At 39.8% G+C, this 255,380-nt stretch overlaps 1 protein-coding gene across 1 annotated transcript; it reads right to left on the bottom strand.

The window, feature by feature from the left end:
• Window positions 1-13,198: 13,198 nt before the first annotated feature.
• Window positions 13,199-156,738, bottom strand: LOC134212115 (insulin gene enhancer protein isl-1). Its single transcript, XM_062689665.1, has 8 exons — window positions 155,413-156,738; window positions 38,103-38,292; window positions 37,900-38,030; window positions 37,611-37,826; window positions 28,489-28,609; window positions 15,493-15,655; window positions 15,193-15,405; window positions 13,199-14,198 (listed from the first exon to the last, which is right to left on the bottom strand). Exons 1-8 carry the CDS (start codon window positions 155,570-155,572, stop codon window positions 14,028-14,030), a joined length of 1,365 nt encoding a protein of 454 aa, XP_062545649.1. The 5' UTR covers window positions 155,573-156,738; the 3' UTR covers window positions 13,199-14,027.
• Window positions 156,739-255,380: the final 98,642 nt, after the last annotated feature.

Here is a 255,380-nt window from a genome sequence, read left to right as displayed (position 1 = left end):
TTTTGTTAAAATGAACTAAATAAAATTCTTGAGAAATGCCCCTCTGGGAAGTACCAGAGTGGGATTTCTTTTTCATCTTAATTACTTGGACTGGTGAAAATCCAAGTAATTGAGAAATTTCAATTTTAAACTCATCCAGTGATTTGTCATCAATGGGGAGACCTTTCAAGACGACTTTGAACAATCGCTCAGTTTTGTCGTCGTATGTGAAGAATTTATGGCGCTTCTCAGTTAAATACTGAAGAAGACGTTTGCGATCGTCAAAGGATCCCGGCAAAACGCGGCAGTCACCCTTCCTAGCAATCTGAAATGAAACCTTGATCCCCTGAAGGTTACTCAAAATCTCATTCCGGAAGCCAGAAAACTCGGCAACAGATACCACAATTGGCGGAATCCTTTGCTTTTTCGCATGAATCGAATCACTTGGGCTAGAGGTATATTCGATTTGCTCAATTTCATCATTAATCAAATCGAACTGATTGCTCAGTTCGATTGGAGAAGAATTATTTCCGATATTAGAGTTAGAAGGAATATCTGAATTCTCCAGCTTCCTTCTATTTTTTCCGCGCTTTGGCAGGACGGTCTTGAAACCTTGTTTCTTTGAAGGAAGTGGAGAATTCAGAGACTCTCCCTTCCTCTTGTTTTTATTAATGCTCATTGCTGAGCGTGGAGCAGGTATCTGGCACCCCCAATCCTACCCACTACGTTTGACAATAGCCAACATCTTTGAGTTTCCCATTGTTCTATTGAAATTGGGTTTCCCACTGACAATTCTATTTTGTAAACAAACCACTATTCCGAAGTGATTTTTTCCAAATAGACGTAATTATTTTTCATCATTTTTCAAGAAATTGTGCGAAAGTATGAATGCGAGGTGTATTTCAACAAGAATATTGATGTCTTTAATAAGTTTTCATATTTCAATCGGCACTAAGCGCTCTACTTCGCCAAAATATCATGATATTTAAAATATATTTTTAATGGCAGGTTTCAACGATTATGATTACGCCTTCGTATTAAATTAATCGATGATTTTGATGCTGGCATCAGAAACATGGCCGCTTCGCAGACCCCTGGCGTGGAGACGTGACCTTCTAAGAGGTTTTTTCCCAGAACGGTGTCCCTACAGAATTACCACCGCTTGTCGGAATTTTACTTCCGCAAACGGGTCCAACGTAAAACGAAGGCACGGGTCCTTGCAAAGATCGTAACGGGATCAGTGGGTACAAATAGCGCTAAGAAGCAGCGTTGAAATTAAAATAGCTTCGGGTAGTATTAAAAACTTCCTTCCGCAAAGAACCGCACAGCACGAAAGCACGATGCGGTCTGAATGAAGACTCTTAGGCAAGATCCATAAAGTACGTCACGCAAAAATTGGCGATTTTCGACCCCCCCTCCCCCCTTCGTCACACTTTTTGTATTAAAACTCCAAAATTTTTGTATGAGTCGTCACGCTGCTCGGAACCCCCCCTCCCCCCTAAGAGCGTGACGTACTTTGTGGATGGCCCCTTATTGTCTCTATCATTTTGTCTAAGTTATTATTCCGCGCTCCTCACCCAAACAAATTCTTTCCTTAGTGTCCTATACATATGCGCCAATGCATCATCACATCATCAATGACGATCGCGGCTATGTACCGCTATATCGTACACTGTCCAATATGTGAGCACGTTTGAACATGTCAATCCACCGCGCTCCAGTTAAGTAAATCTGACTAAGCTGTTTTCGACGGTTTCGCCAAACCGTGATAAGGGTATGCGATATTTCACATAACTTTTAAATTGATGAAAAGTAAATTAACCCAACAATTCCTACATGCAACATTTTTAATTTATGTTGATTGCTTAAATTACTTTGCGTTGAGTAATTGAATATATTCGGCCTTGTTTTTACAATATCTCACTGCCATCAGTATTCAAAATTGTTTTAGGAAGGTGTCGGCACATAAGGCTGTGCAGCAGAACCAAACTACGTGATCGATGTCATCATAATCGGCTCCGCACCTACATAAGTTGCTATCGACAAGGTTTATTCTGTACAGATGTGCGTTTAGTGAATAGTGATTGGACATAAGTCTCGACATCGTGCGAATGAAGCCTCGACTTAAGTCCTCACCTCTGAACCACGCTCGCCCAGAAACTTTAGGAACTATAGAAAATAGCCACCGTCCAAGTTTGTTGTGTGTCCAATTCCTTTGCCAACTCTGAAGAGTACTCTGACGGACTAATGGGAAAAACTCGTTGTTCGAGAGTTGTCTATTATAAACCTCACCTTCCTGTGCGCCCACCTTTGCTAGCGAGTCCGCCTTCTCATTGCCGTAGATTGCGCAGTGAGATGAGACCCAAACAAAGGTAATCTTGAATGATCTTTCGACCAAAACACACATCTGCTCTCTTATGTTTGTAAGAAAGTAAGATGCGTGCTTAACAGGTTTCATCGACCAGAGTGCCTCGATAGAACTAAGACTATCCGAGAAGATGAAATAATGGTCTACGGGCTGATTGGAAATTATCCCCAAAGCGAAGTCAATTGCTGTCAGCTCAGCAACATAAACCGAACACGGTTCCTGAAGTTTTCGGAAAGTGGCTGAAGTCACATTGAAAACACCGAAGCCAGTGGATCCGTTAATGCGAGAACCATCAGTGAAGTATCTGTTGTTGCAATTGACATGTTCATATTTTTCGGAAAAAGTGAGGGAATGGATATTTTTCGAAGATGATCTGGTATTCCTTGAATGGCATGTTTCATGGACAGATCGTATTCAATGGAGGAACTGTCGTTGGTGAAGTGAACTCGAGATGGATTATAACACGGAAGACAAAGATCTGTTGATATGTAGTTGAGATAAACTCTAAGGAATCTTGAACGACAAATCAGTTCAAGCATTATTTCGAAGTTATGTAGGACAAGTGTGTTACTTGTTCCACATTTGATGAGTATTCTTAGTGAGAGCTCCCAGTAACGGTGCTTTAAAGGAGTTACTCCAGCAAGCACCTCCAGGCTCATGTTATGCGTTGAATGCATACAGCCAAGGGCAATACGTAAACAACGATATTGAATTCGTTCAGGTGGCAATCAGCTGCTGAGAGGAAGCAGAAAGAGCCATACTCTAAAACAGAGAAAATAGTCGTTCTATAGAGTTTGATGAGGTCTTCCGGGTGAGCACCCCACCATGTTCCGGAGATAGAATGTAGAAAATTGATCCTTTTCCGGCATTTTTCTATCAAATACTCAAAATGGAGTTTCCAGGTACATACATTTAGAATCAAACACGACCCCAGGGTATTTATTTATGTCCAAGAATACTGAAGCCAATTGCTCCGTGTGCGCAAAGGCCAGCTGAAGCAACGAAAGAAAGAAGAAAGAAAGAAAGCAACGACAATCGTTTGTTCCTTTCCCTTTTCTAAATCCAAACTGAGTATTTGAAAGCAATGCATTTTCTTCGACCCAATGATCGACTCTTGAAAGGATCATTTTCTCCAATAATTTTCTCATGCATGATAGCATGGCAATCGGTCGGTATGAATTGTGATTAGACGCTGGTTTCCCAGGCTTTTGAATAGCTATTACTTTGACCTGTCGCCATTCAGGTGGCACAATGTTGTACTCCATGAAACAGTTGTACAGGTAAAGTAATCGTCTTTTTGTGATATCTGGGAGGTTTTTAAGAAGATTGAATTTGATGTTATCGCATCCCAGAGCAGAGTTATTCGATGAAAGAAGAGACATAGAAAGTTCCAGCATTGTGAATGGTCCACCCAAAGAACCGGAATCTGTGACTGATTCTCGAAATAGCGGTTCTGCTGGTACGGAATCTGGGCAGACCTTTTTTGTGAAGTTGAATATCCATCGATTTGAGTATTCTTCACTCTCGTTGGTGGAAATGCGGTTCCGCATGTTGCGGGCCGTTTTCCAAAGTGTTGTCATTGAGGTTTCTCGTGATAGTCCCTCAACAAAACGTCGCCAGTAGCTACGTTTTTTTGCCTTGAGAAGATTTTTGAGTTTTCTTTCGAGCCTCAAATACTCTTCAAAAAGCTCGGACCTTCCGTGTTTACGGAAGGCCTTGAAGGCATCAGCTTTCTCAGAATACAACTTAGTCAGCGCTATTTGTATCAACTGATCCCGTTACGATCTTTGCTTGGACCCGTGCTTTCGTTTTACGTTGGACCCGTTTGCGGAAGAAAAATTCCTACAAGCGGTGGTAATCCTGCAGGGACACCGTTCTGAATAAAAAAACCTCTAAGGTCACGTCTCCACGCTCAGCAGTGAGCATTAATAAAAACAAGAGGAAGGGTGAGTCTCTGAATTCTCCACTTCCTTCTAAAAAACAAGGTTTCAAGACCGTCCTGCCAAAGCGCGGAAAAAGTAGAAGGAAGCTGAAGACTTCAGATATTCCTTTTATTTCTAACATTGGAAATCATTCTTCTCCTGAGCAATCAGTTCGATTTTTTTAAATTTATTACCAGATTAAGGCCGGAGTGGCCTGTGCAATACATAAAAGTGTTCTCCATTCAGTTCCACCTGATCGATCCACCTTGCCCGCTGCGCACCTCGCCTTCTTGTTCCCGTCGGATCGTTGTCGAGAACCATTTTCACCGGATTACTGTCCGACATTCTGGCTACGTGCCCGGCCCACCGCAGTCTTCCGATTTTCGCGGTGTGAATGATGGATGGTTTTCCCAACAGCTGATGCAACTCGTTGTTCATTCGCCTCCTCCACGTACCGTCCGCCATCTGCACCCCACCATAGAAGGTATGCAGCACTTTCCTTTCGAAAACTCCCAGTGCGCGTTGGTCCTCCACGAGCATCGTCCAGGTTTCGTGTCCGTAGAGAACTACCGGTCTAATAAGCGTTTTGAAGATAGTCAGTTTGGTACGGCGGCAAACTCTATTCGATCGGAGCGTTTTGCGGAATCCAAAGTATCGTTATCAGCGGTCACCAGTGAGCCCAAGTACACGAATTCGTCAACCACCTCGATTTCGTCACCACCGATAGAAACTCGTGGTGGGTGGCTTACATTGACCTCTCTTGAGCCTCTTCCTATCATGTACTTCGTCGACGTGTATGACTAGTCCAATTCGCTTTTCAGTCTGATGTAGGCTTCCTCCATCCTCTCAAAGTTACGTACCATGATATCAATGTCGTCGGCGAAACCAAATAACTGGACGGACTTCGTGAAAATCGTACCACTCGTGACAATCCCTGCCCTTCGTATTACTCCCTCCAAAGCGATGTTGAATAGCAGACACGAAAGACCATCACCTTACCGTAACCCTCTGCGCGTTTCGAAGGAACTCGAGAATGCCCATGAAATTCGAACTACGCACATCACCTGATCCATCGTCGCCTTAATCAACCGTATCAGTTTATCCGGGAATCCGTGTTCGTGCATTGGCTGCCATAGCTGGTCCTGATCGATTGTATCATATGCGGCTTTGAAGTCGATAAATAGATGATGTGTGGGCAGGTTGTATTCGCGGCATTTCTGCAACACCTGACGTACGGCGAACACTTGGTCTGTGGTAGAGCGTTCGCCCATAAATCCCGCCTGTTACTGCCTCACGAACTCTCTTGCAATTGGTGTTAGTCGGCGGCATAAAATTTGGGAGAGTACCTTGTAGGCGGCGTTCAGCAATGTGATTGCGCGGTAGTTGTTACAATCCAGCTTATCGCCCTTTTTGTAGACAGGACACACTACACCTTCCATTCACTCCTGCGGCAGAACCTCATCCTCCCAAACCTTGGTAATCACCCAGTGCAGCGCTCTAGCCAGTGCCTAACCACCGTGTTTAAACAGCTCTCCTGGTAGTTGGTCAACTCCAGGGGCTTTGTTGTTTTTAGCCGGCCGATCTCCTCCTGGATTTCCTGGAGATTCGTAACCGGAAGTCGCATGTCCTGCGCGCGTGCTCCTAGGTTCATTACCATACCGCCACCGTTATCTGTCATATCGCCATTCAGGTGCTCTAAGTAGTGCTGCCGCCACCTTTGGCTCACCTCACGCTCGTTTGTAAGAAGGTTCCCGTTTATGTCCTTAAACATATCGGGCTGTGGCACGTGGCCCTTACGTGAACGGGTCAACTTCTCATAGAACTTTCGTGCGTTATTAGTGCTATACAGTTCCTCCGTCTCTTCAATGTCTCGATCTTCCTGCTGGCGCTTTTCCTCCGAAAAATCGAGTTTTGTCTGTTCCGCGCCCGTTTGTATCGTGCCTCTTTCGCCCTCACCCAGACAACCAGAATGCATGCATAATAGAATTGTTTTTCTGTTATGCGATGCCTATGCGCACAAATTTCATCGCTTACCAGTCGCGAAAACACTTTTAACGTACAAAAGTGGAGGCGATATAAGTGTATTTCTTATCCGACGTTGCACGGAAGTGTATGCGAGGTGCACGATTTTTATGCGAGTTTGTTCGTTATGCATTGCGATGTAGTTTGTGATAACAAACTCTGTTTGACAGATAATCCGATTTCATGTGAGTTTGATTGCAGGAATATGCGATGTCAACAAATGAAGCTGGAATAAACTCGTAAAATAGCCTACTGTGCGGGAAAATTTATAAAAAAACTGATGAGCTTTGCACAACAATGCGAATCTGATGAAACTTGGATCGGTAAACGATTTTGATCGTGCATTCTTATGCGATGTGTGGTTGTCTGGGCATGCGGTGTTGCAGCAATCTTGCCCATGCTGTATTCTTCTCCTCAACTAACTGCTCACATTCGCCGTCATACCAGTCGTTTCTCTGATCCGGAGCCACCGTGCCTAGTTCCAATGGCGGATCGAATATCTCTGCGCCTAGCTGCTCTTCCGTTGGGAGTGCCACTTCCAGCTGCTGCACGTAGTCTTGGGCTAGTCTACCGTCTTGTAGCCGCCCAATGTTTAGCCGCGGCGGACGACTCCGATGCGTGTTGTACACCATCGAGAGTTTTGAGCGCAGACATACTGCAACGAGATAGTGGTCGGCTTCAATATTCGCTCTGCGGTAAGTGCGTACGTTCGTGATGTCGGAGAAGAATTTACCGTCGATTAGAACGTGGTCGATTTGGTTTTCCGTTACTTGATTAGGTGATTTCCATGGTGCTTCGGACTACCATTACGCGGGAGGCTGCAAAGTTTATGCGTCGTTTGCCGTTTTCGTTCGATACGGTATGCAGACTATCCGGTCCGATGACCGGTCTATACATTTCCTCCCTTCCTACCTGAGCGTTCATGTCACCGATGACGATTTTTACGTCCCGCAGTGGGCATCCATATAGTTTATCCTGTCGCAACCTGCGAAGCCTAGCGACTTGCAGTGCCATGTTCCAAGCTTTCAATCGTGATCCATTATTCGTCGCCTAGGTCGTTGCGAATTGTATCGAGTCGTAATATATTATATACTAGCGAAAGAAACCCAGCTTTGCCCGGGCGTTGAAAATGTCACAATGAACTGTTTGCAGCACCGCACTCTAGATCAATTTCCGTGAGTTTGTTTTGTTTTCCTCAACAGCTGACCCAAAATAGTATTCTAATGATTTTTTACATTGCCCCGTTATATTCACCAACTTTTTGTATATACAAACCTTGCGGTTCCCAAAACGAATCGATTAGGGAAAAAATCTAGCAAATCGGTCAACCCGTTCGCGAGTTAAATCGTCAGGAAGGAAATCTCAACTCATTTTTATTATATAGATTATATATTATAATATATTATCTTCTATGTCGTTCGTAATGGTTGTTTTAAAAGGCGGCTTATTGGGCCTGCGCACACCTCCTGTCTCGTCGGAGGGCCGTCGTGTCAGGACTGTTCGGCGTCCCACCTAACACCAGGACTTGGGCTTGTGTGCTTTGAGCGGCACACGGTCGCTTTGGCGGAGCCTACTTGCGGATACATGCAGCTTTTTATAGAGGTTTAACAGGGCTCCTCCACATGGCCTGGGAAGGGGTCGTCAAGCCCTTGGACATAGTCCCTAAGATTTGGAGTTGTCAAATGAAGCAAAACGGACCTAGAAGACCTTGAAAGAAAGTTGAGGAAAGCGTTTCGAGAAGCAGGCATGCGCCATCCCCAATCAGCGCTAGAGAGATTCACCCTTCTATGAGAAGAAGAAGGGGCTGGAGTACATCCAGGCACTGTTTATCGAACAGTACACGGAGTATATCGAGCAGTTTGTTGTGCTGATAGAGGATACAGTGCTCTGCATCTTGCACAGGAGAATTACAGCATCCACTGCAACTTACAGACTGTGGAGGAGAAGATTGCAGCATGGAAAGCTGTAGAAGTGTACGGTGCCCACCCTCATCAACTTGAACAACAGCAAATTGATAAAGTCAGTTGTGATAGATAGAGAATGCGGTTCAATTTCGTTTCCCTGTTTCTGCTCCCCGGCCGAGCTGGGTTGAGATCGCCGGGTTTGTGCGGCAATTAGATGTGGATGTATCGTCTATGGAAACTGTTTACAAAACAGCAATGGACAGATCACTGTTTGTTAAATTTGTTTCACTGGATGCAATGCAGGATGCATTGAAGAAAAATGTGGTACCAAGAAAGTTTCAATATTCTAGTGGAAAGACAGAAAGACAGTAAATATGATGGTTGCAGGCAGTAATGTCCACTACATCCATGTATTTGACTTACCACCTGAATTACCGGATAGTGAGTTATTGTCGCGTCTGGTGGAATACGGAAAAGCAGAGCGCGTGATCCAGGAAAGATTTCCGCCCAACTTAGGATTGGATCATATGTTTACTGATGTGCGAGGGGTATATCTGGATGTTCAGAAGGAAGTTCCACCGTCGCTTGAAGTACTAAATTGGACCGGCAGAATATTTTACCAAGAGCTTCGAAATAAATGCTTCGTGTGTCGAGAGGAAGGCCATCGGAAGGACTTGTGCCCACAATGGAAGAATAGGAGTCGGGACAACCAGGATCATGGCAAGCAAGTAGGGAAAAGCAGAGATGTACAAAACCGAACATACTCAGGAGTGGTGATCGGATTTGAACGGACAGCACCGGAGCAATCGTCAGTAGAAATAATGGAAAATGAGGTAATCGAGGAGGATGCAGTTGAGTTAGACACTGGATCGACGGCAACAAAACAAGCGGAAACTGTGTCCATCCCGGATTCTATGATCGAACGCGAGAAGATGGCGGAAACAATGAGTTTCAAAAATAAAACTGATCGGATCTGGTTTGTGAAGAAAGGAGTAATGGGCTACACAGACTGTGTAAGCGCATTGAGGAAGGAGGAGGAGAAAAAACAATCACGATTGGCGAATCAGCGACTAGATTTAACTATGGCAGGTTCCATAGACCGGTCGCCACCGAAGAAAACCTCTCGCAGGAATGCTTCTCACAGCACATCAGAATCAACTTCAGATTAAAATTGAATTGTTTATGAGCTTTTGGCTCCGTAGAGTTTTATTGTAAACATCTGAGCCTGTAAAATAAACGAAATGAGTAAAAAAAAAATTGATAAAGCCGCATCGAACATGTGGCTGATCCGAGGTGAACTCTCGCCGGTAATCGAAGCAGACATGATAGCCATTCAGGAGAGAGTAATGCCTACAAGAAATTGCAGGCGGTATGTTTGGCACCAAAATGTTGATGACATCTGTCGGATGTGTCAACAACCACCCGAAACCATAGATCATGTTATGGCAGGCTGCCCAGTACTCACAAATGCAGCCTACACCGAACGACACAATGGTGTTGCAAAGATTGTGCATCAACAGCTGGCGTTACAATGTGGTATTTTGGAGCAGTTTGTATCAAATTACCGGTACCGTCCAGACCCTGTTCTTGAAAACGATCGTTACAAGCTGTATTGGGATCGTATACCATATTGACGGATCTATTTATTCACCACACGCGCCCAGATAAAATGGCTTACGACAAAGTTCGGAAGAAAGTGGTCAGCACCGACATCGCCGTTCCACTAAACCGTAACCTGGAGGAAACTCATGGCCGAAAAATCGCCAAGTATCACCCGTTGGCCGTTAAGTTTATGGGGATTCATAGAGGTGCCGAAGATTGTCCCTGTAGTTATATCAACCACTGGAATTGTACCTACGAAACTTTTGGAAAGCCTAAGAATGCTGAGCATGGAAAAGGAGTTGCCAGCTATCCAGAAGTCGGTAAATCTCAGCACGTGTCCCATTGTCTGGAACTTCCTGGGTCAAGATGATGTACATCCAGGTACATCCAGGTATATCCAATCCAGGTATAAATGTGAAAAAAACATACGTCCATTTGATCAGGTTTGAACTACATTTCAATAGTTTCCATATAATTTGGAAGCAACTGCTGCAAGCTCGCAGCGCTTGTATCCAGTTGATAAGGGCATATTGTCCTGTATCCACTGGGGCGTTTTGACAGTTGAAATATATTTTCGAAAAACGTTATTTGGTAGGATTTGATTTGTTTCTTATTTTTGGGATTTTTTCCGCATGTTAGTAAAAAGAAGCGAAAAATATGGTGCCGTATTTCTTTGTTTCTTGATGAGATGACTGTATGTTTAGTGAGATGGAAAACGGAGCAGTTCCCCTAATTTTCTTAGTAAGCCTGGAAAGATATTTTTGCTTGTGAATCTCAAAGAAGAAAATGGCAGAAACGTTTCGCTCGCCTTTAAGACATCAGGTAATAAAAAGGATTAACTAATTTGGTCGCGATTTATTCAGTGAAAAAGAAATTGAGCCAGTTGTGGTGTGGAATATACGAAGCGTAGCGAATACGCGCAGCAGCTGGAAGTGGCACTCCCAACGGAAGAGCAGCTAGGCGCAGCGTCTCTTGAAGATGGCTGGAGAGATATTCGATCCTCCATTGGTAGCACCGCTGCAATTGGCACGACATAAACTCGATTTTCCGGAGGAAAAAGCGCCAGCAGGAAGATCAAGACCGTGAAGAGACGGAGCAACTGTACCGCGCTAATAACACACGAAAGTTCTATGAGAAGATAAACCATTCACGTAAAGGCCACGTGCCACAGCCTGATATGTGTAAGGACATAATCGGGAACCTTCTTACGAATGAGCGTGAGGTGATCCAAAGGTGGCGGCAGCACTACGAAGAACACCTGAATGGCGATGTGGCAGACGAAGATGGCGGTATGGTGATGGGCCTGGGAGAACGTGCGCAGGACATAATTTTACCGGCTCCGGATCTCCAGGAAATCCAGGAGGAGATTGGCAGACTGAAGAACAACAAAGCCCCTGGAGTTGACCAACTACCAGGAGAGCTATTTGAACACGGTGGTGAGGCATTGGCTAGTGCGCTGCACCGGGGCATTACCAAGATTTGGGAGTAGGAAGTTTTGCCGCAGGCGTGGATGGAAGGTGTCGTGTGTTCTATCTACAAAAAGGGTGATAAGCTGGATTGTAGCAACTACCGCACAATCACATTGCTGAACGCCGCCTACAAGGTACTCTCCCAAATTTTATGCCGTCGACTAGCACCAATTGTAAGGGAGTTCGTGGGGCAGTACCAGGCGGGTTTTATGGGCGAACGCTCCACCACGGACCAGGTGTTCGCCATTCGCCAAGTACTGCAGAAATGCCGCGAATACAACGTGCCCACACATCATCTATTCATCGACTTCAAAGCCGCATATGATACAATTGATCGGGACCAGCTATGGCAGTTAATGCACGAACACGGATTTCCAGATAAACTTACATGGTTGATCAAAGCGACGATGGATCGGGTGATGTGCGTAGTTCGAGTTTCAGGGGCATTCTCGAGTCCCTTCGAAACGCTCAGAGGGCTACGGCAAGGTGATGGTCTTTCGTGTCTGCTATTCAACATCGCTTTGGAAGGGGTAATACGAAGAGCAGGGATTAACACGAGTGGTAGAATTTTCAATAAGTCCGTCTTTTGGCTTCGTCGACGACATAGATATTATGGCATGGTAACTTTGAGAATATTGAGGAAGCCTGCATCAGACTGAAGAGGGAAGCCTAGCGGATCGGACTAGTCATCAACACATCGAAGACGAAGTACATGATAGGAAGAGGTTCAAGGGAAGACAATGTGAGCCACCCACCGCGAGTTTGTTGGTCACGAAATCGAGGTGGTAGAAGCATTTGTGTACTTAGGCTCACTGGTGACTGCAGAAAATGATACCAGCAGAGAAATTCGGAGACGCATAGTGGCTGGAAATCGTACGTACTTTGGACTTCGCAAGACGCTCCGATCGAATAAAGTTCGCAGCCGTACCAAACTGACAATCTACAAAACGCTCATTAGACCGGTAGTCCTCTACGGACACGAGACCTGGACGATGCTCGTGGAGGACCAACGAAAGGAAAGTGATGTCTACCATCTATCGTGGGGTGCAGATGGCGGACGGTACGTGGAGGAGGCGAATGAACCACACGTTGCATGATCTGCTGGGAGAACCATCGATCGTTTACACTGCGAAAATCGGACGACTGCGGTCCGGGCACGTAGCTAGAATGTCGGACAGTAACGCCGTTAAAATGGTTCTCGACAACGATCCGATGGGCACAAGAAGGCGAGGTGCGCAGTGGGCAAGGTGGATCGATCAGGTGGAAGATGACTTGCGGACCCTCCGTAGACTGCGTGGTTGGCGACTTGTAGCCATGGACCGAGCCAAATGGAGAATACTCTTATATACCGCACAGGCCACTTCGGCCTTAGTCTGAATAAATAAAAATAAATATACGAAGCGTATTCCATGCCAGCGTTCCAAGCTTTGGAGATTCTAATACCGTTTGCTTCTGCTTACTTATGCGAGCGTGGATTTTCAACACATCTTCAGATGAAGACCAAAGCAAGAATCAGATTGAACATTGATTACAATTTGAGATTGGGGCTTTATCAGACATGCAAATTTGTATGCCGAAGCTGGTACCATAAATGCAGGTACAACTATCACACTGAATGAATCACTGCTGAAGAATGGCATAATAGAATGATAAAAGATATTGAAATAAAGTGACTAGAAAATATAGGTTTGTTCTTGCTTTCAGCATGACTAGGGGGCCGTGGGCCACTTGGTTAATCATAGAAGGGGTCGCGATCTCGAAAAGGTTGGGAACCACTGTTCTAGAGGTACTCTGGACCCATGAGTGCGAGAGAGTGAGATTAATGCCAAGCTGCTGGCGGCGATGTGTGATAGACCATCTGGTGCTTTTGTTTCTTTAAAAAGGATTTGTATAAACTCTATTCAAATTTCTTTCATCAAGAAAAACTACGCATTTGTATGATTAAAATTGATGGGTTTTAATCGGTCTAATTATTTTTTCCATACAGTCAATATGTTTTTTATTATACACATTTTGCTTCAATTGCATTGCATACTTCGTCAAGGGGATGAACTGTTCATTGATTAAATCTCAAAAGTGATTCATTACTATAATACAATTAATTTCCCTACATCTCCTTATAGCGAATTTTCTCGTAAAACTTAGTTATGTTTGATTCTTTATTATACTCTACTGTCATTTGCCACTTTCTATCTTATGGATGCTGGCATAGCTTGATGGTATGATAAATAAAAAAGCATTTTTTACACGAGATTTAAATTGATTTACAAATAAAATCTTAACACTTTAGGAGACCATTGTAACTTTGAATTTGATTATGCTAACCTTCAGTGAGAAGAAAATGCCCAACTGATATTTCAGTGATTCTATTTCGATTTCTATGTTTCTGGTATAGTACAATATTTACAAGGAAAACAAAAATTCGCCTTTGTACAATTTGCGACGAATTAGATACGAACCAACAATTAATAAAATAAAAGTACGATTGGCTAGATTTCTGAGGCTATCAACCATAGTTTCAATCTCTGTGTGGGGTTTGTTGAAATAAATTAAATTAATATCTTTGCGTGCACGGCGAACGTGATATACCTATAGATCTTTTTTTCGAAACTGAACTATTGTCGCGTATTTAAAATGGATCACTTCCGTAGGAACCAACGAGCAACTATAATTGAAACATGGCAGTTAACAAAAAGTTTTACTTCAGAACGGCTGAGGAAAGTTCGGAGCGGAAAGAAACCTATCACTGTTCGTAGTAAGCCTACGGGCTGCCTTGCATGCTGTCGTCACTCTCCAGATATGTCACATACGAATCGGTACTGTCCGGGTGATGGTGACCACTCATGTCCATGTGGGAGGGAATCGGTGGGCCCTGACCCTGGGGTGGCATCTGTTGCATACCTCCGCCACCACCGACATCATAGCCGTGCATCTGAAAAAAATGTGTTGGATAAATAAAGGATTTAAATTTGAAGAATGCTTTGGAAATTCTACAAAATTGTGGAACAGCTCCAATAGTTATGGTTAGATAGCATTTAAGTAACGAAAAATTACTTTAATCAGCGTGGTATTTATTGAGCAAAGCTTTAATCGGGTCTAGTCTAGAGAAGTGCACCGATCTGAAAATTGTCGGCAATGGCATTTGTCGTTATTTTGTGTGGCGGCGAACTTTCACGGTAAAATATTTTGGCAAACTTTGTTATGGAAAAACGTACTGAGATAAAAATTCAAGCAATAAAATGCGGTGACTGTCGCATTATGAACCGATTCCCCCTAACTGCAGATAAATATCATCTCGACAATTGCCGAGAGCGAAAGGAATGCGTCCGCTTTAAATATTTTACGGATTAATATGGCTGCGGTTGTCGTTTCCTCCCGAGTATCCTTCTCCGGCGGTAGCCACACCAAAAACGACAAAAAGTATACGGAATTTCGCAAATTCTGTCTTCCTTTCTTCTGCTGACTGGATAGAATGGCTCGATACTGATACGAATGCAGAGCATGGACGGTTGTTGGCTCTTGGCGACCATATTTTCCCCCATTCATTCTCGCATCCGAACGGGACAGCCAATGAGATTGAATCGACGCTGCTGGGCGCAGGTGAGTTCCACCAAGTCAGAAGGAGACAGATCCACCGTCGTTATATTTCTGTATTATTTATGTCGCTTTATTACTGAATTTAGTGTGTTGGAGTTTGCCGCATGACTTGCCCCCCTCTACGCGATTCTAAGCCCTCATGAAAATAATCCCAAAAGAAATGAAGTCGACGGCGGCGCGGCAGCATGTGCTGAATTGTTAACGAATTTGGTCTCGCTGCGGTTGAATGGAGACGAATAAATTTGCACACTTTATGCACGTTTCCATTTTGGGCAGTTCTTCCGAAGTTGTAGAATCTGAAGATATTCTTTTGCAGTTTATGTACGTACCTGATTGACTAGATGCTGAAACGCGGGTGTGTGAGTGTTGATTGCTCCGTTGCTATCGAGGTCCGAGTGCAGCGCAAAGTCCGACAGGGCCTTCCACGGGGGTTGGTAGGCCGTCACTTCCAGACCGTGCATGTTCAGCGGAGAATCATGCCGTACCGGGGAGCTGGCAACCATTGGGATTCCCTGCATGCCATAACCGAGTTTACGACCTTCCTGTGTGGGATGGTAATGGGATTTCGATTAGTCGAGTTGACAATTTGTCACCGGCATCGCATTTAGGAGGCTGTTGTAGTCCATTACCTTCTCCTGTTGCATCTGCAGCTTCATCTGGATGGTTTTCTTCTTGTCCTTACACCGTTTGTTCTGGAACCAAACCCGGATGACCCGCGGCGAGAGGCCGGTCATCTCCACCAGCTGTTCCTTCATGAGCGCATCCGGTCGGGGATTGGCATTGTAGCAGGTTCTGGAAGAAATACACAAACGAAGACGTAACGCCAGTTAGCACCAGTTGATTCAATTATCGGTGTGCTAAAACTTCCCGATATGGCGAATCGCCGCCGTGAGTAATTTGAATAATTATAATTAGTCGCGCAAGCAGAGTCGTGTGCGCGCAGCCTCTCAGCGGTCGCCGCGTTGCACAGTGGTCGATGGGTAATCAAAAGGGTCATTTATCGACCTCTATTACTTTATTTTGTACTTATTCGGTACTTATTTCCAAAGAATTCAATGCCTTGCTGGATAAGAAATGTTCTCTATATTTTGGAGAAATCCGATAAGAGATCTAATGTTAAACTATCGAAAAATATGAAGACGGCTGGGCGGAAGTAAACCTCTGCCGTATTGAGCATGAATCCAAATTTCGTTTCGAACGCCCGTCACTGTGATCGTCGTTGTGCGCAACCTCTTGACTCTTGACTATGTTTGCGCACCTCTGACTCTAACTGCCGCGGGCTTGATGTCAAAGGGCTTGCTGTTCAATAGATGAATAAATTGTACATATTTATTCATCATTTGTAGAAAATAATTCCACAGAAGTAACGGAGGGCAATGTTACGATAGCTGGGTGTATTACAGTAGCAATTTTCCTAAGCATTACGGAGACCGGAGACAAAGTCAACAGTCAATGCACTTTAATGGCGGCAATATCGAGTTGGTCGTCACGGCTGGGTGACATCCAGTGACCGCTTCTAATATTGCACAGTGGCAAATGTAGACAAAGTGTTGACTAATGGTACTTATAGAAAGTTGTTGTATCCATATTAATTTTCATAATTGTGATTTTTCGCGGTTTCAATGGGTACAAGCGCCAGACAGCAATTTGTACGCAATCATGCAAGTTGCATCGCAACTTATGATCAAAACAGCAAATGCAAAGTTGGTTCACCGTCAATCAAGCGACAACGAAGGTATGGTAGTCGGAGCACACGCTGATATAGGGTCAGCTTGGGGAGTGCGCAGCTCTACGTCAATGCAGAGACTGGTACGAAGCGATAATGGTATCGGCAAACACGGTCATGGATGGAGGAATTGTTTGACCAAATGGATACAATTGTGTTTGTCCTCTTCATTGATGGAAGAAGTAGTTTTACCTCGAAATGCTATTGCATTAAACCGACGGTTTTACAATGGAAATTAACGCATAGCAGAATAAGGGAACAGATAGGGGAACTCATCTCATCGCAAAATAAAGAAATACTGCACCAATCTAGTCGCATTCTTTGGTCATTTTCAAGATAGTCTGATCCATGTCGATTTCTAATCAGTCTAATCACTGGCGGCGCCAGAGTTCTGGTATTGATATTGGTCGAAAATTAGTTTAGGAGAAATGCTTCCAAAATTTCATTAGGAATTTTTTTGAAATTTCTTTAGGAAGCTTTTCGGAAATTGATTTAGAAATTTCTTCGGAATATGTTTTAGGAAATCCTTCAGAAGTTAACTCTAGGTATAAATTAGAAAATTACGCCAGGAATTCATTTTGACATTTGTCCAGGGATTCTTTCAGAAAATTCTCTGGAAAGGCGTTTGTAAATTCCTCCGTAAATTCCTTAGAAACTTCCTCCAAAAATCATGCGAAAATCATTTTTCTACGGATTTTTTCCGAAATTCCTGCAGGAATTATTTCAGAAATTTTGTTGAAAGATTTTTTCCAAAAAATTATTAAAGAATGAAATAGGAAACACTAAAAGAACTTTCCGAAGAGTTTCTAAAGGTATTTTTAAAGAAATTTTCAAATCAAAGGTCTCAAGGAATATCTAATTAAATATCCGGAGGAATGTCTGAAGACATTCCTAAAAAAATCGAAAGAATTCCTAAATAAAGTCTTGAAGAAATTCTGATGGAATTCCAGAAATTTCTTCTTATAGGGATCACCTAAGGAAGAATTGGAAGAACGTCTTTAGGAAATTTCTGAAATAACTGCTGAAGCGAAGGAGTTTCTAAAGCATTTTTTCAAAATTACGAAGGAATTCACCTATAGGAATTTATGGAGATTGGCCGGATACAATTTCCGTAGGTATTTCCGAAGAATTTTCCGTAGGTGCTCCGACAAAATTTCCAAAGAAATTCTTTAAAAAAATCGTTAAGAAAATATCGAAGGAATCACTTGAGGAGTTTCCGAAGGAATTTTCGAAGAAATCACGGAAGAAATCTCCAAAGAATTTCTAAGAATTCTAAGAATTCAAAAAATTCAAATTACTTTGGAAACTCCTTCAGAAGTTGGTTCGATAATTCCTGAAAGGAATTCCTGTGGAATTACGAGAGCCGAGAGAATGAATTCCTGAAGAAAATTCCGGAGGATTTTGTAAAAGATTCCATAGACAAATTTTGGAAGAAATGTTCAAATGAATTCCTAAAATAGTTTCTGAAGGTTTTTTTTTCTGGATTTATTTGTAGGATTTTAGAAGAAATTCTTTGTGGAATTTGGCAATGATCCACTGGAGGAATTTCCGAAGGATTACTTAAGGCAGGAAGTTAAAACTAAGGCAGTCTTGGAGCGCGCAGCTTAATACACTGCCAAATACGTATTGAAGAGTAATAGCGACACAAGAAGAAAATCGCGTATCTTTTAGAATGGTTTTGAGGCCACCGGGAAGTAAATTCAGGAGTTGGCAATAGTTAACTTCCCTGGACATAAAGTATCATTTTGTTAGCCTCATGAAGTGCTTTTGTGTTAAATGAACACTAAGGTGTGAGGCGGCAATGTAATGCCAACGAAGAAGAAGACAAAATGAGATTGATAGAAAAACACTTTTGACTAAATACCTGTTGCAAAGAATGTGCAAATAAACAATTATTTCGATGAAAATCTTAAAGTCCATGTTTGAGGACAAAAAAAATCCAACATCTAGTAATTTCCGAAAGAATTCTAAAGCAATCATTGTAAAAACGATGATACTTCTTCAAGTGGCCTTGATTCGTTGTAATCGGCTTGGGAACAAAGTATGATGATGTGCATTTTTTCCTTTATTTCGAAGCACCAGAAAAAATCTTTGAAATAGACGAGCTAGGTGCAGGAGGTCGTAGGTTTAATTCCAAGCTCGTCGCTCTTCTACTTTGTATTTCTACCTTAGTTCTTGCTGTATTTCACGTTCTACCAAAAACGATTCCTATTGTTATAACCTCCCACACAATCCCAAAACTTCCCGTGGCACCCCGACTAGAAGAGCATAACTAAAACTTAACACAATTTCAACATATTGTGATCTTTATAACTTACTTTGATACAATTTTGTTCTTAGTAGCCATTATCTTTCAAATGTTGTAACAGGATTTTAACATAATAAGATTTAAAAAATGCTTAATACCGAATTGCCCAACAGTAGGCAATTAAAATAGATGTAGCAAAGTCTCCTGCCATAGATATCATAAACGCCGATATATTTTGAAAAAGTCTTATTTGTAATGTTCTTAGTTTCATGTTCTTGAAAAATATTCTTGTTCAGAAAAAAACTAATATTTCTGAATGTTGATCACAATCTGGAGACCTATCACGACCTGTAACTGCACAGTAAACAATATATTTTGTATCTGATTCTGTTATAAATTTCTAACAAAATATGTTATTTTTATGATAAAATTGTAACAAAATTTGATAGTTTTTTGTTTCGAGTAGTGTAATTTTTGATAGAAATTTAGATATTTTAACAACATCCTGCACCATATTTCTAACAAATTTTGTTATAAAAATTGTGTATAACATAATAACATATGATGATATAATTTTGATATGACCTTCTAGTCGGGACCCTTGAGAGGTCGGAGAGCTCTCTGCATCTTTCTTAAGTAGGTGTCCAACTAAACATCCTTCCCCTTCCTCAGCATTCGCAAGGACGTGGCCAGGACAGATCTCGACTATTGGAGAGTGCATTGCTTCCATCTATATGGTTCTAAGCATTGAAATAGAAGCGAATTTCATCTAAACTTTCAGAGAAAATATCAAGGGGGTACATCAAGCAATGCCGAGGTCCTAAGGGGATCTTCTCAACAAAACGGTTGAGAACCGCTGATCTAAGAGAGTGGTTAATTCCAAATCAATATCTATATCAACGGGTGAAAGTGAGGCTACTCTCATACAATAGTCTTGGCTTGTAACACCTTCGAATTTGTGCGAAATGCTCAATGCTAATGATAATGCTAACCAGAAAAAATCTTTGAAGAATCTATTTCACTAGATCTAGACCAATCAAACTATCTTTGAGTTGTGATCTCGATATTCTTTTAAGGTCACTCCTCACGGAATCCAAGATTCAAAGTGCTCGCGTTTTCGGGGGCACACCACTCGATACGGAGGCGGCGCACAACTGTCATTTTTGTTGATTTAGCTTTGCTGCGTCGCAGCATGCGTGAAAAAATGAAAATGACAGTTGTGCGTTGTTTCCGTATCGAGTGGTGTGCCCCCGAAAACGCGAGCACTTTGAAACTTGGATTCCGTGAGGAGTGACCTTAAATTGAATATATATGATTCTCCACCATGCTCTGATTAAATCTTTTAAGGACGAACTTGTCAACGAATGTCAAAAAAAAGTAACGAAAAACTGTCATCTTTTTATTCCCCACTTGCTGTGACACAGCAAAGCTAACATAAACAGATGTCAGCTATCCGTTGCTTCTTTGTTGAGATTGGTGCCTCTGAAAATGCGAGGTGAAAATTATTTGGATCCTGGACGGTTGCACCTTAACTTGTAATGCATTATGATACATCCTACGCAGAACAGTCACGCGATCATCGAATACTTTGGTCTTGCTTTGTGCAAGTGAATTAACTAAGCATTGTGTATTTTTTTTTCTCGACGCGGGACTTGTAAAGTAAATAATTAGAACTTGTTGGATAATTATTGAGTCGTTTAACATTTAGTCCCGTGGCGCTCACGGAGATGCGGAGGTTTCCTTAGCTTCTTGTAGCAGTGGGTGTCAAACACTCTTTTCTCTCCTAATCCTGTATTGACTGTGACGACGTGGCCGGCATCGTTATTGATCTTGAGTTATTGAAACTCCAAAACATGTACAGTAAGAATGGTTTTCTAATCCCAAGAAATCTATTGAATTGGTTAGCTGTGCATATTTGTTGTTTGTCTGCCAGTCACAGCTAGCAACTACGAAGTGCACAATCAATCAAGCCAAGCTACGCTAAGCTACTTAATATTTACGATGCTCCAGAATATTCTTGAGTTCAAATCCTTGGAAGCTTATAAACTCGAAAATCGTCTGAGGCATCGTGACCAGGGTTTTTCGTGGTAGGTTTTCCAAAATTTTCCCGGATAAATTAAAAAGTGCTTTTTAAGGTTTTGAGCACTTTAGTACATAATATGTAGAACATGTATTTCATTTGAGCTAAGAGACGCTGCAAATGACTTTAAGTTCTAACTGCTGTTTTGTCCAAAAGCTTTTGAGGTATTGATTGCACTCTAGAACCTACACTCCCGGCCAAAAGTTTGGGTTCACCCTCGAAAAAAAATATGCAAAACATTTTGACCGTATTTTCGCCGTCTTACATCCGATTTCGGGTATTGTCAGCTCGATATAAAGAATCTGAGTAGATCTTGCATCGATGGTATTTCCAACTAACAATTTTTATTTTTTATGTGCTAAAGTATTACATTAAGATTCACATTTTTCTTATATTTATGTTGTAAAAATATGTGGATTTTTCTCAAAATTTACGACTAGAAATCCTGCTAGAACACTACACACTGTCGTTAAGTTCAGACCTTGCTATTCTAAACAATCAACAAAAGGAAATCTAATGCGCCAACCCTTTGTCATGAGTTGGGGAGGAGGCTTCCGAGCCTCTTGCAAGGAGGCTTCCGAGCCTCTTGAAAGGAGGCTTCCGAGCCTCTTGAAAGGAGGCTTCCGAGCCTCTTGAAAGGAGGCTTCCGAGCCTCTTGAAAGGAGGCTTCCGAGCCTCTTGAAAGGAGGCTTTCGAGCCTCTTGAAAGGAGGCTTCCGTGCCTCACTTAAAACGAGGATTCTGGGCCTCTTGAAAAAAGACTTCCGGGCTTCTGAAAGGAGGCTTCCAGGCCACTTGAAGAAGGCTTCCGAACCTCTTGGAGGGAGGGTCCCAAGCCTCTTGAAGAAAGCCTTCCGAGCATCTTGAAACTTGAAAGAAGGCTTCTTTCGAGCCTCTTGAAAGGAGGCTTCCAAGCTTCTTAATAGGAGGCTTCCAGGCCTCTTTAAAGGAAGCGTCCGGGCCCCTTAATACGAGGCTTCCGGGCATCTTGAATTGAAGCTTTCGGGCCTCTTGAAAGAAGGCTTCCGGGTCTATTGAAAGGAGGTTTCCGGGCCTCTTGAAAGAAGGCTTCCGGGTCTATCGAAAGGAGGTTTCCGGGCCTCTTGAAAGGAGGCTTCCTGGCCTCTTGAAATGAGGCTTCTGGGCCTCTTGGAAGGAGGCTTCTGGGCCTCTTGAAAGTAGGTTTTCGGGCATCTTGAAAGGAGGCTTCCTGGCCTCTTGAAAGGATGCTTCTGGATCTCTTGGAAGGAGGCTTCTGGGCCTCTTGAAAGGAGGTTTCCGGCCCTCTTGAAAGGAGGCTTCCTGGCCTCTTGAAAGGAGGCTTCCTGGCCTCTTAAAAGGAGGCTTCCTGGCCTCTTTAAAGGAGGCCTCCTGACCTCTTGAAAGGAGGCTCTTAGAAGTAGGCTCACGAGCCCCTAAAGGGAGCCTTCCGAGCCTTTTGAAAGGAACCTTCTGAGCCTATTGAAACAAGGCCACTCCAAACGAGGCTTCTAGACCTCTTGAAAGGAGTCGTCCAAGTCTCTTGAAAGGCGACCTTAGAGCAGCTTGGAAGAACGCTTCCGAGAAGCGTAGAAAGATGCTTCTAATCCTCATGCAACGAAAAAATCGAACTTTTCGAAAAAAAGCCTTCATGGCTCTCAAACGAAGGCTTCCGAACCTTTAAATTCTAGATTTCAGTTAAGAAGCATTCTCTTAACATATTCTTCAACATTTTGTTGTTATGGTTGTTGGTTGTGGAGGTCAGGATTCAGTTGGCTTTGATTTACTGATCGCTATGCATATCATGTACAAGACAAAGTTTTGATTTAAAAAATAAACAATTATCAAAACATTATTCATATTGGAATTGTACTAAGTCCGCCATTACGCGTTTTTGTCCGAGTACCCCCAGGGGTACATGTACCCCAGGTTGAGAACCGCTGCATTACACTATTTTTTGAAAAATCTTCGACACTTCAAACCGTCCTTAGGTTCAGATCTTGATATTCTAAATATTCCACAGAAAGAAGTGTAATGTCTTCATCATTCTTATGAGTTGAAGTAGCTCCGAGGGACATTATTACTCCATTATAGACACAGCACATTATTCCCAGAACATCTATGAGTTCAAGTATAGATTGAAGTATAGCAGCACTGGGAAAAGGGTGGCATGTATGTAATAGATAAGCGATGTCCCATTGAGCTATTCCGTTTCAAAAGTATGGCCCGTAGAACGCTTTGTTGACAAAACAAGCTTTTAATACTAGAACTGAGATTGGAATACCGTTGATGCTTTGGGAATACTGTGATATAATGATATGGAATTACTATTATCATCTTCCAAACTTAGACGTACATGCTCATGATATAGTTAGGAGCGAAAATACAGATTTGATAGTTCCATTAGGATACGGCAGACTTGAGGATTTTGTTTTTAGAAGTGGATTCGCAAGCGTGCGGAGGGCATTTTTGGTGACGATATAAATCTTACGACCTTCCTTCTGTTAAGCTTCCGTATGAAGGGGAAGGAAAGAGTATCAGTATGTAATCTGATATTTTCTTCACTGGAAAGGGGAAGGTGGTTTGATTTGCTTATATAACATCGCGTGCGAAACGGGTTTCTGTTAACGAGTACTGGCTCTAAGTTTCTAATACATGTGTGATGGTTTCACTCGGTTCGATGAACGTTCATTTTGGAATTATTTCCGATTCAATCGGCGCAGAGCATGAGTGGCCCTCATTCATTTTCTCTGCTGATAGCAGGTGTGGCTGCAATCGCTCTGAGTGAATCCTGCCTATGAATAAACATACTTATACGCGCGTGTGTATGGTAATTACTGTTCGAGTGAATCGTATGATGATTGAATCAGAAGGGAAAATCGGCAGTTCATTCTCGTTTCTAGATTCGATCCAGCGTGCAGTCTTGGGGTGAGCGATTGGATCATGTTATGAAAATGTGAGTCGACGCTCACTAACGTTATTCGGCAAAGGAAAAGGGGTAAACACAGTAAGAATGTTGCTTCAATCTGCTTGGAAGTATACGTTGCTTGAATTGGACGCGAAATAAGAAGATGCATGAAAGTAGGGACGTGTAATGGATGCTTATTTGGCATTCATTTGTCTTTACATTAATCAAATCAAAGCATAAGCGTATGTGCTAAGCACAGTTTGAACTTATCGCCTCGCTATTTTGGGGATTAAAATTTCGGTTTTCAGTTGTTTGATGTAACTGTAAATGCATAAACTTGGAAGCAAGCACGCGGCGTGATACTTTTCAAAATCGTATGTTTTTCATCGCATATAGAATATTGAATATTTATTGAAAGTTTTTTAAATTGGTTACTTCCGTATCACTTCTATGTCAAGAAACAAGTTGCGTATTAGTGAATTCTCTATGATAAATCGGCGGACCACCACTAAACCGAATCGTGCTTGTGAAGCATCGTGTAAAGCAAGAATTCAAATCATGTTATATATAAGAGAGTGCGCATCATGTACCAAATGATACTTTACAATACAATATTTAAGAATGTATAATATATATGACAATTTTGAATAAAAATATGTACCATATAGAGAGTTCTGTGCCTCTCATTGATGCGCAAAATGTGTCAGTTAGTTTTTATTGTAATCAAAAGTGATCAAACAAGTATATTTTCTATGCATGGTTATACGAATTTGATTCGTTAACTCATTAGGGTTGTCAAAACCAATATTTCATTAAATGCATCGAGCTATTGAAAACTCTCTATATATAAAAATGAGTTTCCATTTCCTTTGAGGCAATATAACTCACGAACGGATGGACCGATTTTCAAGATTTCCTCACTGATTTATTCGTCTTGGGATCAGTTGTGTTTATTTATACAAAGTGTTAGTAAGTTTCAAGGGGAAAGCTGCAGAATTATGCAAATACAATATTGGGACGAGTTTTGAGGAAAACCAATACATTCGCGCAAAAAATGATCTAGTGTGCGGCGTCACAATCAATCAACGCAGGGTACGTTCTGCTAGTAGTAATATAAAAATAAATTCTCATAGATATCGGCAACAGTTATTTCTACGCATGCCAAATAGTTGGATAATATATTAAAACAATTTGTTTCAAACTTTGAACTCACGTATAGAACTGCAATTCAATGAAGAAATGAAAAGGCGAATGTATTACGCAATTATGAATATATATAAAGTTAAAGTAAAATAAAGCTCATTGAAGTCAATCTGCCATTAAAAATATGATCAACATTCCCCTATTTAGCTATTTAACCCCTATTTAACTTTTTGTTATTAGAAACTTGTTCAAAATACGCCGGTTGGTTAAAATAATCTACCACATTTGTAGGTTTGTATGTATATTGATTGAAGGAAAAAAAATCTTTTTCTATATATAAAAATGAGTTTGCATTTCCCTTGAGGCAATATAACTCACGAACGGTTGGATTGATTTTCAAGATTTTCTCACTGATCGAATCGTTTCGGAATCAGCTGTGTTTGTACATGCTAAGAGTTGATCAATTTAACGCGTAATGTTGGAAAATTGTCAAAATGAGACGGTTTTATGAGTTCTGAAGAAAGCCATCAAGCTCAAACTGAAATCGATTATAACCCGTAAGTCCTGGTGGCTGCAAAAATCAAAGAACTTTTTCTATATATTTTTTTTGTTTGAGCTCTTTCAATATTTTTTTAAATTGTTTGAAATTATTCGATTTTGTCAACACATTTGATATGTTCACGTTTATATAAACTGTTTTTGCATTGTCATGGAGCTCCACTATGGTCCAATGCACCGAGTTCATCATTGACGTTTGAGACGGGCGCTGTTTACTAAGAATGAATACTTTTCATTCATCGAGTTCATGCAAGTGTTCATTTTTAGTAAACAGCGCCCGTCTCAAACGTCATTGTGTTCATTCGGTGCATTGGACCATCCACTCATTAATTCCCCCTAACACACGCGACGCGACTGTCACTGTCACCGTGAATCTATCGCTGGCTCGCTGCATCTACTGTCGGGTCGAGCATGTTTGTGGGAACCTTAACACGTTTTTACGAGGCTTTGATTTAGGTGGTAACTATCAACTGACTTTAGTATATAAGCAAACGAAACGTTACCAATATCTGTATAATATAATCCAAGTGATGCTCTATGATGTTTAGAACTACTAATCCATAACTGGATTTGCCCCTAAAGTACATGCAGCTCCACGTAGGTACTGCAAACGATTGGACGCGTCTAATATTTTGCTTTCAATATATCCGATTTATATGGGGATATAACAAGTCTGATTGCAATCAAATGAGTGAAATAGGACTCACTCACTGAAAATTATCGAGCAGCGATTGAACTTGGTCAAATTTCTGGGCTGCTTCGATCAGCAGAGAGTGAATCGAGAGCGGGCTGAATCCGCTATCAACCGAGTATAGACTAACGCAAAATGAACTCCCCCAAGAAATTATGACGTTTGAGCGGGTCGCATAATGAACGCAAAATGAACTTTTGTTCGAGAAGACGACCCGCTCAAATGTCAAAATCCGTCGGGTGAGTGAATTCGATGAACCCCTGCATAAGTCTATAGAAAGAAATAAACATGTTTGAAATCGAGTCTGCTCTAATTCATCAAAATGAGAGCGCGTGTGTTGATTCGCATACGACAGTAGAAGACGAGTGTGTGTCAAGTGGTGAGAGAATAAAAGCTTTTTGCCGATTCTCTCGGGAATCGACCATCACTGCATGTGACATCAGCATCTAGTTGAATTGGATTTTCATTGTGCAGTTGAACAGTACATCATGCGCGTGAAAAATTTGCGCACGCACCTCAACAACCCATAACTTTTGAGAATATGTTAGTAATCCACTTTTAGGCCAATAACCCCAAAAAAGACTATAAAATGCGGCTGATCGAAAGATACACAAAATACAACATGTTGCATTGAACTCTCCCGTCATTTTTTTTATTGGCTAGTAACACTAAGGTCAATATCTAATTTAGGACTGATATTTATTTGCGTAATTTTGGGCCAATATTAAGCTTACTAATTTATTGATTTTTTTTGTTTTTGATATCTGAAAAACTTTAAAGCTTAAAACATATGGGTTCTTAAGGAATGTTGACTTAATTAATTAAAAAACGACCCAGAGAATAAATTTTGACGAGACAGGTTAAACGTATTTTGTTGGTTAGGGTATTGTACAAAATCTTATTAGAGTATTCAAGGAAAAAGTCCAAGTATTTGTATGAATTGGCGTATTAAAGTAAAATAGTTATGTAAATAGTTTGAATAAGTAAACCAAATTTACATTTCGATTACATTTCGATCCCTGAAAATTTCATGAAGGTTGAGGGACATTGAAAGTCCATACTTTATGCGCCTAAAAATTGGAAACATAAAATAAAAGTGCTGTAGTGAGAGCCAGGCTGAAGAATAATTGATCTTAAAAGGGCCCAAAATCAACATTGCTGTCAATAGTTGTATGAAATCCTAAAAAGTTAACTGATAGATTGATTACGAAATCTCGATAGTCAGTTGAGATACAACTGAGTTATTAGCTCACATTTTCTGACCGTTTTTCATGACGGATTCTTATACGAAATTTTGGAATGACCGCTCTATCTTACGTCCTACGTCAAAACTGGAATAAACATTATTTGCGCTCATGTATGGAGCAAATCTATATTCCGTGGCAAATTGACTCATAATTTGTTTTTTACAGATTCGTCTAGCATTTCGGCTTTATTACAGCGATGATAAAAAGTTTGGTGCATCTATACTCATTGTGAATTAAAAAAAAACATTCAATTAAATTGATTGAGGTTTCAGATAGAAAAAAAGATTGTATATTGAAACGAAAATTGCTTTTTCATTTGACAAATAGATTCTACGCTGACTCGTAATAATATGGGGAATATACAACTTTTTAGAGGTAAATTTATGACATTCAAACAACTGACTGAAATTTGTAGCCATCTTTTTGAGTTGAATCTTTTGAGTTCAATCTTCACCTTCATTGAATTCCTATCGAATTTTCCAAATCAACTGCGCAAGAATGCGAGCCGAGGTTGACGGTACTGCGGCAGCTCACACCACTATTGGACGGAGCCGCTCAATTCTTCGATACAGAAGCGATAGAGAAGTGTGATTCTTATCACCCGAGATGAAAGTGGAAACCGCTCCTGTCCGGTTGGGCTGGACATGCGAACGCACGTGCTTTCCCGTGATAGATATCTGCGCACATAAACGGTCGGTCGGTCGGCGTGCCATCGCTCTAATGTTCTTCTTACTAAAAGGTCGATTTGTTCGAACCCGGCTGTTCTCGCGGTGACTTTGACGGGCGGTGTGTGTGTTTTTTTCTTTCTGCCATACCATTTCAAACGGGGAGTTTGTCCGGAGATTGAGATTAAAGCCAGGACAAAAAGGTGTGATCAGCACGTTCGTCTCTTTATATGGATGGACGACGACGACGACGGCACGGAACGTTTAGCTGCTGTGTCGGTGGTGAGCGTAATAAAATTTTATGGCCATCCTTCTACTCGAATCGGCAACGAAGAATCCCCCGGAGTCGGGGGAGGTGGACTTCGTTGCGGTTATACGTACCTTAAGGTGTGTAGCTGTTTCTCGTTGAGCACCGTTCGCACCCGGGTCGGTTTGCCGTCGGACGGTCCGGAGGGTCCTTTGCCGCGCATACTTTTGTGGGATCCCGATTCGCTGCCAGAATCTGAAACGGTCGAAGCGGTAAGTTAGATTGGGCGGATCTAGTCAGAGGGACGGCATTAGTAATCAAGAAAGACTTTGCCGGTTCATTTCATAATTGCTATACGCTTCGATTGGATTGAAACATCACGAACTCCGAAAGCAATTTTGTTTTGAGCCTTAATGTCTCAGACGTGTGACGATAATTGCGACTAGATTTGGTCCAACATATGGTCGTTTTGAATTCAGAAAGGTTTCTAAACTTCGAAGTTGCCGTGGCGTTCCATACCCAAAATTCAATCGTCATCATTGGCCAAAAGGCTAACATTTCCCTATCGGCAGTGCAACGAGAGGTTTCATCTTGCCATCGCGTGATTAAGTATAATCGCTTCTTCTCTGCTCACATACCTTGTATTCAACTAGACTACAGAAGTACTTGTACCGGTTGCCAGTGGACATGTAGCCCCTCGTACTCTATCACAGTATTGCATGGGGAGATGCTCACATCGTACGTAGGTCTATCCATCTCCGACCGAACCGGGTATAATTACCATAATACATATTCCATACCGGTCGCGGCGGCCGAACTTACTCAGATCCACCGCTCCCAATTACTCTTCCTTTAGGGGGAGTCCCGCTTGTTCTGTTCTTTGATGTACTGGGCAGTGGCATCGTCAGAATATACTGACAAGGGGGCTACCTACTAGGCATTATATTACAAGTATTATATTGGTACTCCATAAGTTCGTGACATTCGCGTAAATTTTAAATTTATATTCGAACTGGCTCTAATTGTACTTACAGTAAAAAACAGAGGGATTCTAATTGTATGGGAAGAATGTAACAGTTCAGTTCTATTTGATGGAAATTTAAACCACAAATAGTTTGACAATGGAGAACATAGTGTCGTTTTTTAAGATTACGTATGCAGTAGCGGGATAGACTGATCTGTAGACGACGTTGTTGGTGAAGTGCTACTACCCTAGTAACACAACTCACATTGATTTGGTTGCAGCAACTCAAATGTGACCAAATTTGGTTGTATATGAGTTACTGTAACTACTCTACAACATGTGTGTTACTCGGGTATGAACCAAGTTTGTGCAAATCACTTTGGCTTGCAATAAAAGTTCAAAAATAAATAAATTGTACAATTTGAATAAACCAGTTTGATGATTTTCATTTTATGAGATACCCCCTTCCCTTGGTATGTGCGTACACCATTTTTTAACATTGCTTTCCACTGCACAGTTTCATACATTGCGTCACGATTGTTTTCTTACTTTGCGGCGGCTTCTTCTACGCAGCTTCTAATATGGTAACATCTACATTTCTGATGGGTAATTGCGCTCACAATCAACTCGATGTATTCAATACCAGTCGAAGAGGAAAATGATTCCTCATTCCCAAATCGGCAGTCGGTTGGTTTCCGATACCTCCGCACTAATAATGATCATTATCGGGATGGGCGGCTTTTGCGAGCCTTTGTTATTTTCCGGTTCGTATTGTCTTGTTCTTTACCGGCATCAATTACCACGCAGCTCCATCGCAGGCAGCTTCTTTTCCGCCCGCGAGCTTCTTCTTGCGGCATGATGCTATCATATGTAAGTGATTCGGTCAGACTTTGGGGCTCCCAAAAAGTCAGTAGGTCAAGCTCTGAAGGGTGTTTTCACTTTTTTGTTCATATTTGGACGATGTGGACGATGCTGCCGATGGAATCACCTTCTGGGGAAGGACCTTGAACTTGAACGGTAGCCACTAGCAAACCTGTTAATAAGCGTCAAGGTGTCAATTGTTTTACTGGTTGACGAATTTTACAGCTCTAGTCAACGAGCACGTCATCGAAACCGAAGACCATGTGCAGATGATGGAGATGCGAAGTTCGCAATTTCATAGGATCAGCATTTAAATCCTATAAGATAGAAAATAAGTCACAAAAGGCAGCTTTTATTGTTTTTCGCTACTATAGTGGAATTAATATAAATATGTTAAAACTGCGCAAACTTGTGTGGCACAGTTCTTAAGTATTTCATTAATGAAATCATGAGATTTGCATTGGAAGAAGAACGAACAATCAATGTGATTCAATCTTGGATTATGACGTTGTCAATAAATGAGAAAAGAAACGAATAAGCGTTGAGCATAGCATAAAACTATCGACAATTTGCAAACGTTTGTGGAACTGTATCATCCTCCATCAGCTCAGCAGCAGCAGCATCATTCAACAATTATGGAAATCAGTTAATCGGTCAGTGTTGGCATGGAGCTCGGAGCTGACCGTCAAATGGATCCTCTGCCCCGCTCAACGGCCAAAATACACGACTTGTGAAGTGGAAAAGGAATAACGAAAACAAAGCATCCGTCCATCTGCCGACGACATGGCCTGACCGAACGAACGTGTCCGTCTCCCCAATGAGCAACAATCGAGTCCGCGCACGACGAGAGCCCCCATTTCCATTTTTTCGTCCACGCCAATCTCGTTGGGTGGGTGTCGGGGCGCTGCTTTGTGCGGCTTCGGGAGGTTCGCAGCACCAGTTGGTATGCAAGCTGCGCGTGGTGCTGCACCCATTCTCCCCAAAATTTCCGAGTACGATTGCAACAACGGGAGGCTGTCGACGCGCCATACAGATAAGAGAATGGAGTTAGAAGAATAAACGAGTTTTCTATCCTTCGTCGTGGCACTGTGTCCAGATCTGCGTTGGTATGACCGAATAATGAATTGTCCTGGCGGGCGTCGTAACCGCGCATGCCAAATTCGGACTACCGTCACCTCCGATACTGTGTGCGACGTGAAGTGTAACAAACAATATGGCCATTTACATCCTTGGGCAAGGGTGGTGGCGACGACGCGACGTGGTAAGAAACTGTGGAGTAGGACGCTCGTCTAGGACAGGCCGTCGTGGCGGCAAGGCGAAGCAGCCGTAGTGCTGACCCAAACCTACGCGGTTAACTTATCATTTTCTTTTGTTTTCCGTTTACACAAGTTTTGTTATTCTATATCCGAGATAATGATGGCCTGTTCGGAGTGGGGTTTTATCTTTTTGGTCGAGTAGCATACCGACCGAGACCCGGTCTGCAGTTGAACAAGAGCTGAATGCTAAAGAAATTGCCGCGGAAAGAACGCTATACGTACGTACATATATGGGATTGGGGCCATCCGTGGCATGACGGCGCGCGGTGGCGGTCAGTTCAAGCAACACGAGGGGAAAAGCACAACCAAAAGCCAGCTGGTCCGACGTGTGTTGTGGAGGCAGACAACGAAACGATTCGACGGTCGGGACCGCACTCGCTATGTGCAATAAGGTCGGTGTTTTTGTTTTTGGCAGGTTTGCTTTCGCGGCAGAAATGTTTTGCTCTAATGGGATCTGGAGCAGTTGAGGCGCGGACTGGCTAATGATGAGAAGGGCAAAGGGGGGATACAGAGGCCAGGTCATACGCGTAATGGAGTAGTACTGCGGTAGTGGATGATATCTCAAGACAAGAGAAAGTGATGTGGTAGCGGCGATGTGCTCCCATCAATTCGGGAGATACCATTTGAGGTCAACGATTGAGACCCAAGTTATTTACTTCGCCACTATGGCATGCATTTTAGAATAAAAAAATTGAAACTAAATTAAAAGACAACATGGCATAAGCAAGCGTAAATGTACATGGAGGATGGACTTTACTGTTCTTTATTTAATTTAGCATCTGACGATAATTGAACACTCTTTGACCTCATCATACTATCAGTCCGAATTTTAGAATCTTGTAACTTTTCTTTACTAAACTACTACGCATTCATTATCCTAATCTTAATTAGACAAACCGCAATCATGTCTAAGAGCATCAGAGTATCAGTCCTTTCGGAGGGCTACAGATTCAAATTTGAGATTCAAAATCCGTCTCGAAAATTGGTCAAGAAGTATGGGCTAATAACTCAACCGTCTTCCAACAATTTCGGATTTTGGTATCAATCGATCGACAATTTTTTAAAGATTTTGCCCAACTATTAAAAACAAAGGTTTTAAGGTGCTAAACTATTGAAACAAAAAAAAAAAATCAAAAATCACTTTTCAAAATCGGTAAGCCAACCAATCCCTTATGACAATCACCAGCGCAGACATCAAAATCAACCTAAGAGCTGTGCTTTAATCCTTAGTTGAATCAAGTCTTCACGGATCACGAGACACGAGCACACAGCCTGCAGCACAAATCCAATCCAAATTCAATCCGATTGGAATCCAAATCGAAGTCAAATCCGAATCCAAATCCAATCCAAATCCAATCCAAATTCAATCCAAATGCAATCCAAATCCAATCCAAATCCAATCCGAATCCAATCCAAATCCAATCCAAATCCAATCCAAATCCAATCCAAATCAATCAAATCGAATCCAAATCAATCCAAATCCAATCCAAATCAATCCAAATCAATCAAACCAATCCAAATCAATCCAAACCAATCCAAACCAATCCAAATCCAATCCAAATCAATCCAAATCAATCCAAATCAATCCAAATCCAATCAAATCAATCCAAATCAATCCAAACCAATCCAAATCCAATCCAAACCAATCCAAACCAATCCAAATCAATCCAAATCCAATCAAACCAATCCAAATCCAATCCAAATCCAATCCAAACCAATCCAAATCAATCAAATCAATCCAAATCAATCAATCCAAATCAATCCAAATCAATCCAAATCCAATCCAAATCAATCCAAATCCAATCCAAACCAATCCAAACCAATCCAAACCAATCCAAACCAATCCAAACCAATCCAAACCAATCCAAACCAATCCAAACCAATCCAAACCAATCCAAACCAATCCAAACCAATCCAAACCAATCCAAATCCAATCCAAACCAATCCAAACCAATCCAAACCAATCCAAACCAATCCAAACCAATCCAAACCAATCCAAACCAATCCAAACCAATCCAAACCAATCCAAACCAATCAAACCAATCCAAACCAATCCAAACCAATCCAAACCAATCAAACCAATCCAAACCAATCCAAACCAATCCAAACCAATCCAAATCCAATCCAAACCAATCCAAATCCAACCAAACCAATCCAAACCAATCCAAACCAATCCAAACCAATCAAACCAATCCAAACCAATCCAAACCAATCCAAACCAATCCAAATCCAAATCCAAATCCAACCAAACCAATCCAAACCAATCCAAACCAATCCAAACCCAATCCAAACCAATCCAAACCAATCCATATCAAATCCAAACCAATCAAATCCAATCCAAACCAATCCAAATCCAATCAAAACCAATCCAAACCAATCAAACCAATCCAAACCAATCCAAACCAATCCAAACCAATCCAAATCAATTAAAATCCAATCAAATCAATCCAAATCAATCCAAATCCAATCCAAACCAATCCAATCCAATCCAAACCAATCCAAACCAATCAACACCAAACCAATCCAAACCAATCCAAACCAATCCAAACCAATCCAAATCAATCCAAATCCAACCAATCCAAACCAATCCAAACCAATCAAATCCAATCCAAACCAATCCAAACCAAACCAATCAAACCAATCCAAACCAATCCAAACCAATCAAATCAATCCAAATCCAACCAAACCAATCCAAATCCAATCCAAACCAACCAATCCAATCCAAACCAATCCAAACCAATCCAAATCAATCCAAATCCAATCCAAATCCAATCCAAACCAATCCAAACCAATCCAAATCCAATCCAAACCAATCCAAACCAATCCAAACCAATCCAAATCCAACCAAACCAATCAAACCAATCCAAATCAAACCAATCCAAATCCAATCCAAACCAATCCAAACCAATCAAACCAATCCAAACCAATCCAAACCAATCCAAACCAATCCAAACCAATCCAAATCCAATCCAAACCAATCCAAACCAATCCAAATCCAAATCAAACCAACCAAATCCAATCAAACCAATCCAAACCAATCAAATCCAATCCAAACCAATCCAAACCAATCCAATCCAAACCAATCCAAATCCAATCCAAACCAATCCAAACCAATCAAATCCAATCCAAATCCAATCCAAACCAATCCAAATCCAATCCAAACCAATCCAAACCAATCCAAACCAATCCAAACCAATCAAATCCAACCAATCCAATCCAATCAATCAAATCCAAATCCAATCAATCAAATCCAATCAATCAAACCAATCTAAACCAATCCAAACCAATCCAGATCCAATGCAAACCAATCCAAACCAATCCAAACCAATCCAAATCCAATCCAAACCAATCCAAACCAATCCAAACCAATCCAAACCAATCCAAACCAATCAATCCAAATCAATCCAAACCAATCCAAACCAATCCAAACCAATCCAAATCCAAACCAATCAAACCAATCCAAACCAATCCAAACCAATCAAATCCAACCAAATCAATCAAATCAAACCAATCCAAACCAATCCAAACCAATCCAAACCAATCAATCCAATCCAATCAATCAAACCAATCCAAACCAATCCAAACCAATCCAAACCAATCCAAATCCAATCCAAATCCAACCAAACCAATCCAAACCAACCAAACCAATCCAAACCAATCAAACCAATCCAAATCCAATCCAAACCAATCCAAACCAACCAAATCCAATCCAAACCAATCCAAACCAATCAAACCAATCAAACCAATCCAAACCAATCCAAACCAATCCAAACCAATCCAAACCAATCCAAATCCAATCAAAATCCAACCAAACCAATCCAAATCCAATCCAAACCAATCAAACCAATCCAAATCCAATCAAACCAATCCAAATCAACCAAATCAATCAAACCAATCCAAATCCAATCCAAATCCAACCAAATCCAATCAATCCAAACCAATCCAAATCAATCCAAACCAACCAAACCAATCCAAACCAACCAAATCCAATCCAAACCAATCAAACCAATCCAAACCAATCCAAACCAATCCAAACCAACCAAACCAATCCAAACCAATCCAAATCCAATCCAAATCCAATCCAAACCAATCCAAACCAATCAAATCCAATCCAAACCAATCCAAACCAATCAAACCAATCCAAACCAATCCAAATCCAATCAAATCCAATCCAAATCAATCCAAATCAATCCAAATCAATCCAAATCCAATCAAACCAATCAAACCAATCCAAACCAATCCAAATCCAATCCAAACCAATCAAATCCAATCAAATCAATCCAAATCCAATCCAATCCAAACCAATCCAATCCAAATCAATCAAACCAATCCAAACCAATCAAACCAATCCAAACCAATCCAAACCAATCAAACCAATCCAAATCCAATCCATATCAAACCAAATCAATCCAAATCCAATCCAAACCAATCCAAACCAATCAAATCCAATCAAAATCCAATCAAACCAATCAAATCCAAACCAATCCAAATCAATCCGAACCAATCCAAACCAATCCAAACCAATCCAAACCAATCCAAACCAATCCAAACCAATCCAAATCAATCCAAATCCAATCAAATCCAATCCAAATCCAATAAAAATCAATCCAAATCCAATCCAAACCAATCCAAACCAATCCAAATCAATCCAATCCAAATCAATCCAAATCCAATCCAAATCCAATCCAAATCAATCCAAACCAATCCAAACCAATCCAAATCAATCCAATCCAATCCAAATCCAATCAAATCAATCCAAATCAATCCAATTCCATTTTTTTAACTTAATGTAAAATTAAAAAAAAACACACAAATAAAGACATAAAAAGATCCATTTTCTATGAGCAAAAATATTTAATTTTTTGGGACGTTTTTTATTTTAGTTTCTTAAATATTTAAATGCAACAAAATCAACATATTTTTTTGTTTTTGATTTAAATATTTGCTTGGACGCCAACATTCCAAAATACGCTATCCGTTACACATAATTAGCGGATTGAGCACTTTATTGTTCCGGAAACAGATTTGCATGTTTCACAAACGATTGCTAAACAATCGTCGAACCTATTTTGATGACACACAAATTCCCTTTGGGACATTTTCCAATCGCCGAACAGAACATCATCCCTTATCAGCACGATCTGCCGTCAGCTAAGTTCGACCTAGCCACCCACTCATTACTCGAGCGAGCGGCAGTGCCGGCGGCGTACTGTGTAGTTGCGTCGTCGCGGTGATACCGCACCTCACCCAGCAAGGTTCCAATGATAAACTGGCGACGGGCCGGTTCGGCGTTCTTCCTCGTCCCAAAACGCGAATGTTCGAGTGTGATTTATGTCACACTCGAACCCATGAGGATGACGGCGACGGTACAATGCGTTCTCGTGTCTAGCTAGCTAGGTCTTTGGTATCTAAACATCCCAAAACACAGCGGCGACCACCGCCGCGTCGCCACCGCCCCATATATCGTCACGGGAGCGGGACCGCAGCGTAAACCCTTTTGATGTAGACGGCACTGCGTGCGAACACAATGTTCAACACCGACCGGTGACAAGGGTTCGGCGCGGATTGAAGTTGGATATCCACTAGTGAGTGACTAGAAGAAGGCATTTGCAGGCACACCTAGCCGGTATTGGTAGGGTAGGAGGCGTTCAAAGTGACATCGAACACACGAAGGACCGCAATTCTTGGGGCTCTACGTGAGACAAGGGGGAGACGTTTCGGCGACACGTTCGACAGATTTTGAAAGCGCTGCATTTGCAGGAAATTGTTCGGTTTGTAGATTTTTGGAGCAATTTTGTAGCGAAACTAGGTGAGATGTTTCTTAGAACACCATTCGTTGGTTGGCGGCATGTCAACAAAGATGGATCCGGGGCCTTTGGCGGCTTGTAGTACAAGCGGAAAAAATGATTACAATTTATTAATTATCAGGTCAAACAGGGTCTGATAAGCGGACAACACTGATTGCGGCACTTGTTGTTTGGTCTTGTTTAAGAAAGGCGGATGTCTCTATGGAGCGGCTGATGTTGTACGGATGTGATAGAACCAGAGTGGCACTTGGAGGAAGCGCCGACTCGCAACAATCGAACAAGTAATTGAGTAATAAGATCTAACTTACCCGACATCGAACCCAGCTCACTCGAGTGGTTGTTATTGCTTAAGCTAGTGTTGTTGTTGTTATTATTACTCGTACTATTCTGGTTGGTATTACTACTAATGTTGTTGTTATTTGGTTCTACACTCTGTATCAGACTGTTTTGGTTGGATTTCTCTAGGTGGTCGTGGTCCTCCTTGCAGTACAGCGCTCCTCCATCTCGTAACGCAAATTCGTCACCTACGGGGTCGATAAAAAGCATCACATTAGTCTATGATCGGACATTTGCATCCAGGAAAATGTCGATTCTTACCCGGTATCAGCTGCCTCGTGCAAGCGGAACATCGAAAGCATTCTATGTGGTAGATTTTCGTTTTGGCTCGCATCACGAAGTCGTTTTTACTAAAGGAGCTTCCGCATTTATCACATTTGGTACCAAATAACCTGTTTCGGCAGAAATTATGTTTTCTTAGATAACATCCATTCGAATCCAACGGCCAAGGTCAATCATCTTACCTAACATAATCTCGCTTACAGTACGTTTTGCCGTCCCTCACGAAGCAGGTACAGCTTTCATCTAGGAACTGTCGGCATTCTTGGCACTTGAGGCAGGCCGCGTGCCACTCGAGATCGGGCGCCACCCGCAGGATGTACTGGTCGTGGATTTGACCGCCGCAGCCGACGCACAGCGAGAGGCGTTCTTTTTCTGTGGAATGGAGAATAGGAAGTGACAATTAATCGACTATTAATCACTGATAGAAATTTAGAAATGAAATTGTTTATTGTTTAATTTGAAAGGATTGAAACTAATTTCTTTATGATTCGAATTCTCGTATTTTAGTTGAAATGCATTCAAACCGAATAATTATTCGATTCCCGTCATTGGTTCCGAAAGCTTCACAGGTGGTTGTTTGACGCCACTGGAGTTCAGCAGAATGAAGTGGACTGGAGCGCTTCTTGATAGATGCTCTCGAGATGGATGGATTTTAACGACCTAGAGTTCACTGTGGATTCGTCTTCCGCGATGACTATTAGGGAAAAGTGGGGTAAGATCGCCATATGGGGCAAGATGAGCACGTGCTCTATGGTCCAGGCTAGACAAAAATCGACCAAAGTAAAAATCAAAATGAAATAAACACAATTCAATAATCTTATTTTAATTGTTAAATAATGAAGATCATGCTCATATTACGCAAAATAATAACATTATTGCAACTCTTCCAAAGCACTTAGTACACTATAATATCCAAAACGCACGAAATAAGGTTTGGAATGCTATGGTTCAATCAATCACACTTTTCAATAGTCTCGATCAATAGTACGGTTATTTTCTAAGAATTTAGAACTAATATTGCGAATTTTACTGATTCAAAGGAATTAAAAAAAAATTAATCTTGCTAATCGATAAGAGGTAATTTGATCATATTTTCCCGGGGTAGTATCACCATGTTCAAAAGTTAACATAACCTAAAAATAAACCAAGCCAGTTGTCAAAAGTTTTGTTTACAAGTAGTTTGCAAAAAAGTGATCGAAATGGTGCGGAAATATAAAAGGGAAACTTGTTTGTGGCCATCAAAACGGTGCAGTCAGAAGGTTCATCTGTCAACAGAGCGGCAATGGATTATGCCGTTCCCCGCCAAACGTTGAGGAGATATTTGCAGATGTCGGAAAGTGATCAGCTATCGATTCAGAATTTGGGTCGATTCAACAACGTTTTCAATGAGCAACAGGAGAAGGAGCTTGTGGACCACATATTGAACATGGAGGAGTGTTTTTACGGTGTTACACCTCGCGATGTTCGCAGTCTGGCGTATCAGCTTGCTGCTCAAAACAAGATTAAGAAGCTAGCTGGCTTATACTGGTATTACGGATTCCGAGCGCGTCATCCAGAACTAGCATTGCGCTCTCCAGAAGCAATATCTGCAGCGCGAGCACAAGCTTTCAACAAGCCAGTCGTGATGGATTGCTTCAACAAACTGGGAAAAGTCTTAGTTTCCGGGAACTTCAGTCCCAGCCAAATATACAATGTGGACGAAACATCCGTTCTAACCGTAAGTAATAATTTAAGTGATTGAATTAAAAAACATCAATATTTAATTCTAGGTACAAACAAAACGTTCTGAGATGCTGACATTGAGAGGTCGCCGGCAAGTAGGATGTATTTCATCAGCAGAAATAGGTCTGTTGTCAACAGCTTGCCTGTGTATGTCTGCCGCAGGGCGCTTTGTGTTGAATATGTTAATTTTTCCTCGAATGAGAATGACGGAAAACCTCAAAAAGGGAGCTCCTACAGACACTTTCTTCAGTTGCAATGCTACCGGGTGGATGACGATTTAAGATTTCAATATATGGTTTGACCATTTCTTGAAATTTGCAAGGCCCACGTCGGATCATCCTCTGTTGTTGCTACTCGACGGCCATGTGTCCCAAACGAAAAATTTAAATTTTAATCGAAAAAGCAAGAGCAAGTAATGTGACAGTGATGAGTATCCCTCCTCATTGCAGTCACAAATTAAGGCCTCTCGATATAAGTTTCATGGGAGCTTTCAAACCCCATTTTTCTAAAGCCATTGAATCCTATTTGAAAGGAAATCCTGGAAAAGTGGTTACAAAAAACGAAATCAGCTCGTTGTTGGGAACCGCATCTATGCAAACAGCTACTGTTTCGGTAGCTTCGAATGGGTTTCGCAAAGCTGGAATAGTTCCGCATAACACATACATCTTTACCACCTGCAAACGTGACCGACGTCCCTATCGATATACCGGCTTGTGACGTTGATGTTGATCTGGTCCGCCCCACGATCTACCAAAGTACATTTCAGTGCAACAATGAACTCAAATTGGGGTCGATTAATGCTATCAAATCGGAATATGTTTCAGCTTCAACATAAGACCCTATGGAAGGCAGTAGCTTTTCAAATAAAATGGAAAAATCACAGCTACAGGTCCCATTTGTTGTTTCGCCGGAGATGATTTTACCGTTACCTAAAACAAAAATACGACAACCCGCTATGGAGAAGACAAAAGCAGAAGGCTACTGAGCCAACATCTGATTCATATCGCGAGGTTCTTAAGGCTTAAGGCTAACAAGGATATTCAGCAGGTAGAAAAAAAAATGAAGAAACGATTGTGCTCAAATTTGGCCTAAACATTCTCTGCATATGAAAGAATATTGTGGCCAAATTTCATAAAATTTGGTCGACAAAAACCCCCCTGACAATAATAGAACAAAACCTGCCAAAGCCGTTTTTTCCCCTACATACCGAAATCTCTAAGAAGCGAATATTCCGACGTCTGTGATTGTTGTTTCACTAAGTCCAACAACGGAGAAGACTGGACCAAATGTATTTCTCTAGTATTGCATTAATTCCATAAATAACATGTATAAATTAATAAACATTTGAACATGTTTTTCCCAATGGTACGATACATATGACTGGATGAACATTGATAGAAATGAAGAACTTTTACAGTTATAAACAAACTGTAGTTTGACAGATTGATTTGGTAAACCAGAATCCAATAATGATTCATATTCAACAATGAGATTATTTATGTTATGCACTGAGTGGGCCAACTATCAAATCAAGTATAACAAAGTAGCCGGTGGATGATTAAAGGTCAGCAGTTGGAGACTCAATTTGGGAAAAGAAGAAAAAAACTTGCTTAAACAGGCTTTCAACTGTAATATTAAAGGAATGAAGGGTCAGATAATGTTTGTCAAAATGTGATGTTGTTGATGTTGATGCCCAGGGAAGTGAAGAAAATTTCCTACACCGGATCGGGAAACGAACCTAGTCACCTTCAGCATGGCTTTGTTTTGTAACCGCGCATCTTACCGCACGGTTAAGGAAGACACCAAGCTGAACCGAAGCTGTAATGAGAAATAGTTCAGAGTTCAGACATAATTCAACACAGCGCTGAATTGAATCATCGAAGTGATGTTAGTTCAACAGGAGAATGTTTGTTGGGATTCAGCCAAACAACATTTTCGGTCGTATGACTCTTTCGGCCAAATGACCCTTATTGCCAAACGGCCTTTCTGGTCAAATGGTCAAACGACATTTTGGGTCATACGACCCGCTCGGCTAAACGACTTTTTTCGAGCCGGTGACAAGCGCGGTGTCATCATCATCAATAGACATAGACCGCTGTCATCATTGAAACGCAGTATGAAAAAATTATAGCCCGGGACATCCTGGCTACGATCTGGCGATGGGCTAAACAATAGGATGTCAATAGGCTGCTTTTTGCCGTTTGATCTGTTCGGCTAAATGATTCCTCTGATAAACAGCATTTTCGGCCAAATGGCATATTCCGCCAAACGACTTTTTCGGTCAAACATTTTTTTCGTCCAAATGATCGGTTTGTGCAATGTGAAACTCGTTGTTTGTTGGCCATCAGGGGTATATCCGTAGATATTCCATCCTAGCCGAGTTTTACTAGCTATAGGTTCAGTCAGGTAACCTTCCCGTAGGATCAGAGCTGCTATCAGCCTGGGATTGTTGAACCCGATTCAAACTGTTGTTTATGCAGTGTCCAAATTAGATCGATCAGCCCCCGTAGTAGAATTGGACTGCATTAGTGCGCCACGTGTCTCGTTGCTTCAATATGGTCACACAGTTTCTGGATCTGCGAAAAGTGTCTCGAACCAGTCTGCCTCTAGGATCTTGAGCTGTGTTCAGATACGTTTCGAAAATTCTTTGCAGTTGTCACCTGTTTAGTGTGCTGTGTATAGAGGTGTGCGCCGGTCTGAAAATTGGCGGCGGCGGCGTTTGTCAGAATTTTGGTCGGCGGCGTCTTCTCGTAAAGATTTATTTCTGGCTTTTTTTCGTGACATCAACGGGAGAATCTTTTGAACTTCGCCGGAAAAATATGATGAATCCTGAAAACTCTATTAGCTTTTGTTATTTATGAGGTTTCATCACCGCGAGAAACTTATTGATTGATTTTCATTGGCTTTTATCGGTGAGATCGAACTACCTAAGCTCAAAACGGCAGGGAGCATTTTTTACAAAGCATGATGAAACACAGAATTGAAAGAAATTCTTCGGTATTTCCACGGAAGTTTCATAAAACAAAATGAATTACAACAGTAAGTGGTTCTCAATTTCCAAACCGAAATTCATCGGAATTTTTGTTTTGAATTTCTACGTATTTTTTTGAATTTTCTCAGAAAACTGTTCGACATTTTAACAAAACTTTTTTCGGAATTTAACAGGAATTTCTTTGGATATGTACATGAAATTATTTGTGTTGTCCATAAGAAATTCTTCTGAAATTAAATGGGAAGGGTCGTTTGACTGAAAAGCATTCTGCAGAGAGTTTGACTGAAAAGCATTCTGCAGAGAGTTATTTGAAAGTATAATACGTTAGCCGAAAGTCAGTTAGGGCGAAACGGAAAACGAGCTGGTCAAAAACTTTATTTGGCCTAAGCGACATACGACCGAACTGGTAGTTGATCGAACAGGTCATAAGGCCGAAAATGTCGTTTGGCCGAAATTGTACTTTGACAAAAGGGCCTGTTCGCATATGCGAGAAGCGACATCTATTCATGAAGTATATCATCGCACATCACTAGCTGTTCCCTCGTTCATCGATTACCGATTCAGTCATGTATGCGGCAACTTGCGTTCTTTGACATTCGTCTTCGTCAACCATAGCAAAGTGACAGCTATAAAAGGAACCTCTGCAGCATGGACTTGGGTCTTTTATCGTCATCGAATCAACCAACAGGTGGAGTTGAAATCACCATAAAAAAGGCGTTGCAACAGAAAAATTTGGACAGCAAGTGTAGAATTTGAATTAGCAGTTAAAGTAGCATTTGTAGTTATTAAATATTTGTAGTTATTAAATGAAAAGTGGATTAAAGTTATTGGATTAGTTGTGTAATAAAGTGTTGAAATACAGTTAGAACAATAGAATCTTACCTACTAGTAATTTACCTACAGTGATTTAAGTTGGGAGAAGTAAAGAATTCCGAAATAATTCTAGTTCTCATCCGCTGTGTTAATCGACAGGGCCAAATATGCCAAATATCGATAACTGAAAGGGTAATATGGTAAAAAATATCCACCCGTTTGGCCAAATGACATTTTCGGAAAAAATACTTTTTTGGCTAAACGTCTTTTTTGGAAAACAACGTTTTCGGCTATGGTTTGTGCGGCCATATGACATATTTTGCCAACATCTTTCGGCCTTGTGGCTTTCAGCTAAATACCCCCAGTCGTCGTTTGGCCGAAAGTCATTCGGCGAAAAACAATTTGTCTGAATGCCACTTGGTCGAAACATAAGTTAAACCGAAAGTCATCTAGCCAAATACAATTAGGCCGGATTGTACGGTTGTCTAAAGCGGCTATGAGATCGAACATGATTTGACCGAAAATGTCATTTGGCCGAAAACGTGGAACAACCGAAAGGGACATTCGGCCGAACTGGTCATTTGTCCGAAAAGTCAACTAGTTCGGCCAAACGGCATTTTCTGCCATATGATCTATTTGGTTAAACGCCTTTTTATTGGCAAAATGTACAATTCACCGAACGACACTTTCTTCCAAGATAGCTAATTAGCTTGGTCATTAAATAACAATAAAATTTACGCTGGAGAATATCTCGGGACAAATAGGTAACGAACACTGGGGAAACTCGGTTAAATATCTGGTGTAAACCGCCTAAAGCTCCTTTTCCATCGTAACTAAACCTGTGAATCAACCCTGTCTTGTACGACATCAGTGATGATTAATGCTCTGATGACATCCGTTCTCACTCGCAAAGTGTCATTATGCGACAGCTTGGAAACCGGAAAAGGACACTCCAGGGCAGCCTGCGAAGTGCAAACAAAAGAAGCGATGCTGAACAGATTCCAAGTGTTCCACATCGTTGTTGTAGTGTGGGCTCCAGACGGCTGAATGGGATGCAGTAAAGAGCAATATAGCGATTTTAAGTAATATAAGGCACACTGGGGGAAGTGGAAAAAGGGGGTAAGTGTAAAAATCGACTCGAAAAATTGGAATTGTACATACTTTACAGTTTTTACCACACCATAACATTGTGCAAGAATATACTTTGATGCCCACACTAATACTATATCAAAATTTGTATAATACATACACTATCACGGTTAACGCTTGAACTGTCATTTTAGGTTTCGCGAGAAGTTGATTTTTCCATTCATAAAATCACATTTTAATTTGCACCAATTGTCCCTTTTTCAAGTGAATTTATATTTCAGGTGACTATTACAATACAATTAAGCTAATCCCATTCAATTTGTAGTGGTTATTACCATGAAAGCAAATAATTCAAAGATTTTACACTTACCCCTGGTATCAAACACTGCGGGGGAAGTGGAAAATGTTCTGATCACGCAATATTTTGCTTCAAACCAGGGTTTATTTGGATAGCTGTGAATCGTAATATGTTCCTTCGTTGTTATCATTGTGATTTCAGTGGTAATTGGACGCCTGATCAGTGGCAGTGGTAAAAACGCCTGATCAATCCACCTATCGGTATTAATGCCTTTCACATGTTTTACATATGAAAAAAATCTATGAAAATGAAGAAATAGCACTGGTAGGTGAATATATTCCATAATGCACATTCATTTATATTTTTAGCAAGCTTTGCAGTTGAATGCAATTTTTGTGGGAACAATTTGGTTAATGACAAGTGCTTAAAAATAGGAGATAATTTAGTACGTGTTTTGCGCACACACATACATACAAACACGCACACACAGATATCATCTCACACATCAGACATTGGGGGCAGCAGGGACAGCAGGAACAGCATGATGTCCAAGGGCTTGACGACCCTCCCCAGCTGTCTGCGAGTCAGGGAGAACTGCCTAGGGCGTGGTGGGATTTAGCAGTGGGCTCTGCTAAAATCCCTCCCAAAACCACAAGTGCCCGTAAGCGGACTCTATCAAAGCGACTGTGTGCCGCTTCAAAGCACAAGCCCAGGGAGGGAGTGCCAACTGGCATGTGGAGTGTCCCTACTTCGGTAGGGTAGTGCGTGAGCTGCTTCGGCAGGGAGTGAGTGATCTGTTTGTGCTGAGGCAGGAGTGTCATAGCGAGTCGCCGCCGCTATGGCCACCTCGAAGCGCAGCAGAAGTCTGAGTATGGACTGCACATGCTAAGGTAAGAGTGTCGTAGCGTAGTATCGTTGATTAGTCCCCACATACCGCTATCGACACCTCGAGGCATGGCAGTGGAGTGTTAGAATAAGTTGTGGAGTGTACCTACTTCGGTAGGGTAGCGCGTGAGCTGCTTCGGCAGGGAGTGAGTGATCTGGTTGTGCTGAGGCAGGAGTGTCATAGCGTGTCTCCGCCGCTATTGTCCCCTCAAAGCGCAGCAGAAGTCTGAGTATGGACTGCACATGCTGAGGCAGGAGTCGAGGTATCCCATCGACACCTCGAGGCATTGCAGTGGAGTGTTAGAGTGAGCACCCGAAACAGGGTCACATGGAGCGAATGGTCTTTGGAGAAGCTGCTTCGGCGGCAGGGTAGCAGTGGGTTGTACCCACACACCTACAGTTGTGCACATGTGGTGCATGGGGAGTGTCCCTGCTTCGGCAGGGTAGCGTATGGTCTGCTTCGGCAGTGGTGTGATTGATCTGCTCGTGCTGAGGCAGAGTGTCGTAGCGCAATATCTGTAGGCCCAGGCAGTTACCGCTATTGACACCTCGAGGCATGGCAGCGGAGCGTCCGGGAGAGCATCCAAGTAAGACTCAAATGGAGTGAATGGGGTGCGAGCACCCAAGTCAGTCTCGCGTGGGACGAGTGCCTGTGTGAGCGATAATGAGTGAGTACGCTTAGTACTGCCGTCCCCCCAGAAGTAGTACTGCGAGGTAGTTCCTGGGGGAAACGATGGTGGAGCCCAAGGGAGTTTAGTCGGTATTACCGGTATGGTCGAGTCCGACACTCCAGTACACTTCCGTGTGGTAGTTTGGCAACTACAATGCACGTGTACTGGGTTAGTGTGTAAATGCATTCTCCTTTAAAAAAAAAAAAAAAAAAAAAGACATCATCTCAATTCGTTCAACTAAGTTGATTAGTTTATAAAACTGTAAGCCTCATTTTTCCTATAAAAAGTTCATCTTTGGGGCGAATATATAGATTTTACGTACACTTGATGTTCGAGAAGGCAAAGAAGGCCAGCCCTCCGCTAGCTATTACGAGAATACCTTGGGACCTATTCCGTTAAGCCAATGAAATTATTCAACAAAAGATACTCAGAGCCAGGGTTCTTATATCAGGGTTCACTCACTTTGACAGTAGATGGGAGAGACTAGCGCGGGGGTGAAAAATTCATTTTCAGTGCAAAACATAAACAAACTCGGTGGCTGCCCCATATAAAAATCCAAGATGGCTGAATCGTGCAATTGGCATACTGCTACACCTGTTTGTATTCACCTTGCTCAGAGCAATAACCGTTTTGATTTTTGTTATATGTAACTACTCATCACAATTTAAGGTCAAGGTAACATGGGTTTTCCACTTACCCCATCCCACTGGGTTAAGTGGAAAAACAACTCCTAATTTTTAAATCTTTTTCCATCAATTTCAAGCAACTAAAATGGTAATAATTACTACACAGTTGATGCAAAATTGAATGTTCTTGATAGCCCTTTTTGATTGGATGCATTTTGATCATTTAAATTGGTTTTACACTAATTCGAACATGCACTATCGATTTTTCCTTTTCCACTTCCCCCAGTGTACCTTACATCGGAGAATGTTTTCGCGATTCTAAACACAACTACAAGAGCTCCTTTGAAGCCTTATCAGTGACGTATGCGATGTGCTGCTTGTAAGTCGGTTGTGAATACAAGATTACCCCGAGCAAGATGAATACACCACTAGGTGTTCACATCTGCTAAATTCACGATTCAGCCATCTTGGATTTTAGTATGGGATAGAGGGCCGGGTTGATTTCGTTTTGCACTGAAAATGAATTTCCCCCCTCCTCCTTCTTCCCACAAACTTGGCAGATTAGAGCACCTAGTACCAGAGCATAAAATATTCATCTTCATGGAGCAATTTCAGTCCGAATTTTGACAAACACCGCATGATTGTTTGAGTTGAAAAGATTTTGTTGAGGTTTCTGGAATTTCGAAATGTCGGATGACATTTTTTGGTCGGCAGAAGCACATTTTATCAATAAAATTCACATATAATAAGACGTAAAACTGAACACAACATTTACGGTTCTTACAAACAAGAAAACACAGTATGAAAATTATAAAATCTTGTTTATTGGAAGGATTTGGGCTCTATGCGGGCCCTTTTATATGACCTAGCGAAAATATTCTTCTTCTCTGGTTTTCATCAGAATGTCAAGGTTGTTCATTGTCGTCAAATTTGCGATGAAATGTGCATATCAACCTTTTTTAATTTTGTTAGCAGATCTCCAACTGACGATTTTCTGATCTATAATACATTCGAAATGTAGACGGAACTGTTTGAACATTAAGCATAAACTACAATGTTTTCAAAGCAAAGCTTCAAAGCATTCTCAACTACCTGTAATGTGAACCGATATTCTGAAAACATATGTTTGTTAGAACCAATGATAATTAGGTAGTACGCCCCCATAATAGACGAATTTAATTCTCAGTGTTTCGTTAAACCGCAAGGTAACAGAGCTGCTTGACCTCTTCATTTGAATTTTTACTTGCGGTGTAGTGAGACAGAGGCTTCTATATCCGAGAAAAATCAATGCTTGAAATGTAAAACCTCATCCCCAAAATGTCTCTACACGCTACGCAACAAACGAATTCTCACCGGATCGAAATTCCACACCACCATTATCACAAGAATCAGCATAATCCTCCCTTCTGCTAACAGAAGTAGTAAGTCTGGACCAAGTCCACCACCGACGATCGGCTTAGAGGCAAAGGTGCAGACACAGTCTTTCCACTGGTGTACCGAACCGGGTCTCTATTCCCAGTGTGCACATTTTCCTCTACTATGCACTACCCACCCACCCACATACTATTCAATTTGATAACCGTTCGCCCTCACAAACACCCAGAACCCAAGCTCCATGCCTCCGTGTGCCCCTCTTAGTCCCTGATGGCGCGCCGATTGGTAGGTAGTAGTAAAGAGCCTACGACATCCACTGAGCTGACGAACCAACACAGCAGCGTCGGCGTCGCAGCTGTTTGCCGAACCGTACACCAAAGCCCCATCGGATGCCCCAGCAGCGTATCATACCGCAGGAAGGTACTACACAGTGAACATGGGAAGGTGTTCTACGGCGACAAACGACCACGCGGACGAAGGTAACGACACAACGGAGACGGCTACGATGACGCCAAAACGCGCAACAAGAACCTCTCGGGGGGCTGCTGCCAGCAACTACCACACTGACTGCAACGCGCATGCAAAAGTATATGTGTCGAACACCCCTGGAGCAACTGTGGGGGGAGTTGCGGAGAAGCACGTCGTCGGTGTCTCGAATGGTGCCCCGTAGGAGCGCAACAGAGACGGAGAATCGACTTGGTCGACTTTTGCTGGGCCAACAGCAGCAGCAGCAGCAACAACAGAACGGAGCAGGGCGCGCTCGCATTTATGGCCTCGCTTTCTGCACCGTTTACGCGATGTGATGTGTTTGCGTGGCGGGCGGCGCGGCTGGGGCAAGCGAACAGGGAACGAAGAACACGCTCTGACTCCGCCTCTATAAATTATTCATGTCGTTTTAAGATTGCTTGGGATACTTATACTTCTTTTCATAAATTCTGCGTATTTTCTCGCTTTTGCGGCCCGCGGAACTTTGCTTCAAGTTTTGGAATTAATTGTTTGGCTTGAATAAATTAGGCGAGAAGCGCAGTTCGGAATTTCCCTTTTATACATACGAAGCTCGTTGAGTTTATCATCTACGATGTCGGTGGAGGAATAAATTCAAATGGTACTCAATAAGGGTACGCGATACGTAGTTGTTCGATTCACAAATCATCATTAACTATGGGCTATGCCAAACGGAAACTATTGCGCAAGAAAATTGATGGAGAAGCATGGTCTTCCAAGCGATACACCGATTAATAAACTGTTGGTTTGTTGGTTTTTATGCGGAAGACACGTACCGCGCAAAAAGAAACGCATAAATCCCGAGAACCGCGTAAAAACCGAAATCTTCATTAAAAACCGCGTTAGAATCGACTTCATCGAAAATCTTGATTTCCAATCATTTTGAAAAATTGTACATATAGCTCGGTTTTCATAAATTCCAAAATCCGACCCCAGTGCTATGACAAAAAATAAAGGAAAAATCGAGAGATAAAAAGATGAATGAAATCGAAAATATAGAATAGTCGACGCAGAGTTTAAACTACAAATAATGTTTGAAACTGTTCATGAAATGAAGAAGGAGTGATCTGTGGAATATGTTATGGGCTCGATTTTGCTTTAACCTTCCGGGACTCACGCGGTCTTGGATTACTCACACAGTCCCGCCGCTTGAGAACAGCAAGTGTGCTTTTTTCCAAGGTATTGTACTTTATACAACGGTGCGAGTCCTGGGAGGTTAAAACATATTTCCATACATATGTTTTAACACTATGTTTCATAAAGCATATTGATTTAATCTTTCGACTTTTGTGGTAGTGGAAGAGCGTTAGAAAAAGTAGATTTTCATCACTCGGAACTGTACACAGCGGCCCTTATATGAAAATGAGCGTATTCTGCTAAGGAATTTAGGATAGATATTTTTCCAGGGTTTAATGAAGTTTAGGCTTAAATTCACTATTACTCCTTCTTTTTGATACGTTACTCCTGATCCTACGTTCTAATACGAACAAATTATTGCAAAAGGGTATCCCAATTGGCATCACTTATATTGGTTTGACAACTTGTGGCGTAAGAGAAATATTTGCCGTAACCCTATAAAAGATAAGTATAGCATTTTATTTTTCTAAAGACATTAGTTTCAAATCTTTTGGGAAAAATAAGACTAGACATAATTTCTTTTAATTGTAATTTTTCGCTGTTCGTATTATGTCTTTTATACAAACACTATTTTAGCGATTTTTAATATAATTAAGAAGTAGTCAAGTAGAAGACGAAATACATATGAAAATAATAAAATAGATAAATTTTAACGAAGAGAGAATAATATAATGATTATATGATGGATTTAAATTCAATTAAAATAAAAACTGTATGATGTATTATGAAAAAGCTTTCTGTATTACAATCAGATTTAGTCCGGGAGTTAGAAGATGTTTGCTCTACTGCAGCTTCAGTGACCTATTTCAGACTAATTGGTTTCTCGCGACCAGTCTGCGGCAACTTTCACTTACAATAGCATGTTTCTGCTATACCATTATCAATTAGATTTAATAATTTCGAATTAGGGATCATATTAATCACTCGTTCAATCTCTTCTCCCGTATTCTACAGAACAGAACCAATTTAAAACATTTCGAAAAAATTATTACGGCCAACACTATCAAACAGTCGCGTACTTTGTAGTATCTTCAGCTTCAATTCTAAAGAGACCTGAAACTTTAAAGCGGAAAAATCTTGGTTCCTGGTGGCGTTACATCAGTCAACCAAAAAAAAAGTCAGCCGAAACTAAAAATGGAAATACGTTGTCAAAAAACACAACACAACCAACCGGGTGCAAAACTTCGATTGGATTCAACTCAAATAAAAACAGAATCAAAAATAAGTTATACACTTCTTCTTCTTCTTCTTCGTTGGCATTACATCCCCCACTGGGACATTGCCGCCTCGCAGCTTAGTGTTCATTAAGCACTTCCACAGTTATTAACTGCGAGGTTTCTAAGCCAGGTTACCATTTCTGCATTCGTATATCATGAGGCTAACACGATGATACTTTTATGCCCAGGGAAGTCGAGACAATTTTCAATCCGAAAATTGCCTAGACCGGCACCGGGAATCGAACCCAGCCACCCTCAGCATGGTCTTGCTTTGTAGCCGCACGTCTTACACATTTATACACATTTTTTAATAAAAAAAAACTAAATAAATGTAAAAGTGGCAATATGTATAATTGATGTTTTTTTGACTAGGTTTAAAAAAAATATGAAGGACAACTGCTTTTAGCCGGAACGGATCCGGTTTATAAAATTGATTGCCTTTTAAATGAAATTCGGATCACTTGGTCCTGGTGTCCTTCCTGTGTCTGGCAGATCAACGAACTTTTGGTGTTCCCCGATCTTATTGACCAAGTAGCGAGGTTAACCCCAAACGCTATGATACCAAAACGCTATGCCAAATTATCCGTCATGACATTTCCATTGGGTTTAGGGTGGTCTAACCGGTAGAACCGAAACCGGTAATGAAATAATACAAGCCCTCGAACCTATTCAAGCTGCTGTGGAGCTGCTCTGCTGTGAGTTCTGCACTTTATATGAAGCCGACGTGGCGCTCCAATTTATGTTGAAAAAATTATCAAATTAATCCAAAGAAATTTCCGTCACTTATTCTATGCTTTGAAGGAATAAATCCAAGAGAGCCGATTAGAATACGCCGATCTTTTTGCTTTTTTGAAAAATTCTGCCGTGAAGCAATTGATCAGAAACGATTTCGTCATTTTCTTCAAGACATCCAGAGCAAGCGGACGGGATCTTGAAGCGTCTAATCATTTCTGATGCGATCGTTGAAACTGAGACATCGGTACGAAGAAGATGGATAATTTTTCTGGTTCAACGGTTAAAAACAACTTGTGAAGAGACTGTAAATAGCAGAGCAAAACACTGTCGTTGCTGGTGGTAGCTACGTTGACGCGTAACTACTACGGATTCTTGAATGCAATCCGTAAGGAATTCTCCTACTATGAATCTGAAGGGATTAAAGGCAAGTACTTGACACTGATTTTCGACGGTCTTGGAACCATTTGTCCAACTTTTGTTGAACCAGAGAGGGAATTTTCAGTAGTTGGCAACATTGCCAACAAAATCCAACGCGGATTGGGAGATTACTCGCTTAGTATGTATTGTCCACTTGAGTTTCGCTTTGCCAAGCTTAACGAGCAATGATTTTAACATTTGAAGATTGTCAACAAATGTTGTTTTTCATCAAAAAGTCCAAAATAAAAGTTTTTCTTTTAATTCCTGAAATTTTCACAAGAATCGGTATTCTACCGGTATTACCGGTATTGACTCCACCAAATACCGAATACCGGTATTTGTTAAAAATGGCCAATACCGACCACCCTAATTGGGTTCCATTGGGATAGTGAATTTGATGAATCCCTGAACAAAAACTTTTTGGTTTACCGGGATCTCAGCAAAATGTTAAACTTTTACCGAGATTCGCACAGCCGTGCCCCAGCAAACATGATTTTTGCCGAGATTTCTCCGAGATCAGCAAATATTTTGCCGAAAATCAGCTAACAAACGCCATTTTTGCTGAAATATCAGTTTTTTTATTTTGCTGGCGCACGGCTGTGCGGATTTTTGCCGAGCTGTAGAAATAAAAACTAAGTGTTCAGGTCTATAACACAAACCACACAAACCTATACCTTGATTAGAGTGTGGTTATTAACACTTTGAGCTTTTACAAATTATTTTCGAAACAGTATAACAGTAGCAGATTTTTTTATGGGTTTTTCGAGCCTTCTTCCTTCCATGTATGATTCTTTCGCTAACACCCCTTCCCCTATAAACCGTAATAAGTGTACGGCTTTTAACCAATTAAACTATTTTCACTATCGATTGGACGCGATTGGGACATTTCATCGAATGACATTTAGTTGAATGACGTTTGGTCGAATGGACGTTTAGTCGAAAAGACATTTGGTCGAATGGACATTTCGACGAAAGTAAATTGCAATATCAAAAATCTCATTCCTAATGTTCTAATGTTCAAACTTTTTGTGTTCAAAATTAAATTCACAACCAATAATATTTCGTTAATGGTTAACCGAAAATTTAAATTTGACCAAATTGCCTAATAATTCGACCTAATGTTTCTTCACGTAAAAATAAAATCATTGTTGTTTATTATTATTATTTTTAATACTTTTTTGCCAAAGCAGAGACTGAATGATATGTATAAGAAAAAACTTATACATTGCATAAGCCATATACATTCCCAAACATATTATTTTCATAAGCTTATGAACTTTATTAGCTTTTTAGTATGAGATCATTTATTAGGTGGCATAATGAATTGCATTATTGGTATTTTCGAATGGATTTTTGCCATAACTTGAAAGGTTTCTCTTTTCGTGTTCGGCGTACTGTCTTTTCGACCAAATGTCATTTGACTAAATGTCTTTCGACCAAATTCCGGTTATGCCCAACGGTTCTGGATTCATACGGAATTCCCGTATGGGGTCTGTGGGTTGGTAATTTAGGACAGCTTTGCCTTTTTTGTTTATCATTCATTCAAAAATCGTCTTTTCGAAACCGTATCGTGGAGAAAATCCCGTTCATCAGTTTTGAGCGTCCCGAAAAAACTTCCGGTAGCTGGTGGAATATTTTGATCTATCAAATAAGACTTTTAGCCGAAAAGGCCTTTTACTTCCGAAAGAGAGGTTTGGCGGAACACATCATTTGGCTAAAAATGACTTCTTAACCTTATCGGCCAATAGATTTTTTTCGACATAACAACATGTTCAGCTTAATTCGATATGGGAAATTCTGTCACTCGATCGATTTGGTCTTCGTCATCAAATTTGTTCGGCTAAATACATTTTTCGGCGAAATCACCTGTTCTGGAACCGGCTTTTCGGCCAAATAATCCTTTCTGCACAGAGAAACAGACGTCTCACTCAACACATGTTCCATCGTTCACCTTTTTAACGTTGGATTCATTTTTTTTTGTAGGAGGGCAATCAGCCACTGATGGCGCTTCCATCGATTTCGCTTGTATTTGACGTTTATGCATTACCACCATCTGGTTGCCGCTTGTCCAAACACAGTGAATTTAGAATTGGGCGATAATGATTCCGTGACGATGATTTTGATTGCATTTTGTTCTAAGTGGGACGTCTGTTTCTCTGTGCTTTCGGAGTAGGTATGATTTGAACGACCAAATGAGCTGAACAGCCAAGTGCCATGTCCGACCTTTTCGACTGTAGGACCCATTCGATCACATGAAATTTTCGATTAATTAATATTTTTGGTCAAATGACCTGTTCGGCCAAGTGACGTTTTTGGTTATTTGACCCGTTCGGCCAGAAATCATTTTCGCCAAACCTCGCTTGACTTCTTCGGCCAACAATAGAAATATTCGGCCAACTATGGCCTAATAACCGTTTCGGGTAAACGTCGAATTCAGTTTATAATTGAATTTGATCAGAGCGAATGGTTAGATAACTTTTGGACTAATGTGTTATTTGGCTAAATGGCTTCCAGCCGAATAACTTTCGGCTGTACGACTGTTCCTCCTTATGTGTTGCATAAAAAACGTTGAAGATTGATATGGCCGCAGCTAGTGCACCGGACCCGGATCCGGGTGTTTAAAACAGATCAACAAGGTTCAACATAAGTTCAGAGGAAAGCATATAATTGTGATTTTTTCAATCAGATTGAAAGCCGAAGTGTACGTACAACTAATAGCTCTTGTGATGTTGGACAGAAGCCTCATACAACGAACTTCAGAACCGCCCCATCCCGAATTTTACGACAAAAAATTTGATCCTTTATTTTTTCATGACAAATCATGAAATTTGAAATGTCTTACGATATTTTTTCCGGTTTTAAGTCTTTCATAAATACGGAACTGTTTTTAAGTACTCGACATAATTATTGTTAAAAGCTATTATTTCGTGCACAATAAGTCCTAGTTCATAAATTCTTACCCTTTCTGTTTTTATCACTACGTCGTATTTTGTATCATTCTGAGAGATTGAAATGTTGAGAGATCGGGAGAAATAAGGTTCATGCCGGGGTGATTTGAAGTGTGCCGGGAAAGTAACTGCTGTGACTGAAATTAGTTCTGCACCTCATTTATTCAAATCATTGAAAAGTAACTTTGTTGAGCAAACAAACAAAAGTAAAACCAATTGAAATATTAAACGGCCTGTAAAACTCAGGGAAAGTTAGGTTTGATTAACCAGAAAAATTGAAATATGAAATGGCATGGATCCCAAGCATGGTCTTACAATTTGATGTAAGCGAAGGTGGACTTGGAACTAAAGCGAAACTATCCCAAGTACCGCATACCCTTAGCGCCAAATTTGTTAAATTTTACGCGGTGCTTGCCGACCGCAGAATTAGTCTTATAATAACTCATCATGCTCGCGGTGATAAACGTCTTCGGTGTTCGCCTCGATGGGAGCTAATCTAACATTAATCTAAGTTGGAAAGATAAATCCCCAACGGGCGCAAAGTAAGAGATCATCCCGAATCGCTTGTACACATCTTTTAACGAGTAATCTTGTAGCGAATAAATACCGAGAATGGGAGTAATTTGTTACGAAACTGAAGAAGTTGCTTAAACTTCAGATATCCGAAACGGCTTTACGCTGCCTCCAATCCGCTTATTATAATCGACGCATTTTCTGTAGAATCGTTCGTGCAAAATGCGGTGTTCTGTTTGAATTCAGCATCACGCATTAAAGCAATCCACCCACAAATTTAAGCACATTAAAGTACGGGATTTAAATACGTCCGGCCATTTCCTTTGTCGGTTGGTTGTCCCGACTGGGGGTAAGTCCCCCAGCAATGAAATCCGGTCGTTCTACGTTCGTACAGCAGTAGTGTTGGTGCACTAAATTCGGTAATCGAAAAACGCAGTCATGGAAAATGTTGTTTCCTACGTCGGAGCGCAAAAGCATAGTCATGAGGGAGGGTTGGGATGGAGTATGGCTCCAGTATAGAACGGAATCGTGGGGTGGAAAACCTTCCATTCTGCTGCCTGTGATGGTTTGCGCAACACATTTACTTTCGTCCTGCCTGTTCGGTGCTGGCAGGCCAGGCGGGTTGCGTCAATCATTCTGGCAGCTTTACGGTACGGTACCCTGCAGTTGGGGATGCGTTGGCTGGTGGAATGAGTCGGGAAAGGAAAATCAATTCTCTTCATCCTTGGGAAGCGGGGTGAGAGCGGAGGGGAAACTTTTCACCTCCACGCATTTTGTTCTTCTTTTGCTTTCATTGCATCATGGCTAAATGTGGGTACACAGCGAGTTTGAAGTTATGGCTGGGGAGAAGGGAAATATGTGCCTAGTGTAAAATGGATTCCGGCTTCGGTGCTTTTAAACTTTGTTTCGTTTTGTGTTGAATTTTTTTCCGTTAATTTACCATCTTCTGTAATTTATAGAATAAAAATTGGTAGAAACCTCGACACAACATTTGCTAATAATTATGACGTGATTGTCAGTTAATGCTCTTTAATCTACGTATAATCTTCCACTGGCTCAGTAATCAATAACTAAAAATGCTTTCATAGAAACAACTTGATTTATTTGAAGAACAAAGGTCATCCCGAAATCTTTGTAGTTCGGAGAACAAAAAAGACAATATTGAATTTGTTGACAATGTTACGCAAAAATATACGAGAAAGGCAAAAACATAAATTAGACATTAAAGATCGACTATGATGGTGATATTTGAGGTTATGGCTTTCAGTCTTGGTGGAACATAAGTATGGCTTTCAGTCTGGTAGAGCATAAGAAGACTGAAAGCCATAACCTCAAATATTAGACATTAAACATGACATCGGTTTCGTTTCCGAGTATTTCAATTTGTTACAAATGAAATAGAATTTGATTCTTATCATTGTGGTATTATTATCGAGGTGATTTTCGATTCCTGATATGATCCGTATGATAGTGTAGTTTTTTTGGTTTTCCTGAATATGTTCTATACCGTGTTCAATATGCATAGGATCCGGTCATAGTGGAGAGGAGGCATCGTTTAAAAATTGCCGACGGCATTTTTCATAAGGAGTGTACTTCCTTGCTTGGTTCTCCCATGGCTCTGTTACGGCCGCGGCCACAGCTGCACAGCTTTATCGAAAGCGCTCGTTTTTCTTCATTTTGTAAAAGTGAGATCCCGTCGATGGAGCTGATGCTGACGATGATGATGATGACGGTGCCGCCGATGGTTTGCAAGGCGGCAATGGCGAATGGTGAATTGTTATGTCGTTCCTTCGTCTTGCCCTTGTTCTTCGCGCTCTGTACACAATCGAACAACCGAAGCAGAAGATGACGCGCAGAAATAAAAATTACAACAGCGCGCGGCTTCCTTTTGTGGGCCCTTTCTTCTCCATGAGCGCGACCGGGCTCAACATTCGGCTCAACCCTCCATCCTCCGTGCCGCGTGGAAGCGCGGCCATCCAACCAACCAGAACCGTCAGCCCAAGGCTTCTTGCCTGGCTTGGGACCCTCGCTGCGGTGCCTCTCGTTATCTCACTGGTAGATCTTAAATCACAGCGCCCGCGGAACACATATTGTTGGTAAGGAAGCCCATAAGAATCGTTCGCGGTGCGGCGCGGACCAGACGAGAGCAGAAAATGAAGCATAAATGCTGCCGCGCGCCATTGCCACTGCCATTGCCGTTTTCTTTATCATCAACAGTGCCCGTCGTCGCCATCGTTCGGTTGGCTGTTTTCGGATGCGATGAGATAAAAGTGGTTTGTTCGATAAGATTCCCGGCTCATACATAGGGATTGCAAGTTACGGGCAGAGAATGTCGCGATACGCAGGAACAAATCATATTTCATTTGTGTACGCAGTTACATTTGAATTTCGAACGAAAATGTTTTACGCATTTGTGATGGTCGAGATTTGTTGTACTTTTTCATTTTATCCAGAGTAAGTTTACAAATTAGTAAATTTTGCAAGGAATTACAAAAATTATGTTCATTGCTTATCTCCAATAAATGTCTCGTTAGAAGTGCATTCATATTGAAAGAACCTTCATTTAGTAAGCAGTTGCATATATAAATAACACATTTTTCATATAAAAAAATGATGAACTTATTCAGGTGAAAAATCGCTAAATAAAGATGTTAAAAATATTAGAAAACACTTTTCCAAAATTGGTTGGAAATGATGCATATTTTAAAATAACTGTTCATATGTCACAAAAATCATTTTGATCATTTTCAACTCCTCGTCCCTCTTCGTATACTTCAGTAGTTTTTTATTTACGTGGATTGTCAAAAATATTGTATAGTATAAGCAATATAGAGTTTTCTAATTAGTAGATAATTCAAATGCATTGAAATTTTTTATTTATTTATTTATTATTCAAATTGTATTTTTGAATCTCATAAAACTCCTGTATGAAGGGCCATAAAAGAGTACAGTGGTTTCATGAGCAGAGTCCTATGCGAACGAATTGCCTGTTCCAGTGCTAAAAGTCCATCATACAGTGTGAGCACTTTTTTTTGTGATAAAGCTTTAAAAAAAAAGTGTGACCACTAATTCTCGGTGAGACGCGGCTTCAAGCTTACCGTGCCTACGAATGAATGGTTAGGGGGTCTAAAAAGAATCTAACCGCTAACGGAGCCTGTGAAGCACCAGGGCACTCTTCACAGTATTGAGCCCTTACTGCGCTAACCGGAGCTATGGTGTTGCTAACTTTTTGCTTCTCCGAGATAATCGGCTACTTTTATTCAATCTCAACTTGAGGTTAAATAAGGGTGTATGTTTTTATTTAGTTTTTCAACAAATTGTCACCTATATGGATTCGCATTATGCGTTATACACATTGTACTCTGTGGTTCGTCTTTGACGTTCTTGATACGATACCAGTTTGGTTTCATCGTTGCTGTTCATATTAATGCTGAAGTTGTGGAGTGTATTATCTTAATTCGCAATGGCTTTAGTTAAGATAGCACAAATCAATCTTGCGAGATCCAAGGATTTCCAAGCTGACGAAATTTGTAAGCCAAATGGCCACTACACTTCTTCTGACGAAGAATCGTTAGACCACTATATGAAACGCACTTCCCTGTATGTGTCGATATAACATCTCCGGATGTTCCTGATGTCTTTTCATGTAGCTATGGGTCTTGGGCTGCTCGTAGAATCATAACTACTGAATCGATTGAATTGACACTTAACAGATTTGCTCCTTACAAATCTCTAGGGGAAGATTGGATCTATCCCGTTCTTCTTCAAAGGGGTTTGAGCATATCAAACAGTATGCAGTTTTGCTACTGGTTATATTCTAATATCTTGCCGGATTTACTGTTAAGTTTATCCCAAAAGCAATCGTGCATGGATGCTTTCTTAGATATTGACAAATTCTGTTAAATCAAGGCATTGATAAGATGGCCAAATTGGCCATAAGATACTTTGACATAGGAAAGACGAACTGTGCCCAAAGCCGTGATTATGCTGGGGTCGCTTATTACACGGTTTGCTTTTGCTTGTTTTTGGAGATGGTATTAAAAAAGTTGTAGAAATTGAGGCAGAATGAGAAAATGATGAAATTTATCCGCGTATAAGGCGACCCCAGTGTACTCAGATATTTATTATCATTTACGGAATAATGGCAGAATTGACACAACAGAAAAATAATATGGGGAGCTTATCACTCGAAATGAAACACACAGTTGGACAAATAGAAACAGATTATAAATGAACAGACTTGCATTTGTGAAAAACATTACATTCGTGTTCTATTCATTACATAATTATAAATCCCTTGAAAGACCATGTTCATAGACTGGGCAGAACTTTCCATAGATGAAACAAACTGGTGTACCTTTTTCGTAGAATTTTATTTCGTAAAATTGAAAGCTTTCTTTTTATTTAGGCGTTGGTTTCAATTCCAAAATTAACATTTAGTTTTTCCGGTGAATAAAAAAACGGGAACGCCCTTGCTTTGAGAGCAGGAATTGTAGTACAGTGTCGAATTTATGATATCTGCAAACACGCTGCAGCCAACATTTATGTTTTTGATTAGCGCGTCTTGAACGGTCTCCTTGCCTTGCTAGTTCCAATACTTACTATTGTTTTTTCGTACTTTTTCAAAACTTGATATGGCTTGAATGCAAATATGTATTGGATTTTTGTAACAGTGAACTATGATTGAAAAATAAAATGCTGACAATAAAAAGGTCCCATGCGCCATGGAAACCGCAGTGGCTTAGGAACGTAAAAAATAACGGACAGTTTATCGATGTTCGTTAACGTTGATTCAACGCATTCCGCTAACGTTAACGTTACAATCAAAGTAATCCAACGCAACCACGTTGACGTTAACTGAAATGAAAGTTAACGTTAACGGCGTTAATTGTTGATTAACGTTAACAACCCTGGCCTGCGGATGCCATCTCGTAACCCATAATCATCCATATAAATAAATTATTTGGGTCTAACTCTAAGCTTTCATGGACACCTAATATTGAGTTCAGAGTCAAGAACTTTCGGTAAAATTTGGGGTCTTAAACCTAAATATATCAAATGGATTTACACAACAATTGTACGACCAATTTTGGCTTATGGATGTCTTGTGTGGTGGCAAAAGGGTGAAGTGAGGACAATTCAGTCTTCAAAGAATGTGCCTAATAGAGTCATAGGTGCGTTCTCTTCGACTCCCACGGCTGCTCTCGAGGTTCTCTTCAACGTGGCACCATTACACATACATCTCAAACAAGAAGCACTTCATTGTACTTACAGATTATGGGTTCTAGGTTGTACACACACATCGTTGTTACAGCTCATGATTGATTGGGACAGAACTGTCCTCGCTCCTAGCGATCTCACACTCGCTAGTAGTTTTCCTTATAGGGCATTTCCAACACAATTCCCCTTGCGGGATGAGTGGACATCTGGCTATTTGGAGAGAAGTATGTCGATCAGCATTTTTTGTTACACTGACGGCACTGACACTGACTGAGGTAGAGCGAGTGCAGGTATCTTCTCGGATGAGCTCAGATTGGAACAGTCCCACTTAATGGGTAGACACTGCATAGTCTTTCAAGCGGAAATATTTGCCATTATGTGTGGAGTGCAATCCGCACTGCAGAAACACATTATGAGCAAAGTAATATACTTCTGTTCAGATAGCCAAGCAGCTATTAAAGCTCTCGCTTCGACCAAGTCAAGGTCGGCATGTCGAACTCAAATTGAGGAACTGAATTCAGTTCTTAATGGAGCATCACATGACTTTAATGGTCCTGATTCAGCTATTCCAATATCCAAGTGTTGGGTGAAGCTTTCGATTAACTCTTGGGCTATCACTCAGCACAAATCGCATTGGAATAGTCTGGATTCATGTCATCAAACAAAATTGTACATCCGGGAGCCAACTCCGGTAGTAGAGGGCTATTTAGCTAATCTGTTTAAACAGAATATCAGTGTCTTAGCCAAGGCCTTGACAGGTTACTGCCGACTGAACTATCACATGGCAAATATTCAACGCGTTTAATAATCTGTTCGTGATAATTGTGTATCCGATTATGGAACTTCTTATCATCTGATATGTACCTGCTCAGTCTATGCGCAATAGTGTTTCCAAATATTTGGTAAACACTTAGTTAGTGGAACTGACTACAGAAACCTGAACCTTCAGAGTATTTTGTTGTTCATAATCCGTTGTAGTAAGGAGCTATGAGCTTTTTTACTTTTATACGTTGCATGTCCTCTTCAAGAGTCCCTTTTCCAAACTTCCAATTTTTCTCCCATCCATATTACTTCGTTACATACCTAAATAAATAGGGGAACTGTTCCGATCTTCATCTCACTGTACATATATCCATCTCATCGCTAAACAAAGAAATACGGCACTAAATTCGTCGCTTCTTTTTGTCAACATGCGTGCTCACTGCTGTAAAAAATCACAAAAATAATATACAAACCAAATTCCTTTCCATTGCTTTGTTTTTGATGGGATTGAAATAGGAGCTATGAGATGAAGTGGCGAACCGTTCCCCTATGTCCCTCAAAACCAGTTATGAAGAAATGTTTAGCAAAAAAGTAGCAATCAAAACAAAAAGATATAAATTTAGACATTCGGTATAGAAGAAATAAAAACACTTATTCGGATTCTGTCTGCAGAATTCGAAAAAACGAGAAGGATAGTTAAGTTAACATGTAAAAGTGTGTTTGTTCCAACAAAAAAAAATTTTTCAAGTGCATTCTTGAAGTGATGACCGTGTGAGGATTTGGATCTACCCATCTTTCATACCACAACTTTCAGACAAAGGTTGCATCGACCACGGTAAAATTTGATTCCATTCTTTGTTTCTGAAATTAACTCTCATGGAAGGACATGCATCATACTACTTTACAATAGACTTTTTTTTAACTATTTACATTGTTGTTTTGAGCATAAAAAAATAAAAAAGTACTATATAGACCCTATGTCAAAGTGGCTTTTCAATGAAGTTAGCATTCACTGAAAACTGCAGAATATCTTTCGAGTTCACCAGATGTAAACACCTTGGATTATCCTGTTTATGCATTCTCAACACGGACATCAGATCGATGTAAGCTATGTGTATAAAAGAAGTAGTGCCTATAGCGCACGAGTCATTTACTACACGTGCATCGAACCGAACGGACTGCACCGGTTTGGACCGAATCGAAACGAGACGAATCATGGCGAGGCAAGGCATGGCACCAAAGCTGGCGGCGGCAAGGCGACGAAAAGAAGACAACAGCGAGGAGGAGGCAACAAGACCAGAAGAACATCGTCAAGCTTGATAACACCGGAAGCGGAGAGCTTTCCGCCTGACGCATCATAACACAAGCTCAGCGATCACTAGCCGTAAGATTCAGACTGGCGCACCGCTTCCTGTTGCCGAACAAGCACGCCGCCTGAGGGAATCGGCTGTCACCAAGAACACCAGCTCCAGCTGAACATGAACGACGACGAAAGGTATACAAAAAACAGCTCTTCTCAGGTTACACTAGTAGAAGATAGAGATTTCGCAAACGCACCTTTAGCCAGCGATGACACCAAGTTCGGCGAAGAAGTTTTAGTGATATGTTGTTCAAATTAAATTCCTATATGCATCTTCTTTTGGTTTTATTGCTGTTACCGTTTGGGATGAAAATAAATCAGTTCTTTTCAGAACAACCATTCTATTTACAAAAAGGTTGAGTAGAGAAAAATTGTCTTCAAAGTGCAGATCATAATCGCTTGGCGGCGGCAGAAATTTTCCGTCGGTAGCAGAATCATGAGCGCACGTCAGAGGAAGACGCTGCAAAAAATGATTCGCTTGGATGGCATCACAGTTAAGTGAGATAGATTCGTTCTCCGCGGAATCTCGAAAAAATGGAGAATGCAGATTTCTTGTATTCAATGAAGTAAGCCCTCCCAAGGCGTGCAAATATTATGGACACCTATAACGAATAACGAAGGGGCGGAGATGATTAGCTTACTATATTGAATACAATAAAGCTGTTTTCTCGCGCACGCGAGCCATTTTGTTCGAGATTCCGCGGAGAATGCTTCCATCCCTGTATCGGCTTCGGATTTCTTGCTGTTAGTGAGTGGGAGAGGGCAGTAATAAAGATAAATTGTTTTTGTTTTCAGATCTACATTTTTTTAGGAGAGAAGGCTGATCCGAGACAAATTTTCTTCAAAGTCCAATTACAATCGCTTGGCGAGAGACAGAACTCGAGTAGCACACTAGTCATGTACCAGTTACTGTTACCAAATATATTATATTAACAATATGGTTCACTTCGAGCTTTTCCATACAACGAAATGGCGAACCATTTGCCGGTGATAACAACATCATCTAGCGAGCAAAGAGGAATCTAAACATGTTTTCTTCTTGTTTATTCTAGCAAATCCCATGGCGACGATAGCGACAGTCATGCAGCTGAAAAGATGACATTCGAAGGTATAGGGATGCCCATACTTTTTTGAATAAATCGATCATCAAATGATCGATTTTCCTCGTTTTAATAAAGTTTTACGATAATATAGAGAAACACAAATTATGCCTCGTGTGCTCCAATAGTAGAAGCTGCTCCGACGTGGAAATGCTTGCTGCGCTGGTTTTCTACCCACAGCTGCTAGCATCTGGGTGTATATGTATATGCGCGGAAAGCTAGAAATTTGTATGGCGAAAGCATAACAAGCGGGTCGGAGCTTGTGGTTTAAAAAATGTGGTTTTACAGGACGATGTTAGCTACACCCAAAATAATCTTCCCATCATATCTACGTGAAAAATAACGTGTTTTTTTCATAGCACTATTCACGTTTGGTACGTGATTCAAAGGTCGAGGCACTCAATTTCACTCAATCGGCTAGCACTAGTGTGTCACATGAAGATTACGTGACTGTTTTATTGCTTTCATGACTAATCTAAATTAGATTGTTTTTCTTTTACTTCATCGAAAATTAAAAATATAACACAAAATTCTTCACCGGTTATTTCAGAAATGAAAATCTAAACATAAATATGTACATCTTTGTCTTTAAACTCAAATGAGTGACATAAAATCCATTATAGCTCTCTTTGGATGCTATAATGAAAATCCAACATCAGATCAGTGGTTACATGACTACATTTTGCTGAATCAGCTTGGGGAATGATGGCCATGACATCAGAATTTTCCAAAGGCAAGTTCATCTATCGCTGCAAGGCTTGTCGAGCTACGCATTGTGGTACGATAACATGGAATATGACGGTTCTTTGCAGCAACATGATTTATTGGTAAGAATGATCATTTAAAGTAAATCAGTTCGTACCGTTTTGTTACAGATTTATCATATTAGAGCCCATTTTCCGTCATTGCAAAAAATAGCGTATGCAACTCGTTGCAAAACTAGATTTTTTCAACACTCGACAAGCCTGGTTGGATAAACGCATAACTCGATATCATCTCGTTCAACTCGTTATAAACGTACAACAAGTTATCAAAATAGTAGTTTGTGCAACAAGTTGCAAAAAGATTATCAGCAGGAGTCGTACGTTTATCGAACGAGGCTTGCCGAGTTGGATAAATACTACGAGTGCTGAAAAAATCGAGTTGCACACGCTTTTTTTTGCAATGACGAAAAATGGACTTTAAATATGACAAATCTGTACCAATATTATACTTGTACATGTCCAATTCCTTCCAGAATTTACTCAACATGATCATTCTTGCCGTGCCACATTGCATAGTTCGATAAACCGTGAAGCGATATTGATATTGACATTTGCATTAGACAAGTGATGAAGGCATGACAGAACATGTCATTTGTAGTCATAAGCACAAGGAAGAATGGCAAAAATGTGCAGTAAACTTTATGCGTCAAACAAATACATTTGGTTTCTAGATACGTGACCGAAAAATAATTACATATTTATTTTATGTTTTGCAGCCTAAAATTATTTACAATATTTACACATTTCAATTAAAGCTAACTCAAAGCAATATTTACCACAATTACCATTAGAACATTTAGATTACGCCATTTATTATATGATAATTGGTATTTCGTATTGAAGAGGCCTAATAGCCCATTCAGATTACGCCATTAATGACATAATAATTGGCGTTTCAGGGTAAATACGCTTTATGATGTCATTATTTACGTAATATTCCATACATTTTGCGCTGTCAAAAGATACCCGCTAAAAAAGAGTCATAAAGAATTTATTACGAACAATTATTACGAGAGAGCTTTCGTTCTAACTGGGATGCAGGGAGAAATTCAACAAAACAAAACTGTCAAGCGTCACACTCTCTTTGCCAGAGAGAAAATTCTCTCTGTTTTCATTTCGTTTCGTAGAATTGACAGTCATGCTCTTTCTGTCGCAGCAGTGTCGAATGCATGTTAGATGGAAATCTTCTGAGCGCTGAAGAATAATTCGGATTGTGATGGTTTTGTGGAAAGCATATTATATGATGAAAAATAATGATGATAATTATTTATTCTCCACTTATTCAACATGAATTGTTTAAAAAACAGATGCTCTCTAGAATTAACATGAAGTATTTAACTTAAACCTAGATTTAATAGAACAAATCGAATAAATTTTCAAAGTTCAAGAGCCAATGCGGAAGACAATTTAAAACGTAGGAATGGTTGTAAAACGAATATATTTGATGAATAAACATGATTTCATAAATTGTTTCAATTCTGCTCCTTGAATGGCTTAATATACTTTGGATTTCAACATTTTTCACGTGGGACAACTGTACGATTTGAATGGGATGTATATATAAAGTAGAATAACCTTCAATAAAACAAGGATTGGTAATGCATTAATTCCTCCAGTTTAAATTATATCACATTCACACGATTCGATATTGTTAGAAGCTGTATCATTGATTGTCGAGTAGAACGTTTCCATTTTTGAAAAAAAAATTAAATTGCTTCCCTTCATACATGGAGATACTGGTGGAAATACATTTTAGTTCGATAATATTTCTTGAAAATTAATCCAATCGTCTTTTTTTTATTTATTTGTGAGAATTCCCAAAAGTATCTAAATTTTTCTATCAAATCTCCGTTCGATCATAGTACAGAATCAAAATACTTTTTAAACTTAAAAATAAATTGAGGAATAGTCTGATTCCCCGAAGAACGGCGCACCCAACTCTCGCTTAACAATTGATTAGGGCCTACAATGAAAAGTAAACAAATTCAATTTTAACACTCTTCGATAGTATCCTCTAATAGCTACTAATAGTATAAAAATGTTCCGCATCTTCAATTAAATTACTTAGAAAAAACTAATTTTTGATTGGGCCTACAACGTGTTATTTTCAAAATAAGTGTAGGCCCACCCTAAAAAACGGCCAAGCTACTCGTTTTTTTCTGTCTGGGATAAGCCTTCTCCAACTTCGGGCCGATAACGGGTATTTTTTCCGAAAATTTCCTCCCGAAAAGCCTTATCCCGTGTTTACTTTCGAAAAATACCGTAAACAAAGGGTCTATGAATGACAAGCAAATACAGAATGACTTATTAAGAAGGCCTATTCCGGAGAAAAAAATAAAAATAGACTTAAAATTTTATTTTAACGATTTCGACACATTTTTGCATGTTTTTGATGCAATTAAGGTTATGGATGGATAGATAGTGTTGATTATGTGCTTTCAGGAGTTTTCGCTACCTTAAATATCATAAACCTGGGAAATAGGAATAGAAATTGTGATGCATTTTTTTCGAACAGCATTTTCTCAATGTTTACGTTTTGGCTGTAGGCCCTTTTCAAATGTTACGCGAGAACTAATGAATGTAGCTTCGCTCATTATCCTTAATGAGAGCTTCAAATATTCTTCGAAAATCCCTTTTCATATTTTTTTAAATATTTTTTTTTTCGTAGGAACTTTGTTCAGAAAAAAATGTTCGATTGTCGCCACACAAATGCTTGATTTCGCAAATTAAATTTTAAAACTCTCCTTGAATTCAACCCTGTATTAGCGTGCAAACGAGGAAACATGGAAACGTCAAGATATATTATCTTGTTGCAGTCTGAACACCTCGTAATAATTGGATACCCTCTCACTTAACAAAGTCATAAATAGCCCAATCTGAATAGGCTATAAGTTGTCAAAATAAATCTTTTCAAACAATATAATGAAGATTTTAGTATACTAATTATTGTAAGATAAGTTTTTCTGATAGGAAACCGAGCTATAAACGCATGTGCAATGCAGAGAGAAATCCAGTAAGACTCGACTGTCAAGAACTTTGCTATCTCGTTCTCCCAGGGATTATATTCTCTCTATGTTATTTTTTTGTATCAAGCGGTCATACTCTCTCTGTGCATAGATGGTAGAATTCATATTTGAAGACAGAGTTTCGGAAGTGTAAAGGAATTACTCTGATTGACATGGTTCTGTATAAAACATTTCAAGTCATATGACATAATGAAGAGGAGATTCTTTCCACCAATTCAATATGAATTGATAATATTTCAATTAAATTACTATATAAAGTCAAAGTGGCGGACCACAACAAAATATTGTTCGAACATATTACATTAACGTAGTAAATAAATAAAATGAATAACAGTTAAGTTGAGTTTTAGTTTTCAAAACTATTATCAGTTATTACAATTTTAATTAAAGAACATATTGTTGTGAAATTTTCAGGCGAACCAGAATAAATACACATAATCAAATGGTATAAATATTAGCAAAAGCATAGTCCAAACCAGTGTTTTTACGTTATTTGGCTACTAATGAAAATGTGTTATCTCACAATGGTGTATATTAGAATCTATTATCTTCATTGACAAATTCTCCCAGAAGTACTTTAAGTATTTTCGATCTACGTAGGGTTCTTTTTGAGCCTATTGGAAAAAGCGGGTAAACAGAAAATGTGACCTTCCAATTTCCATCTTGAGTTTTTAATCCACCCTCGTTAGTTCTACAAACCTATTATAGAAAATGATTATGGTTTGATCAAAAAGGTCAGGCACAAACGATGGATTGGAAAGTTTCAAATATGGTGAGTCCGTTCCATACTTAAATATATATATTTAAAAACTGATTTCACTAAATGTGGTCTGAGTTCAACGATGTATATTTATGTATCATGGATATAAATCTTGATCCCGGAAGTATAAATATATTGCATATATCCATTTGATATCTGAATGTATTTATGCGGGGCTTACTGTTAGTGATAGTGACCTCGGAGTGGACATGAAATACCAGGCACTCTGAAATGGGTCACTGGAGCTGCAATAGAACTAACACTTTCTAACTCCCGGATTAAATCTGACTGTTTTAACAGACAGCTTTCTTCCATAACATCACTGCCAGACAGTGGGGGTTAGTTTGTACACACACACCCTCGTTAGTTCTACAAACCCGTTTTTACGCAAAATTCGCAATAAGGTTTTCTACTCAACTGTCAAATCTTAGCTGGAATAATTCCTCATTCTATATAAATTAAAATGCATTCCAAATGCTATATTTAAGCTATTCTTCAACGTATCTTGTTAAATTTACTTTCAACCAGATTCAACAAAAAAAAAACAATAAAATGCGGATTAAATAGTGACAAAGGATAATTTTAGATACGTTTAATAAGCCATGCAGACAACTTGCTGTTTGTCTCAGACAATTCATTGACTTCTTTAATGTCAAATTTTCCAAAGCATCATGACGCCTCTTTAAATAAAAAAAAAAATATAGAAGTGTTGCAGTCAAATGAGCAAACAGCAACATGGTATGTGAAACAGAGAGCGAGTAGGTACAATGCGAGAAGAATGTAAACTTCCACAGCAACCTCGTATAGCTCTCCAACTGCTTCAGCGTGCGTCAATTTTGATATGATGCACCGGCATGGTTCCGCCGGATACAGTTCAACGAGCTATATCAAATTTATTATACATTTCCACAAAAATATGCCTACCATACTTCTCCTACAACATTTGATTTTCCGTTTGCATTCGATTAAACATAATCGATTAAGTTTGCAAAAAAACATCAAGCATCCCTATTTTTTTTCATGATGACATTTTGAAGTGTGAGTAAAACGATCGTCATATTTTGGGTAGTTCGATTTACGTGTGTATCGATCCTTTTGGACGCGAGTTGGCGCCACATGTGGTGTCGCCAAAATTTCGTGAGAGTGAATCATATTGTTAATATAGTATATTTGCTGTTACCCATATACGACCAAATCCAGTCACATTAGAGTTGCAGCTACTAAATCAATCTGAATTGAGCTACTCGGTAGCAGAATCACAAGCGCGCGTAGGAGAGAGACGCTACTGAAATTAATTTGCATGGATCAGTAGCAGTAAAGAGAAATTTTGTTCAAAAAGATTCTGTTTTGGTTTCTGTTTGTTTGTTATTTGGTTGGTTTCTGTTTGTTATTGGGAAGGCGCATTATTGAAAATAAATCGCTTGTGTTCATGACCATCTTTCAAAAGAAAACTGATGCGAGAACTGATCCGAGAAGAAATTTCTACAAAGTTTAAAACTAAAACATAATCGGTACGGTATAAGGCTTGATCAATAAATACAACATTATTCAAATTTATGCATCATTCGTTCGTTCAAGAATTAAAAAATATGTAAATCCGCCACTCTATGATATTTTCGGTGTTTGCATCACAATTTCCAGAAATTTGACTAACTGCATCATGGTAGGCGTGGTTGAGTATAACAAACAACACATCACCGTTGCCAACGCCAAACTGTAAAAAAGGCGGATGTCAACGGGGCAAGAGGTCATTCTTACAATGGATGGCATGACGAACGCATCAAATTGGAAGAAAAGGAAGGAGTTCTCAAGAATCCAAAATTGAAAGAGGAGCAAGACTTATCAAGAGACACCAAACCTCTTCTAATATGATGGACTCATCGTTTGGATTGGAAACCCCTAAAAAGCATTTGGTGAATCAAGAACCAGAAATCACGACAGCTTAGTGACGGCAGAAAGATCAATACTTTGCGGTCGTCTCTTGTACCGTGGAGCCCCGGTAATGTGTATGACTGTTTTTAATCTTAACACTTTTTAATTTGAACCCCGTTGGTTTGAACAACGTACAAATTAAAGATGGTTCAAACGTCATTTAGCTCGTGGAATCGAGAAAAGAAAAATGGAACATCGTGAAACGGAACGCAGAATCAAAACAAACCAGCAAAGAGAGCAGCCAGAAACCAATTTTTCTGCTGCAAACCAGAATACCAGAACCATTTCAATGTGCAGGTAGAAAATTTACAAAACCAGCTGCACTTCAAATTGATCTACTATTCAAAACTACAAGTTTTTTTTATTACTTTCTGAAGCATTTAAAATATTTTTGCCTTTCTCGTATACTAAGTATACGGTAAAGGCTATATGATCGCTCCAAAAACAAACTTTTTATAGAAGGCCCGGAGACCCATAGTGTTATATACCGATCGACTCAGCTCGACGAATTGAGGTGATGTCTGTGTGTGTGTGTGTGTGAGTGTGTTTTTTTTTTAATGGGTTATGACACTTTCGTCTGCACTTCCTCGCAAAACTGCTTGGAAACATTCACCATCTCCCCTTGCGGCCTGCTAGGAGGATTGGGCTCTGGGGATCACGCCTGCTAAGTTACCTTTTCCACAATTAGGTAATCTTGCTTCTATGGAAATTTGCTTCCAACGTGGTGGGAGGAAAAACCCTCGACTGAGGGAAAAACCTCCTTTACTTGTTTTGTTACCTTGCTTCCCCTCGGACCGCAAGATAACTGTCTACTTCATGGATTCTACCATTCGAATTTTCCATCTTTCCATCCTATTCGTGTCTATGCCTAAACTTCTCCGGTACTACCAATATGCTTTACTTCGGAAAAGTCGGCCTGTTGTGCTGTTCAGCACCACTCCTTCATACTATCGCCGGTGTACCCAGCCTTCACCTTGAAGTGACTGGTGTCTCGGCGACTTTAGCAGCTCATTCTTCACAATCTACTCGGCCTCGTGCCAACGGGGAATCTAACAGAGCCCCGGCGAAGGAGGTTCTTCCGATACCGACGCCAACCAGCCGAGTGCCAAGGTCAGTCCAGCGATTCCGAGGGAGCAGGGCGTCCGGTTCACTGGTGCCCTGACGACCCGTAACTGGTTGTATTTCATCGCGAACTACTCGGTCTAGTCCCCGGCGGCGGATCTAGCCTACGCCGACGGAGAGTTCCCCGACGAAGGAAGTTCTCCCGATACCGATGCTCTTTGGTCGATACGCCATTTCTTCTGCAACTCGGATAAAATCCGTGTAGCTACCCTGTTGACTGCATTCCACGTGCTTTCCTCTCGGCACATTTTTTCTATCACGTTCTCTTGGTTTAAACCGTGTATTTTCCTTCGAACTGCCTCAAACCTGGGGCATTCAAAAATCACGTGCTCCACCGTCTCCTCGATGTTCTCACACTGCGGGCAAAATGGCGAAGCAGCATGCCCAAACCGATGTAAATACTTCCTGAAGCAGCCGTGGCCTGACAGGAACTGTGTCAGGTGGAAGTTTACTTCGCCATGCTTCCTGTTCATCCACGTTGACAGGTTTGGAATGAGTCGGTGGGTCCACCTCCCATTGTCTGTACTGTCCCATTCATGCTGCCACCTCTCCATTGAACGGATTCTCTCCATCTTTCTCACATTTCTCGTGTCTTTCCGATGATAGCACTCAATATCTTCCGCTAGGCTGATGCAGATAGGGACCATCCCGGCGATAACGCATACTGCCTCCGACGAGATCGTTCTGTAGGCGCTCGCGACTCGTATAGCCATCAGCCGGAACGCACTTTGTAGCCTTCTACGGTTCCGCTTGGTTTCCAGCGCATTACCCCAAGCAGGGACTCCATACCGCAGTATCGATGACGAGACACTAGCTAGTAGACGTCTGGTGCTACTTCTTGGACCGCCAACGTTTGGCATGATCCTTGCTATTGCGCTCATAGCCTTCACCGACTTTTCGCAGACGTAATCGACGTGGCTATTGAAGTTTGTGTGTGTGTGTGTGTGTGTGTGTGTGTGTGTGTGTGTGTGTGTGTGTGTGTGTGTGTGTGTGTGTATGTGTGTGTGTCTGTGCGCACCCGCCCAAAAAAAATGTCACTCATTTTTCAAGTACTTATCCTTAACCGATTTACTCGCAACAAGTTGCATTCGACGCAGGATACTCTACCATTGTTTCCTATTGAAAATTGGTCAAATCGGACTATGGGCTTGGAAGTTATGGCCAAAATACCACTCTTTTTTATAAAAAATTGAGTAAAAAAATGTCACTCATTTTTCGGGCACTTATCCTTAACCGATTTACTCGCAACAAGTTGCATTCGACGCAGAATACTCTCCCACTGTTTCCTATTGAAAACTGGCCAGATCGGACTATGGGCTCAAGAGTAATGGCCAAAATACTATTTTTATAATGCACGAGAAAGGCACCATCACCGCTAGGTGGATTAATCAGGGTTTTTTTTAATTAAGGCAGGGGCAAAACGCCCGAAAGGTTATGTAAAATGACTCAAATAGTGGTTGATTTAACGGATTGAACGAACATCTTACGGGTGAGGTGGAAGAATCGCAAAAAATTTAAGTAAAAATGAAGGGATTTTGCTCAATTTTTCCATTGCCGCTCGATAATGAATAACTAATATTGCATTGTAATGGAGACATTCTTTCAGAATTGCCCCTTAAAAGATTATACGAGTAAGGACATTTTGCCCCGTGGGTGCGTTTTGCACTGTTCTCCCCTAAAGAGATTTTTTGTGCATTTTTCTACATGAATTTTTATGCACGTTTTCTTACGTGAGTTTAGAGATTTTGTAGAAGACCAAAATTGGCAAAAAAAAAACAAACGTATAAAGCGACCTTGGTGTACACCCAGTAGTAACTCCGAGGAAAAGGAAGTGAATTTAGATTATTTTTGTAGTTAGTCAAATTTCCGAGACTAAAACGGTACGGTAAGCATGAATAAGTACACTGAGGTCAGGTTTTCACGGGAGAAATATTTTTTTACGTAAATCAAAACCATGTAAAAACTTTTTATAATCCGCGTAAAAAGCGAACCCAGTGTATTCTGCCAAAATTGTATATCTTACATGGTGAATAGTACTGCAATATGGTTTTATGATTACTGCAAACTTGCTCCATACATCACTGTGAAACATACCTGAAAGTAAAAAAGAAAAAAAATATGTTAGTGGTGGTTGTTGTTTAATGATATTGGGTAGTTTTAAGATTCTCGAAAGATTTAAGTTTGTTTCCCATTTTTTGAGAATTTATGCCAGTTAGCGAATGTTTATGTAAGATCTAGAATTATGTTCGTAATCTTCAATAAGGTCTATTCAACCGAATTTTCTATAGGATATGAGCAGATGTCAGAATAATCAAGAAATAAATAGTTACTAATGTCAAACTATGAAATATTGTTTTTTTCTTGCGGCTTAGTAGAGACGTGATTAATCTCAGAAATCCCTCAACTTGTACAGTTTATAATTATGACCAAAGAATACAATCGTCAATTGCATTCTCAAGGTCCATTTACAGCCACCCGTTATCGCAGGTATCTGGTCTCCACACCTTACATCCTGCACTATTTCGTGGTATCTTGCAAGAAGCGCAGCACAATTTGCATATCACCAAATACCAACAACCAACGATGCGTACCCGTTCACCAACGCGACGCTACATCCCTCATACATATTGTGGCAAGCGGAACGGTTTAACGGAAAGATAAGCGAAGCCAGATTATTGATCCCACCTTCACCGTGCTCGGAGGTGCATAAAGTTGCACACTTTATTGAGATCTCGCGACGTGACCAGTCCAGTTTCGCATTATATTCACCAACTTTATTGGATAATTGAACAACCCGCATATGCACTCGTGCCCGAACCACGTTCGCGTCCCAACCGGAGAAGGAGGAGCGAAAAGACCACTCGGCGGGCTATTATTGAAACTAACGGGTCCTCATCGACCGCCGCAAATGCCGTCTTGATCCTGAGCAATGATTATTTACGGCATCCAATGGTGACGGGTCCATTTTGTAGTGACAATGTTGCACTGCGTTAGACCACTTGGTCCGACGGATGATCGAACGGACGTGACATCTTGACCCACACCGCACGCCGGACAACGGAATTAATGTTTGGTAATCGCTTGAAGTCGTAATTGGTACAAATATAGGTTTATTATTCATAACCTTTTTCGTTCTTCTATTAAAAACATTGTTAATTTACTCCCACTCGCGCTTCGGCTCCTGCATGCAGACTGGTGTTTTCGTGCTCATATTTTGCCGATCCATCCATCCTGGCTTGGTTTGGTCTGTGTAAATAAACATATTGTGGAACAAGTCTAGTAATTAAGCCCACACTACCTCGTGCTGTTCCATCCCGCCCGTCACGTCGTCGTCGGTCGGTGGTGGATTACTAGGAAGTGTGAGAACGCGGGGACCCTCTTAGTGCCACCGGTTGTCTACAATGGCGCTGCTAGGGGGGAACGCATATTCAGCAGCGCGATTCTGTCACATTAATATCGTCTGTCAGAATGATTCAAGTGATACGAAAAACGTAATAAAAAATTGGAAATATTTTTTGACGATTTAATTTTTGAAAGCTACAGCATAGATATCAGTTGATTTTTATATTATTTTTACATTATCTATATTAAATTGAAATAAATTGAAACTAAGCTTGCTTGTAAAGTTCAATCAAATTTAATTGAATATCGAACGCTAATTCGTTTGAGGTGATTAGTTACACTTTTACACGTCGTTGATTTTTCAAAACTATTTGTTTTGTACATTTCGTTCAAGTACTATAACTTAAATTACATTCAGTTAATTCCTAATTTAATCTTTGCTGTCATAAAAGAACGGATTTTACACACCGTCAACTTGTAAACTGAACATTTAATGTCCTAGGTCTTTCGCGCATTTAAAATGTTTGATAGTTCTCCTCGAAATAAAATCCTAGCTACCTCTATGCCGGCCTTCCCGAGGGCAGATCCCGGTTCGGTGGAGCGGCGGGCACATAAAACATAATCTCGTGATGTCATGTCTGGTACTAATTATAAACTATTTTTCAGTCAGTACATCCCAACCGCAGCCAGTGACCCACTCCCCCACTTGCGTTGGGTTCATTTTAATCAAGTAAATAAATCATACACCATTTATAACGCGTTCCCTTTCCCTCTCACACGTGTTTTACCGAAGAGATTAAAACATGGCAATAGGAAGCACGGAAGCGTTTGGAGAAAAACTTCAACCGCGCAATGAACGTTCTCCCGCTCTGCTGCGATCCTTTCCCCACCGATCGACCACGCTCGTTGTGTTCGTTGGGGTTAATAATCGTGGTGTTTGAAATATTTATTCATAAATTCTGTTTCATTTCAATTTTTTACATCATCTCATGAATAGACGATGTGTGTTCGGGCTCCATTCGGGCCTTTATGACCCGCGTGAACAATGGTTCTTGCCTTTGGACTGAAGAAGAGAAGTGCCGAGCACGTCTTCCCAGACCGATGCGATGTGAAAGTTCTCAATCGACGTTACGCGACCGAGAAGCTCGGGAAAATGCTTTTCCACTGAAAGTGTGCAGTTCTTGGGCAGACGTTTGAAAAACATTGTTTCGGGTTGAACCCTAGGCTGGGATAGGCGCACAGCGCCGCAATACTTGACTGCTGGGCTGGTGTGGATTTTCTACAAGTTTTAAGTGCTTTTTCTCATAAAGATAAAGAAGAGTGTAGGGACTGCCAGTGCGTTTGGTGGGTTCGCAGATGGAATAGAGTTTCCCTATCGGAATGAACAAATAGAGAGTGTGATTTAGGCGTTCATGAAGTTAGAAACGGTTTGACAACGTAGTTGAACGCAGATTACAGCGTCATTATTTTTTAAATTTATTGAATCGATAAATGCATGATGTTAAATGTAAGAACATGATTTATTTATTTTTTCAAGCATCAGCGTAGTCTAAAACGAATGAACGATATTTTAGAGCGCTCACTACTTATGTCTACAAAATACGTATTATGCCCTCAGCTGGTCAAGGTCGTACGTACTTAACTCATCTCTAGTCTTGTGAGAAAATTCCACAAAAGAAATTCAAAAATGTTTTTTAAATCATCAAAATACTCCAAATGTTCAAGACCAAGCTGATTTTGTTTTGATCATGTTTATTGAAATTAACAAAAAAAAAAACTCAAATTTGGCTTTCGATTGTTTTATTCTTTTGTTTTTTTTTACCAGAAGATAGTGTTGGTGTATAAGAAGTGAAAAGATAATTTAAAATTAAGTTAAATAGAACTCAACGGTAAGTACCTTTATCTTCCGTAAAAGTAATCATCTATTATGTGCAGATCGTTTGGTCGAAAATCATTCGACTGATAGCCATTTATTATAGACCGGAATAACAAATAATTTTTTTTACTAAATCTGCTTCCACGAGTCGATATCGAGTCATAGATTCGACTCTTGAGGATTGATAATGGATAATTTAGAAGTAATAAATAAGAAGTGAGACGTGAGTAATAAGAAGTAAGAAGTGAGATGCCTCACTTTTCACTTCTTATTGTGAAAAATAAAAAGTGCGAAGTGAGAAATGAGAACTGAGGTATCTCACCTCTCCCACAGGGTAAGATATAAGAAGTGAGAAGTGTGAAATATTGCAGGTTGCGGTGGAGTAATGAAATGCATGGAATCTGGCTAGAAAATGTTAAAGGGCGCTTTCAACTTTTCAACCAGTGTTGTTGAAAATTAAAAGAAAATGTTCTCATTCTACATGAATATCGATTTTAAGAAAGGTTACACAGTCTTAAAAGCTACTGTGTTTTTCCCCCGATGAAGACACCATCTCCGTGTCAAAACATCAGATAAATAAACATCTTGTTCAATCCTTTAAGACTGTGTAGCCGTTCTTAAAATCGAAATCAAAATATACAGTCGATCTCTCAATAGTCCATTCTACATAAATAAATTATTTTTAATTTTTGAAGAGTAAATTTTTTTTTGTTTTTTCGCCAGAATATAAAATAGAATGTGAGACGTCTCTCTTCTCAATTTTTACTTCTCTCAGTGAGAGTGAGAAGTAACACGTGAGTAGTCAGGAGTGAGTAGTGAGATATCATACTGCTCACTTCGCATTTCCTACTTCTTATGAGAAGTGAGAAGTGAGAAATGTGAAGCAAGAAGTGAGATGTCTCTCAATTCTCACTTCTCATTTTTTGCTTCTCGCTTATCAAATTATCATTTCTCACTTTACTGTTTTTTTGATCAAATGACATTTAAGTCCATATGACCCGCAAACAACCCTTTTGGCTAAATGTTGTTTGGCAGCACTACAATCTCGGCCGTATGACTCGGTCAAATGAAATTTTCGGTAAAATGGTCCTTTCTGCCAAACGACCATTTCGGCCCTTTTCGGTGAAGGTGTGCGCCGGTCCAAAAATCGTCAGCGGCGGTGAGAATCATAATGTTCATTAGAGGCGGCGGGAAATGGCGTTGTGATTATTTTATTCCGTTCGTTTTTTAAAGACTTTTTCTGGATTTGTTGAGATATTTTCAAGACATTAACGGGAGAATGATGAACTTTCCCATAAAAATTTCTAAGCATTCGAAAAACATTCATTTGGATTTTTCGTATTTTCCACGGGGAATATTTCGAAAATTCCATGAGAAATTCTTCCAAGGTAAATTGTGCGAAATTTCCTATAGAAATGTATAGAGTTGATAAGGTAAATTATTTGAAGTTCCTGAAAACTTTTTTGCCGGAATTCTCATGCAGAATTCCATAAAACGTCCACGGGACATTTTTCCAAATTTCCACGGGAAATCGTTAAGAATTTCTACGAAAAGTTCGTCGGACTTTTCATTTAGTTTTCTTGAGGATTAGCAAAGAAATCTTTTCGCAATATCCGCCTGAAACTAGTAGTTGTTTTCACGGGATACTCTACGTAATTTTTACGACAAATTCCACGGGAAATTGTTCAAAAAGGGTCGTTTGGTTGAAAGTCATTCGGCGGAAAGCCATTTGGCCGAATGGCACTTAGCCGAATAATAGTGAATTCGAAAGTCATCTTGCCGAATTCTGATTGGCCGAGTTATTATGTGGAAAACGAAAAATGGCATTTGACCGGAAGTGACTGACGGCCGAACCGGTAATTTGGTCGACGAATCTGTTTGCCCTTATACGTCCTGAAATGTTTTTGGAACGGATAATATGGCAAAAAAATGTCAACCTATTTAACCAAATGATATTTTTGGCCAAATGGCCCTTTATTCCAAACCACTTTTTTGGTCAAATGAAGAGTTCAACCGAACAAAATGTTCTGCCGGATGTCCATTTCGGCAAAAAGTAATTTTCAGCAACATGGCTAAAGAGATTTTCATGGGAAGTTCTTAGTGAGACATCCTACTTTTCACTTCTCATTTCCTTCTTCTTATGGAAAGTGAGAACGTCTTATTTCTCACTTCTCACTTCACTTCACACAGTTAAGCAAAAAGTGAGATTTCTCCCTGCTTATTTATTTCTTTTCATTTCTCACTCCTCGTTTCTTGCTTCTCACTTCTCAACTAATCACTTTTGATACTTCCACTCACTTTTGTTCGATCGAACGACATTTTAGGCCACGCTAAATGACGGCATTTTTGGCCAAGTGACCTGTTCGACTTAACGACCTCGCCGGCCAAATGACCAATTCGGACATTTTCGACAGAATGTCCCTGTCGGCCATATGACATTTTTTAATGATACTTCCGGCCGTTTTAGTTATTCGGCAATAAAGTCTAATAGATTTATTTTATTTTAGTTTATTAAAAAAAATCCAGGTTAAGTTCAACACTAGGATGAAAGGCGACTGGAGGAGTCCCCTTTGCGGGCCAGCCTAGGGTCCCGCCAGTTGCAGTGGAACCAACGTATTTAATATGAAGATCACCACGGGACAGGAAGGGGCCTCCACCAAAGTTGTGGTATTGACTTATTGACTTATTCGCCTAAATGACTTATTGCTTTCGGCCAATTTTCTCAATTTTGCCAAATGAAATCCGGGCTAACGTAATAATCAGTCAAGAAGCATTCGGCGAAATGCCTTCTTCATGTAATCAGCCAAGCCAATATGCTTAAAAAAACAAGGGAGGATATAATCATTCAAGGTACGTTTTTTATGTTGTCCAGCACTGTAGATATCAGGCTAATACGCATCTTCCTCTCTTCATCAAAAAGTTCAAGATACTGTCAGGTTCCCTATTACAAGCTCGGAGGCAGAGCTGCTTGTTGGAAGACACCTGCAGTACAGATAAGGTCGGGCGGAAACTCTCTAAGTCCAAAATCAATAGAAAATATGCCTTTTACGTATGGAATTATTAATTAATGTATTCATGTGATATTTCTTTAATTTTAGAATTCATTACTGTTTTTAGAATGCAAGGCGATTATCATTTGTGAAGCTAAAAGGACCTCATGTGAACGATTCCTGAACGATTAAATTCTTCTCAAACATCGGTCCAATCAATGCCGTCAAAGATTAGAACAGGTCCAGACCTTTTTCCCTCGACACAAGGGATACCACCATTTCAGATCCATGGCCGGCAGCAGACGCAGAGCACTTTGCTGATGGTCGGAAGACACCTGCCAGGCAGTCAAAGTCACCAAGAGATTCCCCAAATTATTCAAATAGAGTACACGTTCATTACGAATGCAAGGCGATCATCATTCATTAAGCAAGAAGTTCTTCATAGGAACAACTCATGGACGGCATCAATTCTTCACAAAACCCTTCCGACCTTCCCTTCAGGACTAAAATATCCACGTAAAGTTAACGATCGCCGATTTCACCGCGGCTGTTAACTCTGGACTTGGATTCCGAATTTTCCCCAAGTAGACTAATACAAATTACATTAGCCGATCAATTCCAAGTGGGATAGTGGGAGTGGGATCTTTAATATTTAACGACGTCATCAGGTCATGTCATTATCTGCCACTACCCGGAGGTCTGCAGTGACTTGTTCTGGTTTTCTCCCTGCCTTACATCTTAATACGCCCACATGTGTTATTTTTTCAAGAGTTCGTGCCTGGAATTGCCGAACTGCTGTTTCATCTCGGTCGTTCGGAAGCATTACTCCATCGCTAAATCAAATCCATCTACAAGCACACGGAATTGATCAAATACGACATTACCGGTTGTAGGCAAGATGGCAAATTCCACCCACGTTTTGATGATATTTTTGCCTTTCTCGTACAACAAAGTTGTACCGATGCAGTTAAAAACCTACTTAATGCCTTTTCATTGCAACAGCAATCAGTATTTAATCTTTAAAAACCCAACTTAATTCACCGAGTAGTGATACTGCCTTTCTCGCATTTAGCCAAGACACCAACCTTATATGGCGCTTATATGGTTCGACGTACCATTTTCTTAATAACTTTTAAACGCAATGGTCGATCGTTATCAAATTCAATAGTGATCAACAAGGCTTTGTTACCTGTCGAATGCAACTTGTTGCGAGAAAATCGGTTAAGGATTACTATATGAAAAGTTGTCTAATGTTTTTCTTATCTTTTGTGCACACACATACACACACACATACGCACGGACAGACAGACATTTGCTCAGCTCGTCGAGCTGAGTCGATTGGTATATAACATTATGGGCCTCAGAGGCCTCTAAAAAAAAGTACGTTTTCGGAGTGAAATGATAGCCTTTCGGTACAATTTAGTTGTACGAGAAAGGCAAAAAAACAACAGATGGAAGCTGAAAGAAAAAAAAATTGACTCTCATGTTAAAAATTCGTGCAATTGTTATTATTATTATTTCTCCGACTAAGGCTGGAGTGGCATGTGCAGTAAATAAAAGTTCTTCTTCGACTTTCGATTAACTGTGGAATGAAAATGCATTTTGATGCTTGCTAACTTACAGCATGCCTTGTGATAAATTTATGCCCTGTACATTGAGCGAATTATCAGTAATGTGTGGCCAATCTTCAACTTAGAACCAGTGTCGTAAAACAAACTCAAGGACGATTTTGATTTGAGTTGAAACACGCCGGATTCATTGCCTACAAAATCGTGCACGATTCGACTCATTCGTTTCAATCATTCCAGGATTTTTTGTGTTTTCCTTAGTGTAAAACAGTTAATTGAAATTAAAACTTTACATCATAATTCGAATATTTTTGAGAGTCTTAACTAAACTGTATGTGAGCAGTGCTCCAATTTCCTCCATAAATTCTACAATTTGAGGATACATACCTATTAAAAATCAAAAGGGGAAATTTATTGACTGTTGATTTTCCAGTTAAAAAAGGAGTCCACTTTCACCGTCGAAGTTGACGCGTTTTTTCTACTCAATCTTCATTTAAACACCATTGAACTCAAAGTTCCTTTATACGGTTTTGTTTTGAGTATACTTTCTGGAAATTCGCAACCATTAATTATTTATCCATCTCTGCAGTAAATTACTCAACACTTTCCTCAATTCAATCACCGGCTTTGAAAATCCACCGCCCAAAGCTCTGCCGATAATTAATTATTATAATTCATTCAGTTTAAAATGCCATATTTACACCTATTTTGTTTAAACGCGGCTCTGCGGATCGTTTGTTTTCCCTCCATTCAGCCCAAAATCGGGTACGGTCACCGTGTGCGTCGTCGGTGTCGTTCGCCCCGTCCGCGTCCGTCAGGTGATGCATGACCCGAAAAGACTTCAACAACAAGAAATCTCCTGGCGGTTCTAAATTAGCCGGCAGCCAACGAGCATATCCAATGTCACCGCGCCGCGCCCGCCGCCCCGTCCGACCGACCGACGTCCACTGGCGCATGCACGGGAGGCTCGTTTTGGCCCTCCCGGGCAGGTTGTCAGCACCTCTAGTCACAGCATCACAGCCGGTGACCAGCCAGCCGCCGCGGAGATCGTTTTCCACAAGATTTATGCTTTCAAATCAAAGATTTTATTTGATTTCCCTCTCGTCGTCCGCTGGGTTACTATCGCGCGGACGCACAGTGGGGAACTTTTGCAACACCAATTAGATAAAAATAAAAAATAAAATATCAAATAACATATCTATTAGGTTTTGGTTGTAATTGAAATTAAAACATTTAATTACCAAAAGACATATAAATCTATTCAAAAGAATATTTTCCCTTCTTCAACATGATGATGCCTTCATATTGTATGAGAATCTTCCATCTTAGTTCCAACTTAGTTCGCACGATCGAGTTCCAACGCATCGCACGATCGAGAAGGGCGAACTGATGAGTTTCTAAAATAATGTCATTTTCGGCCACCGTGCACCTGATCACATGCCGCTTAGAAGAAGATACCAACAGCCAACGAGGTGATTATCGTAACAGTAATGACAGAGGCGAGAGGCATCGGTCAAGAACAAAGAAATGCCGACCCCGACCGGACCGAGGAGGGCGTAGATGTCACCTGGGGAATACCGGAGTGTGTGGGGCAGGTGGGGGAAACCAAGGGACCATCTAGGCGCTGACTCAACCGACTGGACTGCTGCTGGAAGCTAAGAAGTCTAGTTCGGCCAGTCAGTCAGCGGTGTGCATCACATCGTTGGGTTAGAAGCTGTCGTTGACCATAACGAGGCGCCTCGTCGTTGACCATCAGCGCATGGCCCGGGGAGAAAGACCAAACAACATATTTATGATCTGGTCGGTATGCATCATGTCGGTGGGTTGGTGGCACCTAGTTCTTACCGACTGAGGATTCCTGAAGTCGGCGACGACGATGACGACCGACGGGCGTCTACTATAAAGTAGATAAACACAACCGTTTAACCAGGCTGGTGACGACGACGACGACGACGATCAACGACTTCGTCGCGCTTGTTGTGTTTTGGGGAGCCCAAGTTGATCGAAGCGGTGACGACCGCTCTCGCGTCCAGCTTCAAGTCTATAAACAAAAAAGTCTTAAACAAACACCAAAACTATAAAAAATGATCATAAAGACGTAATAAACGTTGGCTGGAGTAGACGTGCGTAAAAATGCCGGGGCCAATCGGTCAGTCAAACGAGCGGAGGAGAATGAGGAAAGCGGCAGGTTCACCAGATGACGATGATGAGGCAGGTTGCTGTCTGGCCGTTGCCAGTGAAGAAAGATCAAGATGGGAAAAAAACTCGCCGAACTATTTAGGCTGAACCTGTTCCATTGGCCTGGCTGGAGTGTTGCAACTTGTGGCGCATTCCGTCCCTTTGGGACGTTAGAGGAAGTCTGTTCTTGGTTGACAATCAATGTCTCCGGAGAACTAATTGTAAGTATAAACAAACTGTTAGTTATTAAGTTTTATCGATCGTAAACTGGAGTCGACGGAACGCTTCACATGGAAATTCCTCGAAAACATCGCGAAAAAAACAGAATGAATCCTTCAGTGTCGTTGCTATCGCGCGCGTGACCTTCGCGAATGGACAAAGTGATGAAATCGGTTCTTATGTCATCGGCTACGACACTCTTCCCCGTGTGGTCCCGCGGTCGGATTTTTTAAATACAGCTAGATGCAAACAATATCGGATTTATTTTCCTGATTAGCAGTACGTTTTCAAATAATTAACACGTCTTCGAATAGGAACCGCAAACATACCGGTTAACAATGGATGTCCTAATGTGAACTGGCTATTGGCTGTTGTCGGTGATCAATTGCTCAGGTACCACGACCGCGAAGACGACGACGACGACGTCGTCGTGCAAACAATCGTGGGACGACCTATTTTGATTGGGGTTTCTCATCGGAAAATAACCTGAGATTCTATTTTGGGACGAAGTTTCAAATCGAATTCGTCTTATTCTTCTATATATATCTAAGTGGTTTTAAAAGTACTTCAATAAATCTGTATCAATCATCGATCCCGATTTTAGGCTTGTTTGTTCCATTTTGTGTTAACTAGGCTGGAGCCCTAAATTATCACATCTGAGTGATAATTATGAAACTGTTTGACGATTTTGTTAGTAGATTCAACAATCAGCCTAATGGGCCTTAATCATATGCTACCGAGCACATCACAAATTGATTTTCAATCATAGAAGTTATCGAATGCCCTTACATACGATGGAGCGATAGTACGGTACCTACTTCAAAATGAAGATGGATTATTTGTTTCATTACTTTTTTTCCTTTTTGATGAGAAGAACCAGCCAAGGGCTGAAATCTTCTCTAAAAAAGAAATATTTATTTTTTCTTTTTCGTATACTAATATGTATTGCAGATATCAGAAAATTGTGAACACGAACACGGGATCACCACTGTTTTGTTTTTCTGTCAATTTACAGATTATTAGAGGTGTGTGCCGGTCAAAAAATCGTCGTCAAATGTTTGTTATCATTTTGGACGGCGACTGCGGCGTGAATCAGCATGGCGATTTTTCTGTTGCATTCGTAATATAATGTAATATAAAGACATTGACGGGAAAATCCTTTAAATTTCGCCGGAAGAATCTATTAAACTACCTCAGGAAATGCTCTTAAACTAGTGATGAACTTTAATGATTTAAGAAAATCACTCTAATAAAGTAAAAACAAGAATCTTCTATGGTCACACAAAATATACATTAAAAATTGGATTTTCACGTCAAATACGGGAAATTCTTCAGAATTTTTACATAATAAAGGAATTCCACAGCAAATTGTTCGAATTTTCCTTGATAAATTTGTCAAAATGAGGATTTTAACAGAAAATTGCAAAATTCTTTAAATGATCTACATGAAATTTTCAAAATAAGTTAAGTTTTGGCAAAATTCGATTGCAAATGGCTTGATTTATAATTCCTGAAAATGCAAAAATATTTAATTAATTTATAATTCCTGAAAATGCGTCAGTGTACTTCACACTAAGAAAAATGTTCAACGAAATCAAGATTTTGTCTCGCTGCGATTTGTTGGGATGATGAAGAAAAGGTTTCCGGAAATTCAATTACTTGAAAAAATGGAAATAGGGTAAACAGTTCAGAGTTGCTGTGTGGTCCTCGACAGTTAGCAGGTTGGGGATCACTGTTCTATACCTTCAACTAAAGCTCGTTTCCTATAAATAACCAATTCATTAATATCACATTGACAACCCGTTTACCAAGACGAACCTATGTCATAGAACATAACTTCCAAATTCCAATAAAATTCCACATGATCTCGTGGCAAGTGCAGAGGTATACTCGGTTTGCAATGGACGAGTGACTGCGTCATTATTTCCTCTCCATTCACGATGACCATAAAGACGTGGCTGTCGCAGTAATTGACCATTGGAAAGTTTAGAGCTCTCGGGCTGTGCACATTGTAGATGGAAAGCAATTTCCATGCTCCATCCAGTGGCTCCCTGTGCAATTACGATTGTTCTGGCCAATCAGTAGCATTTACGAAATGTACGATCATCAAGCTCAAGATCATCCTATGGGAAATTCTTTAAATTGTCCTTAAAAAATTGTTTTGACATTCAACGGGAATTGCTGAAAAAGGACCAAAAGCGTTTGACTCAACAGCATTCGGCGGAAAGCTGTTTGGCCGAATGGCATTTGGTCGAATAACACGTTAAGCCGTAAGTCATCTAGCCGAATGCCATTTAGCCAAACTGAATGTTTGGTCGAAAGGGTTGTTAAGTCGAAAACAATATAGCCGAAAAAGCCTTTTACCCTAACTAGTCGTTTGGTGACCAGAAATACCGTTTGGCCGAGGTCTCCAGTAGTCTTGCGAGCCAAGGCAATCTGGAGCTGGATTCTCGGTCCGGTTTAGGATGTTTTCGGGTGAGAAACTTTTTCGACACCCTGGGCATAGTGTATCCATTGTACTTGCCACACAAGATACATACTTATGCAATGGCTCATTAATAACTGAGGAAATGCTTATTGAATACCAAGAAGAAGAAGAAGAAGAAGGAATGGTCGTTTGGAAGAAAAGATTATTTAGCCGAAAATGTGATTTGGCCAAATGGGTCATACGGCTGAAAATGTCATTTGTTGAAATGGCTCTTTCTGCTAAACGACCATTTCGGTCGAATTTTCGTCTAAAGGACCAGTTCAGACCAGTTTTGATCGTATGTCCATTTCGGACAAATGGAATTTTTGGCTAAATGACCCTTTATTCATTCAAATGACATATTCGGCCAAATGTGCCGAAAGTCATCTTTCCTAATTCAATTTGATCGTTCGGTCGAAACGGTTATTAGGTCGAAAATTGTTTGGCCGAAAATGTCATTTAGTTGAAAGTGACATAAGGCCGACTATGTCATTTACTAAACGATTCATGTGGTCAAAAATGTCGATCCATTCGGCCAAATGTCCGCTTTTGTCAAACGACCATTAAGTCTTAAGAAAATATTAATCAAATGCTAGTTGATCAGTCGTGGGTAATGCATGAGAGCCTCTATTTTTAAGTGTCTACTTTTTGCGCATTAGAAAAACATAATGAACAAATACAACACTTCCGGAATTGAAATCCGAATCAATAGATCAAAATCCGTAAAGCCATTTTTAAACAAATAATATTTGAATACAAGCAGACTGACAGACTTTTTTTGTAAATACGCACCTTCAGAAGCGATCCCTTTGATTTATATTCCGCTGATCTTATTTTATTCATTGCGATTTGCAATTTAAACATAATCACTTTTGGGACGATTGTTATCTTAAGTTCCGCGTTTGCAGGGTGGCATTTGGAGGTCAATAGCACTTAATGACCAATCACTATGGTCCAGGATATAGAATTACGCAGAAAAATGCATTTTACGCTTAAACTATATTTTTTTTTAGAAAAAAACGTTGTTAGCATTAGCATTAGCATTGAGCAATTCGCACAAATTCGTAGGTGGTACAAGCCAAAACTAATGTATGAGAGTAGCATCACTTTCATCCGTTACTACAGATATCTGATTTGGGACTAATCACTATCTCTTAAATGGAAGCAATGTACCCTCCAATAGCTGAGATCTGTCCTGGCCACGTCCTTGCGAATGCTGAGGAAGGGGAAGGATGGTTAGTTGGACACCTACTTAAGAAAGATGCAGAGAAATCTACGACCTCTCATAGGAGCCACGGGAGGTTTTGGGATTGTGTGGAAGGTTATAACAGTAGGAATCGTTTTGGTAGAACGTGAAATACAGAAAGAACTAAGATAAAAATACAAAGTAGGAAAGGGACGAGCCTGGAATTAAACCCAAGACCTCCTGCTTATAAGGCAGAAGTGGTAGCCACTAGACCACCGAGCTCGTCTTTTTTAGAAATAAAACGTTGTTCTACAAAATCTTTATGGTGCTATCTAAAACAAGGGTGGCAACTTATTTTGTTGAAAAAAAAAACTTTTTTGTAGCTCTCAAGTTGGCTGATTTAGAGCAATTTTACCTACTTGGATTAGGGTGTCTCTTAAAAAAATGTTTTTGATTTACTTTTATTATTTTAGATTTGTCAGAAAAAAAATGTCACCTTGTGAAGGCTTTTGGGGCTTTTCAAGACCCATGTTTTCATTAAGAACATAGTTCTGTTGTCGAGAAAAAAAATATCTCCAATTTTTCTATATAATAAAGAATATGAGTTTCTCTTTCAAATGCCGTGAAAACCTTTTTTTTTGTCTGCCTTAACAAAAAATCAACTTAAAAAAAGTAATTTTGACAAAAAAAAAAACGAATAGAACTTTTGATCGGCAAAAGATTTTGAGCATATTTTCTATTCAAAGCTGCTTTTTTTTAGCTCTAAAAGACATCCGAAGACGAGTTTTCCGAAAAGTTGGAAACAAAAAAGTAGATCAAATATACTGTTTTTTTTTGCGGGACACCCTAACCCAAGTAGGTAAAATTGCTCTAAATCAGCCAACTTAAGAGCTACTGAATACGTTTTACAGCAAAATTTATTAGAATAAGCTGCGCTACAACTTTGTAGAAGCGGTGCGGTTAGCGAAGTCAATTGTCTGGACGCATGTGCTGTGGAGTGTGGGTTCGATTCCCGTCCCGGTTAAGAAGAAAACTTTTCGTAAAATGAAAAGTTCTCCACTGGTCCACTGGGTGTTGTGTAAATGTCCTGTCCGTTGTCTGTGCGACCTATGGTCGAAGACGGTGATTCTGTCTTTTTCTTTTTAGAATATTGGATGTCAGTATGGCGTTTTTTATATAATGGGCCACTCTTTTTTTTATAACACCATAATGATGGCCTCACAATTCCTAACCATTTTTTTTTCTAAAAAAAATATAGTTTTGGCGTAAAATGCATATTTACGCGTAAATCTGTATCCTGAACCATAGTGCAATGGGGTAAAATAAGGAGGTGTGGATCGATTACATCAACACTTTCTCACTTAATACTACAGTGGTCAAAATGTTTGGAGCAGTTGGTGTAGTTGGCCTCCACAAATTTCGAATCGAAAACGCCGCCCAGGCAAGATGGTGGCCGTAGGAACGGTTTCTTCATCAATGCTGCCAACATGAGAAAATTTGAGGAATAGTAGAAACAATGAAATTCGGCATGGCATATTGGAAAATATAATTAATGAATCGAAATTCGATTTACTTTCAGGGAAAAATTCAGCTAACCATTCTGAACACATAAGATTTTTTCCCGAATTAGAATTCGAAAAGAACGTTGTTTAATTTGAAAATAAAATTAAATAGAAAATGCTTTCTTGATATTTTTGGTCTTGTTTGACGCATAAGAATATGATATAATATTGTTCCAAACGCACAACCAAAACACCGCAGGGCACAGACAGTTAATATATGGGCATGATGCTTTAAATGACGGTTTATTCGTTCAGAAATATTGTAGTTCTAACAGAAGGGATAGCTCAGCCTAAAATATTTTCTAAAATTTTCCAAACACACAAATATCATTCTTATGGATTTCGAGTATTTATGGAATTTTATTGAGATCAATTCAGCTGAAAAGTATATAAAAGTTCATTTAATCATCATTTAATGCTGACCCCTAAACCAAGATTTTTTTTAGGGGAAATCATTAATTTTTGTTTTATAGCAAAAATATACTTCATTTACCAAACTATTAACTATTGTGAAATACACAATCGTTGAGGATTTTAGCGGTTCATTGATTGAGCATTGGTATCACACACATTTTTTTCGAAAAATTTAAAAAAAAAAATGAAAAATGTGAGTTGCCTTTAGTATATGATCCACAAAAGTTGATTTCTGTTAATAATTGAGAGCCACTCGATTCTAGATTATATTTTGATTAGCAATAAAGTTGTTTGCTACTATCAAATTGCATGATCTCATGAAAAACGTCCACTGTTTTAAAAAGTTTGATTTGGAGGAAGAACATCGAATGCGCGTTTGGAATCTCCTTGTTGATAATGGAACGAAAAGTGAATAAACTTGTAACCATTTGCAATGAAAAAGCAATGTGTACCGATTTTGAACAGTAAAACCGGTAGGCTATCCTTTCGACTTATTTGAACGAGTGAACAACAAACTCAATTAGGCGACATGTGAAAATTGATAGTCGACGTCATTTAGCAGAAGAAGCCGTTTATGCAAGATTTACTGGGCAATGCCAATAGGTACTCGTCGAATTCAGATCATAATATTTATTGTATCAATTTGTCCCATGATAATAGTTATATGGAAGAAGCTTTAAAGCATCACTACACAATTTTTTGTCACATGCATGTCTACATTTGTTTACCATTATTATACAAACAGCCCAACTCGACAGCAATCATCATCTTTACTATTTGTAACATTGAAACCATTTTTTTTATCAGAACGGAATAATTTCTGATTGTTTTGCCACTTAATCCGCTTTGACCTGCATTGAAAGGGAAATCTAGGCCAGACGATTAAAAAGAAAGCAAAAAGCCGCATAAAACAAAATTCTTTAAATATTAGGACCAAACATATATGTAAATCACGGAAAGATCTATTTCGAGTATCGAACATTTATTACCGACATATTCACAGTTTAGGCATTTGCATATTCATATGCAAACAGCAACATTTATGACCGACGACGACATCGACCGAATAAGAAACCCACCACCAGATTCCATGAACCAAGACAACATTGTGCGTGTTTCACAATGCGCACATAGTTCCCAAGCTGGTTCTGCAGGTGCCCGCGGTTTTTACACGATTCCCCTCGGTAACGTTGACAGCGCGACGGCCGGTGAATTCCATCACTTTACGGTCACTGCACAGTTCCTCCGCTTGCAGTGCGTATAGCTGGATGTGTTAATTACCAACTTGCAAATCCCCTAGAAGCGACAGTATCTACATAAACGTCCGTTATAATCATCGAAGAGGTTAGCGCTGCTGCTGCTGACTCGGCGTGACTTGCACCGCATGTCATAACATTGAATATCTCTGAATTGCGCGTCGTCTTCATAGACACGGTCCCATCCGGACAAGATATCTTAATGGTTCACTCCTTCTCTCCGACTGGCGTAGCGCATTTCTCCCAAGTTTTATAATTTACGATCGGTCGTAAAAAATGGACACAAAAGAGCTCGACCAATAAGCATAATTTATGTCAAATTATTAAACTATTATAGGAAAATTAGCGTCGCGTTCTTCGCCCGAGATATCTGCTGGGGCTTCACCGGGGTTAGCCCTAGACCAGGCGCCACCTCCGGACGGTCCTGACAAAAAAAACGTACGGTCCGACGCAAAGAAGAACCATAGTTTCCACAAAGGGGTGACTAATGACTCAATTTCCTTCTCCAGTCGGTGAGTGCATCAGGGTCAGGTCGCAGGCAGGCAGCAGGGAGGAACGGGACACTACCGGAGAGTGCGGCAAATGCTATAAAATCTTCGAACTCGAAAGGAATGCGATACGAGGAGACACGAACGTTTTACGAGGAGGACAGGAGACACTTTGTCCCGACTCTCGGTGCCCGGATAGATAGGGCAGGAATTCATTGAAGAAAGGAAAAAAGCAGCTCCGTGAAAAGATCCCAATTTCGGCTGATTCCGATCGCTGGGGAAGCGAGAAGGAGGAAAGCAGGCTCGTAGTTAGAGTGAGAAAAGTTAACAATATATTGAACTGCGGTGCGGAGACTCAATAGGGTCGAGTACACCGAGCAGAAGTCTAGACCAACATTTGAAAAGGGCGTAACAGCCAAAATTTATTCCTTCTGATTCTTTGTCTACATATAAAGCTATATATGTGGACAAAGAATCAGAAAGAATAAATTTTGGCTGTTACGCCCTTTTCAAATGTTGGTCTAGAAGTGCAAGCGCAAAAAGAAGAGAAGAGCTCGTTGGGTTGTTATTTTACCGCAGATTGGAGATGGCGCCTCCGAGGAATAATGACTTATCTTGACGCGACAATTTTCAGGCACATAAACTTACTTGTCCTTCCTTCGTTGCCCGGGCTCTGAAGACTGGAGCGGAGTGGGCAGGCGAGAAGGGCGGAGGCAAAATTAAAAACAAATCTCTCCCGGAGGATTGATGGCTAAGCCGTCGAGCACGGACGAACCGCACTGGGAAGAAAAGGGAAGAAAACCCGAAATGGTCCGGAACTGTGTGATAATCCGGTCCGGTGCGGTCAAGGAGCTTCGATCACGGCTGAGGGCTTTACGATGATGAGTGGGCACTGAGGACGAGTCGGAGAATGCGAGACCGAGAGAGGTGGGTTCAGCTGGGCTGGTGCCATTTGTTTTTGCGATATGGCCTTAAAAGTTTGCGAGTTAATCCTTTGTTGTATACACATTTCACAGATTGGTTTCGAGGGTTCGTTTGTTTGTACGTTGTTGTGATGGTTAATCCTGTGATTTATACAGACTGATCTGCTAATGAATGGTACAACTTTTAGGCTGAAGTGATTTGGGTCAAAATCAGCAGTTAATGAAAAAGCTGGCTGCGATTTTCTTCTCAAGCTTCCATATTCATCTTATGTGTCTATTTGTCTATTTATTTGTTAAATCATCTTACAACAAGGTCTTCATGAATGTACTAATAAAATTAAATGTATACTTATAAAATCTTATTTGTAATATTGAGGGCCACCCGTCTTTTCTAATGCCCGGCAAGAATTCTAACCTCATGGCAGGTTTCTTCAAATAATTCAGAGAATGACAAACTTCCGTGATTTACGGCGAGAATGCAGCACCACGCGTAAATGTATAATGGCTAAAGATCGTCGTTCGATTAGTCACTGTAGCACAAATTATTATCATTGGCAAAACCAACCTTCACAAATCTCCCTTCTCGCTTCCAGAACGAAAGAGGAGGGACTGAGTTTCCATAGCAGTCCAACTAGGAGTAAAAAATCACAAAATACGACAAACAAAACACTAACCGAACGACGTTAACCGCCTTTAGTACCTAGGCCAGGCCTACCCAAATTTTTCAAGTCACGGGCCAATATCTACAGAATGGCGGGCGGCCAGAAAATATTCGGTACATATTTTGTTATCCTGGTTAAATAACCAAAGTCAAATACATTTATTTTTCAGAAAGGTATTTAGTTTTACAGAATGCCTAAATTTGTTTTAAAGAAAAACTGAACACGATTTAATTGCGGTTGAACAATCTTTTTTTTTACGTAACAGGACATGGAATTGTTGGCTTCTTTCCAATACTCGACGCATATTGATTTTGTAATTGGTGATCGAATTCCGCAAGCAGATAATAATAATCAACAATTACTTTTTACTGCTTTCATTCTTGATTAGATTAGAGTTGTTCACTCAGAGATGTACTTTTGGGAAGAAAAAATATCTTACGAAAAATGTGTCTTTCTGAAATTTATATTTGATCACGTTGCTGCATTGGAGGTCAATTATTGAAATATTCCAAATATATTATTCACATCAATAAAAGGTGTTGAGGAACTGTGTTCTCAAAATTTAGCGAATAGGCTTGAATATTGTTGTCGAAAGTCTTCGACTGTTTTCTACAGGATTAAAGAAATGTATCAGTTTTTAACGATCAATTGTGGGAAATCGTTTCAAATTTGTTTCAATAGTTCGCATGTTGGATAATAACAGTTCGACGTGATGATCCCTGATTTGCAGCTTTATGTTCAAGTCATTGAGGTGTTTGGTAACGTCTACTATAAAGGCTTAGCCACTCCCCAATTCAGGATCATGCATCTTGGGCATAGGTTTGGGCATAGGAATTAGATTTGATAATAAGTTCCTCCAATAGTTCCAGACCATGCTAGAGAAAAATATATAAAATAAAAATAAAAAAATAAAAATAAAAAAATTAAAAAATATGTTAAAGTGGCACCAAAAACAACCGCAAAACACTTTTTGAAGTGACTTACACGCAATTTTTGTTCTAAATTATTCGAAAAAACTTGGTACATTCCTTCTGTCAATTACTCCAAAATATGAAGAAAATTTATTTTACGTTTGTCTGAGAATCACTGCAGAAATTTATTTGTATTTTTGGGGAATCTATCTTCAAAATATCCTTCAATATTTTTTTTTAATTTCCGAAAAGTAAAATCAATAGTGATTCCGCTTCATTGCAAATATTCGAACATTTTTCTAGTTTGAATCTGAAGTAAAATAGAGCTGGCTGGTTTCCCTAGCAGTGTTCTATTCATGTTTGAAAATTTTTCAATTAGGTAAATGAAACCATTTTGTTGCTGCAAAGGCGCTGTAGTTGCAAAATGGATTGATCCGCAGATAAAATTAGGCATTAATAAACTAAAACAGTTGTTAAATATTTAAACCTCGTGGCTCATTCTGGGTTTAAATCTGCAGTTAATAGAACTAAGCGGAATAAAAGTTTTGAGCTTTTGAAATTCAACAGTTAGGAGAAATGAGTCTAGAACAGCTGCTGAGAAAATGATGATTCAGAACTGATTGAAAGCAAAGAGCAAAACTGCTGTATTGAACCTACTACTAATCGTGGTGCATCGTCGGATGCAATCAGTTCAGAAAAAAGTGAGGTGGGTGATTCGGAGACAATCCTTAGAAACACGTTGTTGTATGGTCTCTCAAACATTTCTATCTTTTATTCGTCTGTAACAGTACCAAACATTATTATATTTCATTAAGAATCCATTATTTCGCAGTTTTCTCGACTGGATTATTCATTTGCATTCATGTTTTTAAAATTGTGTGTTCTCGAAGTTATGTACCAGAGAAATCCATGCCAGACAGTTAATGTTTGACTAAACAACAGACTAGGAACAAACACCGTATTTTCCCCTGATGAAGACACCGTCCTCGTGTCGAAACGTCGGATAAATATACGTCTTGTTTCAATAATTCAAGACTGCGTTGTCGTCTTTAAAATCGAAAAAAAGTTCAGTTTTAAGTGTACTCGCTCATGCATTCCTGTGGGCACATTGCGAAGAATCTCCTGTTTGAGTACAAAGATTTTTCTTTTAAATTCAGAAAATACCCTCTTTGAAATTTCCGAGTGAAAATTTTAAAGAATTTTTTGTGGGCTTCTTCTTCTTCTTCTCTTCTTTTCTTAGTTCCGAAAAATTGTCAGAGAAAATTACTAAACATTCCTCCTGACATTTCGAACACCTTCTTGTAGGCTAAAGATTTTACAATGGATATTCTGAAGCATTTTCTGTGTAATTTATAAATAATTTTCCACGGAAGGATTTTTCGCCTAACTTTAACCTTTAATTGAAATATTGCAACCAACAGACCAATATGAAAGCTTTTGATTGCCGTACTCAAATTAAATCATGAAAAAAATGTTAAGTCCTTTTGAAAAATTAAGCGAGATTTCTCATTAAAATCCAGAAAATTTCTCATTGAAATCAAATTTTTGAACGGAGAAAAGACGTCTGGCCGCAATTCATCTTGGCCAACAAAGGCCACAAGGCTGTAATTTGTTTGGTCGAGTTTTTCCTTTTAGCCGAACGAACTATTATGCCGAAACCCAAATGCCCGAAAAAGTCGTTAAACCGAATAGATCATTTGGCCAAAAATGCCTATAAACTATACTTTCGATTGAAATTTAATGCTTTAGACATGGCTTTTCAGTCTTGATAAAATCAAAACAATGTTATTTTATCTTGTTAGACGTTTCGGTCCGTTTGGGACCTTTAAGTCCCCGAGAAAGGTCCCAAACGGACCGAAATGTCTGACAAGATAAAATAACAGTGTTTTGATTTTGTCAAGACAGAAAAGTCATCTATAAAATGCCGAAAGGATCATTTGGCAGAAAATTTTGTTCGGCTTTTGCTTAACTAATCTTAGCTTGATTGACACACACTTCGTAGCTGCTGAGAATCAACAAATATGTACAGCTTACCAATTGAAAAAACTTTCTTGGAATTCTAAAACTATTCTCACTGCACATGCTTTGGAGCTTCATTAATTCAACACCAATTACAATGCCGGCTACGTCTTCATTGAGGTGAACCGGTCAAGGGCCGAAAACCTCATTAATAAAGACAATAATAATAAAAAAAAACGTCTTCACAGTCAATTTAGGATTTGCAAAGGAAAATCAGCTCGACACTCATAGCTACAAGAGACCGAGCAATCCTCTGCATCTCCGTGAGCGCCACGGGAAAGGGATACTTGGTTAGATGAGAAGGTAATCTATTGGAAATCGTCTTGGTAAGCGACTAAATAATTATTTTGTGCGAAGTTATGTCAAAGTAATTTACTCACCCGCACAAAGCAGAACTAAGCATTTTGATGACTGCGCGATCGATCTGCGTCTGATAGAAAACACGAGCAATCGCGCACTATTTTCTTCTCGACCACACAAAATTGATACGATACGAAATACGTTCAATTCTCTCCGTTCGGCCGAACTGGTTTTTCGGCCATAGAAGTCTTTTTTTTAATAAGTCATTCGGCCGAAATGGTCGTATGACAGAAAGGGCCATTTGGCCGAAAATGTCATTTGACCGAATGTCATTTTTGAACAAATAATGTGATTTGACCGAATGTCATTTTTTATCAAATGACCCTTTCTGCCAGTTGACCTTTTTGGCAAACGAAAAAAATCCGTAGAATATCTGATCAGGTTTCCGTGAAATTTAAAAAATGCAATTTTAAAGAATTCTAGTGGAAATTCCGAAATATTCCCCATAGAAATTTAAAAAAACAAGTTCCCGTTCGAATTCCAAAGAATTGCGAAACTTCCGTAGAACTTTCCATGGAAATTTTGAACGATTTCCAATTGAAATTCTAAGTTCTAAGCAATTGCTCATAAAAATTTGGAATGAATTTTCTTGGAATTAAAAAGAATTTTCCGCAGAAATTTGAAATAATTTCAAATTCCAAACAATTTTCTTTGGAAATTACATTTTTTTCAATTTTCCAAAGAGCTTTTTTTGGACATTCTAAAGAATTTCCGGTGCAAATTTTTAACTATTTTCCGTTGAAGTGTCAGAGTATTTTCCGTGGAAAAAATATTGAATTATTATTTTTGGAAAAAATGTCTGGAAGTTCATTAGATTTTTTCGACAAATGCAAAAGATTCCATTGTTAATGTCTACAAAATCCCCCAAAAAGAAAAAGGCTTTAAGAAACAAACGCAATAAAAAAATCACCAGGCCGATTCACGCCGCCGGGACGAAAAATGGTGACGCGTGAAGTGAGTAGTGAGATGTCTCATTTCTCACTTCGCACTTTTCACTTTCACAGTGAAATGTGAGAAATGAGGAGTGAGAAGTGAGTAACGAAACGTCTCACTATTCACTTCTCACTCCTCATCTCTCACTTCTCACTGTGAAAAGTACGTAGTGCGAAGTGAAAAATGAAACGTCTCACTACTCACTTTCAACGGTGAGAAACATGATATGAGAAGTTAGAAGCGAGACGTCTCACTTCTCATTTCTCACTTATCACTTCTCACTGCGTAACATATTTGGTTAAATAACCTATTCGGCCGAATGGCCTTTTCGGCCAGATGGCTATTCGGTCAAATGCCCTATTCGGCCAAATGACTTATTCGGCCAAATGGCCTATTCGGACTTATTCGGCCAAATGGCCTTTTCGGTCAAATGACCTGTTCGGCTATATGACCCTTTCGGCCTAATGGTCTGTTCGGCCAAATAGTATATTCGGCCAAACAACTTTCGGCCTAATGACCTTCGGCCATTACAAATGCAAAATGCAAATTAATGCCAGAAATGGTTCAAAAAGAAAGGAATTGAACTCGATTAAATCGAAATAAAGTCCTCCCAGAGACTTTTGGTCCTTCAAATTTCACGCATTAACGAAGCTATAGCATCGTGGAGCTGAGTAAGACTACATTTTGACGGTTCTACGACAAGCAGCCACAAAATCATGCGACCCATCTCAAGCGTATAGTCGTCCGCGGTCGCGGAGAAGAAAGAGCAATAAAAATCGTATAAATTTTGCTCGATTCTTCTTGCTCGTGATGGTTGCCGCGGCTTGTTATTCCTTTTTATCACTTCTCATTACACGGCTCATCAGAGTGAGAGCAACCGCAAGGCATCGATCGCGCACCACCACCGTAGCCGGCTGGAACCGGGGGGCAATGGATTGGATGAATGCACGCGGATGGATGGCGATGACGACGACGACGGCGGAAGGATTAAAGGAGAACATGATACTCGACTCGTTCGCTGTCTTGAAAAAAAAAAACGCACCGTTCTGGGATGTATTTTTAATTACGTATATTGTTTTTATGGTTACTTTTACAGAAATACCGCGACCGACAACCGATCTGCCAGTGAAACGTGCATCTGCTTGCGAAAATGCAACAAAAGTCGAGTGAAACTGTCAAGTGGTTGGCACGTGCTTACTTTGAGCAATAGCTGGATAAACAGTTTCGTATTCGCAGGGTACGAACAATATCCCACCGTGTATTAGCATTATAGCGCAGTTTTAGCTATTAATGTTGTTGTTACATTCGGACAATACAACAAAATTGTTGTTATCATTGAGTTTAATTGTATTTAAGGAATGTTGACAATAAATTACGAAATTCGAAAAACCATAGTTACCACAAAAATACCGGCAATTAAATGATAGCATGGCCATTGCTTTCCATTTCCTGTTTGATCAAATGCATTGGATAATTAAACTTACTTTTCTAAATGACATATCTAGCTTTTCTGAATCGCTCTTTCATATCGACCCGAGCACCCAAAGTCATTTGCTATCTAATTGCATACAACCAATTACAGCAACTTCCATTGACCGCGATAATCTGTTCATCTAATTCTAACACAAAGCATTACATTTATTAATGCAAATGATTGTTTGCACGCGACTTTAAGCGCATCGATTATTTACGGTCAGAACAAAGAGAACCCGTCAGCCGTTTGCGTAAAGCTTCCCTTCCCTCGGTGTTGCATTGTACGTCGCTCAAGTCACAGATTCAGATCAAAATCCCATCATCATTCGACGACATAACATGCCTCCTAACACCTTTGCAGTGATATCTACGTACTAAACTTCAGCTCTCTGTGACTTGCTCGAGAAAAAAAAGTTCAATCTAATCTCTGGCGCAGCACTTACGGTGAGTACTCACGGCATGGCGATTAACATGTTTCTCGCAGCAGAAAACAAGAAAATCAATTAGCCGCTCTCGTTCGCAAGTACTGGAAAGCCAAACCAGTCATACGTATATTATGAGATCTCCTCTGGCTATGCTGCCGCCATCATCCCCATCATCATTAACATCATCTCCGCTAGGTCTCCACCTCCACCATTGTGGATCCCGCTGAGGCATACAAAGAAACGCAAAGGAACGATCATCCTTGGTGGCGGTCGTTTTCCTGCCTCCTGATTGCGAGAGGCGGCAAAATGGCTCCCGGCCAATCAAGCGTTTGACCTCAGGCCCGTTAAAAACGTGTAATTTGAACGTCATAACACTCAACACGTTTCGAAAAATAAGCAGTCACTCATGTATAGACATCTCGCTATTGAACGACCACCGCCGGTCGTCCATCGATTCCACGTGCATGGCGGAAGGGCGTTCGTTCCCTCTTACTTTGGTGCCTCATAATTGCACGTTTCTCGCCTCCTTGTGAAGGTGAAGTCAAAACAGGGAGGGTCAGAAAAGTTTCTTCTCTTTATATCCTTTGGATTTGAACGAAAACAGCACGGTAGTGCGGACGGCTAGTTTGCCATTGATGGCCGCATCATGATCGTGATCTTGAAAATGCACTCTCGCGAGCCGCACCACTTGTAACTGGAAGAAGATGACCGCCGAGCGGAGTTCGATCACAGACACGGCAATCGATGCGAAATTGGACCATGATCTACAAAATACTCCACTCGAGTGCGCAACCCTCTAGCCACTTCGAGGTGCATGGGTGTAAGCTCGATTGTGAATTGGAGATCCAGATGGGGGATTAGCTTCTGATTTTGCTGGCGATAGGTAAACCACGGACGAACAGAAGTAGCAGCTGGAATATTTTTTATGAAAAATCATACTTTTCCGGATCATCATCCCATCATATAGAAAACAAAGGAATGAATAGGAGGTGGGCTTGTTTTTTTTTCAACAGTGGGTACTGATGTGAACAAAAGGATCTAATATTCATTCCCATCGTTTTAACATCATACTCACGGTTATTATCACACCAACCTATGTAGATATTTTCCAAGGAATAAAGTTTCGAAAATAGTGAAATACGGCTCACATTTCTAACCGTAAAGTTTAAAAAACGCAACTATATTCGATGACTATATTTGATGTGTGGTCAATGAAACATTCCTTAGTGTAGAATCTGTTTGTCCATGATCGAACGATGCAGACGATTCACATAATCGTTTCTGCTGCCAGATCTCTCGTTCGATCAAACCGGCTTCTGCCATGGATCGATACTCGCAAAACAATCGCATCGTACCTATTTCCGTTCTCAGAGACGACGATCAAAGCGAAGAACTTGAAGTGGTTTGGTTCGCGCAGCAAAACAACTCACGATCATCGTCGCCGTTCGGATTTGAATGAACCAGAAAAGGGGGGTGAATAAAATTTCACAAACGCTCACGGCTCGATTACGGCTCGCGTCTTTCCCGGACGGCGATGCTGTGGTCAGTAGCCGACAAAAGTCAAGTGCTGCGACGAGTGTGTCTCCTTCCAACAAGAACAGACCAGCAAGAAGAACCACGCTGGATCGACCATCAGGGATCTCCCTCGTTTGCTCCAGTTCATTTCTCGGAAAAGTTGGACGATTTCTTGGAATTTCTACACGGCAGCGGCTTTTGCTTTTGTAACGTCTGGTGCGTCTCTTCCACGCCTTTCGCCGAAGCTCAGCTACGATGTTGTTCTTTTCTCGCTGTCGTTTGGAGCCTGCAGCGAGCACACAGCCGGGTACACTTGAGACGGGCTCTGACAAACGATGCCGAAAGGCTGCATCTTGTTGAGGACGAGATATATTGCTTTTCAGTCTTCGTGGGCTATGCTGTTCTCTACTGCGGAACGGCTGATGGATGAGTCACGGAATGAATTATGTATGTATGAGAACATATTGGATCAAGAATGATAAAAAAAACTGTGCAGCAAATTAAACCGCTCATGTACAAAGGAAGATCCTCTAGGATTTATAATGGGGTTCAAAGTTATTTTTACCCGATGAATTTTTTTAATCAACTAAAGCTGTCTGTCTGAGACAAAGAAAATACAATTCTCACAATCACTGAACTGCTTTTGAGATTTTCTGGCGATAGATTATTATGGGGAAAAGGTTTTTTTTTTTAATTTTTCGATTTTTAAATTTAGAAATTAAAAACTTTGTTTTATTTTTTATTCTTTTTAAAAATTCATAATTTCAAATCCTTAGATTTTAGATTTTAAAAATTTAATTATTTTTTTATTTTTTTTTATTTTCTAGTTTTGTAATTGTAATTTAACAAAAATTAAATTTTTGAAATTTTGTAAATAAAACTTTTCAAATTTTTAGACTTTTAAATTTTATAATTTTAAAATCCTTAAAGTTTTTCCATTTTTTGAATTTTTTTATCTCAATTTTTGAATGTTTTTAAATTTTTAAGTTTGTATTTTTTATTTGGTTTTCTTAATTAATATTTTTTAAATTTTAATTTCCTTATTACTTTATTTTTTTCGTATCTCTGAATTTTTGAAACATATTTTGTTTTATTTTTTACTAGTTTTTAAATCCTTAAATTATGCTCATTTTTGAAATTATTTGAAAATGTCAATTCAAAAATTTCTGAATATTTAATTTTGAATCTTAAAGACGGGGTATTTTGATTATTTTTTGTAATTTTCAACAATGCATGTTTAAATGTGGTTTAAAGTTAATTTTTAAAGTTCTACACATTCACCGGAAGTCTAAAAAAAGAAGAATTATTCCAAATGTTTTGGAAGTCTATATGACAGTCGAAACCTATTAACTGCTTTATATGTTTGCAGTTTGACCTCTTATATAAATGTGCATGCTACACTCCAAAATATTTATCCAACTCGTTACACGGAAAATAAAAATTAACCCTAAAAATTTAAAAATTGCGATGAGTCAGCATTGAATAATACTTTTCAAACTATGAATATGTTGAAAAATCAAAACGATTCAAGAAAATATCAGATTGAATAAAAAACTTGAAGAACTAAATTCTAAAAAATCGAATTGTAAAATTGATAAAATTGCGAATTTAAAAAAATGGGCCGTGTTTAGATCGATTTTTGTAAGCAAAATAGTGATTTTGAGCGAAAACAAAAATCTGGGTTGTAGAGGGTTGAAAATTTATAATTTTTAATCCTTGGATTTTAGATTTTAGAATTTAAAAACTTAAAATTTTATTTTTTTAAAGTTTTTTAATTAACAAATAGGTATTTAAAATTTTAGATTTTTTTTTCAAATTTCAAATTTTTAGGCTTCAAATTTTGTAATTATAAAATCCTTAAAGTTTTTTTACTTTTGTAGTACAGTTTGTGGTTTATATCTATTTTTTTAAATTTTAGGTTACTAAATTTTTATGTTTTTATATTTTAAAATTTAATTTTTTTATTTTTTTCCTAACAAATAGTTTCCTTATTTTAATTTCTTCTTAATTTTAGAAGTTTTGTGTCTCCGATTTTTTTTAAACATATTTTGTTTTATGTTTTACCAGATTTTAAATCCCTAAATTTTCTCAATTTTTCAAATTGTTTGAAAATATTTCAATTAAAAAATATCTGATTTTAAAATTTTGAATCTTTATATTCTTGTATTTCTTGTATTTCAAAAATGTAGTACACATTTGGATCTTTTAATTTTTAAATTTTTAAATTTTATTGCTATAAATTTAACCTTTAAATCTCCTAATTCTATTTTTTCAAATAATTTTTTTAAAACTTTATTTTTTTTATTTTATTGCTTTTTTTATATTATTTTTTTAATTGTTCAATAAAACCGATACAAACCATTGATATGTACAGTCAATCTAAGCTAAGCTAAGCTAAGCTATTTCTCAATAAAGCCGATAAATAATATTTTGAAGGGGCATGAAAAAAGGGGCATAATTATTTTTTCATTTTGGTATCCACCCCTCCCCCGCTTGATTTTCCGGAGACCAGTAGGAAATAATTATAATTCAGTATTTGTGAAGGCCTGAAAGGGGCCTCCAGTTGGCCTTGCGACTAAAGGCGTAGGATTGCCAATCTGGAGATTAACTGTCACAAGACGAGTTAAGAACTTCAGGCCGTCTCCAGTGTCTTGTACTTGAATTGAATCAAAAGCTTTCAATTAATAACTGAGAAAATGCTTATAGAATACTAAGTTAAAAAATTTAAAAATTTAAAAATCTAAAAATTTAAAAATTTAAAAATTTAAAAATTTAAAAATTTTAAAACATAAAAATTTAAAAATTTAAAAATTCAAAAATTTAAAAACTTAAAAATTTAAAAACTAAAAAATTTAAAAATTTGAAAATTCAAAAATTTAAAAACTTAAAAATCTAAAAATTTAAAAATTTGAAAATTTAAAAATTTAAAAATTTAAAAATTCAAAAATTGAAAAACTTAAAAATCTAAAAATTTAAAAAGTTAAAAATTTGAAAATTTAAAAATTTTAAAATTTTAACACTTTAAAATTTACAAATTTTAAAATTTTAGAAATTTAAAATTCAAAAATTTAAAATTTTAAATTAAAAAATTTAAAATTTAAAATTAAAATTTTCAAAATTTAAAATTTGAAATTTAAAATTTAAAAACTTAAAAAGAACTAAAAAATTTGAAAATTTAAAAACTTGAAAATTAAAAATTAAAATTTAAAATTTAATTTTATTAGAGTATCGACAACGATGATGTGCATTAAATTGAAGGGACAACATTATCTGCAATATTATAGATAGATGGGATTTTCATCATTGTTTCATTTCAAATATTATACATGTTGACCTTCTAAAACCAAAAGTCCGATGCGTGAGTAATCTGTCACATTTATCATCTGTCAAAATTAAAAATTTAAAGATTTTAAAATTAAAAATTTTAAAATTTTAAAATATTTAAATTTATTTAAAATGAAAATTTTTTAAAATTTAAAAATTCAAAAATTTAAAAATATAAAAATTAAGAAATTAAGAAATCTAAAGATGTGAAAACTTAAAAATTTTAAAATTTTAAAATCCAAAGATTTAAAAATTTTAAAATTTTAAAATTTAATAATTTCAGAATTTAAAAATTTGAAAACTTAAAAATTTAAAAAATTTAAAATTTAAAAATTTAAAACTTGAAAATTTAAAAATTAAAAAAAAATTAAAATTTTTAAATTTTTACATTTTAAATTTGAAATTTTATGAATTTCTAAATTTTGAAATTTTGAAATTTTGAAATTTTGAAATTTCAAAATTTAGAAATTTTTAAGTTTTTAATTTTTTGAATTTTTAAATTTTTAAAATTAATTTTTTTAACTTAGTATTCTATAAAGTTCTTAGTAAAAATTTATAAATTTAAAAATTTATAAATTTAAAAATTTAAAAATTTAAAAATTTAAAAATTTAAAAATTTAAAAATTTAAAATTTAAAATTTAAAAATTCAAAAATTTAAAATTCAAAAATTTAAAGATTGAAAAATTTAAATTTAAAATTAAAGATTTAAAATTTAAAAATTTAAAAATTCAAAATTTTAAAAATTTAAAAAGTTAAAAATTTGAAAATTTGAAAATTGAAAAACTTAAAAACTTGAAGATTTAAAGATTTAAAAATTAAAAAATTTAAGATTTTTATATTTAAAAAATTTAAAAAATTTTAAAATTAAAATTTCCAAAATTTAAAACTTTGAAATTTAAAAATTTAAAAACTTTAAAAAGAACTAAAAAATTTGAAAATTTAAAAACTTGAAAATTAAAAATTAAAAATTTAAAAATTTAATTTTTATTAGAGTTTCGACGGCGATGATGTGCATTAAATTCGAAGGGACAACATTATCTGCAATATTATATATAGATGGGATTTTCATCATTGTTTCATTTCAAATATTATACATGTTGACCTTCTAAAAACCAAAAGTCCGATGCGTGAGTAATCTGTCACTTTGATATTTATGACCATATTTTATGACATGGCACGTTCGTTCGACCGGTGGGTTCTTGCCGGAATCGCATAGAAACAGAGAGATAAAAAATCTCCACCACAATCGTCATCGGCCATCAGAACCGTCACGCGATAAAATTAATAACGCAAACCCAACGGAATTAATTATTCAATCAAACAAATTCGTGCTCCGACTCGTAGGACCACTCAGACCTGGACCCAACAGCTGATGACAGGCACATAACCCGGGAATTTTCTCTCCGTCCAGCCCTTTTTTCCCCCTGAATCCACCGGGAGGACAAGCGAAAGCTTTAATGGGCATGCACGTGTGCGTTTAAAGCTCCAGAGCCCAGGTCTATAAAAAAAATTATCCTGCCCGAATCAGGGAGGATGCAAGAGTTTCGAAAGTGGCCTCGCGATTCAAACAGAATCCAAAACAAGCATGCATTTAAATGAGCGGCCCCGAATCGCGCGCGGCGGCGGCGGTTGCTGGTTTAGCCGGTCAGTCTGTGGCATTGGTGGCTGTGGTCATTCCACGGACTCATCATCGGACTGACCCCCTTGGCCCGCGCCACCCCCACGGTTCAGGCCCTTTCGCAAGGAAGGAGCCGGCACGCGAACTCGGGAAGGTGCGATTGCGGAAAATACCCGATACGAGCGCGGCATAAACATTCACATTACTTTCTGGTGGATTCTCCGCAACCCCATTTACTGCTGCCACCTTACCTTCTGTGCCGCGTCGCCGAGAGCAGCAACAAACCCGGCACAACTCCAGTGGTGTGGTATCTACACGCGAGAGGTGAGCTGTTCATCGCTGGTTGATTTTTTATATATCCTATATATTACACCACAACAGTTTGCGCGTTCGCCGATAAAAATTCCGGGCAATGTTTAATTATCCATCCATGGACAGCTAATTATTGCGTGAAGACCGACGCATCTCTGCGGGGTAAATATTGTAGCTGGGGATTGTTAACTGTCTCGAAAGCCATGCTACGCAACGGAAAGAACCAGCAGAACAAGGCCTAATTACGCTTTGATGCGATGGCGAAGTTATCATGTCCGAAAGCCGTATTCTAGTAATGATACCGAATAGCTGTGAAACGTCATGACTTTGACAAGATATAACTCTTGAACTCAATAGCACGTGATGAACTTTCGTGTTGGAAACGGAAGTGCAAGCGTGTACGGTGCGGCTATGCGAGAACTTCTAGGTGGAGATATCTACCTTGGGTGGCGGATCAAGAGCTAGACAGCTGCAACAGAAGACTTCGCACTATGAAGGAAAAGCAGAAACTTTAACATTCCATTAACAACTATAATCATTATTTATAAAGATAACGCTTTTTCAATACATTCTACGTTACTTGATTAGCAATGGGATCGTTTCATTTGACTAAACCATGTTGGGTACTACGACGATCTCCGTATAGCCAATAGTTTCCCAAATTATTTTCAATTCATCATGTAAGGCGACATATGGTCCATATCCTTAACAATATGAGAGCCTAGCTAAGACTAAAAGATGTCGCCAGATATTCTGCAACGATAACTCGAAGACACATCTGGATTTATTGGCACAGGTTACAAAAAGGTTAAAAAGTACAAACTAAAAGCTAAAACATCAGTTAAAATGCCATTCTCTCCCGTCTGGTACCCAATTACCATAATTTACCGTCGAAATATCACTGATTTTATGACGGTTTTTGCTTTGAACCAACAGAGAGCAAAAGCTCCGATAGTTATAGTCTCTCGGATCAGCACGGCACATTATGCAATTTGGTAGTGTAGCTTTTTTTTGCCTCCAGAACGTACAAACCTTGGCCTGATCCCAATCCAACCTCGCCGGTCAAGCGCTGCGCGGCTGCGGGCTTAAGACAAAAGAAGCGAACCAACAATTTGTTGCTTGTGGTCCCGGATCGCGATCTGGGGCGCGCGCGAGCCCGAGCGTGGGGAACTTTGGCATGTCGCGAGGGCAATAAAATCGTAATAAAATTGCGAAAATATGAACGGCCACGGAGAGTAGTTCACACCTACCGGGGGTAGGATAAATAAAGATTTGAATTTTATACCTGTTTGTTATTTGCTCGCGGCGGCGAACCCGTTGCTCATCTGTGCGCGCGCGCCCTGGCTGTGGTGGGCTGCTTTGCGCCAAGCGCTGAAACACAGGAAGTGTCTTTATGAGCAAGAAAAGAGATTCATTGTTTAACGGTGCATCGCGATTGTTTGAACTATTGGTGGTATGGCTGCAAGAAAGTCGAACGGGCGATCGGAATTCGGTCTCGTTCGTACGATTGCGTTGCGTTAAGCTAGAGATTGAGATTTGATGATGAATGACCACGAGGTTGTTGGGACGGTAGTGCTTGCGTTTAGAATTAACATGGCCCCCTTTGGAGCTTGGATGCCATTTAGCACTTTATCGAGCGAAGTGAATCATTCGCGATGGTTATTTTTAGAATCGTTTTCGTGTAATTTTAGACTAATTTTCACCTACGTTTATTCTGGTTATCATAAATGGTTAGTGCTTGTTACTCAATATTCCAACGACATATTGGTTTATGGTTTGATTCTAAATTTTTTTATTCATCTTGGATATTGAGCATATTGAAATCTATTTGAAATATATTCAACTGCTGAAACTAAATTTAGGAGTACACATGCAAGATAATACACCGATTGTGTCTGTTGTTTCCAAGAATAATCATTTGGCTTTATTGTTCGAATGAGAAACGTCGAACTGATTGCAGCAGTACTGCACACTGACGGTCCAGGAAATATGCCCCTCGAAGTGACCTTCCACGGTCTGCCCGACTACATCCCGGAGGCCATAATAGATGAGATGAAGGCGGCACAATGCAAGCCGCTTCAAGTGTAGAGATGGGAATGGAAGACAATCTGCGATGCAGTCAAAGAAAAACGAAACTGACAGTAGCGGCAGAAAGCGTAGTATAGCCGAAGATAGTAAGACGATGTTCTCGATCGTTTTCTTACATCCCGAAAAATTTCTTCATGCAATAATGTTATAACGAATGACTAATTTTTGGTGGAAAATATTCATTCGATTCTTTCTTGCATTTTCCGGAGACTAAGACTAAAGAATCAGTATCAGCAGCTAAAACACCTTCAAGGCTTTTGGAAACAGATGATACGATTCTGAGTTGTTTGCGCTGCGCACGAAGTTGTCTAATACTTATGGTCGAAGACGGTGATCATGTCCTCTACATAGCAAAATCGACTGCCAACTACTGCCGAGTTTCCACCTGACCAGAAGTTATGTCATTAGAGTCGAGTTTGAAACTAGTGTCCGCCTGATCACCATTGTGGCGGTTGTGGCTCATCAGTAGCACTGCGAAATGATCACGCCGGCATGGGATCTTAAGCATCAAGCCTGGGCAAACATCCGAGGCAAGCTTAATGGAATAATGCTGCAAGAAAACTTAGACTACGTCATCTTTATCAAAATCTCCATAACTGCATCGACAATTCAATACTTTCACAACAAATATGGACAAAAGTATTGCCCAGTCGGTGGTCTATTGGGATCTCAGCTCAGATTGCTATCCGGATGTGACTGAAGTTAGATCCTCAGTATTCATCATCATCTGACCCGGCGAAACTATCATCGGACCAACGGGGGCCAGTTTTGGTAGTACGTGGATGAAAATATCGATATCGAGGCATCTGAGGACATTGACCACCAGCTGCGATGCGTTGAGGAGGGACTCGCTCACTCTAGCAAGAAATACCAGTGGTGACCTTCCTAGACAACCATGGTTCTGCGAATCGATAACGCTGGTGCTGGTGAAATGGGTCGGTACTTAGTTAGCTCGCACAATTAGTTTATAATAAGCATGCAATCAACCTTTATCTATATCATAGCTTGAAAGAGTTGAACATTTTGGCTGACGAACTTTCGGCTTATATCAAATCCTTGTAGCTGTCACATCACGTCACAATCAAATGACTATCTGTGAGAGATTTTTAGGGGCTTTGATTTTCAAAACCTTGCTAACTGCCACAGTTAAGAGGGTCGGTTTAGAACACCGTTCACTTCGCTAGGTGTAACTTTCCCTAGTAGCAACATAAACGTTCCAATAGTAAATCGGGTGCTAGAGAAATGGCATACGAAACGAACAAAAATGTGTACAAACGGCCGAAACGTTTGATTAGTTTAAAAAGAATATTTCTTTCGATGTTAGTTTGTGAACTGTGTTACAAATAACAATATCTGCAGTAATTTTATTATAAATTCTCTATCCTACATGTTGAAAAAAAGAAATTCCAGGATTATTGAAAAAAGAGAAAAGCAAAATTGTAACACAATGTAATGATTATGAATAGCAATACTTGTAACAGAACCAGTAATAAGTTTGTTCTTTTCAATAACAAATTTGTACAAATTTTAGTTAGGTGTTTCCATTGCTTTCATGTAACACATCGAGTTATATTTTTGTTCAATTGAAAACATGTTTAGTAACGTTTCGGATGGAGAGTTTGGAATTCGAGCGAAACCGTTCGCCTTCGAACAATTTCATTACGCATCATGTGATTCCTGGGTAATATATCGAGTTTCCATCTCGCCCAAGCAAGTTCAATAAAGCTACGTGCCCCGTGGTCTATTGCAATTCGGCGAGTACCGCCATCCGTCGTCCAATTTTGTGCATCGTGCCATCCGTCGGTCAATCGTGGGAGACACGGTATCCGTCGGCCATTACGACAACCATGCTACAAATCGGCCTATCCACAAGCAAGCCTGTGAAGCAAACCCAGCGAAATCTATCTCCAATTATCTCCATTCACCCTAGGGGAGATCCATAAAGTACGTCACGCAAAAAAATGGCGATTTTCAACCCCCTCCCCCCTGCGTCACGCTTTTTGTAACAAACCTTTTTTTTGTATGCATCGCCACGTTGCTTTGAACTCTTCCTCCCCCTATAGGCGTGACGTACTTTGTGGATGGACCCCTAGGACTAAAGAAGGCTTGGCGTGAACCTCGTTGGTTAACGTTGGCTATAGACCAGTAGTTTGGGATTTGGGATGTTCTTCTTCTAGTATCTGTTGACGGTTTCTCGAGTGCATGATGCCGTACCAGAAACGGTATCAACATCTTTAACATGGAGCTCGAGCATCTGAGGGCCATTGGTCAGTCACCTTGCGTTGATTTTTAATCAGTATCTGCAGGTTTGCCCCTCGTTCTGGTCATACATATCCAGAAGCCTCTGATGGATCCTTATTCTAAGTAAAAACTATCATCCAATCAGCATTCTTTCAACAATTTTTGGAGAAACGTTTTATCGTTGGTAGCGTCTATCAAGCAAAGGTAAGCAATAGATAAGGTAAGCAATCATTAATGCTAGTCGATCGGTATTATTTCATTGGTTCAATATCTGCAATAAAGGGCGTGCAGAGTCAAACTGCATCATTTTCAAAGTCGATAACATTTCGCCTTCTGGGCTAACTTTAACGAAATTTTGTGGAAAACGGCTTCAACATGTGTCATTTACACTGTGTGAGTTTCATTGCGAAATTTTCAGTACTTTCGAAAATACAGTCGAAGGAACAGGACGTGAGCAAATAAAACTTGCTGGTTCAAAGACTTAGATATAAACAGAACATTCATTCGAAATATTTCACGATTGATGGCAAATCACTATTTACTTAAAAGTCACCTCTATCGTATAAAGTTGATATAATCTAACATGTGCGAATGTGGAGTATCATACGAAGACTTTAACCATACATTGTGGTCATGTGCTCGGTATTCTGAGAATAGAGAAATACTCAAAAATGATATGGCGTCAATGAATAGACGGCAATACTCTTCAATCCAAGATGTTTTAGGGTGTAAAGACATTAAAATGATGCATCTGATACAAGTGTGCATTCAAAAAAGCAAAATACGCCTCTAATCTGCATTAAACTTCCATTATACTAAAAGGTTAAACCTACCACGGACGGAAGTCACCGACACATCGATATGATAACAGTCCATACAAGAACCCGCATCATGAAACTCATAATTTTAAATACAAATATGAATCGAATCACTGCTCAGTTATGGTTCAAGACCGGAAAAACTGATAGTTTCAAGATTTAGTGTAAATATACTTGTTGGCAATAAAAAAAACAAAAAAATAAAACTTACGCATTCAATTCTATATTTCACATCTTATGAAAAAATCAAATTTTGTTCCATTGACCTCAAAATCACCAGAATTGCGGCCGATCGAAATATACAGGTCTGGAATGAAAACATGAGCTTAGGAAGCCTCCAAAATTTTTCATTACGGAACATAAAATACTGATTTGGCCTTTCGCGTTAACATTTCGTATTGGTTAATAACTCTTACGTCAACATTTTTGATTATTCGACTAATACAGGTAAAGTATCCAATAAGCTTTCTTTTTTGTAGCTTTTATAGTAAAACACCAAAATCAAAGAAATAAGAAAAGCGCTGAAATCTAATTTTGGACCGATATTCGTCAGATTTTGGGAGAGTATCAATCTCATTGTTCAGGTCGGTTCACACTGCAGCACTTTTTTGATTTTTTGCTTTCGATTTTTTTTATAGTTAGAGGCGTCACAAAATGTGGTTTCTTTGGAAAAGTTGGTTTTCATTAAATTAAATAATCGACTGAGACAATAAAATGAGTTGATTTTTTTTGCTGGGATAGATTGCAGGCTGAAAAATGTTGGTTAAGGATGTGTACAAAATCTTCATTTAAGAAAAAAGTTCTAGCATTTGGCTATATTCAAGAATTACAGTGAAATAGTTATACATAATCAAAGCTTACATATTGTAGTTCAGTTTCTGAAAATTTCATGACAATCGGCTGATAGACTAATTTTTGGCGAGTAGTTCAAAGTGATGCAATTTGAATCCGTACTCCCTTTAATTTTGTCATAAATTCTCTTTCTCGGATCAAGAAAAGAGTATTCCATGATCGTCATAACATAATTATATCACAATGAGACGTAATAATTTTGGATAACTATACTTGTAACACAAGTGATAACATTGTTCTTTTCAATAACATAATTTGTAATAATTTTAGTTATTTTATTCACTTTTCATGTAACATATCGGGTTATATTTTTGTTTAATTGGAACCATATTTAGTAACGTTTTTGTTAAAACTAGAAGAAATTTTGTTACATGTTTGCATTTCTCGTATACTAAGAATAATTAAAGGCTAAAGATAGAAATTTTGTTACATTGCATTACTCGCTTACATCACAGATTCATGAAATTTCGACCCCTACGTGTTGAATAACAAAATCTCAAAAATAGAAACAAAAAACAATTTGTAGCATTATCTACGTCAGTGATCCTCAACGTGCGGCCCTTGAAGCCTTTTCCTGCGGCCCGCAAAGGATTAAAAAAAACACACTATATATATGTAGCCCATTTATAAGCATGGCATAATAGGAAAAGTTTTCCATTTTGTCCATTTTCAACTATACTCAATACACACTATACACCATTTATATCATGATTAATACAATTTATCACTTCATAGATGTTATATAGGCAAAACAGCAAATATGCTTCAATAATATTGCCCGGATTATAAAAAATAGCTAATGTGTATTTTTTCGCAGATTTGAACTAGCTCAATGTTGAACTTCAAGAAAGAACAGTTTTGTCATAATCTGTTCCATAATAAGGATGCTTTCATTTTAAAAAATAAGGAAAGATGAGGCGAAATTTAAATTAAAAATTGCTTCCAGAAAATAAGTTCAATTGACATGTCAGCGTATTCTACACTACGAAAAATATTTTACGATATCATGATATTTTCCATGCTCCGAGTAGTTGCATGCAAAAAAGCGTTCTCGAATTAGTGAATTAGAAAAAACTCACTGTGATTTAATTCACGGAAGTTTTCAGTTTTCATGTAAAGATTTCGGCTATCTCAGTCTTATAAAACCAATAAACTATTATCGTTTTACTATGCCCGACGTTTCGACCATCGGACGTGGTATTTTCCAAGGAAAATGTTGGTCAATCGTTTTCGTCCTAATTTAGATGTCGTTCTTACCAACTTTTCTCTTCAATAGGCCTCATCCAATGGCCGAAACACAGGGCAGAGTAAAACGCTAATCGTTTAATGATTTTCAAGACTGTGATAGCCGAAATCTATGCACGAAAACTATTTTCAGTCGTCTTCAATATCATGGTTTCAGTTTTCAATTGATTGAAAAGCATCATAACCCGAGATGCAGATTTACTTTTCATTGCTGACTGTAGTGAAAGAATCTGTATTATTATAATTGTGTTATTTAAATAAGATAGTGAGCATGCTGGGGACCACTGATCTACGTCAACAAACTATTCCATTTCCTCTTTCCATCACATTTTTTAGTTGATAAGTGGTAATGAATTTAAAGCCTTAGATTTATTTTACAGCTGCTTTCTCCTAAAAATTGTTTGCTTTACGAATATGAAATACATCCCGCACTTACTCAGTGGCTGTTATAATGTTATTTAGTTGATTTTGTCCTGGTGATAATAAACGTACCTGTAATGCAGAGCAAAAGAAAAAATATTGTATATTAATAAGAATATCATTAACATTTTTTGATAGTTAATAACATAAACGGTTATTATTTGTTCGTTCAGTTATATACATGGTTGGTTATAATTTGTTATGTAGTACATCAAGCGTACTTTATGAAGTGATATATAATTTTAGTGAAATGACTGGAATGACATACAACTAATTCGCATTTCCGGCTTCTGTTTGATTCAAACCTCGGACAGAAGCTGCATTGGACTCATATTTCGGACACAACAATTCAAATCTCGAACACCTGAAATATACACAGTACCGAGAAGAACACAGATAAAAATATGTTGTGATTTTAAATGTATTTTAATGCACATATTTGGAGCATGCAAATGAACGTAACATTCAATCGATCTCACTTTTCTTTTCAATCAAAATAAATTAAAACGGTGCTTGCTTGTAAAATTCAGTCAAATTCAATTGAATATAGAATGTTATTTCGTTTGTTGGGGTTAGCGACAATTTTACACGCCGTTGAATTTTCAAAATTATTTGCTGTGAATAATTGCAAATAACTGTAGCTGGATAGTTCAGGCTGTCTTTTTATGATTTCGTCGCATTAAATTAACATGCATCATGGGAATGGAACTATACTCAAACAATCCAGAAACATGAGTGCTTTCGATCCAGTTTGATGAAACATTTCGATGAAATATTTCAGAAAATTATCCATACGAATTGGAGCGTCCGAAGTTTAAGTATGTCCGATATATGATTTTCCCTGCCAAGTCTGTATAATAACTGGGCAAATGTGAAATTTCTAGATCCAAATACAAATATGTATATGACCATACAATTTTGCAAGTTTTTCTTACAATATCTGTATAAGAAGTTTACATTTTTTAATAAGAATCTAACAATTTTCTTTCCCAGTTCTTGTACATATTTTGTCAGATTGTTATGCAGAATTATTAGAAAATCTGACATAAGCTGGTTGGACGTGTGATTTAATGAAAGCAAACAATTGAATTTGTGCAGTTTGTTTGCCTATTTTGGCACAAATCGGTTTTCTTTTGGACGCAGACCGATCGCGCAACCATAAGTGTTTGGATCTGCTTTGTGCGAATCATTGAATAACTTTGACATAACTTGGCATGCCAAGGTGACTTCTTTTATATTATTTACTCATCTAACCAACTACCCCTTCCTGTGACTCTCACGGAGATGCAGAGGATTTCTCGGTTTTGTAGTAATGATTGTTGAACTTATTCCACCGCCTCCACCTCCTAATCCTAAATTAACTGTGAGGATGTGGCCGGTATCGTTATTGGCTTCAAATTTATGAAACTCCAAAGCATGTACAGTAAGAAAAGTTGGTAGTCCCAGGAAAATTATTCAATTGGTAAACTGTGCATATTTGTTGTTTCTCGGCCAATCACGATTAGCAACTGCGAAGTCACGAAACAGATAGACATCATAGAATAAACTGCAAGTTTCAAAGGTAACTTTTTGTGTATTGACAATCGACGAACATCTCTCCCAAGTGATATCGCCAAGCAGAATGAAACAGACTGAAAAAAACATGCGCTGCTTATCTCTGCCTCTGCTGCTGCTCTGTCTTATGCTATTTAGTCTAGTTTGACTTCTACCGGGTTCGCTAGTGTGTCAAAACCATGGAAGAAAGGCACATTACACTGCAAAGAAGCCTATATGTTACGTGACAAAGTGTACAGTCAATCAAGTTAACCTAAGCAAAGCCTTCATTTAGCTGTCTAGTAAACCCGGAACCGGTGAACGGAACATTAGTTTAGAATTTATCCGCAAGGTGAGAGATCAAGTTTGATTCGATCGTTTGATCAGTTTGATTTGATATCTCTGGATCTGAGGGATTTAGAAAATTGTCGTCTTCTACAAAGTGGTTCGAAAATTGGAAATCAATATGTTGAGAAACTGTTTAGTTTAGGATTCATCCGCAAGGTGGTGCTACTGTACATGAGAGATCAGTTCTTTGATATCCCAGGATCTGTGGGATTTAGAAAGTTGCCGTCATCTATAAAGTTGTTCGAGCATTAGTAACCAATGTGTTGAGAAACTGTTTGGTTCAGAATTCAGCCATTGCTAGTGCATGTGAGACCACCAGTTTGGTTATACATCCCCGGATCTGTGTTATTAGAGAATAGCCGTCTTCTACACAGCTGTCTTCAAGGAAGATGAAAAACCAATATATACTGAAAAACTTATTTAGCTTTTGGATTATATCCGCTGGGAGATGATATATATCATTATGGCGGTTTCAAAAAATCGATTTGAATGCTCCACGGTGCTCATCTGATTCTTCATTCTTAGTGTCCTCTGGTTTGGAGCTCATTTGGACAAAAACTGATTTAGCTTTTAAGCCGTTTCCTAAGTTTACATACAAATTAGTATGATTAAATTTGTTGTTCATTGCCATACGCAATTGTTAATGACGCTTCCCCATCTAAGCGCGCTATTAAACAGGGGCTTCATAGCTAAGCCAGTGACATCAACAGCTTTCACTTCAGTGAAAACTGCAATCTCAATTAATCGTTCCAATAATTAGTAAATCGAATTTAATTCCATACCGTGGTTTTCTGGAGCTAATTGCATAACTCATCAACAGGCAACATTGCTGCTCGTATGCGTAAGATAGCACAATTTTACGCCAAATTCAGGCTACTATGCGTTGCACCGCATATTTCAGTGATGCCCCCAAAGAAGTTTATTTGGATCATGATTAAAGATTCGCAACCTGTCTTAAAAATCGATTACTAATTATTGGGACGATTAATCAACATGCGGTTTTCGTTGGGTGAAAGCCGTTGGAGAATCCTTTAGCTATATATATAGGTTTTCTTTTAACATGCGCTTAATGGGGAAACGTCATTAACAGTATACTTGAAAAATAAATTTCGCCATACTAATTTGTATGCAAACTTGAAATTTGCTTGTGCTAAATCAAGTTTAGTCCGAAATGAGCTCAAATTTCTCAGAGGACACTCACTTGCCAGAACATGGTAAAGAATCAGATGAGCACTGTGGAGTACAATTGATTTTTTGAACCACCCTAATGGGTCAACTAGTTTTGTTAGATATCTCCTTTTACTTGACTAGTCTATCATTTGGGTCATGCAATTGCAAATGCAAGGGAAAAAATTTGGTTTCTTACATCCAATTAGAATTCATTCTTTTGCATTCCTTATCACATCCTGGTTTACCAATCTATGCTAAAAAACATTTTTTTAGCCAAAGGCAGTTTGTTTTGCCTAAACAAGACCTTTTAATAGCGTTTAATGTTTTGTTGGGATTGGCACACTCGTTATTATTAACTCGAAATCATTATCAAGAAAATGATCATACTAGGCCAGGATTCACATCGTGTTAGAGTAACATCGAGTAAGGCAAAGTACCTGTATGTTCCTCATAGGTAGGTATGGTATCTCATCGGAGGTATTTTCAGAAATTTAGATGCATGCAGTCATAAACGCATCATCCTTGTCGAACAGCTTCACTTAAACTAGGTATTGATTTGCGTATTCAACGTCCCCTCGAATACATGCGCTGTTATTATAATCAATGACCAATACCTCGTGTTATTATGAGGGGAATTACTATAATTCATTTCGTTTGGAAGTAGTCTATTCTTGGGTTGGCTATTATACCTATGGCAAAGGTGGTAAACTCTCACAATATTGTAGGCGGTAAGGAGCACGATTCGTTCCTGGTCATTACTGTGAGAAATGGATTAAGAAGAAAAAATGTTGGTCTTGGGTTAAACCGTATGTAAAACGACACCTCACGAACGTTCCAGATTTGCGGTAATGCCGGCTGGTAACCGATGCGGCCATTGTAAAGTAAAAAGAACCGTGTACTTAAAGCACCAAGATCACCGTCTGAAATGGCTTAGAAAAAAATTGCCAAGCATTCCTAGGACGAACCATCCAAAATGTCCATTTTATGAACGTTTCTTGATTAACTCTGAAGGCCGTCCTGCAGCCAATTCGCCATTATATAGCTGAGTAACAATTTCAGGCCGTCTCCGAGGATCACCGTCAGAAATGACAAAGTCACTCCTAGGGGCAAACTTTCCAAAATGGCAATTTTTACGGACGTTCCGGATTATTCGGAAGGCGTCTGGTGACCATCAGTGGTTATAATTGGAGTAATAACTGTGAAATAATTCTAAAAAATCATACTATCAGCTAGAAATAGAAAAATTGTTGCTCTAGGACGAACTATCCAAAATGACCATTTTTACGGATGTTCCGGATTATCCGGAAGGCCGTCTGGTGGCCATCTGCAATTAAAGCTGAGTAAGAACTGTGAATGATCTCAAAAATCACCGTCAGAAATGGTTTAGAAGAAAATTGCAGCTGTTCTACAAGGAAAAACTTTAAAAAAGACCATTTTACGGACGTTCCGGATTATCCGAGAGGCTATTCTCCAGTGGCCACCTGCTGTCAATAGCAGGAGTGCAGAACTGTATTAAATTCCAAGACTGACGTCAGAAATTGGCTTAGAAAAAATTGCGCTGCTAAAAATAACTACTACGAACGGATCTGGCCTTCTTCCTGAGGAGTTGTCTGGCGGCTACCTATGGTCATAGGGGAGTGAGAGACTGCGAACTCCTAGGTTAGTTATCAGAAATGCAGAAAAGAAAAAAATGAATAATTCGTTATTGGTCACTTTCCCCAGTGCACCTGAGCCTTTTATTTAGCTATATTTATCACTTTTAATATCTTAGAATCTTAGAATCCTATCCTAAAGAATTTATCTTTGAGGAGTACATGGTGGTTTGGTGCAAATTCGTCAACTAACTAAAAAGATATCTCATTTTTTACCTACCGTATTGTACTTTTTACAACAATGCGAGTCCCGAAAGGTTAAATAAGTCTACTTACCGTTAAATTTCACCTTCCAACTATTCTCGTGTAGAAACAGAGGTGAATACGATGCTTGCAAGTTTGAAAAGTTTCTATGGAAATAATCTATCTTAGAATAAATAGTTCAGTGCGTGATTTCTCTTGTTTCGGATATAAACGATCACGCGATCGGCTGAAACATTGTGGCTCCGTATTGCGCGACCGGTAAAGAAGAGTAGCCATCGAAATGGCAAGGAAGTGCAAGTGTTTTAGTCGTCGGGAAAGAAATAAAACATCTATTTTGTGTTCGGTGGCTCCGCTTACATGATGTCGCGCGCAGTCGAAAAAAGCGCGTTTTTCAATAGTTTTGTTGCATGCTATCTTATAAGTGAGTATGAGCGCTGCGCGTGCGGTCGTCCAAAACGCTGAATCTCCCTTTCAGTCGTTCATATGCCACTGGGCGTAGGCGTTTTAACGCGCTTTTAACTCGACTTAATGTTATTTCCATCCCATAGATCGTATCGCTTATCAAAGTGAATCCATATAAATTATCTCTTTGTAATCCATATAAATGATATCCTATCCCAAGACAATCAACGTGGAGATGCAGAGGTATACACGCCATCTCTAGTAGCAACGAGAGTTTTGACCAACAATCCTTCCATTCTTATATGACCGTAAGGATGCGGCCGGCGCCGTCATCGTGACTTTTAAATATTTGAGCTCCTGAAACGTGTACATTGGAGGAATGAGTAGCCATCTCAAGCCCCATCTATTACTGTGTTCTCTGCCTACAACCTCATGAGTCTAGTCAATCAATGGAGTAGCAACTACGAATTGTGCGGTCATAATGCTCATGCTCATGATCTCAAATAATCTATCTTAGGATAAAAAAAGGGCGATGAGAATAATCTTACATTATAAATTAGTCTACGAATATCGAAATTTTACGGATTCTTGTTAACACGGAACAACTTATAGAGCACATCTAAACTATGCAAAGCCTTGATTGAACAGTTGATTGAATATAGGAGAATTTAGTTAACAAAATCTGTGTTGGTTGGAGAAGTCTGAAAGCACTGTTTGAACTCAATACCATACGCCGTTTGGAACGATGGCAAACAACCGCTTTTCGAGATCGCCTCGGATAAAGGCGTCAACTGAAGAAAGCCATATTGCCATCCCCAATTGGCTACCTGCTCGGCTCCGAAGGTCAGATTCGATCAGCTACCTACCAAAGCTAAAACCAACCTCCCTTCCAAAGGCTCATTAGTTGCGGCTCATAAAAAAATTTGCATAAATTTCAAGCATCAATAAAACTTTGACTAATTGTTCGCGGGAGGAAACTCGTTCAGGAGTCGTCCAATCGATCCGTCGATCGTTCCCTTTAAGACCTGGACATGATGCATCTCGCCATTGCCAATAATAGGGCTGATCCTGTACACTTTTGAGCTATCACTGTTATCATTTTAAATAGTATGATTTGAGAAAGTGATTCGATTTCTTATTAATTTCATTTGGAATTTTATTGTATAAATCAACAGTGGATTTGTTCTTTATGGTGTCGTGGTACTTATTTTCCAGAATAAGGAAGTATGTAGGGCTATTTTCGGGACTAGAAACACTTTTTTTTTCTATCAGCGCCTATACACTGAAATAACGAAGACTTCCAAATTCTATCCCCATCATCCTTCTTCTCGGCCCTGACAGCAACAAACATTGCATGATGGCGAAGTTTTCAAGCACAACTGCAAAGGGTGTTTATATTCGTTCCCGAAAAATAAAACTTCACCGTTTCAGTAACTTCAAGAACCCGATGGGAATCCAAACGCAACAAAAAGAAGTGACTTCAAAATGACACAACACGAGAAGCGGCCCCTTTTTTGTTCGCGTTCGTTCTATTGGCCTCAAAGGGGAACCGACAACAACTGCGACGACGATGACCACAAGCGCGCGAAAAAAGGCACCGGAGCACAGCGCGTCCCCCCTCCTGCGAGCAGAAGAGGAAGAGGTGGGCGATAAGGTGGAAAGGTACGGCTCCCAAGGAGCAGCAATGGACACGGCTGCGACGGCGGCCACGTTCTTTCGGTCGGTGAAAAACACACAAACCGACCGACGACGCACGGGTAATCAAATTTGCATAAAAATACCTTGGTATTGGTTTTTAATAAATTATTTGGCAAATATATTTTGATGTTAATTGAGGAATTTAAGAAATTTATTCCGTTTCCGAATCGTATCAAGGCGGTGATCTTGATCTCCCTTTTGGGCTCAACCAGTCAGTGCACGGTGGAATGTGTTCGGTTAAAAGAGGCCTAAACGATATCTTCAAATGAAAAAAATCTAAATTCAATTATAAATCAAGTTTCAAAGTTAGATTGGACAACCTTGCAATTGCAAGCTTTTCTTTCAATATCTGAATATCATTTTTTGTATAAAAATCTGACAATTTCGCTAATTCGTATAGTTCAAAGATTAAGTTAGGTTATTATGAAGAATTGTAAGAAAATCTTACATCCGCTGGTTGAGACATAAAAAACAAGAACACATGTAAGTATTTAAATTTAAGTGTAAACCTATTGAAATAGGAATCGATTGGAAAGACGCATTTTCGTAGAATTAAAGATAATTTAGGTATTTTTTTAAAATATTTTTATTTATTTTTTGCAATTCCTTTATTGCTAGATTTGATCTTCAGGTTGATTAGGTTACTTGTTCAATTTTTTCATAGATTTTAAAATCATAAAACTCGTGGAGGTTATATTGAAGAGATTTCGGTGCAAAACTTTCTGATGATGTGAAGTTTAGTTACTAATTATTCACATGGAAAACAAGGCGATACCCATGAACGATAATTAAAAGATAAGTCTTTCCAGCCCCTTGAATTTTAAACATACTTCACTGTGCGGCAGAGTTTCGGTTCAACGCAGTCTGACCAGACCGGACCCATTCGGCGACACGTTCGACAGGTTGGCCGGTCGCGTCTTTGCCAGCGCTGATCTCGTCCGATATCGACGTGACATTCGTGTTAACTGATTTTCCTGAATTTATGAAATTATAATTCAGCGGAAAGGAGCGCGACCGCCGAACCAGCAGCAACAATCTTACGGCCCAGTAGGGAGTCATCGGTATAATTATGGAAACTTGATGATTGAATTGGGTGCTACTGTTGTGCAACAACGCCACCACAACATCGTCGGCCTGGCAGCAGCTGGACGTAGATACGTGTTTGTCACGGATATCGAGACATGAGAGGAGATTTCCAGTGACACCGACTATCGAGCATTGGGTATGGCTACCCTCGAATGGCCATAGAGGGTCTCGGCGGGGCAGGTTGCGGTTCACGTCACGTCAGCTTTAAATCGATTAATTCTCCGTGCCTTTCAAATGTGACAGCTCGAAATCTTCTCGGACAAGTTTCGGTTGGTTTGCATGTGCTCGCCTTCCCTCCTTGCGCTTTTCCTCTTATACGATCGAAATTCTCCAATCGCTGATGCCGGCGAGGGGGCAAGTTTTCAGACATTGCCTGACCAACTCAGCTTAACGACATCCATATGCCCCCGGTGTTGTCGCAGAACTCACTGGACAGCGGGTAGCGAAATCCGTGAAGGTTACCAATTATTGTAATCCTATTTTAAAATTAATATTGTAATTTAGTTTCATTTGGCCGTGGTTCCTGTATAGGATCTAGTTATGGGCCACCTCTGCGAAAAGAACGCAAAACGGTAGCGTGAGATGTGTTCGGTATTTTTATCGGTTGTTATGGGATTAGAAACTGGTATAGAGACCTCCTAGGTGTCAATTCTGTGACTGCTTATGTATTAATCATCTATAGTTGAAAATAAATTTGACCACAAACAAATTTTGTTTTAAAGTTATGTTGCCTATTCGTTCACAATTTTTATTTTTTGTATAATCAGCTATAAACAAATTAACAAGCCTACCCCTTGCTTAGTAAAGATTCCAATTTAGAATTCTTGATTCTTGCTGCAAACACCAGTTACAAGATATTATGACAGCAGAAGAATTAACTTCTAGCCATGTTTCGAAAATGGCAAATTCGATCGTCTATCATGGCATCAATTAGTACGATCCAACATCCAGTCAATCACTGGACTTCTGTTGGGCGAGCCATTTGTTTCCAATCGCGCTAATCCGGTCGTGAGTTTCGATTAGCGCCACACCGTGTATAGGAAACGGAAAGCTTGAATAATTATGGGTTTCTTGGTGTAAACAAGTGCCACCCGTTATGGTCGCCCAAAAAGCTGTGGCAGTGGGTGTGCACAGATTAGAATGCATAAACGTAAATATGGCCCAAAAAACAAATGATTAGTCTGACTAGACATATCTCAATCCCAAAATCCCAACCGGCACCGGACGAAGAAATGCACCTTTCCTACTTCCTCATAAACGCATTTGGCCAAATGCTTGGAAACACAGAAATGGAAGGAAAGTCAGGTCAAACTTGTTTGTTTATAGTTCTTGGCATTTTCTCGCATTCTCGACTTAGAGTTATTCGACAGGCAATTTTTCATAAGTCTTCTGACTCGTGCCCCCTGTCCGTCGCCGGTCGGTTCAATTGCTCTTCCTCACTGTGCGTGACTAACTGCATAGATCCGGACACCGGAATAAGTCGATGAGAGAAGATATACGGGCGAGAAAATTCGGGACCTGACGCAGACGGACGGACGGGCGAACGTTTTATGACCTGTTTCTGATGTTGTTTTTTGGTTGCCTTCTCATCTAGGCGACTGCTTGGAACAATCACTTCCCCACGCTCGATTGTTTTATGGTTTATACTACCTTCTGATGGTATTTATCAATATATACAACGGCCACGTCTATCTCTGCTGGAAGAGACCTTCGGGTCCGGTTTCGCCTTTTCCGTTTGTTTGTTTATTCTGCTGCCCAGGCGCCATCCTCTACCATGCTTTGAATACCTACTGTGGATAGTTATAATAATATTGGGAGGTTGAAGTGCTTGACAAGCTCGGAGCTGAGGACAGTAATTGACGAAGCAAACCAGCAAATATTTTGCAACACTGTAAGCAAAATAATTTCGTTCGCATAAAATGGTTTGTTCAAGGGATTGTAATGGTGCTCCTGCAATTCAATGGAGGATTTCCGCTCTCACCCAATTAAATTAAAGCACTGTATCCAATTAGGATAATTATCCGCTTTGCTCGTTTGGTGAAGTCACATCTTGTAGACCTATAGAGGTACCACATTCCACAAGAAGTTAGCACCGACGTTTTCCTTATATCTAAATGAAGACCTACGTCTGTGCCTGAAATGGTCGTCAAAATAATAAAAATTGTCCTCCTGTGATCTTTGGTGAGCATAAATCCTACTCTTTCAAACGACTCGCTCGTTCCGTGATGCTTTTAAGGGTATGCGATGTTTAAGTCATAACACGACTTATTCAGAACACATTATATCAATTACAATTGAACGTCGTTGATTAAATCCTTAAACGGAATCAATTCAATGCTGTCGATGTCTATAGTTATCAATGGTGCAAACCAAAATAAATTTTTGGGCAACACACTCATTGGTCCAACCAAAATGACTATTGCGACCAAAAAAGTTTGATTTCCAGTTTGGAATTTCATCAGGAGGAAAAAAATCTCAACTTATTGTCTACCATCTATTTAGAAAAATCCAACATCGCATGCTCTGAAATACAACAAAACATTTACAGCGTCACTACGTTCGCTGTCAACCACGATGGTGGATCTTCACAAATATCACACCTGAGAAATGGAGTAATCAGGTTGCCACCCGATCGTTCATCCCAGATGCTGGTAGCGTGAATTCTTGAGATTCGCTGTCCGACGGCAGTGGCGGCACCCACCAACATTTCCTTTTATCTTCATCGGACCGTTTGCTTCGACTTACTCGGCTTTGGGTCTATTTCCAAACAATTTTATTTTCGAAATACTTACGGATTTTTTAATTAAAATTTCCGTGCGAGCCGACTACGGAGAAATACCCAGCACCCAACCGATCCACCGGGTCTAACCGGGAGGTAATTAAATAATTTTCACCGGGCTTTCTTGCCGGCAATTACAGTTGGTCCGTTTCCACCTCGAGTGCCATACCATTCCGCTGGCTGCGTGGCGATGCGAATGGTAGCCCCATGGAATGTGATCCTTAACCGCGTGTACGCCGAAATCACCTCCACACATCCGTCTGATGTGGTTAATTGTGGCAACGAATGGCGGCAAGTCGTTTGACCATCACAAAACGACCGGCTAACGACGACGATGACCATAAGACGATTTCAACGGTATTGCTTCTTCGAGCCGAGTAGATGGCTGCTGGCAAACGAACGACCGAGCGCGCCTCCGCCGCCTGTCGTGGTTTCTATCACCGCCAAACGGCTGACTGTACGACATCTCGACACGACACTCGTAAAATAGTGTGAACTTTATATTCACCTTAAATTATCTGGTCGTTTGCACTCGCACTTTTATGGGAGGTGCTGTTTAATTTTATATTTTGTCGCAATTAGACACTGCCAACTGCGCTGCCTGCTTTTGGCTCTGAGATGTTTTGATTGAGTTGCATTCGACGGCAGATGCAATCACCCACAATGAAATAAATCGAAACAAATGGTTCCGAACGGGGGGCAAAGATCAAGTTAACCTGAATTCTATAAAAACAAATATGGAAGTAATAAATTTCACCTCAATGGTATTGAGAAGAAGTCTGTATCACAGTCCGATTTTGTCCGAAAATGTGCTCTACTGAATGCTCCTGGGTAGGACAGTCAAGGCATTGTCCTACCCATGATTATGCTACGGATAATATTATCAAGCTAATTGTTTTAGTTGCAATACTGTCTGATAGGTCAGATTTCTAGGTCTACAAAAATATCATCAAATGTTATGCAGCTTAACGTATGTAGTTTTAAATGTAGTCATTGTCAAGCTAGATCTGTGTGTTACCAGAGAAGATGTTAAAGTTAATCAGAGTTCAAACACTAATCATAGAGGTTTCTGAGATCGATAAGAAACATTCTGATGATCATTTTCAAGGACTTCAAGAAGTAATTTTCAATCTAAAAAGTGCTGAAAGATGTATCAAGGTTTTCTAAATAAAAAAAAAAGTTGTAGGGATCTGAAATTGTGAATATTTACAAAATTTTAAGCCATTTATTATTATTATAGCAGGTATAATTGGATTATTAGAAGCATACAGAAAAAAGTATTGCAGAAACCGAAAAGGCTTTATGGAAATGTAAGGAAACACCAACATCTCTGAGCCCGCATCAAATGTAGACCAACATTTGAAAAGAGCGTAACAGCCAAAATTTATTCCTGCTGATTCTTTGCCCACATATATAGCTTTATATGTAGAAGAAGAATCAGAAGGAATAAATTTTGGCTGTTACGCCCTTTTCAAATGTTGCTCTAGAAATCTCGTTTGCAAGGAGTTCTAACTCCCCGAAAGCTTATTAAACGATCACACAATTTCCTGGTAGTTCGCTACGATCTATAAAAAATTCTAAAAGTCAATAAAAAGTCCAAGAACTTGGTAATCATTTCTTGGAAACCATCAATCCATATTCTTATTTACGCATGAACGTGCTTTCGAACGAAAGTTGAAACATATTCTCGTTAAAGCCAGCAAAATCAAATGGAGGAACGGTTCGAACGAATCACATTCGTTCGAAAGTATCGTTCGTCCGTAAACAAGAATGAGGGTGAAGATGTCGAATGGATAGAAGATAGAAGAGGGAATAGTTTAATTAGGAGTTTGATTAGGAATTTAAAAATCTTTAATTTTGTGTACATGATGATTAAGGCACTATGTTCAGCAACAATTTTGGAAAGAAGCAAAATCTAGCTCCTCTTTATTTATTTTGTGGTCAGTTTTTCAACCAATTTACAGTGAGTGTGCAATAGCCACCGGTCGAGCAATGTGTTGTTTTTTTTATCTAGTCGTGAGACTGAAGTTGAATAATTAGTGTGGATGGTTCGTGCACTTTTAGTACGCGTCGTTTCTGTCGAAATAAGCGCGACTCTTCACAAGCCACTGAAGTGCTTGGGATACGTGATGGAATGTGCAATCGTTTATCAGGAGACTCAATTCCCATATTCAAAATCATCATAATTCAAATTTGAATTCATATATTTCAATCCTACGTTTAATACGATTATCCAATCCGATACTAAAATTCAATGTATGGACCCGAAATGCAAATCCATTATTCCTATTCTATAAATAAAGTTCTAATCCCAAACCATAATGGATCATAATGGAATACCAAAATCGAATATTCATATAAAATATTCAAGTTTTCCTTCAATCTCTTCATCTTCAATGAATCTGCATTGCAACTGGTTCTTGGTCTACTATTCACGTGTTCTAAAGCATTTTCACAGTAATTAATTGAAAGTTTTTTTTTAATATTCATATCCAATTTTCACAACTTCTAATCCAAGTCCATCTTTCAAATACTATCTCTGGCTTATAGCAAAAAGTTGATTCTAATTAATATTAATTTCAATATTTTCAATATATGACACAAAATTTTCGAAGCTAATAATCATGTTTCCGCACCCATTATAAAAATGAAATGAAAACCAATATAAAAAAACAATCCAAATCAAATATTTCAATTCAAAATCCACATACAAATACGCAAATACAAATTTACTGAACAAATTAATCCAGCCTTTTTCTGAGCCTTCTGATCAACTATTTTATGTTCATGATCCTCCAGCTGTTTTACTTCTTTTTTTTTGCAAATATGGGACATATTTAATCAACATTTTCGATAAAGCTATTTTAATTGTTTTTAGATGGTTGTCTAGTGAAAAATAACTTCGACACTCATATATCATATGGATCTGAATCAGATACAGTTTGATTTCGTTGTTAAAAAGTGTTGTACAGTTAATTACCAAATGTGTAGTTTTACATTCTGAAAATCATCTCCCGCATGAATAAGAGCAATGGCTTAAACTTTGCGATATTCTTTCGTTTACACTGTGAATAATCTATTTATTCTACAATAGGGCAACAGGATTTGTCTTGTGTATTGTTATTCCCAAATTTCTCATCAGATTTTCAGAAAAATACTGTGCTTAACACAAGTGCAATTATGTTCTGTTACAAATTTAAAACACTGCGCATCGCCTGAATAAAAACGTTTCTTTTGAAGTACTGATTAATGTAATAATTTGTGTTCCAAACAAAGAAATATTTATTCATACGAAAAGTTAATAGAATTTTTTTTGGAGTAGATCGATTTTTTCAAAAGATATTTTAGTTACTAGATAAAGATTGTCGCTGTCGTCGCTGTCCGGAACATCTTTTGCTAACGAGGATAGGGGAGCTAAATGTCAAAGAAGGAAAATTCATACGATTTGACAGCTTGGTACCCAACATGTTCCGGACAGCAGAACAAAGGGAACCGAAGCGACAATCGTTATCTAGTAACTAAAATATCTTTTATTTTTTCTCTTAGAAAATTTTTGGGACTTTGGGATTTTTTCAGATGATGAAAATTTTATTTTCATCGAATTTTAACACCGTAAGATACGCAAACATTTTCCTAGCCAAAAATATACCCCTATGCAACATTTGAGCTAAATCGGACATGATTTAGGGGTGCTCAAAATTAATGAAAAAAACTTTTTTTTTTCTCACAAGGGGGAAATATTTTTTTGTGCCAAATATTAATGCAGACAAGGAAATGCTCGGGAATACAACCGACATTTCCAGGAGGCTTTTCAATACTGGCTGTACATGTGCTAAGACAAGACAAGACAAGACAAAGGACTCAAAATGCATGAAACATTGAGAATTATTTTTTTGAAAAAAATCGACTGTTTTGGGACTTTGAAAAAAATTCTTATGACGAAACAATTTTTCATCGAATTTAAAAACCGGACGTTACGCAAATATTTCCTTAGCCCTAAAATATGCCCCTTTGCAAAATTTAAGCTCCATCGGACATGATTTAGGGGTGCCCAAAATCTTGCTATCAAAGTTTCGAATTTTTTGTAACTTTGAAAATGTTTGGGATCAGATTTACTGAGAAAATTATTAGATTTCTAGACAATGTTTATTACATTGAAAAAATGTTTTTTTTGATGAATTTTAGGCTCTCCTAAATCATGTCCGATTGAGCTCAAATTTTGCATGGGGTCATATTTTAGGGCAATGAAACTTGTGAGCAATGTCGTTTTCAGAAATTCGAAAATGTTCATTGGCAACCTAATCTCCATCCATGATTTAAACATACTAATACTCAGAAATAATATGAACAGTATATCTACATTCCTCAAATTAGTTGCGTTTGACAGTATAAAACAGAATAGGTCCTACTTGCCAAGTCAAGCTTAAGACAATCATTCTGGAAAATAATTCAACCCGGCGCTCTTCCAGAGCGTCTTTGACACTAAAAGTCGAAACTGATGAGCAAATCATTCAATCCGACGCTTTCCCAGAGCATCTTCGACATCACAAGTCGAAACCGATGAGCAAATCATTTAATCCGACGCTCTTTAAGAGCGTCTTCGACATCAAAAGTCGAAACCGAAGCTTTTACAGAGCGTCTTCGACGTCACAAGCCAAAACTGATAGGCAAACCATTCAATCCGGCGCTCTTTCAGAGCGTCTTCGACGCTATAAGTGGGGACCGATGAGCAAATCATTTATTCCGACGCTTTCCCAGAGCATCTTCGACATCACAAGTTGAAACTGATGAGTAAACCATTCAATACGACGCTTTTCCAGATCATCTTCGAAGTCACAAGCCAAAACTGATGAGCAAATCATTCAATCCGGCGCTCTTCCAGAGCGTCTTCGACAGTATAAGTCGAAACCGATGAGCAAAATCATTTATTTCGACGCTTTCCCAGAGCGTCTTCGACATCACAAGTCGGAACCGATGGACAAATCATTCAATCCAACACTTTTCCAGAGCGTCTTCGACGTCACAAGCCAAAACTGATGGGTTACTCTTTCAATCCGGCGCTCTTTCAGAGCAAATAATTCAATCCGACGTTCTTCCAGAGCGTGTTCGACACTACAAGTCGAAACCGATGAGCAAAATCATTTATTCCTACGCTTTCCCAGAGCGTCTTCGACATCACAAGTCGAAACCGAAGAGAAAACAAACAATTCGACATTGTTGTTTCAAAAGGGCGAAAGTCGCAAACGTAAACATTGACTTCTTTTGCTGATTTCAGGAAGATTAGAGACTTCTGGCGCTATTTTCCACTTCCATTCGATAGAAGACGCGGAGCGCCACCAGTTCCAAGTGGTTGTTAGCTGGGAGCGGTCCTAGTTGTTGAGAAATTTGCAGGAAAAGGCATTGTTTACGTTTGCGACATTGGCCCTTATGAAACAACAGTGTCGAATTTGTTCCGGCGCTCTTCCCTTCGATATTACAAGTCGAAAGCGAAGAAAAAATGTCCCAATCACGCCCACAGGATACTTACAAAATAATAATTTCCAACCAGGAACAACCTGGCAGGATCGTCAAATGTGCGGCCATATTCTGCCGAACGAGCTATTCGTTGGTTTGGTCCAGGGGGAGAAGGCGGAGCAATGAATTCCTACCCCGGCATGTGCGACATCTGGGCTTGGTTCTAGAATGTAAACAGCAGTGTTAGTTCTCTAACACTTTTTTGTTATGGTGAGGCAATGTTTATGCACACTTTTGTTTTCGATATTTCATCAAAACCAACAACTCAATCATGCTGCAATGTAACGATGTGGTATGATTGAGATACCTGCTTGATTATAGCGACTCGAAAAAGAATTTATTTGCAGTAACTAACCGAATATAAATATGTTCGCATTAACGATTGTGCCCTAACACCGGTTCTAAGCTTTGATGCAGAGTACACGAGCTTTGTTCGCCAGTGACAGGCGTATGAGGCCCTTGGTTTGATCGCTTGAGTGCTGTCCGTTTGTTGCCCGACAAGGAAAAGAGGCAAAGTCATGGACTACTATTTACTAGTCAACGTTGAAAACCGAGCCGTTATACGGATGATATTTGCATATCTGTCATCAATGCACGCTGGAAGTAGATTGCTCAATTTCTAATATATCCCACCCTCCCAACACTCAAGCATAAACTCTACACCAGACAGACACACCTTCCCCTTTTCCCAATGACCGTTCCACCCCATCTATAATTATAGAAACATTATTCCCAGAAAAGTTAGATAATTGAAATACCTATCTGCAAAAAAATTTTGTCGATTTCTGAGATGAGGTTTTTTGTAATATCAATTTTAAATTTTTAAACTATTTTTTTTAAGTGTAGAAATCGGTTTTTTATTTTTTGGATATTTTCCAAAAAACTTCAGGGAATCTCACGACAGTCCGGCATACAACATTTCTGTTTTTTACTTTACACTTTAACACACTTTATGAAGTTACATCGATTTAAAAAAAACTAACCCACCATGTCCACCAAGTTTCATTCGATTCTGAGATGGTGCTGCCAGCCACTGGTCGGCTGTGTTCCCGAATCCGTGGCTGTTGCTCACGAAAAAATACACCGTGAACTTGTTAGTTCACGAATTCATGAACGTTTTTTTTTGCGTGCAGCAAAATGTTGAACTTTTACCGAGATTTGCACAGCCGTGTCTCAGCAAACATGTTTTTGCCTTTCTCGTACAACAAAGTTGTACCGAAAGGCTATCATTTCACTCTGAAAACGAACTTTTTATAGAAGCCTCTGAGACCCATAGTATTATATACCAATCGACTCAGCTCGACGAGCTGAGCACATGTCTGTCTGTCCGTGTGTATGTATGTGTGTATGTGTGTGTGTATGTGTGTGTGTATGTGTGTGTGTATGTGTGTGCACAAAAGCTATAAAAAACATTAGACAACTTTTCGTATAGTAATCCTTAACCGATTTTCTCGCAACAAGTTTCATTCGACAGGGGACAAAGCCTTGTTGATCACTATTGAATTTTATAACGATCGGTCATTGCGTTTCAAAGTTATGAAGAAAATGGTACATCGGATCATATAAACCTCATATAAGGTGGGTGTCCTAACCAAATGCGAGAAAGGCACCACCAACGCTAGGTGGATTAATCTGGGTTTTTACCGACATTTCTGTCAAAATTGCTGAAAATCAGCAAATATGTTGCCGAAAATCAGCTAACAAACGTCATTTTTGCTGAAATATCGGTTTTTTATTTTGCTGGCGCACGGCTGTGCGGATTTTTGCCGAGCTGCAGAAATGAAAACTAAGTGTGTATATTTCATAAATAATCCATTTCTCTTATTTTCCTATGGCATTCCTAACCAGTCTAATACCGTCTTTCTTAGAGAAAGAATAGTTGTTCAAAATGTAGTTGAGTTTATTTTTTAAAACTATGTTTGTATCATTGTTACCTCCATCTGACTTATTGTCTTAACGAAGTTTAATGGGAGGGAAAGCCAGCTCGCCAGCTCACCAGCTGACCAACTAAATAAAACGCCTTCTTCAAACTGGCATAAAAACCCCATATTTTTTCAAGTTCATTTGATATGATCATAAACTAAACAATACCCCTCTCCCACACCCTCCATTTTTTCCAAAGATCTTCTCTTCTCTTATCGCCGTTACCTTAAAATGAAGAATATGTGTTCCAAATTTGGTTGAAATCGCCCAAACATCATGCCACCCTCCCCCACCATATCGTCGGCTTCTTAAGATAAAGAATGTGTTACAAATTTGGTTGAAATAGGTCAATGGTTATGTTAAATTATATGAGGATTCTGCCCGGTGTTTTGAATTACAAACATTTTTGATTTGCACTGATTTCCCAACATCTGATTTTTTGACAAAATTAGCGTTTTCCCTATTTGTCCTACACACGACTTACACTGAAAATAATCTTAATGCTTCCAGCTAATAAGGTGAGTTCAAAATCGAGATTTTTTTTCTGCATAATTTAAAATCAAATTCAAGTTTACAGATTTGTGTGCGGCCATTTCATTGGTCAACACGGTGCAGCTGTTTGGATCGGCTAACATGTCATACAGCACACATGCCTAGCAAAATAATTGAATGTTCCTAAGCAATGTTGTAATAAACATAAAGATTGTTTTCAAAAGTTAATTCAAAATAAGTGTTTCTATTAATGACTATTTTGTATAAATATTAGAGGCGAAAAAAATCTAAGATGGTCATTCTGACATTTGCGCTATAAAAGAATTACATAAAGATTTAACGTGTTTTGCCTTTCTATTTTCTAGCGCAAATGTCAGAATGACCATCTTAGATTTTTTTTTTCACCTCTAATATTTATACATATACGTTATTTTGGTATGCTACTCAACTAGTTAAAATTCATGTGTAAAACCAATAGTATGAACGTTGATAATGTTTTCAATGTAGAAGTAGAACGTGGATGCGCCTCTGGCAGGGTTTGTAGAAATCGCTTTTAATAGATAACGAACAACGATAAAATAGATGCAAAAACTGTTCCGAATCATAACAAGCCATGACAACAAATTTATCAAACTTGTATACAAATGCGAGTCGGATAGGCAGCGTGTTGGGGACCGCACAACTGTGTAGAACAAGTTGAAATGCATCATCAGAAGCAATGGTCGCCGCGTTTGGAGCTTTTGAAAGAAACTTATAATGGGGTATAAGGCTCCGAATCAGTGCTTTATCATGACAACTTGCGAAAAAAGTCTCTCACGGTATGCTACATACCGTATATGTACGTACAGTATACCCCCGCTGATCCGACAAATGTATGGCCGGACTACCGGGGTTTCTCTCGTTAATCCGACTGTCAATTCCATACAAATGATCCAAAACAAAATCTCAGCACAAGTTTGAAAACTGACAGCATAATGTGTTTAAATGGGTGTTGATACTTTTTAATCCAGAATACAGAGATGATAGATGAGAGACTTTTTCATTCTCTTTTGAATTCAATCCCTGGCCTCTGGAACATGTATCAGATTGCCTAATGAAGGCAACAAAAACTAGCCGAAACGTTGGGACAGATCTTAAACGGTTGTTCTAAAAATCTCCAGACTGAAAAGCCGAAACCCCAATAATAATTTTAAAGATTTTCACGTGTAGAATTAAAAAATTTGAAAATTCCAATGATTTTTTCGTCGAAATTCATACTTTATAGAAATTCACTCTTGGGAATTCAAAAAAGTATTCCGTGTGCATTCCTAAGATATTGTTGTGGTGATTCTTAAACATGTTTCGTGTAAAATTCCAATGATTATCTTGAGAAAATTCAGAAAAAATCGGAAATGCGCGAAAATTTCGTCGGAAGAACTTGGCATGGGGATTTAGAAAGATTTTATTGTGAAAATTCGGAGGAATTTTCCGTAGAAATTCAGATTAAAAAAATTCCCGAAGATATTCCAAAGAACTTTCCGCGAAATTAAAAAAAATCTCGTCGAAATTCAGACGTATTTCGTGGAAATTCAAAAGTGTTTCTTGTGACAATGCCGAACAACTTGTCGAGGGAGTTTAAGACAAATTCTCGTCAAAAATCTGTGGAGATTCCCGAAATAAAATCGATGAATTTGTGAAGAATTTTCCAGGAAAATTATCAAAATCTTTCACCGGAAATACCGAGAAAATTGTCTTGAAAATTCCACAGATTTTTTCCGTGGAAACTCAGAATAATTTCCAGCGTGGAATTTCGAAAGAATTTCTGAAGAATTTCCTGTGGAAATTCGGAGGAAATTTTCGTGGAAATATGGATGGAAATTCGGAAGCATTGCTCGTGAAAATTTGCAGGGGTGGAAATTTAGACAAATTTGTAGTGAAAATTTTGAATTTTATTTAGAAAATCTACCATGGGAATTTAAAATAATTTCTCGTGGAAATATCGAAAAATTTCCCGGAAAGCATTTCACGTGGAAATTAAGTTGAATTTCCAGGCCACAAAGTGAACTTTTGCCTTTCTCGTACAACTAAGTTGTACCGAAAGGCTATCATTTCACTCCGAAAACGAACTTTTTATAGAAGCCTCTGAGACCCATAGTATTATATACCAATCGACTCAGCTCGACGAGCTGAGCACATGTCTGTCTGTCCGTGTGTATGTATGTGTGTATGTGTGTGCACAAAAGCTATAAAAAACATTAGACAACTTTTCGTATAGTAATCCTTAACCGATTTTCTCGCAACAAGTTTCATTCGACAGGGGACAAAGCCTTGTTGATCACTATTGAATTCGGTCGGTCATTGCGTTTCAAAGTTATGAAGAAAATGGTACATTGGACCATATAAACCCATATAAGGTTGGTGTCTTAACTAATTGCGAGAAAGGCATCACCAACGCTAGGTGGATCAATCTGGTTTTTTTTTCTAATTAGCTAATTCTAATTCTAATTTCTAAGTACCAATGTCAGACATAGTCAGGAGTAAATTGGTATAGCTATGTAAAAGAAATTTCACGAAAATGAACATTTCAATCGAAAAAATATTTGGTGGACTATATAAACAGACACTTTCCTCCATAACTGGAAGCAAATATTTTTTCGAGAAAAGTTCATTCTTTAGATGCTTCTCGTCATACACATTTCTGACGGTTAACTTTTAACAGCCATCCGCGCATAGAAGTCAGCCCCATACAGCTGGCAATGGCGGGAGGAAACCAGCTACTGTTCTCAATTCATCGGATACTTTTCCCTCAACTTTCCCATCCTAAACTTTTTCTTCCGTAAATGTTTCGAAGGAAGCCAATGATAAAATTAAACACAAAATTTAATTATATTTGTTTACAATTAATTCCAAGATTTCGTTTGCACGTCTAGTGGGAGCAACGTTGTCGTGTCGTTATACGTTCCCCGTCTGTTCCAGAGGGCGAACGAGTAAAAAGACAAACTTCAACGCAACTCTCCAACCGAAGCGGCACACTCCGCTCGACTCTTCTACCGCTGCGCTGCTGTGCTGACTGATTGTTTACGTTTGGCAGAAGCAGCAGAGTCATCCACCAGCCACCAGCCTGCGAACCTGGACATATATCCTCTCTCAAGGGAATATCATCCCGCAACCGCACCAAGCCATGGAACGAAGCGGGCCAAAGTGCTCTGATTTACTTGCGATGAGAATCACAACTAGCTTTAATTCGATAAACAACCGACTGGCGCTTTTTGCGCTGAAATACAACTACACAATTGTAAATAATCGAACTACGGAATAGGGAAAAGGAGTGGAATCCAGCAGCCTTCGACAGACTGTGACTATCAGCGGGAGCCCCCAAGGGGTCCCCTGGTTTCGTAATTGATTTGATTCACCTTTTTTTTGTTTGCTGGATGCTACCGAGGAACACCTGTTCCAGAGGCCCGTTCAGACATAATTTGATTAAAAGTTGATCAATTTTTCAGTGGCTCCAGTGTGAATATCTGGAACGTGGCTTCTCCGAGCTTTGTGGGCACAGTGCAGGTGAACCGAGCTGGCGGCAGTTGAGGCTCAGTAGTCTCCAGAGGGCACCCGCCACCAGCCGTGAGACTGATTTTGTTCGACGTAATCGATGGTTGTCTATCAGATGGTGTGTACCTCTGATTGAATCCCTTGCGAGATAAACGGGATTTGGAGTACACGATTGGGTCTGGGTTGGAGATACGCAGTGCTGGTTGTGCGGAATGTTTAATTGAATCTCCGATGTTGGGTGCAGTCTGCTGTCCATAATGGTTATTGAGATTTGCTTGATGCCATGGGATTTCACGGCTTGATTTTACTAAAAGCGTTTGGGTCCCGAGGGATCCTCGTTTTCGGATCTAATCAAACGTTTTTCGGCAATTGTTTTAACCATTTGTGAGATGAACTTCTGCTTTTCATTGACATGTGAATGATTGTGCGTTTCAATCTAAAAGTAAGGAGAGTAAAAATCCAATGGAACTATTTATCGTCATTGAAATATGTACAGGTACCAGGTAATGTGTGTGATTTGAACATGATCTTTAATGTCTATTTCCCGGCATTTAAATCCTTGAATGCAATGCCCAGTACCCGACCAATGTCTTACTGGATGATTAAACTGCATAAAAGTTAATCCTCTTTTACTGCACTGACTCTTCTCGTGGATCAAGAACCGCCAGCTCAGTACGAGGAAAGCCTTTTAATAATTCATTCGGCTAATATCAGTACGAACGGAACGCTTACTAATGGCTTCATTTTTTTCTTGCCTCTCATACCCTCTGACCGTGATGGGCGCACTATCATAAAAGTTGGAATTACACCCAGCCAAACCCGACCAGTAGGAGATTGACAGTGGCGAGTGAAATGGAAAGCAAAAAAAAGTGACACACGAGAACGTTTGTGGCCAAAGAATTTTCGCTACGCTTCTGGCTCCTGCCAGCTTAATACTTTCTTCAGGTTCGGAAACAACCCTCCTTGACTACTGGACTCCAGCCAACCCAAGACAAAGTGAGTGCGGAAATATTTAGGATTAATGTTATTTATGGCGATCCATATTCATACTTTTAACTAATTCCACATTTTAGTGTTTATTAATAACACTCATGAATAATTCCTCTTCTGTGAGGGTCATAACTTATGACAGGAACAACTTGACGAAACTGTACAACGGATTTTCGAGGCGTTAGTTATAAGGTTGAATGACGAGTTAGATGCGAGACATTCCTACCGCAAGGCTCTTCGTTCTTTTAGGTTCTTATTCTATAAATTGCTTGAATTATGGATGAAAACTTCTGCCACATACGAAACGCCAACAGGTTCCATCTGAGGTCCCATTATTTACTCCTTCTCAGCATCGGAGTGGGAAAAAAATTTAATGACTTCATTTGTGCTGTGATAATTTAATCGTGTTGATCCAACACCTGTGCGCTCGATAGCGAGAACTAGGTAATTAGTATGGTTAATTGGCGGTCATGAATGGCAAGGCATGTTCTGCTGATATCATTTGCCGGTGCTATTTGGTAGTCTAGACTCTTGCTGGGGCATCAACTTCGATATGCAGTGATTGATTACCTTTGATATGATTGCATTATTGAGAAGAAAGAAAAAATGGGTGATTCGAAACATCCGCATATAAATACAAGTATGCATATCAAACAGTAATAAAGTAAACGGACATTTTTATTTATGAAATTTTTTCGACAAGATCCAGTATCCAGTATAATGTGTCAACTGACAGTTGGTATCGTTATCCAAATATGTACTCCTTTTTACCACTAAAAAGATTCGGCATAACCAAACAGCAAGTGGACCGTCATTTCCACACGACCAGCAAAAAAAAAATCTCATCTGTCACCTTGTCACGTGAGTGTCACTCCACGCTGCTGACGACTTCATAAATTTTCGGTTTCTTTTGCATGTTTGGTCCACCACCGTCGCGCTGCAGCGTACTAGCGAGTGATGGAAGCGGGGTCACCATTCGAGGTCACTCGTTTATTACCCGAACCGGAGAAGAGGCTTAAGACCCGCACCAAAGTTAGTCTTCAGTCGGGTAGTTACTTACTGGCTGCCAAGAGTTGTCACCCGGCCCAGTTGCTGCCGGAGAAACAGATTGAGGAAAGCCGCAGCGAAGAAAAAACTACAATTTATGGATGTCGGCAAATGGAAGACGTCACCAAACCCATGGAGCAAAGTGCATTCAAATGCAGAGACGAGGGAATGACTTTTTTGGTTCAATCTTGTGGGAACCCAACTGACAACAATCAAAACAAACAAGCTTCGGAGATAAATAATGGAACCGAATGGGCCTGACAACGGGATCGAAGGAAAAAATACCGCTCTATTTATAGAGTCAATTAGATAGTCGTTTTTCGGGCATTAAATCGTGGTTCCGCATCATCATCAGCACGGGGAGAATCCTCGGCTGACTCCGTGAGTGCAACTGACAATAGGGTTACCATTTTTTAATGTTACTCAAGTTTCAAATGCGCCTAATGAGTAATTGTATAAAACGGTGTTGAGTATCGTTGACTTAATTTTATTCAACGTAAAGCTAAAAAGCTCCTACCATTAACGTGAAAACTTTTTTTTTGCCATCCACGAACAAGGGAAGGAATACAATTACGAAAATTTACGCTTTGGCTATGCTGTGATAGACCCTTTAGGTTAGACTACATTTATTTTTGACAACTCAATAAAATGTCCAATCACTTCAAATACTAACCGCTTTGATAGTTTCCTCATTTTTTAAAATAATTTTCAGACATCTTCTCAACTCCTCATCCTCAATCCCGTCTGGTAACCCTGGCGAGGGAGAATTATGAGCGTGAACTATTAACCGCTAAATGGTTGGCTGTTTTCGGGCACTTTGTTGTGCGGTGGAATCGAGAAAAAGTGCGTCTGCACTTTGCGTACGCCGGTTATTGCGGTGAACGACGACGACGTGGAAAGTATGAGGCGAACATGGGAGATAAATTTTAAAATTGCCGTCATCAAATTTCAGCCGCCTGCCTGATTTCGAATATGTATATGTAAAACGGTGCAACATCAACATCAACATCCATCTATCCATCCATCAGATTTCAGCTTTTCGGGAGGAAAACGAAATGTCAAAAAAAGCACCGACGCGTGTTCTGTGAGTCAACACATGTTGATGAGTGACGTTTGCGTAAACACAACTATTTTTTTTTTCGCTTGGCCCGACTGCGTTGGATCGCATCGGATGGGATGTCAAATTAATTTGGATTCGATTTTGAATAGTGTATTGGCATTCCTAAATGCGCCCAGCAATGTTCTGTTTATTTGGATAAATGAGTCAAACCACACGTGCGTACATTCGACCTCGAACGCCTTGTGTGGGCGTCTTCGAGCCTACATATGTGACCAGGTGCAAACAATCGCCAACGTTGAAATATGTTTTGTCAGAATGATCATAACACTCAATGCTTGATGGATTTTTGCTCCACAGAGTTAAATTAATCAACCGCCAGGCAAAAATGGTGTTCTAATCTGACAGCGTAGAATTGATCTCGATAAAAACCTGATGTGTTTTCGATATAATGGATAGACAAATTATTAGATACATATAATGCGTGTTACAATATTATCAATTTTATGAACAACCCTATGCCAAACGGATCAAGCTTGCCGCAATAATTTTTGGCAGACTTTAACGACTCAGTCGGGGAACTCGTCAGGTAACGTTTTTGGATATCCGTCATTTCGCAAGTTGACCTGATTGGGCACACACCGGCTTTGTCATACGCAGAATATGGTGTAGTGTAGGCGAGTGACCGAACCAGCAGCAGTTCCCTTGGTGGGTCCGAGACCGAATTTCGGGTTGATCGTAAAGCAATTGTGTAAAACAAACAGTGGATTTCGTAGAACTTGGGAGGGTTCGCATAATTGTACAATCTGCAATCGTTTGTAATCTGATAACCGGTTCGCTAATTGCTGTACCGATTACTGTAATTCTATAAAGGTATGCGCTTAGTAATGATCTAGAGGTTCTGGAATTCTGTCCAATTTGATTCGAAGCATAGATGGGGTGAATATATAATATGAATCATCATTCCATTGTTGCCAATTGAACTTTTACATCTTATGGTAGCTGCAGTGTACCAAATTTTACACCTTCAAAATTTCATCGAGTTCGCAATATTTGGCACATCTTTATAGTTTCATCCCGAGCAGGAGAAATTAACTCAATAATACTCCATTCTGTTATTGATTGATACCATACTCTGTTATGAACTAGCCTTGCATAAGAGGTAAAATATCAAAAAATGTAAGAAAAATTAATATGCGCAGTACTGCAGCTATAACATACTCTGTTATTGCGATACCAAACGCATAACAAATTATTATTCGTTTGGTATTCATATACCTAAACATGATGTGATGATGATGATGATACTACCATCTATTGTAGCAAGGCACCTGCCGATAGCACTGGCCATATCTGATAAACGATTTGATCATGTTTATATTATTGTTTGCATTTCATCAAACTCCTGTATGAAGGGCCAAAAATGGGTGGGGTGGTTCCATAAGCAGAGATACTTATGCGAAATCCACGGGATGAATAGAGAATCTCCTTCCAGAAGAAAGTTCGTACAAATAATAATACAAACAAGCCCTTATTTCCCAGATTGACCCAACAGATGGGGAGAAGAGCCCGCACTTTATCCACAAGATGTTAACAAAAGGAAGTTGGCAATCCCACTATTCCTATCCAAATCGCTTCTATCGAGTGCCCTGATGGTTATTTCATATGCAGTTTATAAAATAGTTTTAATTTAATTGTTTGTATATACAATGGAATTCTCTCACCAATTTTTTTTTTTTTGTCCGGGATGCACGGAATGCTTTCTTCAATACCAGTATGTTTCTGAATTGATTGTTGGGGAGCCAATATCTTGAGGCAGAACGTATTCAAAGTTTGAAAAATACATTTAGTAATCCTAAAAAGATGAGATAAAAAGAACAGAAGCAGCATCAACATTATAACAGTAGCGTTTTATCAAAAAAAAAAAAAAAGGTTTGTGGAAGTAGGCTGATGTGTAACACGATTAAATTGTGTTGCCTTATATTGGTGATTTGAATTCTATTTTTTAACGATAACGATATGAAAATATTATTCATGTATTTTTCTGTCCTCTGATCGCATTATTTAGTTCTCTGACGTTTATGTAGCAAGTTTATGTAATCCATATGTTTGAATAGTTAAATTAATATCAGCAAATTGTCAGAAAAGGAACATTATTATATGAATCGGAGAAAAAGTAACACAAATAACCTTGATTTAATCTTGCATATAATCTATCCACCTCTTTCGTCAGTCAGCCTCTTACCTTTCACAAACTTATAATAGGGACACGGCAGGTATTTCCGTCCATCGTCGTAGGAGCTAAAACCAACGAAAGCAACGTACATTTGCTAGAACTCCACTGTAGCAGAACGTTTCTCCTGAGCTTACGATTTGGTACGTATGAGTTTTCAAAAAGCGTCTCTTTTTTGGTTTCCGAGACTACGACGAACAGACGAAAATACCTGCCGTGTCCCTACATAGAATTCTCTTTTTAAACGATTAAGACTACACTCATCTCAAAAGGATATTAGCATAAAATAGAAATTATTTAGGATGTTGTAAGACGAGTTACATAGATTTTGGTGGAGTATTGAAATATAATAGTAAAATTTCGTGTTAAAATTATGTGTATACGATACGTCTCAGCTTCCACAAACTGATTGTGGATCTTCCGCATGGTTTGAATCCGTGGTGAATTTGCTCTCGCTAGATTGCTGCTCATTCTGTTCATACTCGGAGCTGCTGACGTCCCACTGATAGCGACTAGCGACAGCTTCCCTTGCAACCAGCTTCTGAATCACTTGGTTGTGTAAACTTGGAGATAGCTTGTGTTTTGCAGAACGGTAATGCAGTATGGTGCTGTCATGACTCATGAGGGTGCGTGTCTTTTAGTCGCAGATGTAGGACCGTTTAGCGTTTAGCTCATACCACAAAAATACTAATCTTACGGTGGAAACTCTTCAAGGACATGCAACCGTCTTGTATATTATGCCGCGATTGTTCCTTTCTCAAGCCCTCTGGATGTCCATCTCACAGTTACTTCATTCACTATTTTGGCTAATTATTTAGAAATAGGGAAAAAATAATTTTCGGCCGGTGACATTTTTATGTCTACCCACAGACGCAGCACACTTCGATCTCTGGTATTCATATACCTAAACATGATATGCCTAAAGTATTTTGCATATTAATTTTTTGGTATTATTGTTTGGTATTTTACCTCTTATACAATGCTAGTTCATACCAATTTCTGTTTTCGAAGTCGTCTCTCCTGCTCGGGATTAGACTGTTTATGATTGTGAAACTGTTAAAAACAATCTAGTAACTATTGATTTACAATTTAAAACATTCGTATTTCGTTGTCCGATAATTTCGGCTAAAGGTTGAATTTTCAACGAAGGCTATTCCTTCTTATCTAGCAATCTTTGAAAAACTCCCTGGAAGAAAAGCGTTGATATATGTAAAAATATGTGTTATTGAGATAATTTCTTTATTGAAATATGTTCACGTTCTATTCCGCTGATTGCAAAACAATATGCACTTTTGGAACTCTCTAGCACTCATAATTGGATAATTTTATTCTGATTTCAAAAGCTATATATTCTCTTTCAAAAATATTGTTAAAAATCTTTCAAATATGTATACTAATTATTAAATAACATCAAAGCATTTAAGAACGTTCTAAAAACTGTATGAAATAGAATTTGAAATAACTCTAATTGTCTTGGAATTATCAATGTTTTCTTCTAAATAGGGTACCGGAAGGTGATGTTAGCCCTTGGTTGCACATTGTACAATGCATTTTATGGTAGATAGATATTCATCGCTACTTCATTAAAAAAGTGTATGAAGCATATTTCATTTTCAACCAAACAGGCAGGCCGTGCAAGAGTTATTTGCACATTAAAGTAGTTTGATTACCCAAAATTTTTTTGGGCAATACTTGACGCACTCGTTTCCAAATTTCAAGATACGAGTTTCATTTGAAGCAGCACATCATAATTGCTTACTTTACGGCATTTACAAACGATTTCTAGTGAATAATGCGCCAATCCACAGTGTCTAAATTCGTGATTAAGGCGCGTTTATTTAATAGTACCTTTATTATCTGATTTAGCGTAATGGCGTCTTTGAGACATTTCTTAAGTATGTCGATGTGCTTCTTTGGAGGTCTTATGATCCATCCCCCTAAAAGTGAGATGAAAAATTGATTTTCTTTTCAATTTACAACATGCAAGGTATATGTATTCGCGAGAGTTGTAGCAAATGTTATCATGAAAAACTTTGTCGAAGACAAAAGTTCGTAATTTCATTACTTTTGGAGCTTTATTGCTTTTTATGTCAACAAGCTTTGAACATGTTCGACAAAAGATATTTTAGTTACAAGATAAAGATTGTCGCTGTCATCGCTGTCCGGAACATCTTTTGCTGGCGAGGATGGGGCGTTAAATATCAATGAAGGAAAAATACATACGATTTGACAGTTCGGTACCCAACATGTTTCGGACAGCAGAACAAAGGAAACCGAAGTGACAATATTTATCTTGTAACTAAAATATTAAGAAAATTATGTTGAGCTTTTTAGTGGAATGTCTTCACTTGTCATAAGACGAGTTTGTACAATCCCATTTAATTCCACCACTTAATTGTACCTTGACAGATACGTATTTCGACCTCAACAGTAAGGTCGTCTTCAGTGTCTCGTAAGTCGAGTCAAGTACGAGACACTGAAGACGACCTTACTGTTGAGGTCGAAATACGTATCTGTCAAGATACAATTAAGTGGTGGAATTAAATGTGATTGTACAAACTTGTCTTATGACAAGTGAACTAAAATATCTTTTTGTTCGACGTATAAGCATACAAGCATATGGAGACGCATGGTGCGCTGATTCATTAACTCCTTGTGATGGGAATGGGAGATTGATTTTGCTTTGCAAAGTAGGAAATGTTTTTTTGATGAAACATTCCTTATATTCACTTACAACTCTACAGTTCAGCAATTAAACATTTGCTTGATTTTTCTAATTGGCTTTTTCAAAAAAAATTAAAAATCGCATAAAACTTTCTCACTACGCAAATTTAATAACTATAAGGGACAGCCATATGATTGGGTGAACGAACTGTAGACGTAGATTACGAAGCTATTATCAAGTTTGTTGCCGAATCTAATAGAAAATCCAACGAGTTCATACCTTCAGATTATTGGAAGCTTATATCTAAGCAACTCCTAACAATACATTTTTTGTCGTCAACAGAGTTTGTTACTGACAAACGCACCTCGAATAAGCCTTTATTAGACCCCAAACACAATATGACAAGAATCATTTGCCTTGCATGTTCTGATGTTTCCGAGAATGCTATGCTAATTTTGTAATCATATTTAGATTCAGGAATATTTCTTTAAAAGCAGAAACTATGATAGCACAAAACCGAAATTTACTTTAGAGATAATGCAAAATAACGGGATGAACAGTTAGCAACAAAATTGTCTTTGTTTGGATCTTTGTCAATATTATCTCCGACAAGAACAAATCTTTGTCGTTAGTTCTCTTTTGTCGCTTGTTTCGCATGGGCACCCAAGATGTGCAAATTGGATATTGCTAAGCACCAAATAGTGTGTATCATATTTTTTGAACACACACACATACAGACATCACCTCAATTCGTCTAGCTGATTCGATTGGTATATAACACTATCGATCTCCGAGCCTTCTATCAAAAGTTCGATTTTGGAGTGATCCTATTGAGTTTACGTATACGTTGTATATGAGAAAGACAAAACGTATATTACTGTTAAGAAAAATATTTAAAATTCATGAAACATTCCAAACAGTAAGAAATAAAAAAACAGATCAATCTACCTAGCCTACCTACCGCCTCGTAATTTAATTTGTAATTTAAATTTTATTATTAAAATGTAATTGTAATTTATCAAAAATTTTAAGAAATTTTATTGTAAATGTTTTAAAAATGGTGATGTTTTTAGAATTCAGATTGTTATTTTTCTTAAAAAAAACTGAGAAATTCTAAAAAATAAAATACAAATCTATCGAAAGCGTTCAAGTATTTTTTTCCATTTGTTTCTTGAAAAATTTGAATTTTCTTTAATTTTCATCTAAATAATTTAACCCTTTAATTCCACTAAAAGCTCAAAAATTTCACTAAAAATATTTAAATAATTTCGTCTAAGGTTTTGACAATTTCATCAAAAATTTTAAATCTTTCTTTACCTTACGTTACCTAAAATATGAAAATTAAGATTTTGTAGGGTAAAACGTCCTATCGTTGTGGTATTTCCTAATGTTGCGGAAGTGTTAAAAATAGTCCATTGACGATATAAAAGCATCACAGCCAATTGTGGATTCGCTAAAACTCTTCGAATCAACCAGTAGAAGAAGCGCGGCTACAAAGCAAGACCATCCTGAGGGTGGCTTAGTTAGGTTCCCGGTGCCGGTCTAGGAAATTGTCGGTTTGGAAATTGTCTCGGCTTCCCTTGGCATAGAAGAATCATCGTGTTATACCAATGCAGAAATGTTAACTTGGCTTAGAAACCTAGCAGTTAATAACTGTGGAAGTGCTTAATCAACACTAAGCAGCGAGGCGGCAATGTCCCAGTGGGGGATGTCATGCAAATGAAGAAGAAGAAGACCTTTTGTTTGTCGAAATTCTATTCGAAATGATGAAAAATCAACATTTTCCTAAAACAATTGCGTCCTTTGAGCCTTGTGACGAGGAGGGAGGGGGGTTGAAAATCACCAATTATTGCGTGACGTACTTTATGGATCTTCCTTCTAAGGTCCTACTGCTCTCCGTAAAAAATACAGGCAATACCGCAAGAATAGGACTGATTAAATTTTTCATTAAACATCGCAACGATAGGTTGTGGTGTTTAGCACAATTCGACACTGTTGTTTCATAAGTATGAATGTCGCAAACGTAAACAATGCCTTTTCCTGCAAATTTCTCAACAACTAGGACCGCTCTCAGCTTCCAACCACTTGGAACTGGTGGCGCCTTCTACCGAACGGAAGTGGAAAATACCGCCAGAAATCTCCAATCTTCCTGAAATCAGCAAAAGAAGTCAATGTTTACCTTTGCGACTTTCGCCCTTATGAAACAACAATGTCGAATTGACGTAATGCAGTATTAATCGCTCTGATTTTATCACTCCAAAAAAAAAAAAATGAAAATTTTAGTCGTTCTTTTTAATTTGTAAATAATATTGCAAGCAACAATGATTTTCATGAAATAACTTTCATCTGCTATGGTTTATTATGAATTTTGTGAACCCTTTCGACCAGAAATTCATAAAAAAAAATGAAAATTTTAGTCGTTCTTTTTAATTTGTAAATAATATTGCAAGCAACAATGATTTTCATGAAATAACTTTCACCGGCTGTGGTTTATTATGAATTTTGTGAACGTTTTCGACCAGAAATCACGGGTTCCGTTCACGTATTTTGTCTTTTCAAGGCATAGACTGATTCGTATTTCTGAAACTTCTGAAATAGATGTTTTTTCGAATTTGTCACCTTTAAATTTACCAGGGAGGTGATAACATCGAGATTCTTCTTCTTCTTCTTCTTCTTATTGGCATTACATCCCCACACTGGGACAGAGCCGCCTCGCAGCTTAGTGTTCATTAAGCACTTCCACAGTTATTAACTGCGAGGTTTCTAAGCCAGGTTACCATTTTTGCATTCGTATATCATGAGGCTAACACGATGATACTTTTATGCCCAGAGAAGTCGAGACAATTTCCAATCCGAAAATTGCCTAGACCGGCACCGGGAATCGAACCCAGCCACCCTCAGCATGGTCTTGCTTTGTAGCCGCGCGTCTTACCGCACGGCTAAGGAGGGCCCCGATAACATCGAGATATTACTGTAATTACGAAACTGGAGTTAAAGAGCACCCTTTTCGATGACAGCAATGTTGAAAAAAAAGTTAAAAAGTTCATTTTCATTGAATCAGTGTAGTGCTGAAACATCATCAAACGATAATGATTGCAATTTTCGTGTGAAAACTTTTCACGTGAAAACAGTCGGCGACAACTTCTCAAATGTTGCACTCAAACGATATAAACACAGAATTTTAATTCAAACATTAATCTTCACTAATATCAGCTACTTGTCAACAGTCCCGTTATATCTTCTATTTGACTTTATGGTTTCATGATAGTAAGGAAAAAGAGTTCAAAAGTAACGGTAAATGCTTCAAATCAAGATACGATTTTCACACACGATTCTTAATCGCTGGCGAGTTTCTTTCACTTGAAAGAATTCTAACGTAAAATCGCGGCTGAGCTTGATCACCCTCGATTTTTCCCATCCCTGCATAGAATTTTTTAGATCAATTTTGTTTTGTCTCGATTCTTAACCCCTCCATTAAGGTGGCTCAAAAAACACTTTTTCAAATTTTTTGATGGGCCGCCCTCTTATTCGGTTCTATTTGATGCCCTGATGCTCTGGACAAAATTTCAGTTAAATCGGTCAACATTTGGGCAGTGCTAAACTCCTTGGAAGTTTATATGAAAAATGTATGCAGAAACATCCCAAAACAGTGATTTGCAGTTGGACGGCACAATTTACGATCAAGAACCGTGATACTCATTCAGTTCTTGTAAAATAAAATACAGAATGTTATGCTGAAAACCGCGAGAAGATTAGAGTTTATTACGCAAAGATATTAGCATTTTACTGGAGTGTTGTAGGGGTGAATTTATTTCTTTTCAAAGGTAAAAGAAACGAAATTTGCTCAAACCCCACTGCAGAGAAATGCTAATAACTTGGCCGGGCAAACTCGAATCTTCTCGCGGTTTTCTGCATAACATTCTGTATTAAATTCTCCAAGATCTAAATGAGTATCATAGCTCTTCATCGTATGTTGTGTATTCCAGCTGCAATTTACTGTTTTTGAATGTTTCTGCATACATTTTTCCATATAAACTTCCAACGAGTTTAGCACTGGCCAAACGTTGACCGATTTGGCTGAAATTTTGTCCAGAGCATCAGGCCATCAAATAGAACCGAAAAAGAGGGCGGCCCATCACAAAAATTGAACAAAGTTTTTCCCATACTAATTTGAGCCACCCTACCCTCCATGTTAGGTCGTTTTACTCTAGATGTTGTAGACATTTTGCCAACATTCATCAAAAACTTTCAAAAGTTAATCAATAATTGCAATTGAATTAAACAACTTTGTCGAAAATTTTAAACATTTTGTCAAAAAAATCATTATAAGTTATTATCAAAAATTTCAAATCATATGTGCTTCTTTTTTATTACAAGAATTTCAGAAGTAACGTCAAAAATTTCAAAAAAAATCATCAAAACTTTTACGTGGTTTTCTTGAGTATTTCAAATTCAAAATTGCTGGAGGTTTGGTAAATTAGTGGTTTGAAAAATCCTCAAAACATATAAAGTTCTAATTGAAAAGTTTTCGGATTTGACGGAGGAAGTTTAAAAAAATCATTACAATATAATATTAGGGGAAAACCCAATGCGATCGCACGAAAATTGATCTGGAGTACGACGTCGCAAAAAAAAACTCATAAATGGACATCTAGATTAAATTGTGTACCTAATTGCCCCCTCAGATAATTATGTTTGATCAAAACAAACCGAGAGGAGAGGCATTATTAAAAAAAAGGTATCGACCTAACTTCATCGAATGAACTTTAATTTTATTGCTGCTTTCAGTATAAACTTGGTAATTAACTTTTGTAATGGTAGATTTCTTATTTCTAAATCATGTGCTAGCGTCAACATATTTCATTTTACAAGGCATCAATAAGAACGGAATCGGAAGGCGTCTGTAGAAAAAAAAACTATTACACAAAATGTTTTCTTAAAAGTTTTTTTTTAAAGAAATTAATTACAACGAATAATAAATAATTGCATATTATTCGGCAACTCGGCCGAACAAAAATCATTTTTTTTTGTTAAATATCTTGGCTGTACATATGCATAGCACATGTTTCAAAAAGGATAAATTCATATGAAATTGGCGAAAAATAATCCATGTGTCTTGGAGGGACTCGAACCTCAACCTTCTACTCTCTAGATAGGCGTGATAATCCCTACACAAGAGTATGCACAGCCAAGATATTTAACAAAATACAACGAATAAGTAAAAGTTCTATTATTTTATTTTTAGTGAACTTTAGGAAAGATTTGATATTATTTAAATTTTTAAAGGAAAATTAAATATTTTGTCAGTATTTACCCGGCGAAGAGTCACACTAGAAAAGTGATAAATTCACCCAGTCAACACTACAGTAAAATTCTAAAAACTTTGCTTAGCTTAGCTTAGAACGACTGTACATATCAATGGTTGCTACTCCGTGATTGACCAGACCTGGTGCAAATTGCACTTTGATCCAAGTGAATCCCAACAAACTTTGGAAGCTGATAAAGGGCTTACTCGGCTAAAAAATGGCTTCTTCAACTAAATTCCTAGCTTATTCAGCTAAAATTGATTGTTGCGTAGTGATTGGGGCTTACCATCTATTCTAGAAGTGCACGTTTCAGCAGGTCTAAAAAAATGATCATAAACGGCGCCGGTCAAGTCCTTACAGTCAGTTGGGAAAGGAATGGAATGTTCGTGTGTGGCTATTGTTGCTACAAGAGACCGAGAATTCCTCTGCATCCCTACAAATACCACGGGAAGGAAGTTGCGTTAGTTGGGTGGAGTAATCAAAACCATGGATCGGGATTCACCCTCATCCAGGTACCTCCATCCAGTACAAATAGTTAATTCTGTTATAACTTCAGCTTGTCAAAAGGTCGACTCAATGAGCATTCTATGACACGATGGAGCCACAAAAAGAAAGCGGCTCTTATCGATTTCGCGCCAGAGTCCGGTATTGGACCCCGGTTGAGAATGCCCAACAGCAATACATTTTCCTAGATCCCTGATTAGATTTTAGGGATTGTAACCGGAACAGTTATGCAAACGTATGCTATCACCATGACGATGGACTATTTAATTAATTTTTTAAAGCCAAAAAACACGAGAAGGATAGGTTGATTAAGTCATAGTCTTTGTATAAATATATCAAGAATAATAATGTAGACAAGTAAATGAGATAGTATGAGAAGAGTAAGTGTGTGCAATGCAAATACTATCAGTTTTGAAAGACTGGTTATTTCAACAAATCTAAAAATTAGATTACTGCAAACTTTGAATGTTCAAATCACATGTTTCATATGGAACTTTAAGAAAATCTTATAAATTGAAACATTATTTACTTCTGTGTAATCGGTCATGTAAATTCTTAATAGGACTGTTATCCGGTTTTCATAATATTCAAAAAGCCAATTTCACTAAGAAATTATTTAAATAAATGTTTAAATGTTTTCTATTGTTTATAATTGTTTAAGATGTTACTTTTTACAAGGTTTTTTACAAGGTTTTTACAAAATTGATCACGATTTGAAATTCCAATAATGTGCGATAGGAGCGCTTACTTTACTTGTTAAATCTAAAAAATCCGAAAACATGCAATTCCCTCATCGATATTTTAGAAGTTTTTCCCTTGGTTGGAGCTACTAATCGTAGGAAAAATGAACATCCTCACGAATTTTCTGCTGACTCATTCTGACAGTTTCGAAGTCTCAAAAACTAGCTGCTCATGAAAAAAATTAACTCATACACTACACTGCACTACGTTTAAATTTGTAAAGCGGAACATCACACCGGGTGAATGCGGATAGTCTCCTCGCGCTCTCGCCAGAACAAAAACCGCTGAACAATGAACGCAAACTGCGGAAGCTATCTATTGAACGCAACCGTCCACGCGCAAGGCTTACTTCGATCTTCTACAATAAAATTCTAATAACTTTGGCTAATAAACTCGAATCCTCTTACGGCTTTCAGCATAACATTCTGTATTTAATTCTACAAGATCTGAATTAGTATCACAGGTCTTTATCCTAGATGGTGCCATCTAACTGTAAATCACTGCTTTTCGATGTCTCTCCATATAAAATTCCAACGAGTTCAGCTCCTCAGCTCCAAACGTTTACTGATTTGGCTGAAATTTTGTCCTCTGCATCACACTCTTCAAATTCAAAATTTTACGATTGCTGAGAATCTAACCACCGAGATCTCGATTTCGGTAAACTTTACCAAATCATCGGTAATCGTTACCGAGATCTCGGTGAAAAGTCAAATTTGCCGAATTTCGGTAAAATTATGACGGAATTTTGGTAAAAAAAATCACTGAATTTTGGTAAAAAAAAAAATATACCGAGATCCCGGCTGTTGGAATCTTGGCGAATATTTTGCTGAGGTCGGCACAATAATTTAAGTGTGAGGACATCATTTAGAATACCATATGTGAATCATATGTGAATATGTACGTTATGTGGAAGATATTGATTTGGGAAATGTATTGGAGGTGACCACTTTCCCTTCGATGGGACTCGAACCCATGACCCTACAGTACGCTAGACTGGTGCTTTAACCAATTAAGCTACGAAGGACGAAGGTTCACCCGGCCCCTTACTATCAGTGACCAGACCAGTGACAACCTTAGACAACCAGACAGAGCATTGGATGAAAAAAAAAACACAGGCAACAGACGTTGAAAATTTTGATTTTTTTCAATGCATGAATTAATGAACCGTTTATACTGAAAAAAAAAAACACTTGCCACGGGCGCTACTTCTTCTGCGTGCGCTACTGCGCTACTGCGTCCACAAAAAAGCTAGTTTTAAATAAAGTTGCATTTCACTATATTCAACAACGAACCAGGTGTTTAAAACTAACAATGACACTGATACGTTTTTACATTCATTAAATTATTAAATATTACTCGATGACTTGGTGTAATTTGATTGTCAGTTTTTATTGTTTCAAATTCACATAGCAAGCTTGATGAGTTAACGTTTTCACCGTCGGCATTCAAGATATTAGCTCCAAGGCGCTGACTCAAACGAGATCAAATTCGGTTTTTATTCGTCTCAGACTCAAACACAACGATGGTGATATTTCATATCCATCTTAATCGGCTTTTAGACCACAAATATTGACAATATCTTTCTCATCAATCATCTAATCAAACTTCGCATCAATATTTTATTGATGCATAGAAATGGTCGCTGATGAAGATGGTTGTATCGGCTACCATTGCACTACACAAAATATGCAGCTTGAAGAATTATGCAAATTCACGTTTTTTGCATGCGTTCAACTTTAACACATAGTAATTCTTAACTGATTTCGTCAGTTGCGCTCGACGGGGAATGATCACAATCGAATTTTTAAACGTTATAGGGGTAACGGCTCAAACCTTGGCCCATTATGCTACGGTTGAGCACATTTATCGTTATAAATCTTTATATATTGCATTTCCAACCAGAATTATTCCACCAGCCGGCTTGCTTACATTTGGTTTTGACGCCAAATAGCAAAAAACGACGATGAATGTCCGCAATATGACATTAAAACCAGCAAAAGTCTCGAGAGAAATGGACAAAATGTCGGCATCCTTGTCCCTATCAGGTGGATAATATTTCAGCCCACTTGGGACGAGTGATTGTTTATTTCGAACATACGAGAGATAAAGATGGGTTGCTGTTTATAGTACCAGTCATTTTGCTTGCGTTGAATAAAGGCAGCATGCAAACAAATAGAGAAAATCAAATCATCTTATTGAGCGTGAATTGTAATTGGTTGCATATAAAATACTACCACACTAATTGTGAGAGCGCGTTTCAGATTCCCTCAATAGCACGCTTACCAAGGACATGCTAACGAAAATACTTTTATATGAATCATTTATTTCCCAAATATTTACCATATTTGCAAGTGAAGATGATTAGAAAAATGAAAACTGTTTTAAAAACTACAATTGCAAAAAGGCTACATGTTCTAGCCCTCATATTGTGCCTTCAAACAAATTGCATACGTTAATTATTGGCTGCCGCATAATTTTGAGGTTTACGGCTTGTTGAAACCATGGCAGTTGTGTTGCTCTCGCTCTCGCGATACTCTCAACGAAACTTTTTTCCAACACGTAAACAATGCTTTAGGTGGGGATGATGCAAAACGCACTACTGAGGAAAGCCAATTGTAAAACTTATTCTAGGCAATTCCTTGCTTTGTACTGTGCATGAACAGTTATAATTGTTTACTACTACCTGATTTCATTACACAATTATTCATAAATACAATTAGTGGATGCTTGTTTTTAACTCTGCCTGCATTGAAGTTTCATGATTGGTACGTGCGTTTGATTCCACTCCTCTCTATATCGATCAGCTGTTGTGAATCCTCTCAAAACTATCACGTGTTTCAACTTCCCGAGTTGAAAGAATACTTTTTCGGTATCATTTTACAGATCAAAATACTTTTTGCAAGCAATAATGATTCTAAATTATGATGAAGATACTCGTCAAGTAACTAGACTTGAAATTAATACCATGAAATCATGTTGAAAGTTTATCTAATGAAACATACGATCCATTGTATCTTTCCATTATTAAATGAGAAAATGTTTGTAGGATTCGTGCGAAAGATGATGAAACTAAATATTCATACACTAATTGATTCATTTATTTGCGAAATAATGAAGAAAATGGTATATATCGAACCTCGAAATGTTGATGCTTGAATCGTGTTTGGAAGCCGTAAGGTAGGCAATTATTTTTGGTATGTTCTGCGAATGAAAGCGATTATATTATAAATTCAGTAGATAACCGAATTATAGCCGCTATCGAAATTGGATTTTTCTCACAATCCATACGTTAAACCTAATTTCGGAAGTAGTATATAAGAAGAAGCTGTATAGTACATCACCAAATGAAAACAGCGCACCACTTCCGAAGTTAGGTTTAACGTATAGATTGTGAGAAAAATCCAACTTCGTTAGCGGCTATAATTCGGTTTTGCACTGAATTGATAATATCGTGATTCGAGAAAAGCATCATGAGGGCCCATTTACAAACTACATGGAGTTTTAGGTTGTGGGAAGGTACTTGTCTGAGCGTTAAGGACTTTATAAATTTCAGAACCCTACCATACATGAAGCATTATTAGAGGCTTGGTGTGGGTTGAGTTTAGCGTTATGCCGTTATATAATTTGCGAATGAAACTTAACCGCTGAGTAGATTAACCTGTTTTTACAAAAAATCTTAGCAACATAATCACAAGCATCGGATATTCTATCTGCAGCTTTCGGTTATTTTCTCCAGTACGGGTTATTGGTGAGAATGTTTTGATTTTAGAGTTTCACCTATACTAACGTAGTGCTACAAATCGAAAGCGCATGCCACCATTTGGCTACGGGTGCCCCAGTATTGTCCAAAAAAAGTTTTGGTCGCGTCGCTATACTAATAGAAATTGTAAAAAAAAGAAATACCCAGCTGACATAGTGTGGTTGTTATCCATTCATCTGATGTGCGAAAACAGGTATGTTCATTCAGAAAACTCTTTTATTGGGCAAAAGAAAAACTATAGCATAGCCAGCCTGCATAAGTCAACGAAACATGGCTGCTAAAAAACCTAGTCAAAGTGATTTTTCACGCAAGATAATAGCTTTTAATAGTTTAATAAGTGTATAAATCTAGAGTTATGGAGCAGATATATGTTTGATACACTTTTCTAAAGAAGCAGTGGTTAATATCTCCCTACAAATCGACGTATTATCGCTGAAATATTGATTAATTTGCGTGATGAGCCAATGTTACATCCAGGGCCAACATTACCGCCGGTTACCCTAGTTATAACAAAAATGGTGTAGGTGATACAACCCCCAATGCAAAACGCTTTCCAGGTATTTCCTCATATTTAGCATGTTTGGGATGGCCGTGATAAAACTAGACCAAACATTATGTAGGTTTGGCGAAAAATGTGTCAAAATAATAAATAGGAAAGTAGTAAAAATCGAAATTTTTCGCATTTTGAAGAAACATTGAACATTTCTGCGAGGCTAAACACCCTAATGGGACTAACCTACAATGTACAAGAATTACGCGTCTCCACGCATTGTCAATACCAGAATGCTGAATCGCCGACGCGTGGTACATTATTCCCTAAGCGCTGCCAGCTAAAAGGCATTTTTCCTCACGGTAACGAAGTATCATCACTTTTTTTGAAATGTGAATATTGAGATTTTCTACAATCTTTGCTACTGAAAAGCTTTAATTATACTGGAAAACATTTAAGAAATATTTAAGGATAATGATCCACAAGCCGAGTGATTCAATTCAACAAATTAACATAATGTTGATAAGCTCGGCGAAAATGCATACCGACGTAGCTCAAGAAATTTCAAAATTATGCTTCTGAAAAAAAAATACGTTTGTTTGCTGTGTTGTTGAAACTCGGCAATATTCACCACGAAAAATAAACAACGTCTACTGAAAATTTCAGCGAATATAGGCGTAAACGCCGTAGAACTTACTTGGAAGAATGCTGGGCGCATGGCACGTCCCGCCGCCGTTGTTGTCCAGCGGATCGAGGTGGTGGTTCATCACCAGCGACGGCTGCACCAGGCCGCCCCGGTGGTTCTGCAAGGGGTTCAACTGGTGAGCCAAGGGGCCACCGATCTCCGCCATTACCATATAGGATGATTTTTGTATGAATGGGTGGAAGGGTGGTTTGTATTGCCAGGATCTCTTCACACTGAGGTGACACTTATTCTTTCTCTTTCTTTCGGTGAACACAAATTGCACACTCTTCTGGTTTTGAAGTGTTTCACAATTTCATTCACTACGGCCGGATGCACTTCCGTCGCATTTCCGTTGCACTGTTTTCCACCAGAGTCGATTAAGATCGAGATCTTCCAGCGGAAGGACCACGATACGACTGATCTATCGATTCTATAAGATTTATCCAGGGGTTTCCTTACGGTATCATGAAGATGCAGTCATAACTGATGAAGTTACTTTGAGAAGCTTTTTATTTGATTCGTATATATTATTGAGCGTTTGTTACAGTTTCTAATTAAAAGGTCAACAGTTGTAGACAGTCCATATATTTTTTATTTATTTTTACGATCACTACCCACGGAGTAGTTAAGGCACACGTACTTGTTGATGCGAGCTCACAGCGCGCAAGGGATTGATTTGTTGATTACTTCTTGTATTTTATTGCCTTCGAAATTGATTAACTATTTGTTGAACTAGCTTATTTCCGCCTGGCCTTACGCGAGCAAGCGGCTCCGTTTGATGAGATTGATGGGTGCGATTTACGATGGTCAAACTTCTATATCACTGATTTTTTAAATTTATTAACCGAATAATTCATAGATACTTTTTCTTGTTTTCGTATCTCTTGAGAGGAAGATTCATGAGCACCGATTTTCCCCAATCGCTGCTCTTCACTCCCGCTTTGGTTCGCTATCTCACTCGCTTCAAGTTGAATCACTTTTCCCTCATTCCTAAGTTATCAATCGATTAATAAATAATAAACAGGAGTGGCGTTGACCAAATTGAGGGATTTTTGCAGCAATTACTTTCGAACGTTCCGTTACGCCAAGGTCAGCCATGCAAACCCATTGCGTCAATCCTACATCCAATAATTATTCCGCAATACGCGCGCGGATGAATCAGGATCCACGTAAATTACGCGTCCACCAGTAAGAAATCGATCACGCAAAAGACACGCAAATCCCAACGGGTGTGGAAAGGACCCAACGGTTTCCGATCACCACGTACTCGAATCACTCACGACTACACACGGAGCGGCGACAATCGGTCGAAAGCAGTACACAACATACCCCGCGAATGGTCGGCACTGAACTGAATCAACTCCCGCGGCGAGAGGTGTCACAGTTTCCAATTCCTACACGAAACACCAATACTGCGCCATGGTTTTCCGGCGGTAGTATGCGTAGCAAGGTGGAAAACATGAAAGGCGAAAAGCCGCTACCGGACACTTATACCATCCCACCGACCCAGGGCCACTACCAACAAAAACCGGATGGGTGGTGAGTGAGCGCAACATACCACCAAACATCGGAGAGTTATGCTCACGAGTTTCGGGAAAGCATGAGAAAGAGAGCGAACAAAAGAACCGGAGCCTCGCCTTCCTGCGCGCATCGTTCGCATTGGTGGATTGCGTTGCTAAGGTTGCCGACGACGATGTTTCACTCATGGCAGGGGGTGGAGGCTTTGATGGCGATTCGTTTGAAGGTATTGCTTATTGCTCACACGTTCACGATGCGTTACGAAGCCGATGATGAAAGTCTTGAGCAGCACTACCGGACGGAACAAAATGGTTGGCGTAGGTAGTGCAATGTGTGTGGGTTGGAAAGCGTGAAGTAGGCCTCATTTGGTGTGGAATTTTTGTTGTCTTCTTTGTACGGATGAGGTTCAGTTCAGATTCATAGTCTGAAACTGGTGAGAAGATTACTTTTTCCAACCCGATTCAGTTTTATTTTGCTCTGATGAAAAGAGTCGAGAAACAGGGTTGGTGAGATTCGCTGGTGTAAGGAAGGAAGTATGTGCGGTAAGAACGAGAATCATAGTAGAGTTCATGATGAATCGATTGGACCCATCTTTTCTGAGGAAAGTGAGCCTAATCAATAATTAATTCATTTGTTGATTCTCGTGGCAAACACCAGACTTTAAGCTATTTTTTGTGATTCTTCACGAAGTGTTGACAACTCTGCGTCGAATAAATATATAACAAATGTTTAGCTATGGTGAAGTCGTGTGCATTCATAAATTATACATTTTCAGTGAATGTGCGTGTGTTTTGGACGCAGTAGATTTAGCATTTTTGCATTCTACTTATGGGTAGGATGCGCGGCTACAAGCGAGATCACGCTAAAGATTCGATTCTTGATCCGATCTAGCAAATGCTTGCGTTGGAGTTTTTCTACTTTTCTAGTTATTGGAAGATAAACGAATGCAAAAATGGTAACTTGGCTTTAGAAACCTTGTAGTAAACAACTGTAGAAGTGAGTATTGAATACCAAGCATGCAAGACATTTGCAAAAAAGAGCTGACCGCGGTGGAGGTTGGTACTCGGATTCTGATGGCTTTTCCGCAAACGGGACCTTTAAGTGGTCTTGTTGTGTAGGAGTTATCACGGCTATCTAGAGAGTAGCAGGTTGAAGGTTTGAGTCACTCCAAGACAAGACTCGTGGATCCTTTTTCAAATTTCCATTTGTCCATTTCGAAACATGTGCTGTGCATATGCACAGTCAAGATATTTAACAAAAATAACGAATTCTGTTTTTAGTTAGGTCTACTAACCTGATAAATCATGTCCACACACTCAGTTTTTATTTCTGCAGCTAGGCAAAAATCCGCACAGCCGTGTGCCAGCAAAATAAATAACTGATATTCCGTCAAAAATAGCGTTTGTTAGCTGATTTTCGGCAAATTAATTGCTGAATATCAGCAAGGGCATAATTCGAGTCTTGGTCCAGAGGGGCCAGTAGATGGAAGATAATTTTCATAGTCGATATGGGATATTACATGCATGGGCTGTGAAGGATTTCGTTTAATTTTCTTGTTGTTAACGCTTAACGCTAAAAATTAGCGAAAAATCGACCGATTGCTAACAACGATGTGGTTGCTTCAAGACGTTTCTTCTTCATATAACAAACATAATTGAGGATACTTAGTTGTGTTGTCTATGAATCGAATCTGGTTTGGTTGTACATAATTTATTGTATTTTTTGTGAATTTTACGAAGTGTCATGAAATAGGATTAGGACTTTCTAAACTTTCGAACTACCTTAAATACTAAAGAAATATTTCGGATAACTTTTGAGTTTTTTTTGGAACTCGTCATTCATCTTTGTATGTAATTCGAAAAAGCTTCAAAATCATTTAAATATAAATGAATCATTTGTTTGAGAAACTGCATAAGTCCATTTTACACTATTTCGAAAAAACAACAAAAAACTGTTTTTCAACAAACTTGCACCGAATCTTTCGATTTCTTCGATACAGATCAATAGTTTTTGGCAAAACTCAAAACCCTGAGGCACTTTCAGTGCAAAAAATGTAAGCAGTACTCCACAATTGCTCTTCAAAGTACGTGGACATGTGTAGTTTCTCAAACAAACGAAATTTTTTTCATACATTCGTATTTCATAGAATACGTATTTTTGGACGAGGATTCAGAATATATAAAAATCTTATTTTGGTCAAAAATGTTACATATGCAGTTTCTCAAACAAACGGTTCAAATATGATTCGTAGACATTGTTAGGACCATAGCCTGTGGTGCCGGGAGTGGGTGGGACTAGTAGGACAAGTTCTTCGCATGAGTTTTCCTGGGTGGGACAGTCCAAGCGTCGTCCTACCCATGATTATGGCAAGATGAAGTCATTGGCTGGCAGGAATCTGTGTGTTAGCAAATGGTGATTTCAAAGTTAATCAGATTCTTAACAATAATCATAGAGATTTCTGGGATCAAGCATGTTTTTGTTCGTTTAGTAATCTTTCCTCGATTACTCAATCAAGAGGCTAAATTATAGAATGGGTTGGGGAAATGGGTTTAATATCAACATGGGATCAACATCGATTTCTCAACACCAGAACGGTTGCCCAAATCGGAGACAAGATCGGTGGTTACCACATTTGCCTATAAGCAGGAGGTCGTGGGCTCGATTGCAACCACGTCCTTTTCCTGCTCTATTCTTTCTATTTTTCGTATTTCACGAAAACGATTCCTACTGTTATGGCTACCACACCAACAGTTGGAAAGCCTCCTGTGGCATCTATGCGACGTCGTAGAGTTCTCTGCACCTTTCTTTCTCTTTCCCCCCAAACCATTCGTAAGCACGTGGTCAGGACAGATCTCGACTGCTGGAGTGCCTCTGTGGTAACGGATTTCAGCGGAGATGCTACTAAGTAAGATGTATAAGCTTGTAAAATCTACGAACATTGGCGTAAATAAGGGGGAGGGGGCAGGTGGCCTGGCCCTCCCCAGACCCACTTGTGCCCCCCACAAAGTTTTAAAATCGGATCCCAAAATAGTTTATTTTCATGTATCACAAACATATTTCCTCATTCCGCCTTGCATCGTATGTCTTCTTTGACAAATTTTTCGGCAAAGTATCAAACTTGGCGTTGCAAAATGTCAAGTCCAAACAATATGGATTTTTCAGAAATTTAATGCCAATCACTTCCATTGCCATTATTTAATTAAGTGTTCGCAAAGCGTTTATTGATTAAATATACCAAGTAAAAAAAATAAGATTGTTTAAAAAATATATATATTCCTGGTCGACCAGAATTAGAAAACAAACAATAAATGTTACTGTCGACGTATATTATTGCTCCCATACTTGTATGCTCCTAAATCCAGTCAATGAGAGTTCAAATGATAATTCTTTTGTAAACCTTTCGAAAATAGAAATTGGATATTATTCAAGTATACCGCAAAACAATTGATCTAATTATTTTTAGTAGAATGTCCTTACAAGTCCAGATGATTAGTTTTCACTGTTTAACAAAACTCGGTCTCTTGTAACTTAACAGATACACCTTTTCTAGTTTTATTGTTGAGATCAGAGAACGTAGATCTAAACGGATATAAAGTTGTGAAATAAGGAAGAATAGTTTTTTTACAGACTAAACTTATACAACAATAAAAAATCACACTAATTAAAAAAGGGGAGAAACTGCATTAATCGATTTCTCTTCTTCGATGTTTTCTTTTTATTAATGTGGCGAATTGCAGTAATTTTCCAAAGATTTTATTATATGTTGTGATAAGGCTTGATTGCATCTTGCCCTGGTTGTAGCTTTTGAAACAATTGAGTAATTAAAAACCCTGAATAATCCACCTAGCGGTGTTGATGCCTTTCTCGTACAAAAAAAGTACTAAAAAATATTAGTGAGTGCTTTTTAGCGTGTTTTGCATAGGAAACAGTATTTTGACCATAACTTCTGATCCCATAGTCCAATCTGGCCAATTTTCAATAGCAACCAATGGGACAGGATTCTCAGTCGAATGGAACTTGTTGCCAATGCCAAGTTCCAAAAAGTGTGTCTACAAAATTTTGTACACATACACACATACACACACACATACATACATACACGGGGGCAGCAGGGACTTTGTCCAAGGGCTTGACGACCCCTCCCCATGGCCACTGCGAGTTAGACCGGGACCATCGTCCCTAACCCCTAATCCCAAGGCGTCAAGCGACCCGTGCCGAGGGGATGCATGGCCAGGGGGATGAAATAATAAGCTAGGCCTTTAACGGAGCCTGTGGGGTACCTGGGCACCCTCCACAGTAATTGTCCCTTACCGCGTCATGCTGGGCTTTGGCGTGGTGGACCTCTTCCCGAGCAACTCGTGGGACCAAAATGGAAAACCAAGTCAATCCTTCAATTAGTGGTAGCAGTGTAGGCGACAACCCCTTCGCAAGAGGTGGGTTGTTCAGGTCTCCGCCTAGGAGGCCAGAGGCAATAGTCGGCAGCTCAGTGCGCAGCGCCAGCGTGGGTCACTCAACCTTCCTCTCGGCTATAAAAAACGCCGGTAGGGGTTATTGACGGACTATGGCTTGTGGAGGCGATGAACCGCAAACGCGATGGGCTTTCGGCCTTCGAGGTGGCGACGGAACAGCTGGACGCCATCATCGACTTTGCGTCATCGAAGCATAATATCAGCAAGGACCTCAAGAGAAGCTTGCAGAAACTTCGAAAGTCGATACTGGACGCCAAACTGGAGAGGGCGGTCGGGACTGCCAAGTGTAAACCCGTGAAATCGGTGGAGTCGAGGTCTACCCAGACTGAGGCCCAAGGATTCGCGGACTCGGGCAAGGTCGAATCGACCGAAGGCGTGCCAGCGAAGACGGTGGTGCCAAAGTCTACCCAGACTGAGGCTCAAGTATTTGCGGGTACGTCGGGGGTGACTGCTCCAACGGAGCAGACACAAAAACGGGGGAGACAGTCTCCAGGGGATGAGCTCCCTGGGGGCCGCTCCAAAATGCGGAGGGTTACTACCCCGAACAAGGGTAGTGGGGCTGGGAAGCTGAACCCCGGTCAGGTACCTCCAAAACCGGGGGAGGAAGGACCTGGAAACCACTGGAAACCACAAACCACCAGGAAGGACCACTCAGGAAAGACGGTGGTAAGGGGCTACGGCAGGCTGAAAGTTCTCAGCCGCACCAGACCAGGGAAATAGAGGGGATGACGCCTCCTGGACCCTGGTCAAGAACAAGAGGAAACCGAAGACGACAAGGGCCGAAAAGAAGGCCCAGGCGAATGAGGGTAGCAAGAAGTTTAGGGTAGGCGCCAATCGCTCCAGGGGCGATGCTCTGGTCATCACGGCGGACGAGTATAAGTACTCGGATGTTTTGAAGGCGATGAGGAGTGACGTCATGCTCGGTGAACTCGGCGCCGACGTACGTCGAATAAGACGTACCCGGATGGGCGAGATGATCCTCGATGGGCCGGATGGGCGAGATGATCCTCGAGCTAAAGCGGGGCGTCTCGCAAAAGGGCGCCGCCTACAAGAAGTTGGCAGAGGAGGTCCTAGGCGAGACGGTCAAGGTGAGGGCACTCACGACGGAGGTGAATCTAAGGGTTAAAGACCTGGACGAGATCACTGAAGTCGAAGAGCTCGTCACGGCACTGCGGCGACAGTGTGAAGTGGAGACGCCCACCGCAGCCGTTCGGCTACGGAAAGGTCCGGCAGGGACGCAGGTAGCATTGGTTCGGCTATCTGCAGCGGACGCCTCCAAGGTAGTCAAGTTAGGGAGCGTCAAGGTGGGATGGTCGGTATGCCCTGTGCGCATATACGAGCAACCCGAAGTTTGCTTCAAGTGCCTGGAACCGGGGCACAAGCAATGGGACTGCAAAGGCCCTGACAGAAGCAATCTCTGCCGACGCTGCGGATTGGAGGGACATAAGGCACAATTCTGCACGAACCCTCCCAATTGTTTTATTTGTTCCAGCAAAGCTGTGAACAGCAAGCACCCAATGGGGGGTTCGAAATGCCCAGCGATTAAGCGTGCTGCAAAATCAAAGTACAGGTAACGCAGCTGGCTTGCTCGGCCACGCCCGAGTGTTTGGTGTGTGCAAGTTTAGAGGAAAAGGCGGAACACGTGTTGTTCGTGTGCCCACGTTTTCGCGCAATGCGTGACCTGATGCTTGCCACATGTGGTCTGGACACTACCCCGGACAACCTAGTTCGGAGGATGTGTAAAGATGAAGTTGGCTGGAACGCCGTTTTATCGGCTATCGCCCAAATCGTCTCGGAGCTACACAGAAGGTGGCGCGTGGACTCAAGGATGGCTAGTTCAGGCGTAAATAAGAGGTGGTCCAAGGGATCGGAGTCGGCTTCATGGGTCATACCGGTGGTCATGCTCTGTGGTCGAACTCGATCCTTTTATCGAACAAGTGGCCGCGCGAAGAACAACATGGTATCGTCGCTTTCGCGGCGTCGGTCAACCGGGCGGGTTCCGAGCCCGAGGACGGAAAGGGGTCCTCGTCAAGGCTGGGGCAGGCGTAGGCCTCGCGTCGGCAAGTCCCTCTGTGTGCTGGCGAATGGGCCCTATCGCAGAAAGGTCAATTTGGGGTGCACGCGGCATCATCATTCTTGATACCAGTCGTGCAGAGGGAAGCAGGCGCGAAGTCGACCCTTCCCACCTTCCGAGGACATAGGGCGTGGTAAGCCGGCAACGCGGCAACGCGCTGGCACGATACCATGGTGTTCTTCTAAAAAAGCGAGTTACGATGTTCGGTGCTGCAAGGACACGCAGCTAACCTCGAGGGTGCGTTGTGCACTGGCCCCCCTTTGAAGCATTACTTTCTGGTTGTACCGAAGGGACTATGGGCTTAACGGCAATGGAAACGGTTTAGCGGGTCGGGGATGTAGTCCTGCCTCCCTCGGTGATCCCTAACCCCGCACTTCCTGGTCAACCCAGGATGTCTGTTGAGCAGATTCCCCCTCCATTGTTTAGGAAGAAAAAAAAAACACACACAAACAGATATCACCTCAATTCGTCGAGCTGAGTCGATTGTTATATAACACTATGGGTCTTCGAGCCTTCTATCAAAAGTTTGGTTTTGGTTTGGATCATATAGCCTTTACGTATACTTAGTATACGAGAAAGGCAAAAATATAAAATCGATTAGGAGAAACCGATGAATACTGTTACGCCCATATTTTTCTAAGCGCGAGATTTGTTCATTGTAGGTTCTTTTCGAATTTTTACTAACTATGCGTAATCACAGAAATTTAAAACTCTGACGAAAACTCACAAGAATTTTTCACAGTATTTTCGCCCCGCCCCCCCTATCAAGTTTATTTAAGAAATCTCAAAATACGGTTTTGAAGTTGTAAGAAGTAAGTAGAAGAAATATAAAAAATAATGATAATATAATTCTATGTTGAACCATACATGAACAATCCAATTATATATTGTCTAAACGATATGCTATGTTGATAATATTAATGTTAAAGCATTTCAAAAGCGTAGAGCTCGCCGTGATTTCTAGAGATCGTCTTTGAGAGCGTAAGATACATAACTGAGCGCAGAGTGACGAGGCCAGTGTGGGGATGTAATGCCAATAAGAAGAAGTGTTAAGAACGGACGGGTGTAAAAAGTGGAATAAAAAATACAAAATTGAAAAAATGGAAGCCTTCAATAAAAAAAATATTTTAAAATAGAATGTGATATTGAGTTCAGTGTTTTAGTATATACGAAATGGAAACCCGACAGAAGTGTTTTTCATTCAATAATCCTCAAAAATCCTTAAAATATTTCCAGAATTGTAGAACAAACAAAAAATTGACAAAAATCGAACAACATCTCAAAAATTAGTGTAAATATTAGGATTTTTTAAATTTCTTTTATTTGATAGGCGCTCAGTTGTTTATGTCGCTTTGCAAAGCCGCAACTCATTAGTATTAAAATATTAGAATTATTAAACTCTCACAATGATAGAGATTGTATTGAAATTTTATTAATTATCAACAAATCATATTCGTTTCTACTTTTATTAAGTGAGGTATTTTCCTAGGCTTTCAATCTCACCGTCACGTTTTCGAAGCTTTCCACATATCATACAAGCGTAAACAAAGATATCCAAAAACTGCAAAGTTGATTAAGAAAACCTTGTGCATAATTAATGTAAATGCGATAAAGATGGTTATACAACAAAGCGCCAAATCGGCCATTTTAGAAACCACGTTTGCTTTTTACGGTAATTTTTCAAGAGCACGAGCTGAGAGAGCCATGAAGCGCATAAGGACGAAAAACTGATAGATCATTTGCTTACTTATGCTGAACAGTCGATTTTAATTTTAGCACTGTACAAATATTGTAACGTCAGATTTGGGTTTTTCGGAAATGGGAATAGAAAAGCATGTGGCATATTAAAGGACAGCGATTCAGAATCCTCACCAAACATTTATGAGCATTATGATCATGAGCATTGAGCATTATGACCGCACAATTCGTAGTTGCTACTCCGTGATTGACTGAACTTGCGAAATTGTACAGAGAACACAATGGATGGGGCTTGGGATTAGCTACCCATTCTCAATGTACACGTTTCGGGAGCTCAAATATTTAAAGTCAATAACGGCGCCGGCCACGTCCTTACGGTCATATAGGAATGGAAGGATTGTCAGTCCGACTCTCGTTGTTACTAGAGACCGAGTATACCTCTGCATCTCCACGATTGTCTTGGGATATGATATCTTTTTAGTTAAGGATAATTTATCTGGATTCACTTTGGTAAGCGATGCGATCTATGGGATGGGAAATAACACTAATACGAGTTAAAAGTTAAAACATGCACGCCCGGTGGCATTTAAAAACTGAGGAGATTCGCGTTTTGGACGACCGCACTGAAGCGCAGCACTCTGTACTCACTTGCTCGATGGCTACAGCAAACTATTGAAGAACGCGCTTTTCTCAACCGCGCACGACATGCACATGAGCCACCGAACACAAGATAGATATTTTATTTCTTTCCCGACGACTAAAAGAGGCTCTGCACTTACTTGTTCGATGGCTACTCTTATTACCGTTCGCGCAATGCAGAACACAATATTTCGGCCGATCACGTGATTGTTCTGCTGTCCAAAACAAGAGAAAACAAGCACTGAACTGATTAACTTTATTACCGGCCGCGCAATGCAGAACACAATTTTTCGGCCGATCGCGCGATTGTTCTGCTTTCCGAAACCTCAGAATCCTCACCAAACATTTATCTATAATTAGTACAATGAATATGAAAAATAGTGAATGTTAACAACAAGAAAAATGAGCGGCAAAGGTATAAAAAATCCTTGGCAGCCCGTGCAAGCAATGCTCTCTATCGCCTAAGAATATTATCTCTCAACATCTGGGGGCATGGCCCGCCCTAGACCGGAACTCTAGTTACGCCTATGCCTACGAATTAATGTGAATCGCTAATTACTAATGTAAATGCCAGAACTGTTGTCCCAATTGGCACTTCCTATTCATCCTGCCCACGATCGGAACGTGGATGCGCTTCTGACCATAGCAATAATTATGAAATGTAAGCTTCATTATTGTTGTACTTTTCAGAATTTTAAAAATCCTACACGCACAAAAATTTACGGTACAAAAAAATATATTCGTGATAAATTCAAACATAATGTCAGTTTGTTCTGAAATCAAACAAGGTATCTGTCCTGGCACCCCCAATCCCACCCACTACGTTTGACAGTAGCCAACATCTTTGAGTTTCTTATTGTTCAGTTGAAATTTAGGATTCCCACTGACAATTCATTTTTGTAAACAAGCCACTATTCCGGATAGATTTTTTAAAAATAGACTTATTTTTTTTTCTTTATCAGCAAGATTTTCAGCCTAAGGCTGGCTAAAAAGCCCAAGGCTTTTCATTATTTCACGAGAAATTGTGCGAAAGTATAAATGCGAGGTGTATTTCAAAAAGAATTTTGATGGCATTAATAAATTTTCATATTTCAATCGGCACCAAGCGCTCAACTTCTTCAAAATATCATGAGATTTAAAACATATTTTCAACGACTATGATTACGTCTTTGTATTGAATTAATCGATGATTTTGATGCTGGCAGACCCCTGAATCAAACATAAATATGATGAGAACCAGCGAGATAGCCAGAAAATTGGTCAGAGGGGGAGGGGGTGTTTCTAAATTGCGTTGGATGAAGAAATTTTGATGTTTCGCCTCTGATACTGGTTATGGATTTTATTTAACTTTGATTCTGCCCGATTTTGTGATCCGCGTATCTGAGATACAATGACAATCTAAAAGATTTTTTCAATTTCTTTCTAGCAAATAAAATAATTAGCAAAAAAGATCGTGCTTCAATTTTCACGAATATTTACAGTTTAGACACGCATATGTTCTCCTTCCATTTTGGAGAATGAAAGAGAGGCAAAACCAAATAAAGCGTACAGTGATTTTTAATTCAAACTAACTGAACCATTACAATGAATTGTAAAAATCATAACATCATCGAAAAAAGCACGTTTGCTGGACACAACATGGGCCAATACGATACATTATATTCAAGGCAGCAGTATGTATTCATTCATACTTCTTTCTTATTCATTCTTCCTTACTTCCTACTTCCTTCTCCTAACTTCCTCCTTTATCCTTCTTATTCATTTTTGCCTTCATCCTTGTTTTTATTTCTTCTTCCCTTTCCTTTCTTTCTACGTTTTTTAGTTTTTTTCCTTCTTCCTTCTTACTTTTTTCTTTTTTGCTTCACTCATATTTCTTCTCACTTTTCACTTCTTCCTTCTCACTTCTCTCTTTCACACTTCTCACTTCTTATACAGATTTCCATAAATAAATCAATATTAGCAATCAACTGAATTTTGTTTTCTAGAAAAATTGAAAATTTTCCACAAAATAATCAATAAAGAAAAATAAAAAAGCTGACCCGGCGAACTTTGTCGGGCCAAAATTTGATCAATTTTCTGATACATTTTTTGTGTCCACAATTTTTCTAATCTAATCTAATCTCATACTTGCGTAGCCTATACTTGAGAGCATCCTGGAAAATGACGGTTTCTATATTCCGTCATTTTTCTTTTCTTACGGCCAGGCCAACTACGCAGTATGTGCCGCAGAGATGATTCCGGAATATAAGCAACTTTGGAATAATTGAGTATCCGAAGCACTCTCATATCCCGGAATCGAGGGGAAAGGAAGAAAGCGTGGACCTCCCGTACCAAACGCTTTCATATAATGATGGTATCTATATATACATATATTATTAAGATTTTCGTTGGGAGCAAGGCTGTAGAAAAGTTATAGAGTGCTCCTTTCAGTTGATGATGTCTTATAGTCGTGTGGTCCAGAATTTCGCTTGCTGTAATCGAGAAATTAAATTTTAAAATAATATGCTTCAAAAAGGTAGATAAATATTATAAAAAAGGACATCTTTCAAGGAAGTTGTATAATATGCATTTATTATGATTATGTAAGCAAGTGTTGTTACCACTTGAGCTCCTTCGTAGATGAATCGGGTACATACATACGCCGTCGAGCAACACCCGTTACTTACTCTTACGCACGCACTCTCACTTACTCACTAACACCCACACATGCAAACGCATAGACTAAGTAAACCATACATGCACACATCTGTTTTAAGGTTTGTGGTATAATCATTTTGTTTTATTAATTTTGCCCATGTATTTCATTAGCTTCAAACTTTATTTCATTCGTATTCCGTTAATTATGATGCGTCAAATTGGGACTCCTCGCTATCGGAGGCCTCCGGAAAATCAAACAGCTTATACACTTCTTTGCGTAATGCGGTTTTGTTTTGTACCAGCTCTTCGTAATCCTGCCTGCTCTTCCCAAACGATGCTAAATCCTTATCTAAAGATTGGTGCCAAGTATCACAGGGTCTGCACTTTCGTTTTGGACCATCAAATTCGCAATTGAAAGCCACATGTAGGAGATGATTTTCCTTTCTTCGCATGATATGGCCCCAGTACATTATTCTGTGAATCCGAATTTTTTTGGTGATAGTGCGATTCAGTAGTAATGTTCTGGTGGATGTGCTCTTCTTATGCCCTGAGGCCTCCAACCATTCCCTTACTATTTTCCTCTCGAAACGGCGGAGCGATTTTTCGATTTTGTGATGTCAGAGACATTGCGTTGAGTCCAAACGATACTGTTGGAATAATCACCGTAGCATAAATCTTTCTGACTATATCCCAAGGTGGCTTATTTTTTTGGAGAAATGGTAGAATGACCTTACTCACTCTCGTTGCCTTCAAGCACCTTTGTCGAATGGTTTCGGGCCGATTCAACGTGGCAGTTATATAAATGCCTAAGTATCTCAGAGAAGAACATGACTCGATATTCATTCCTCCTAATTCCACTTCCTCAATTATTGGTTTCTTAGTAGAGAAAGGGTTCCTGATAACGATCCCGACTTTCCAGGGTGTATCTCCAGACCGGCTTCCGCTAATAAAAATTTTCAGCGCGGCGGTAATCCTATTCAATTTGTCAAGATTTTCGCAAATGATTAGAAGGTCGTCGGCATAAGCGAGAATCAATGGTGTTTTGATTTTCCGTTTCTGCTCGAGATGTATGTCTGGGAACTGTTCCTTCAAACGGCATAGCACATAGTGCAACACTATTGTAAATAGTCTCGGTGAAAGAGGACATCCCTGTTTGACACCTTTGCTCTTCTTTACCTTGGGCGTTCGTTGGTTTAACCATTTGATACAGGTTTTTTCGTACAGTCCAAGATTTATTATTCTATTTATAATACAATTTGGAACCCGGAGATATTTTAGAGCTTCAATTAATACAGGGTGGCTAACCGAGTCGAATACTTGCTTAATATCAAGTGCATAGATGTAGACTTTTGTTCCGGTGTTCTAAAACTCCTCAGATATCCTTTTTACCGTGAAAATATCCGTTCACTGACATGTTACTCAGAAAAGCAGCTTGGTAAGTTGGCATAACTTCCATCGTTTCATCCAGGTTTCTCAGTGCGTACGTTGCAATGATCTTGTATGCAACGTTACACAAGGTAATCCTCCTGAAGTCTGTAGTATCCTTAGGTGATATATTTTTGGGAATTGGTATCTGTATTGTCTCCGTTATTTCCTCGGGAGCTTCATTATTCACCCAGATGTGCTTGATAACTTTCTCAAGCTCTACGAAGAATTCAACGGGAGCATGCTTTAAAAGTTCTGCATTGATACCGTCCAGTCCTGGACACGTCCCATTTCTGAACTCACTCACTATGTCCTTTATTTGTTGAAGTGAGGGAGGCGGTACTATTTCATCTTCTGGAAGCAGTTGGAGCATTTGGTTTTCGACAACTGACTCAAGCAAAGCCTCCAGCCATTTGTGTTGGTTTATGTTGCGTCCGACATTTTTTCGAGTAGCGTTTTTTTTGTGTTGCTTCAAGAATTCGTATGTTTTCCTTACTCTTAAATGTGGTTCTATGCCGTGAATATGACTGAAGAAGTTCTTCCAAGATCGCCAAACGCTTTCCATTTTGTTTGTTCAAATTCCTTCCTGGCCAAGTATAGTTCTTTCTCAAATCGTTCCACGTCCGGAAATTTCCACCGTCGGAAACGCATTTTCTGTAATCTCGAGTACGCCTTACCTGTTTTAGGTGTCCTTGGGATTTTTTTGTTCAGAGGTATAGCTTCGGTTGCCGCATCCCCTAACGTATTTTTTAGTTCGTGCCAATTTGGGTTGTTCTGCGCATCGGTGCCTTTCTCATTCAGTCGACGGGAGACACATTCCGTGTACTTCTTCTTGTGTCTTTCATTTGACAACAGTTTTACGTCCCACTTGTTGCTATGTTTTTGAAACGGCGGTGCGGAACGAGTAGTATTATAATAAGATGGTGCTCTAATGGTGGAAATAAGTATTTTGTGATCAGATTTGAACAACTTAGCCCATTCCGCTCTGATGTGTTTTTCCTTTATTCTTAGGTTTGACCACTTTGGCTGTAGAATGTGGTCAATTTGAGACGATGACTTTTGATTCGACCATGTTTGGAGAACTGACTTAGACCTCGCGAATGTATTTCGTATAGACAGATCAAATTGAGTCACCAAAAAGAAGCCGTTTTCATTGCAGGTCCTGTGCAGTAGCTGCTTGCCAATCAATTGTTTGAACTCTTCTTTTATGTCTTCCGAACCGATATGTCCGTTGAAATCTCCACTTATTATATACTCGTCACCGTGAGGAATCGAGGAATCTTCGATATGATTCCGGTTATCTGAGCAAAAACATCTGACTTTCTACCATCTGATGGAATGTGAACAACGATTACAATAAACTCGATTTTTCCTTTTTGTACCCAGGCACTACAAATGTCTTGCGAGAATGTTCGGAACTGTCTTAAGGCTACGTTCGAATGCTTGTTGACTATAATACCTGTACCTCTGTGACTGGTTGGTGATGTTGTTGGACTGAACTGAAGGGCCAATTGTAGTTTTCCGTAATTGCCGATGCCCAGACAGTTCTAGTTTCTTATATCGCGCAGACGTCAATGTTTCTCTTACGTAACTCAGTGCCCATGGCGTCCCGTTTTCACTCGTTGAACATCCTCGTACGTTGATAGAAGCTATCGTGAGTCTATCGGAGTTGTGCGAATATGTGAGGTTGTTGGTACTCGTAACCATTCCTGGCGTGAAGCTGTCCTCCATATCCAACGTAGTTGTGCTAAAAAAGGTGAAACATAAAAATCCAAAATAAAATTAAAAATAAATAAAAAAATCTGTATCTCATCTGTATCTAAAATCTGTATAAAAATCTGAAATGGTTTCATAAGACTACTATAGACAACATGTACTTACTCATACATTTGACTTGGGGAATTCTCTCTGACATTCATGGCGAAGACTGAGTTACTATATGAGAGAGGTTTGGAGAAGAAAGCACCACCCCTACGTTCAACGTGGATTTGCTTATATGTAGCGCTGTTTATTCCTTGAAATAGCTGGGTCGTGTCCTTTTCAAACACTACAATGTCCCTTTTTATCAGGTTTGCGATAGCGTAACAAGCTGCAACATCGATATCTTGTTCTACTACTTCCCAATGGATGAGCATGTTCTTCAGCTGGTCCTCAGTTAAACAAAGCTTCTCCTTGTGATGATGTAATTTGCTGTCAATTTCGTTAATCATTGCCTTTTTAAGGTTCAGAACATTCATTTTATATGGCCAACTCATGTGGTCTGCTTCTATCAGGCATGATAATACAGCGTCAAGTATTGTGTGATTATTCGAGTCTACAGCCTGAGACTCCATCCTTTCATTTGTGTTGGTGTCGTTGAGGTTGATAATCGCTCGACTATTAACTGGGAACTGAATCGGTTTTGTCTTGTTAGAAAAACTGCTGCCCGTAGCTCTTGTATCTTGTCCAGTCATTTGCCTGTGGTCCTCCGATACTCTCACAACTACATCGTAATGGTTTTTAATCGGATGGCCACTGAAGTATAAATTTATATTCATACTACCTCCATTAGGTGATTCAAAATTTAGTGGGGTGCATTTTCAGTGTGAACTGTTATGTTCACATCAAATATTTGAGAAACAGAGATGATCGTTTCAGCGCCACACCATGTACGGTTCACCTGCAGATTAGTAACGTATTCGTCTATCAGAGCTTTCTGGACATCGGGATGTAATTCATGCTGGGATAGCTGCTGTAGTTCACATACTTCGGATAATATAATGATATGAAAATCATCCGCGTTTTGGCGTATATGATCAACACACCGCTTTCGCAAGCGCTGTATAGCTTCCGAGTGTTCTGAGGTCCCAAACTCTATTCCTGTGTTCAAGGTAACAAATATGAAAGATAATTAGGTTCCATGTTGCAGGAAAAAGTTGCATTTCATTATCATTGCCTTCAAGTGCATAGACGATTGATGCCGGAAGACAGTTTCCATCCGGTGGTGTCATCCTTATCCACACTGGCCGAGATCCATTTGACATTTTCTGAATCACTCTTGTATTGTCCATTTTCGAGATATTGATAATACCACTTAGCACATTGACACTTGACAGACGCGATACAGTTTGATAATGTGAATATAATAAGCACAATCTTATGGGCATTTATTCAAAGCCTAAATAAAATTCACCATGTTGGCCCAAACCAATTCTAGAAACTTTAATAAGAGCCAATTGGGCATTTTAATTTTGAAGACTGAAGTGTGTAGCAAATAAAATATATTTTGTAGAAAACCCTGGAGGCGAGGAACCACAATCGTAGTAGTAAAGCCAATCTACACCCGAACTCTAGCTCATATTAGCTTTTCAGTAACGTAGTAAATAATAAATCTCAAAATCGAAATCGAAAATTGCAATTAATTTGGCAAAATATTTTTATTCTTTTTCAATAAAAAAAGTCAGTACTTCAGAATGATCTCTTTTTTTTAACTAATTTTATTTGCTAATTATCTAATACATGCATTTATCTCTTAGACTAGGTGTTCCGTGTTTTCTTAACACTATCATCCTTATTTGCTATGTTACGCTTTTAGTTATTATTAATACATTTCAATTGCCTCTGGCAGTTAGGATATTTGCAGCAACTAGTCCATATTGGCACAGCATACAACATGGCAGGTCTAAAAATTTGTTTGTAAATCAAAAGTTTGTTCTTAAGACAAAGTTTTGATTTTCTGTTTATAAGTGGATATAGACACTTAATATATTTGTTACATTTGGCTTGAAGGCCTTCAATGTGATTTTTAAAAGTTAATTTTTGATCTAGCAGAAGTCCTAAATATTTAGCTTCGCTAGAAGGTTTCAAATAAGAAGCTCTCGGCTTATGTGGAAAAATTATAAGCTGAGTTTTGGAAGCATTCGGGGAAATTTTCCACTTTTGCAAGTAAGTGGAGAAAATATCCAAACTTTTTTGCAATCTACTACAAATGACACGAAGGCTTCGCCCTTTGGCGAGAGACCTGTGTCATCTGCAAACAAAGATTTTTGACACCCTGGTGGTAAATCAGGTAAGTCAGAAGTAAAAATGTTATACAAAATGGGCTCCAGTATACTGCCTTGAGGGACACCAGCCCTTACAGGTAATCTATCAGATTTAGAATTCTGATAGTTTACCTGCAGTGAGCGATCTGATAAATAATTTTGGATCAGTTTAATAATGTACAGAGGAAAATTAAAATTCATCAATTTTACAATCAAACCTTCATGCCAAACACTGTCAAATGCTTTCTCTATATCAAGAAGAGCAACTCCAGTCGAATATCCTTCAGATTTGTTGAGCCGAATTAAGTTCGTAACTCTTAATAACTGATGAGTGGTTGAATGCCCACGGCGAAAACAAATTGCTCATCAGCAAAATAGAATTGTCATTAATATGAACCATCATTCTATTTAAAATAATCTTTTCAAACAGTTTGCTTATTGAAGAAAGCATACTGATTGGGCGATAAATAGAAGCCTAAGCTGGATTGTTGTCCGGCTTCAAAATTGGAACAACTTTGGCGTTTTTCCATTTATCTGGAAAGTATGCCAATTGAAAACATTTGTTAAATAAATTAACCAAAAAGGATAAAGAGCTCTCAGGAAGTTTTTTGATAAGTATGTAGAAAATACCATCATCACCTGGGGCTTTCATATTTTTAAATTTTCTAGTAATAGATCTCACTTCATCCAAATTAGTTCCCAACGAAGGGTCAAAAACATTCTTTTGGTTGAGAATGTCTTCGAAGCTCCGTGCAACCTGATCCTCAATTGGACTAGTGAGACCTAGACTAAAATTATGGGCACTATCGAAATGCTGAGCAAGTGTTTAAGCCTTTTCGCCATTTGTTAATAAAATTTTATTTCCCTCTTTAAGCGCTGGAATTGGCTTTTGAGGTTTTTTAAGAATTTTCGTTAATTTCCAAAAGGGTTTCGAACTGGGATCCAACTTCGAGACATTATTCTCAAAGTTGGTATTTCTCAGAATAGCGAAACTTTTTTTAATTTCATTTTGCAAATCTCGCCAAATAATTTTTAAAGCGGGATCGCGAGTTCTTTGGTATTGCCTTCGCCTCACATTTTTAAGACGGATCAGAAGCTGAAGATCGTCGTCAATAATAATGGAGTTGAATTTAATTTCACATTTTGGAATTGCAATGCCTCAGGCTTCGACAATTAAATTTGTCAAAGATACGAGCGCATTATCAATATCCCTTTTGGTATCCAAAGGAATATTAACATCAAAATTCCTATCGATATATGTTTTATATAAATCCCAATCAGCTCTATGATAATTAAAAGTAGAACTGATTGGATTATAAATAGCTTCTTGTGAGATTTCAAATGTAACAGGGAGGTGATCAGAGTCAAAGTCAGCATGAGTTACCAATTGGCCACACAGCTGACTTGAATCCGTTAAAACTAAATCAATTGTAGAAGGATTTCGACTGGAAGAAAGTAGGGCCATTGGGATATTGAATAGTATAATATCCCGCAGAACAATCTTCAAATAAAATTTTGCCGTTGGAATTGCTTTGAGCATTATTCCATGAACGGTGTTTGGCATTGAAGTCACCAATTACGAAGAATTTTGATTTGTTGCGAGTCAGAATTTGAAGATCAGCTTTCAACAAATTCTTTTGCTGCCCATTGCATTGAAAAGGCAAGTAGGCTGCAATGAAGGAAAAGAGTCCAAGATTTGTTTCAACAGTAACTCCCAAGGTTTCAAAAGCGTTGGTTTCGAAGGAAGGAAATAATTTGTGTTTGATACGTCTATTAATGACGATGGCGACCCCACCACAGGCGCTGTCAAGACGATCATTTCTGTAGATAAAATAGTTTGGATCTAATGGAGAGTCCTGGTCTTAAATACGTTTCAGTTATAATGGCAATATGCACATTATGAACTGAAAGGAAGTTGAATAATTCATCTTCCTTACCCTTTAGAGAGCGGGCATTCCAATTTAGAACTTTCACACAATTATTTGGATCCATTGAAACGGAGTCCGATAACAATTTTTGTGTGTACTTTATACCAACCTGAACAGCTTCAGGAATGGTATTTGCTTTGAACATTGCATCAATCATGTGATGCAATTGTTCAGTTAAAAATCAAAATCAGGAAGCAGTCATGCTACCTGAATCGGCAACATGACCGTTATTTTCCGTTGGGCCATGGGTATAAACCTCATTTTGAGAAGAGAAATTTGGTCTACCAGCAGCGATGTTTGCATACGTAGGTACATTGGAAAATTGGAATTTACTGAAGTGCTTGCTACCCGTTGACGAGCGGCAAAATTTGTTTGTGAATTTTGGTGAGTATGAATTGCTCGACCGGTAACTGGTTTCGAAATTTGAGCGTTTGAAAAATTTCTACCCGTCGAATCTGGGATCCGATTGGAATTTCCGTCATCAATTTTGCACGGGAATTCAAAACTTTTTGCGTGAAGGGCATTCCCAGAAATTGGATTTATGATTGCCCCCACAATTTGCACATTTAAATTTATTGGAATCTTCTCTCACAGGACATGCGTCCTTGGCGTGAGAGGTTCCACCACAAATCATGCATTTAGCATCCATGTGACAATGTTTGGTTCCATGACCCCACTTTTGGCACTTACGGCACTGGGTGGGGTTTTGGAAATTTCCCCCAGGCCTGCGGAAATGTTCTCATGTAACACGGACATGGGACATAATACAGGCCTTTTCCAAACTTTTCATATCATTTAGTTCACTTTTGTTAAAATGAACTGAATAAAATTCTTGAGAAATGCCCCTCTGAGAAGTACCAGAGTGGGATTTCTTTTTCATCTTAATTACTTGGACTGGTGAAAATCCAAGTAATTGAGAAATTTCAGTTTTAATTTCATCCAGTGATTTGTCATCACTGGGGAGACCTTTCAAGACGACTTTGAACAATCGCTCAGTTTTGTCGTCGTATGTGAAGAATTTATGGCGCTTCTCAGTTAAATACTGAAGAAGAAGTTTGCGATCGTCAAAGGATCCCGGCAAAACGCGGCAGTCACCCTTCCTAGCAATCTGAAATGAAACCTTGATCCCCTGAAGGTTACTCAAGATTTCATTCCGAAAACCAGAAAACTCGGCAACAGATACCACAATTGGCGGAATCCTTTGCTTTTTCGCATGAATCGAATCACCTGGGCTAGAGGTATATTCGATTTGCTCAATTTCATCATTAATCAAATCGAACTGATTGCTCAGTTCGATTGGAGAAGAATTATTTTCGATATTAGAGTTAGAAGGAATATCTGAATTCTCCAGCTTCCTTCTATTTTTTCCGCGCTTTGGCAGGACGGTCTTGAAACCTTGTTTCTTTGAAGGAAGTGGAGAATTCAGAGACTCCCCCTTCCTCTTGTTTTTATTAATGCTCATGGCTGAGCGTGGAGACGTGACCTTCTAAGAGGTTTTTTCCCAGAACGGTGTCCCTGCAGGATTACCACCGCTTGCCGGAATTTTACTTCCGCAAACGGGTCCAACGTAAAACGAAGGCACGGGTCCTTGCAAAGATCGTAACGGGATCAGTGGGTACAAATAGCGCTAAGAAGCACCGTTGAAATTAAAATAGCTTCGGGTAGTATTAAAAACTTCCTTCCGCAAAGAGAGAAAGAACCGCACAGCACGAAAGCACGATACGGTCTGAAGAATGATCTCTAATTTGTTTCATTTATAGATGGTCAAAATTTTAAAATTCCATGCAAATAGTACGAAAAACCATTTCATCGAAAAGATTCCCAAGCAGGAGCGACGACCTCGATAACAGAAATTGGGATGAACTAGCCTTGCATAAGAAGTAAAATACCAAAAATTTATATGTAGAATATTTGAGGCATAACATGCTTAACAAACGAATAGTAATAATTGGTTATGCATTTGGTATTGCAATAGATTTTAATAACAGAGTATGTTATGGCTCAAGTATTGTGCATATTAGCTTATTCCTTTGGTATTTTACCTCTTATGCAGGGCTGTTTCATAGCAGAGTATTTTATTTATTTATTATCAGACTAAAGCCGGAGTGGCCTGTGCTGCACATAAAAGTCTTCTCCATTCAGCTCGGTCCATGGCTGCACTTCGCCAACCACGCAGTCTGCGGAGGGTCCGCAAATCGTCGATCCACCTTGCCCGCTGTGCACCTTGCCTTCTTGTTCCCGTCGGATCGTTGTCGAGAACCATTTTCACCGGATTACTGTCCGACATTCTGGCTACGTGCCCGGCCCACCGCAGTCTTCCGATTTTCGCGGTGTGAACGATGGATGGTTCTCCCAACAGCTGATGCAACTCGTGGTTCATTCGCCTCCTCCACGTACCGTCCGCCATCTGCACTCCACCATAGATGGTACGCAACACTTTCCTTTCAAAAACTCCCAGTGCGCGTTGGTCCTCCACGAGCATCGTCCAGGTCTCGTGTCCGTAGAGAACTACCGGTCTTATAAGCGTTTTGTAGATAGTCAGTTTGGTACGGCGGCGAACTCTATTCGATCGGAGCGTCTTACGGAGTCCAAAGTACGTACGATTTCCAGCCACTATGCGCCTTCGAATTTTTCTGCTGGTATCATTATCGGCGGTCACCAGTGAGCGCAAGTACACGAATTCTTCAACCACCTCGATTTCGTCACCACCGATAGAAACTCGTGGTGGGTGGCTCACATTGTCTTCTCTTGAACCTCTTCCTATCATGTACTTCGTCTTCGACGTGTTGATGACTAGTCCAAGCCGGTTAGCTTCGTTCTTCAGTCTGATGTAGGCTTCCTCCATCTTCTCAAACTTACGTGCCATAATATCTGTGTCGTCGGTAATACCAAATAACTGGACGGACTTAGTGAAAATCGTACCACTCGTGTCAATCCCTGCCCTTCGTATTACTCCCTCCAAAGCGATGTTGAATAGCAGACACGAAAGACCATCACCTTGCCGTAACCCTCTACGCGATTCGAAGGGACTCGAGAATGCCCCTGAAACTCGAACTACGCACATCACCCGATCCATCGTCGCCTTGATCAACCGTGTCAGTTTATCCGGAAATCCGTTTTCGTGCATTAGCTGCCATAGCTGGTCCCGATCGATTATATCATATGCGGCTTTGAAGTCGATAATTAGATGATGTTGGGCACATTGTATTCGCGGCATTTCTGCAATACCTGACATAGCAGAGTATGGTATCAATAATTATAATGTGTTCTTCATTTGTTGTTCTGCTCTTCCTTACAATAACATATAAATATCAAATTTTACTATTATATCACAATTTGTTGTTAGGATGCTATTTTATATTATTCATGAATAACACAGGAATAACAAAACCTGATATCATAGCAAAATTTGTTATTATTATGTTATTGGTTAGTTATTCACCTCTACCCGGGAAAATTGGGCTGTCTATTCTTTGGTGATGCGCGGTCGTACAAATGCCAATTTTGTTTCATATATATGTGGATAAGATGGTCTAAATTTTAAAATTCCATGCAAATCGTAGGAAAAACCATTTCATCGAAAAAAATGAGTTTTGATTTTCAAAGGATTCAAATTTCATCACAACATTTTTCCTCGTAAAAAGAAGAAGAAAACGAATGTAAATTAGCAAAAATTGGGCTGTCTATTCTTAAGTGATGCTCGGTCCTTCAAATGCCAACAACAAAAAATGCAAAACTGCAATACATCTGATGAAAATTTCCATGAGGTTATAAACGACAGAAAAAAATGTAGCTTCGGTTCCCTTCGTTCTTTTCTTAAACATGTTATGACATAACTGTCGAAACGTCTGGATTTTGGGTTGTTTGGGACATTTCTCGCTTAACTTTTCAAAAGACCCTAAGTAACATTTTTTCATGAATTAATTTGAATAGTGCAATCAACAGAAAAACATGAAAGCTTTTGATTGTGCTATTCAAAACAATTCATGGAAAAAATGTTACTTAGGTCCTATTGAAAAGTTAAGCGAGATTTCATCACCGTGAGATGCTTGTTTGAATTATTCTTTGGCTTTTATCAAAGAACGACCAGTGACGCCAGCGGCAATCTTTCTCTATAGTTTGTAACTTCTTTATATATTTACATTTATACATTTTGTAAGCTGATAAGCATAATACAGTACCATGAATGAAGTTCTTGGAATCATGATTTATGAATTATGTTCATGATTTCATGATTTTATGCTCTTGATTATAAGAATGGATTTGTTTCCGTGTGACAGAGCCGGGACAAATAAATAAAACGGTAAAACTTTCGCACTACAATCCTCCTTCAAATAAGTCATAATTATATCTCAATACTCATCTACACACATTCAGTGACAATGCAATTGTTTAATTGCAATGGGTTAAATGTGCGTTGCAAAGCAAAGCGATTTCTATTCAAGTCCGAAAAATTCCGAACATATGTAACGTCAGCAAACACGTTCATTGTTCTCATTCGAGCGTATCGATTGTATAGTGTTACATCGATCATAAATGAAAAAGTAGAAAACAATAAAACATGCCTGATTTGACACCGCCACGCCGTCACTCGTTCTGCGGATTGTTTCGAGAGGAAACTCGGCCCTAAAGCCGTCGCGCGCAAAGGACATCCGTGAACCCTTAATTGACCTCCACCGAACAGCAACATTAGTGCACCGTAGAGCCGTAATAACAATAAATCAAACCATTAATGCTACTTTAAGGGCGTCGCGTTTTTTGTCGACGCGCCAACGAACACCCTACCACGTGAATAGGCACTGTTGCGCGGGCACCTTCTGTAGATGATGGCATTGTGCTGCTATAGAAAGTAGTGAATTGAAGGGATAAAATAATCAAAGGTTCTGCCCGTGTCCGTGTTTTTGGTTTCGAAAAGTGTTTGACGTAAACAGTAATAACGCGAGGTCTAACATAAATCATTTCAACAGTTTCAATGAATGATTGTTTTACGTTTTGCTTTGTTCGGAACAAATCGAGGTTGAACTGAAGGTACGCGTATAAGGCAGGACTTGCAAAGTTTCTCCGTTTGATTGGTAAAGTTTTATTTGCAATTCTGAATTATAATACCAGGCTTCCACAGTTCACGTGACAATACACATTTGTCCATATCGTAGAAATTCTTGAGAATTTTCATGCTAAATTCTTTCGAATTTCATCTGAAAATTCATCTGGATTTGCAAAGGAAACTTTTTGGAAATTCCAAAAAAGTCTTTGGAATCTCAACTGAAAATTTATCTGAATTTGCGAGGGGAATTTTTCGAGAAACCCTTTAGAATTGTTACCGAAAATTCTTAAAATATATTTACATATATACAGATAAGAAGCTTACGTGTTCTTTTTTGTATGAGTTTTGCAACCATCTGTATACGCCAATATTTTAAACAAAATTGAAAGGATTGTTTTTTACGTGTTATTTAGCATAGACCGCCAAAAATCAATGACAGTATAAGATCAGTTGAAATGCAGATCAAGTTTCGGTATGTACGTAAAACCACAAAAAAAAACTATCGTCTATTAAAATGTAATTTAGGCCAAGCCCGAAACTCATCGTCGCCTGTCGGGTATCATTCCAGCACCGTTACGGGAAATGCCAGCAACGCAAAATCCTAACAACCGTGGCCTATTCTCGCGAACTCAGGTTGAAGCTCCTCGTTTTTCCACCCGGTAAACGCACGCATATACACAAAATAGGAAACCCCTGCCCAGAACGGCGAGAGACGGAGAAAAGCACAGCTTTACGTGCAACAACGGCGCGCACTCGGCAGTAGCTCCATATTTTTTAATTTTCCTAATGGATATCGATCAGAAAATATACGGTCGTTTTGTGTTATTTTATGTTTTCTGTGCTTAACCCTTCGGTGTCTCTTCCGCCGCCTATCGTTCATGTATTTCATTTTTTCTTACAGTTGACTTCCGTTACCCTCATTGCTATGTTATTAAATGAATGGATCCAGTGATGTTTATATTTTGTTCTTCATGTTTTATGTATGGAATCAGCTTTTTTTTACTGGTACTTGTTAACGCTTAGGGCTTATCGATAAAAAATCTATCAAAAAAACTTAGAACTCCTTCATTTTTTATACAACTTATTTTATTCCCTCCCAGAGCTTTATCCTTTCTTTTCAAGGTAGACGTGATGAAATAGATAAAGCATTTTTCTTAACAGATTTTAATCATTTTTGCAATCTCAACAATCTCAACACGCCCAATCGAAACAAAATTATTGACCCTATTATCCGATTTGTGCCTGAATGGTCGATCAAGTTAAAATGCCAGTGTTTAAGGACAATCCTCACGGAATCCAAAACTAAATGTGCTCGCGTTTTCAATGGCTCAATACGGAAGCAATGCATAACTGTCATTTTTATGACTCTCGCTTTGCTGCCTCGCAGCATGCGTGGAACAATAAAAATGACAGTCCGGCGTGGATTCCGTTTTGAATGGGGTGCCCTTGAAAACGCGAGTACTTTCAGTTTTGGATTCCGTGAGGATTGTCCTTAAATATGCTGCACAACTAAAATTGTTGAAACAAGTTGGATGATAAAAATATTTGAAAAACAAACATAATTTTGTTGATGGACCATCGCGAATAACTTTTGAAAATAGTAATTTCCTTTTTTTATGACACTTATGCTGAGCCTTTGCGTAAATTCCCAGCGCTCTTGGCAAGCTCTTGATTAGGCGCCCCTTTCTCACTAAGGAAATCAAAATATGCAATAGTGTACATTTATAAAGTAAGTAAAATTGAAGTAATGTAAGTAAGATCAAAAGGTTCAGTGGATTTATGATGCATCGAATAACAGTCAGTATTCGGTGGTATGTAGAATGCATCCCCCAAGAATTTTTGAGATTTTGACTATTGCAAAATATTGTAACGTTTTACGTTTTTTACCGTTTTAAATTTACGTAAATTTCCGTAGTTTCAGACGTTTTTATCTTTTTAAGCAAAATCAAGTGTAAATAAGTTTTTGAAAATAGTTTTACGTGTCGTCTATTTTAGTTGAATTTAATATTTGTAGTTATTTGTAGTTTTTGACGTTTTTTTCTTTTTAAGTAAAATAATGTTCAAATTCAAATTAAATTCGATACGTGTCAACGAGAAAGCAATTCGTCGACATGGTTTGTGTCTCGACTAAATGTTGTGATGTTTGAGTACTATGACGACAGCCATAATCAATATGGCAACGATACTTTGTAATGTTCTATGTAGTAAAGTTAGCTCGATGTTTCCGAAGGCGCGAACTCTATGTCGCCATTTGAAATTTAAATTGGCGCAATTGCTAAATAATGGGTTAATTGTTGTAGAAGGTTTCTTGCTCAAGAACAAACTCAAACTCGGTCATTTCGCTTCCATAACGGCTGGCAGTTAGAAGTTTTGCGAGTTTAAGAGTTTTATATAGAGAATTTGAGTAAAGTTTAGTTCGTCGAGGTAATTAAAGTGATTGGAGTGATTTTGTACGTGATTGTAATTAGTTTTTTTCGTTCGTTCTGTAGATTTGATTCTGTTGTCGGTGTAGCCGACTCTCGCAAATTTCTATTTTAAAAGTGTATTTTATCAAAACAGGTATTTTTTTTTATCGAACTACTCGTTTTTGTTTAAATGTTTATTTATGTCTCGCGTTTGACTTCCAGCGCGTGGCGCTTTTTTTAGGTATGGGCTGAAATTTTGCAGTCGACCCGGAGTCGATGAATAGGGTTTGCGGCATTTCCGCTGTTTGATCGTTGAGGAATTTTGTGAAGTCCGTGCGCTCGTCAAGGCCCGCTCTTCGGGGAAGCGAAACGAAGTGTGAAGTTTCGTGCGTAAAGTGAAGCGAAAAGTGAACCGTCGATCGCCAATTAATCGACGGTGGTCCAAAACGTTCCGAGCCCTACGGACCGTTCGGAGAGCTCGGCGCGTGGAATACGTCGCCAATTGCGTACCACAGTGCCGGATTGGAACCGAAGGCGAGGGTTCATTTCATCACGGGCGGTCATAGCCGTAAAAAGCGAAGCCGTGCGGAGGTACGTTGGCCCTTGTCCGGAGGGAAAATCAACCCGGGAAGCGCGACATCCGTCGACGCAGCTCTCACGAGAAAATCGGAGGCCTTCCGTCCAGCCGCCACCCACTTCGCAACTTTAGTTCGGCCATATTTGCACGGGCTCATCAGCTGCGCACCGTCTTGCAGTCGCAGTCTTCTGTCGCCGCCATCGTCAAGGACAGGTTCGACGCCATCGTTCCGAACCGGTTCGCCGCCATCGCGCCGGCGAAACCCAGCAAGTAGACGAAGAAGAAAACCTGCGCAGGTATGTGACTAGTGTATAGACATGGCCATGATCTAGATAACCATTTCCTTATCCGTACCAATTCCAAAAGTGTTCAACCCGAAACAAATAAACCCCCATGAATTGTAAGTAAGAAGATCAAGTAGTTTTTTTTTAGTAGGAGTAATCGCTGAAAGATCACTCCGTTCGTTTTTCCGTTCCATTCCGTTGAGTACGTTGATACGTACGTACTCGCTTTGCTTAATTTCTGCTGGGTATTGGCGGGTTGGAAGAGTTTGAGGGTAACATAACTTGGGAGGTGGCCGAATTGGAGAAGCACTTGGTGCAAGGCAATATTTTAAGTTTCAGCCAGCGACCGTTCGAGTGACCCCTGAGGAGAGAAGTCGAGTGTTAGTCGGGCAAAAGAACTCGACCGGTGGTCTTCCGGATCCCGGAAGTGGCGCTTAAGCCACCGGTTAATCATAAACCTCGAGCAGAAGCCACGAACGGTTACAATATGTAAGGAACCTCACAGAGTACAGAACAGGCTAAAGGATAATTAAAATTACTGAAAATTCTTTATTTATGAATCCCCATTTTTTTATGATTTCTGTAACATATGATCAAATATTAATGAACTAACGAAAACCATTAAAATTTCACCTAATATCTTGAGTATTGAAGAAAAAACTGTTTTTCATGGACTTACGCCCTATTACACAATAGGAAAAAATGAGGTATTTTTGGCCAACATTATGAATCCTGCAATAAATGGTGGTATTCATCATAAAAACATAGATAGAAAAGAAAAATATTTTTTTCTGAGCCTTCAATGGGGTATGGAACCAATTTTCGTCATAGTATAGATTTTTGTCATACTCTACAAAACCATCGGAATTTGGTCACTTTCTTGCTTGCAATAAGCCTGTTTGATGCTGGATAACATACTTATGGTCATATAAAGGGTTTAACTGTATATTCGTATCACAGACAAATGGACGTAACACAGATTTCCTAAAATGATCAAAATAACACTTTGTGTTAGCTTCTGGTGTTGAAAATTCACTGAAGAGAACCTAAAACCAACAAAGGAGGGTAGAACAGATTCAATTAGCGTCATATTGTAACATCAAAGAAATGAAATTTTATTTATTTGATATTTTATTAAGATTTCTTTCATAATTTTATAAAGGTATTGTGCCAAGGAGTTGTTCAACATACTACTCATCCAAAACGTTATGACACAGTATGGTGAAATCTTTAATTCGCTTATATAATCTAGTAATGTCATAATTGTAAATTTTCAACAACTTCCCTTCTACTGCGTAACGCTTTTTATGTGATAGATGATTTTTAGATAACTTTTGAGCCCATAGTCCGATATAGTCTATTTTTAATAGGGACCAATGAAACAACGTTTTCTGATGAATGAAACTTGTTGCGAGTAAATCGGTTTAGAGTCAGTTCCTAAAAAAGAGTTAAGATCATTTTTGCTCACACACATACATACATTCATACACACGTACATACAGACATCATCTCAATTCTTCGAACTGAGTCGATCGCTGTACAACACTATGAGTGTTTGGGCTTTCTTTTAAATGCTTTTGGAGCGATCATATAGCTTCTACGTATACTTAGTACACGAGAAAGGCAAAAATGGGCAATTTTTTAAATTCATGTGTCTTACAAAATGGTGAATTTTGACAAAGCTTAAGTGTTCAATAGTGTAGTGCATGATGTTTTACTGCGGGGTATTGCGGGGTACCAAACTGTTTTGTTCGTTAAATATTGCGTAAAATATGCTTTTAATAACTACTAAAAACTAAATTCTGGACGGAGCTATTATTACATTATTAAGCCTATTGCATAGATCTGTTTAAGAGCTTTGTAACGATATATAAATATGTTACTTTTGAGACAAAATATGGCAAAGCTGCCCGTTTTACAAAAAAAAATGTAAAAATATCATTTCTAAGAGGGGCTAGTTTGAACGCCCCCCACCTCTCCTAAAAATCTAAAAAAATAAAAACCGCCCTGATTATAAAAATATAGGTTATAAGGGAAGATCCATAAAGTACGTCACGCAAAAATTGGCGATTTTCAAGTCACACTTTTTGTATGAAACCTCTAAAATTTTTGTATGGGTCGTCACGCAGCTCGAAACCCCCCCTCCCCCCTAGGAGCGTGACGTACTTTGTGGATGGCCCCTAAGCTGTGTATTCATCACATTTCTCTCGCTCAAATCTGAAATTGGCCTTTTGGTAGTTATGGCCACTTCTTTATATGGGGTTGTCCTATTGTTTATTAGAGCTAAAATCCAACTATGAAGTACATATGTATGGGGGGCAGCAGGGACTATGTCCAAGGGCTTGACGATCCCTCCCCAGGCCATCTGCGAGTTGTGGCGCCTGCCTAGGATGTGGTGGGGTTTGACAGTGGGCCCTGTTAAACCTCTATAAAAAGCTGCATGAATCCGCAAGTAGGCTCCGCCAAAGCGACCGCGTGCCGCTCAAAGCGCACAAGCCCAAGTCCTGGTGTTAGGTGGGACGCTAAACAGCCCTGACACGACGGCCCTCCGTTCTAATCGACGGTAAATTCTCCTCCGACATCACGAACGTACGCACTTAACGCAGTGCGAATATTGAATCCGACCACTACCTCGTTGCAGTATGCCTGCGCTCAAAACTCTCGACGGTGATCAACACGCGTCGGAGTCGTCCGCCGCGGCTAAACATTGGGCGGCTACAAGACGGTAGGCTAGCCCAAGACTACGCGCAGCAGCTGGAAGTGGCACTCCCAACGGAAGAGCAGCTAGGCGCAGCATCTCTTGAAGATGGCTGGAGAGATATTCGATCCGCCATTGGAAGCACCGCAACCGCTGTACTAGGCACGGTGGCTCCGGATCAGAGAAACGACTGGTATGACGGCGAATGTGAGCAGTTAGTTGAGGAGAAGAATGCAGCATGGGCGAGATTGCTGCAACACCGCACGAGGGCGAACGAGGCACGATACAAACGGGCGCGGAACAGACAAAACTCGATTTTCCGGAGGAAAAAGCGCCAGCAGGATGATCGAGACCGTAAAGAGACGGAGGAAATGTACCGCGCTAATAACGCACGAAAGTTCTATGAGAAGTTGAACCGTTCACGTAAGGGCCACGTGCCACAGCCTGATATGTGTAAGGACATAAACGGAACCTTCTTACAAACGAGCGTTTAAACACGGTGGTGAAGCACTGGCTAGAGCGCTGCACTGGGTGATTACCAAGGTTTGGGAGGATGAGGTTCTGCCGCAGGAGTGGATAGAAGGTGTCGTGTGTCCCATCTAAAAGGACAATCAGCTTTATTGTAGCAACTACCGCGCAATCACATTGCTGAACGCCGCCTACAAGGTACTCTCCCAAATTTTATGCCGCCGACTAACACCAATTGCAAGAGAGTTCGTGGGGCAGTACCAGGCGGGATTTATGGGTGAACGCTCTACCACAGACCAGGTGTTCGCCATACGTCAGGTATTGCAGAAATGCCGCGAATACAACGTGCCCACACATCATCTATTCATCGACTTCAAAGCCGCATATGATACAATCGATCGGGTCCAGCTATGGCAGCTAATGCACGAAAACGGATTTCCGGATAAACTGATACGGTTGATCAAGGCGACGATGGATCGGGTGATGTGCGTAGTTCGAGTTTCAGGGGCATTCTCGAGTCCCTTCGAAACGCGTAGAGGGTTACGGCAAGGTGATGGTCTTTCGTGTCTGCTATTCAACATCGCTTTGGAGGGAGTAATACGAAGGGCAGGGATTGACACGAGTAGTACGATTTTCACGAAGTCCGTCCAGTTATTTGGTTTCGCCGACGACATTGATATCATGGCACGTAACTTTGAGAGGATGGAGGAAGCCTACATCAGACTGAAAAGCGAAGCTAAACGGATTGGACTAGTCATCAATACGTCGAAGACGAAGTACATGATAGGAAGAGGCTCAAGAGAGGTCAATGTAAGCTACCCACCACGAGTTTCTATCGGTGGTGACGAAATCGAGGTGGTTGAAGAATTCGTGGTGACCGCCGATAACGATACCAGCAGAGAAATTCGGAGGCGCATAGTGGCTGGAAATCGTACGTACTTTGGACTCCGTAAGACGCTCCGATCGAATAGAGTTCGTACCAAACTGACTATCTACAAAACGCTTATAAAACCGATAGTTCTCTACGGACACGAGACCTGGACGATGCTCGTGGAGGACCAACGCGCACTTGGAGTTTTCGAAAGGAAAGTGTTGCGTACCATCTATGGTGGGGTGCAGATGGCGGACGGTACGTGGAGGAGGCGAATGAACCACGAGTTGCATCAGCTGTTGGGAGAACCATCCATCGTTCACACCGCGAAAATCGGAAGACTGCGGTGGGCCGGGCACGTAGCCAGAATGTCGAACAGTAATCCGGTGAAAATGGTTCTCGACAACGATCCGACGGGAACAAGAAGGCGAGGTGCACAGCGGGCAAGGTGGATCGATCAGGTGGAGGACGATTTGCGGACCCTCCGCAGACTGCGTGGTTGGCGAAGTGCAGCCATGGACCGAGCTGAATGGAGAAGACTTTTATGTGCAGCACAGGCCACTCCGGCCTTGGTCTGATAATAAATAAATAAACATTTGAATGTGGAGATTATGACTTTGTAGGAGGAATAATTTGGTTCTACTTTATTGTCACTCGATTTGATGATAAAAATTTATTTTGGTGGGGTATGGCAAGGTAAAATATTTTTCAGCATTGTTTCTTATGCGAAACACACTTTCTATAAAACGTGTAATCTCGTCGAGCAATGTAAAATTTAAACTTTTTTAGTAACTTAGTGAAAGTATTGTAAGTAATGTAGGTGATGTTGTACTAACTGCATTGCAATAAATAAATTTGATCGAAAATTAGACATTCTAACATGAACTTAAAAATGGGGCAAGATGGGTCAGCACATACTGAAGAGCATAGTTCGTATTTAAAACATATTTTCCATTGCTGTTTTAATTATTTTAAAGTTACTTTTGACATAATGATGTTAGGGAGTGAGTGCTAGTAATGGACCCCGTGCGTATAATGGATCCCCTGAACAAACACCGAGAGTTTACGCTTGAATCTACAATTTCCTGCAAACTTCCATAGGATAAAGTTGCTTCACTTATCTGGGTAGTAGTTCCATAAAATTGTTTTGCACTGAAATTTAGTTATATTAACTAATTTATGAATGTAAACGCGCTAAAGGGTCCATTACTAGCACAGAAGGGGGGGTCCATAATAGGCAACAGGAACATGTGGAAATGGAACATGTAAATCAAATGGGGGGGCCATAATACGTATGTAAACAAACTCGATGTTGCGTATTATGGACCCGGGGTCGGCCATAATAGGCAACCTGGCTACATATTTTTAAAATACATATTTTAGTAGTAAAAATGAATGTTTTACCATGTGTGATGTACGAAACACGATGCTGATACCTGTTGCTTGTCATATAGTGCTGCAGAATGGAAATTTGTCATGAGTCTTACTCTAGCGAAACGATTGAAGTAAGTTTCCGTCCTTAAGGGGTCCATTACTAGCAATCACTCCCTAATTTGTTAATTGAAAATGTCTATTTTTTGTCTTTAAGAAAGCAATACTCAGACGGTTTGTTTTCATAAGAATTTGCAGACATTTTTAAATGTAGAGCCATTTCTTCATCCAAGGCTTAAAAATTCCTTTCTATTCAATAAAATCATTGGCAATAAAGCCATCTATCTGTGTGTAATTCAATATTGGGAATAAAAACAATATTAATTGCAAAATTTAAAGGTGACCCATCTTGCCCCGCTGTTTGACCCATCTTACCCTGTCATTTTTGATTGACAAAAAATTAGACTTCTACTTTAATGACTCAAAATGAAATAAAAAGTGGATTTTCTGTTATTTCATACCCCTGGCTTACAGATTATGAGCGATTTTTATAGATCCATGTTGAAAAGTTGAATTAAAATGTTTCTGTTTTGAGACATTCAGGATTCTCCTTAGGCGACCCATCTGGCCCCATCCTACCCTATAACTACATTGTTGGAGCGAAGAATTATTCGAAAAACACTCCCGAAAGGCGCTTAAATGATCTATTTTTTCCAACTCAATGGTTTTGAATTATTTTTTCTTGTTTACAGTCGATGAACGCGTTGCCAAACTGACGAATTGAACTAAAATATTCTTATGTAACAAATTTGATAATATGTACATCATACAGCTATTGAAATTCGTTTGTTCAAATAATTTTCGTTAGCCTAATAAATGTAAAGTCCTCCAAATTTTCTCCCCTCATTTTCTTAGGGTGGAGTCAACGTGTTGATCCAACGTGTTTGAGCGTGTGTACGGTACAAAAGTTGTTTGACAAACTGAAGCATTTTACTGAATGGTAGTAGGTTTACTGCTCCTGAACTTATGAGATGAAGCTCCGATATTCATCCCACGAAACACAGAGAAATGAAAAGAAATTTGATTTGCTTCCTATTTTTGTGATTTTTTTCAGCAGTGAGCAAAAAGAAGCGACGAAATTGGTGTCGTATTACTTAGTTTCTAGATTTTTAAACAAAAGCCTTATGAAAATTTGCCGCAAAGAATCGGTATGAATTTCATCGGTATTCAATTTCCTTATGAATGATGATTTTTATTTGAAAAAAATAAAGTGAGGCACACTGGGTTCGATATCGCATATCATAAGGCAGGCACTGTTATTGCGTCAGAAGTATCCAATAGAAAAAAGAAACTATAAAATTACAGTATCTCACATCTTGGTGAGAATAAGTAGTTGTGCTTTCGTTAAAATTTGATTTGAAAAACAAGCAGTATTAAGACATTTATTACAGACATTTATTACATACAGACAAGACTATTAAGACGGGAATCAGCTCTCTACCCTACCTCCTAAAATTTTTAGATTTTTGCGGATTTTTCGCGAGGTCAACTCAATGTTGTAATAAATTTAAATGCAAGAAATAATCAAATACAAACCGCGTAAAAAGCGACCCCAGTGTATACTGTTATACTGAATATGTCCGCGGCTTCCGCGTAGAACCGTAATCGCAGTTCGGTACCAATCGATGGCTTTCTCACGAAGCTCCACAAGCAGTAGTGTTACTACTGCTACTCGATTGAATTACCTTGAGTTGATGCATCCAAAATACATTGGCTGTGGACACATCGAATAACCTTTCGGAGCTTCCTTGATATAAATTTAATTAAATACAAGAAAGTTTTTATTCCCTCTTCCTTCCATGCTGCCATGTTTTTAGATTTCCGGGAACCAGCTAGCGACGAAGCTATAATTCAATAAATAAAGAATAATGGAAAGCTTTTTGCCGTATCTTTCTATTTCTGTTGATTTTAGCGTTTTATAGGTACGTTCATCACTTGCTGAAACATGTTCATCATTCTGGACGTAGTCGAAAGAGACATTCCCAATTGGGAGGAGAAGGGGTGGGTTTTGAAATGTAGCAGTAATTGGTTGTGACTTCAGGCTTTGAATTTCGGCAGAATAAATTGCAGCCATAGAAAATTATTTCAATTACAGTCGCACATGGAACTCACATTGGCTAACTATAGAAACATGCTTTCAAAGAGCATATTGGTTTTTCCACGTGCAAGGCATATCCATTTTCGGTATAATTGTTATTAGTTCATAATGATACACTTCGAATTTGTTTGTCATCTTCGGTCTCAGGAGAGTTCATCAAATTGCGGCCAGCTCCATATGAGTCGGTTTAATCCATTTACTGTTCTGTTGGCAGTTGGACGATGGCCACAACCAAAGCATGCAGACAGATGCTTGCTTCTGTCTCGGAATTATGGGTCTGTCAAACTCCTCCAGATGGCCGGTGCTCTGCTCGGGTCATGTAAATCTCGAAGGGACTCGTCCGCAAATGGATGGGTAAATCTGTGCTGCGTTTGCCGCATAGAATTACATGGACCGAAGAGGTCCAGCTAAGGCAATGTCCATTCTTTGCACGAGGGAGTAACCTGAAACCAATTTGCAATTTATGTTAAAATGAATGTTTTCGTTAATCTTTATAGTGATTACCTTACCCGAGTGGAACGTCTATCCCAAAAGGGGTCGTACTCGACTAAATCTGGGGGTGTTTAATGTTAATGATCGAGAATGGGTCGTAAACGAGACAGAATAAAATCGATTTTATTATCTTCACGCACATCTTTGTAATAAACTGCTACAAAATAAATGCTAGTTGATCCACTTACTGGTGTAACAGTCTTTCTCGTAATCAAGGTGAAACATCATTTGTTGCTTCGTACACCACAATATAAAATTTGAACATTGCGTTTTATTTAATATCGATCAAGATCAACTATGATAATTAATGCTTCTTATTCTACTTATTGGCATTATATTCCTCACTGGGATATTGTCGTATCGCAGCTTCATTATGCACTTCCACAGTTATTAGCTGCGAGGGTTTCTAACCCAAGTTACCATTTTTGCATTCGTATATCATAAGGTAGGCTGACACGATGCTACTTTTATGACCAGGGAAATTGAAAAAAATTCCAACTCAAAAATTTCCAAGACCGGGAACCGGAAATCAACCCCGGCCGCCTTCAGCAAGGTCTTGCTTTGTAGCTGCGCATCTTACTGCCTCCATGCACTTAATGCATAGTCGATAACTGATGAGCGATTCCAAGCAACAGCATCAAAATCTAGGAAAATTTTGCATGTACTTTGTCTTTGACGCATTCATCACCAGTCCAACTTTTGTTGCTTCACGTTTCAGGCGGGTGTACAGTTCTGCCACCTTTGCAAATGTTCGGCCGACAATGTCCATGTCATCCGCGAAACAAATAAATTGACTGGATCTGTTGAAAATCGTACCCCGGCTGTTACACTCGGCTTTCCGCATAACACCTTCTAGCGCAATGTTGAACAACAGGCACAGAAGTCCATCACCTTGTCTTAGTCCGCGGCGCGATTCGAACGAACCGGAGTGTTCGCCCAAAATCTTCACACAGTTTTGCACACCATCCACCGTTGCTTTGATCAGTCTGGTAAGCTTCCCAGGGAAGCTGTTCTCGTCCATAATTTTCCATAACTCTACGTGGTCTATACTGTCGTATGCCGCTTTGAAATCAATGAACAGATGGTGCCTTGGGACCTGGTATTCACGGCATTTTGAAGGATTTGCCGAACAGTAGAGATCTGGTCCGTTGTTGAGCGGCCGTCAACGAAGCCGGCTTGATAACTTCCCACGAACTCGTTCACTAATGGTGACAGACGTCGGAAGATGATCTGGGATATTACTTTGTAGGCGGCATTAAGGATGGTGATCGCTCGAAAGTTCTCACACTCCAGCTTGCCGCCTTTCTTGTAGATGGGGCATATAACCCCTTCCTTCCACTCCACAGTGTTGCTTTTTGTCGATTTCGTGCGCTTTTTTAATAGCATCGTTTCTGTTGATTTTTTCGCTGTAGTTTGTTTGGAGGAAACGTTAGATATCATAAAGGGCTTTTTTTGAGAAAATCTGTGAAATGATTAATCCACCTAAAAGTGAGATAAAATTTTACTTTTCACCTAAACCGTATATGAGCCAAGTGTCTTCGAGAAAGTTGTAGCGGATGGTATTTTAGGCCACTTTGCCAAAAATTATGTATCTGTGACTTATACTTCACTAGATATGTGACATTTACCGTGGAAGGCCCTAAAATCAGTTTTTGAGCATAACTTTTTATATGTTTCAGGCACTTTTACACCCTTCTACAAAGTTGTTTGGCTAATAAAAATACACGTTTTTGTAGAACATTGCGAAGCTCTATCTCTTAAAATTGATAAGTTATTTGAGAAAATATGTTTTTTCTAGGGTATTTGAGAATCGTATAACTTGGTCCGGCGCAAAATGGCGCAGACAACTTTTTAGTTCTCTGAAGCTGCTGTATGTTGACTCTTGCCTAGCGATTGAAGCTTGTGTTTACACGAAATTACAAACGAGTTATATAGATTTTAAATTTTCTTGTTTTTGGCCTTACTCGTACACTAAGATTATGTATAGGCTATAGGATCGCACTAAAAACCAATATTTGATGGTGGCCCATAAGCCCATAGTTTTATATAGAAATTCGATAAACTGAGCTGATGTCTGTATGTGTGTATGAGTGTATGTGTGTATGTGTAGACATTTAAAAGACACCTTTTTGCCTTTCTCGTACACTAAGTGCAAAACTAAAAGACTTATTAAGACTAGATATACACATAGTGTCTTCGGGAAAGCTGTAGCGGATAGTATTTTGAGCCATATTGCCAAAGACACCCCATGTCTAACTATTATACTTTAAAAAATATGTGACTTTTTCAATGGAAGATCCCTAAAATCACATTTTTTATCATAACTTTTTTCTATTTTCCAAGACTTTTCCAACCTTCTACAAAGTTATTTGTCAAACAAAACTACACGTTTTTGTGGAACATTGCGAAGCGCTATCTCTTAAAGCTTAAAAGTTTTAATGAAAAAGGTGTTTTTTCTAGGGGTGTTCAGAAATCAAATAGCCTGTTCCGGCGCAAAATGGCCCACAAAACTTTTTAGGATTCAGAAACTACTGTTCTTCTACTTCTACTACTACTTCTACTTCTAGTGCACTCCTCCGGTAGCTGTACAGTTTCCCAGATTCTGACTATCAATTTGTGCAGGCAGGTGGCTAGCTTTTCAGGGTCTAGCGTCTTGATGAGCTCAGCTCCGATATCATCCTTATCTGCTGCTTTATTGGTCTTTAGCTGTTGGATGGCATCCTTAACTTCCCTCAAGGTGGGGGCTGGTTGGCTTCCATCGGCCGCTGAAAGACGTAGTCATCTCCTCCGCTGCCTTGACTTTCACTGCCTGTACTCTCAGCGTCATTCAAATGTTCCTAGTAGTGCTGCTTCCACCTTTCCATCACAACACGTTCGTCCGTCAAGATGCTCCCATCCTTATCCCTGCACATTTCTGATAGAGTACCTGCGTGTTTCTTGAGAACGGCACAGCTGTTCCATCTCCTCGCACTCCGCTTCTTCCAGGCGGCGTTTCTTCTCCTGAAAAAGGCGGGTGTGCTGTCTCCGCTTCCATCTATAATGTTCCACGTTCTACCGGGATCCTTGCTGCAGCGCGACCGCCCGCGCTGCGTCCTTCTCCTCCAGAATCTGTCTGCACTCGTCGTCGTACCAATCGTTCCGTCGACTTCGTCCAATATACCCGACGTTGTTCTCCGCTGCGTCGTTAATGGCTGCTTTGACTGCATTCCAGCAGTCCTCAAGAGGGGCCCCATCGAGCTCACCCTCTTCCGGCAACGCTGCCTCGAGATACTGCGCGTATGCAGTGGCGACATCAGGTTGCTTCAGTCGCTCTAGGTCGTACCGGTGCCGAACATTGTTGATGACGGATAGTTTTGGGCGCAGTTTAACCATCACCAGATAGTAGTCAGAGTCACCACGATATGTCCCGACGTCGATAATGTCGGAGAAGTGCGGTACATCAATCAGGACGTGATCGATTTGTGATTCTGTCTGCAGTGGTGACATCCAGGTTTACCGATACGGGAGGCTGTGTTGGAAGTAGGTGCTGCAAATGGCCATATTCTTGGAGGCGGCGAAATCCATTAATCGTAGGACGTTTTCGTTCGTCAGCCGGTGAGCGCTGAACTTCTCAATAGTCGGTCTAAACTCCTCCTCTTGACCAAGCTGAGCGTTCAAATCTCCTATGATGATTTTGACGTCGATGCTTGGGCAGCTATCGTACTCACGTTCCAGCTGCGCGTAGAATGCATCCTTATCATCATCAGTGCTTCCGGAGTGTGGGCTATGGTCGTTGATTATGCTGAAGTTGAAGAACCGGCTGTAGTATTCAGAGTAAGCGGCTAATGACTTTAGTTTGTATAAGTGATTCTAGACTATAAATTGATTCTGCTATTGCGGATAGTACTTTAAACATAAGCAATCAAATATACCAATCGTGAAATCACATATTTCGCGTGCCCCAATTTACCGTACAATGTTACAAGTTTTACATTAGACTTGATTCGAACTCTCAATTTTGCATATGCACTAATACTGATCTCTATCGTGAAAGAATCTGTGCATGATTGTGCAGTGTGAGATGGTGTTGGTAGCGCCATCGGATTGAGTAGCAACGACGAAGATTGCACCTAGAGATGTCGTAAAATCTCGATTAATCGATTAGTAACTAATCGATTACTCTCGATTCTTATCGATTATTGAATCGATTAATCGTTGGGTAGTAATCGATTAAAAATTAATCGATTATCACAACGATGAATCGATTAATCGAAGTAATCGCTTAATTTGCGACATCCTTATGATGTCGTAAAATCCCGATTAATCGATTAGTAACTAATCGATTACTGTTGATTCTTCTCGATTATTGAATCGATTAGTCGTTGGGTAATAATCGATTCAAAATTAATCGATTATCACAATGATTAATCGATTAATCGAAATAATCGATTAATTTGCGACATCTCTAATTGCACCGTCAGTTTGTTGTCGAATTTTAAAACGAACAGTCGCACCGCTCTTCAACGGCGGATTCCATTCAGCCGTTTTCGGCTGGAATACGACATGTCGCAGTCGGTAGTGTTTGGTTTTATATTTGTAACTAGCGCATGAAAATGGTGCTTGCCACATCCATTAGTGTGCTAGTTACTAAATGGTAAGTATGCTCTCATGTTGTGGATTTCGGAGCGAGCCGATCTCCGAAATCATAGAAAAAAAATACCGAAGCGAGCAGGTCTTCGAGTGTTTAATAAAACATGATCCCGGAGCGAGCAGGTCTCCCGAGGATAGAATGAAAGATACCGGAGCGAGCAGGTCTCCGAGGCATTTTTTTTTGTTTATTCCGGAGCGAGCAGGTTTCCGAGGCATTTTTTTTTTGTTTATTCCGGAGCGAGCAGGTCTCCGAGGCATTTTTTTTGTTTATTCCGGAACCAGCAGAACCAGAACTCCGAGGCATGTTGACGTCGAACTACGTCTTTGACCACTTTGCAAATGCGAAGCAGGATTCCAAGACATTTTGTGTTCATTCCGTAGACGTAGGACTACGACTGTGTATTCTATAGAGCAGTACACTTTGAAAATGCAAAGCAGGACTCCATGGCATTTTGTGTTCATTTCGGAGCGAGTTAACATCAGAGACATTTTGACGTAGGACTGCATCTGGGTATTCTATAGAGGAGTACACTTTGCGAATGCAGACGCCGAGGCATTTTTTTGTGAATGTGAGTAAAACTCCGAGGCATGTTGACGTCGAACTACGTCTGTGACCACTTTGCAAATGCGAAGCTGGATTCCAAGACATTTTGTGTTCATTCCGTAGACATCGGACTTCGGCTGTGTATTCTATAGAGGAGTACACTTTGCGAATGTGAAGGACTCCGAGGCATTTTTTTTGTTGATTCCGGAGCGAGTGAAAATCCGAGGCATGTTTACGTAGGACTACGTCTGGGTTTTCTATAGAGGACCACACTTTGCGAATACAGAGCAGGTGTTCGAGACTTTTTTTTGTTCATTCTGGAGCGAGTAGAACTCCGAGGCCTGCTGACGTAGGATTACGTCTGTAGAGTACATTTTGTGAATGCGAAGCAGACCGTCGAGGAATTTTCGTGTTTATTCCGGAGCGAGTAAAAATTCGATGCGTGTTGAAGTAGGGCTACGTCTGTGTATTCAACAAAAAAAGTTTACTTTGAAAATGCAAAGCAGGACTCCAAGGCATTTTGTGTTCATTCCGGAGCGAGTAAACATCAGAGACATTTTGACGTATTACTGCATCTGGGTAGTCTATAGAGGAGTACACTTTGCGAATGCATTGCAAGATCCAGAGACATTTTTTGTTTTCGGAGCGAGTAGAACTTCGAGACATGTTGACGCTGGACTACGTCTGTTTATTATGTGGAGTACACTTTGTGAATGCGAGCCGACCTTCGAGGCATTTTCGTGTTTATTCTGAAGCGAGTAGAACGCCGAAGCATATTGACGTAGGACTACGTCTGTGTATTCTACACAAGAGTACACTTTGTGAATGTGAAGCACTCCGAGGCATTTTTGTTTATTCCGGAGTGAGCAGAACTCCGAGGCATGTTGACGTAGGCCTACGTCTGGGTATGCTATAGAGGACCTCTGCGAATACAGAGCCCGACTCCGAGAAAATTTGTGTTTATTCCATTTTGTGTTCATTCCGAAGTGATTAAAAAATCCGAGGCATTTTGACGTAGGAATACGTCTGTGTATTCTATGGAAGAGTACACTTTGCGAATGTGAAGGACTCCAAAGTATTTTTGGTTATTCCGGAGCGAGTAGAACTCCAAGGCATTTTGAGGTAGGGCATCGTTTGTGTATCCTATAGAAGAGTATTCTTTGCGAATGCAGAGCAGGACTCCGATGCAACTCCAAGACATGTTCGTCTGGGTATTCTATAGAAGACCACACGAATGCAGAGCAGGACTCCGAGACAATTTTGTTCGTTCCTGAGCGAGTAGAACTCCGAGACATGTTGACGTAGGATTCCGTCTGTGGCTTCTATGAAGGAATACATTTTGCAAATGGACTCCGAGGCGTTTTTTTTTATTTATTTCAGAGTGAGTCAAACCCCAAAGAATGTTGACGTAGGACTACGTTTGCATGTTCTATAGAGGATTGCTCTTTGCGAGTACCGAGCAGGACTCTGGGCATTTTTTGTGTATTCCGAATTGTGTGTGTTACCTCCAAACGTTCGCACCATTGATCCCTTCCAACAAACCTCCAGCAGCGCTACGATGCCGAATCCACGGTCCTTGAGCACATCGGCGAGTATGCGTGTGCTCCCGATGAAGTTGAGAGATTTGCAGTTCCACGAACCGATTTTCCAATCGCTAGTCCCTTTTCGTCGCAATGGTCTTCGCCGATGGTTCCGGTCCGTACTCTCTTGTTGATTGATATTAGCTATCTACCGTAAAAATTTGGTGATGGTAAACTAATAATTGCGCTGTTCACACTAAATCGAACAACACAGTTTGAAAGTGTGACGGTTCCAAACTGTGACCAAAAGTGTGACGGTGTCGATTACAATGGATTTTGACATCGATAAATGTCAGACGAAAGCAAACGGTGTGAGAACCACGTGCTTTTGTTTTGAACATTTTCTTCTGACATTTTCCCATTTTTGCAGGTTCTTGCATTTTCTCCTTCTGAGTGATGACCAAGGTTGCCAGTTGTGCAGTTTTCATAATTATTTCCTTAGGAAAATACTATTATTTAGTAGGATTCGAGAAGAGGAATTCGGCAACGCACGCAATAGAAAAGTGTGATTATCGAAGTGCATCGATAATCCATGTTTCAAGGCAAACTGCAATATGTATAAATATTTTATGTATGAATAAATAAAAATGAATTGACATTCCCAAGATTTTGCCATTGTTTGAGAAAATCAATGTCGGAACGTTTCAGCTCAATCGATTACCTAAAGCATAACTGTTCCGATCTCCATCTCACTGCACATTTATTCATCTTATCGTGAAACAAAGAAATACGGCACCAACTTTGTCGCTTCTTTTTATGCATGCTCACTGCTGAAAAAATCACAAAAATAAGAAAAAAAATAAATACCATTCCATTGCTTTGTTTTTGATGGGATGAACATCGGAGACATGAGATGAAATACAGAAGCACCTCCCCTAGTTTTGAAAGTTCAACGACGTGTAAAATTGCAGCTACCTAAGACACTTTTTTTAAACGATTTTGCTTTACGACCTCCAGGCTGCCGGTGAGAGCGATGACCCATTCTCACCCCTCAGACCCATTGTCACCCCCGATGGCGGTACTCACAAAGAATGAATCAACATTCGATATTCAATTCAATTTGACTAAATTTTACAAGCAAGCACAGTTTAAAGTTTTTTTTTTAACTGGAAAGAACAGTAAGATCGATTGGATTTTGCGTTTATTTGCATGCTTCGAATAAGTGCATGAAAATACATTTTAATTCACAATATATTTTTATCTGTGAGGAAAATGTATCTCATCCACTTATTCGTTATGGAAGTTGGTTTGGAGAGTCCGATTGAGCCCAGATTTGCAAAAATGGCAGTTGATATATTAAAGAACAATTCCACAGAACATTGCCCGTTCATTAAATGAACTTTTATTCAGTTATCGACTGGTTTATTAGGAGCTGCGTTGTGTACTTTGCAATTAAGTGATTTTCTCAACCAAAGGCACAATCCTGGAGGATGCTCCGTAGAATCCGGCAACATTTCATATCCTGGGCCAGTCTAATTACCATGGCTTTAGAAAGCATCAACAGTCCCAATGAGCTAGACCTGCTGATCAGTTTGTCATCTTTCTCCAACCGTTGCCCAGCTCCCAGCAGCATGAAATATGAAACATCATCGTATGTTTGTTCCGCATCATCTGCCGCTAAGAACTACTCGATAAACTATCGGAGACCTCGAACAACTGAAACGGAAAGCACATGCACAATGCACATGGCGCTACCCACTCGTTCCGCCGCCAGATCCCAGACCACACGAATCAATCCTTTTATGTGCGGCAGCATATGTTTGTTTTAGCACGCTCTCTTTTTCCCTGCCCATGGCCGAACAAGGCGCTGCTGGCGCTGGCTGAACCGTGTCAGGAACGAAAGCCGTAAAATTATTTCAGAGCTACTGATAAAATGCGGTACTTCAATGAGTAGCTATGCTGTAACACAAGCAACTCTGGTGGCTCGACGAAGGTTAGGTATTGGGTACTGGAGCTACTTATGTTTGATTGGAACAGTTCGTGCGACACTTTTATGCTCCTATGAGTTTGAGTCTCTTGCAGCTGGTAGACAACTGCGGCACCCCACATACACACGTATGTAATACTTAGCTATCAGATCGGGTTTTTATTATCCTTTATATGCGATATGTCATTTTCGAGAGAGCGACCCAAAACAAGATGAGCCGCTCGTTATCCTTGAACTTAACGATCGACACTCAAGAGGATCACCACGGGCATTGGTTCTTTATGTGTTGCTTGTTGGATTTTTGCTCAGGAATGTGTCGCTCCGTTTAGGTATTTTGGTTGGGATAATAATACAAAAAATGAAAATGTCAGACGGATCATGAGCGGAGGGATGGAGCGGAGTAGCTTCTTTCTGATACTAAACAAGTAAAGACGCCGCCACGACTCGGTACTTTTCAAGTGCCATAAAATATGTTCATGTGGGAATATTCTTGCAGTTTGCCTTTGTTTTTCGAATGGGTGAGCTAAGTTATATTCAGGAAAAACTGAAATCTGCTTAGAAGGAGGCGGACTATTTCGATCCTCTAATTTTGTAAAATCGTGTTTCAGTTGTTTCAGTTCATGAAAATTATAAAATATACTTTTTTCATAGGTATTGCAGGCTTCAATGTGATACAGACCCTGTTCGATTTTGGCAACAGGTACAAAATTGTGACGCAGGGCATACTGTGATACTTTCTTACGCGGATTCTAAAATTTAAGCATTTTTCTTGTAAAATTAACGCCTCAAACTTGTAATGTTTCCCCCTGAATTTTTATGGAACAAAAAGAAGTATTCTACTTCATAAACTAATGTTGGCAAAATCGAATGTTATCAAAGCGGAATGTTTCAAACATCGAATGTATAAAATAATTGTTCAACCGATTGGTGTTTATACCCTATAGTGCCAGCCCTTCTTTAATGTTTGCTCAAACGTTTACCTGTTTAGTGACATTCTGGTTTTGATTTTTATGTGTACGCTAAAACAATTCTATTATCACTATACTGTCGGATTTTTTACGCAACAGCAAAGAGTCGATCTACATTCGGAAAGGATGTCGGATAGCGGAAGTCGTCAGGCGCCACCCAGCAGGATATTGAACCGTACTTGCCGTCGCAAACAGTCAGGCGATGCAGAGAACATCATTCCTCTTAGGCAATTTCAACAGTCACCTTTTATTGCTCTTTTCCTCTTTATATCCTCATACGACCGATTTCCGTTGTAATGGAGTTGTTTGACAAGAATTAGTGAACGGATATTGCATTCTATTTACCTATGCATTTTTTTTTTCGTTATTTTATCCTTCGACGGGAAATTGTGTTTTCGCTTCGATTAGGTACATCAACTTTCCGAGGAAACATTTGGCTCTAAATGTAAATCCAATGCAAAATGGAACGCTCTACGAAAAACTTTTCTCAGAAAAGACAATACCGATCAAGTAGTAACTAAACTCAAAATAAAAAAAAAACAGTATAATCCACCTAGCGGTGATGATGCCCTTCTCGTGCATTTTAAAATGTTTGAAAAAATCACATTAGAAAGGTCAAAAAACACTTTAGGGAAACAGATCCCATGTTGTCTATCATTTTGCATGTTTTTGCATCAATTAATAGTGTTAGGGAATGTACATTAAAGCACTCTGATTACGGAATATTTACATTTTATCCTGTCAAATTTCATGCACCAAACAAGCTAAAACAGTTTGCCAAAAAAAACTATTTGTTTACTGTTACGTTAGAATCATGCCGGCGCATGTCATGCAATGACGGCCTGCTGCTGCTCCGTACGCCAACTTCGTTGATGGATGTCGGCTCTTCTGCACGTCACCCTTGCGACCGTTCAACACTGTTCTGGGTCCTGGCACATAATTCTGACAATGTTATCGGTGGTAGTGTCCATTCCGCATGCCTCCAATAAAGAGGAGTGCGCCTCTCCGTTTCGAATCGGGGACATGTGAACAGGATGTACTCAGCCGTTTCTGTTACGTGTGGGCGGGAGAAAGCGCATGTCCAAACCTGTGCAGGTGCCACCTGAAGCATCAGTGGTCTGTTAAGAACTAGGTCAAGCCAAAGTTTGGCTCTCCTAGAGGTCTGCTAATCCATGAAGACACATTTGGGGCTGGGTGATGGGTCCACCTTCCCTTAGCCGAGTTGTACCACTCCCTCAGCCATTTTGCTACCGTTGCTGCCTTGATATTCCTGCGATCCTTACCGGTGCCCCTCCTCGTAGGCGTAGAACTCCTCGGCTTCCTCCAGTTTGATGCCACCTCGTGAGATACGGTGCGATATGCGCTGATGACTCTTAGGTACATTAGCATATCTGTACTCTTCAGCTTTCACGCAGAAACCCAGACTGGATCTCCGTATCACAGTATTGAAACGGCCACGCTTGCCAACAATCTGCGCTTGCTGGAGCACACCCTAGAGCCGTTTGCCATCATCATCGATAGTGCCGCAATCGCCTTTGCCGCGCGCTTGCAGACGTAGTCGACATGACTTTTGAAGCACAGCTTATCATCGAGCGTCATCGGCGAATCCCACTAACTTGACTCCTGGTGAGAGCTTCAACCTCAGCACGCCATCGTTCCACAGTAATGGACCCAGAATTGATCCCTGCGGGGCACCTGCCGTGATGGAGGTGCTAACCAATCCCTCGTCTGTCTCGTAGATCAATAATCGATTCTGGAAGTAGCCTTCCGGAATCTTGTACAGCCCTATCGGTACTCCCAGTCGAAGCAATAAGTTCAGGATTTCCATCGCGCTTGCACTGTTGAATGCATTCCGCACGTCGAGTGTTATTACGTGGCTAGGTATCGCAGCTTTCACAGAAAAAATCATAAGGGTTGTATACAAGACACGACCGCCCGACGTAAACTACGTAAAACAGTTTGGTGAAATGAAGAATCCATATAAGAATACATATTTGCAGCAGCTCTCTACAATACGCGCTCGTTATTCTGCTACGAACGGCAACGTAATTCTGCTACGACGTCGTACTTTATAGGGGAACAGGTGGTAAAATGAACACGTTAAGGACTTGCGTTAAATTCAATCATAAAACGAGGATAATTTGCTAGTTTTACCACTTGGTTTAGCAATTTAACTCATATTCTTATTGCACTGAACAATTTTTTCGCTAATAAACATTGTTTTATATAGTTTTTCATCGAAATAAAAAACATCGAAATTTCGTATGTACAAAAATAGTGCGGGTAAAATGAACATTGCCTGGTGGTAAAATGAACATCGCTTCTTAAACCCTTTTGGAACATTTAATTTTCTTTTTTTTTACTCTGGCACTGTATATACAACTAATTGAGATTACGAGAGCCTTTTGAAAAATCTGGTATAACTTTTGAAAAGCTCTTTATTATCAAAATAATAAAAAGAAGGAAAAAAGTTTGAAAACATCAATTATTTTTAAATTAAATTTACATATTCAAAGTTTTGTCTTGGTTATTTGATATGGTTTGTTTCTTGAACTTCCGCTTCACAATCGCACAACTTTTGCCATAAATTTGTGAAAGTTTGATACAAGTGTTCATTTTACCCCCATACGTGCCTTGTGATAAATAACTTTTCCTCCAACTATGCAAACCAAACCCCTGCAACATCTTTGAGAAGGTTGTCCCATTTGCCGCTGTGGTTAGAACAGGTTTAAATCAATGTTATTATGAATTTATTAAGAATTGAAGCTTGCAGAAAAATGGTTAAAAATTACATCAGACCCTATTTTTACGGCCTCGTTTGATATTTTGGATAGTAATAGCTATTCGTTCGGTCTCAAAACCAAAATTTTAGCTCAGGTACCTTATTTTATTTCGAAGAAAACGTGTGCAAGAAATAGTGTTTTAATATAAATACAATAGCCAACTGTTCATTTTACCACCCCTGTCCATTTTACCACCTTTTCCCCTACAAATGCGTCTCGCCTCAATCTTCCTATGTTTAAAATGGTGGCCCTGAGAAGAATCGATTAATTCCCAATAATGCATATTTCGAATCACTAACGACCACACGACCCACGCCATAGGCTGGAATAACAAAACCAAATAAGAATCTTGAAAGAATCAAACTTGACTGTCACTAAAGCCATCCATGCGAATACATATTTGTAGCATCTCCCTCCGACGCGCGCTCGTGATTCTGCTACGGACGCCAGGCAACTTTATGGCGTCTCCAAGCGGTTAATTTGCACTTTGAAAAAAAAATCGCCTCGCCTCAATCTTCCTTTGTATAGAATGGAGGCCCTGAGAAGGACCGATTTTTCCAATATCCTATATGTAACACTAAATTAATGATTTCGTGTGTGTTACTTCTACGTGAAGTTAAACGATTTACAATGATATGGAAATGCTAATATCATCTTCCAAACTTGGACGTACATGTTCATGATAGAATTAGAGGCGGAAGTATAGAATTGATAGTTCCGTTAGGATACGGCAGGCATGAAGAATGTTTTTATAGAAGTCGATTTGAAAGCGAGCGGAGGGCAATATTTGTGATGGCACATGGCGCTTGTATCACGGATTTGGTCCGCTTTCCATGAAATCTTCATAATGACGCGCGCACGCGAAACACGGGGCTTTTATACACAGGAAAACAAAGCAGTGGATCAAAGGCCCGTACCTTACTGCAATCTGATGTCCGTGTTGGGGATTAGTGAACGGGATTGATTATTTCTGAATTTTTCACACGGTTTGGAAAGAAATAACATTTTCAATAGTTTGCCGTTGATAATAAATAGTTTCAATACAATAAGCAAATTGGTGGAAAGTTTCCGAATCTATTAATAAGAAAATCTCGAAAATCCGTCGAAAGATAAAGTCGCTATTACCGTTTAAAATCTTACATGATTTCGTGACGGTCCCCAATTTTGAAATTTTAATTATGTACCGTGTTTCCTAGCCTTCCCCTCAGACGTAGTTTACGTCAAATAATACGGTTGACTCAACCGGATTCTGCTTCAAATCAACAATACTTTTACATTGATTTATGAATAACAATATTTATTGTTGATACAACCACAAATAGGATTGAATCAACCATACGAATATATTTGTTTCAACCATGATTTCCAGCTGCCACAAGAGAATGAGAATTCCGAATAATTAGATGGAGGTCGGTAAGTGATCGCATCTGCATATTGAGAATTGTGGGTAAGTACTTCAACTTGAATGATCAAGACATAGACACCAACCAACGATAAACCAAATGATGTGAAGGACTCTATGAGCGTCTGGACAAGACCTACCCAAAAAACATTTTAAGTTTTATTTCCCTCTTGGAATGGTTTTCAAGATCAAATCATAAGAACTAACAATAAAACTCATAAGTAATCGACAACCTTCTGATGACCACTATAAGAGTAAAATATGGCCAAGTGTCCCTCTCTAGATAATCACTATAAACCTCTTATAAGAGTATTTGAAAAACCCTTTTTGAATCACCCACAGAAAAGGGTATTTGGCTGCGGCAGCTGTCAAAATGTTGCTTTAAAAAGGGAAAAAAATATTGCGGGAAATAATAACAAAATGGTCTGATTATGAAATTCATGATGAGGATGTCAACATAATAATTTTTATCAGGTTTGTTTTTCAATATACTTTCTTTGAAATAAGCTGCACTTTCGATTTTATGGTGAAATCTAGATAAAAAATAAGACTGTATACCACGCGCCGGCAAAATAATGTAGTTTAGCGCTTTAAGCTGAAAATAACTAAAACATCAACATCGTAAATATCTTAATTCCAATCATTTAGCAAGAAAAGTGTTCTACGCGATGAAAATATCATTTATTTATGGATTTCAGCGATAAATTTCACCGACCTGAAAGTACTTCTTCTTTTCCAATATGGCCATCATGCATTCCGAGCAGAAAAATGTTGCTCTTATTTTACACCGTTATAAACTCTTTGCAATGCAAATATTCTTATTGGGGTTATCATTTGACCACATTACGACCAAAAATTGTGGCTTTGATCGAGCTTTAAAAATATGGCTTATTAAGTTCTTTAACACAAACGTAGAGTTGCTCATAAGATCAATCGGAATTTGGCGTTTGAAGCTTTTCCAACAGATTTATGAGTGGTTTATTGATAATAATAAGAGCGCCAATAAAACTGAAAACTAGTCATGGCGGTTGCTGTCAAAAAACCACTATAAAAATTAAATAAATTCAACAAGCATGGAAATTGTTACTTGGTCTACGGGGAATGCACATGAAATTCATCATCGGCGACACAAATACACAGGTTGGAAAAGAAGTGTTCTTTCGCCCAGTCATTGGAAAGTAGATCCTCCACGCAGCTACCAATGACAACGGCCTTAGGCTAGTCAATTTTGCCGCAGTCAGAGGAATGGCACCAATTTTGAATGCAAGAATATTCTAAAACAAACCAGGATATACGTGTTATCGAATCGATCATGTTTTGGTGAACAATCGGCATTTCTCAAATGTCATAAATGTGAGGACCTTCCAAGACCCAAATATCGACTCTGACCACTATCTGGTGGTATGTAAAATTCGCACAAGGCTGTCCACCATCACCGGTTCCAGGCGTGGATAACCATGCGGCGAAACATACAGCTAACTGTCGGGTGTGGTCGTTACGGAGCAATTCGTTCATAATCTTGACGAATAAAAAATCGAAGAACACCTAGCATCGTTGTAGCAACATGTCCACGAGACGGTCAATACCACTGCCACAGAGATACTTGGTACCACACAAGAAAACCAACAAAAAGTTGGTTTTATGTCGAGTCTCAAAGAGCGAAAGATCAGATCAGTCCAGGTCCCATGAGCCGCATGCTAGTAGCGGCTACACGCCAAAATAGAGAACGATATAAATATATAAGAGCAGCTGAGAACAAACTCCACTGGGAAACGAGGGTACGACAAAAAAGTACTCTTAGAGACAGGGGAAAGCGTTTTCAGAAACGACGAGCGGAAAATCTACAAGAAAAGCGCACCGGTGCCAGCCATGATCAATGGCAGCTTCGGAAATCTATTGACTGCTAGGTGGAAGTATATGCAGAACTAGACAAGCAGTTAAGTCACCAACGAAGACGTAGTGTAAAAGGCTGATTGACAGCTGAAGAACGGTAAGGCCGGACGGAATTCCGAGCTTCTAAAGGTTGAGAGTGACCGCCTGGTTTGGTTTTCGAGCTGGCTTGATGACTGTGTATGCCCTATCTTAAAAAAATGACACACGCTAGATTGTGCTAATTATCGAGGTGTAACACTCCTCAATACCACCTACATGGTAATAATCCCGAGGTCCATTCAGCAGACTGCACCCTGTTTTTGAAGAGCTTTGTCGGCAAATATCAAAGCGGATCTGTAGAAGGACGATCAACAACAGACCAGATGTCTGCAACAAACCCTTGATAAATTGCGGAAATACAACTTGCAGACTCATCATCTGTTTGTGGATGTTAAGGCAGCGTACGACTCAGTGAAATGGAACGAACTCTGACATATAATGCTAGAACATGGCTTAACGGCAAAGCCTGGATGTTAAAAGATGCAGACTATCGAATTCTCGAATACGCGGATGGGTAAAAATACCCACAAAGTTTTTGCAAACTTTTTTTATATGGAACGCATACCCTGTGTAATAGAAGAATCGGGTATATGTAGGATTTAGTTTTATGAGAAGCATAGTGGAAGAACTACTCCTGGAATTCATCTTATGGCTCCGATATTTTATCCCAACAAAAACATCTTATTTTTGTAGTTTTCTTCAGCAGTAATCACGCATGTTGACAAAAAGAAGCGACAAAATTGGTGCTGTATTTCTTTGTTTCGCGATGAGATGAATATATGTACAGTGAGATGGAGATCGGAACAGTTCCCCTACCTGATCTAATCAGTCTTGAAACACGAGCCGCACTCTTACCTACTCTTCTCTTATGAAATAGCAATAGATATTCGTAATAACCGCATTTACACAGCTGATATTATTCATGATTGCAGGAAAAAAAGATGACTTTCCCAACTTATCTAACCAAGTTCACTGAAACCCAAGTAATTGATCCTGACCAACTGACACTAATTCCTATTCGGCCCAACGATAACTAATCAATCACGCGATCAGATGCGGTGGTCATAAATAAATTGAAAAACTACGTCTCGACTGGTTCTATTTACGCTACACTAACCCCAAACCCATCACAGTGATAATCACGATAATATGTAATGTAATCAACTAATAACGTCTCTGAAACCCCTCTTCCTAAGCCACTTCGAGTTCAATCCGCTCGCCCTCTTCTCGGTAGAGCTCGCATTGCAGCGGCTATTATCCAAAGTGTAAATTCAGCCCCTGAACAGGGGGTGAAGCATGCGCTGGCGAATGTCCTTGCATGGCAATAAAAATTCCAGTGTGCCGGGGACTTTGTCATCATCATCAGCTGGCATCATCATCGCATCGCCGTCGGTCGCGTCCCAAGCTCGTCACAGTCATTATTGTTATCCTTTTACAACTGTGCATCGTGATAATCAGCAACGCTCGTAATCACCGCATCCCACACTCCCTCTCAACGATGCACCATCAGCAAGGTATGCAGGCAAGGCACCTACAAGTCAACTCGAATGCCGTGGATGACTCAGTGCTGAAGGGCTCGACTGCTGCTGCGGCACGGAACAGTGAAATAAAAATCAATCAATCCTGATTAAAAACACCCTACCCTGAAATAACAAGACCTGGCGCTGGGACTGGTAGCGGTGGTTCGTGGTGCGATTTTAATCTACTGTGCCCAATGTCTCCGGAGATTCTTCCCCTACTAAAAGTTTCCTGGTTCAGTTTTTTTTCGCCCATTCGAGGTTATGGTTCATGTAGTACGGTTTTCGGATATGCCTGCCTGCAATGTCATGAATGCATTCGAAGTCAGTGAACCTAGGGAGATTTGAACAAACCATAACGAGAAACGAGAACTGTGCAAAGCACGGAGTGATTTCGTCAAAATTATATAAAATCAATTTAAAGCCCAGGAGAGCCATATGGCCTCGTATAAAACTATTAGAGGACCCTCGCTCCTGGTAACCAACTAGGGAGGATTTGTTCTAGTTGACTGTAGTGTGGTGGGATGTTTCTTTCTTGTGAATAATTTCTCTGATATTTAAGGGTGGTATGCAACGGAACTTATGTTATTTTAATATTTCTAAAGAAAATTGCTCTACATTTCCGTACAGTTTTATTTAAGCATGTACAGGATCATTTTTGATTTTTTAGGTGTTTATTAAAAAGACTTGCAGCCTTAGGCTGGCTTATCTCTAAGTTGAAATTGAAAAAGCCGACCGTATGGTTGGTAGCTGTAGTACGAAAAACTGTATGCGGAATTTTGAATGAGATCACGTTAAAAGGTGGATACATGTTACCAGACATTCAAGAGGTAGAAAATATTTATTTACATATTTTAATCAATGTAGACTTTGATTCATTAAAAACATTGGCACTCATTCGCGATTCTAAACAACAAACTTGTTTTACCACAATACATCTATCAATGATGTATTGTGTAGATGTAGATCATGTTGCAACGGTCTGCAAAATCTGCTGATTAGTGCTCATGGGTGAAGATACACTGCCCGGCATAATAAAGTGCCCATTTGCTCATTATACAAAATGACCAACTCTGGACCTCTAGATCTCGGTTGCCCGTGAACCGATTTTGATGAAAATTGGTCCAAAGAGAACTTGACCTAGAGCTCACCATTCTTATGTTATGGACCATATTGATTCACAAACAAAAAAATATTGCGGTAAAACCAAAATGATTTTTTTTTAGCGATTTTATAATATCCTGAAAACTTCAACTCAATATACGCGTTTTTGCTGAGTACGCAGGGCTGGTAGCGATCAACACCAATCAAAATAGTGACTTTAGTGACCGACGTAGATGAAAAAAGAGACCAAATAGTGGCTTTCAGTTGCAGAAAAAGTGACCAAATAGTGACTTTCAGTCAGTGTTAAAAAAAACTCAAGATCTCAAAATTCATGCATCCATTAGATGGAAATCGGAACAGTTCCCCTACTTCGGATATTAATCCAGAAATTCGTTTTGACATTCCTCAATATATTCCTAAATTCGAAAAAGGACTCTATGAATTAGTTTAGAATTTCCCTAATGAATTCCTTCAGAACTTCCTCCAAGAATTCCATAGAAAATTTATTTGGCTATTCTTCGTACATTCTTTCCGAAATTTCTCCAAAAGCTCCATTTAGGACTTTCTTCAGAAATTCATTTCATTTTTTTTAGGAAATTCTTTAAAATTCCTTTAAGAATTCGTTAGAAAACACCCATCCTTCAAGATTTTCTATAAGAATACCTACGGACACTGTTTTAGGAATATATTCGGAAATCTCTTTAGCGGAAATCCTTCGGAATTTGATTTAGGATTTTTTTTAGAAAAACCTTCAGGTTTTTTTTAATTTTAATTTTTCTAATAGAAATTCTTCCAGTAACTCCTCAAAGAATTTCTTCGGAAACTTTGAAAAGATATTTTTGGTATTCTTTCGAAATTTTCTTCTAGGATTTCAAAATCTTATCGAAATTTTTAAGAATTCTTTTTGGAATCTCTTCAGAAATTCTTTTGGGAAATTTTCGAAAAATTCGTTTGTAAATTGCTTCAAATTTATTCAACTGTTGTACCGAAAGGCTATATGATCACTCCAAAAACGAACTTTTGCTATGAGCGCCGGAGACCCATAGTGTTATATACCAATCGACTCAGCTCGACAAACTGCGGTGATGTCTGTATATGTGTGTGTGTGTGTGTATGTGTGTATGAGTACAAATTTTATAGACACACTTTTTGGAACTTAGCATTGTCCAAATTACTAAGTTCCATTCGACGAAGGTTCTTGTCCCATTGTTTGCTATTGAAAATTGGCCATATTGGACTATGGGAACGAAAGTTATGGCCAAAATACTATTTTTAAGACCAAAACACACTAAAAATTATTCATTTTTTTAGTATTGTTTGCTCGGGTAAGGCACCATCACCGCTAGGTGGAATAATCAGGGTTTTTTAATTGAAAATAAGTTTAACACACGTAAGTTTTTATTTCCAGGATTATTCCTGCAGGAATTGTGTAAGGTGTACTGAAAGAATTTTCTTAGGACTTCCTGGAGGAAGTTCCAAAGGAATTTCTGAAAAAAAATTGAAAGGCCTTTCCGGAGAGTTTTCTGAAGGAATCTCTGGATGAATGCCCAAATTAATTCCTGGTGGTTTTTCCAAAGAGATTTTCTAAGAAATACCTGGAGAAATTTCCGACTCAATTCTTGAAAGAATAAGCAAAAGAGAACCTGAAAAGATTTTCTAACAATATTTTAAATGAATTTCTGAAGGAATTTACGAAATAATTTTTAATGGATTTTACAAACCTACACATCATACGACCTTAGGAAATTTCTTAAGGTGACTCGGGGAGGCAGATTCTCTCTATTCCGCGAGCATCGCGTAAGTGTCTCTGCTAACGGGTCCGCCACCTTCGTTTTTTGACCTTCATACAGCAGTGCATTGAAAGCAGAATGGTAATCAAATTCGACTGTATTATTGGGGGGACCTCCGGCAGAGCAATACTCAAGCCAGGGCGGTGGATAGCTACATACATACATTCATACTTTAAACAATGTCTACAAAATTCCTTCGGAAATTATTTTAACAATTCCATTGGAATTTTTCCAGGAATTCCATAAGACATTCCATTCCCTCGGAAATTCATCTAGTAATTCCTTCGGAATTTGGGGTACACTTTACGACTGAAAAAAAAAATGAAAAACGTCACGAAAATATGATAGACTTTGATCGTTAATATCTCAGAAGGTTTCTCGATGGACCATTCGATCAAGAAAGAGTCAACGCTTCATACCCGATGTACACTGAAGTCGTTTTTCACGCGGTTTATTTACACTAATCACTTTTTATGCGATTTTTTGCACTCGAATTTCAAGATTTCCGCGGTTTATTCAAACATATTTTGAGCTTTACGCGGCTTTTTACGTTGTTTTAGTTTACGCGGCCCATATCCTCCACGTAAAAACTGACTCCAGTGTGTTACAATATTTATGTAGGGGAACTGTACCGGTTTTGGCCATGTTCCTAATTTGGCCAATTTTGCGAATAACTCCAAAAATAAAGCAATTCGCAAGGGCTTTATTAGTTCCAACAATAGATATATCCCTCACGCTTCAACGCTGCTTTCAACTGATCGATTATTTTGGAAAAATATGTATTTTTCAGGGTTGGCCAAATTAGGCATTAAGTTGGCCAAAACCGGTGCATTTCCTATGATAATATTTACTATTGAAAACGTGCTGGAAGTTTAGCTATCGGTTTCGGTGAATCAGACAATCTCGTAAGTGCATCGCAAGCTTCTTTTTCCATAGCACTATATTCCTACTGGAAATTGGCCTGCTTTTCAACTTAGTAATTTATTACCAATTCTTTAGTTATTAATTTAAAACTTTCTATGCCCGCCATTGCATTAGTATGTATCTTTTGTGGCAAATCCAATGGATACACTATGCCCAGGGTGTCAAGAATGTCTGTCCACCCGAAAACATCCTAGCTCGGATCAAGAATCGATCTAGTCATCTTCGGATTCTGCACTTTTGTTCGCAAGGCTAACTCGAGACCTCAAGCCACCATAGACGTCAAAATAATGCAACTTACAGGGCTTTTAGCTGGTGTAGTTCATTTTACTAACTTACACGCGCGTTTTCTCTCGAAAGCTTTGGGGCGGTTGACGGCAGCTTCTCGCTTGCGCCTGTTGATGCCGGTAGAGAGGCTCACGCTATTTTTAAAGGCAACTATTATGCAACGTGAATGCACCTCGGATGTTAAGCCGTTAGGTCATAGTTTTTGACCTCTAGTTTAAGGATCTGTGTCGACTGAAATATTTCATCGGTGAAAATTTGACTTTTTTTTACCATTTAAGGGGATATTTTTAACCTAAAAATCTATTCGGATTTTTTTTTTGAAGCAAGTTATATAAAATCCATTTTTTTCCTGACTCATCAAAGAAAAATTTCATATAAAAACAATTTTCATATGATGAAAGTAGCAGAAGTTATACTAAAAATACTGTTGACGCCGAATATAAATTTCATTTGTCGATAGCGAATTCTTGTGTAACTGCATATCTCATACGTGTCTCTTAAAAAACCAGCAACCCTGCACCGTCCACTTGTTACCATATAAACAGAATTTAACGCTGGACAGGTCAAAGAAGATGCTCGATTATATTTCAATTGTGTTCATAATCATCTTCTGGAAGGAGGAGACTATGACACAATTTTAGACCAAACCTCTCCTCCAGCGCTACATTAGCTGGTGGGATTGATCTACCAAATTTTCGGCCCTGTAGCAAAAAAAAAAAACATTCAGACAAATCTGAAGTCTGGACATCAGAGGTCAACGCAACTCATCACGCTCAACTTGGTTTCACTGGGCGTTACTGCCGAAGTCTTTTAGTTAAACGGGGTGTTTTGAAAGGAAAATAATGCAATGGTTATTACAAGGTATTGGAGATTCTACTACAGGTAGTTGATTGCTGTTTTAGTGTAACATTGTTGGACTTCTATTCAGACGCCATACGAGGTTTTCGTGATAGTTGGATAGTTTTGAGTACCGAAAATACCGGTTTTAGAGACGGAAAATACCGGTATTTCCGGTATTTCAAATTTCGTTGTTGGTATAAAAATCTCAAATAATAGTTTTCAGTTAAGCTAAAAATTCACCGTGCCGTAGTAGTTCTCTTCCGGAGATAACATGTGAAAAATGATTTGCTGCAAAAATATCGGGACCGGTTTTCGATTTGGGGGTAACTTATTTTGTAAACAAACATTGAAAGGTGAATACCTGAACTAAGCATTTCTTAAGAAAACCACGGTATAGATCCGACAGATTAAACTTTCCTCTACCAGATAAGGAAATTAGTTTGAGATAAAAACGCTTGCATTCTCCGTAATCCATGGAACAATGTTTGTTTACAAAATAAGTTACGCCCAAATCGCAAATCAGTCCCGATATGTCCGTTCTCAATTCGGAAAAAAAACTTGTATTGGTGGCTGACACCAAGCCACGCTAGAATAGCATGTTATCCATGCTCGAACGGTTCTACGAGTTTCAGGGGGCCCTTCAAAAAACTTTGATCGATTTGAAGCTGCAATCCAAACTTATCTTCCGTGGTTATGATTTTTGTTTTCGGTAGGTGAAATATTTCAAGCCATCGAACATGTTCAAGCTGCTGTGGAACTACTCTGCCGACGTGGCATTTATCAAGTAAAGCCACAGAAACTACCGCCGTTGCGATGCTCTCAAAGAACGAATCCAAGAGACGATCAGAAATAATTGATTTTGACATTTTCTTCAAGACATCCATCTTTGATTAAGCAAGTGGACAAGATCTTGAAGCGTCTAATGATTCATGCATCAGAGCAGAATGCATAGGCAATGACCACACCTGACGGCCGGTGCATAGAAGATACCTCTATGGACGATTTTTCTGGTTTATCGGTAAAAGAACAACTCGTTAAGAGACCGTAGCATAGCAAAATACTTTGCTGGTGGCAATTACCTTGACGTCAGGATCCTTGCAAGCAATTCATAAATATTTCTCCTACTATGAATCTAAAGCGATTAAACGCAAGTACTTGAGACTGATTTTCGACGCTCTTGGAACCATTCCTCAAACTTCGATTGAACCAGAGAAAGCATTCTCAGTAGCTGGAAACATTGTCAACAAAATCCGATGCGGATTGGGAAATGAATTGCTCAGTATGTTATTGTTAAGAAAGTTATTTTGAGTACAAACTCGTCTTATGACAAGGGCAGTATGTTATGTCTACTTAAATTTCACTTTGCCCAGCTCAACCAGCAATGGTTTTTACCTTGGGTTTTTACACTTAAAGTTTATTAATAAATATTGTTTTTCACCCAAAAGTTTTTATTTCTGAAATTTTCACAAATACCGGTTTTTACCGGTATTACCGGTATTGACTCCACCAAATACCGAATACCGGTATTTGTCAAAAATGCCCAATACCGACCACCCTAGTTGGATAGCAGCCGGGCTACCAATCACCGAAAAATTTCTTCTTTTGAAATTCCATGTTCTTGAATTGAGCGCATCACAGGGAGGCCTTACAAAGTATACAGAGCAAACAACGGAAGCCATCCACAGAAATTTCTACACTATCTAGCAAAACTAAAAAAATGCCAGATAACCACGAACAGTATGCAAATGTTTTTTATATGAAAATGTTTCTTAAAGCATCAGGAAAAAAAATAGTGGTTGGATTTTATATAACTTGTTTCAATTTTTTTTTAAAAAATCCGAAAAGGTTTTTAAGGTAAAAATATTACCTTAAATAGTAAAAAGTCAAAATTTCACCGATAAAATATTTTAATCGACAAGGATCCCTAAACTAGAGGTCAAAAACTATGATTTAACGGCTTAACATCCGAGGTGCATTCACTTTGCATAATAGTTGCCTTTAAACATAGCGTGAGGCTGGAAATCTTCTTCGCTGCTGCAGTGGATGCGTTCTGGTAAACTTTCTTCGGCTCGTTCTTGCTAATTCCTAGGTGTCGTTGGAGTAAACGCAAAGTCCGACGCAACTCACATGAAGGAATAATAATCATTAACAATAAACTGTCAAACTTCTTTGTCGCGTATACTCTGACTTCCTCCATAGGATGACCACCAAACGCCGTTGATAGCCCAGCATTCACGATGGGCTTTTCTGTAAGATCCATCGGCACGGTGCCCCGGTAGACCGTTATTATAAAATAAAAATGTCCATCAAAACCAAGTACAGGGCTCGATTCCTGTGGTAATTCTGCACCTCTGGACCAATTTTTAAAAAAATCCCTAGGAGGAATCTCGAGAAATCTTGATTTGAAGTTTTTAATTAAGAAATTTCAAAAGAATCTATATTTTAATTCAATAATATCCCCAAAATACCTTCAAAGCCGTCCAGAAAGTGGTCCAAGTTGTTTTCAGCCAGCTTCCATTTGTTGCCTTACTACAATTATGAATTTTTACAACTGATTAAGCTCACCAAACTGACTTAGGTATGTTTTTTGTATGGCTTGAAGCCGTCTATCTTCAAGTATGCTACCTCTCGTTCAAAACCATTCATGAATTCACGTACAGGCTGCTGTTTTTTTGTTGAATGCCATTCAGATTAAAGTTTTTTTTTATTGTATTCACAAATGTATTCGAGCATCAGAAGTAAAGATTGTAGTACGGAACAAATTGATAAAAAAAACAACAGCTTATAGATTTGTTTAAAGTGGTGTAGCTGTTAAGCATTATATAACAGGTTAGATCTTCGTCAGATGCTGTAACAATTGAATTGACGGAGCTTTGTCATATTCTGAGATTTTCCCGCAAAAGGATCATCGGACTGGTAATGACTCCAAAGATGGCGGTAAGGAAAAGCTACGATTTTCAAGAGTGAGCTCGGCATATAGAATGAGATCTCGAGAACCAAGGAAAAATGCACAAGAGAAAGAAGAAAAATTACAAGCTTTGGGCATATTCTTTTAGGGTTTTCGGTTACGACGAAGACAAAATATTCAATTTTTGAACTTTTAAAAACTCTTTAATAAAGCCTTTGCTTATCTCCGTCACTACACATCTAGTTCGGAATTGTTAATTCGATTTTAAAGTTGCTCAAGAAGCGCCATGTTGAGTAAATTTATGGGTGAACCAAGTACAGATGAGGCATCAACAAATTGCATAGAGTTCACTAGAATCCCGATCTTTCGGATAACGTCATTACTCTGCTTAAACATTAACAATTTTTTAGTTAATATTTCAATCAGCAAGTTCTGAATGATTTCAAAAAAGTGTACGCAAGATACAGCTCTTTGAAACTCGAGCATGGTTTTGAGGCAGCAATTGATGGCTTTGCTAGCAGCTGGAAAAAGCCGCAGCTTCCATTCACGTCACAGTACCATATCTTGAATTATCATTTCTCAAAGTACTGAAATAGGTTTTGGCTATACATATCAAACATGTTTTTTCTAGTCCGTTGAATAGAACTTTGACGAGATTTGGCATCAAAGATCGGTTAATATGTGCTGTGATTGAGTATGACAGCTTCTAACTACTATTATTCTACACGAACTCTGGTCTTACTCCTCTCCATTATGAACATAAACACTAAATTCAAATCAATTTTTACCTTTCATTCTATTAAACATTGAAAGCAACACTTATACTAAACTCGAGCAAGTTAGCCATACAAAAACATACTTAAGTCAGTTTGGTAAGATAAGTCAGTTGTAAATATTAATAGTTTTAATAACGGCATCATGGCGTTATGCAAAAGAATGGTGTGTGGCGGCGAAGGATGAAACAAGAGCTCGCCCAGCTCTACGGCGAACCCAGCACCCAGAAGGTAGCTAAAGCTGGAAGGGTACGATGGGCAGGGCATATTTCAAGAATGCTGGACAGCAACCCTGCAAAGCTGGTGGCTACTTCCGACCGACAGGTACAAGAACAGGTACAGGTACAGGTACAAGAAGAATTGAAGGACATCTACTAGGTGGATTAATCAGGGTTTTTGGTAATATTTTTGGATTCTTATATGGATTCTTCTGAAATTTCTTAACTAAAAACTTCAAATCAAGATTTCTCGAGATTCCTCCTAGGGATTTTTTTAAAAATTGGTCCAGAGGTGCAGAATTACCACAGGAATTGAGCCCTGTACTTGGTTTTGATGGACATTTTTATTTTATAATAACGGTCTACCGGGGCACCGTGATCGGGGTTTAGTCTGACTTAGTGGCGGGTGCTTAGTCTCTACTCCAGTTTGTATCGGTGATAGTTGCAGCGGTACACTATCAGCCAGGGTTGTGCTGAATCATTCTCATACGGTAATTATTGGAATTATTTGGTAAGGCCGATGCAAATATTTAAAAACAATTATGTCCCCTCCCTCGGATTTTTTTGCCCAGAAAAGATATTTTGAGGGGGCAACAAAAATATTCGGGTAATTTTGAGGATTTTCAAAACATTCTTTAACAAATCCGAGGAGTTTTTATTTGGATTTTTTTTTTCATTTAAATATTTATTTTTATTAGAAGGCGATTTGCATCTCTCGCGTGGTCCGGAACCCCATCCGAGGAAAAAGTACAAACGAATACTTTGCGCTGGTCGAGAGTATTTGATAACGTCGAAAAAAGGTAAATTCCGCAGATTATCAATGAAAGACACGGACCTAATTTAAAATCATTCGCAGGTCAAACGGTTAACACGTGGAAACACTGGTCCGAAGCGGATCACAGAACGGTCTAGAAAGTCGATCAGAATCCAGATAGTTCAAAATTCCCCATCCATTGGGTAAGTTTGGATGAATTAACAGACGTTCTAATAATGCGCGTGCCTTCCAGGGTGTTTTTGAAGGACTGACGTTTGGTTTGGCTGCGATTTCGTCAGACTGTCAGCTTGACCGCTACTCCACCGGACTACAGTTTCGTCGGAAAGGTTGAGCACATCTACCGGACGGGTAGAAGGATAGGATTACTTGACAGTCTTCGTCGAGTTGCGGATCGGTTTTGTCGGGTCATTGCGGAAGACGGTGACCGTTTTCTTCGGACAGTTTGTCCCAACCCACCGGACGATAAGATCGTTGGCTTCGGAAGGAACCGAACAGGAGGCGGAAGCAGAACGAGAACGCTAAGGGTGCGAAAATCTCGACGAGGGAATCAGACGCCTCGGAAAGACCCCATCCAGCAACGCGGTCGCACTGGACGGCCAGAGGGGTCTCCAGCGGAGGACGTTCGTCGAGCGACTGGCCCGATGGCAGTGTGTATGAGGCGGGCAGAGAGTTGGTAGGCCAGGGTGCACCCAAGAAGAAAATTCGTGAGTACGCGTGATGTTAGCTTGTGAGCAGAAAATTTAGAGAATGGGAACATAAGATGACAGGAGCAGTAGAAGAAACATCAATGAGCTTCGAATATATGTATTTGTCGAGTTTCATTTCATTGTTGAGCATCTGTCCTCCAGTTTGTGTGCATTTTGTCCGCTTTAGCAATTACGCTTACCGGATTTGCTTACGCTTACCGGAGATATCACAACACCATCACCATACTAACACCTACGCGCTCACTCTTCTGCTGTGCCTCGTGGTGGCGACTGTGGTTGCCACCCGCTGCGACACTCTTACCTCGACATGTGCAAACCTCTCATTCATTTCCCCGCGCTCAGCCTGTTTTCGCTCTAACTAACCAATCACAAGTTAGTCATGCATGTCGACTGCTGCTCGCCGCGCCAGATTCTCTGCAAGCTGAGTAGTTGCAGTCGAAACTGCGTTCCACTTCTTCACCGTTTGGCACATCCTCTGGTCTGATCGACCGATCAAATATTTACCCTGAGACAAATATTTGATAAATTCCGGGAGTACAACTTGCAGACACATCATCTGTTTATTAATTTCAAGGCAGCGTACGATTGAAACGGAATGACATATGGCAAATTATGCTAGAACATGGTTTTCCAGCGAAACTGATACGGCTGATTCGTAAAACGTTGGACGGATCGAAATCAAGTGTAAGGGTTGCGGATGAAATATCGACGTCATTTGTTACCTTAGATGGATTAAAGCAGGGTGATGCACTCGCGAATCTACTGTTCTCTACTGTGCCTACTTCATTGAGCGCCGTTGCTGATGAAGCAAGTGTGTAGGAGCCAGACAATACTTAATACTAATCCTACTTGGTTGGCATTTGTTCAAAAATACATATGAGAGAGTTAGTTCTGAAGATGTATTTCGAGAGCTCGGCTACGTGCCTGGTGCTGGGAATTTGGTTTCATCAGTACCCGCTAAGCTGCGGAAGACGACCTCCATCGTGGCTTAGTAGAGAAAGTATCTGTCTAGCGTACTGGTTTCGTGGAATCAAACACCACCGAAGGGAGCGGTGACCCTCCAATACCTTTTCCGAACTAAATCTATCACATGTTGTACATATGCATAATCTAGTTTCAGACAAAGTAATTAATATATTTATAGGGATAATGTGATGTGCCTCATGTTTTGTGAAGTGAACTTTGAAAGGATACATTTGTTTTAGCTTGAAATTGAGTTGAGAACAACGTCGTGAAAACAAATGAATCAGCTAGTAGCAATCGAGCAATGCTTCAAACCAACAGCTCAGAGGTAGGAAAATGAAAATAAATATGTTTTATAATTTTGATTTTAATAATTTGAGTCTTGTGAACTAAAACATTACCTAAACGGAATTTCAAGTAATATTCCAAACATTGAAGAATATGGTCCATTCATTATTGTGTACGTTCGATGTGAGATATTGTAATACAATTTATTTTTAAATTGGTTTATTGACGGTTAATATATGGGCTGTTATTAATATGGGAGCATTAGCCCTATTTCTCTTTCGAGTGTCAATTTAACACCTCTTGTAGATAATTTTGCCTCATTGCTATCTTAAATTGTAAACAATTAATAAATTCTAAAAAAAACCTGGTTATTTTGAGTAGCAGACTATTGTGGGATGTAGTTAGTTTTGTAGCTTTTGAGTCCGCACTTTGAAATAAGACCATTCTGCCCTACCACGAAGTCTAAAGATATTCGTTGGGTCAGGATTTGCGTGAAACAGCAATGTGCTCGACTTGCGGTTAGCGGCAGTATATGTGCGTTAAAAAAGCGAATCTTACAATTGGCCGGGGCTCTGCCAAAACGCACCAAGCACCAACAAAAAAAATCCAATTTTTCTGCCCAAGATTTCGTTTAACAGATTTAATTGATCACAGAGCGTATCGGATATCCTTCAACCTCATAACTGAGGATATTCTACAACAGTTGTACGAATGAATTGATATAAAACGATTCCCGCTAATAATAAAATCTACTCCACCACTTATTTTTAGTCACAACGAAAATGAGTGCCAGATAACCGCCTTAGAAAAATACACCTCCCGAAAAAAAGCTAGTTTGATATTTTTTAAAAATTTGGCTGCCACGGGGTGAATTCTGGCGGTGAATGCTTTGATAGCACGTGCGTTTTGTACTGCGGGGAAATTTTGCACATCTATGAGAGCCTTGGAAAATGATCACGAAAATAGTCATTTTGTTGCAAGGCACAATATCACAAGTCAGTCATAAAGCTGCCTGGTGCGGTTTGGCAGAAGCACGACCAATTATGTTACCAATTATGGTCATACACAGATTCTGAAAAGATTTGAGCATTAGCATGAGCATGAGCATGAGCATTATTGACCGCCCACGGTTGCTACTCTGTTATTGCCAGGTCAGCTGTAATTACACAGAGAACCAACAGATGATGTTTGGGACTAACATCATCCTCAATGTGTAAGAACTGGAACCCAATATTAAGCAATACCAGCGCCGGCCTTGTCCGAATGCAGGTCAATTAAGGAATGAGTAGGAAAATGGTGATGTGATACTCGCTTTGAAGGAAGCTGACGAGTCACCTGCACTTCCATGAGAAATCACTGGGATGTTGGATACATGGGGTAGGTATTGTAGCAGGGTTCGTTTTGGTAAACGGTTTGCCGTGTAAAGCGTGTAGTTTGATGAAGTTTAAACAAAAATACAATCGGACGCGCACTAATTGATCGACTTAACAACCGCACATAGCAGAACAAAATATTTCGATGATCGCGCGATCGCTCTGCGTACTAATACATTATAACACGCCGTAATATTTTATTTGTTAATTAATTTAATTACCCGCACAACGCAGAACCAAATTTCTTAATGATCGCGCGATCCTTCTGCTTAGAAGAAACACGATCGGACGCGCACTAATATTTCATTTGCTAATTAATTTATTTATGGGTGAAAAAATAAATTAAAGCAGAACAAATTTTTTTCAGGATCGCGTGATCGTTCTGTATTTGTTAATAAATTTACTCATTCGCACAACGCAGAACAAAAAATATTGGTGATCGTTCTGAGCGCTAGATATTCCTACTATTAGGGGGTGGTCCCTCAGTGCACATAAGCCATTTAATGAAAAATTCTCTAATTGTCCAATTTATGTATACCGTATACACAAACTATGATCATTGATGATTCATACAAACTATATTTGATCATTTGAACTCGTTTTTCGACGTTGTGTTTTGATGATAAATTTTGGTGGATATTCTCATGGTTCAGAAAAGTTTCCTCGACTACAAAGGGTCGTTTTCGGTGCAGGATAAACCGTATGGTTGTCGGATTTACATCGGACATCTGATAGTAACTTTTGGTAATTCCTCAAGGAGAAGAGTAACAGTCAGTCACAGCCATATTTAAAAAAAAAAAACAATTAAGGCATGTGTAAGGAATCAGCTCGCATTATATTTTTTTGCTATACGCTGCTATTGTTAATCTGCTGCAGAAGATTTGTAATACAACCTGAAGCTATTCTATTTTCAATAACGTATGTGATAAGTGTGATTCATTTACTTAATATAATCAGCATAATGTTCGCCATATCTTTGCGCAATCGAAAAATAAGGATTGTCAATCTGGAAATGAACAGTTTGATTATCAGTGCAGTCCACGATGTTTAGTTTACCAAAGATAAAATAATATAATATATTTTAATTATTATTTGTGAGCATGCATGAGCATGAGCATGATTGACCGCCCACGGTTGCTACTCCGTTATTGCCAGGTCAGCTGTAATTACACAGAGAATCAACAGATGAAGTTTGGGACTAACATTATCTTCAATGTGTAAGAACTGGTGACCCCAAAAATAAGCAATACCAGCGCAGGCCGTGTCTGAATGCAGGTCGCTTTGATAGAAACCGACGAGTCATCTGAACTTCCACGAAAAATCACTGGGATGTTGGATATATGGGGTAGGGAGTGTGTCAGGGTTCGTTTTGGAAAACGGAATGCCGTGTATAACGTTTATTTTAATCGATTTAAAACAAAAACACATTCGAACTAATAGCCTATTCAGATTACGCCATTAATGACATAATAATTGGCGTTTCAGGGTAAATCTAGACCAACATTTGAAAAGGGCGTAACAGTTAAAATTTATTCCTTCTGATTATTCGTCCATATAAAGAGCTATATATGTAGACAAAGAATTGGAATGAATAAATTTTGGCTGTTACGCCCTTTTCAAATGTTGGTCTAGAAATACGCTTTATGATGTCATTATTTACGTAATATTCCATACATTTTGCGCTGTCAAAAGATACCCGCTAAAAAGAGTCCTAAAGAATTTATTACGAACAATTATTACGAGAGAGCTTTCGTTCTAACTGGGATGCAGGGAGAAATTCAACAAAACAAAACTGACAAGCGGCACGCTCTCTTTGCCAGAGAGAAAATTCTCTCTGTTTTCATTTCGTTTCGTAGTTGACAGTCATGCTCTTTCTGTTGCAGCAGGGTCGAATGCATGTTAGATGGAAATCTTCTGAGCGCTGAAGAATAACTCGGATTGTGATGGTTTTGTGGAAAGCATTTTATATGATGAAAAATAATGATGATAATTATTTATTCTCCACTTATTCAACATGAATTGTTTAAAAACAGATGCTCTCTAGAATTAACATGAAGTATTTAACTTAAACCTAGATTTAATAGAACAAATCGAATAAATTTTCAAAGTTCAAGGGCCAATGCGGAAGACAATTTAAAACGTAGGAATGGTTGTAAAACGAATATATTTGATGAATAAACATGATTTCATAAATTGTTTCAATTCTGCTCCTTGAATTGCTTAATATACTTTGGATTTCAACATTTTTCACGTGGGACAACTGTACGATTTGAATGGGATGTATATATAAAGTAGAATAACCTTAAAGAAAACATGGATTGGTAATGCATTAATTCATCCAAAATTCAGTTTAAATTATATCACATTCACACGATTCGATTTTGTTAGAAGCTGTATCATTGGTTGTCGAGTAGAACGCAATGGTTCAGTTTCCATTTTAAAAAAAATTAAATTGCTGAGTTGCCCTTCATACATGGAGATACTGGTGGAAATACATTTTAGTTCGATAATATTTCTTGAAAATTGGTCCAATCGTCCTTTTTTTTATTTATTTGTGAGAATTCCCAAAAGTATCTAAATGTTTCTATCAAATCTCCGTTCGATCATAGTACAGAATCAAAATACTTTTTAAACTTAAAAATAAATTGAGGAATAGTCTGATTCCCCGAAGAACGGCGCACCCAACTAATGAATGTAGCTTCGCTCATTATCCTTAAAGAGAGCTTTAAATATTCTTCGAAAATCCCTTTTCATTTTTTTTTTATATTTTTTTTTTCGTAGAAACTTTGTTTAGAAAAAAATGTACGATTGTCGCCTCACAAATGCTTGATTTCGCAAATTAAATTTTAAAACTCTCCTTGAATTCAACCCTGTATTAGCGTGCAAATGAGAAAACATGGAAACGTCAAGATATATTATCTTGCTGCAGTCTGAACACCTCGTAATAATTGGATACCCTCTCACTTAACAAAGTCATAAATAGCCCAATCTGAATAGGCTATAACACATATCATTTTAATAACGGAGCGCGCTAAGCAGAACTAGATTTTCGATGATCGGCCGATCGTTCTGCTTTCTGAAAAAAACACGACTGGCCGCGAATTGACTTTTCACTTCCTAATCAATCCATTCAACGGTACAAAGCAGAGCTAACTGTCTGAACTACTGATCTGAACACCAAATGATAGCGAAATGATAAGTTCAATCATTATTGGTTAGAGCAGCTTGTGAAATTTATATGTCAAGTAATTTTGAAGGCATTCAATACAACAGGATCCAAGAAAAGCTTATTGGTAAAGTTTTCTTATGTGAAGATGAGCGATTGTTTGGCTACAACTCCTGCGATTATTATTTATTAGGTATGTCATAAGTAAGTAACCGCAAAATCTGCATTTTACCAACAGTACACGATTATTACAGGGTTTATGGTTATTTCCTGTGCAAAACTTTCACACACTTCAAACTTTTCTGTTAAAAAAAACACTGGCGAAAAAAAAAACTTTAGAGTCGAAAAAATGACGTCTGCTTCATCACAGATTCTGAAAAAAAAAATAATACAAAAAACTTTAACATTTTTAATTCATGTATTGACTGTATTGAAATTTATAATTCGTTATTGTGAGATTTTGATACAATGATTGTTTTAAAATCTTCTAAATTCATAAATGATAAAAAATTATATCAGATTTCGTAAGGTTTTTACGCAGAACTGTATTAAAATATGTCATCCGTGTTTACCAAAAAAAAAAGATATACGACAAATGCATACCGTCCTTTCTGTCTATTCTAATTTACAGAAACCCGTGAATAGAAATATGTGGAATCCCCTATCACTTCAGTTACTTAGATAATAACTTTCCGGCTTGACAACGATGATGATGTTGATGATCATGACGATGACGAGCAGCTAAAACAAGTCCATCAGAAAATGACGGAGTCCCTATTTGCATGAACACATTTCCCTATTCAAAAAGAAAATTCAGTCTATCCTCTGTTCCACGAAGCAAACTTTTTGTGACACCGTCATCCTGCTCATGTCCTTCCACTTGGCAGGATGTGATTACCCTCAAAGTGAAAGCCGGTTTTCCATGCGATGGCTTAGCTGCGACGATTACACTCGATGATGCATTTGCATTCATGACGTGCTAAATTCCAATGATGATGATACCTACTAGGGGGATGATTATTGTTATGGGTGAATTTATTCATGAGCTATTGCACCCAATGATGCGGTCATATAATATTTACATTTGGTGAGGTCGCTGCTACTGCTCGCTCGTCTGATGGATATATTTATGCTTAGTTGCTCTTCTCCCTGTTTCGATGCATTAGCGATTTTAGGGTTTCGATAGAAGTTATTAGGGCACACGATGTGCTTTTTGTGCAACGTGGTCAAAAGAGAGGACATATGCTTGATTACTTTATATGATTCAATTCAGCAAGTCCCCTGAGGAATATTTGTGGGTGTACTGTCCCTTAGTAAGGCTTGTACGCGACAAAATCTGGACACCTTTAAACACGTATAATTTTTGAAATAGAACATCAACAAGTGAAATATTTCGTAGATTGATGAATGTATGTGTGTACTTTCTGAAAATATATTTCTTATAAGTGTTACAAGTTCGTAGTGAAAAATGGCGTCGAAGAAATTGTAGGTTCGGAAAGAATTGTGTGCAGTCGCCATTGAAATTCGGGTCTCTCGATCCAGAAACTGACTAAAAACATTTTGTTTTCATGTGAACACTGCTCAAAGCGTTTTAAAATATGTCCATGCTTGTTTGACAATATCTAAAACATCAGAGAGTGGATCAAAAACGGATTTTATGAGCCACCAGAAGGATACGAGCTCGAAACAGATTCTACTGAGGATGTCAAATCATTCGGCACGTATTATTTCTTAGAAAATTCAAATGTCACCAAGTTTCGTGCATACATCGAAGCATCGATAAGGAATGAAGCAATTTGAAGTGAAAAACGTACCGAAATAAACCAACAGCAGTTTATTTTTATTCTTAAAGTTATGTGTCCAGATTTTGTCGCGAACAAGCCTTAAGTGAAAATTGAGCCCTCTATAAATCAATGTAAAATTCGAAGAAAAAGATTTTTGTAAATGAATACCATGCATTATTATAATGTTTATAATCCTATGGGTAATATTTATGCTTATTCAAAGCATAAAGAAGTTTAAAACGTTTAACAGCTTTTACTATGTATAATTTTATTTATGTAATCAGATCAGGGAGCGTGTAAATTTTATTCAAGTAGCGTCTAATTTTGATCTAATTCGTTAGATATTTGGTCGGGGATCTGCAAACTGCACCAAGCGGCTTTTTCACGGACTTGTGATATTTTGTTCGCCTACGGAATTAATTCCATGTCAATTCACGCATACAATTGTTGTAGGATATCCTCTGTTATAACATTGAACGATTTCCGATGTGATTTGTGATTAATCAAAACTGCAGGTACACGAAAACTTGGGCAAAACATTTTTAATTTTTCATTGGCGCTTGGTGCGATTTGGCAGGTTGCCATTTATTCAACAAAAAACTGAATAGGCCTAATTTTTCGACAGTCAGTCAACACAGCTTTCACGATCTCTAAATTCCCTTACCGACTCAACATCTAAGACCAAAAATGGCGCCACCTAATCATAACCGCTCTATGACCCGGTAATTATGCATTGTCTCCGTCTGTAGGAATTTGACTGTCAACACATTTTGATGCATTCCAGAACTTGTATGACTTCACGGCGACTCGGCGGTACGCATTCATGCTACTTTGACATTGATGCTGCCGGCGAGACAACGACGAGATAAATCGCCCCCACACGCTCTGCAGCAAAGAAAAGAAGCCGAAAGGCGATTACGTGCCCAAATTCCTTCGTCACCAAAAGAATGGATCTAAAAGTGATACAGAATACTTTAAGCTTATAGGCTGATTAGAGTGGGCTAATAGTGTAAATATGTGATTGTCGTTTCTTATGTGCATCATGGCGCCGAGACGTTGAGAAAGAAAAGTTGATTGCAGTCAGATTATTTATAGACTCAAACTTGGACAAACCTTTCGTTCAACTTATTCGTCTAGCCAGCGGTGAAGCATCTATTTCGACAGCTTCTGTTGACACTATAGCTTCGCGATAGGACAATATGAATTATATGTGATTTCGGGTTTCCAGGCTTTTGAATGACCTATTCACCTTTCTCCAATCATCCGGAGTAACATTCTTTCCTTGAAGTAAGGTACACCGGGGCAAGTTGAAATGCGGGGTAAGTTGAAACGGAAGCTGTGATTTAGATAGGAAATGACAGAATGCTCTGATAATTGTTTTCAACAAACTACTCGCCTAAACGCATATTCTGACTGCCATTCCCAAAAGATTGCAGCTTTCAAATGCAATCCCTGTCATTGTTTATTTTTCGCCCCTTGCCAAATCCAAACCAACTATTTGACGTGCCCATACAACAGGTCTCAAAACGATGTTTGGAAGAGTTTTTTCATCAAATTTTCAAGGTAGGTAATCATTCAATGTTGAATAAGCATAATGATTATGAAAAATCGATGAAAGACCCGTTTTATTTTTGTATTTTGGTTGTTTGATATTGCTCTGCATGTTCAACTCATCGGGGCAAATAGAAATGCGTGGTGCGGGGCAATTTGAAACAACGATTCAAAACGTCACCCTCGTAATTAAAATGATTTTTTCCAGAGCTCAACATGGTTCGTAAATACATACATTCGAAAAACATAAATTTATGAAACCATGCAAACTTCTGAAAATAAATTTAATAAATTTCCGCTAATACCGTTATGAATGCAACCCTCCTACAATCTCCACTAGAATAAAAAGGGGTCATGTTTAAACTGCAGTTTTGAGATTCTTAATCTACTGAGCACTGACTCTCACAAAAATAAAACATAGAGTATGTAAACATTTCGTTAACTCCACCTTCCACTTCCCCAGCTGCCTATTTCGATGCCAATCGAAGAGTTTATGAGGGATATGATGGCCACAACCGAATTTATCAACTGCGATATACAAGTGAACCAAGTAATGTAGCATCCTGAATAGTAATCCGAGTGGTCACCAGTAGGAGGAAATCAATTTGATAAATTTTCAGCGCAGTACGTTCCCCAGAATTTGGTCTCTGAAAATACGCTTGTGACTTTGTTGTACACTGCCTTAATTTGTACACTGCTTTAATTTGTCCCATGTCATTTTCGCCGACTTGAGTAATTTGTCGTTGAATTGATCAAACTTTATTTTATGGAGAAATACAAAAAATCTAACAAATTAAAAAAAAATTGATATGTTTCCAAAAAATTGACATAATATTCTTTATCTGTATTTATTGCTGTGGGACAGTTAAATGGACCATATTTGAGTTTTTTTATTGTGTAAAAGAGTACCTATCAAAATCTGGAATCTGATTTTTATGAGAATAAATATCAAGATGAGACAACAAAAGTGGGATTTGTTTTTAAATTTCTAGAACAAAGCCTACTATTTTATCAGTTTTTTTTTCAAACAGGAGACAATTTTAAGCCAATTTCTGAAAGAAAATCAAAAACGTAAAAGCTTACATGGGACTCTTATGCGAATCCTGGCAGTATTATAGTCACCTTTACAACCTCGTGCTTCTTGAGTCTCACTGAGTACATACATTTTGTTATTAGTACGGTAAAATTAGCTTACGTCTGAATATAACGCAGTGTTTCAACTTGCCCCGATTCGCGGGGCAAGTTGAAACGATGCATATAAAAAATAATTTAAATATAAAAATTATTTATAAAAAAGTTTGTTAAGGTTGCTTATTTTTTATGTATAATATTTGGCCCGAACTAGCAAATACCGCAAACGGATTCAAAATATATCAAAGGGTGATTTTTTTACAGCACTTCGAATTTCAACTTTGAAAAAAACGTTTCAACTTGCCCCGGTGTACCTTAATTAAACTAGCGCCTCTTTGCGACGTTTTTATAGACTTTCTTGCAATTTTGTAAATGAACCTACCAAAACGTACATAAGAACTGAGCATGTGCGAAATTGCTAAACTCAACCAGAGTGTATTTATATTTCAATACAATATCTGTATAAAAAGTTTACATTTTGTTTTGTATTAACACCTTGCAGAATTGTATATGTCAAGGTTTTCGGCCGGGCTTTGTGGCCGTGCGATTTGAGACGTCAATCGTCCAGACGCATGGGCTATGGAGGGTGGTTTCGATTCCCACCCCGGTAAGGAGGAAACTTTTCGTGATCGAAAAATTTTCCACTGGTCCACTGGGTGTTATGTGTCCTGTCCGTTGTCTAGGTGTTAAGTGATCAGTCTGTATAACCTCTGGTCGAAGACGGTGTTCCTGTCTTCCTGTCTTCTTTAGATTTTCATAAAAATATTGTGTAAGGCTTTGAAATTTTACATTTTTTCCTCACAATGTATAACACTTTTTTTGTATAAGAATATAGCAATTTCGCATATTCATTCATTTAGTTAGTTTACATCTAAACAGATAACACTGAATCAACAATTTGACGGCACTATGCTGCCTGTAACCACATGGTTTTCCCATCTTTGCTGGGTTTCATATTCATATGGGACAGTTATGCGATTACAGGCAGTATACATTGTTCGAGGCCACACCTCTCCATCCTCGAATGCGCCATACGCTCGCGAAGTTGTTTTGTACCTGTTCTGCACACCTCACTCGCTGCGCTGTATGCCGTCTCGTACCGTTCCGGCTTTAGCTACCTTCTGGATACTGGGTACGCCGTAGAGCGGGACGAGCTCGTGATTCATTCGTCGCCGCCATACACTGCCAAAGATGGTCCTAAGCACCCGGCCCTCGAATACTCGGAGTGCTTGCAAGTTCTCCTCGAGCATTGTCCATATTTCATGTCCGTAGAGGACTACCGGTCTTATTAGCGTCTTGTACATGACACATTTGGTGCGGTGGTGAATTTGTTGCCTTTCTTGTAGACTGGGCATATAACCTCTTCCTCCTTCCACTCCTCCGGTAGCTGTTCAGTTTCCCAGATCTTGGCTATCAGTTTGTTCAGGTAAGTAGCTAGTTATTCCGGGCCCATCTTGATGAGCTCAGCTCCAATACCATCCTTACCAGCTGCTTTATTGGTCTTTAGCTGTTGGATGGCATCCTTAACTTCCCTCAAGGTGAGGGCTGGTTGGCTTCCATCGTCCGCTGAACTGACGTAGTCATCTCCTCCGTTGCCTTGACTTTCACTGCCTGTACTTTCAGCGCCATTAAAATGTTCCTCGTAGTGCTGCTTCCACATTTCGATCACCACACGTTCGTCCGTCAAGATGCTCCCATCCTTACCTCTACACATTTCGGCTCGCGGCACGAAGCCTTTGCGGGCCGGGTTGAGCTTCTGATAGAACTTGCGTGTTTCTTGAGAACGGCACAGTTGTTCCATCTCATCGCACTCCGCTTTTTCCAGGCGGCGTTTCTTCTCCTGAAAAAGGCGGGTCTGCTGTCTCCGCTTCCGTCTATAACGTTCCACGTTCTGCCGGGTACCTTGCTGCAGCGCGACCGCCCGCGCTGCGTCCTTCTCCTCCAGAATCTGTCTGCACTCTTCGTCGAACCAATCGTTCCGTCGACTTCGTCCCATGTACTCGACGTTGTTCTCCACTGTCTCGTTAATGGCTGTTTTGATTGTATTCCAGCAGTCCTCAAGAGGGGCCCCATCGAGCTCACCCTCTTCCGGCAACGCTGCCTCGAGATGCTGCGCGTATGCAGTGGCGACATCAGGTTGCTTCAGTCGCTCTAGGTCGTACCGCAGCGGTCGTCGGTACCGAACATTGTTGATGACGGATTGTTTTGGGCAATCAGAGTGGTCAGAGTCGATGTTAGCGTCACGATATGTCCTGACGTCGATAATGTCGGAGAAGTGCCGACCATCAATCAGAACGTGGTCGATTTGTGATTCTGTCTGCAGTGGTGATCTCCAGGTGTACCGATACGGAAAGCTGTGTTGGAAATAGGTGCTGCGAATGGCCATATTCTTGGAGGCGGCGAAATCAATTAGTCGTAGGCCGTTTTCGTTCGTCAGCCGGTGAGCGCTGAACTTTCCAATAGTCGATCTAAATTTCTTCTCTTGGCCATGATGATTTTGACGTCGTGGCTTGGGCAGCTGTCGAACTCACGTTCCAGCTGCGCGTAGAATGCGTCCTTATCATCATCAGTGCTTCCGGAGTGTGGGCTATGGACGTTGATTATGCTGAAGTTGAAGAACCGGCCTTTGATCCTCAACCTGCACATTCTCTCATTGATCAGCCACCACTCGGTCACGCGCCTTTGCATATCGCCCATCATTATGAAAGCTGTTCTCAGCTCGTGTGTGTAGCCGCAGCTCTGGTAGATGGTATGATTACCTCTAAACGTTCGCACCATTGATCCCTTCCAACAAACCTCCTGCAGCGCTACGATGCCGAATCCACGGTTTTTGAGCACATCGGCGAGTATGCGTGTGCTACCGATGGAGTTAAAAGATATGCATTTCCACGAACCGAGTTTTAAATGGCTTGCCTGGAAAGTAGTTATGGAAAGCTACTGTACTCTAATACTAAAACAACAATTTCATCGTTAATTTAGGTTATAAATAACTACTTGCTGCAATCACAACGTTACGTTACCTTAGGGAAGATCGGGTATCCAACCCCGGTAGGAACTATGGTCGTATGCTGACAGGGAAGGGGGGATTTGCTCCTCACCAGAGGTGCAAATCTGATGAAGCGCCTGTTCTCCATGTTAGAAGCGGCTCACAACGGCGTCTGTTCCCCATGTTAGGGGCGGCTGATCATCGTTCGAGTGCCAGCGAGGGACTCTAAACAAAACTGTGCACATCATGCTGCATCGATAAGGCAGCTCCTTCAGCGCGATGTAGGTAGCGCAACCCTGAGAAGGTACCCTACCGAAGATTCTACAACTATCAAGAAAGGCAAAAGTAGAACAAACGGATAAATTCAACGGCAACGATTGGAAAGTCAAATCTTGGAACGTGAGAACTTTGAATGAACCCGCACGTGTTGCGCTCTTGCCTCATGAGCTGCAGACGATCGGCGTGAGCTTGGCAGCAATTTAGAAAATACGATGGCCCAAAACCTGAGAACGCGAACTCCGATCGGTGGATCCCATAGCCAACACTTCATTCAAGTACCCCATCTACTATAGCGCCGGTGACAGAGCAAAACGAGGAGTCGGCTTCATGGTGATCTGGAAACAGATGAAGCGTGTTATCCAGTGGAAGCCGATAAGCGACCACATTTGCGTGTTGGGGATGAAGGGCAAATTCTTCAACTATAGCCTGATCAGCATCTATGCCCCGAACGAACGATAAACCTGATGACGTGAAGGATGAGTTCTATGAGAGCCTTGATAAGGCCTACGGAGAGTGCCCAACACACGATGTAAAGATTGTCATCGGGGATGCAAATGCGCAGAAAGAGAAAGTTTCTGTCACCCTGTCATTGGTACGGAAAGCCTTCATTCTACGATAATGGTATGTGACTTGTAACCTTTGCTGCTGCTAGAGGGATGAAATTCAGCATAAATATTCACGAAACTGTTTTTTTTATATATATTAAGAAGACTTTCAGCCCTAGGCTGGAAACTGTGACTACAACAGCGTAGGTAATGATAGGCACTGCACTGATGAGTGTCAGAGAGTGACGGTACCCGTACCAACAGAGTGCGGTACAGTGTAGCAAGGGCAGAATAGAAACAAATCCACCGCAGAAGAAAAAGCCAGGCTTGCCAAAAACTCCTCGCCGAGTAGAAAATGAGCAAGAGCAAGATTTTTTTTCAGGAGCAGAAATAAGCATCAAAGCTCACAACATTATGCATCATTAAACCCGAGCTTGTGCGTCCAAAATCTATCTGTTCATCCTTTTCTTGTGGTGCGTCACTCACTTACACTCACACTCAAAACAGCCTCCAAGATTTTTTTCACATACAAAGCGTCGCTCCGGAGGCTCAATGAGTGCTCTTTCGCCCGACGCCTCACTCACATGTGTTTTTATTTTGCTTTTCCTCACTCTGTTTTTTTTGTACCTCTGCTTTTTTACGCTTCCACTCAATTGTGAGGATGCGAAGGCAGCATTTTGCTGATGATGATTTTATTTGACTCTAACGAGTGTGAGGAGTTTTGTCAAGCCTGGAAAAAGCTGAGGCGCAAGAGAACATGGATAGAAACGATAAGCGCTGCATAAGACTGCGCCAGTGCCCGCCTCGTTCAATGACCAAAGGGGAGTTTGGTGACAGACAAGACTATGGTGGCAGCCAGGTGGAAGGAGCACTTCGAAGATTTGTTGAACGGTGAAAAAGAAGGGGTATTAAGGATGGGCTGACCAGATCATTTCGGTGAAAAAAACGGGACAAAAGCGCTTTGCAAAACGGGACATATAAAAAACCTTGTGATAAAATTAAAGAGCTGTGCGAATTTTAAAATTTTTGTGTATTATTTCCATTTTCCGTGTAAGAAATTTGAAATATTTTAGAGCAGGGATCGTAGTTCTCACTCATTCTCACGTGCAGAAAATGCTTCCTCACGCTGGTTTTCGCCGAGAAATCGGTTTGCGGGAAAAGAAAAAAGTTGCGGTGAGAGATAAACATTACTCCCTCACTGCCAGTGCCGTGAAGAGTTGATTTGCTCGTTTTCTCACTCCTTTCTTTCTTTTCGTGTCATCATCAATTGCAAAAAGAGTAGCTTTTATGGATCAAACAACCTTATCCCTACATGCAGTCGATGTGGTGTAATGACTAAAGTGACTGATCAACATTTTTGTTGATGTTCTTAGTTCGAATCCCGTTGCGGTCATAAAATTTTTATAATTGCTTAGCGAAAATTTTCGCGAAAGATGAGTGAGGCGTAAAAGTGTTGAAACGAAAAAAGAAATTCATCAAGTTAGCACGATTTTCGGTTATCTTCTAGGTTCGTTCTAGAGAAAAAACCCTGATTAATCCACCTAGCGGTGATGGTGCCTTTCTCGTGCATTATAAAAATAGTATTTTGGCCATTACTTTTGAGCCCATAGTCCGATCTGGCCAATTTTCAATAGGAAACAATGGGAGAGTATTCTGCGTCGAGTGCAACATGTTGCGAGTAAATCGGTTAAGGATAAGTGCCTGAAAAATGAGTGATATTTTTTTACTCATTTTTTTAATAAAAAAGTGGTACACACACACACACAGCAGGGGGCAGCAGGGACTTTGTCCAAGGGCTTGACGACCCCTCCCCATGGCCACTGCGAGTTAGACCGGGACCATCGTCCCTAACCCCTAATCCCAAGGCGTCAAGCGACCCGTGCTGAGGGGATGCATGGCCAGGGGGTGAAATAATAAGCTAGGCCTTTAACGGAGCCTGTGGGGTACCTGGGCACCCTCCACAGTAATTGTCCCTTACCGCGTTATGCTGGGCTCTGGCGTGGTGGACCTCTTTTCCCGAGCAACTCGTGGGACCAAAATGGAAAACCAAGTCAATTCTCCAATTAGTGGTAGTAGTGTAGGCGACAACCCCTTCGCAAGAGGTGGGTTGTTCAGGTCTCCGCCTAGGAGGCCAGAGGCAATAGTCGGCAGCTCAGTGCGCAGCGCCAGCGTGGGTCACTCAACCTTCCTCTCGGCTATAAAAACGCCGGTAGAAGTTATTGACGGCCCATGGCTTGTGAAGGCGATGAACCGCAAACGCGATGGGCTTTCGGCCTTCGAGGTGGCGACGGAACAGCTGGACGCCATCATCGACTTTGCGTCATCGAAGCATAATATCAGCAAGGACCTCAAGAGGAGCTTGCAGAAACTTCGAAAGTCGATGCTGGACGCCAAGCTGGAGAGGGCGGTCGGGACGGCCAAGTGTGAACCCGTGAAATCGGTGGAGTCGAGGTCTACCCAGACTGAGGCTCAAGGATTCGCGGACTCGGGCAAGGTCGAATCGACCGAAGGCGTGCCAGCGAAGACGATGGTGCAAAAGTCTACCCAGACTGAGGCTCAAGTATTTGCGGGTACGTCGGGGGTGACTGCTCCAACGGAGCAGACACAAAACGGGGGAGACAGTCTCCAGGGGATGAGCTCCCTGGGGGCCGCTCCAAAACGCGGAGGGTTACTACCCCGAACAAGGGTAGTGGGGCTGGGAAGCTGAACCCCGGTCAGGTACCTCCAAAACCGGGGGAGGATGGACCTGGAAAGGTCCGTCCACTCAGGCAAGACGGTGGTAAGGGGTTACGGCAGGCTGAAAGTTCTCAGCCGCACCAGACCAGGGAAATAGAGGGGAATGACGCCTCCTGGACCCTGGTCAAGAACAAGAGGAAACCGAAGACGTCAAGGGCCGAAAAGAAGGCCCAGGCGAATGAGGGTAGCAAGAAGTTTAGGGTAGGCGCCAATCGCTCCAGGGGCGATGCCCTAGTCATCACGGCGGACGAGGCTAAGTACTCGGATGTTTTGAAGGCGATGAGGAGTGACGTCAAGCTCGGTGAACTCGGTGCCGACGTACGTCGAATAAGACGTACCCGGATGGGCGAGATGATACTCGAGCTGAAGCGGGGCGTCTCGCAAAAGGGCGCCGCCTACAAGAAGTTGGCGGAGGAGGTCCTAGGCGAGACGGTCAAGGTGAGGGCACTCACATAAGAGGTGGTCCAAGGGATCGGAGTCGGCTTCATGGGTCATACCGGTGGTCATGCTCTGTGGTCGAACTCGATCCTTTTATCGAACAAGTGGCCGCGCGAAGAACAACATGGCATCGTCGCTTTCGCGGCGTCGGTCAACCAGGCGGGTTCCGGAGCCCGAGGACGGAAAGGGGTCCTCGTCAAGGCTGGGGCAGGCGTAGGCCTCGCGTCGGCAAGTCCCTCTGTGTTCTGGCGAATAGGCCCTATCGCAGAAAGGTCAATTTGGGGTGCACGCGGCATCATCATTCTTGATACCAGTCGTGCAGAGGGAAGCAGGCGCGAAGTCGACCGGTCAGGTACCTCCAAAACCGGGGGAGGAAGGACCTGGAAAGGTCCGTCCACTCAGGCAAGACGGTGGTAAGGGGTTACGGCAGGCTGAAAGTTCTCAGCCGCACCAGACCAGGGAAATAGAGGGGAATGACGCCTCCTAGACCCTGGTCAAGAACAAGAGGAAACCGAAGACGTCAAGGGCCGAAAAGAAGGCCCAGGCGAATGAGGGTAGCAAGAAGTCTAGGGTAGGCGCCAATCGCTCCAGGGGCGATGCCCTAGTCATCACGGCGGACGAGGCTAAGTACTCGGATGTTTTGAAGGCGATGAGGAGTGACGTCAAGCTCGGTGAACTCGGTGCCGACGTACGTCGAATAAGACGTACCCGGATGGGCGAGATGATACTCGAGCTGAAGCGGGTCGTCTCGCAAAAGGCGCCGCCTACAAGAAGTTGGCGGAGGAGGTCCTAGGCGAGACGGTCAAGGTGAGGGCACTCACGACGGAGGTGAATCTAAGGGTTAAAGACCTGGACGAGATCACTGAAGTCGAAGAGCTCGTCACGGCACTGCGGCGACAGTGTGAAGTGGAGACGCCCACCGCAGCCGTTCGGCTACGGAAAGGTCCGGCAGGGACGCAGGTAGCATTGGTTCGGCTATCTGCAGCGGACGCCTCAAGGTAGTCAAGTTAGGGAGCGTCAAGGTGGGATGGTCGGTATGCCCTGTGCGCATATACGAGCAACCCGAAGTTTGCTTCAAGTGCCTGGAACCGGGGCACAAGCAATGGGACTGCAAAGGCCCTGACAGAAGCAATCTCTGCCGACGCTGCGGATTGGAGGGACATAAGGCACAATGCTGCACGAACCCTCCCAATTGTTTGATTTGTTCCAGCAAAGCTGTGAACAGCAAGCACCCCGGGGGGGGGGGGGGGGTTCGATGTGCCCGGCGTTTAAGCGTGCTGCAAAATCAAAGTGCAGGTAAAGCAGCTGGCTTGCTCGGCTTCGGCCAAGTGGGTGGTGTGCGCAGGTGTAGAGGAAACGGCGGAACACGTGTTGTTCGTGTGCTTACGTTATCGCACAATGCGCGGTCACATGCTTGCCGCATGTGGTCTGGACACTACCCCGGACAACCTATAACGGAGGATGCGAAAAGACGAAGTTGGCTGGAACGCCGTTTTATCGGCTATCGCCCAAATCGTCTCGGAGCTACACAGAAGGTGGCGCGTGGACTCAAGGATGGCTAGTTCAGGCGCAAGTAAGAGGTGGTCCAAGGGATCGGAGTCGGCTTCATGGGTCATACCGGTGGTCATGCTCTGTAGTCGAACTCGATCCTTTTATCGAACAAGTGGCCGCGCGAAGAACAACATGGCATCGTCGCTTTCGCGGCGTCGGTCAACCGGGCGGGTTCCGAGCCCGAGGACGGAAAGGGGTCCTCGTCAAGGCTGGGGCAGGCGTAGGCCTCGCGTCGGCAAGTCCCTCTGTGTGCTGGCGAATAGGCCCTATCGCAGAAAGGTCAATTTGGGGTGCACGCGGCATCATCATTCTTGATACCAGTCGTGCAGAGGGAAGCAGGCGCGAAGTCGACCTTGCCCACCTTCCGAGGACATAGGGCGTGGTAAGGCCACCTGGAAAGCCGGCAACGCGCTGGCACGATACCATAGTGTTCTTCTAAAAAAGCGAGTTACGATGTTCGGTGCTGCAAGGACACGCAGCTAACCTCGAGGGTGCGTTGTGCACTGGCCCCCTTTGAAGCATTACTTTCTGGTTGTACCGAAGGGACGATGGGCTTGGCGGCAATGGAAACGGTTTAGCTGGTCGGGGATGCAGTCCTGCCTCCCTCATTGGAGGTGGCCCCTAACCCAGCACTTCCTGGTCAACCCAGGATGTCTGTTGAGCAGATTCCCCCTCCATTGTTTAGGAAGAAAAAAAAAACACGCACACACACACACACACACACACACACACACACACACACACACACACACACACACACACACACACACACACACACACACACACACACACACACACACACACACACACACACGGGGTGACGCCTATAGGGTCGTAATGGCCAAGACACGTGGGGCGATGGCCCCTACAGAGCGGTCTCCAGAGATGCTGGCGAGGATCATCGCGGGGCTCTTCCCACGTCACGACCCAAGCCCCTGGCCTCCCTTCGTGGAGCTGCCAGGAGCCAGGGTGGCCGACGAGGGAAGAGTAACTGTGGCGGAACTTGCGGGGATTGCACAGTCCCTTAGTGTAGGTACGGCGCCAGGACCGGATGGTATTCCGAACCTGGCCATTAAAGCGGCCATTGCCGAGGCTCCCGAGAGATGCCTGGACGAAGGAGTCTTCCCTGAAGCATGGAAAAGGCAGAGCTTGGTCCTATTGCCAAAGGCGGGAAAACCACCGGGGGATCCGTCGGCATATAGACCAATATGCCTGCTTGATACGGCGGGGAAGGTGCTCGAGAAGATCATCCTCAATAGGTTGTTGATACGCACGGAGGGTGCGGATGGTCTATCGAGTAACCAGTTTGGCTTCCGAAAGGGTAAGTCGACCGTAGACGCTATCTTGTCGGTTACCAAATCCGCGGAGATAGCTATCCAGCGTAAGAGGAGGGGAGTTCGCTATTGTGCAGTAGTGACTCTCGACGTGAGGAATGCTTTCAATAGTGCCAGTTGGGCAGCTATTGCAGATGCGCTCCTGCGTCTTGGAATTGGAGTACCTGTACAAGATTCTCGGAAGCTACTTCCAGAATCGAGTACTGGTATACGACACGGAGGCGGGTCGGAAGTGCGTTGACATAACCTCAGGGGTTCCGCAAGGTTCCATACTGGGTCCGGTGTTATGGAACGTCATGTATGACGGTGTCTTGAGGTTGAAGTTCCCGGTGGGCGTGGTAATCGTCGGCTTCGCTGACGATATTACGCTGGAGGTCTACGGCGAATCGATCGAAGAGGTGGAGTTGACTGCAGCCCACTCGATCGCAATTGTGGAGGAGTGGATGAGTTCCAGGAAGTTAGAACTGGCTCACCACAAGACTGAGGTGGTTGTTGTTAACAACCGAAAGTCGGAGCAGCAAGCGGTGATAAGGGCAGGCAACCGCACGATCACCTCTGAACGCTCAATCAAACTCTTGGGGGTAATAATCGACGATAAGCTCACCTTTGGTAGCCACGTCAATTACGCCTGCAAGCGTGCCTCCACAGCTATAGTGGCATTGTCCCGGATGATGTCCAATAGCTCTGCGGTTTATGCCAGCAAGCGCAAGCTTCTGGCTAGCGTTGCTCTGTCCATACTGAGGTATGGGGGCCAGCTTGGGGCACGGCCCTGCGTATTAACTGCTACAGAACGAAGTTAGAAAGTACGTATAGGCTCATGTGCCTAAGAGTTGCGAGCGCGTACCGTACCGTGTCGCACGATGCACTCTGCGTCATCACCGGTATGATGCCTATTGACATCGTTATCGGTGAAGACATAGAGTGCTTTGAAATGCGCGGCACGAGAGGCATCCGCAGGACTGTCAGGTTGGCCTCAATGGTCAAAATGGCAGCGTGCGTGGGACAGTTCCACTAAGGGTAGATGGACACATAGGTTGATACCGGAGATAGGTACGTGGGTCAAGAGGCGCCATGGGGAAATCACTTTCCACCTGACCCAGGTCCTTACAGGCCATGGTTGCTTCCAGACAGTACCTACATTGGTTCGGACACTCGGCTTCGCCCGAGTGTCCGGTGTGCGTTGGTTTAGAGGAAACGGCGGAACACGTGTTGTTCGTGTGCCCGCGTTTTCGCACAATGCGTGACCACATGCTTGCCACATGTGGTCTGGACACTACCCCGGACAACCTAGTCCGGAGGATGTGTAAAGATGAAGTTGGCTGGAACGCCGTTTTATGGTTATCGTCCAAATCGTCTCGGAGCTACACAGAAGGTGGCGCGTGGACTCGAGGAATGGCTGGTTCGCAAATACGAGGTGGTCCAAGGGTTCGGAGTCGGCTTCATGGGTCATACCGGTGCCCGTTGGTCGAACTCGTTCCTTTTATCGAACAAGTGGCCGCGCGAAGAACAACATGGTATCGTCGCTTTCGCGGCGTCGGTCAACCAGGCGGGTTCCGAGCCCGAGGACGGTCCTCGTCAAGGCTGGGGCAGGCGTAGGCACCGCGTCGGCAAGTCCCTCTGTGTGCTGGCGAATAGGCCCTATCGCAGAAAGGTCAATTTGGGTGCACGCGGCATCATCATTCTTGATACCAGTCGTGCAGAGGGAAGCAGGCGCGAAGTCGACCCTGTCCACCTTCCGAGGACATAGGGCGTGGTAAGGCCACCTGGAAAGCAGGCAATGCACTGGCACGATACCATGGTGTTCTTCTAAAAAGCGAGTCACGATGTTCGATGCTGCAAGGACACGCAGCTAACCTCGAGGGTGCGTTATGCACTGGCCCCCTTTGAAGCATTACTTTCTGGTTGTACCGAAGGGACGATGGGCTTGCGGCAATGGAAACGGTTTAGCTGGTCAGGGGATGCAGTCCTGCCTCCCTCATTGAGGTGGCCCCTAACCCAGCACTTCCTGGTCAACCCAGGATGTCTGTTGAGCAGATTCCCCCTCCATTGTTTAGGAAGAAAAAAAAACACACACACACACACACACACACACACACACAGACATCACCTCAATTCGTCGAGCTGAGTCGATCGGTATATAACACTATGGGTCTCCGGGCCTTCTATAAAAAGTTTGATTTTGAAGCGATCATATAGCCTTTACCGTATACTTAGTATACGAGAAAGGCAAAAAAGGTGGAAGAAAGATGTTTTTCACTACAAACTCCGAAAAAAGATTCTCTTCCGACCCGAAAATCGCTTATTTCATTATTATTATTATTATTAATAATATCTTTATTAATGAGGTTTTCGGCCCTGGGCCGTTTCACCTCGTATTGCTTATTTCGTCTCATCGAAAAGAAAAGTACGAACCCTGTTTTAGAGTGAATCATTCACCACCATAACCTTCTATTGTATTGAGTTAGTTGTGGAAAAATACTCAGCTACAAATATTTCACTCTTGAATGGGACGCAGTCACAGTCCTTTTGATCTAAATTGATTGAAATTATGCTAAAAGTAGCCCCACAACTCGGGAAATCTTGTCAATTGATTTTGTTCCCATGTGCTCCCAAAACAGCAGAACTCATGCAATTTCGTTGCGGAAAGGTAAAACATCCTGACTTTTGCAGATTTCCTCCAGATTGTATTGTAAATTTACAGACGAGTTCCTGATGTGCGAACTAGCCTTAAAATACGTGGGGACCTTAAATCTAACCTTTAATCTGACAAAATTTTCTCTCGGTTTGAAACTGCCTCAAACTCGATTTAGTTGATTTATAAATTATTTTTTTCATGCCGTCGTTTTTTTCTGCAGTGGATGATTTCGAAAATTTCGGGGCCCTCCTTAGCCGTGCGGTAAGACGCGCAGCAACAAAGCAAGACCATGCTGAGGGTGGCTGGGTTCGATTCCCGGTGCCGGTCTAGGTAATTTTCGGATTGGAAATTGTCTCGACTTCCCTGGGCATAAATTTATGTATTTAAAGTATCATCGTGCTAGCCTCATGATATACGAATGCAAAAATGGTAACCTGGCCTAGAAACCTCGCAGTTAATAACTGTGGAAGTGCTTATTGAACACTAAGCTGCAAGGTGGCTCTGTCCCCAGTGTGGGGATGTAATGCCAATAAGAAGAAGAAGAAGCAGATTTCTAAAAATTCAGAATTATTCGGAAAGACTTTGAATGATTCGAAAAGAATCATTTGATTAATTAACGTATGGTAAAGCAGATTTGAAAAAATGTAGTACCTACTTCAGAAGATTCAAAAACAATACACCTGATTCTGTTTTTACACGGATTTTGCAAAAGTTGCTCCATTTAGCATAATTTGTCGACAAATCATAAAACTTTTTTACACGGATTTTCAAATTTTGAACTGATAACTTTTTTTACACGGAACGCATCCCCCGTGTAAAAAAAGAATCGGGTGTAATGGAAAATAAACTTAATCTGTAAATTAGAATGTCTGTCCCTGCGCTTCATTTTATTGACGTGTAGGCGTGACCTGATTTTATGGAAATAGTTTACCAAGTTACTAATTTCGTTCAATCCGCTGATGGCCAAATTTTAATGCCTCCGAAATAAGCAGAAAAAATCATTGATTGTATGAAACATCTCCCAGAGAAGCACCTGTTGTCATTAACTGTAAAAAACCTCAAGAAAAGTCGATTAATGGAAAATACAAAATGACATAGATAGCATTCTGTTAAAAGTAACACACATAACACAACACACTTTCTTTGTTGAGAGATGAGCCTGCCGAAGACTGTAAATCTATCTAATAAGGACGCAGAAAAAAATGTCTATGTATGTTCAATGTAGAATCAATGAAAAAACGGGACAAATTGAGGATTTTTCAGATTACGACGGGACAGCACAAATAGGTCTAAAAAACGGGACGTTAAATATGCTACGTTATTTATTATTTATTCAGACTACGGCCGAAGTGGTATATAAGAGTCTTCTCCATTCGGCTCGGTCCATGGCTACACGTCGCCAACCACGCAGTCTACGTAGGATCCGCAAGTCATCTTCCACCTGATCGATCCACCTTGCCCGCTGCGCACCTCGCCTTCTTGTGCCCGTCGGATCGTTGTCGACATCCATTTCACCGGGTTACTGTCCGTCATTCTGGCTACAAGCCCGGCCTACCGCAGTCGTCCGATTTTCGTGGTGTGAACGATGGATGGTTCTCTCACCAACTCATGTAACTCGTGGTTCATTCGCCTCTTCCACGTACCGTCCGCACCCCACCAGCACTTTCCTTTCGAAAACTCCAAGTGCGCGTTGGTCCTATACGAGCATCGTCCAGGTCTCGTGTCCGGAGAGAACTTCCGGTCTAATGAGCGTTTTGTAGATTGTCAGTTTGGTACGGATGCGAACTCCATTCGATCGAAGCGTCTTGCGGAGTCCAAAGTACGTACGATTTCTAGCCACTATGTGTCTCCTAATTTCTCTGCTAGTATCGTTTTCGGCAGTCACCAGTGAGCCCAAGTACACAAATTCTTCTACCACCTCGATTTCGTCACCACCGATGCAAACTCGCGGTGGGTGGCTCACATTGTCTTCTCTTGAACCTCTTCCTATCATGTACTTCGTCTTCGACGTGTTGATGACTAGTCCGAACCGCTTAGCTTCCCTCTTCAGTCTGATGTAGGCTTCCTCCATCTTCTCAAAGTTACGTGCCATAATATCTATGTCGTCGGCGAAGCCAAATAGCTGGACGGACTTATTGAAAATTGTACCACTCGTGTTAATCCCTGCTCTTCGTATTACCCCTTCCAAAGCGATGTTGAATAGCAGACACGAAAGACCATCACCTTGCCGTAACCCTCTGCGGGTTTCGAAGAGACTCGAGAATGCCCCTGAAACTCGAACTACTCACATCACCCGATCCATCATCGCTTTGATCAACAGAATACGTACGTATGGTCAGCCTAATTAAGGAGCATAATGAACATAGTCGGCGACGTTCAAGCTGTGGAACCACCAACGCTGGACGAAGTAAAGAAGGATCTAAACGAGCTGAAAACATTAAAGCTACCGGGAAGGACGAGATCGAGCTTCTAAAACACGGAAGTGAGCAGCTGCATCAATTAATCCACCACATTATCCAGAAAATATGGGAGGATGAAGAACTGCCTGCCGGCTGGTTGGATGGCCTCATATGCCCAATCTATAAGTAAGGGCACAGGTATCAGTTATCAGAACGTCGGCTCAGGAGGCACGTTCCCCTCAATTTGGGAGATTTGTGCCATCGCCTTCACTGGCCTTTATCATCATTTACCTGATGGAAAAGGAAGTGAAAAGGGGAAAGGAAGAGGAAGTGAAATTGGAAAGGAGAATGGAACCATTTATAGGAAAGCCAATTATGTAGAGTCACACGCATTCAGCTAGGGACTAAAGTGAGGTGTCACAAAAACATAAAGGACGTAACAATGGACGAACGTCAAAGACGAAACACAGAGTGCACTGTGAAAAACGCATAATGCGAATCCATAAAGGTGACAATCACAAAGTACATTGTAAAAATCGCATAATGCGAACCCATATAAGTGGCAATTTGTTGAAAACTAAGTAAAACACATATTCATAAACCCATTCTTATTGAACCTCACGTTGAGATTGAACAAGAGTAGCCGAAGCCGAACGTCAAGGACTAGACACAGAGTATTTTATTTATTTTTTTTATGGATCCTGTACACCTCCGGTGGTGCAAAGGGCCGGTTTGAAAGATCTCCATCCTGAGCGTTGCCCGGCTATCGCTTGAACCTGTTGACACAGAGTACACTGTGAAAAACGCATAATGCGAATCCATATAGGTAACATACACAAAGTACATTTTGAAAACGCATAATTCGAACCCAACAGGTGACAATTTGTTGAAAACAATGGAAAAGCAATGGTGGAAATTAGCAAGTCCAGACACCGAATTTCGGATAACAAGAAATCGTCCAAATTGTCCGATGAAGAATTCATTCGGACCAAATTTGAACCATTTGATTCACATGACATTGTACGTTACACAGAAACATATTTGACGAAGAAATTTTAACAAATCGACCCCTTGAAAAAGGCCCTAAATGGACCGAAACGTCGGGAAAAGATTAAAAACATAGTTTTCAATTCCCTCCAAGACTGCGAAGCCAAATATTTCCCAAGCAAGCTCAATACTACAGTCGAGCGAAAAAGAAAGTTGAAAACTAAGTAAAATACATATTCATAACCCCACTCTTATTTAACCTCACGTTGAGATTGAACAAGAGTAACCGAAGCCGAACGTCAAGGACGAGACACAGAGTACACTGTGAAAAACGCATAATGCGAATCCATAAAGGTAACATACACAAAGTACATTGTAAAAAAAAAACGCATAATGCGAATCCATATAGGTGACAATTTGTTGAAAAAAACTAAGTAAAAAAAACATTTTCATAACCCCACCCTTATTCAACCTCAAGTTGAGATTAAACAAGAGTAGCTGAAGCCAAACATCAAAGACGAAACACAGATTACACTTTGAAAAACGCATAATACGAATCCATATAGGTGACAAACACAAAGTACATTGTAAAAAAAACGCATAATGCGAATCCATATAGGTGAAAATTTGTTGAAAAACTAAGTAAAAACATATTCATAATCCCACCCTTATTCAACCTCAAGTTGAGATTAAACAAGAGTAGCTGAAGCCGAACGTCAAAGACGAAACACAGAGTACACTGTGAAAAGCGCATAATGCGAATCCATATAGGTGACAATTTGTTGAAAACTAATTAAAACACATATTCATAACCCTACTCTTATTTAACCTCACGATGAGGTTGAATAGGAGTAGCCGATTATCTCGGAGAAGTAAAAAGTCAACTACGCCATAGCTCCGGTTAGCGCAGCGAGGGCTAAAATACTGTGAAGGGGGCCCTGGTGCTTTACAGGCTCCGTTTACGGTTAGGTTCTTATTAGCCCCCCCTAACCATTCATTCGTAGGCACGGTAAGCATAAAGCCGCATCACACCGAAAATTAGGGGTCACCTGTATGGTGGACTTTTACCACTGGCACAGGCAATCCGTAATGTTATTCTTAGCCAGATAACCAGCTGCCGACACCACACGGCTATCTAGGCTGTTGACATTGACTTTACGTCAACTCTCAATGTGGCCGAACAGCCACGACAGGTCGAGGTCGAGCTTCTAAAACACGAAAGTGAGCAGCTGCATCAATCAATCCATCACATTATCCAGAAAATATGGAAGGATGAAGAACTGCCTGCTGGCTTGTTGGATGGCCTCATATGCCCCATCTATAAAAAAGGGCACAGACTAGACTTATTAAAAAAAGAGTATGTCAATTACAGAGGGATCACCCTTCTGAACATGGCGTACAAAATCCTGTCGCGAATCCTGTTTAACATAGAGTAGAGTGGGGCAAGAGTACGCACTTAGTTTTCAATCGATCATGTAGTACTTATGAAGCAAGCTTCTGCATATCATATCAATGTCGACGGTTCGTATACTCTTCCTTTATGTTACCCAGTGGCAAAACTATTGAAATTATTGTAGTTCGTTTTAATAAAACCCTTATTGCGAGACATGTGCAAAACGCACTCTTACCCCACCGGTGGGGTAAGAGCGCGCATCGGTTGGGGTAAGAGTACGCAATATTCCAATCATGTGTTTCAGGTATATATTAACAAAAAATAAGATAAAATAACATTTAATTGATGTTTATATACAAAAACACTGCAGAGGTAAAAATATACGAGGTTTCACGTGACTTGAACAAAGGAATTTTCTTTAAAGAAATATCACTTATTACGCAACGGAAAAATTTGACCATTTCATCACCCTCCTCGCTATCTTACACTTTTTGTATGAATCTTCTAAAATTCTATGAATCGTCATACACCTCGCATCCCTCCCAGCTCAGTGTTTGGTAATTTATGGATGTTCTTTTGATTTAATGATTATCATTTAGATGAAATTGTGTTTTCGGACTATATTGAGGTGTAAAACAATACCAAATACAATTTTATTATTTCGCTTCAGTCCTTTCTAACACCAAATTACTTATCTTTTAAAGGAAAACATGTTTTCTTTGTTGTGGATCTTTACGCTTTGGAAGTAGTCTTATTTTGACAACAGAACTTGAAAGATCGCATGTGTACTCTTGCCCCACCCGTTACTGCGTACTTTTACCCCACAGCTCCAAAATTAGTCAATTAATGGTTTTGACCTCTTGAAAAACCAACCGAATTAATGTTCTGTACCATAAAGTAGTCTACCCTAGCAGCACAATTCAGATCGTTTTGGTCACAGCAACTCATATATGACCGAATTTGGTCATATATGAGTTATAATTACACTTATACAACATGTGTGTTGCTTGGGTATACAATAGGTTATCGAATACTAGCTGCGAAAACACAATAATTTTTAGAAAAATGACCAGAAAATTAACTATCTTCTTATCTCCCTTGTTGTTTATTCAAATCGCTCAATTACACATGAAGATAGTTGGTCGGAATACCTATCAAACTGATGCAGTGCTGCTAGTTTATCTTTTTTTTAAACTTCAAAAAATCGAAAACGTATTCTTACCACACGGCCACTCTTACCCCACTCTACTCTACTGGAAGGTCACGAACACGCTGGCTGCACGCAGTGGAATCCGACCCGGGACCCTAAACGTTCGGGGAAACTGGAGGAACATCACCCAAAACCGACGATTATGGAGCTCTACAATACGCTAGGCATAGGTGTATCAACGCTGTAGCCAACCTTCAATGGCTCTACAGTCCAACTGGAACTTGGCCTGCTTTTCAACTTAGTATTCTATTAGCATTTCCTCAATTATTTATTGAAAGCTTTTCTATGCCCACAATTGCATGTGTGTGTACCTTGTGTGGCAAGTACAATGGATAGACTGTACCCAGGAGTCGGGAAAGTTTTTTTGTGAATTTGTGAATTTTGTGAACCCGAAAATCTCCTAGACCGGATAGAAAATTGAACTCCCCATCTCCGGACTGGCAATCCTACGCAAAGATTGCAAACAAGTTTGGATATATTTTCCACTTTACTTGCAAAAATGGAGAATTTCGCCAAATACTTCCCAAACTCGGCTTATAGTTTCCTTACATATGCCGAGAGCTTCTTACTTGAAACCTTCTAGCAGACATATTGTTACTATGAATGGGACTCCAGTTAACGGTATAGCAAAGTAAAATATTTAGGACTTCTGCTAGAACAAAAATTAACTTTTTAAAATCACATGAGGACATTCAAGCCAAATGTAACAAATATATTAAATGTCTATATCCATTCCACTTATATATAAATAGAAAATCAAAATGTTGTCTTAAGAACATTTTTTTTCCATTAAAAACAAAATTAAAATTCAGCCAGGTTGTATGCTGTGCCAATATGGACTAGTTGGTACAATACCAGAAAGAAGAATTTAAAATAAAATTTTGAAAATGATTATGAAGTTGCCTCTCGCGTATAGTTCCAATGAACTTCATAGAATTTCTAATATTGAGATATTGCAACAAATGTTCAATAGAATAGTTTCCAATTTTAGACAAAAATCGATGCACTCTTCTATTGAAATGATTAACTCCTTGTACCCTTGGTTTTGATTAGGTTAAGTGTAGTTTAAGTTAAAAACATTATAATTCCTACATTGTTCATTTCAACCAGAGGACAAATCATAACTGCCAAAAGCAATTGAAATGTATTGATAAAAACAAAAATATATCACAGCAAATAAGGATGATAATGTTAATCAATCACGGAACGCATAGTTTAAGAGATGAATGCATGTAATAGATCATTAGCAAATAAAATTAGTTAAATAAAAAATGATGGTTAAAATTGATGAATTTATGCCGTATAACCTATTTTCTGTAAGGCTTTGATACGTTTAGAATACTTTGTATATGGTCCAAACTAACAACTAATCGAGTCTATCTAACACCATGAGAATCGTGATTCTACTCAATCATCATTAACTTCATCGCACCCCCTCACAAGCATCGCAAAAAGCCACGTGCTCTACATCGAATACCATATGCGCGCCTGGAACTCCTACGCATTTAAAGCCGAAACTAACCCCTCTATTTACCGCACCCAAAGCAGCCGTTCGCGTTCGGTGATTTAATGGTCATCTGGACTATCATTTGCACGCGGTCATCCCTGCCTCAATGTCCCGTATCCTTTTATTTTCAGTTACACCTTTCTGTTTGAGCAACTGGCCGACAGCCCATCTGACGGTTCGTTGTCTACAAGGGGGATCGAGTTCGTAGCACGGCACGGTAGCTGATACGGAGCCACTCGGCCGTGTTGTCGTCGTTTTCGGGATCACATTGAAAGCTGATTTATTTTTACGACTTTTCAACTGACTTCTTCCTCACGCTGTGACTGATGAACACATTTTCTAACCCTCATCATGACGTGTCCACTTCACTTGTTTGCACTGACCGTGCCCTAAACTGTGTAGCAGCAGACCAGAGACAGACAGCCAGTGAGTGGAAGGATAACGTGAACAAGAATAACCGGACACCTCGTGTTTCCAGTCAGTGGGTTGCATCTGCTTTCCACGGAATGAACAACGACGGCACCAGCACTCAGCACCCTGGCAGGGATGGGTCGAGTCCACATAACTGGAAGGCATAACATAACTTTCGGTGTATTTATCTCTATTACATTATTCGGCATTTTTTTTGTTTACGGCTGGACACTGACCGTCGAAGCCGCCGCAACCAAAACAGTTATTAAATATTATTCCGGTCATGCTGTCGGAATGGAAAGCGAAGAAGGGTGCCAGAACTAGGTGCAGTCCCAGTTCGATAGTGAAGGCAAGCGGCTGGTATTATTAATAGGTAAAAAAGGAAATGATTGGTGATTTGTACCGTTGGAAACCTTGCGATGACCATCTCGTTTTTCTTTGTTATTTCATTAGCATATTTCCGCTTGGTAATTTGGTGTGAGTCACGACTACTACTCAATGTTGTTGATCCAATTCATACCAGAAACTCAAATATATGTAGCTGAAAAAGAAAAGTTGTGATTTTCCTCTTTTTCCGTGATACTTGGCACTTTCTTTTCAATTAGGAGACAAATATGAAGTTAGCACGACATTATCTTCTATGTATGTATTTTTGACTGAAAAGACGCACATTTCTTATCTGTGCAAATAGAACTCAGGGCATAGTTTTTCCCCAAACTGACATAATAAAAAGAATTGTAAAACTCATGTAATCTCCAATTGTAAACCAAATACTTGTAATATATCACCATATTTCCGTTTATTGTTTTATACAACACTTAATAAGCATTTCTGGTAACTATATTAACATATGGGCAACCAGTTCTGAACATGGACGTATCATGTAAAGCCAGCAAAGATCAATTTCAGTACAAACAGTACTTCCTTCCCGCTCCATCTGTCACATATATTTCAATATTCATCTTTGAGCCACCCTCAATCGAACCACCCATTTGGGCATCAACGATGAGCTGCTGCCTATCGCTTCGTCAAATCTGACGCGTCATACAAGTGTCACGTAACCCTCACCAATTCTGTTTGAAGCGCTCCGTACGTAACAGCATATTCCGCGCCTGATATCGATCGGGAAACTCCACCCTCACCCATTATGATGATTCCTTATTGTTTCAGTGCCTCACCGGCGACGCAAACATAGCGCAGACCTTCTTGCGGACGGCTTTTCCACTCCCGTTTGTGCATACATTTTTCCTCGCCTAAAAGCATAACGCTGTTCCAAATTTGAGAGTAAATTTTCAACAATAGATAAATTGTTGATGATACATCTCGTTCACCCCGCATTTGTGCGCGATACCGCAGCTAGCATCCGTACCGCCAACGAGCTGCGGAAAATTCTACGGAATCGGCAATTGCTTTATATATGGATAGAAAGGCTGCGACTAACAACATGACATGAGACACTATCAGCAATATTGTTTACATTATGAGTATGTGATATCGCAATGTTGTTCCAGCGATATAGTGTTACACATGAGTCGTTGAAAGCCAAGGTGTAGCACAAACAAACGCAAATGGTGTTATAGCTAGTAATAGGGGATCATCTCCATTAAAGACAATAAAATCCCAGCTGTTTCAATCAATTAATTGTTTTCATCCTACACACCTCACTTGATCAGTACAATTGCTGATGAAAAATGTGTGTAGCCGCCAGACATCCTCAATACTCACGCTCCTCTAATGTGAACGTGTACTAGTGGGGCGTCATGGTCATTTTTTCAAATCAATGGTTTTTCGAAGCCATTCTGGGTCCTGAACAACTGTGCAGAATTTGGGACCGATTGGTTGCTTCCTCGCTTTCCGCATCGCGTTTGAAGTTTGTATGGAAATTAGTATGGAGAACGTATATTTTTGCATTTCTACTACTAGAGGTTTCAGTTCATCGTAAACCAAGTGGCACATTGCGTTAAAGTATAACCCAAAGGATGCCGAAAAACTTTGCTGAAGAAGGCACGTTGCTCAGGGTGGCCACTGAACCGGGAAAACCGGGAATTAACCGGGAATCAGATAGAACCGGGAAAAACCGGGAAATAACCGGGAATTTGATTTTTAATTTTGTTTCGATAGACTAAATAAAAGCTATAATCAACTAATTAACTTCCCGTCTGTTTTTTAAAACAATTTTTCTGATAATTCGGCACCAACATTTCAAAAGGGCGAAACTGCTTTTGTAAACAAAAGCTTCTCATGTCGATAGTGAGCTAATTTGTGCCCACCGATGCAATCCAGCGCCGTTGAATGAAAGAAGAGGATTCGCTGCTTCTATCAGTGGTGTTGGATTGCGCGGGTGGGCTCAAATTAGCCCACTATCAACGTGATAAGCTTTTGTTTACCAAAGCAGTTTCGCCCTTTTGAAATGTTGATGCCGAATTAAATTTTTATTCAAATTTATTAAAATTCTAGGATTTGTGAGATGCTGTTTGAATGAGTTTTGTTATCAAATTGCTATAGTTTTTTTTTATTAGGATGTGCATTTTTATGAGGAATTTTTATGAGCTCAGAAATCCCAAAATTACCGTAGTTTCTCAGCAGTTGAATAATTTCTTCGTTTCCAGCATAACAACACAGAAATTCCTTTGACAATCATAGGTTTTAGAAATCACGTCTTAACTTAAGAATTATGTTTACAGAAATTTATCAATCTTTCAAAAAGATTTTTTTTACGAATTTTCTGGAGGATTTTGCCCTCAGTGTTAAGGGTTATTAGTTTGAGTCCCTTCGAAGGAAAGTGGTTACCTCCAATACACTTTTCAAATCAAAATCTCCCACATAATGTACATATTTACATCGGAGATTTTCAGAGAACTGTAAATAAATAAAAACTAATCTCAAGTGCAAGAGCTTTCTTCTCGAAATACAAATACATTAGCACTTAAATCTGCTTAGTGTTATATGTTTCTTAGTTAAAACTTCTAAATTGTTTCTATTCAAGAAAACACACTTACCGTCTATAAATCTGATTGATAATTTTAGAAAATCATATCAGAATTCCAAACTATCAAAAATCATTCTAAAGCTAAGATATTAAACTGGAATCTCAGAAGAAGATCTGAATTTAGGAAAATTTTTCGAACACATGGTGGTCTGTAAAACCATTAGCGATACTCCATTTCTTATAAAATGCTCTCCCTAAAAACATCCAGCATTATAAAATCCGCTTTGAAATTCTCATAGAAATCTGACAAAAATATTTCTTGAGCTGTATCGTTTCTGAATAATGATTTCGATTTTAAGTATGAACGTTTTGAAATCATTTAATTTTTCTTAAATCAATCCTATCTCAAGTTCCTAAAGCATGTTATTTTTTTAACTTGATAAGGCGTTATTTTGAGCAAGTTCATAACAACGGAATACGAATGCCTTGAGCTCATATTGAATAGAAGTGCTTTATTCAGCCATTGAGATAGCAAATTTTAATCGGTATTAGAATCACATGTTTCATATCTCGCGGTTTGTGCTATTCCAAGTTTCTCAATATCGCTTTTAGCTTATCCAAATCTCGGTGATCAATCAAGTCATAGATGTTCCACAAATTATCCAAAACAGTTGAACAAATAACGGTTTTCGTCCTTTTCTAGTCCCTTTTCGATGCTTTTCTTTTTGGGACTGTAGAAATAATCACCCACATTGCTTCTTCAGGAGTTAAGCAGACTTCTTGATACAGTTTAGGAATGCCCTTAGCGTGAATCCCAGCCATCTAACGCTGAACCAGAGAGAACATTTCCATTCGAGGGTGTGTAATAGATCCTCGAATCGTCTGTATCTTCTAGAGCCGATATCTGGTGATTAGCACTCAGATCTTCCTTTGCTAGCACATCGGACGAAAATATATCAACCACAGCATTGACCTGCTCCAGAACCCGTGTCAAGTGCCTGTACCTTCCACGGATCCATCTTTTCTCCAACACCAACCGATCCACTTTGTTAAGTAACAGAACAGTCCTCAAATTCTCACTGTAGGCCTGCTTCAGGCAAATCCTTGTCTGGGACACACTCCTCTACGACGTCTACACACGATCGCTCCGTCGCAAAGCCTCACTGCTGTGGATACTTCACTACTAAAGTCCACATGCCCTGGGGAATCAATCAGGTTTACCAAATGTCCCTCGTAGTACAAAGCTATGCTACTTCATCGTGATCTGTCGTTCTTGTTCATCTGGCCTGCTGTCCATGTAACGCAGCTTCGGCCAAGCGCTGCGAGATGATTCCATTACTGGCAATGAGCGAATCAGCTAATGTCGTCTTCCCATAATCTACATGCGCCAGAATGCAGATGTTGCGTATTCGCTCAGGTGTGTTGCAGTTCTACCAGCTGGGAAAATCCACCCGCACCATGGTTCTGTTGGTAGGATAATCAGAAACTCGATCCTATTAGACATTTTAAATAGGAGATATGTAGAATATATTAAACTACCTTGTGGATGATATCGAAGATAGATCTGCGCTCGTATCTCGTACAGGTTGAAAAAAGTACCTAATATGGTACTTTTCATTCAAATCAGGGGTTCAGTATAGAACCCAAAATTAATAATTTTTCTTGGAATTAAATAAAATTCACTTAATATTACAAAAAATATACTTAAAATAGAAACTAACCAAAAGTTATGTAAATTTCACTCAACTTTTAAACATGAGATTACTCAACGTTGGGTTCCCACACTTTAATGCTGTTGAGTGGTTTTGCTCTTCATTTTATGACAACAAGAAGAGGAAGGAGATGCAAGAGAAAAATACCTAAATTAGGTACTTTTTTCTAACCATTAGTACGCGGAATATTCTCAGCGCGAAATCAACACACTGCCAGTGCGGTGTTTGGGGTGTTTGTTTTAAATTTCGAAGGACGGATTGAAAGTGGAATATGTCAAAAGTGACACA

The sequence above is a fragment of the Armigeres subalbatus genome, chromosome 2, assembly GCF_024139115.2.
Source record: "Armigeres subalbatus isolate Guangzhou_Male chromosome 2, GZ_Asu_2, whole genome shotgun sequence".
Classification (NCBI taxonomy): Eukaryota; Metazoa; Arthropoda; class Insecta; order Diptera; family Culicidae; genus Armigeres; species Armigeres subalbatus.
Note: the sequence above shows the minus strand (reverse complement) of the source record. Positions and strands in the feature narration are given on the sequence as shown.

Bases quoted from the DNA above. Each gene is read 5' to 3' on its own strand.
- LOC134212115 (XM_062689665.1), bottom strand. From the start codon at position 155,572: ATGGTAATGGCGGAGATCGGTGGCCCCTTGGCTCACCAGTTGAACCCC. The intron at 37,827-37,899 runs GTAAGAATCGAC...TCGACCCCGTAG, and splicing joins CACGAGGCAGCTGATACCGG to GTGACGAATTTGCGTTACGA. The intron at 15,656-28,488 runs GTACGTATAACC...TATTTCTTCCAG, and splicing joins AAACAGCTACACACCTTAAG to AACCTGCTACAATGCCAATC.